This window comes from Saccoglossus kowalevskii, chromosome 1 (genome assembly GCF_978046115.1).
Source record: "Saccoglossus kowalevskii chromosome 1, keSacKowa6.1, whole genome shotgun sequence".
In the NCBI taxonomy this organism is placed as follows: domain Eukaryota; kingdom Metazoa; phylum Hemichordata; class Enteropneusta; family Harrimaniidae; genus Saccoglossus; species Saccoglossus kowalevskii.
In genome coordinates this window covers 5,797,037-6,085,394 of record NC_140641.1, presented here as the reverse complement: position 1 = coordinate 6,085,394, position 288,358 = coordinate 5,797,037, and the positions used below count along the sequence as shown (strand labels likewise).

At 41.4% G+C, this 288,358-nt stretch overlaps 4 protein-coding genes and 2 long non-coding RNA genes across 8 annotated transcripts; 4 read left to right on the top strand and 2 right to left on the bottom strand.

Moving 5' to 3' along the window:
* The first annotated feature begins 7,276 nt into the window (after nucleotides 1–7,276).
* On the top strand, nucleotides 7,277–12,246 carry LOC146750327 (uncharacterized). 2 transcript variants are annotated; one of them, XR_014929120.1, is made up of 4 exons: nucleotides 7,277–7,344; nucleotides 7,802–7,945; nucleotides 8,482–8,683; nucleotides 10,832–12,246. It is a non-coding gene; the product is annotated as an uncharacterized LOC146750327 (long non-coding RNA). The 2 variants fall into 2 exon arrangements; XR_014929119.1 differs by having other exon boundaries at nucleotides 7,802–7,958.
* A 10,841-nt stretch (nucleotides 12,247–23,087) lies between these two features.
* Nucleotides 23,088–44,798, bottom strand: LOC102807036 (pseudouridine-5'-phosphatase-like). Its single transcript, XM_085498495.1, has 4 exons — nucleotides 44,687–44,798; nucleotides 38,244–38,462; nucleotides 26,014–26,252; nucleotides 23,088–24,944 (listed from the first exon to the last, which is right to left on the bottom strand). Exons 1-4 carry the CDS (start codon nucleotides 44,739–44,741, stop codon nucleotides 24,756–24,758), a joined length of 702 nt encoding a protein of 233 aa, XP_085354621.1. The 5' UTR covers nucleotides 44,742–44,798; the 3' UTR covers nucleotides 23,088–24,755.
* Nucleotides 33,797–37,445, bottom strand: LOC146750326 (uncharacterized). The gene is made up of 2 exons (XR_014929162.1): nucleotides 37,395–37,445; nucleotides 33,797–34,192 (listed from the first exon to the last, which is right to left on the bottom strand). It is a non-coding gene; the product is annotated as an uncharacterized LOC146750326 (long non-coding RNA).
* Nucleotides 44,795–75,940, top strand: LOC100377984 (patatin-like phospholipase domain-containing protein 4). The gene is made up of 7 exons (XM_085498492.1): nucleotides 44,795–44,881; nucleotides 51,144–51,299; nucleotides 59,112–59,180; nucleotides 59,748–60,109; nucleotides 66,473–66,703; nucleotides 67,587–67,652; nucleotides 73,048–75,940. Exons 4-7 carry the CDS (start codon nucleotides 59,780–59,782, stop codon nucleotides 73,417–73,419), a joined length of 999 nt encoding a protein of 332 aa, XP_085354618.1. The 5' UTR covers nucleotides 44,795–44,881; nucleotides 51,144–51,299; nucleotides 59,112–59,180; nucleotides 59,748–59,779; the 3' UTR covers nucleotides 73,420–75,940.
* On the top strand, nucleotides 55,445–57,907 carry LOC146750325 (uncharacterized). Of its 2 annotated transcripts, XM_085498301.1 has the most exons (9): nucleotides 55,445–55,634; nucleotides 55,781–55,845; nucleotides 56,399–56,508; nucleotides 56,608–56,709; nucleotides 56,826–56,918; nucleotides 57,041–57,114; nucleotides 57,213–57,367; nucleotides 57,465–57,584; nucleotides 57,689–57,907. In XM_085498301.1, the coding sequence occupies exons 2-7, from the start codon at nucleotides 55,802–55,804 to the stop codon at nucleotides 57,324–57,326; spliced, it is 537 nt and encodes a 178-aa protein (XP_085354427.1). In that variant the 5' UTR covers nucleotides 55,445–55,634; nucleotides 55,781–55,801; the 3' UTR covers nucleotides 57,327–57,367; nucleotides 57,465–57,584; nucleotides 57,689–57,907. The 2 variants fall into 2 exon arrangements, with proteins under 2 accessions (XP_085354427.1, XP_085354394.1); XM_085498268.1 differs by having other exon boundaries at nucleotides 57,213–57,584.
* Nucleotides 75,941–91,128: 15,188 nt separating the features above from the next.
* LOC144355159 (O-acyltransferase like protein-like) lies at nucleotides 91,129–219,810 on the top strand. Its single transcript, XM_085496499.1, has 14 exons — nucleotides 91,129–91,585; nucleotides 92,501–92,673; nucleotides 101,056–101,137; nucleotides 101,884–101,986; nucleotides 201,562–201,839; nucleotides 211,512–211,685; nucleotides 214,380–214,467; nucleotides 214,996–215,085; nucleotides 215,204–215,461; nucleotides 217,122–217,229; nucleotides 217,932–218,076; nucleotides 219,046–219,232; nucleotides 219,416–219,558; nucleotides 219,688–219,810. The coding sequence occupies exons 1-14, from the start codon at nucleotides 91,129–91,131 to the stop codon at nucleotides 219,808–219,810; spliced, it is 2,409 nt and encodes an 802-aa protein (XP_085352625.1).
* Nucleotides 219,811–288,358: the final 68,548 nt, after the last annotated feature.

Sequence of the window (288,358 nt, the reverse complement as noted above, 5' to 3'; positions counted from 1 at the left end):
AGTTCATCACAAACCACTGAATAATAATTGGTCATTTTCTATAAATAGCTATAGTCATGAATGTATGATGTATCACCAAATTTGAACAAAAACTGAAAAGCCATTTTGGATTGATTTCCCAGTGTGATGGTTACCAGTATAGTGATGACATTACAATATTGTTTGGTGCAATATTCGGTAGTAATGTGTTAAGTTAAACCAAACAATTTTGTATTAGGAATTTGAATGAGATGGTTACTGACCTGGCAACATCACTGAATGAGCTTGCAGCACTATGAAAGAAAAGAAGGAAAAAATAATGTTAATGTACCACGTAATTCATAAAACAAACAAGCCATGCATGGCACAGTCCCCGTTAGTTATCAAATTTAAGATATATAGTTTTGTTTATAGTAATATAGCTGGAATATAACCATGTTAGGAATATGATGTTTAAAGAATATTTAAAATTTGAATATAATCAGTCAAAGCATTTAAGAGGTATGGCTCTAGAAGCCCATTCATTAAAACAAAATGGCCGCCAGTCAGTCTTCCAATGTGAAAAATAAAATGACGTGCATCAGGAACCTGTAATGTCTAATGTATGTTATAAGTTTGAACAAAATTCATCCATAAATGCAAGAAATGCTTAATATTTGAGGATTTTTTTAGCACAAAAATAGCCACCATTTGGCCACTTTGAATAGGATCGTCAAACCAATATATCTGTCTATCTATGACATGATGTATAATGAATATTTAAAATTTGAACATAATCAGTCAAAGCAAGTCAGAGATATGGCACGAGAACCACATTCATTAAAACAAAATAATAAATCAAAGAGTAGGGGATTAAGAAACACTGTCAAGTTTTGTGATTTTTTTTTTACCATCAGTCAATGGCTAAATTTTATTGAAATCCAAAGCTAATTGAAAGCAACATTTAACCTATTATGTCATGCTTTTGTATTAAATTTAAGCTATTTAAGGTATATCTGTAAAAATACTTTGATATGCATCAATAACTTACCACAATTTAAAGCATGCCTGAGAAATGATTAGAAGTACACATGTAGATCAAATGTTGATTTATGGTGTTTGGTGTTGGGGGAGGGGGCACAAATAGCTGCCAGTTTGTCAAAGGTCAACTGTATGATAAAAACAAATTCATGTGCATATATGTATGTATCTCATCATGGCTTGTGCTGAGCAAAATTGGTCCACACATGTACGAGAAATGATGCTGACCGAAACCATGGCCGAAACTAAAAACACAATTTCCCATCCCTTGATGAGGACTAAAAACATTTTGTTCATTGAATGCATCAAGTTTGAACAATGGCTGTCCATCTATTATCGAGATCCGGGTCAAGAATACAGAAATGCTTAAAATTACAAACATTCCACCATCTTGAATCTGACTATCAAGCGAATATATATGCAAGTGTGACATGATGTACAAGTTTTAACTAGATTGGTTAATGCATGTGAGAGATATGGCTCTGAAACAGTTTTCATGAAAACAGAATAGCCACCAGTCAGCCATCTTCGATCTGAACAACAGAATGAAGTGCATCTATGTCTCATAATGTGCAATGCATGTACATGTACTACGTTTGAATGAAATACACAACAGAGACCAGATTTTGATCACAAAATAAGATGTGTGTAAGAAGTTAAAAGGTTCAAAATACAGGTGATGATGCAACATTCAAAATGTTGTAAATTCTATTTTGGCTGACATTTGTGAAATAGTCTAATTTACGTTTTCTGTAGTCATTGATGCCATTTCTTCATTGATACATGAAGATCAATCTATAAGTTACTGACATCTGCACAGTAACAAGGACAGACACCATACATATCAGAATCCTTAACAGGATGTTTACCCGAATATTGTGCAAATTTGGACAAATTATATATATATATATCACTCACTCAAAAATACGATACACTTGTCTGGAAGTGGTGAATTTTGAGATACAAATATGGCATTAAATCCATCGAATTTAGGGAAACCATGTTTGATCATGGTGTATATAAATTTTGAATTTTGAGATAATTCACTGTAACGATGCCTGATAATTATGTATTTAAACGATATCGGGCCGATTGTACATGAATCCAAATTAAATATACAAAAATGGACCAAGCAGTCCCTCAAGCTGGAAGACTTGAACTATCCCTGAAACTTAGGGATACAATTTCATTGACGCCAAGTAACATAGTTTCAGGCCTGGCCAGTATTTTATCGTAAATTAGATCAAGACTGTAGAACTTTATTCTGAAGACTACATATATATATATTTGGCATGAATGGAATACAGTTTCTTCACGTGCATCGGCCAGGGATCAATCGCTGCGAACACGACCAAGTACATACTTGTGTATTTGTCTGCTGTCCAAGACAAGTCATTTTACAAGGACAATCACGAGGCGTGTTGCTACGGGAAAGGTGACTCAAAACGCTGACGAGATTGATTAAAATGAATTGTAATGAAAGTATAATATGTTTCCCCACCATGGGTGGCTAGGCCGCGGGTACACGGTGTCATGCGACACCTGCTCACGAATTATGCCGGCTATTTGCTACCCAGTTTAGTTTTCCAGCAACCTTTCCCAAACTGAGGGACAGCTGCTACAAAATAGACAAAATATTAAAAGATAAAATTACATGTCATGTTTGAAATGTGCATTGATATATAACATGTTACACTCAGTGGGTGTGCTACAGATTCCGATCAATATTACAATATATTTTATTTTCTATATTCAGATTCATAGATTCAAATATAGCCAATCACGTTATCTCACTGCGCGAAGCGGTGAATAAACTGAAATTACAGTAACAAAACTCCCAACACAGCCGCCATGGCACGAATAACCTTTAAATCCACCAGGCTATAATGTGACTGATATTTGTTTAAATGGATAACTCTATTGTACATGGTCGCGAATAAAAAGGTCTGTCTGATCACTGTGGTCTGATGCACTGCGTGTTTTATAATAATTTAGACACGTAAAAAGCAACGTGTGCAATTTGAATAGGATTAATTGGTTTTGTCTTAAGTAGTTATTTTGTAATAAATTTGCCGTATTTTAAGAACATCCGCTCAACTGCTGAAGCAGGCGATGTAGTGTCGTGGTCGTTGATAATGTTTAACTGAAGTGTAGCCGAGTTCTTTCCTTTTTTGTTCTTTGTTTTGAATATTAGAATTGGGCACGTAACGACTCTATCTTATTCATCATTTTTTTATCCCGTTGAACATGCCGTTTTAAAACTACAAATATTTCGATTTTGATAGTAGGCATAATCTCTGCTGCCGACTGTCATTACATTTGTTAGAAAGTATTAGAACATATAACCACAGTGTGTACTCAAAAAGCATCGACAATCAAAAATGCTATTGACATGTCAGACAGTCCGCTAATAATAACCTATACTTAAAGTTCAAATTGTTGAGCCCCATGAATTGTATGCTAGTACTCCGAATGGGATATCACTGTACGCAAGGTAGTAGGACATGTGTGAAGCTAAATAACACATTGTAATAAACAGAACAAAATCCCGATATTGAATTTTGTTTTGTTCTAATAACTCATGTGCGCATTCACATTGTGATTTATTTTGGTTTGAACAATACGAAATGCGATGTCTGCCCATACTGGGAGTACACGTTAGATAAAAACAGATCTATTCTAAAAACACTCAATAATAGACAACCCTGCAAAAAATTTAGAATCAAGTGCGACAATATCAAAATATGTCGTATTAATAAACGTCTTAGCAACTTAAACTTACTGTAAAAATACTCGAAAATATAATGTATGACCATTGAACAATTTAACAAAAATAATTTTGCAAATTTTTGACAACTTGAACATGCATTATTTCACACGAAAATAAACAATCACGCTGATATTTTGATAGTGATTTCGGGGTTTTCCTTGCCAAGAATCTTTTTTACAGTGTTGACCTTTATGATGCGCTGTGTTAGTTACTTTATAGAAACGTTTTTGTATGAAAGAATTCTGCCCACACTGTCGGAAATAGGACCAAGGTTAACGGTGCTATATGCCTATCAAGCCTACTTTAGTAAATGCCGTATAAATATCCACTGCAATTGATTTCATGAAGAAACATAAACCTCGTTGAAACAGTTTTTACTTTTTTTATCGTACATGATTTGTCGAACTGTCAAACGCCATATGCTTTTCCAAGACCAATTTAAGGAATAATAAATGTGGCTGTCTCTACCACCACCGCTACCACAAACAACGCCAAAATCATAAAATCGATAAAGACTAAAATTGCATGGAGTATGTTGCATGAGCGAAGTTGTTTTACTTATATATTTTATTAAGTATAGACATTAACTTATTTTCTCTTGCATCGTCTGTAGGATTTGTCATTTGGTGAAGCTTCGTACACATGCGTCAAAGATTCTTTTTCGGCGGATATCAGTATTTTGCTATCAGTTAATACGTGATAGTTAATTCAATTTTGGGGAAGCAGAGTATATGGGATGTAACAGGCACGGTTACAATCGTATTAGTATTTATAAATATCGCTATGTCGGTGTTTCCCGTAAACAAACATGTTTAATCCAAATAACTGGGACATAAATTCAATGTGATCAGGAAAAATGAAAACAGAGGTATAAACAAGAGTACCAATGCACAAGTTTTAATGAGCATACATTTAGAAATATCTAACACGGATAATCTATACTATTTGAGTACGTTTTTTTCAGTTACTTGACAAGTAATTCTCAAGCTAAATCAGGTCATATAGCAAAATATGTATGAATCATACACTTGCAATTAATTTGTAGATGGTTTTTATAATACATAGAAAAGAAACGTCCTCGGAGACAGGTTCTAGAACAGTCCTCAGATAATATAGCAAAATAAGTATGAATCATACACTTGCAATGAATTTGTACACGGTTTTTATAATACATAGAAAAGAAACGTCCTCGGAGACAGGTTCTAGAAACAGTCCTCGGATCATATAGCAAAATAAGTATGAATCATACACTTGCAATGAATTTGTACACGGTTTTTATAATACATAGAAAAGAAACGTCCTCGGAGACAGGTTCTAGAAACAGTCCTCGGATCATATAGCAAAATAAGTATGAATCATACACTTGCAATTAATTTGTATACGGTTTTTATAATACACAGAAAAGAAACGTCCTCGGAGACAGGTTCTCGAAACAGTCCTCAGATCATATAGCAAAATAAGTATGAATCATACACTTGCAATGAATTTGTACACGGTTTTTATAATACATAGAAAAGAAACGTCCTCGGAGACAGGTTCTTGAAACAGTCCTCGGATCATATAGCAAAATAAGTATGAATCATACACTTGCAATTAATTTGTATACGGTTTTTATAATACACAGAAAAGAAACGTCCTCGGAGACAGGTTATAGAAACAGTCCTCAGATCATATAGCAAAATAAGTATGAATCATACACTTGCAATTAATTTGTATACGGTTTTTATAATACATAGAAAAGAAACGTCCTCGGAGACAGGTTCTAGAAACAGTCCTCGGATCATATAGCAAAATAAGTATGAATCATACACTTGCAATTAATTTGTATACGGTTTTTATAATACACAGAAAAGAAACGTCCTCTGAGACAGGTTCTAGAAACAGTCCTCAGATCATATAGCAAAATAAGTATGAATCATACACTTGCAATTAATTTGTAGACGGTTTTTATAACATATAGAAAAGAAACGTCCTCGGAGACAGGTTCTAGAAACAGTCCTCAGATCATATAGCAAAATAAGTATGAATCATACACTTGCAATTAATTTGTATACGGTTTTTATAATACGCAGAAAAGAAACGTCCTCGGAGACAGGTTCTAGAAACAGTCCTCAGATCATATAGCAAAATAAGTATGAACCATACACTTGCAATTAATTTGTATAGGGTTTTGATAATACATAGAAAAAAAACGTCCTCGGAGACAGGTTCTAGAAACAGTCCTCAGATCATATAGCAAAATAAGTAAGAATCATACACTTGCAATATATTTGTATACGGTTTTTATAATACACAAAAAATAAAACGTCCTCGGAGACAGTTTCCAAAACAGTCCTCAGATCATATAGCAAAATGAGTATGAATCATGTATTTTAAATTAGTTTCGATAATACACAGGAAAGAAACGTTCTTGAAAACTGGGTCAGACCCTCCTAGGGACATTTTCTGGCCATAAGTAATTTGGAGCTACTCCATTTAGTCAGTTATTAAAAATGCGATATCTTATTTCGCCTTCCACAAGGACTGGACGTTTGTTCATTTACCTGTCAAAACTAAAATCTTTTTTTGTGAATGAAGTATTTCTAATGAGTACATTGGCATCATGGTATTGTATTACCATACTTCGCTGTCTGAACGCGTTTTTTAGTAAACATGTTACAAAAGTATGTCGTGCGTCCAACTTTCATGAATTCGGCTGTAAGACGTAGCACTCACGTTAAACGCAAAGAATTGCGCAAGCGAGGACTTTAATGTTTTTCGAGGAATTATTTTTTTGCGGGTAAAATGGTGCTCAGACCGCGAAAGCGAGAATATTGGGGAACACATGGTTCCAGTACTTGTCTTTCAATGTAAAATGGAAAACGCATGTGAAAGCGAAGAAATGTTACTACTCGCGTGGACGTGCGCATAATATGGGCATGGAGAAAAGGCCAACAAGTTAAGCATGGCGGGCACTCGAAGCACACGACGGTCACATCGACTGCTCTCTTCTAAAGAAGATCAAATAAAAGTGGCAGAATATTATATAGCCAAACAAACTGACCAGCCAGGATTTTATGAGACGATTGTGCTATGGAAAGGTATGACGTTCCACTGTTCACTTTACTGTTTTTATTTGTTGTCTGTCTTCAGCGACAATGTGCTAAATGCTGGGACCAAGCGCGTAGGTGTTACCATATCGAATACTAGTAATCTAATCAGAACACTTTTATAGTAGAGTGCACTTACTGTAAAATAATTTCAAACTGAGTGACAATATTTTTTTTATCTAATTATTTTTTTATTTTGTACGCGTTCTCGTTGTTTTGTTTTTGTATTTCGGCAGTACGCATTAATATCTGGCGGCAATGAAAGTGCATGCTAAAACAAAAATAACTGTGATTTATTGTTTAGACACAAAAATGAGATTAGCCGTAAGAACACTGATATTACACCAGTTTCCAAATACAAAATTCTATAATAAAACTTAGGGAGTCTTTGGTCTTAAGAGCTTAGGGGGTCCCGATAAAAAATGGCAGTTTTGTTCTGATCGGCTGTGATTTTTTGATATGCTGTGAATGGAGTTATTCAGGAAGGTAATAATGTAAAGAATTAACAATTTTTTTGTGCTCAGTTCGGCGCGATTAATAATATGCAATCAATTTCCTGTCAGTTGACAACACATTATATTCTAAACCAAAGACTGACAGCACGTTTTTCGAAGACCCTGTGCCGTTCGAACCATGGCAGTGGAATCGAAATTTACTTCAGTCTGCGTTAGATTTGTGCATTCAGATCTCAGTATATTGAAAAAGACGTTTGTTTATAGTTTTTAGCGATAATCAGCAAGTATTTCAGCTGTTCGTTGTACGATTCTTTGATGTCCCTCAGATGAGAATATATTTAATCTGACTGTTTGCCGTTTACCACGGTGCTCAATGTCCTAAATAACTGAACGGCTTCATCACTGCTTCATGTTAACTTGTATTTCGAAATATATCCAAGTCACAAGTGTAATGACTAGTTTATCATTTATGGTTTATTTTATTCCAGGTAGAGGTGTTTTTGCTGGAAAGCAATTCAATAAAAGAAATTTCTTATTGCAATACGATGGTGAACTTATTAGTGGGTCGGAGGGAGAGATTCGTGAAGTCTTCTGATGGCAGTGTATTCCGTTACTTTTTTTTAAATTCAAGGGTAAGACATATTGGTTAGTGTCCACATCTTTACAATCTTTTCATATGAAACTCATTTAAACTGCATTTAATATTAGCCTATCCCATAGTACTGTGTACATGTCTGTGTTGTGACTACTATGTGACCCTGTACCACAGCCACAGAAATTATTCAAACTCAAACACAAGACATGTGGTGTTTTTTTAATTCATACCTACTATCACCAATAAATTACATGAACAAATAAGGCCAGTAACCCCATCTACCAATATTTGTAACAAATATCAAATTCTTATTTTATGTAATAGTAAAGCTTTAACAACTTTGCCATGTTAGCCACAAAGAATATTTCTTCATTTATTTCTTTTAATGTAGTGGATGACCATATATGACTGTATGCAATTTACTATTATCAATAACTTGGGATTGCTGGTCATTCTTAAGTCTATATCAAATGAATGATTGTGACAGTAAAAATAATCTTTTAACTCTTAGTCCATAAAAAAAATCTACCTTGCTATATATTTTTCAAAAGCTATATTTTGCCAATGTTGCAGTATCGATTCTACTAATGAACCTGGCAATGGACCTAAATATGGGCGGCTAGTAAACCATGAAAGAAAATCTCCAAATGCAAGAATGAAAACACTTGAATTCAAAGGACAGCCATACCTGGCACTATTTGCTGTAAAAGACATTCACGTCAATGAGGAAATATTATATGATTATGGACCAGTCAAATTACCATGGGAGCATAAGGTAAGATAATGCTTATTTTCATAATAATGTTATAACAGCATATGCCTTATAAATATATTTATATACAATTTCCAGTTGAGAAGTTGGTGAAAGTCTGAAATGGGTAATATTTGTTCACATCATTCCTTTAACTGATTCCATTCGAAATTGCACATACACTTGCACATGTACTACCACAAACACAAGTACAGTAGGATTGTCTGGTTTGCAAAGTCCATTGGTGTGATATTTTTTTCTTCTGATCGTTGACTTGTCATGATGTGTTCAAGATTTGTATAATTATTCCGGTTTTCCCCATGAAAAAGAATATGGACTGAGTGAAATATTTCTAATTTTCTAAAATACATCCTGACCTTGCACTCGCTACATGTATTTGTTAATTTTGCATGTGTATGGTATGGCAGTATGTCAGTAGATATATCCAGAAAAATATTTTTAATGGTTTGAAAATGCCTATTGTTTGGAATGTTGTTCGCTATTAGTTTGCCCATACTGAGTTTTGGACAGTCAAAACCGATATCTATCATTCAGCAAGATCAGCTAAAACAGGACAAACCTGGACTAAAATTCCTGGGAATAATGTACAACCATGTGACGACTGAGAACCATAATTATTGAGGTACTATTTATTATATATATTTTCTGATTTTTCATTGCTAAACCAAAAAAAAATTTAAGTTGTCTCAAGGTGAAACAGTCATTAAAATCAATGTATTGGTTCATTTCAACTATGCATTTATTACCTTGAAGTGTTGAAAAAAAAATCCAATAGCAAACCCGTAAAATTCATGAATTTCCCTACTTCAGTGCTAAAAATGGTTGAGCATGTGGGTGTGGTACACTGGCAAATGGCTGTGGATAATACAACCGAACATGATTCTGTCATTCGAGTCGTGTTTCAATAAGCTGACTTCAATTTCCATGATATAAAATATTACATTTAATTTGCTAAAATCATAACAAAGATCTGAGTATTCAAATCATATAACAAGAGGTCACAGTTCAAGTTGCATTTATGAATGAACAATGTGCCATACGATTTGAAACATTAATTAATTAATTAGCTACATTTGATCCAAATATGAGTTTTCATTGGTCAGAGAAGTCATTTGTTAATGCCCGTTTACCCATGAGAGAGACCCCACCCAATCTTTAACATATTTTTAGCAAACAAGTTTTTTGGGCCACCATTCACTGAGCATGTACCTTTAATCCCTTTACAGTATTCAAAAAGAAACATGGATACAACTGATGCACAAAGGATAATCAGTATATCAGTTGAAAAAATTGCTTCAGATAGAAATCGGCTCTCATTCAGAAAACTGCGTAATGCCCCAAATATTCAAAAGATCCTGCTAGTATCTAATGTCATCAGCAAAGCTAAACTGGTTTTTTCAAGACAAATGATTATTGGGTTACAACAACAGCCCAGTTTGGAATTGGGATATCATGATTGCAAGCTAGAAACTATGTCAATATACAAGACTGAAGTGAATGTTACTGATAAGACACAGGAGTTGTTAAATCGTCTTTCTAAGATCACAAAGTTGAGAAGTTGTATTCCGAAAGGGAGTATTAGGTCATGAATGGCAAAATTCTCCCCAGAGATGGTAATGGGACAAACATTTCAGTTTTTTTTTTAATTTACAACATGCTGTAATTTGGAGTGTATTTTAGTCCCCGTTCGAACGAAGTCCGTGCGTTCGTCCAGAGTCGTATCTCAGAATCCCTTGGACCGATTCCGTTCATTCTTTGCATGTGCCTAGTACTTTATGTGGCACATATGCACATGCAGTGGTTTAGTGATTCGATTCGACTTTGCATTAAATTGTCACCTATGTATCTTGAATAGAAAAAGGCAATCCACTGATCTACAGTGTACTTGGGTATATGTCACTGACATCCTTTTTAATAGGGGAAAACTGACAGTTTATTATTGTCTGTATTTGGTTTCAAAATATGTTCAAATGTTAAAGTGAATGCAGAAACAAAAAGGTTGTGAGGACATGACCATTCAAATCTGTTCTCCAATATCCATACTTTGAATTTCCCTAGTTACAGCAAATGGTATAACATATCACAATGCGATAATTTATATAGCTTGCTATAAGGACTAACTGCTTCTGCTTTGTGTTTTAATATATACAGCTGGACAGGGAATTGCTATTAGACTGTCAAAACAAATAAAGAATGTTAATAAGAAGTTAAACGAACTGGTGAAAAAGTATAATGATGTCCGAGAGAATGAAGAACATGAGCTGTCCTTTGATGATGTTAAGAATTCAGATTCTAGTTTGTATTTTGGTAATCAGTCAATGACAACAACATATTGCCATGTGCCAGTTTGCACAAAACATAATTTAATCACCAGCTATTTCAAACTGCTGCGCGCACAAGAAGAAGTGGTTTTATGTCAAAACGAAATGAGATCTGTGTTGAATTTTTATATTGCACAACGTCAAATCTTGTTTGACTAATTTACTGAAATCAGCGATCTCCCAAATCAGTCGACATACACTTTTGGTTGCTGTGGTCTAATCACCCACAAATATAAATGTATAGGCCAGACCATTGCAAACCTTACTGCATTGTTTTGTAAATTCATTGAGTGTAATGATGTTGTACTTGATGACCTTACTCTAGGGTACCCTGTATATCATATTCAAGAAGTTGAGGAAACTGATCCGTTGTTAATAGAACTCTCTGAATATTTTGAACAAAATATTAGTGATTGTTCATCTGATAGTGATGATAGCAGTAGTGATGCACAAGATGATTGGATGGATGCCTCATCTGTATCTTAATTATAAATTGTATTATTAAACAGAAATTTGTGTTTTGGTTGTATTTTATGTAAGTGCGTGTTCTAATAAAAGATCAAATACAGTATGGCTTATTCTATAAACATGGTGCTACTAATAGATCAAATACAGTATCACTTGTAAATAACAGAGTGTAGGTTCTTTTACTATTGACCTAACAAACCATGTACTCTAATAAATATTTAAATTATTAATGACGGTTCAAACAACCAATCAATCAGTGCAGTACACATTGACATCATTTGAAAATGTTCCAGTGTTATTCCATCACAAATAAAAATTGTAAATATTTTTGAAAATGAATGAGTTTGTTGTGTAAGTAGTATACAGGTCATGTAATATTTATTGTTTCTGGATTTTAAATGTTTGCTATGAACACATTACTTATTTTGCTGATGAGTGAAATTCACTGAATTAAATCCACATGAACATGTGAAATTGCAATTGTTTAACTGGTACATTCAGGAATTGAAGCTGGTTAGTAGCAAGGCTTAGTTATTTTTCCATGGTAATATTGTATGCAAGGAATTATGAGGTAAAATTATGAGTGTTTTTTGTGGCCTTACATTATCTACTTTGCTTTAAAATTGGCTAGTGTGCACAATCAATGTAATTATAATAATCCTTATTGTGTTCATATTCTTAGTGATTTTGATTGGAAATTACAAGCAAAGATGTAAAATAAAATGTGTTCTGATATTTCTCTTATAAATGAAATAAATTAAACAGAATTTAATCACAGGATTTTTGTAATATTTCTTGAATTTAAATGTCACCCTAGGATTATGTAGTAGCATGAAAAAAAAAAGTATGCAATTGACCACTTCCGTCCAGCTCCTTCGATTTCAAATGGGTGACCCTTTGGTACCAAAATTGGCCAATTATTTATTTGTAATCTCATCTAAGACGACCAATCTTTGCGGCATACAAATGTTCTTTGACATTGAGAGCAGTCTATTAATGTATGACACCTCCATTATTTTCTTAAAATGTGTGTGTAAATATAGTCCATGGGAACATGAAAGACGTGTAAAATAACATTCATCTTAAAACTTGTTCCCCTTCACTGGAACATTAATACTATCAAGTATAAGTTGAGATGCTTGTACTTGTGTTTGTGTCAAAGCAGTGAATACTTTACCACTAAATCAGGCGAAATTCAAGGCCACTGCTGAACAAAACAATTGTCTGATTATGATCTGGTGGAGTTTAGGGCTGTAAACATTCACACATGGTAAATCTCCAAGTAACAGTACACTGAATAAGACGGGTGATGTTGGGTATAACCATTAAAAAATATGCACCAGTGTACATGCCATAAAATGAGGCGAGTTTTGTGAAACCTAGTACTATTAATCTTGATGTCATGAAATTATCTTTGACAGTCAACAAAACGTGTTCATTAAAGGGACACCTTCCAGTTAAGCCTAATCTCACAACAAATGTACTTTCTGGATTAAAATAACAATGGATAACAAAAGATAGATTAACATTGTAAACAACATAAACAATAGTGTCCCATGATTCTTTGGTGCAATCCATTGGATTGAGCGGTTCCCCTTTAAGCACACCAAAAGCTATTTCTGGTTGGAAGTTTGGCCGCTTCGGGAAAAGAATTCTTAGATCCAATTATATTTCCATGACGTCTCTTCCATACCAGATATAATCCCACTGCCACAAAGTTTATTTATTTATTTACTTATTGACTCTTACACAATTCCCGGAGCGAAAGGAAATGGTCACAAGGTCCAAAAAAAAAATATAAAAAAAGGCTAAATAACGAAATAATTACTAAATAATACAAAATTACTAAAATACTAAATAATATGAGATTACTAAAATGGCAGCAGCAGTAGGCAATATCTTGTGAACTAATAGTCCAAATCAGACCAAACTTGGTAGACTTGATTTGTCAGTATATGGTATATGCTATGCAATATTGAGTTTCAATTTAATTAACGAGATCATTTGCATATTTAATGAATTTTTAATTATTGTTAATATCGTGTAAATTATTAGTCCAAATAAGACCATACTTGATATGTCGATATAGGGTATGTGCCTTGTAATGTTGAGTTCCAACTTAATCTTCCTACCCGACTCAAACTTTATAATTTATAGCCAACTATAATCACATCTGACAAGTGTCATCCTCAGATGACTTGTTTTAATAAATTGGTATCTTCTTGATATTTTGTTGCGACAATGTTGCATAGCTTATCAATATTTGCGTCTTCGTGCAGTAGTAAGGTCAAGACAGGAATGGAAAATGTCAGATATTTTATTTTCATGTAATTTTTTTATTTTTATTTACTACTCTACATTATTGTGAGTTATTAATAATAATTGTTTATTATGGTATGCTATACAGAATATGATAAATTAAATTTCAATCATGTGACTGAAGATAAGTGTGGTAATAAAAACAAACTGAGCTATTGGTCATCTCTTTGCTTGAAAACCAGATCAAAGTATTTTTGAGCAGAATATACTGGCAATACGTTGTAATATGAGACATAATCCAAAACCAGTATTTATGTAGTTTATGAGGTATGCAACAAATGGTAAACAATTTGTAAGAAATTACATAAAATTCAGATACTGGAATGCTTCACATCATATTTAGATTTATTAGATAGGCTGTATTTGAATTGTCAGTTGACAATCCTATATGTGATTTTGTGGGCATACCCCTGTTGTCAATTATGTAAGATTATGCACTACTAGTAATTCTATAAATAAAGTTGTTTCCTTATCAATACCAATATGATATTATGCAGTGTAAATCGAATGGGATGAATAAAAGACCTAATTTTAATACTCAAAGATGTCTTGACAATTTTCAATTTTGGTAAAGATTATGGTAATCCTAATATGTTGCTATATTCTAAAAGTGAATATTTCAGCCGAAATGTGATTTTGTCAGAGTGAACTGCTTAGAAAGTATGTGTATCCAAATCGCTATGATTGAGTTACAGTAAAATGAAAAAGAAAACTGTTTACTTAAATATCGCTGATGGCACTATTGAGCATAAAGTTAAAGTGAGGATCGATTTTACCTGGTGTTTTATCCCCTGGTTTTATTGAAATTGATCTTATTTTCCAGTTCACTATATAGCTAACAAATCGCAATTGCGATTGATAGAATTGAAGGAGGGTTAACAAAATCGGCTTTCCACTCTCAAGAATAACCCGTAAACCTCAAAGACCATCTACTGTAAATTCATTAATTATTCAATGGGCTTTAACTTTGCTATTTTCGCTGATAGGTAAAATCCAATAAATTAAATCTATGTGAACATGTAAAATAACAAAACTCAAAAGGCCGGTAACCAATCTCCAAGGCAGAGTTCTATTTCTAAGAATATATAGTTTCGGTGAGATCAAGGAAGGAGAATGGCCAGTAACGGTTCCGGCAATCTGATTGGCCTGTCACTTTCACGCTGCTTGTTCTATTTCCCTTGGTTACATGACGTCAGCGCTTACCGCTCGTGGCCCTAGAGCAGGGCAATCTCTTCGCTGGTTCCCGGCGTCCTTTGTGAATGGCCAGTAGGACGCAGGTAACTACTAATCGCCATATTGTTCCATTTGGGCCTGTTTTCCGGCCGGAAGGAACGCGACTGAGTGACGTAATTTGAAAACATTCCAAGTTCCGTTCCTAGGGGTTCCGTTCTGCGTAAACGTGTCTGTAATACTACAATAAAGCCATGCTCATACATACTGCCTGCTTAGATTCATATGTTTGAAATGTTGCTGACATTCCTGTTTCTGTGAAAATTTATAACAAAAGAAACAGTTTTTTATTCGCCCAACTTTCGAAAGTAAAAGGAAACCTCTGCTCTAGAGCCACGAGCGTAAGCGCTGACGTCAGGTAACCAAGGGAAAGTGATGGACCAATCGGAATGCCGGATTCGTTACTAGTTACCGGCCTCTTGTGGTTTGGTACGCCATGACACTTGAGGCGGAAACCAGCCAAGGCAATCTCCTTCCCAGAGGCCTTTGCGCTTTACGCAATAGTGCCTCTGCCACAGGCAGCCTTCAATTTTGTGGTCAATCACCTCACTACGCACGACCATTTTCTTGTACCTGTTAGATCTGAAAACGTACTACAAAAAGTGGGGAAAAAACGTATGTGACATCCGAACTATTTATTAATGTCAGACCTCAGTAAAAACGCAAATACGAACCATTTTACCGCGGACTATGTTTTGCAAGGTAATGTTACCGTAGTGAAATGGCGCACGTGATACACTAAAACTTGGAAGAAAAAACGTTCTGTTATCGTATATAGTTGGGAAAGAAACATTAAAGACTAATTTAACTGAAAAAAGTTTCCTAACATTTCCGTTCATCTTGTATTCTGGTGAATATATCAATACTATTTCTGGCTTGAACGGGTTCGATTTTGCGCGTCTAACACCAATAGAACACACAGGTTCTAGTAAGTTTATAAAGTTAGTCATTTATAGTAGAAACTAGTGCTTTGCCATGTAGGAAAGGATTGTAATTTTCTAACGCAAGTCATGTATATTTTGTATAAATAACTGAACATTTTATTTAGAGTCAGGGCGTGAAACCTCTTAATAAAGTGATTAAAGTAACCGAGTGACTTACGCATAACTTTGTTAACCGACAGGGTTTTGTAGTTCGAACATATTCGAATATGCAAATGAGTTCTATGCAAAGCTGCTTTGTGCAGTGATGATAAGTAACGCGCATCGAACTGTGCGGAGTTCGAGAGCAGGGTTTACTTGTTTACAGAAAACGAATATTGAAATGTTTTCAAATTACGTCACTTAGTCACGTGACTTTGGGCCGAAATCCCGGCCCAGTGGAACAATATGGCGATTACTAGTTACCTGCGTCCTGCGCGTTCTAATTGCCATTCGCAAGGGACGCCGGGAACTAGCGAAACTTGAGTGGTGCTGTCTATGTTCATGCATGGAACTATAAACCAGTTATAGTTCCATGGTTCATGTCATCAGATCCACGGCTGATCACGTAAGAACGTGATTGGTTTGGTGTCAATCTGATCACCGACGTCTACCGTCCTGGTCAGTTTTTGATACGGCTTTATGACAACATTTACTAGTGATCTATATTTGCGTGTCCCTTATATGTCATCAACGTTTGCGTGCGTGCAACCACGGTGTCGTCCGCCATTGTGCTATTATAAAATTTGGTTCCCAAACACAACGCCCTCCTTGGAAATAATGCTGGGGATGTTAATTCGAGAACTAGTATGGTGAATCGGATCTGAATCGTATGTTTAAATTGTTTTAGATATCACTGTATGTTCAATGTCAATTAAACATGTATGGCAATAAATTGATTCAATCTGATAACAAACAGCATCAATTACATGCAGATGATTTGTAATCGTCGGGTTGTGATACGTTCTATCCTCGGGGGCGGACATCCGGGCATTTTCACCGCCTGGCAACCCCCGCGGTAAAAAGAAAGGCCAACAAATCGCTTGTTCAGGATTACTTAAAAGTTGAGTTTGTGTTGTTTTCTCGAATTTTCACCGGCTCCACCGGCGTTCCACAGGAGCGCCCACAGAACCCATGGCCTTTTGTTTTCACCGCGATGGTTACCAGTCGGTGAAAATGCCCGGATGTCCGCCCCTGAGGATATGCCATTACTACCCACACTCCAAACACTGGCGGCCCTCACTTCCGTTCCTCTCATTCGGGTTTTCACCACTGCCACATCCACGTCAATCTCCTCCCCAGATGCCTTTGCTCTTTACGTAAGTAACGCGTATCGAACTGTGCGGAGTTCGGCATCACGTCGAACTCCGCACAGTTCGATACGCGTTGCACCGTATTGCGTAAAGCGCAAAGGCCTCTGGGAAGGAGATTGGCATCACGTATGACACACCTGTCGCGTACGACTTGTTTACCACTTCCGTGTGACTGAGAATGTTCTAGAACCGTACTGTGTCTGGGTGGAATTTTTAGAAACTGGTTTAATAGGTAATAGAACACTGTAGGAGGCAATAGAAGGTAATGGAACATTCTAGAAATTTGTAGTAAGTTCCAAACTCATTATGTATGCTGATGTAATGGTCTATTTATAGACAGTGTGGGTATATATATGGGAGTTGTTCAGCACTGAGATCAGATCGGAGATCTCGTTGAATTGTATTGGAGTTTAAGTATCTAGTTATTGGAGTAGTGGAGTTTTACCGCGTTATTGTACTTGATGTTTGCAGAGTATAATAATACCAGTACCAGTTGAAACCTCATCTGTTGGCTCCGTGTTCGTATTTTATCATCGCCGCCAGGGAAGTCTTTCTGTTACTGTTGCCATTTTGGTATTTGAACCATCACACCTGTACTATACCAATTACGGTAATATTACGTTGCGTGTGACAACACCTTAATTTGCATATGTTCTATAGAACGTAATCAAAGACGTTCGAATTCTCTTCGTGTCGCGCAGTAATTTTGAAATATTTTTATTCCGCTCTTGTATATGAACTTCGAATATTCGCTATCACACGCATTTTTCCCTTCCTTTAAATCTCGCGATTTCGCAAGACTAGTGTAAGTAGTTTTGATAAAACAAAACCGAATTTGACTTTCGAAAGCAGTAGTTTCTTTTAGCCAAACATCACACATGTAAACATGGATGTACTTCCACTTTGAAAAATAGATCTCGTACAAAAGTGACACGTATACACCTAAAGACACTTTCTGTTGCATGATGTCATATTTATGAACATCACTGTATTTATTCCGTAAAAAGTCATAAAGGTTATACGCATATAATCTTTGTTTGAACAAAATGTGGTGAATCACCACATTTGTTATGCAAATTACAGAACATATGTAAATTACCTGGGTCTGGCAGTGGTAAAAATCCGAACATGAGGAACGGAAGTGAGGGCGCCGCCACTGTTTGGAGTATGGTTACTACCCCGTATGCGATCCAAATTTAGCGAGAAAAGGCGGTGTTTTCTACCTTCTAAAGCGGCCCGCGCGGGAGGTAAATAGACCCCTTTAAAATGCTAATGTTTGCAATAGGCGCCCACGAATAAACTCACAGGGTTGCTGCACCCGCTGTAGCCCCGTATTGCAACTACCGGTACCACTCCCATATACCACCCTAGGCCCCGGCGAACCCATAAAACAAAGAATGACACCAACAGGAGTTGCATACACAGCAACCACAAGTAGCTTGTTTGAGTTGATTACACTTCACTTGAATGCAAAAAACGGCAGAGAATGCTCGCAGTAGGGGGTAAGATGTTCTCAATATATGTCTACAGTACCTTGCAGTAGTGGGTGTCTGCTCTAGGGGGTACTAAATTTACATTGCGTCCGCAATAGGGGGTATGGTTTGCCACTGTTCTGCCAGCCCTAGAGGCCTATTACTTTTTTTAGCAAGAATGCATATGGTGTGAGGTTTTAATATAGAGTAATCCCCCCAGGTTTGTAATCGTCGGATTGTGATACGTTCTATGTCATCTGCTTCAACTACAAGCAGATGATACGCAATCTTCGGGTTGTGATACGTTCTATATCATCTGCTTCAACTACAAGCAGATGATACGCAATCTTCCGGTTGTGATACGTTCTATGTCATCTGCTTCAACTACAAGCAGATGATACGCAATCTTCGGGTTGTGATACGTTCTATATCATCTGCTTCAGCTACAAGCAGATGATACGCAATCTTCGGGTTGTGATACGTTCTATGTCAACTGCTTCAACTACAAGCAGATGATACGCAATCTTCGGGTTGTGATACGTTCTATATCATCTGCTTCAACTACAAGCAGATGGATACGCAATCTTCGGGTTGTGATACGTTCTATATCATCTGCTTCGGCTACAAGCAGATGATACGCAATCTTCGGGTTGTGATACGTTCTATGTCAACTGCTTCAACTACAAGCAGATGATACGCAATCTTCGGGTTGTGATACGTTCTATGTCAACTGCTTCAACTACAAGCAGATGATACGCAATCTTCGGGTTGTTCGTATCACAACATTGCGTTCTATGTCAACTGCTTCAACTACAAGCGGATGACATGCAATCTTCGGGTTGTGATACGTTCTATGTCATCTGCTTCAATTACAAGCAGATGATTTGTAATCGTCAGGCTGTGATACGTTTTATGTCATCGTGAATGAATCATGCGTTTGAACCAGCGGATACGAGGTATATTGAACTGCGTTTCATGTGATTCATACCCATGATTCGGATGATTTGTGTCTGCTTAAAGCACATGATTCGAACAGGATGGGGTGGTACAGCAGCCCCTGGGGGCATTTATATTTTAACAGACAGATTACATTCAAGATAAACGCGACAACCACGCATGATAATTAATTTAAAACATTCTCACCTTTGCAACGAAAGATTCACTGCTCTCTATGAGTGCACTGTCAACCCATGTAATCTCTGTGTTACCTTGAAGGTTTGGTAATTAATTCAATCCAGTATCAAGGTTGTTTTCTTCAGGCGAACGCCGGTTACTCTCACCTCTGTGGTTAACATAATTAAGTCCAAAGTGGTTAACAGTGGGGATACAATGGAAGACCGCAATCGAATTAACATTGTCCAATTTCTGTCTTTGTCGTGATAAATGAACTTAAAATAAATGAAACGATGGGTCTAAGTTGCAGGTATGTGCTAAGATGGACCATGCCTAACGGCCGAGGTTGAACACACGGATGCGAGGTATTGCATATTTCTTCCAGTTCATTATCGGATAATATCTTATAATTATCGAACTATAGATCAAACCGAATGAAGTTTCAAGCTATCTGATATCGATAGTTCCCGGCCTCAGAAATGTTGACTTGACCCATTTATGGAATCGAAAAAAGAAAAAAAAGTCCCACTCACTTGAGTATTATATGGATCAGATAAAATCTAAACACGTGCGAGTAATGTCTGGAATAATGGTATTGACAATGGGAATAGTGGCCCATGGTTCTTTGCTAAATCAGTGGTCACAGATAACGGAGAATGTTCACTACAAAAATGATTTGGTTAAATTGAAAGAGAATGCTATAATAAAATTCGGGGTTGTAGCTGTCATATTATAGGTGGAGGTTTGTGACCAGAGGTCATCACATTAATGATGGGATATTATGAACAGAAGAGTATATTTAAAATGAATTGATCAGAAAGTCGCGTGAAAATAGAAGCTGGTTTGTTAGATGAGAGCTTAAAGAAACTACATTTCAGTCGAATAGAAGTAGGGATGGAAACTGTATTCTTTTCTTCACTACTGTAGCAACTAATTTTAATTTGATTGTAGAAACTAATAGAATGGAAAACACCTAATGAGTTTAAACTCAATGTCAATGTAATTGCCAATAGTTTACGTAAAATGTTTGTCGAAAAATGGAAACTGCAACATATTCTGTATATTTACAACATGAAAGTTATGCTAAAATTGACAAGTACAGCGAAGATCGACGGTGAAATACGCGACCTTGTATCGAACATGTTAAACAATGTGCATGTTAACTGGAAACATATTTTGTTTTGATCACACATCCAATTTTATCAGATACATCGATTGCTGGAATTAACAATAAACTTAGCACTGAACCAATGTGCTGTCGTTATGGTGCTGTTATGCAACTTTCTGAGATTGGCACTAACATTGTGTCACCTTTATTCACAACAACGGATAACAGGTTACACGAGTTATCGTGAATGCATTGCCCGAAAACCCAACTTTCCAGCTAAAATTCATTCCTAACTTTCCAACTAAATAACTTACTATACCGTATGCAGGGCCTTATCAAACTTGGCAATGAAACTTTCCAAACAAATACTTCTCAACTCATACAGAGCCCTACCAAAATTGGCAACCAAACTTTTCAACTACATTTCTAACTTGTACATGTCCCTGTATTTAACGTTCGTAACAAGCTGTACATTTGGCCATTGAGAAAGTCGAAGACAGAAGCTAACTTCTCGGATTTGGGCTTCGACTTATTCACTTGCATGTATTTGTTAAATCATTACCAGTTACATGGACTGTGTCTCATATTCACTCTGTATTGAACAATGCAATGTGTTCACAATACACAAAACAAAACAGCATAAGACAAACACTAACCTTTGGGGATTGTGCTTAAAGAAACAACCTTTCATCATATCGAGAATATATCTGTATATACACTATTTGTCATTACATCGAGAATATATCTGTATATACACTATTTGCCATCACATCTAGAATATATCTGTATATACACTATTTGCCATCATATTTAGAATATATCTGTATATATACACTATTTGCCATCACATCTAGAATATATCTGTATATATACACTATTTGCCATCACATCTAGAATATATCTGTATACATACACTATTTGCCATCACATCTAGAATATATCTGTATATATACACTATTTGCCATCACATCTAGAATATATCTGTATATATACACTATTTGCCATCACATCTAGAATATATCTGTATATATACACTATTTGTCATCACATCTAGAATATAACTATATGTATACACTATTTGTCATTACATCTAGAATATATCTGTATATATACACTATTTGTCATTATATCTAGAATATATCTGCATATATACACTATTTGTCATTACATCTAGAATATATCTGTATATATACACTATTTGTCATTACATCTAGAATATATCTGTATGTATACACTATTTGTCATTACATCTAGAATATATCTGTATATATACACTATTTGTCATCACATCTAGAATATATCTGTATATATACACTATTTGTCATCACATCTAGAATATATCTGTATATATACATTATTTGTCATCACATCTAGAATATATCTGTATATATACACTATTTGCCACCACATCTAGAATATATCTGTATATATACTATTTGTCATCATATTTAGAATATATCGGTATATATACACTATTTGCCATCACATCTAGAATATATCTGTATATATACATTATTTGCCATCACATCTAGAATATATCTGTATATATACACTATTTGCCATCATATTTAGAATATATCAGATATATTCTAGATATGATGGCAAATAGTGTATATATACACTATTTGCCATCATATCTAGAATATATCTGTATATATACACTATTTGCCATCATATCTAGAATATATCTGTATATATACACTATTTGCCATCATATTTATAATATATCTGTATATATACACTATTTGCCATCATATCTAGAATATATCTGTATATATACACTATTTGCCATCATATTTATAATATATCTGTATATATACACTATTTGCCATCATATCTAGAATATATCTGTATATATACTATTTTTGCCACATAGAGTTTTGAGGTTTAGCCAATGGATACATCCCAAACTTAGGCATTCTCACTCATGTACGAGCAGCACTTTTATACCGCCCAAGACTTCCAGTGTTTACCCATGTCACAAGCAGTATCATTAGCTTTATCACCCCCTAGAGCTGGTGAAAGTCTCTACTTGTTCTCTAATTCCATCGTTATTTCCAAGTCAACGAAACCAAATGACTGTTTGCTGGGTCAACAAGTAACAGGACATTTGAAGTCAATATTTCAATCAATTTAAACCTGATAAGATGATATATATATATATTATTTATGACAGCCATTTGATTGAGCACTGACTGATTGCATTTGTGCTTGGTGGTCTAATTTTGGAATAAAAATCTTAACAATCGATTGTTTATATTCACAGAATACTTCATTAACACTAAATTATTCAAATTTATACATACATACCACTGTAAAAATGTTAATAAAAGTTTTGAATGTTAACATCGTGTCTAAGTGTCATTTCTTTTGTGCAGCATAGGAAATACAATGTGACTTGAAAACATATCACTGACTTTAAATCGCGTCTCTTGTGGCCTTAGATACAATAGTGGTGTAATAATAACATTTAATATCTGGAATGTGCTAGTTTCGAAAACACTTGATTGCCACATATAAATTTGAAATGTTTTTAAATTCTATGTGTTAACAATTTCAACGATATACTGTAAAAAACTTTATTTTAGCTGGGATTATTTTTTGCTGAAAAGACTTTTTGAGTGTTTTGTATAGAATTTATTTTCACTGATTTTTGACGAGTTTAATGTAAAATATAGGAAAGATTTTATTTTCACTGAATCATTTCTTCATTGAAATAAAGTATTTTACAGTATCAATTCATGGGTCAAAACATTCATTCAAGAGTGATTTGAGATCAACCATCTGAATTCAAGCCTTATTTTAGTTTCAATGCTTCATATGAACTGTTCCAAACATGATGAAGAGGTTATTCACCGCCAACAAAAATAATACAGTGTTATATTACTATTACTATATTCTCACTTGTCTGCGGCAAAAAAACTTGTTGTCGGTGAATAACTAACGATTGTATGCTTAGAAATACAATGTTTCTATCTGGAAATATCAATGAAGTGTGTACATATTAGAGAATTTCAGTATTTCACTGAACAATGTCTTAAGTTCTATGATCAATAATAATGAAATTTATTCATCAACATACATTGTACAGTATCAAATATAGTATTAATCAAATAAAGCACAGAATGTTTACAATCAATGATGGGATTCTGTCAGTACAATGTTAACAAAATAAAGTGTTTGCATGTGACGTCAATAATCTTGACAGTGTTATTGTTGATGATGTATTTTTTCTTCATATAAGAGAAAATTTGAATGTCTTAACGAGTGCAAATACAGAAGTGAATTCTATTGTTTTTTAAATGAATAATATTATGAGGTAATTACCAATATACCACAAAATATGCACAAATACAGTATGGTGAGGTGATTGTATCGACCAATGTGTAGTGGTGATTGATGTGTTCCTGTACAGCCTGAATCCATACTTTGCAGTATTCTCATGGTAACCTTATTATTATACATCTTTCCTCTGCTTGTATTAATAATTTAATGAGAGATAACAGCCTGAAATGGCAATGAAGAGCATTTTGTGTTGTTTGAGTTTAGTGACAGTATTGTATTTCCATCACAGGATTTTTTAATAGCAATTCTGTGTCTGAAGTAAACAAAGGAGAGTGTTTGAATTTGATGTAAATGTGATGCACAATTTCCAAATAAGGAAGACATCTGAGTGTCGTTAACACTTTTGAACACGTCTGTATGCCATATTACAGATGGATAAATCTTCTTGCTTTCAGTGTTGTATATATATATTGCACTTTACTACAACTATCCTACTAGTCTATAAATGCCTTAATTCTACCGTATGTTATATATCATATGGAGGCAGACCCCATTCTTCAGGTACAAAGTCTTCCATTGTTTCTATCAATAGTTGATACCCTTCTGCCCAGAATGGAGAATTTTTTTCTAGATTTTTATCTGGCATAAATACAGTGTTCATTCCAGCTGCAAGAGCAGATTGGATTCCATTGGCTGCATCTTCAAATACAATTATCTATGGGAGTATACAATGGAAATTAGTTAGTTCAGGAATCTATGGGATTTCCACAGTTTAGACATCTGTGGAAGAATACTATAGAAATCAGTCACTTCATGTATGTATTATACAATATGGCATATAGTCATTTCAGAAATTTGTGGGAGAATACAATGGCAGTCTGTTAGTTCAAGATATCCCACTGCTTTGCATTAAAATTAGCTGCTAGTAAGTAAAAGAGGTATTTGATTTTACAAATGCATTTCTGGATGTGATTCACTAGAAGTGAAATTCTATACATGTCACGCACCAGAATTGAACCTCCCATAAAAGCACCTGTGAATTGCAAGAAATAAATTACAAAAATCAAGGTCGAAAAGATCAGCCAATAGGTGATTTTCCATTCAACTGCGAGATCTCGCGAGATGCATGAAAGAACATCTGCCGCAAAAATCGAACGATTTGATTTTGAACTCAAATTCCTTATTTCGTAGCTCACATCGACCGCCCGCGATCTTCGACAGAGGAATATTGCTTTTGAATACCCTCTATTGTATTTTTCTATCATCAAATGTGTACAGCACATTATTAAGCATGGAAATGTCCCCCAAAATATGTTTGCGCTTGTTGAATCCCACATGATGTTTGATGCCGCTACGATGCTATGACCTTTGTTTGTCCTGTTTTTAAGTTCGATTTCACGCACAACGCGTGATTCTCGCAGTGAACGGAAAATGGTCTATTATGAACACATTAGAAATGAGGGCACATTTCATTAAACTGAACACACAAAACAAATGATGCAATCAACGTAGTAATTCACAAAATAAACTATCTATTTGAAATAAAAAGAATTTGTATGCCAAACTGTTGTTAAAATAAATAAATTTTCATAAACATGTGCTCCCTGTGGAAATGAAACTAGTCCACTATCACAAGGCGGGTTTTTCATCAAAAAAGATCAAAATAAATTTTAAAAGAAAGACATAACAAGCATAAGTTGCTGTCAGGTGCAGGTTTACCATGTTTGATATCTGAGTCTGAACTATGTGATGAAATAGATTACTTCCATATCATTACTACTTACATTTTGTGGATTAGGTGAACCACCATCAAATCTATTTGCAGCCACAGTGTAAGCGTCAGGTGCAGGTTTACCATGTTTGATTTCAGGATCACTACCACAGCATACAATGTGATGAAAAAGTTTAAAAAACTCTTTGTGATTAGTTTGGGTTTTCAAATTAAACATATCCTGTGTGGAGCCTGTAGACACTGCAATTGGAATGTTACATCGGTGTAGATGTCTCACCAGCTTGTCAACTCCTGCAATATCAACAGATCAACATCAAAGTCCGGCAGTTGCTATGGATATAGTCATCACAACCAACAGAAGATGTTATATATTAAAAGTACAAGTAAGCCATGCCACATTCTACATATGTTTTCAATATATTTTGTCGTCAGTCACTTATAATTACACTGTTTATGGTTTTGAATACAAATTATATTTCAAAGGCGATTCATTTTCAACGATTATATTATAGGTTTCAAACCACAATTGCAATTTTTACCAATGTGTGGCACCCATGAAAGAAGTTATCCTTATTGTGACAACTCTTTATAAGTTTTACCAGAATAAGCTTCGCTAAATGAAAGGAAGACAAACTGGTTTTCAAATATGTACGGTAGATTGATACAGAGGAAGCAGCTGGGTCAATTTCTTTCAAATATTGCTAATACCAGTTTAGTTGAATCAGCTTAATTTTTGTGATTTTTAACATCTGTGATGATGCTGTTTATTTAATCAAATAATAAACAGCATCATCACAGATGTTAAAATCTCTTTTTATGGGGTACATGTTGACTCATTGTTTTTATGTGTAAAATAATCCTGCTTCTAAGTTTAGTGCAAGACCTACATGCCATTGCTGGCCCCTCACCAAGATAGTACCCAGATCTTCCCTAAATAATATGAATGTTTTGCAATCATAACAAGGGTTATTTTGAACTGTAGGAATTAATCAGCGATTCTGTCGGTGACGGAGAGATAGAATCTAGGTCAGGGGAAGCCCCATGACCCCAAGATTCTTTTACACCTTACGTCACAAACCCATGTGACCGAGGCCACATGGCAGCGCCATAGGCAGCCATACAATCACTCTGGTTCCTTTCTCTCCGCCTCAAGGACTTAGACCAACGCTACGGAAAGAGTGGGGTGGTTGGGGGGACCTGGAGTCTATGGTGGGTATGAACTATGTGAATAGGCGGGTTCGGAGAACCCTCATCTAAATTCACTACGTTCAATTACCCACCATAGACTCGGGTCAGTCAAAATGACTATTTTGAACTGTAGGCAGAGTCAGACGCCGATAGATGGTGGGATTTTCCGAGCAAACAGAAAAAATGATGAAAATCTTTTCCCAGTCCGGGATGAAAATAAACTCAACACCCTAGTTAAGACCCAAAAAAGGGTGGTGTCTTACCTTGCCTGTGCTGTCCCCAGAGCAAGAAGCCAAAATGCTGCTACGGTGACAGGGTTCGGTGTGCCTGAGAAAGCTAGACCCCAACCCAATTCTGGGGGGTAGTAAGCTTTCGAAGTACAAACCGAAACAGTTCTGCATGAGGGCATAGGCCGCAAAGCGGGACCTGGGAGTTTCAAGGGGAGTGCTGATGGTAGAGAAATCTGTCCGCATAAAATGCTGGACTGACTTATTGCCTATGCGCAGGGACCCTATCGGTCGTTCAGGCTGGGTCAGCAAACCAAGACTGACCCGCTACGACGGGACCCAACCTAGAGAGACCCTTTTCAATGGATTCAGTGTCTCTTAGGTGGTAGTTGATAAAGACGTTCTGCGTTCTCCAGAAGCCCGCCCTCCATGTGTGCTCGATGGGGGGGCGCCTGACGCTAGCACTAGCGAGCTAGCAATCGCACAGACCTCATGCGCTCGTACTTGGTGTTTCTGCAAGCTCTGTGTTGAGGAAGTTAAAGTATTATAGACCTCTAATACAGTCGCAGTAAACAACCTGGTTATGAAAGTTGGGGAGGCCAGCCTATCCTGCCTGCCTGGGCCATAACACAAAGATATGTGCCTGGCACCCTGTTCCAAATCCTTACGTTTTGAGTGGTGGGGGACAAGGCCGACCTGTAGCCAACAATCGCTGCGTAGGACAAACCCACTTCATCAAAAAGGTGGACGAAGGAGCCTGCTACCTGGCCAATAGAGGGATGGATTTGCTCCGCTAGTACTGACAACGATGGGGAATGCATCCCCCCCCTCCTTCTTGAAGGAGACCACGGCTGCGTTGCCTGTGCGGAGCAGGACTCTGTGGTCTTGAACTACGGGTAGAAAGCGTGGTATTGCTAAGTACACTGCTCTCAGTTCGAGCCGGTTGATATGGTAATCCCGAAACTAATGTGGGGGCCATATCCTTGGGCTTGTTGGTCCAATAGATGCGCTCCCCAACCCTGGGGACCCAAATTCGAATAATTCGAAGGAGATGGAAACTCACTGGGTGCATCGGTATGTGCAGGTAGGCCCTGCATAAGTATAGTAGGGCTAGCTAGTAGAAACGGTGGATGGAGAGGAGAGCCCTCAATGGTGTCTCCATGTGGAATCGATCAAGGAGCACGTACTGATTCAGTCTGCTTAGGTCCAGAACTGGATGCCCGCCACTTGTAGATTTGGTACTACGAACACATTTGGGTAGAAGCCTGGACTTAGTTCCGGCTGATGTACCCTGTGTATGGCGCCTTTTCCCAGCAAACTGCTACTTCCTGTCTGATTGAATCCCCTGGCAGTGCCCAACAGGGGAGACACTGACGGGGGAAATGGAGATTTCAGCGGTATCCCGTAACAGGATGTCACCACCTGGAAAGGTCCAGGGATCGGTCACCCGCTGTCTTCAAACCGGACTACCCCTGCGCAATCTGTGTACGACAGGGATATGTGGCCATGGGTTCGGCAGTTACGAGGGGGTGGTGGTGTGCTCCCTTCCCCATGAGGTGAGTTCCCCAAGGCCTGAACTAGTCACTAAGTTGTGACCTGGCCACTCGCCGAACACATGCCTGTCCCCCCCCTCCCCAGTTGCAGAGGTGAGCGTCAAACACGATTCCCCCACTGCCGGGTAGACGTTCGCCCAGGGAGGGTGAAGAGCCACCACCTGGCTCTTTCCTCCCTGGGGGCACGCCACTACTCTTCCCTCCCATGGAAGGGTATGAGCGCTTGCCTCCTGGCTGACTGGCTAGCGGACGACGCCCTAGGGTGTTATGTTTTCTGTGCTTGGGGTGCCCTCCGCTTGCCCTTGGCAGAGTCAACTGGTTAGCAGATTTGATCTGAACCCTCTGGTTCATTGCATTCTGAAGCTCCGAGACTGTACCCACCATTCCCTGAACAAAGAGGGTGGAGGATGTCCAGTCTGCGTCACTGAGGTGGAGACGTACCCCCACTCAGCTTGTCGGCGAAAACATGTGCGTCTAAGGCTGCGTCTCGTAGCACAGTAGTGGCCCCGGCCAAGAGAGCCAGGTGACACTAGGGGGTGTCGCACGTACATTGTAGATGTGCGGTGGCCCACCAGTAAAAATTACGCCTGGTCTAGGAGGCTGGTGCGTTCTGCCTCCAAAGTCTCCAGAATCTTGGGCACGCACAATAATGCGTTCAAGCAACTCTGCCCTCAGGGCTGGATGGGTCGTCTTCGATTGGCAAGAACGCCCATGGAACGCCCTTTGCCCGGTTTGCCAAATTCGTGGTACCGGGGTCTGGGGAAGGAGCCTTGGAATCTGGTTGGGGGCGTTTTGGTCTCATCCCACGCTATGGGGTCTGATCCTGAAACCACACCGACCGGGTAGCATTTGGTCCAGCGGGAAGTGTTGCCTAATGTTTTCCCCACCCGGGGGCCTTAAGCGCTACATCCTCCGCAGCTGACCAACGCCTCCAATCAGAACCATTTGCGTGCTCTACGCCCCACTCCGCACTCGGACGGACAGGAAGAGACGTGCCGACAGGGTTGCTTTGGATCCTGAAGCTTGTGATCCCATAAGCGTTGAAGCAACCTTAGGTGGTCGCCTTAGGATCAATTTTGAGGGTATCTACATCGTGTTTCTTCCTGCTTGCCCACCGAGGGGACACGGTCTGCCAGGGACGCAATTGCCCCGACAGTCCTTCGACCAAAGCCCTCAACTCGGAGGCAAACCCGGCGTCGTGCGAGGAAGGGTCTACAAAGGGACCTGCAATGGGCCCCATAGGAGGAAAGCCTCCAGGGGCACAGCCTCACTGCAGCCGGTAAAATCGGATAAACCACCGTGAGGATGCCCTCCGATCAGCGGGGGAGACTGAGAAAAATATCGGTACCTCCACCATCGGGCCTCCTACTCGACGTCCCGGTACATGAAGCACCAGTAGCCGAGTGTGAGGACTTTCCACTCATGCAAAATACGCAACTCACTTTAACCGATTTGTTTACTGGATGCGTGACCTTGCTATGACACAGTCAGTCTCAGCGATTTTGATGGTTCTGAAAGAAAATCTCAGACCTCAGAACTCCAGTGAAAAAACACACACCTTCATGCAAAAACCCCGAACCCCACACGCAGCTACGACAAAGTATCTCGGATGCGGGTTCTATGCTGGTAAATTCTGAATATAACCACAGCACAGTCGACTCGAAACACGAGGAGACCGAAAAGAAAACGGCAGCGAGCCCTGGTGCTGTCATTACATTTATATTTTACTAAATACATTGTAAATAAAAGACGACATGCATGAGGGAAAAACGAAATACAGTTGTAACCGGTGCCGCCGCAAAACCAGCAAGTGGTTACGTAGTGGCGCTGGGTTTTAATTTCTTTGTTCTGAAAAATACTACACACAAAGGGGAAAACGACACAAGGGTAAAAATAGTCATTTTGACTGACCGGAGTCTATGGTGGGTAATTGAATGTAGTGAATTGGTTGAATTATTGAGCTGATTTTGAATCATCATAATATATAATTTCAAATAGAATAAAAACCTTATAGCTGTTTGAATGGGGAATTGATTCAGCAAGTTTTTACCATAATAATCTCTAATCAGAAATCAATCCATACATGAATGTTCTGAAAAAGTTGCACACATATCAAATGACATCACAGACATGAAGCTGCACAAAATCTTTCCTATGTGAGCAGATCCTTATGGAGACATGGAGCATAAATCATGTACAGATGGCAGTCTACTTTAGAGTTGAGAGCTTTCCTGCAGCGCTAACAGTTGTGAGTATAGAAGTTAGTACATCTAAAAATAATGTACACATGAAAATCAATAGGTCTTGCTTTTCTACAGAATTTACATGAAATCTACAAAAGTGTATCTGAGGAATGAGTAGAAAACTTAAAAAAAAAAAGAAATTGCAACCAGTCAGCCATTTCACTACAGTGACATGAACAATAACCAACAAGACATGATATGTCATGTCATAGCCCCCGCTCAGAAAAAAATTTAAAAACTTGTAATGAACTGGGTTTGTGTCAGAGTGAATTAATTCATTATGAGCTGTATTAAAATTCCGTTATTAATTGTTCAGAATTGATGTGTTACAATTTTAGGGGGGTGGGGTAAAAATTTATTCATTTGGCTTTTCTGAGACAATTTATAACTTGTTAAACATTTATTACCTGTCCCTGTACCAACTTTGAACAAAACTGGATGACACATATCTGAACAAAAGCTGGTAACAGCTAGAATCAAAGAAAGCTTAGAAAGAACTCCCGTGCGCTGAGAGTTTTGGAGACACATTAAAAATTAATTCAAAATTACTTATACTTGAGATATTGATGGAATAGCTGAAAACTAATTATGCAAATAAGGTAACTAATATGAACAGATTTAAGTGTAAAACTAATAAGGTCTGCACAATGTACCAAGTTTCATTGAAATGTGATTAGAACCAAAAAAATATTAGTTATTATGCTAATTAGAGAATTAATATGAACAGATTTTAACCCAAAATTAATCAGGCTGTCTATTGTCCTAGAGCATTTATGGACCAAGTTTTATTCAAATGTGATGATCAATACTTGAGATATCAGTATTAATTAATTATGTTAATTAGGAGATTAAGAAGCATAAATATTTACCAAAAACTAATATGGTGCATAGTCTTAGGTTCATTGAAATGTGATGGGTACTCTTTAAAAGTTTCATTGAAATCCAATGAGTGGTTTTTAGACATCAGTGCAACAGCCATAGAACAGCAAAAAATTAACTAATTATGCAAATTAGGTAATTAATAGGCACAATTATTTATCCCAAAATTAATCAGGTCTCTGCACAGTCCTAGAATATCTATGTCGCAAGTCTCATTGAAATGTGATGATTAGTACTTGAGATATCAGGTGAAAAGCTGAAAATTAACTAATTATGCTAATAATAAGATGATTAATATGCACAAATATTTACCCAAAAACTAAATAGGTCTCTGCACAGTCCTCAAGTAACTATGTGCCAAGTTTCATTGAAACATGATCATTACTACTCGAAATATCAAAAGCTGAAAATTAATTAATTATGCAAATTAGGTAATTAATATGTACTGATATTACCCTAAAAACTATCAGGTCTGTGCAGTGTCATATGACACCTATGTACCAAGTTTTATTGAAATGTTATGATTAGCACTTGAGATATCAGTGGAAAAGCCGAAAATTGATTAATCATTATGTAAATTAGGTAATTAATAATATTAACAGATTTTTACCCAAAACTAATCAAATCTGCGCATTAGTTCAGAGCATCCATGTGCCAAGTTTCATTGAAATCCAATGAGTGGTTCTTCAAAAATCAGTGAACAGTCATAGAACAGCTTAAAATCAGTTAATTATCATGCAAATTAGGTAATTAATATTCATAGATTTTTACCCAAAACTAATCAAATCTGCACACTAGTTCAGAGCATCCATGTGCCACATTTCATCAAAATCCAATGAGTGGTTCTTTAGATATCAGTGGAGCAGTCTTGGAACAGCTAAAAATCAGCTAAGTATCATGCAAATTAGGTAATTAATATTCATAGATTTTTACCCAAAACTAATCAAATCTGCACACTAGTTCAGAGCATCCATGTGCCACATTTCATCAAAATCCAATGAGTGGTTCTTTAGATATCAGTGGAGCAGTCTTGGAACAGCTAAAAATCAGCTAAGTATCATGCAAATTAGGTAATTAATATTTATAGATTTTTACCAAAACCTAATCAACTCTGCGCATTATCCCAGAGCATCTATGTACCAAGTTTCACGAAAATTTGATTAGTGGTTCTTGAGATAACGATGGAACAAAAAAAGTGACATACATACATACATACATACATACATACAGACATACATACAGACAGGGTAACTGCTTCGCACACAGGAGTCAAAAAGCTTGTTTTTTTTAGATTTTTGAGGGGAAAAATGGCCTCCAAGTCGTAAAAAATTATCCAATCAAACAGGTCATGAATGACACTGCCTTCACTTGTTGTCATTTGAAAGTTGCAACATATAATTTGTCCAGTTTTTGGCATGGATATAAATTGGAAAACATGATTTCTATGGCATTTTCAAGTTTATAGCACTCTCCATCCTGGTCTCAGCAAGAACACCAGAGAGCAACAAACAAGTACAACAGGTAAAATGACATGCAAGTATGCAAATCAGATCTGCAAATATGTTGAAGAGTCAGTGTTGTGTCTGTTTGGATAAACTTCCTTGTACAACTGTATTCCTAATACAAGAACACTGTCAATCACAGAACTGTTCCAGCGAAAAACTGATATTTTAGACAGTAACAGGGCAAAGAGACTGTCATACAAGTACTAGCACCAGATGAGGAACTGAGAAACTGCAATGATCCTTGGTGTACATTACATGTGTCAACAACTTTACTTCCCATGTACTTCATGTACAGATCTACAGATGTAGTTTATGGCCCTGAATTAGTTTCAATATCTCTAAATAAGGACAAGAGTACTTCTCATATGACAATGATACAAATAAAGTGCAAGAATCCTGAAAAATATTATCAAGTTATTATTATCATACATTAATATTAACAAATCGTGTGAAATTGAACTTTTATGTACAGAGAAACACATATTTATGCTTTGATTGACAGCACTTCTCAAAGAAAAAAAAAAGACGACCTGCAAAACTTTATACAATTGTCAGACATGCAGCGAATAGTATGCTTTTGTAATATATGCAGTTTCAGTGGCTTTGCTTTCCGAGAAAAAAATTCTGGCTCTGCACCTGAAAAAAAACAAAAAAACATTTAATCAAAAGTAAGCAGAGGTTGTAGCATATATGCTCCCATTAGCTGTTAAATTTCATTAAAAAAGATATTTGTGTACTGTCTTTTCAGTATGAAAACATATTACTTAATATATTTATACCAGCCAGAAAGAAATTGCAGTTTACACTGAGCAATTAGGAATATACATGGACAACAATTGATGCATGTCTAGCAATATACTGTTTGAAAGGCTGCAAGATGTAATGAAATAGCAAACCAATCACTACTCGAGACGGACTGGCTGGGAAACTGCACAATACATACAAAAATGTATGCAGATGATATATGAGCAGCTCCACCAAATATAAAAATATTCTTTCCATAGTTATGACTCTAATGTGAATGTGATTTTCCACTCCTTAGCAATAGTAGTTAGAGTATTGTATTGTACTGTATCGTACAAGTTTATTGTGATTCTATATCTGTTTGTAATATTATTTAGCTTTATTAAGCATTCTGTTTAGTTGGTTAACTTTACTGTATCTTAATGTAGTTTATTTTATTTTTATACGACCATAGAACAACTCACTGTAGTTTGTTTTAATGTTGAATAAAAATTAAAACCAGTCACTGTATAGTGGTGACGTATTGCGCGAAATTGTTGCAAGGACAATACTTTTCTCGATTTGCGTGCCGTTGTGCGTCGATAAAAAATGCACGGAATGGTCGGCAGTGTCAATCAAGTTCGTCTAGTGTGACATTCGTGGCTGGCGACAAGATGCCGTATAATCGTTTAAATAGGCGTCAAGGAGGAGTGAAAAGCCCTAATTTGGTTCTACAATAGACGTCATGGAATGTTGGAAAATTACAGTCAATCAAAAAAACTGTTCACATGACAACAAAAAATAGTCACTATATTTATTAGGGTTTCGAGCCCATTTGGTCGAAACCCTATTGTAATTGTTCCGTTTATTATTATTATGATTCCGCCTAAATTTTTGGTCATGTTTTATGTCAACGCTGTTGGACCGATCAGCTCCATACTTGCCACAATGGTAAAGCTGGTTGAGATCTGGTGCATATCCTAAGTTCAGACACATAGGTCACATGACCAGGCCACCATCTTGGATTAAAGGCGAAATTTTCAATGCCGATTTGCGCACCTTTCTGAGGCTCTGAGTGCTCCAATTTTTTTTAATGATAGCAGCAGTAGGACAAGAGCTACAAATTTCATCAAAAAAAAAACTTTAGCGGTCACGTGACTTTTTTTTGAGAATTTTTTTTAATTTTGTTTTGCATCTCATTTGTATAATTTTCGACTAATCAACTAACCCTGCATAACTATGAAAGACCATAAGACATAGTATTTAATTCCAAAATATGAAGTCCAGGCGATAAGCCGTTTTTTAGAAGAAGATTTTAGAATGTTTTTTCATATTTATCTGTTCTTTTATATGGTCACGTGACCTCATTTTATAGACATAATTGCAATATCTCAAGCACTGTTACAGATAGGGACATGCAACCAGTGCAATATTGAAGTGATGGTACAAGAAATTTTACTAACAAACAAGATGACCATATATGGTCATGTGACCTCATTAAATATGCATAAATGTAATATATCAAGCACTGTTACAGATAGGGACATGCAACCTGTGCAATATCGAAGCTATGAGACAAGAGATGTGACTGACTAATGTAATGACCATATATGGTCATGTGACCTCATTAAATATACATTAATGTAATAACTCAAGCACTGTTACAGATAGGAGCATGCAACCAGTGCAATATTGAAGATATTGCACAAGAGAGGTGACTAACACATCCGATGACCATATATGATCATGTGACATCATTAAATATACATTAATGTAATAACTCAAGCACTGTTACAGATAGGAGCATGCAACCAGTGCAATATTGAAGATATTGCACAAGAGAGGTGACTAACATATCCGATGACCATATATGGTCATGTGACATCATTAAATATGCATAATTGTAATACCTTAAGCACTGTTACAGACAGGAACATGTGACATGTTTAGTATGAAGGCCATGCAATTCCTTTAGTATATTCTTGTCGATGATGCTGATTTTGGGATGCTGCTGATAAGTCGTGCGGGCTCGAAACCCGACATTGCTGCAACGCAGCTATATTTATGCATTATTTTTTTGTTGGTAGCAAATCATCATGGTACGGTAGCTTACTTGTTTTCCAAGTGTTGTAATTGTTGATTAGTACTCAGTAGTGATTATATTAACATACAAAAAATAAATTCGTTGAATTGTTATGAAATGCAAGTAAAATTCAACTTAGTTTTATCGTAAGCAAATGTTTTCGGTTACATGTTAATGCTCGATGAGACGATATCCGCCATGTTATCCATGCCCACGAAGCGTGTTTATTGATCAGATAGGTCAAGAAGCTAATCAACCAATCAAAATGCTGGATTGTGCCCATGTGCTCAAATTACCATAATTTAAATATGACAGTTCAGCGACCCCATGGTGAAAGCAACACGGAAGACCAGATTTACCGATGTTTTAGTGCGATCTTTTGGCTTTGTTTCTCATGGGGAAAAAGACATGATTTTTTTTTTAATCGGCCCGATTAAGAAAAATAAATAAACGTACCGTCCCAAATAAAAATGTACCAGGTGGAATTTTTCTGTGGAAAAAATAAACATACCGGTACGTTTATATTGGGACATTTAGCGTTGTGGGCAAGCTCTTCTGAGTAGCAACATATTTTTAACTTCGCCTATTGCGTGATCAGTGGATTACGTAAATAAACCAACACTTTCAATGAGTACATGCCGACCCAACTAAACTTGTTTATGGCTGTTTATGAACAGCGAGGACGCATCTCATAGAACAATAGCTGTGGAAATCATAAACAAATGTAAATGTTGTGGAAATCAAGCATGGGGATAATGATTTTGAGCGAGGCAGAGTCTGGCAAGCGTCTCAGAGCAGCATTGCGCCGACACCACCACGACGTTTGAAACCCGGTGAGAGCACTGCAAACCTCTCAAATCTTGAGGTAAACTTTCAATTTACACAATACATAATCAGTTCCTACAATAATAAAAAGGCAGTTTTTCTGGCGAAACTCTCGCCAGGTTAGCAATAGTTTCTCACGATCACCAAACCCGAGACACAAACGATAATACAAAGTGTATAAATACCATAACAAGCACAGTTTCTTACCTTTGAAATTGACGAGACACAATTTTGTCCATACAAGGGTTGCGCAAATAAAGATACAATTCCGGGATACAATATCCTCACAAAACTGACTCTGATTTCCACCGAGACGAGAACTGTGTAAGCGTCATCAAAACTCGGATTAAACTCGGGTAATTTCGGGAAAAGTCGGATTTTCCAGCAGTTTTGAAGGAAAAATGTTAAAAATCAAGGAAAAACACAGTGAAACTTTGAAGAATCGAAAAAATAACTTGATGTGCATAATAGCACCATCAATTTCTGTCTCTGTACCAACTCTGAACTGAATTTGATCACACATGTGTGAGAAAAAGCTGGTAACATGAAAATGTGCACACACTTGCACAGACAAGACCCAAATTAATACCCTAATTATTATATGAGAAAAATAAACTAGCATAGACTATTTTTTATTGAAAATGCTGGGAAAAAGGTGGTTGTGACTGGACAAATAGTGGTCAAAACATGTACATTTTAAGAAAGCATATTTGACCTTTGACCCAATTTGCATTTGTTTTATTTTTGTTATTTATTTATTTATCATGTGACCCTAAAAAAAAATCTCAGGCCAAATAATGTACTGTAAAATCTGTATTAGTAGCTGCGACTTATATTAAAATGGTACAATGCAACAGATGGGATCCGGTTTCTACATGTATTAGAGCCTATAAACATATGAGAAATCATGAATTTTGGGTTCCCAATTGTTCAAAAAGAATGAGTGCGACTTCTATTAGAGATGTGGCTTCTAATACAAATTTTACGATAATAAGGTTTTGGCCATTATTGGTGAAGTGAAGAAGAGGAATGATTTAATTCTTTTAAAATACAAACCTGGCAATAGACTAGAATTTGGAAAGATAACTTTCTGTTTTATTTCAGCCTCGTCCAATAGTTGTTGTGGTGTTATAGGAAGGTTAAGTTCATCCACCATTATTTGTGCACTTTCTATAGCTTTTCTACCCATCAATTTAGGTTTTATTGTCCAATCAAACACTTTGCCATATCTTCCTATCACTTCTTTGAATACTATTGTATATAGGCTTTCTGTATCTGTAAATACAATTATATTTGATATTAAATCCAGCGCATAGAAAATCCAGTACATCAAATTCTAACCTACATGTATATAGCAAGTTTCATTGAAATCATGGTTCATGGAAGATAAAAACACACTACTTAGTTGGAATATTAGCTAATTACTATGCTTATTTCCAATAAAAACTAATCAGATCTGCCTAATATCACAGGGCATTTATGCAAATTTCAAAATGTGATGATTTTTTTTGTATAATCTGTTGAAAAGTCATGCACATACACACAGACAGGGTAACCATAAGGACTACCATTGTGTGCTCCATACAGAGGAGTGAAAAATTTAATTTGTTCTTGTCATTATGAACACTACTCTCAAGTTTCAAATAAACGTACCGGTACATTTATTTTTTTCCCTGAAAGATTTTACCAGGTACGTTTTTATTTGGGACAGTTTGTTTATTTATTTTTCTAAATCGGCCGAGTTAAGGGTAAATCAAGTGCGCAGACTCATTTTAAGCCAATCAGGCATGTCATGACAGCGAGTATTTTCTTGATTTATCCAGAACTCTGTGCAAATCCCCCTTGATTCTGGCTGTTTTTATTGTATAGTATTAATTGATTTTCCCCAAGTGACTGTGTGTATAACCAAATTAAGGCTTTTCACTCCTTGATGCCTATTTAAAAGACTATACGGCCGGGGTATCTTGCTTTTCGCCAGCCATGAAGGTCACACTAGAGAAACTTGATTGATGCAGCCAACCAGCCTGTGCATTTTTATTGACGCACGATGACACACAAATCGAAAAAAGTATTGTCCTTGCAACTGATTAAATTTCACGGAATACATCACCATTGTAATGATTGGCTGAACAGTTTCTCAGCCAGGCTGACTCGGGTAGTGCTTGGCTTGCTATTTGATTAGATCTTGCAGCCTGGCTAACAGATATTTGAAGTATATTGCTAGAAATGCATCATTTGTTATATTCACCATTTATATTCCTATTCCTAATTCTTAAGACAGTGACAAGTTTGCATACACCAAGAGCACATTTTAGAAGCAAGGAACAATTTACCAGTCATTTTGGAAATTTTCCAGGTGGTATGTTGATTCCAGTAGATATGCTTATTTGGAACTTGAGAGTACTTGGACGTATTTAAAATTAATAAATCGTAATTGTACGCCTATGATGATTAATTGACTCCCTCTGATTGTGATTGTTCTGATTAGTCAAATTAATAATTGTTTATAAACTGTAAATTTTTGAAAACGGCTTTTCTGAAACCAATGAGCATACAATGAAAGGCATGGATGTTATATTTATAAATCAAAATAACTGGTAGAATTCAAATCGACTAATCCAGAAACAATATGGTGACATCGTCATGAGTTCTAATCAATAATAATAAGTTAGTTCAACATCATCCAATTAGCAATAAGTGTGCGGTCACAGGTGTTAAGGCATTTGAAAGCATGTGTGCATATTATGGGTGTAGACCATGTTCAGCTCTTAAGCTATTATTACAGTAAATATTTGAATTTCATTTTGACAAACTGTTATAAATAACTTTAATGTAAAATTTTTGCTGAAAAGACATTTTGACTATTTTGTATGATTTAAGTTTATTTTCAATGATTTGAATGTAAAATATAGAAAAAGTTTTTTTTTTAATAGATTTTTTTTTCACTGATATAACCCTCAGTGAAAATAAATTCTAAATAAAAATAAAGTACTTTATAGTATAAACTACTGTGGAATACTTTATTTTCGCTGGAATTAATTTTCGCTGAAGAGGCTTTTTGGGCATTTTGTATGGAATTTATTTTAACTGATTTTTGATAAGTTTAATGTGAAATATAGGAAAAAAAGTATATTCACTGGATTTTATTTTCACGGAATCATCCTTTCAGCGAAAATAGCGAAATTAAATTCCAAGCGAAAATAAAGTATTCTACAGTAAGTAAAACTTTCTGACTTTGACTATAACCAAGTGGTTTCAACAGATAATGAAAGCATGCGTATTCTTTGTATTTGAATGAAGCCTTCATGTAACCCGATGTAAGACTGTTTGATTAATTAAAAAGTATTGTAGTGTGTGGTCTTTGTTTGCACAATATTGTCCGTCACTTGGACTAACTATTTATTATCTTGTGAAGGGAAATTGCCTTCGCAACAACACCTGATTTGATAATGATATAATGTAATGAATTTATTGCCTCCTTATAGTTTCCATTGATCGACAGCAATAAAATGTTAGTACATATAAAACTAAAGTAAAATGTCAGTTATTATTATTTCTGATTTCAAACATTTTGTACAAGTATTCACCAACTTGTCTTATCATTATGTCTTCTATTGAACTCATAATATATTTAAATATCTGGACCTCACTTTTGGACTGCTTATTATGAAATGAGTCATTATGGTTTTATGTTTTAGATTACATAAGTGGAAATATATGTAGTTCAAAAGTGTACATTTTTCTGTTATTATTTGTTACACTCAACTTCCAGAACACTACATACCTTTGTGTCAGATATTAGTATATGTATATGTATGTTTTTTATTTTACTGAGTGGTAATTTTTAAGGTGTAACAGACAAGAACAAATTTGCAGTATTTTCAGAGACCATGTTTTTTACTGATGTGAACCAATGTAAATTTTGTTGTTTTTGTTCTTCAAAGGCTTGTTTTGTAATATTACTGTTTGGTAAGTCACTAATACAATACCAGTATTTATCTATTACTTTTAATATATTATGATACATCTGTCAACATAACATCATAAGTTAAAGTGTGCTGTAATTTTGCAGTATTGCACTGGGCATCCTACAATATTAGGAAATGGGAATTCCAAATACGATTACACGCGTAAGTGTTCTCTAATAATAAAAACAAACATGGCAGCCCCCAGGGTTTGACCGGACCCTATACAAAGAAGTTCGCTCAATCAGTTCTAAACTTTTTGTATTTCGGCATTCCCACGAAGTATCCTTGGAATGAAATAATGTATAATAATAAGTATGTACTCAGTACGCGTTGCATTGACCTCTACGTGTCAGTCGATACTCCTGCTATACTGTCTTCGTGCACACTTTTCGATATCCTCGTAATAACCTCATATTATTTCATGTTCTAAAGTTGTTGATCCATATAACAAAATTGTTTAATACATATCTGAAAAAGATGCATAAATGTTGGCAATCTGTCCATCCGCTCCGCTAGGATTGGTCTATAAAATCACTGTCACGAGATCACTGGGTCAAATATTAACCCAATATACCAAATAGTATGCAATACGTTTACTACCTCGTGTGCGGGTTCTTAACCAATATAAAATTACACAATTTGTGTAACACAAGTATAATTTAGACTGATGGGCTCCAGTAGAGTTCAATATAACTATATGCACATATAAGCAGCAATAATGCACACCGGCCAGTCTTACACATACGACACTACACATGAATTACGTGAAACCCTAGTTTATTAGGTACACAAAACATGTACTTGCTACAGTTCTCTCCGTCGGTATCGCCCGCCATTGCAGAGGTACAGCACAACACGCGGCCCTCACCACGCACCAACGCAACTATGTTGTTGGCAAGAGGTGGGAGTTACGATATTTCGCACTGTAGACACCACGGCAAAGTCGGTAACTACCCTACGACAAGGGGAGGAACGGCGTACCCTACTAGTCACGTGTATCAGTGCCATGCACTCTTAAATTGTTACATAAATAAACTGGCCGGGAAAATAACAATTCTAGTAATTAACAAGGTAATATAATAACTTAAAGCCCAAGACTAACTAGTGTGTGTGTAGGAATGTTCGGTACCTGACGTTTCCCGACGTGCGTCGAACAGTGTCAGTCGGCAGCGTCGCCCGGTGAATTATAAGAAGCCAGCGACGGTAATTAGCGACTTGAACTTTCCCTTCTCGTCCACAGCGCCAAGGCTTCCTTCCCAGTTAGACTTCAGACTGATGTTCAACGCCGGGTTCGACTATGGTAGTATGTGGTGGTGGTACTGCTCGCCGCTTCCAGGGTCATACAAAGCGTAGATGTTGGTCAAGATCTCCAGCAGCAACAACCGAGCACCACGCTGTCTCAGTCTTTAAATACCCTGCCATCACATGGCTAATTGTGTCAATCGCTAATTGGTCTGCGACACCTGTTCATTCATCACACGGATACTTGTCCAGCAGTGTCCAAGTGCGACCTCAAGGTCACGTAATAGGTACTTTCTGTACGTGTAGTGACAATGCGGCTACCTACTGGGCTACAAAACCTACCTCTGGGCTGTTATCAATTTATACTATAACAATAAATTAATACAAAATTACATAATAACAAGCGTGTCCTTTTAATAATACAGTTTCTGATATGATCCAAACACCTTGTGACAATCACTTTTGTATGTGATTTCCAGTGTTTTCACATATTATTTCTTCTGTGATTTTTTTGGCTTGGTCGATTTCGCTCAAACTTGGCAGGCAGGTCACACCATCCCCCTAGTTATTAGGTAAAATCTGAAAAAAAACTGAATTTGGATAGCTTCGCGCCAAATGTATCTCCTTCTACAAATTAGGATAAAACACCTCTGACAAAGAGCTTGAGTGTGAGCACAAAGTTACTATTTGAATTTTTGATATCTTTTTTTTATTACCAAGATATTTGACCCCACCAGGAATGGCTTTTTAATTCTTCTGTGATTTTTTGGCTAAGCCGATTTGGTTCAAACCTTGGCAGGCAAGTCAAACCTTCACTAGTTAGGTTGTAAAATCTGAAAAACAAATTCTGGCCCACAGTTTCCAGGGCAGCAGCAAAAAAACTGATTTTTTGAATACCTTCGCACCAAATGCATCTTACCCTACATTTCTACAATTAAAAAGCATGGACGTGGCTCATTCTACTCAGCAAATTTACTGTTTATTTTTATGTCTATTTTCATTACCGAGAAATTTTATCTCAAAGTTGGGGTAACTTTTCACCAGCAACGGCTTTTAACTCCTATGTGATTTGTTTTGGCTTGGCTAATTTTGTTCATACTTGACAGGCGGGTCGTACCGCCACTAATTGGAAAAAAAATCGTGGCCTACTGCTGCCATGGCAATAGCCAAAAACTGATTTTTGAATACTTTTGCCTGAAATTTATTACCTCCTACCAGTCTTGTAATAGCAGTGTTCAAATGAGCATGCTTTTTATTTTGGCCATGATGCGCACTGGTAAGAGATCACCGACGCCGACATTGTTACACTGTATCAACGTAATCCCAACGCAACTTTGAATGAACTGTAAATGCTGACTTAAATCTAGAAAATACTATCGCAAAATAGTTGGAAATGATAAATTTAACAGCAGAATATGTCCTAGCAATAAAATAAAGTGACTTCTAAAGACCAAATGTTTTTTTTTTGAACTTCGTATACAGGACCCGGTTTTAATTATAAACCAACATTAGTTTCATGTTTATGTCCTACTATGGTAACAACATAACACATGTTGCTTGTTTTTTGAGTGGAGCGGATCACCAACCAGCCTACCGGCTTTTTCTACAGTCAGTTTCTCTTGGCATTGCTTTTAATGTGCATACATTGCTCTAGTAGCTTTGTTTGGTAGAGGGACTGTGGCTAAACATTGTCTTGTTTCTTGGAACTTTATTATACCTAAACAAGTTATACCTGAACAAATATATGAATTGACACAACTTCTGTTTTGTTCTTGGAATTAAAAAAAATCCATTTTTGAAAATCATAACTTTGGTTTTATTGAGATTTACCTGGAGTTTCCATTTATTTATTCAGATAATTTATTTAATGCATTTTGCAAACCTAATTGTGTTGTTGAAATCAATACTAGGTCATCTGCATCTAATAGAGTTATTTAATGTTACCTGGTTTATTGAATCTTTTAATGTGTCATATTCAAGTCATTAACATAAAGATTAAAAATGATTGGACTTATAGTACATCCCTGTCTCACACCCTTATTTGTATTATATTGGAGATATTTTTTTGCCAAAGCGAATACATGTTTCAGTATTGTTATACATGTTTTTAACTAAATGATAAAGTTTCCCATTACCGGTAATCCCGTTATTTAATAATTTCATAAAATAAGCCATCCCTCCAAATAGTATGAAACATGGAGTCTTTTGAATGTTTTTTCTTTCAGTAAACCCTGGAGAGCAACCCCCTCCCCAACACACATTACTAAACATTACCGTATCGTGACTTACCAATAAGGACACCGTCCATATCAAATATAACGTGCGTGATTTCCCCGCGTTTCATTTTGATAAACGTGTCACCGAGGTCGACCCCAAGTGACCCGGAAGTACTAAAGTCGTCCGGTCGGATGTCATTGCAATGACAACAAGAAGCCCTGGTTCGACGCTGCAGATTCAAAACAGCTAATGATTACTTCTCTGAAGGTAAGAATCAAAAGAATTATTGGAGATGCAAAATACGTATGCGTGTTCTTATTTAACTCTCGTAGTAACGCTAGGATTACAGCAAATAACGGTTGCCAAACCAAAATATACACACGACACCATTGCTGCGGGTCATTCCAGTTTTTATCCACACCCCCCCTACGGATGGATATTAAGGTTATGACACCCTATGGATTCAAATCCACCATTCAGGTGTCGGATTTTTGTTAACTAACACACCCCCTGGAAACTACTGATTTGACGTGTACGGATGGGTATGTGAAAAAATTATACCCCTCGGATACACACAAAAACAGAACCCCTTGGGAAAAAAGCAGTGTGACTTGCAAGTGGCCTACTTGGGTCTTCTAATTATAAAAAAGAAATTGGTGAATTGGGATGGTATGTTGCGAAGAGCAGTGCAGTTGGAAGGAGTCAATGATTTTTTTGGAGAGGAGGGGTCTGCACAACTAGAGTGATGTCATAATATTATAAGGTCACCTTGAGGGATGTGTGTGTCCCACATTGTTTTGTGCACCTGATTTGCAAATCGGTCCGAAAATTAGTTGAATGACTTTTGTCATTGGTGTTGATTTTTTTTTATTGTGATATGTCTCTAGTAATTGCAATGTAGAAGTACGTTCAACTGAATGGTCAGGTAATTTGCAGACTGATTCACAAATCATATGTATGAGGCAATATGGCGCTCAGTGTAAATGCAAAAATATACATCTAGAGTGCATATATACATGTAGTGTTATATAATAACATTTTTTTAATGCTCACAATTTGCTTTATACATAAAAGCAAGCAAGGTCTAATGACTATTGGTAAAACTTTATTACACAGGTTTACTGCTTTGGATTTAATGTCACAAAAACATTAATTTAAAGTTGTATATATTATGTTTTATATTTAGTTGAAAGCCCTTTGTAAATAGGTTAATTTGACCCCCTTAACTAAATCCAAAAACAAAATCCAGGACAACATCTATGGGTTTTGCCTGAAAAATGGCCAAGTTATTTAAGTTAGGAAAACAACTTAAATCCCATGATGCAACAGTGAGTAACTTACCAACATTGGCCTGTGGAGTCTGGCTGCACATTAAAAGCGTAAACTAATGAAAAGAAATGTTATAACACAGCGAAATTCAGCGAAAAAGTATTGTGATAACAGTAGAACCTGCCAGCAGTACAAAAGTTCATAGTTTATTTACAATGTTGAATTGAGACTCCCTAAGTTGTTGAAAACTCAAACCAACTGGTTTTAGGCCTTATAATGTATGCTGTAAACATATTTCTGAAAAGAGGAAATGATCAATTTTCAACAAAAATTAAAACATAATACAACTTTAAAACCTAAATGTTCATATGATATGTCAAAAGTTTGATAATTATAATTGTGAACAGTCCTCAATACTTTTGCCCTGAAATATTGAACCATTTTGGTGTGACAAAAGACACAAGTTAACCAATTAATACATAATGTATGTATTTATGTATTGTCAACTTCAGCTAAGGGTAGGCATGGGTAGACACGGGTAGACACACTATGGACGCATGCGTAGATGACAACTCTCCCGCTTTAAATGTCAGTGCATGAACTCTGGAGGTCATTGCCCATCGTCGCATGTAATTCAAACATGTGGATATCAGTTGAAATGTACATGAATAATGTAATCGAAGTGCGCTGCCCAGAGTTTATTATATTATAGTAAAATTTAAACATTGCGCATGATATGGTATGTTATTGTATGGTTTAAATTGCATATTAATTTCATTTCGAATAAAATAATTCACAATAGGAACATCGATGAAGTATTTAAAATATTTTCCCGACATTCGGTAGACACCTGACTACTATCATTTTCAATGATTTAAATGCGCACATGTGTTAGTTTGCGTAATTATTACAAATGCAACATTATCAAGTCGGTAATATTGAGATACTCACAGACCCAATACCCCGGGTCAGTACCCTAACAATAGTAAAAATAACTTGAGTTTGCGTAATTATTATGAAAGCAATTACAATGTTGAAATATTAATCAGAGCTGGTACAATATTGTAAACAAAATTGCGTAATTAGAAAAGCCAGTACAGAGTTGTGTACAAGTTGCATAATTACAGTACCGTCGGATATCATAACAATTTTACTAGAACGACACACGAGGCAAGGGGTTGCTAAGGTAACGTGCCAAACTTCGGTCAACATACACTTGATGTCAGCATCGCAGCGCAGCAAGTTTCGCAAAGAAGTACTTGAATTCAATTGCGCCCAAAATGATGTCGCTGATCACTCAGTTGTCGCGGCGTATGTTGTACCAAATTTTGACTTCGGCTTTTTTTTCTAAGTGCATGTTCTTGTTCACGTAAAATACGACCTCTCACCAATGTATTAAAACACTTTGAATTTATACTTTGCGTGATTATATTTGGTCTACGCGGAACATTAAACTTTCTAAACATTAATATCTGAGACCATGCATGATGTATATTCACAAAATCATATTTTATATTACAATGTATGTACGTCTTTCATTCCAAGGCTCAGGCAAATATAAAAACAAATGTTCTTCTGCCAACTATTATAGACTAGTTTCCAAGCTTTTGACTAAGCAAAATTTATTTAATTTTCCATTTGAAATTTTTGTGATCCTTGTAATTTCCCAGTCCTTTGTGTTCATTCATGGTCTTGACAATAAATGTGAATTGCCGTGTATGTACTAGTAAGGGTGCCTCTACAGGGTAGTTGCACGTGGAAAAGGCGAGACGCAGTTTTGTATATATGCCACTTGCGCGTATGCCCAAATCAGACTTGTGCATGGCATTCTAATGATAACCTGCGCGCAAACCAGACTTACGCGTGTGAATAAAATAGAGTTAGAATAAAGGGAATGAACGCGAAGCTTTCTAATTATGCCAGCCAGTAAAATACAGAGATTTAAAATATTATAAATAAAATATATACAAGTGTTGTAATGTCCGATGTAATAGCCACATGTCGAGTTGAGTTTATTTTAATTTATAATGTGAACTATTCATGGATGCCAATGAAATTTGAGAACAACTGAAATGTACAAGTAAGTCAGACTCTTTTAAATGAATGTATCAAGTATACACATGAATTAGTATTTGCCCCAACACATTGGTTTATTCTTTATTCTATGTTGCGACTGATATGTTTGTGTGGGCTTGATCGACACAGTCGTAGAATAATAAATAAATTTTGTTGGATTAAAACAGTTTGCAAGTAGGGGTACAGCCACGTGTGACTGCATGCATTTTAAAAGGGCGTACACCCTCCCCCAGGTCTCTTGGCTGACAGTTTTTTTTTACAAACCTACCCCTTGGAAGCTTAAAAATTACGACCGCATGGATTCACATCATCTGTGGGGAGTGTGGATAATATGAAAACAAAATTAATCAAAAATATGACCCCCCTCGGAATTAAATCATCTGTAGGGGTGTGGATATAGAAAAAAAAATAGTCAAAAAATGACACCTCTCGGAATTGAACCATCCATACTTTTTGTAGAAATATGACCCCTCGGATTTAAACCATCCGTAGGGGGGGTGTGGACAAAAACTGGAATGACCCAGCGCGTGCCGTGTACAGTGCCCTGTACTGTTTTAGGGATGATATGTGCATCAATTGGGACTTCCCGACACCCCAACACCCATTGTTTGTGGTGCTGACAAGGTCCCAATGAAAACGAATATCTTCACATTCCCATAGCTAAAGTAGCTTCCTGTGGACCCCATCTTTCTGCGAGTCATCAATATACTAGCATGTATAGGTCAAATGGGCTGACATTACTTCAGTTTAAGTGGCATCATGGCTAATTTGCATAAACAAGCATCTATTTTAAATGACTATATTCACATACGTTGAGTGGAAACCCCGGAAAACACTAAACCTGTCGAAAAACACTAAACCTGACAATAAAAACACTAAACCCGAGGTAAAGGGTGTATTATGGGTGTACCATAATCGTCCAGTGAATATTTGATTAAAAGAAAGCGAAAACATGAAACAGAACCCTAACCCTAACCCTAACCCTAACCCTATCCATAATTCGCCCTTTACGAAGGGTTTAGTGTTTTTTCAACAGGTTTAGTCTTTTTCAACAGGTTTAGTCTTTTTCAATAGGTTTAGTGTTTTTCAACTGGTTTAGTGTTTTCCGGGGTTTCCACTCAATGATTCACATACAGTGATTTCAGAAAAGTCGTTTCCTATATTTATGTTTTAAAACATAAAATATTTATAAATTTGAAAACAATTATTGACATCACCACAGATTAATACATACTGAAAAATGACAGTGTATACTGTAAAATCTGTATTAGAAACCGCGGCTTCTATTAAAATGGTACAATGCAACAGAGGGCATGCGGCTTCTAATAGAGCATCTACACATATGAGAAATGATGAATTTTTGGTTCTCAATTATTCAAGAAAAATGGGTGCGACTTCTATTAGAGATGCGGCTTCTAATACAGATTTTACGGTAGTACTTGTAGTCGATTAACTTGCTTCATTTTTTTACACAACTCTTTACACTGTTTGTACAAACATGCCGTCCCCTATCCTCTTCAGAAACAAGTACAAATCCTTGCAGATCTTCAAGTCACTGGTAGTACTGTATTAACGATCAAGGACTGCTGTTATCAACAATGTATCTCCAGTTTGTAAATATTAGCAGAGGTTTCAATAGAATGGCAACATACCATATTTATCCGGGCAAACGCCCACCCCCCACTTTTGACACAATAAAGAAGTTGAGGTCATATTCAGGCATACATAAGATTCACATAGGATAAGTACAGCAAAAAAGAGTTTTAAAATAATAATAATAATACTAGTTTATTACACAACTGTAATCTGCTGTGGATACAGTAAGGTAAAACTAGTGTAAAATAAAGCAACTAAAAATAACTACAAATTTAAAATTCTAATAACTACAAAAAATCAGAAAGTAATAAAAATACAGTATGTAAATCAAAGTAAAGGTTTCCCTACTCAGGGATTTACACAGGTGCTGTTTTATATATCATATGGTATTTTTAAGATATAGAGACAGAGCAATGTTATTTTTCATAATTTTTAAGAACATTACGTCTTTGTTCTTTTCACTTGAGGTAGTTTTGCAGTTTTGTGTAAATATAATTGGAAAGTTCTATAATTATGCCAGGATCTTTGCTTGAGAGTATATATCAGTCAGTGCAAGATCAGGTGTACCTTTTCGTATGACACAGTGTTATGCTCCCACATTTTAAAAACAGAGCTCTAAAAAAAGGGTCTGGATGATTGTTTTATGTACGTGAGACACTGTTTTTCAATGCCAATACTTTTTTAGTTATTTGGATATGCTAATTTTTCACAAAATGACGATAAAATAGGCATTTTTGGGCCATTTTTCATCGTTATGCCGTTTCATTCAAAATAATGAATAAATTATGCTGCCCTTTTCACTTGAGGTAGTTTTGCAGTTTTTCAGGAGGATTTTTTTTTTCATTTTCAAAATGTGAGCAGCTCAAAAGAAAATGTTTTTCATCTTCAATATCACTTTGATCACATTTTTTACAGACTCCTTCTGCTGCTGGTAGTTTTGGTTTTCTCCTTCTCCTCAGTTCAATTTCCAAAATGTGATCACTAAGCCTGAATTTTTATAACATTTTACATAAGCTAAAAGTTATTTATTTCATTTAGAGAATTTTCAAATTCATAGTTTATTTTAAATTGTTTATATGTCCTAAGTTTATTGCCTTCATTTTTGTCTCTACTACTAGTGGATGGGTTAAGCTGCTCTTTCCAAGACTGTTTGTATTGGTCTATATAACAAGATATAGTAAACATATTATAAAAAGTACATAACTAGTATTTAAATGTTAAATAAATCTTTGTGTTGTGTAAATATAATTGGAAAGTTCTATAATTATGCCAGGATCTTTGCTTGAGAGTATATGTGAACTCTATATTTTTATTTTTGAATGAAAGTAGTGTCATAATTTTTTCTGTGTGTATTATATTTTGGGCAATTCAATAGAAAATGTTCTTCATCTTTAATTGAAATTGTGTCCTAGTTATTGCATATTATTTTGTTTATAGGTGTCTTAGGAATTGAATATCTGCCTTCCTCTATTGCTAAGTTATGGTTACTAATTCAAAATTTTGTTAACATTTTCCTCTTATAAGTGTCAAGTTTATTCAAATATGACTCAAAGATGTATTCTGTTTTAAATCTAGCATATGTTCTCAGTTTGCTATTATAGAATTACTGCAATTAAATCCATACTTGTAATTGTGAGAACTATGTGAAAAGCTGAGGTTTTATATGCAATTTGAGGACTATGAAGTACTGGTGATTCCTTCTTTACTCATTTTGCTGAAAACAAAAATTTTTCAAGAGAAAATTGTGAGTATTAGAAAATTGTAGCCACTTATTGTATTTATTTGTTTGTTTCATTGTATTTATTTGTTTTCAGTAAATAAGTGTGATCAATTTGAGACCAATATTTTCAGCTAGTGCAAAAAACTGAAATAAGGTATGATAACAGCATTGCTCACTATGCATTGCTATGCCCTAAATACTGTAGAGGGTAGATGGCTGTTTGACCTGCACATTTTTGCCCCATTTGTTTTCTTTTTCAATTACGACGTTTCGGCCGCGGATGCTTTGAGTTGATGATTTAAAATATTGTATTCTTGAGTGTTCTTATAAAAACTGTTTGTGAGAAAGGTAGAGCCAGATTCAACATGAGTCACTAAGATTAAATGTTTTATAATTTTCAAAAACAAATTATAAACAAAACATGAACTTCAATCTTTTTTGCTAATAACTTATGCGTTACAAGCACGGTTTATTTATATTTATTCACAAATAACTTGTTACACAGCGTATTTTTATTTATTTGCTCATCAACTAAGCTTCAGTATGCAATACAAAGCACATTGATCATAACTTGACACATTGGCCATAGTTAATAATGTAAGAAACTTCAATCTGCATGTTATTTGCATGCATTACTTTTCTCATGTTTAGCAAAGTTTTATAAATCTGACATCATGGGTCACAACTTTTAATATTCTATTTATCACATGTATGCATTTGTAGCTGTTTCACAGACAGAAACTACTGTGATATCAGAATCGTTATTTGTTTGCACGCATTCTAAGCTTCTCGGAGCTTTCTAGTCATTTGCATACAGGAACATTCATTGAACATATTTGGGGCCAGTTTGTCTTTGCCATTTGACAAATACTTTATTTTTAAAAGTGTTTACGTTTATAGAGGGAAATAGTCAACACTTTGGGCTAGTTTATCACATATGTTGATAGTAAATTATCAAGCAGTAGTAGTGGCAGTTTAGTGGAAACACTCTTGTAAATTATCAAGGCATGGTTGGGAGAATTAGAAATGACAAAATCCTCAAATGAAAGCAGACTTTTATGAATAATTTAAACTATCGTATATAGTGAAAACATTAAGACTGATCATATAATTCAAACAATGTACATGTAATATCACAAAATTAAATTGTCTAGTCATTAAACAAGCTTTGTTTTGACATTTTATCTAGTGACCAGTCTGTTAAACCGCGGGTCTGGGTGTATAAAAGGAAAGATGGCCGCCACTTTTCAGTATGCAAATGACACTCAAGCGTGAAACATCTCTTCGGGGTGCTCCGTAAAATCACTCTTTTCGGCAATCTTAACGCCTGTGGTGCTTTATTTTCATGTCGTACACAAACATGAATATGTCCGCGATACAACTGCGATGTTAATTTACGAGTTCGGTGCGATGTCAGTGTGATTTCCGTGTAAAAGCGACGGAAAAGCATGATTCAAACAGTCATTTTGACTGCTCAAACTGGCTGTCAGTCATGGGTTTATGTAAATGTAAGGTGTTAATCCCGAGTTATTTGTTCAATCTCTAGGTATGTTTATGTAATTACGGAGTTGATCATGTAAGTGATATCGTGGAGCTAATAAGAAATGATATGCTGTGAGCTGTTTGTCCGTCCGTTCATCTCAGGGGACATCGTCAGCGATCCATGAAGCGGTCCGACCCGAGCGAGTGCGAATCGCACGAGCTGGAGTGTGCGCAAGAGGGGAGGGACTTTGTGTAAACATACCAGTAATTTCTGTAGTGTGTGCGCAAAGAAAGACATTCGCGGTTACAGGGCTGGGAAAATAAAAAAAATGGTTTTCACTCTGATATCGATGAAAAGAGTCGAAGGAGTCCCAAATACGTCCCTGACAATATGTCGAGTATGCTTCTCAAATTTCTCTTCGTTCTCGAAATAAATAAATTGAAAGGTCTCACAAAAAATTATAATGTTCCCTGAAACATGTCCCCGCAGTGAAATATTTAGCCCTTTTTGTCACGTACATTGTACTAGTATGAGCCGCGCATATATTCATGTATATTTGGCGTCGGACCCGTGCCGCACAGCCGTATACGTATAATAAAGTTTTGTTTTTTGTTTTTGTTTTTTTGACGTTGCATAACAAGACAAGACACATTATGGCAAACGTTGTACGACAACTACATTGTGTAGGTCATTCAAATAAACTGCAGTTATTTCATGATGCAAGTAATTGAAAATACGGTAGTTCTCTTTTTGGAATATTTGTTGGCTCTGAAAAGGGCCGTTTGGTTCGTTTGTATCAATGAAAGACACATATTTTTTAGTACCAGAGATGACCCATATAAGGCACGCCTGGGAGATTGGGATACAGTCCGCGTATCTGTCTTACAACACACCCCGGCATCACTTCTCTTTGTGTGACCACAACGTCATCAGCCCTCATAAGTTGTGACTTGCGCTGGATGTATCTTTCGTCAGTCCACACATTTCGTCGTCCGAGCATCGTCCAATACTTTTTGTATAAACGACGCCTAATATCAGCGTTGTTGTCACACGGACCCTGGCCATTTCCCAACCAATCTTGCCTGTTTGTTGTCACACAAGGTTGACTAAGACAAAACCCACACTCGTTTTGCCCGACGACTCTCTCAACAACCAGATCAGGCTCCAATCCACTATCATCTAAATCTAGTTCTTCCTCCGCCTGGTTCTCGTAAATTAAATCCCAATCAGAGTGGGAGAATAGAGCGCGTATCGCGGCCTCTTGTGCTTCCGAGACATGTATCGTTATTTTGTGCATGTTGGCTGTTACACGGTAAAGGTGCAATCAAATGTCCCGCCAAACACGTACACTTGACTTCAAGTACGTCAAGTTCTGCTATGCTTCCGGAAACAAGTGTAAATGGGTATAAACAATAGTTTCCCTTTTTGGACAATACGATTTCATGACAGTGGACGTTAGAAGTCCACCTTGTCAAAGCCAGCTCCAGTATTTCCATGGTAATATTACTTCATATGTAAATTATAAAACTGACGATACAGATTTATGTTGGTACATTCAACGCTGACAGCCACTTGCTCACTCGTCATATACGTAAACCTCTTTCAATTATTCAGTTTTTTTACTTACATCATTTTTTAATCCTTTTTACTTCGTTTTTTTTATAATATAATTAGTTTTTAATGTTTTGTCACTTCAACAAATTTTGTATTTATATTTACTGTTATTTCGATTTTTTAAAAAAACATTTTATATTACACTTTTGGTTTATTTTAAAAACGTGCATATTCATAAAAAAAAATGGATGTTAGGCCGTCTATGACTAAAGAAGCAATCAAGGCACGCAACCAACGAAGGCAACATGACTCAACTATTCGCAGTCAGATAGAATTTTCCGCTCCTTCCGCAGAGGAAAAGAGGTTACCGGTACTGCTAAACAAATTGTCAACTCTACGGTCTCGAGTTGATATCATCAGAAATGCAAATTACTCGATCCTGAGCGAAGTTATCGACTTCTTTCTAATGAACCACAAGGTCAGCTCGGAGGATTGCCGCCCTGGTGACGGTAGCAAAAATGGTGCAACTTTTGACGGACCGGTATATCAGCTATGCCACAAAAACAAAACGAATGAAATGATGTTTCTGAGTACGGTGACATCCATGCGTAATCTGACGAGTACCATCGAGCATCATAGTCGTACCTGTTCAGATAACCTAATGATAACGGACAGGACTTGTATGCTTGGTCACGCAGCGAGACTCCATTTTCGGTGCAGTTGCAAGCATGCATTTACTTGGAACTCATCACCATACTTGCCAAATGGTAGACTCTTGGTAAATTATAGGTGAGTGTATTCTCAATTACTAGTATTTCCTCTAACATGTTTTTCGCAGTCGTTTATTTATTCTTTTGTATTTCAGTTCTTTGTGTTTTTATTGTATTTTTTTCGAGTCATAATTATTATTTTATCACGTTGCAGAAACAGCGTATTTATATTTACTCATAACTTGTGATTTGCTCACACTGCGTAATATTATATTTGTTTCTTGACTTGACACTTATAAATGAGCATTGCTTGCTATGTACAGTTATTAGTAAATAAACACGAGGACAACTAGAATCTCATTTGTAAAAAAGTGTAGAATTCGTACGCGTTTGTAACTCACATCAAGCAGCAATGACTGACAAACACACCACGGTTGATATATTTAGTTTCCATGTTTACACGCAACAACAATAACGAAAGAACAATTCTTTCATATTTACTAATCAGACTGCTGCATGGATTCTATGCATCCGGCATGAGAGAGCAAGAGTACAAAGTGATAGTGGATGCCGCTAATATGGGAATTATAAAGAAATCGTACAGGAAATCATGTAAATATCCACTTTCTAAAATAATGACCATAAACATTTGTGTTTATAATATTGCATACACCTGTACAACGATATATTTTATAACACGTCCACACAACATTATATTATCTGATACTGACCTGTATACTTTTTGTTTATGTCTACAGTTTTTCAGAATTACCAAGTACATGTTTCTGATGCCGCAAATGAATCAATGCAGGATATACATGAGGTATGAAATTAGGGAAAACGTGACCACTATTATTCATGTGTACATCCCGTTGTGTGCAATATTATTACATCAGCTATTGATAACAAACCGCCATCTCATAATGCAACAGTTATATTATTCAGTTATCGATAATATAAGGTAATTCAGATGTGACCCACATTTCTCATCTATGCAAATATCAATTTATGTTATTACGGGAATATGCTTCGGAAGACCGTGTCGGATGCCAGACATGGCACAAGAAAAAATTCAAAACACAGTGATGTAGTGTTCTTGGGAGACATGTACATATTAATCCATGGATTGTGTATTGTTTATAACAAGAGAGATAGATTAGTAATAACTGTGAACAGCTAGCTAGCTGTGAACATGAAACTGTTGCACTTACCTTTGTTGGCATATCAACTCGAAATACGTATTCGCGTGATATTCTTTATATGTTATGAAATATAGACTTCTTTCAGAATAGTATTTATTAAAACATAAGTACATCCTCAAACTTTAGTGTGATTTACACTATATTGCTTGTATATTTTGTTATTAAAATATCTAGAACACACAAATGCATCCACAAAGAGTTGGTGACTAAACATGACGATACATGCAGCCAGAGACACGAAATGGTTGGAGTTAGACGGTTTTACCAGTGGGCAGATGACGAAGGTACAGTAATATTTACATGCTGATTTAAAACATGATTCATATCTATTGTACCAGACTGCAACGAAACCCACGTCATTCATATTGCTGTCTCTTTTACAGGAGTACCAATATTGGTTAATGGCCACGACAAAAACATGTCCGTAAATAAATTCCTGAGAGAGGAACGCCCGGACACAGTCAGTAGCAACGACACATGGCATGGTGAATATATATTACTTACATTACAATTAGTTGCGTATACATGATTTAATTTCGAACACTTAGCTATATATTAAGATATTGTATTACTAAATCAAATAAATATGTTCATTGCCTAGCTACCAAAGAAATTGGAAAGAAAATAAAAAACATAACCAAGGGCGCTGCAAGGAACCATAACAAAACATGGCGCAGAGAACTGTCGGATAAAGGTATGTCTTACTCGTGATTTGTGGTTTTGTATTGTCAATATTGAATAATGTTATCGATGTTAGAACATTGTGACTTATGTGCAATGTATATATACATGTACGGTAATTCTTTTTCTTTGCAGGCAACAATAGGGACAGGGATGCCACCGCTGCCGCACTGATAGCCAGTCTCGAAAATATTGTCAACCACTACCAGGTACAACAATTTATCTACAGATTTTCAACGTTGCTTTAAAAGTCGAAGCTAAAATAAATGTTGACTTTTTACATATATTGTTTTCATTTACTTCACAGAATAATCATGCTGATTGTGACTCTGCATCGAGGTGTCGCACACAAGCGAACTACGAGCCGTCATTTACAATAATGAGAAGTCCTGTTGCTATTAATTTATTGCAGAAATTATAAAACAAACTTCTATATACAGAAACCCGTTGAGTTAAGTCGATGTAAGTTGTGCTTACTTCACGATTATAATTAATACAATATTTATTTACAAAATCCACAATTAATTTTCTAAGCGATTCATATTGTTATTATTTCTAGTGTATAGACACTCACTATGTTGAGACATTCAACAGTGTTGCATTACTTTACCATGACAAGAGAATCAACTTTCAGCTCAGGGATTCCTACAAATTCCAAAGTGATCTCTGCCTTGACTGGGTATGTAATTGCATCCGCATCGTTGCCAACTCTAAATTATTGCATTTTCTGTTGACACTGGCTAACAAATCTTATAGTTACAATTTAATTATTTTCTCTGACAGAATGAAAATGTTGACCGCCCTGCTACGTCTGTGACTGTGGGACAGAATGCAAGAGCGCCGAGGAGGAGGTCGGGTAAACGAAACCTGACTTCGAAGACGTATATTTGGCGTGCGAATATTTGGAACAGATTGATGCAGCAAATGTTTTAGACAAAACAAGTAAAACATAAACGATGTAAAGATAATTTTAAATAAAAAATACATGTACAGTTAATATAACAGAGTAGTCCATTGTTTTATTGTACCAGCCATTTTGCGGAAGCAATGGCAACAATTACCATGTTGTTTTGATCTGTTCAAGTTAGAAGTGGTGAATGAAAGTTTCGGTCATCATTTACCACCCCGACTTTTCGGCAACGGATTTTTGCCAAAAGTTTACGTATAACTATTTATTCATGATTCGCACGTTGCATGTTCGATGTATCTATATTGATTTACTCATAACTTTGCCTATTTAGATTTTTAATAATAACTGGCTTGTTGCAACTACGTACTCACTATATTTATAAATTAAACCACGGCAACATAGCACAGTACGTAGTATAAGTACATCGCGCTCATAACGTACGGGTTGTGAATGAATAAATACATTGTATAAAAGGTCGCACTTGTAACATATTAGTACAATAGCAAGAAAGCAAAGGCATGAGCTCAATTCAGAGATACCATTGAGAACCTAACAATGCCGTAACGCCATTTACAGAAATTGTGCTTTACAGTCGACCACGAGTGAAACAAACACAGAAAACGGCTTTCAAAAGAGTGCGTACGCCCAGTGAACGTCGAACAACGGGATTCAGCAAGTCCTTTCAAATCAGATAATAGCGTAATGCATGATGTTAGCTTACGGAATTAACGCCTTCAGTTGAAATGATAACAGCTGTGTACCAAGTAAACAACTGGGCGGACCATACAAATTACATTTCCCATGATGCACTGGTGCAATTCCTGGGATTGCGGAGCCGCGCTTTAAGTCACAATCTCAAGTTGCCTTCAATAAACATTTGTTGATCAGGGGGATGTAATATGTTGTTTTTAAAACTATTTCATTCAGCCAGGACACTGGGGAAAAACATGCAGAGCAGAGTTATCCTGTCTTTTTTTAAACCCTCAGTGATTTGAAGACAAAATCCCCCCCCCCCCCCCCGCAATGACATTATGTGCACATTACATATCAATACCAGGTTTGTTTTAGTCAGATTTAGGAATTGATCTTAAGTTACTTGTTTCTTAGCCCCCACAATTATAATTGTCTCTTCCGATGACATCAACCACTCACTCACTATGGATTTCAATGAAAATTAGTACCATGCAATACACTGGGATAATCAGTAGTAATATATTTTTATCTCAAGTAAAATTATTTGCCATGCACTATTACAATTGCACTATTGTCAATGACTTTTTTTTTGTTTTGATTCAGAATTGTTGACTTGTGGCCTATGTGATCATAAAAAATCTGCCATACCAAATACTGTTCACATTTGCCAGGGTAAGCTAAATAGTGACATGTTTTTTAAAATTAACATTATTAAGTATTGCATGCATTGTTTTTGAAAAACGAATAAATGAAAATTTGATAGGATTCAATGGATTTTGACAATACATTTAGGTATCAAAGCTTTTATGCAAAAATGTAAAATTATTCTGAATTGATTGTGTTTCATTCATCTAGTGATGTGTTGTTACTATGTGGGCACTGTGAAATATATCTATTTATAGCTCAAAGAAAGCTTTTGAGTATTATAATTAGCTATACACTGATACAGTGCAGGTATGTTGATTTTATGCATAAACAATTTTGGTAGCATTTTTATTAGTTTTTTAATCACATAAATTAACACATACATGTAGTGGTAACAGGTCACAGCATACCAAGCTGCTGCCTTTTAAAATATGCACACATACTATCAATTGATAAGAGACAAATTGCAGTACACATATTGGTAGCCAGAGTTTAATCCTGCCAGTGTATTATCTTTGTTCACGTCAGTAGAATATCATGAGTCATTATACACGTGACTGTGTTTAATTTATTATTCTTTTTTCCATCACACAGAATGACATTGTAACTGCATTTTATTAGAGAAAATGTCAGAAGTCAATAATGGAGATGAAGTGTCTGACTGTCCAGCTGACAACAAGCATTGCAATATAAATGGTATGGAAGATGCCATTAAAGCAGATACTGAAATATCCCCGTCTGACTCTGATGAGTCATTTTCTCTAGATGAGAAGAAAACAAAAGAAATGAACATCTCCTTCTGTGGCTGTGGATTTCTTGGGATCTATCATGTTGGTGTTGCCAAATGCATTGTAACTCATGGTAGACGATTGCTACCACTGATTAAATGTTATGCAGGTGCATCAGCCGGCTCTTTAGCAGCATGTGCCCTGGCAATCCGGCCTGATAAAATGGATGTAAGTAAAGTTTGTTGACCTTTCATTAATTCTGTGACTCATTGATGCTGCTGACTGTAGAGTGCAGCCACTGATTGTATAGCATAGCCACTGATTGTAGAGTATAGTCACTGATTGTATAGCATAGCCACTGATTGTATAGCATAGCCACTGATTGTATAGCATAGCCACTGATTGTATAGCATAGCCACTGATTGTATAGCATAGCCACTGATTGTATAGCATAGCCACTGATTGTAGAGTATAGTCACTGATTGTAGAGTATAGTCACTGATTGTATAGCATAGTCACTGATTGTATAGCATAGCCACTGATTGTAGAGTATAGTCACTGATTGTATAGCATAGTCACTGATTGTATAGCATAGCCACTGATTGTAGAGTATAGTCACTGATTGTATAGCATAGTCACTGATTGTATAGCATAGTCACTGATTGTATAGCATAGCCACTGATTGTAGAGTATAGCCACTGATTGTATAGCATAGTCACTGATTGTATAGCATAGCCACTGATTGTATAGCATATCCACTGATTGTATAGCATAGCCACTGATTGTATAGCATAGCCACTGATTGTAGAGTATAGCCACTGATTGTAGAGTATAGTCACTGATTGTATAGCATAGTCACTGATTGTATAGCATAGCCACTGATTGTAGAGTATAGCCACTGATTGTATAGCATAGTCACTGATTGTATAGCATAGCCACTGATTGTAGAGTATAGTCACTGATTGTAGAGTATAGTCACTGATTGTATAGCATAGTCACTGATTGTATAGCATAGCCACTGATTGTAGAGTATAGTCACTGATTGTATAGCATAGTCACTGATTGTATAGCATAGCCACTGATTGTAGAGTATAGTCACTGATTGTATAGCATAGTCACTGATTGTATAGCATAGTCACTGATTGTATAGCATAGCCACTGATTGTAGAGTATAGCCACTGATTGTATAGCATAGTCACTGATTGTATAGCATAGCCACTGATTGTATAGCATAGCCACTGATTGTATAGCATAGCCACTGATTGTATAGCATAGCCACTGATTGTAGAGTATAGCCACTGATTGTAGAGTATAGTCACTGATTGTATAGCATAGTCACTGATTGTATAGCATAGCCACTGATTGTAGAGTATAGCCACTGATTGTATAGCATAGTCACTGATTGTATAGCATAGCCACTGATTGTATAGCATATCCACTGATTGTATAGCATAGCCACTGATTGTATAGCATAGCCACTGATTGTAGAGTATAGCCACTGATTGTAGAGTATAGTCACTGATTGTAGAGTATAGTCACTGATTGTAGAGTATAGTCACTGATTGTAGAGTATAGCCACTGATTGTAGAGTATAGCCACTGATTGTAGAGTATAGTCACTGATTGTAGAGTATAGTCACTGATTGTAGAGTATAGTCACTGATTGTAGAGTATAGTCACTGATTGTAGAGTATAGTCACTGATTGTATAGCATATCCACTGATTGTATAGCATAGCCACTGATTGTAGAGTATAGTCACTGATTGTAGAGTATAGTCACTGATTGTAGAGTATAGTCACTGATTGTAGAGTATAGTCACTGATTGTAGAGTATAGTCACTGATTATAGAGTATAGTCACTGATTATAGAGTATAGCCACTGATTGTAGAGTATAGTCACTGATTGTAGAGTATAGTCACTGATTGTAGAGTATAGCCACTGATTGTAGAGTATAGCCACTGATTGTAGAGTATAGCCACTGATTGTAGAGTATAGTCACTGATTGTAAAGTATAGTCACTGATTGTAGAGTATAGTCACTGATTGTAGAGTATAGTCACTGATTCTATAGCATAGCCACTGATTGAAGAGTATAGTCACTGATTGTAGAGTATAGCCACTGATTGTAGAGTATAGTCACTGATTGTAGAGTATAGTCACTGATTGTAGAGTATAGTCACTGATTGTAGAGTATATCCACTGATTGTATAGCATAGCCACTGATTGAAGAGTATAGTCACTGATTGTAGAGTATAGCCACTGATTGTAGAGTATAGCCACTGATTATAGAGTATAGCCACTGATTGTAGAGTATAGTCACTGATTGTAGAGTATAGCCACTGATTATAGAGTATAGCCACTGATTGTAGAGTATAGTCACTGATTGTAGAGTATAGTCACTGATTGTAGAGTATAGTCACTGATTGTAGAGTATAGTCACTGATTGTAGAGTATAGCCACTGATTGAAGAGTATAGTCACTGATTGTAGAGTATAGCCACTGATTGTAGAGTATAGTCACTGATTGTAGAGTATAGTCACTGATTGTAGAGTATAGCCACTGATTGTATAGCATAGCCACTGATTGAAGAGTATAGTCACTGATTGTAGAGTATAGCCACTGATTGTAGAGTATAGCCACTGATTGTAGAGTATAGTCACTGATTGTAGAGTATAGCCACTGATTGTATAGCATAGCCACTGATTTAGGAGTATAGCCACTGATTGAAGAGTATAGCCACTGATTGTATAGCATAGCCACTGATTGTAGAGTATAGTCACTGATTGTAGAGTATAGTCACTGATTGTAGAGTATAGTCACTGATTGTAGAGTATAGTCACTGATTATAGAGTATAGCCACTGATTGTAGACTATAGTCACTGATTGTAGAGTATAGTCACTGATTGTAGAGTATAGTCACTGATTGTAGAGTATAACCACTGATTGTAGAGTATAGTCACTGATTGTAGAGTATAGTCACTGATTGTAGAGTATAGTCACTGATTGTAGAGTATAGCCACTGATTGTATAGCATAGCCACTGATTGAAGAGTATAGCCACTGATTGAAGAGTATAGCCACTGATTGTATAGCATAGCCACTGATTGTAGAGTATAGTCACTGATTGTAGAGTATAGTCACTGATTGTAGAGTATAGTCACTGATTGTAGAGTATAGTCACTGATTGTAGAGTATAGTCACTGATTATAGAGTATAGTCACTGATTATAGAGTATAGCCACTGATTGTAGACTATAGTCACTGATTGTAGAGTATAGTCACTGATTGTAGAGTATAGTCACTGATTGTAGAGTATAGTCACTGATTGTAGAGTATAGTCACTGATTGTAGAGTATAGTCACTGATTGTAGAGTATAGTCACTGATTGTAGAGTATAGTCACTGATTGTAGAGTATAGCCACTGATTGTATAGCATAGCCACTGATTGAAGAGTATAGCCACTGATTGAAGAGTATAACCACTGATTGAAGAGTATAGCCACTGATTGTATAGCATAGCCACTAATTGTAGAGTATAGTCACTGATTGTAGAGTATAGTCACTGATTGTAGAGTATAGTCACTGATTGTAGAGTATAGTCACTGATTGTAGAGTATAGTCACTGATTGTAGAGTATAGCCACTGATTGTAGACTATAGTCACTGATTGTAGAGTATAGTCACTGATTGTAGAGTATAGTCACTGATTGTAGAGTATAGTCACTGATTGTAGAGTATAGTCACTGATTGTATAGCATAGTCACTGATTGTAGAGTATAGCCACTGATTGTAGAGTATAGTCACTGATTGTAGAGTATAGCCACTGATTGTATAGCATAGCCACTGATTGAAGAGTATAGCCACTGATTGAAGAGTATAGCCACTGATTGTATAGCATAGTCACTGATTGTAGAGTATAGTCACTGATTGTAGAGTATAGTCACTGATTGTAGAGTATAGTCACTGATTGTATAGCATATCCACTGATTGTAGAGTATAGTCACTGATTGTAGAGTATAGTCACTGATTGTAGAGTATAGCCACTGATTGTAGAGTATAGCCACTGATTGTAGAGTATAGTCACTGATTGTAGAGTATAGTCACTGATTGTAGAGTATAGTCACTGATTGTAGAGTATAGTCACTGATTGTAGAGTATAGTCACTGATTGTATAGCATATCCACTGATTGTATAGCATAGCCACTGATTGTAGAGTATAGTCACTGATTGTAGAGTATAGTCACTGATTGTAGAGTATAGTCACTGATTGTAGAGTATAGTCACTGATTGTAGAGTATAGTCACTGATTATAGAGTATAGTCACTGATTATAGAGTATAGCCACTGATTGTAGACTATAGTCACTGATTGTAGAGTATAGTCACTGATTGTAGAGTATAGTCACTGATTGTAGAGTATAGTCACTGATTGTAGAGTATAGTCACTGATTGTAGAGTATAGTCACTGATTGTAGAGTATAGTCACTGATTGTAGAGTATAGTCACTGATTGTAGAGTATAGCCACTGATTGTATAGCATAGCCACTGATTGAAGAGTATAGCCACTGATTGAAGAGTATAACCACTGATTGAAGAGTATAGCCACTGATTGTATAGCATAGCCACTAATTGTAGAGTATAGTCACTGATTGTAGAGTATAGTCACTGATTGTAGAGTATAGTCACTGATTGTAGAGTATAGTCACTGATTGTAGAGTATAGTCACTGATTGTAGAGTATAGCCACTGATTGTAGACTATAGTCACTGATTGTAGAGTATAGTCACTGATTGTAGAGTATAGTCACTGATTGTAGAGTATAGTCACTGATTGTAGAGTATAGTCACTGATTGTATAGCATAGTCACTGATTGTAGAGTATAGCCACTGATTGTAGAGTATAGTCACTGATTGTAGAGTATAGCCACTGATTGTATAGCATAGCCACTGATTGAAGAGTATAGCCACTGATTGAAGAGTATAGCCACTGATTGTATAGCATAGTCACTGATTGTAGAGTATAGTCACTGATTGTAGAGTATAGTCACTGATTGTAGAGTATAGTCACTGATTGTATAGCATATCCACTGATTGTAGAGTATAGTCACTGATTGTAGAGTATAGTCACTGATTGTAGAGTATAGCCACTGATTGTAGAGTATAGCCACTGATTGTAGAGTATAGTCACTGATTGTAGAGTATAGTCACTGATTGTAGAGTATAGTCACTGATTGTAGAGTATAGTCACTGATTGTAGAGTATAGTCACTGATTGTATAGCATATCCACTGATTGTATGGCATAGCCACTGATTGTAGAGTATAGTCACTGATTGTAGAGTATAGCCACTGATTGTAGAGCATAGTCTCTGATTGTATAGCATATCCACTGATTGTATAGCATATCCACTGATTGTTTAGCATAGCCACTGATTGTAGAGTATAGCCACTGATTGTATAGCATAGCCACTGATTGTATAGCATAGCCACTGAATGTAGAGTATAGTCACTGATTGTAGAGTATAGGCACCAATTGTTGAGCATTAAATATAGCTGTATATATTTAGAAAACGAGGACTTGTATTTTGACCTTTGTGTGTCTGTGCGTCTGTGCGTGCGTGCTCCCGTGCGTGCGTGTATCTTAGAAATGCCTGAACCAATCATAATCAAACTTCACACATACATCATACATGATATTATACATATGCACATGAATTTGTTTCACGATCTGATTCCAGCTGGCCGAATGGTGGCTATTTTTGTGATAAAAATTCATCAAAATCAAGCATTTATAGATGGATTTTGTTTAACATTATGAGACCTTGATGCAAGTCATTTTATTTTTCAGATCCAATTAAAAATGGCCAACTGGCGGCCATTTTGTTTTAATGAATGCAGTTCTAATGCCATATCTCTGCCATGCTTTGACTGATTATGTTTAAATTTTATATATTCATTGTACATCATTACATAGATATATTGGTTTGACTATCTGATTTAAAATGTTCAAATGGCAGCCATTTTTGTGCTAAAAATCTTCAAAAATCAAACATTTCTGGCATTCCAGAACTGGATCTTTGTGTTTATGGATAAACTTTGTTCAAACTTGGTACATACATTAGAGATTTTGGGTTCCTGGTGCATGTCATTTTATTTTTCAGATCAGATTCAAAATGGCTGGCTGACTGTCATTTTGTTTAAATGAATGCGCTTCTAGAGCCATATCTCTGATATGCTTTGACTGATTATGTTCAAATTTTATATATTTGTTTTACATCATGTTATAGATATACAGATGTATTCAAAATGGCCAATTGGTGGCCATTTTGTGTTAATTAATGCTGTTCCAGAGCAATATTTCTCAATATGGACAAGTACTCGTTTGATGATCAGATACAAGATGTCAATAATTTTAATGTTAAAAAATCATCATAATCAAGCATCATCTGCTGGATCCATACTTCTGACATGTTTATGTTCCAACTATATTACTATAAACAAAACTATATATCTTAAATTTGATAAGTAATGGGGACTGTGCCATGCATGGCTTGTTTAAAGTGCAATCCTTTTATTTATGTTCTCTAACTTACTTATTGTAGGAATGTTTGGAGTTCACATATGAAATGGCCAAAGATACAAGATCAAAACCTTTGGGAGCACTCACACCAGGTTTTAATTTGTCAATCAAATTAAGGAATTGGATTGAGGAATTTCTGCCTGCAGATGCTCATGAACTAGCCACAGACAAGGTGTTCATTTCAGTAACTTGTCTTCATGGGAAAAAAAATGAATTGGTATCAAAATATGAAACCAGGGAAGATTTAATTCAGGTTAGTGAAATCTGTATATCTTTTGCCATCATATCCATGATAATGATATATTATTACTCCTGACTTTAATTTGGAAAGTGTTTTAACTTGATATTCCATATTTTGCTTTTAAAGTTGCTGTTGTTTTCATCTGTTTATATTCATTTCATGTTTGATTTATTTTCTATTGAACTTTGTGACATACACATATATGCACATGAGTTTGATTTTGGATAAAATATAGTTGGCTGATTGTTATTTTAACCCCAAATTTGCATGAAACCCGATATGAGATGACTGGGTAATCTTAGTATAATGAAAATTAGTTCTCCCTCTAAGAGTCAATACATTATGCTATTGATAAAGAGTCAATGCTCAAAAGATATTTTTAATAGTTATTTAGGACAAGGATTAGCAGATATTATCTACAGGACTGATATTGTACAAATCAAGTCAGCTTGTTGACTGCTGGGGAGAGAGGTCTTCAAGAAAAACAAACAAACTGTGACTATGTAGATGTGAGGCACAAATTTGTTTATCGCTTTTTTTTATGAAATTTAGTTTTCCAAATTACAAATCCCATAACTTAGAGTTCTTATAGATCTTATTGGAACTTGTGATTTTGACAAATTTGTTCTTTATTTCTTTCTTTTACAAGGTTGTATTGATGTTCATATATTCCCTTTAATTAGAGAATGGTTTCAACCAAGTCTGTGGCATCAGTGTTTCCAATTTTGTTTAGCTTTGTGTTTACATGGAAGGTATTTTCATAACTGGTGTGGTATAACCTGCGGCTGTGTTTTTACAAGTGAATTCTGCATTCTGTTATTACCGGAGGATATTACAAAAATGCATAACTTGAGGGTTCTGGGTATAACTAACTGTATTTCTATTTATTTGACAGGCATTATTATGTTCTTGTCATATCCCATACTATGTTGACAGGAAGTATCCAGAGTTTAGAGGTCAGGTGAGTTTGTTGATACTTCGATAGTCCATGTAAAAAAATTGAAAATAAATAAAAATTTGCTTTTTGTTGATTGGTTCTCATCTGTGTGCATGTCCCTGTACATGTACAAATGCTTGTACTGCTGTGTGTATGTGATGCACTGCTCCATATTGTGTTGCTCTGTCACATATTGTGATCACTGCTACATTTTGTGATGCATTGCTACATATTGTGATGCACTGCCACATATTGTGATGCACTGCCACATATATTGCACTGCTGCATATTGCAATTCACTGCCACATATTGTTTTTGCACTGCTACATATTGTTTTTGCACTGCCACATTTTGTGATGCACTGCCTAATATCATGTTGCACTGCCACATATCGTGTTGCACTGCTACATATTGTGTTGCACTGCTACATATTGTGTTGCACTGCTACATATTGTGTTGCACTGCCACTGCCACATTTTATGATGCACTGCCTAATATCATGTTACACTGCCACATATCGTGTTGCACTGCTACATATTGTTTTGTACTGCCACATTTTGTGATGCACTGCCTAATATCATGTTGCACTGCTACATATTGTGATGCACTGCTACATATTGTGATGCACTGCTACATATTGTGATGCACTGCCACATATCGTGTTGCACTGCTACATAGTGTGTTGCACTGCCACTGCCACATTTTGTGATGCACTGCCTAATATCTTGTTGCACTGCCACATATTGTGATGTACTGCTACATATCGTGTTGCACTGCTTAATATCATGTTGCACTGCCACATATTGTGATGCACTGCTACATATCGTGTTGCCCTGCCACTGCCACATTTTGTGATGCACTGCCACTGCCACATTTTGTGATGCACTGCCTAATATCTTGTTGCACTGCCACATATTGTGATGCACTGCTACATATCGTGTTGCACTGCCACATATTGTGATGCACTGCTACATATTGTGTTGCACTTCTACATATTGTGATGCACTGCCACATATCGTGTTGCACTGCTACATATTGCGATTCACTGCCACATATCATGTTGCACTGCTACATATTGTGCTGCACTGCCACTGCCACATTTTGTGATGCACTGCCTAACATTATGTTGCACTGCCACATATTGTGATGCACTGCTACATATTGTGTTGCACTGCTACATTTTGTGATGCACTGCTTAATATCATGTTGCACTGCTACATAGTGCGATTCACTGCCACATATCGTGTTGCACTGCTACATATTGTGTTGCACTGCAACTGCCACATTTTGTGATGCACTGCCTAATATCATGTTGCACTGCCACATATTGTGATGCACTGCTACATATTGCGATTTACTGCCACATATGGTGTTGCACTGCTACATATTGTGCTGCACTGTCACATATGTTGCACTGCTACATATTGTGTTGCACTGCCACTGCCACATATTGTGATGCACTGCCTAATATCATGTTGCACTGCCACATATTGTGATGCACTGCTACATATCGTGTTGCACTGCTACATTTTGTGATGCACTGCTACATTTTGTGATGCACTGCTTAATATCATGTTGCACTGCTTAATATCATGTTGCACTGCTACATTTTGTGATGCACTGCCACTGCCACATTTTGTGATGCACTGCCTCGTATCATGTTGCACTGCCACATATTGTGATGCACTGCTACATATCGTGTTGCACTGCTACATTTTGTGATGCACTGCTACATATCGTTTTGCACTGCTACATTTTGTGATGCACTGCCTAATATCATGTTGCACTGACACATATTGTGTTGCACTGCCACTGCCACATATTGTGATGCACTGCCTAATATCATGTTGCACTGCCACATTTTGTGATGCACTGCTACATTTTGTGATGCACTGCTTAATATCATGTTGCACTGCCACATATTGTGATGCACTGCTACATATCGTGTTGCACTGCCACATTTTGTGATGTACTGCCTAATATGTTGCACTGCCACATATTGTGATGCACTGCTACATATTGTGTTGCACTGCCACATTTTGTGATGCACTGCCTAGTATCATGTTGCACTGCTACATATTGTTTTGCACTGCCACATTTTGTGATGCACTGCCTTATATCATGTTGCTCTGCCACATACCATGTTGCACTACTACATATTGTGATGTACTGCTACATATTGTGTTGCACTGTCAAATATCATGTTGCACTGCTACATATTGTGATGCACTGCTACATATTGTGTTGCACTGCCTAACATTATGTTGCACTGCTACATATTGTGATGCACTGCTACATATTGTGTTGCACTGCTACATTTTGTGATGCACTGCTTAATATCATGTTGCACTGCTACATAGTGCGATTCACTGCCACATATCGTGTTGCACTGCCACTGCCACATTTTGTGATGCACTGCCTAATATGTTGCACTGCCACATATTGTGATGCACTGCTACATATTGTGCTGCACTGTCACATATGTTGCACTGCTACATATTGTGTTGCACTGCCACTGCCACATATTGTGATGCACTGCCTAATATGTTGCACTGCCACATATTGTGATGCACTGCTACATATCGTGTTGCACTGCTACATTTTGTGATGCACTGCTACATTTTGTGATGCACTGCTTAAGATCATGTTGCACTGCTACATTTTGTGATGCACTGCCACTGCCACATTTTGTGATGCACTGCCACTGCCACATTTTGTGATGCACTGCCACTGCCACATTTTGTGATGCACTGCCTCGTATCATGTTGCACTTCCACATATTGTGATGCACTGCTACATATCGTGTTGCACTGCTACATTTTGTGATGCACTGCTACATATCGTTTTGCACTGCTACATTTTGTGATGCACTGCTACATATCGTTTTGCACTGCTACATTTTGTGATGCACTGCCTAATATTATGTTGGACTACCACATATTGTGTTGCACTGCCTCTGCCACATATTGTGATGCACTGCCTAATATCATGTTGCACTGCCACATTTTGTGATGCACTGCTTAATATCATGTTGCACTGCCACATATTGTGATGCACTGCTACATATCGTGTTGCACTGCTACATTTTGTGATGCACTGCTTAATATCATGTTGCACTGCTACGGTACATTTTGTGATGCACTGCTTAATATCATGTTGCACTGCCACATATTGTGATGCACTGCTACATATTGTGTTGCATTGCTACATTTTGTGATGTACTGCCTAATATCATGTTGCACTGCCACATATTGTGATGTACTGCTACATATTGTGTTGCACTGCCACATTTTGTGATGCACTGCCTAGTATCATGTTGCACTGCTACATATTGTTTTGCACTGCCACATTTTGTGATGCACTGCCTTATATCATGTTGCTCTGCCACATACCATGTTGCACTACTACATATTGTGATGCACTGCTACATATTGTGTTGCACTGTCAAATATCATGTTGCACTGCTACATATTGTGATGCACTGCTACATATTGTGTTGCACTGTCAAATATTGTGATGCACTGCCACATTTCATATTGTACTGCTACATATTGTGATGCACTACTACATATTGTGATGCACTGCTACATATTGTTATTGTGATGCACTGCTACATATTGTGATGCACTGTTACATATTGTGATGCTACATTTTACTTAAAATGTGTTTATACTGTACTCATCTTGCAGAAGCAAACAGAACAAAATTGATTTGGAGTGTACTGTATTGCATTGCTGCATGTACATAGTGCAGCTATATAGCATACATAAATCAATGCAGTATGTACATTGAAAAAGACTCAGTGCTCGACCTCTGTCATTTAGTATGTACCGGTAATGTCCCTATTAGTGAACATCATGGTCTATCATGTTATCTGTATGACACATACTTGTGAACATATATGTCATTTCAACCACTGGAATGATAAGCTTAACAACAGAATTTGTGATTTGAAAAGCTAGATGCCGAAAAATAAGCTTCAGGTTAATCCTGATAAAAACAGATATTTTGATAATTGCTAGGCAACGATTGACATATTGAACCAACTCAGTATCTGTAAATACCAACAGTTTGATGACCATCACTGATAATGTACCTAAAGTCATTTTTGACAACCATCTGTCTATGGAATCTATGGTTTTTTTATGTAAATCAACATTCATTGAATTTTGCAGAATATGACAAATCAAGAAGTGTATATTAGTTAAAAACTACAGAAAATCTTATTCATGCACAAATTGGTTCTAGACTTGATTACCGTACTGCAATAGTTTATTGTATTGTATTCTGGGGCTCATATGTCTAGGTTACAGGGTGTCAAAAGTACTGTGGGAAGACTGATTTTGGGGAGAAGATAGACTCACATTACGCCTAACCTAATTGACCTCCACTGGATGTCTTGTCAAATACAGGAGTCATTTCAAAGATGAAAGTCAAAGGCTGCAAGGTCAGAGTAAGGAGGATGGGGAAAGATTTCATAGCCCCGCCTCTTGATTTTGATAGCTTCTCTTAATTTCATCAAAAGTGAAGCGTAATAGACTCCTGTAATTGTGGTATCACAAGGAAATCTGTCATCACTACTCCGTCCTGGTCCCAGAAGACTGTGAGCATGACCTTGCCAGAGGACGGCTGCACCTTTGCCTTCTTTGGAGTCCAAATGCTTCCACTGCATTGACTGGGCTTTGGTCTCTGGATCATAGTGATGGACCCAAGTTTCATCCTGTGTAATCAGTCTTTTGAAAAACTTTTACTCATCTTCTTGGCACATCTCCAAATTCATCCTCGAGCCCTCAACGCGTTCTTGCTTCTGGAAAGGTGTGAGCAACCTGGGAAGCCATCTGGCAGACACCTTTTGCATATGCAAATGATCATGAATGATAGTTTCCACAGACCCTGTACTAGTCTTGACCTCTTGGGCTATTTGGCGAACAGTAATATGTCATTCTTCCAAAATGTCTGCCTTAACTTGACGGACAGATGCCTCATCAATGGCAGAAGAAGGACGACCAGGTCTGGGAGCTGTTTCCACAGATTCCGGCCATGTTGAATTCACAATGCCAACGTTTTACAAGGTCATATGATGGGGCATCATCACCATAAGTTTCTTTCATTTCATCAAAAGTCTCCTTTGGTGTGCATCCTTTAAAATAAAAAAACGATCACTGTGCGACACTCAACTGGCTTCATTTCACACCTGACTCCAATCAAACACCTGTATATCAGAAAACACAATCAGTTCAGAGCTGTTTTTTGCAACATAACCCATAGAGATGTAAATCATTACACATGCAAAATTTGGAAGTGGGTCAGGGGCATTACTTATTATTGAACGCTCCTCTTAAGTTGATAAGTTATTAATTATTATTAGTATAAAAAATCACCATGGACCATTTATAAATTATCTCTTTATTTTTTTCAGAAATATTTGGATGGCGGTTACTCAAACAACTTGCCTTTGTTTCGTGAAGGTCACACAATTCAAGTATCACCATTCTCAGGTGGCCAGGATATATGCCCTAAAGATAAAAAAGGTCTGGATTTGTACATCAGAGTCATTCACCAGTTTTTTAAAATTAATCCTAGCAACATTTTGAGAACCAAGCATGCATTATTTCCTCCTAAAACCAAGCTGTTGGAGTTATACTATCGATGTGGTTTCCAGGATGCATCTAAGTTTCTAAAGTTGTGGAATTTTTATGATGAAGTACCTGTAGAGAATAATGAAAATGGGAAAGCTGATGAGGCTGTTGGAGGAAATAATTCACCCACAAACTATGAAACATCTCTATGATTGGAAAGATTACTTGATGACTGCTTTAGTTGCCTACCATTGAAACAAATGATTGGATTTCTTTGATTGTTGCATGCTGTTGTTCCTAAAACCCAGAGTAAAATATACGGTCACCAAACCACTTTTGGCACAGAACGCAGGTATTTTTAGCTATTTACTGTTGGTTTCTATGATGAAAACTTTGTTTTGTTACTGATAGTGAACATTTAATGTGTGGCTATAAGATGGATATTTACGGTTATCATAGAATTATTTCAAAGTCTCAAATACTATATAATTTCAATAAAATCAAGCTTTAGCATGGATTCCTAATGGATATTTTTTTAAAATTATTTTAGGCAGTTTTCTCCAAAAAATTAATTTACACTTGAATATTTTACATTATTTACTAAGTAAATGGTAGTTTGACTGTTGTCTGGTTATCAATAGTAAAGTTGGTACTTCCCACCACTTATAGGTTGACTGGTTATCACAACTTGCTGGTGTTTAGCTCCATTTGTTGACAAACTACTGTATTTGCTCTATTAGAAGCACATCTCTAATAAAAGCACATAACAATCCAAATCACATTTGTTATATACTTAGTCTTTAAATATTACTTATTTTGACAACTGACACATTTCTGTATTTTATATAAGCACATGTGCAATGAGTAAAGCTGTATTGTGAACAAAATTTTGTTTGAAACCTTGTCATGTAATACAGTGAATTGCAGGAACCTGGGGACGTTTTTTTAAATATAAATTATCATGAATCAAAATGGCTGTTACATCTTGAATTGACCAATCAAAAATGGTATATTTATTAACATAATATTTATGAGTTAATTCAATATCATCCAATCAGTAAGTGCTTCATTTTGAATAAGTTGACAGTCACGGCTGCTATTTCATGTGAAGGCAAGCGGCTGCATTATGGATGTTGTCAATGTTGAATATTTGAAAGCTGATGTTTAGTATTTACAAACTGTTATGAATATGGTTATAAACTAAAGTACAGTTTTCTGTCTTTCACTGTATGTGTACAGCTTGCCAATAGTCAAACAAGCCAAACTGTTCCTTGGATTTGGTTGTGTTTTGAGTTTTCAGTATCTTCAGGTGTCTTCATTAAGTCACTGAATGGCATTCTCTGTTCAATGATGGAAGATGGATATGAAGCATTTTCCATGATAAGATTTATTGTAGTAAAGACAATAATAATCAATAAGGTTTGGATCAGTATAACTTGCGAATACAGATTTGATTTTTGGTGATCTTAGTCAAAATTTAAAGAGCTTTCAACTAAGTTTTGCCAACATTGCAACTTTAAAGATGCATTGCAGCAATAATGCCATACATCTTCTATACTTGTTGCTAGTCAATAGTCAATAAATTAGTGCTTTCATTATGAGTATAGGGCTTTGTTATCCATAAAAACTTATTGATACTGTAGTATATATTAGTATACACTGAAGTCAGGTAGGGTGGGTACTTTATAAACATAAATCTTTTTAACCTTTTCACCACCAGACTTTCTCACCCAAATTGTTCTGCACACTTTTTTATATTCTTCAATATTTCTGGAAATAAATTCTAATTTTGGAGCCAACAGACAAAATTTGAGTTAATTTTTATTCAAAAAACTTAACTATTTTTGTCCCAATCTTCTGAAGGAAAGTGCAAACTGTACAGGACTATTTTGTGAATTTGTCATGAAAAGAGAAACTAGTGATGAAAAGGGTAAACTCAAACGACAGTTTATGGTTGAGTATATGCATGTCATTCTATGACCACTTCATAGAATGGAGAGAGGTGGAGATTTCAAGTGAAAGTAGTTTATAATTTTTAGTATAAACATGCCTCACCTAACTCTGGTGTAAATGAATATCAACAAATTTCCAAACAATAATGTCACTGAAAAATATTCCTTCAAGTATGTTTATATTAGACATTTCTTTATTATTAATATCTTTTTCTAAAACATAAATTTCATACTGCTGCAATAACATTTTAAGATGGACACTTCTACTTCTATTTTAAGATTGTGTAATTTGGGTGAAAATAAAAAAAATAATATTTGTATAATTATGATTATAGGGGGTTGAATTAAGTCAGTGCACATGGCAATATTTTTTAGTTTGTGCATATCCAAAATCAGTCTTGGATGGCTTAATTTTTTAGAGTAATGGTAACTCCTTTGATTATATATCGACTATCGAAGTGTTGACTTCCAATTTGATTTCACATTAGTGTTATACCATTTCTGAATGTGCAGTAGTCATACAAAACATTTATAAAAATTGTCAGTCGGGTGATAATGTCCTTTTAAGGCAAAAAATAACAATTATTTATTTTGTACTTCTTATTTATAATTTCAACTACAAGGATCTGACAATGCAATATATGGTATATCACTTATCATTTATTTGTCTGTTGAGTAAAACTTACATAATTTATGTTTATTTGTTGAAGTCTTCTACTCATAATATAGTTGGAATAATAATAAAATATATTGTTGTGTCCTTTCTGGAAAATTTTACAAATTGTTTGAGAATATGAGGTTATCACGAGGATACTGCAAAGTGTGCACAAAGACAGTACAGCGGGAGTATCATCTAACGCGCAGCGAAGGTCAATGTGACCAAATATTATTATAGATCTTTTCCTCCCAGGAATACGTCATGGGAATGCCGAAATCCAAAATGTTTAGAACGGATTTAGCAAACTTCTTTGTGTGGGGTCAGGTCAAACCCTGGGGGCAGCCATGTTTTTTTTTTACTCCCAGGTGCGAAGCACACAATAGGAGTCTTTGCAGTTAGCCTGTCTGTATGTATGTGCGTGTGCGTGTGTGGTAACAAGGATGTGACAACTTTCATTTTACTGTACACCGACATGACCTACATTGTGACGACCCTCACTATTTTCATAATTTATATTAATATTTAAACGAATTTAAGTCATGTTTGCCGTGCTTAGGTTTAGTAAGGTATGGTTAGGTTAGGTAGGTATTGTTCAATTAATATTAATATAATTGTACCATATCTTCCCCCTTTACTAAACCTAAGGTTTGCAAACATTTCTATGTTCTGTCACAGGATATTCAACTTTTATTTAATTAAACTTAATTGAAACTCAATTCTGCGTTGAATTGCATTGTAATTGAGTTTAATTAAACTCCAATTAAAATGCAACCCTATATAGGAATGCGTTTTAATCGAGTTTATATCGCAACTATATTAAAAGTTATATATCCAATGTGTGTCATCACAATGATAGTAAGACATGCATGTGTGCATGCATGCGTGCGTGCGTGAGTGAGTTCGGACCTGTATTTTAGAAATGCCCGGACCAATCATGATCAAACCTCACACATACATCATACATGATATTATACATATGCACATCAATTTGTTTCACGATCTGATTCAAGATGGCCGAATGGCGGCCCTTATTGCGCTAAAAAATCATCAAAATCAAGCATTTCAAGGCTGTTTACAGATCGATTTTGTTCAAACTTGGTACCGTATATACATTAGACATTATGATGCAAATAATTTTGTTTTTCAGATAAGATTCAAAATGATCGACTGGCGTCGTGTTATAGATATATACATGTATTAAAAATGACTGATTTTGAATGCTGTTCCAGAGCAATATCTCTCAATATGGACAAGTACTTGTTTATGATCAGATACAAATGTCAATCATTTTAATGTTGAACAATCATCATAATCATATTCCTGACATGGTTGTATTCCAGCTATATTACTATATAATAAACAAAACTAAATTCAATAACTAACAGGGACTGTGCCATGCATGGCTTGTCACTCTCTATTTTCTTCACACAAGCGAAGCATTCTTGGAACAAGCGCTATCCAATCGGTGTGGTGTCTGGTACCAAAACCAGCAGAGCCTGGAGCTGAACTTCGTGCCCAACTTGATCTCTCGTTTTTTCCCCCAAACCCAGGTACCACTAACTTTTATTTGGCTGGACGGGTAGAGGGGGATGTACGTGCTCCGTGGAGTTCCTTATGTCTTCGTCAGAAACAGTCCACCATGCCCTGAGAGCAGATTTGCGACCATTAACCTTTTGGAGTTTGTGACCAGCAGTGGAATGCATTAGAGTGCATCTCCAGGACTCTGAAATCTCAGAGATGGAATGCAGCAGCCTTCTAGACCAGCAGACACAGTTGATGGCAAGGCATCACACTACTATGTATGATATCCTGCAGTGTCATCCGGCTCCCTTTGCAGGGGCTACCTCTGTGCAGCAGGATGCTGTTTTGGCGCATTGATTTTCGCTAGTGATAGATGTCCCCCAATGTAGAACCGCCAACCCATGGCCACATATTCCTGTTGCACACCGATTGCGCCAGTGTATTCTGGCTTGGAAGCAGCGGGTAACCGACCTGTGGACCCCGATAGGAGGTAGGCAGTTTTATTATGAAGGGAGCAATATACAGGGTTATACTGTTATATGTTGCATGGAGACACGAACACTATTTTATTCTCTGTGTACCATTTTGATTGGTTAGCCACGCTCGACTTGAGCGATGCTTACCTGCACAAACCGATGCACCCAGCGAGTCATTGACTCCTTTGAATCGCCCATTTGGGCCAATTATTTAAATTCACGATGCCCCCTTTGGATTATGCATGGCTCCATATGTGTTCACCAACACATCAGTTTCTGTCATGGAGTTCGACACAGAGGCAGGCTTGGTGCATCCATCTCAGACTCGTTGCCTAGCAATAAGCAGTCTAGCGAACATTTAGTCAGCATTCCCTCTGTGTCTCTCCAACAACTGATGCGGATTAGGATGATGACGTCAGTTGCAGGGACGGTCCCAAGATAGAACTATTTGCCACGCTCCAGAAGCGTGGGTTACGAACGTATTATCGATATGGACGTGTATGCGTTTCTCCCTTTCCACTGATTCATCAAGTACTGAAGGCACACCTGCATCTTGACACTGGTTTATCAGAGCGGGCTGCCAACATCCCGGCCAGGGCGAATAGGGGTTCCACTAATGCAGCCTTTGATTCCGGGCATACATTGATTGCTGTAGTGGCAGGGAGATTGGCCCATGTGACCCCACTGTTGGCCAGGTAGCTGATTTTTTCGTCAATTTTTTTGATGAGTTAGGATTGTCCCATGCAGCAATTGTTGGCTATAGGTCAACCTTGTCACCTGCCATTGAGAACTCTTTGGGTACAAGACTAGCCGATTATATCTTTTCATCAGAGGCCTAGACCCCTATCTAGGGAACCACCCAATTTGGATTTGTCGGTTGTGTCAAAATGGACTGAAATATGATGTAGAAAACAGTCCCCTAAGGTAGGCGTCGTTCTGAGTTAGGGGCCTTGTGTTTTTCGGACAGTTGTGTCACCTATATGGACAATCAAGTTATGCTAAAGACATGAATCGTGTTTCTCACCAAGAACCAAATCCCAGGACATGAACCACAGCCGATCATCATCACCCTTGTGGCCTATTTTGTAGGCCCGGTTTGACGTTTGAGTTGCTATGAGAGACTAGCGAGTTGAGGCAAGACAGCAAACACATGTTTATGTATTATGGCCAGGGTAAGCAGATAGACCAGCCTCCCCGACTTCCATTTATATGTGGATCACTTTGACAGTGTTTTGAGGTTTTTGGCACAGAGTCTACAGAAACACAAAGTATGAGCGCATCAGGGTTGTGTGGTCGCTAACTCACTAGCCCTTGTGTCAGGTGCCCCCTCGAACACATGCTTAGAGCAGGCTTCTGAAGAATGCAAAACGTCTTCATCCATTATTACCTAAGAGACATGCAATCAATTGGGGAAGGTCTTTTTAGGGTGGGTCGTGTCGTTACGGGTCAGCCTTTGCTTGTTGACCCAGCTCAGACATCCATAGGGATCCATGCACATAGGCAATAGAGCAGTCTCGGCTACAGATTTGTGCAGAGAAGTTTCTCCCATCAGTGCTCCTTGGACATTTCCAGTCTCCCTTTCGGCCTATGCCCTCATGCAGAACTGTTTCAGCTTTTAATTTTTTTGGAATTCTAGTTATCCCCTTTATTTCAAGTACTCTTTTATTTTGTGTTTTTCTCGGAAACCCACCCCCGCTTGGCGTCTGACTCAGTAAAATAGTCATTTTGACTGACCGGAGTCTATGGTATGTAAATGAACGTAGTGAATTTAGGCAGAGGGTTTTCAACCCACCTATTTACCTAGTTCATACCCACCATAGACTCTAGGAACCTCCAAACCACCACACTTTCCCTAGTGATTGGCTTTAAGTTCTTGTATACAGAGAAAATGGGGGATTGACTATAAGGCAAGATGGCTGATGGCCTCCTTACCTTGTCATGTGATATGTGATGTGGAAGAAAATTCTTAGGTCATGGCCCCTGACCTTGATTTCTTTCTCAGATTAATGCCTACAGTTCAAAATAGTAATTTTGACTGACCGGAGTCTAAGATGGGCATGAACTAGGTGAATAGGCGGGTTGAAAACCCTCTGCCTAAATTTGTAATCTGTATTTGCTCTGATAGAAGCATGTGTGCTAACTTCAAGCCTTCAATACCTTCAGCACACACAAGTTCTTTCTAAGCTTTCTTTGATTTATTATTAGAGGACACTTACGCGGGTAATCATTCCATAAAATACCCTGTGCAATACTGCAAAATTACTGCATGCTCTAACTTATGGCGTACTATGACAGATGTATAATAATTACTACTCATGTATCAGTATGTCAAAAATGGGATGAGTTAATTAGCTAATTTGCATAATTATGACACATGGTTGATCAATATTGAGCACCAAAGTCAACTTTTGTCACTATTTCCAAAACCTGAATAATTGTGATCTAGACTCACGGGCAACAGTGATGTTCACCCAAACTGAAGTTGACATACAGTTTTAGCTTATTGACAATGACCGTTAAAACTGTATGTCCACCGCTGTTATTATATTGAATATTTCTTGAAACAGAAATTGTGGCACTCAAACAGGGCAATCTTGCAGAGCAATCTAGTAGAGATGAATGCACATTTATGCATGTATCAACACAAATATATCAGCTCAGAGAGTTCAGTAGATAGTTTTATCATAGACACCTTTTTTATCTTCATGGTTTTATAAACCTAAATTCAGCAGCTTCAGCCTGAAAAAGAATTACTTTTTACAAGCATAACTAGCACCACATGTGTGCTTCCTCTTGCATAGCTGTACACCACACGCTGCCTCACACAAACTGCACATATGTCGGCATGGTTATGTCATTCCAATTCTCTAATCACTTTTTGTAGCTTTGCATTAATGACAGGATCCTTCACGATCAATCACATGTGCGTCTAAACGTCTAGTGCAGTCTCTGGGGTCTATAGTCGACGTTCAAAATTCAAAAGCAGATACCCAAATGTCTGTTTTTTCCTAGAAAAGAAAATATACATACTAGCCATGGTCTACTGCCCATGAACTAAGACAGAGCCAAATTAATGAGCATAGTGGGAATGTTTTCGTCTGCGAAGGATGTGACCCCTGAGCCTGTCAGATGTAGAAATGTCCTCCAGGCAACAACTACTACTTGGCGACAGACTGCACTTACTCATCAATGTAATCAATGATTACCAGGAAGCCCTCTGTGTAAATCTAACAGATGCACCAAACATGTGGCGAGGGCACGGATGGTGGATTTACAAACACTATGACTCGGGACAACAGATCTCTAGACACATTAGTGGTGAGGAACTGAAAGTAGTTCAGCTTTCTGCCATCAATTCAGGCAGAAAGGTCTTACTGTGGTGCATGATGACACACTGTCATGGATTTTAAAGAGGTTTGATGGCTCTAAATGGCTGACCCCGACTTTGGTCAATTGAACGCTGCTTAATCGCAATTGTTCTAAGCACCAAGAGACCAGTGGACATGATCTGAAATATGCAGCATCACTAGGCAATTGGTCAAGAAAATGGCAAGCATTATCATTATCAAGTGTTCCAAGCAAATGCAAACGAACAAACCAGTCACCCTATTTACATCCCAAGAATGGTACCAGTCTCATCAGTGGTAGAGTGTCCCAGGCAATACTGCCAGAATCTTGAGATCAAGGGCTGCCAGTCTCAAATATTTAAATGTCACTACTAAAATGTATATATGGTTGGTGCTACCGATAATACGTGATATTTTCACTGACAAATTTCTGTACTACTGTACATGTTGACTTATGTATGTGTGTGAATGTACTTTGACCCACAAATACATGTAGTGATTGCACATTTCATTCTCATGAAAAAGGGGTTGGAAATGAAATTCCAGTTCATACTCACAGTGTGAACTAGTATTGTAGAAATGCCACAGTTTCGATTCTTGGTTCATAAGGCAACTGAAGAATACAGAAGACCTCTACTAACATTTCAATACCTCTGTTCCCAGTCTAAACAAGGGGTTATGTAATATGGGAGAAGGACAGCATAATTTAGGCTCTCAGAAGGTTCCATACTGCCTTCATGGTCACTCACTTTAGTACAAGTTGCTGCTCTGAAGGTCCTACAGAAGGCATTGACAGTAACATTTCAACTATGAAGTTCTGGGACAAAGAGGGAACGGTTCGCAGTTGCAAGAAACAGACGACCTTAGCTAGATCACATTTAGACTTCACACATGGTAGGTTCCAACACTTTGTGGTTATATAACAGACACTATCAAACAAAACGCAATAAATGGTTTAAACCCGAGATGTACTTCTCGCCTGAGTTTGGTAATAATTAATTAGATACAAAACATGGATTAATATGCTTGTGTTGAACCACTTTTTACTTTAATATTTTCAATATATTCTTAAATCCCTTTATGTCGTTGACATGGTTATGTAAATATTAAACATTGGATTGAATAATTGCATTTTTCATTTATATAAATGTATTTTACCAAGAATGAGACAACTCAGGTAAACCAAGTATTATCGTGAATACTAGGAAGACCATTGGTTGAGCTGCATTCTGAGAACTATATCGAGAATGTTATCCAGACATGAGATTGTTTCATTTTCAAATTTACAAAAAGTGCACAATCATTGTCAACCAATGAAAATCTGAATTAAAGTACGGTATATTATGTATAATCTTAAATTGAAACTCGCAATATTTAGTGTGATTTAGAATAAATACATCCGTGAAAGACATGATAAATTATAAACTTCTCGAAATACAGCTGATGTTTTTGGTGTGCTCTTGATAAGTAGGTCGTTGCTTTATCTGATATCACTGCAATTTTAGGGTAATATACTGACTTATTTCCTAGGACCAAATATTTCTTAAATGTTTAGATTTGAAATAAATCCACCCAAACCCTCTCCTGGTCCCATACTTCTCACAACCCCATTCCACTTTTTCTTCTTGCTTTCACCCTCCAGACTTGCTTATTCCAATCACCATCTCTTCAATTTGTTCATCACACCACCAGTTCTTCCACTCTTGATTACACCCCTCCAGGCAACTATCACACATACAATACTCTTCCTCTCGATTATGTCACTTCCGACCTTCCCCTATTACCTAAGGCCTCTCTTGAACTTCTGCTCCAGCTTCCAGCTCCATCTGGCCTCTCTCTCTTGATTGTAGTTCTGACATCCCACTCTTGCTTGCTAGTTCTCTCAACCTCCCCTCCTCGTTACATTCTTTCTAAATTTTCAGTCTCTGCAGACCTCTCATCTTTTGCCTACAGCTCCTTCTGGTCTCCTCCCACTTATGGCCCCATGCTGACTTTTTTCTTTTTACTTACTGCCACTCCCAAATGTCTGTTGTAGCTTATGACTCATCTTGGCCTCTCCCGCTCAATTATGACTTCTCCCAGCCTCTTCGTCTAATGCCTTTCCCCCTTCTTACTGCCTCTCGATCTCCCTCTCTCATTTACCGCACCCCGACCTACTCTCTTTCTTATATAGCTTTTCCAGACTTTCTTCTCTCACTCATGGCATCCTCCAGCATCCCGCTCTCACTCCTCATGACCTCCCCTACTCCTTATATTACAACCCTTCTTGGTTTTCCCCTTTACAACCTCTCAATATATCATATATCAATGGCCGCTATACTGGAAGCTATCTGCTTACATTGCATCAAAAAACCTTGTGATATGCTGAAAATGCGGAAGAAAGATCTATTGTAATGTTATACATGGAGTGAAACATTAAGCAGATCATTTCCATTTTGACAGCAATGATCTTAATATCAACAAAGAAGACTTTTGTAGCTGAGATAATCAAGTTATCCCCAAAATGGAAACCATACAAGATTGGACCCGAGAAAGTCATTATCTAAGGAATTGTACAAATTTGAATAGAAATAAATTATAGAATTAAAGATGTGAAGTTGAAAAGTGAAGAGGGTATAGTGTGTATGAACCACACAACGCTATATAGATCAAGGAAATATTACAGAAGTGATACAAATTCTCCTGATTGTGATTGAATTATGGCATCTGACTTCACCAAAAAAATAAGCAATAAACAAAACTGCGAGAGAAATAACAACAGCAACAACTATGACAGTAATTCCCGGCCTTTTCATCTTGCTTATGGTCTATCTCGGTCTCTCTCATTCACAACCTCTCTCGAACCCCCCGTTCGTGCATACAGCTTCTTCTACAGCTCTTACCCTCTCTCTTATGCTTATATTCCACCAATCATTTTATTATACAAATTGTGACATTATATGTGAGGATATATTAGCCATTATTGCAGAGGAAATATTACATTACATGAATCATAGGAATGTGAGCATACTTGGAGATTTGAACTCTAGAACTTCAGGTTTTGGTGACACATTAGATGAGGAACAGAATGCATAAGGAATTTCAGTACCATTCCCTGAGTGACGATACAAGACAATCGATAAATATGGCAAATACCTCTGTATTTTGTGATTGCCAATGGTGTCATTCAAGTTGATTCATAAAATGCATTGTTATCTCAGATTAACTACTTGAAAGTCAATGAGGCAAATCACATGTCAGATCACTGTTAATGCAAATTACACTACCAACAAAAGCACAATAATTCCCATAAAAAATTATATTTGGGACATCAAAATTAAACTATATTTCACAAATTACTTCGTTAGAATCAATTAAATTTTTTAGAAACACTACCGACTTAACTATACAAATAACACAGCCTTGGTTTTTAATGACAAATTCATTTGGCTGCAGGCAAAGCAATTAGAAATAAAAAATATACGAAACTGTTTTGCCAATGACTTGGAGGTTATCTCTAGACAAGTTATTTTTCATCACTCAACAATGTAAATTCATTTAACAACAATTTGGTTATTGATTCAAAGGTAACTAACATGGTGAAAAACAGCGATGCTAATCAGTGGTAAACTATGATTTTGATAAAGAAATCAAAAGTGGTAAATCACCTGGCTCTTATTCAATAATTAATAAGATGATGAAGTGTTTTACACCAACATTATCATTATGCATACGAAAACTATTTCATCGAATTTTGTTGTGTGGATTCTTCACATCAGAAGGAAAAACTAGTTATAAATCAGGTGTTATGTAAACCGAGGAATTGTACTTTCTAATTGTAATTCTAAATTTACAATTTTAAGTATCAGATTACAAAACTTTCTTGACAGTAAACAATACCTCCAAAAAACACAATTTGGATTTAGAAGAAATCGACCAATAGTCCAGTGGATTTAGGGTTTGACCCGGAATAAAATAGTACATTAGCGAATTTTGTTTCAAACGTTGGCTAAGGTCATTAAGAATGACCAAAAAACCCCAAGACCTAAACCGTTGGACAATTTTTTTAGAGCATGTTGAAGATTTATTGTTTTTAGCACTGATTTTACCTACTGCAGATGCAATAATCTCTAATAACCTCTAATTACCATTGAAATGTATTACTGTATAGCAACAATATTTTAAAAACAATGAATATAATATATAAATCTGCATCTGTAACAGATAACTTCAACATGCATGATGACGTCATTGCTGACGTCAGAAGTCCGTCGAGCTTGTGAAGCCGATGTCTTTTAAAAGCTAGTAGTTCAGTCAATCTAATTTGATTTTTAGGTCAACCCGGACAAAATTGCAACAGAAAGTTTCTTTGCAGATTTAGCAACAATAGACATCTATAATCAACATATCAAAATTCTACCAAAACCGGACAAAGGGAAAGTTAGTTTATTCAGGTATTGATAATGGAAATATTAAGCCATTTTATTGATGCAGTAAGACGTACATATACAAATGCATATGGGATAATAATGGTCAATATATCCACATAATTATCACACTTACCACACTTACCATATTTAGTCAGCCAAACATTTTTTTGCGCATGGTGAAGCAAATAGCGCCCTCTATTTGCATGTACAGCGTCACCAAGTAGTGATATTTTCAGAAATATACAGGGTTTGGTATTAGTCTTGTTTCATTGGCATTTTATTAATATAAATTCAACACAATATAGAAAATTCTGCGATTATTGTTCATATATCATTTTCATTATTACAAAACAAAATTTCAGGAATATTTGGGGGCATATTTAGATCCATCATTCGCCAAATCAACATGATACTTTGCTGCAGTCAGTCTCCATAACTCGCACCTCCCACAAATTATACATCTACATAAAAACATACAAATGAATCGTGTTTATCAAAGTATATGCGATTGTATGATACAATGGTGATACAATGGTAATATATATGAAGGACATTTCACAGTTACAGGATTGTGGAATGTGACAATGATCTCATAATGAAGGGGGCTCAAATCAAGGTTTGATGTGGTAATATTAAAAGAGTGTTTGGCAAGACTTGTGAGGTATCGATTATATCAAGTTTGTGGTAGAATGAGACAGTTACAAACTAACATGATCAGACTTGTGTTTTGTCATACCTTCATTCTGTTTGGGATTGGTATGAAAATAGGTTGGTTGGTTGGCCAATCATCAAATCAAGTCAGTATAATTCTAAGTTTATTATAATATAGTTGATCATCATCATCATCAAGATCCAGATTGGGTGAATTTCTACAGCTTACACCTCTACATTCATCACACATGGGGGAGCATTTTAGTCCATGTTTTCTACATGTGTAACGTGTCGTTCGACAGTTTGCTTTACATTTACATTTACATCTGGAATTTGTCAGGTGCAGGAGGCTTGTCAGTTTGGATAGCAAGCAATTTTCCCTTCTTCACTTTCCAGCCCCATTCTTCTTGATTAACATGAGTTTGCCCTTTCCACATCAGAACCTGGTGGTATACCCGTCGACTATGGTAACCTACAGCTGCAGATGTTGGTGGAATATTCTCAGGCCCTACACATGTAACGCTTGTAGCAACTTTCCCATTCTGAGTGAATCCAATGTTTCATCGGACTTGCCATCATATAAAAGAGCCAAAGCTTTTTCTCCTGACTCCACAATGTCGTCTTTTGAAGCATCATCTTGGTCAAACATTGAAGCATGACATTGAAACTGCTGGTTGATTTGAACACTCTTGCATTGCACGGTTGACTTCTGCACATACAGGTATTGATAGTAGCCAAATGGTACGTTGTATTTTGTATTTCATAATCTGAAGATATATGTACACTGACTTTGCATGAACATTATGGCCAGATGCAGCAAAGTATGGAAGCATGTCTGAAGCATGTATTAAAGTCAGTACTTCCTCCGAACAAACCGATTCTATCTCTGTCTCGTGTGCAAACAGCCTCTCTAGGATGGTCCCTGCTTCTTTCAACTAATTCATTTTATCTTCTGTTTGTGACTGATTTGCATTACTGGAATCGCCATGTTCGGGTATATCTGTTAATTCACTAGCACTGGTATCTTCTTGGTAATGGAAGGTCATTCATCATTGACAAAAGCAATGCATATAATGCTGCTTCCACTAGAATGTGACCCCTAATAGCCTTGGAAATGACCTTGCCACTCAACACATGTCCAACAGCATTCTCGACATAAATTGTCTCCAATAGTTGTCTCCAAGTCCAGGTCCACTCATCGAATGTCCAATGCAACCCAGAAAACTCATTTGCACATGCAGACCACCCAGTATGAGAACAATTTCCTCACACTGCTATTTGTGGGCTCATTATGTTGGATTTCCAGTTTTTCCTGGTGTTGTTCCACTTATCCCTGGTGTTATGGTCGTTATTATGCCCATACCACAAAACGTGTTCAGCTCGTCAATGGTCTGAACATTATGGTCAACATTATCAGCTACATGTTGTATAAAATGTTGTATAAGACCAGGAATGTTAGTTCCTTGGTGCAAGGTGGCACTACGTTCAAACTTCTGTACCTCTGCATATGATGAACCCCTGACTATGGAGAAAATCAATGAGAAATCGTGTGCCAAACTGGCGATGCATTTGAACAGCAAGTTCTATTTGTAGTGGAGTCACTATAACTCGTGGGCAAACTGACCGCGTGATGGCCTGCCCTATGAGTGCCACCTTAACATCAGTGTCTTTTCCAACAAACATATCTTGAAGTAAAACTTTCAGGGTGGATGGAAGGTACTCAATGGCTTTCTCAGTGCGTTGCATTACTTCAGTGTTTGGGTATAAATGACTAGTTGTGCTGGACGATTTTATATCCTTTTTAATAAGAAGTGCAGCCGTTTTAATAAGTCGATTTTTTTCGGATTCAGGGTCTTCATTCTTTGCACGATAGTGGAAATCATGTAAAATTGCTGATGCTGGGAAGTCTGGCCTGTACCTGTTGCACCCACCCATCTTCGTGGATCTTGAGTTTTGCTGTTGCAATGTTGTACGAATCTAAATTTATCACAAGCATAAACAAGACGCGTTTAGTACGCACAAAATCCTTCAATCTTGGTAAAAGTTGTCAGTATTTGCATTCAGAAAGTCTGAAAGTGTTCTAGCAATGACATTGCGACATAATCTTGTGCTACTTAAGGTTCGTCTGGTTGCCATATAAGGAAATCACGTGATGATAATCAAAAGTCACATTGATTTTACAAACTGAGCAATTTATTATGATTGACAGTCATGCAAGGACTATATTAAAATAAGATTACTCTAAATAGAGCAATTAATACAGAAAGGAAAAAGAGAAGTTATCATAGCAAAGTGTTTATAAGTTTTACCATAACAATCAATCTTCCATGTGTAACATGATTCAGCTATATTTTAGGAATATCAGGGTGTTTAAAAACCCTGGAAATTACAAACGAGTCATTAAAAGTTCAAACAGTGCTTAGTTTCCTAGATGCTAATGCTTATAAATAAAGGAAAGATATTTTGTTATACAGATAAGTATTTGGTAAAACAAAAGATTGGTTGACTACTTGACAAGGTTAAAATAATTGTAAAAAATAATGCTGACATCATCAAATTTCTGTTCTATAACTGGCGGATAGTATCTTCAGTTTATCTAAATGAAAAGTGTATAGAAAACACTAGCAATATCTATATGAAATAATGTGTAGGTTGTAAGTAATATTAATTACAAAATATAAATGTAAGAAAAAGTTAAAATGTACGAAAAACACTACCCCTTACTTCTACCCGTGTAAACAAATGCCCATGTTATCAGTTCTTGGGTTTTTTGGTAAATCTACAAAAAACTCCCTATCTTTTGATACCAAACTTGTTAATGTACTATTTATTTCCCGGTTCGGCCTGTTTCAAGGCTAAATCCACTGGACTACAATGGCCTCTCCCGAACTTCCGCTCCAGTTTACAACCCCCGGCCTCTCCCTATCGACACTTCCTGGGCTGTCCCAATCGTTTATCTCCCCGCCAGCCTCTACCTCCCATTAACGCCACCAAGACCTCTCCCTTTCGACCTCAGTTTCGATTACTTCATGGTTTCTTCGGATTTGTGTCAAAACGTCAAATTTCACATGCTGGTGCCTCTCTTGTTCATTTGGTCTGCAAAATCTCGAAATTGTTATTTAAATGATTATTTTTGCATTTACATTAAAACTGACATATTATACCCTAATATTGTTTAACTGACCCTTGTTTTCTAATCTAGGCCGACCTCACGATGTTAAGTATGGTCATTGACTGTTCCTTGCACAATTTCCAAATAGCAAAGTTATAGTAGTTTTCCTATGTTTTTCATTCATAGTAACATGATTAAAGTTAATAACCGATTTGAATTTAAATAGCCTTTTGACCAGTGCCTGACCCTGGTCACATATACGTCATATCGCATACATATAAGTCAAATATGATGTCACTGATAACGCTAGGAAACCGGGTGCAATACACTTTTCACAGCTACGCCAAGATTACAAATAGTGAGTAAGATCCATTTGCGGACAATTTAGCAATAACTTTCGAAGTATTTTTTATAATGTTAATGCACAAGACGTAACATGTCCAAGGTTTGTCGCCGTGGCTCGACAATTGGGATTCCAGGGGTGCCATCCTTTATAATCCGGTGTCTATAACCCAAGTAACTTTACTCACTGTCTCATGTTTTTAATTCCTTAAATATCACCAATCCTGGTGCAAAGTATGTTTTAATGTGAATGTATTCCTACTAAATCTAATTGCAAAAAATCCTAGTTTGTGCTTTATTCATTATTTTTTCATTTAATTAATCGTATTGATTTTAATTTATTATTTATTTGCTGGTATTTTTATTAATTGCGCAATTTTCGTATTTAGTATTGGCTCAATATAGCAATTCCGTTAAAATTTCGTTTAAGCAACAGTCAATCGTTACCCCACTTATTTATTTTTTTAATATATTAGTAGTTTCAAACACATTATCTCGAGTTTCCTCAAGAAATGAAAAATGCAGTTCTCCATCCATATGTTAGAAAGCATGTCATAACTTTACATGATTTGTACGTACCCAATTAAATATGAGAGTTCAAATAATATCAAACTTATCTTATCTGCATGTAGTACTGTCAAGTTATCACCTCATATCACGTGTTTGTTGCCGGTGACTCGCGGTTGTGCATTTACGACCTTCGATGGTTTTCGAAATCGGCAGAAAAATTATTTTTCAAAATTAACTTTCAGTTATCATTATCATTACACACTCTCAGTACGTATTCAGTCACAAACGAGCATATCGCAAGAACAAAAGAACGTACCGCCAGGTGATTTAGTTTTTTCCGTGTACTATTGTGAAATATCAGTTCGTGATATTTCCCACGAAACGTCACTACCGTTAACGATATGCACAACGGTCACGTGATAAAACTGTTTTCCACATTATTTGGAAATAGTTTATGTAACATGTATATACACGCTAGTTTACAATAAAGATTGACATATTAACTGTTAAATGACAAGGGTCAGTTGGCTACAGTATACGGTATAGTTAGTATAATTATCTTTTTACGATGTCGGAGAACATACCAGTGTTACTGTATCAACATTATGAAGAGAGATAACCTGACCTATATTCAACAGCAAGGATGAGACGAGTTTGTAAATTAATGTCCTATTTTTCATTATTCTTGTACATGTAGGAAGCTTTCAACATTGTGTGGAAACGTAGATTTTCTGATTAACTTCGTGAAAATCTATGTTGCGTTTCTTGGGGTATCTATTTATCTGAAGACCACGTGACCCGACTAGACCATCCGATTATAATCATATGATCTGCTAACAACTTGATGAGCATTGCGTGATTGTTGACGTTTGGAAGGTTACACACAACAACTGTGTCAACATCGCAGCGTACACACACACGCTTATGTGCAGTACCTGCAAGGATGGTTTGCCGGACCGCTCTTCTCGTCTTTTTAGGTTTCACCTATTGGGCGAGGATCGCCAATGGGGAAAGTCAAAACCATAGAAGTTCTCTCGTTCACTCTTTTGTAAACCCTTCATCCGGCGTTTCAAAAACTACGGACGCGCTATACAAGCACTATGACTCCATTCTGGCGAATCATAGGCGGGATCTGGGCACACTCGGATTGGGTATTATACAAGCATTACTACAGATTGAACCCAATATGTTAATAACCAATATAACAAAAGATTGTCCGTTTATTCCAACGTCCGTTAGTGATACTGGAACTGCACAGTCGACCGAATACTTGGATATTGAAGTACTAGATGGAAATATCGTGAACAAGTTATCAAATCTATCTGAAGAGTGCTTGTTGTCAACTTTGCAATTGATAATAGACCTGTCATGTTCACCGGCGGAGCGCTATGCTTTAGAAAGTAAGTCTTGATACAATTACTAATACATGATAGAAGGATAAGGTGGATGGGCTGGCGTCACTGACACAACTGTTAAGTAAATCATAAATTCAATAATTATTAAACTTTTACCACATGACTGAGGACTTGATACCTCTGATGCGTAAACTCATTTACTAAAACAGCAGTCACATTTATAACGGATACATGTGTAATCTAATCGGCATTCCATCGCTGCTCTCATCAGACTACCAAAACGAGGCTGGAGAGAAAACTCACTTACTGTGTGTGGTTTGATAAATGTTGTTGCGCTACCTTTGGCCATTGTACTTATTTGTTTATTGGCCTTGAGATTAACAAACCCAGATATCACGTGACTGCTCATTATATATATATATATATATATATATATATATATATATATATATATATATATAAATATAAACAGGAGGCAATAGGGAAAGGGGACAAGGACATTACAATAATGTTATGTGCTATTGTTTTATTGTACGTTTCCAAAACTTCTTAGTGCGACCTGTCTCCAGTCTGTTATTTTATTGACACTGTAAACAGTGTAACAACAATTATTATTATTATTATTATTATTATTATTGTTATTATTATTATTATTATTATTACAAATATTATGCGGAAACGTATTCCTAGACACATGTGCCATAATAAACTGAGAATCAATACTATCGTGTATATACACTTAAGGCATTGGTAAGAAATATTGCTGTAAGATATGTAGTTTATACATATATCTATATTTGCTTTGGACGGATTATTTTACTTTGTTAATTTCGCTCGGAAACAGAAAAGTACACTTGTAGGGAGTTTGTATGAATTCACTTCTAATTTCTCCTGTTTAAATCGGATTTATGTTTTCAAACCTAGATACATTGACACCATTCACATCTTTGTTTATCACAGTGTTCGATGCATCCGGTAAAACCGAACCCAGTGTGCTAAGACTAAATATACAATGGTATGGTTCGTATTACGATTGCCGTGACGTCACTAAAAACATAGCTGTACAAATAGGATCATCGAACATCACGTTTGACTCCCAATACTGTGTAGTTACGAACAAAGTGGAAGTTTCGGTAGGTGATGTTGGTATAATTATCATATGTGCATCTATTCAATTATAATAACACACTTGTCTTGTCATATGTACGTCTATTCTATCATAACATGCTTGTCTTGTCACGTGTACGTCTATTCTTTTATAACAAGCTTGTCTTGTCATGTGTACGTCTATTCTATCATAACAAGCTTGTTTTGTCACATGTACGTCTATTCTATCATAACAAGCTTGTCTTGTCACGTGTACGTCTATTCTATCATAACAAGCTCGTCTTGTCATGTGTACGTCTATTCTATCATAACAAGCTTGTCTTGTCATGTGTACGTCTATTCTATCATAACAAGCTTGTTTTGTCACATGTACGTCTATTCTATCATAACAAGCTTGTCTTGTCACGTGTACGTCTATTCTATCATAACAAGCTTGTCTTGTCATGTGTACGTCTGTTCTATCATAACAAGCTTGTCTTGTCACGTGTACGTCTATTCTATCATAACAAGCTTGTCTTGTCACGTGTACGTCTATTCTATCATAAGAAGCTTGTGTTGTCATGTGTACGTCTATTCTATCATAACAAGCTAGTCTTGTCACGTGTACGTCTATTCTATCATAACAAGCTTGTCTTGTCACGTGTACGTCTATTCTATCATAACAAGCTTGTCTTGTCATGTGTACGTCTATTCTATCATAACAAGCTTGTCTTGTCATGTGTACGTCTATTCTATCATAACAAGCTTGTCTTGTTATGTGTACGTCTATTCTATCATAACAAGCTTGTCTTGTCATATGTACGTCTATTCTATCATAACAAGCTTGTCTTGTCATGTGTACGTCTATTCTATCATAACAAGCTTGTCTTGTCATGTGTACGTCTATTCTATCATAACAAGCTTGTCTTGTCACGTGTACGTCTATTCTATCATAACAAGCTTGTCTTGTCACGTGTACGTCTATTCTACCATAACAAGCTTGTCTTGTCACGTGTACGTCTATTCTATTATAACAAGCTTGTCTTGTCACGTGTACGTCTATTCTATCATAACAAGCCTGTCTTATCACGTGTACGTCTATTCTATTATAACAATCTTGTCTTGTCACGTGTACGTCTATTCTATCATAACAAGCTTGTCTTATCACGTGCACGTCAATTCTATCATTACAAGCTTGTCTTGTCATGTGTACGTCTATTTTATCATAACAAGCTTGTCTTGTCATGTGTACGTCTATTCTATCATAACAAGCTTGTCTTGTCACGTGTACGTCTATTCTATCATAACAAGCTTGTCTTGTCATGTGTACGTCTATTCTATCATAACAAGCTTGTCTTGTCACGTGTATGTCTATTCTATCATAACAAGCTTGTCTTGTCATGTGTACGTCTATTCTATCATAACAAGCTTGTCTTGTCATGTGTACGTCTATTCTATCATAACAAGCTTGTCTTGTCATGTGTACGTCTATTCTATCATAACAAGCTTGTCTTGTCATGTGTACGTCTATTCTATCATAAGAAGCTTGTCTTGCCATGTGTACGTCTATTCTATCATAACAAGCTTGTTTTGTCACGTGTACGTCTATTCTATCATAACAAGCTTGTCTTGTCATGTGTACGTCTATTTTATCATAACAAGCTTGTTTTGTCACATGAACGTCTATTCTATCATAACAAGCTTGTCTTGTCACGTGTACGTCTATTCTATCATAACAAGGTTGTCTTGTCACGTGTAAGTCTATTCTATCATAACAAGCTTGTCTTGTCATGTGTACGTCTATTATATCATAACATGCCTGTCTTGTCTTGTCATATGTACGTCTATTCAATCATAACAAGCTTGTCTTGTCATGTGTACGTCTATTCTATCATAACAAGCTTGTCTTGTCACGTGTACGTCTATTCTATCATAACAAGCTTGTCTTGTCACGTGTACGTCTATTCTATCATAACAAGCTTGTCTTGTCACGTGTACGTCTATTCTATCATAACAAGCTTGTCTTGTCACGTGTACGTCTATTCTATCATAACAAGCTTGTCTTGTCACGTGTACGTCTATTCTATCATAACAAGCTTGTCTTGTCACGTGTGCGTCTATTCTATCATAACAAGCTTGTCTTGTCACGTGTACGTCTATTCTATCATAACAAGCTTGTCTTGTCACATGTACGTCTGTTCTATCATAACAAGCTTGTCTTGTCACATGTACGTCTATTCTATCATAACAAGTTTGTCTTGTCACATGCACGTCTATTCTATCATAACAAGCTTGTCTTGTCATGTGTACGTCTATTCTATCATAACAAGCTTGTCTTGTCACGTGTACGTCTATTCTGTCATAACAAGTTTGTCTTGTCACATGCACGTCTATTCTATCATAACAAGCTTGTCTTGTCATGTGTACGTCTATTCTATCATAACAAGCTTGTCTTGTCATGTGTACGTCTATTCTATCATAACATGCTTGTATTGTCTTGTCATATGTACGTCTATTCTATCATAACAAGCTTGTCTTGTCACTTGTACGTCTATTCTATCATAACAAGCTTGTCTTGTCACGTGTACGTCTATTCTATCATAACAAGCTCGTCTTGTCATGTGTACGTCTATTCTATCATAACAAGCTTGTCTTGTCATGTGTACGTCTATTCTATCATAACAAGCTTGTTTTGTCACATGTACGTCTATTCTGTCATAACAAGCTTGTCTTGTCACGTGTACGTCTATTCTATCATAACAAGCTTGTCTTGTCACGTGTACGTCTGTTCTATCATAACAAGCTTGTCTTGTCACGTGTACGTCTATTCTATCATAACAAGTTTGTCTTGTCACGTGTACGTCTATCCTATCATAACAAGCTTGTCTTGTCACGTGTACGTCTATTCTATCATAAGAAGCTTGTCTTGTCATGTGTACGTCTATTCTATCATAACAAGCTTGTCTTGTCACGTGTACGTCTATTCTATCATAACAAACTTGTCTTGTAACGTGTACGTCTATTCTATCATAACAAGCTTGTCTTGTCATGTGTACGTCTATTCTATCATAACAAGCTTGTCTTGTCATGTGTACGTCTATTCTATCATAACAAGCTTGTCTTGTCACGTGTACGTCTATTCTATCATAACAAGCTTGTCTTGTCATGTGTACGTCTATTCTATCATAAGAAGCTTGTCTTGTCATATGTACGTCTATTCTATCATAACAAGCTTGTCTTGTCATGTGTACGTCTATTCTATCATAAGAAGCTTGTCTTGCCATGTGTACGTCTATTCTATCATAACAAGCTTGTTTTGTCACGTGTACGTCTATTCTATCATAACAAGCTTGTCTTGTCATGTGTACGTCTATTTTATCATAACAAGCTTGTTTTGTCACATGAACGTCTATTCTATCATAACAAGCTTGTCTTGTCACGTGTACGTCTATTCTATCATAACAAGCTTGTCTTGTCACGTGTACGTCTATTCTATCATAACAAGCTTGTCTTGTCATGTGTACGTCTATTATATCATAACATGCCTGTCTTGTCTTGTCATATGTACGTCTATTCAATCATAACAAGCTTGTCTTGTCATGTGTACGTCTATTCTATCATAACAAGCTTGTCTTGTCACGTGCACGTCTATTCTATCATAACAAGCTTGTCTTGTCACGTGTACGTCTATTCTATCATAACAAGCTTATCTTGTCACGTGTACGTCTATTCTATTATAACAAGCTTGTCTTGTCACGTGTACGTCTATTCTATCATAACAAGCTTGTCTTGTCACGTGTTCGTCTATTCTATCATAACAAGCTTGTCTTGTCACGTGTACGTCTATTCTATCATAACAAGTTTGTCTTGTCACATGCACGTCTATTCTATCATAACAAGCTTGTCTTGTCATGTGTACGTCTATTCTATCATAATAAGCTTGTCTTGTCACGTGTACGTCTATTCTGTCATAACAAGTTTGTCTTGTCACATGCACGTCTATTCTATCATAACAAGCTTGTCTTGTCATGTGTACGTCTATTCTATCATAACAAGCTTGTCTTGTCATGTGTACGTCTATTCTATCATAACATGCTTGTATTGTCTTGTCATATGTACGTCTATTCTATCATAACAAGCTTGTCTTGTCACTTGTACGTCTATTCTATCATAACAAGCTTGTCTTGTCACGTGTACGTCTATTCTATCATAACAAGCTCGTCTTGTCATGTGTACGTCTATTCTATCATAACAAGCTTGTCTTGTCATGTGTACGTCTATTCTATCATAACAAGCTTGTTTTGTCACATGTACGTCTATTCTGTCATAACAAGCTTGTCTTGTCACGTGTACGTCTATTCTATCATAACAAGCTTGTCTTGTCACGTGTACGTCTGTTCTATCATAACAAGCTTGTCTTGTCACGTGTACGTCTATTCTATCATAACAAGTTTGTCTTGTCACGTGTACGTCTATCCTATCATAACAAGCTTGTCTTGTCACGTGTACGTCTATTCTATCATAAGAAGCTTGTCTTGTCATGTGTACGTCTATTCTATCATAACAAGCTTGTCTTGTCACGTGTACGTCTATTCTATCATAACAAACTTGTCTTGTAACGTGTACGTCTATTCTATCATAACAAGCTTGTCTTGTCATGTGTACGTCTATTCTATCATAACAAGCTTGTCTTGTCATGTGTACGTCTATTCTATCATAACAAGCTTGTCTTGTCACGTGTACGTCTATTCTATCATAACAAGCTTGTCTTGTCATGTGTACGTCTATTCTATCATAAGAAGCTTGTCTTGTCATATGTACGTCTATTCTATCATAACAAGCTTGTCTTGTCATGTGTACGTCTATTCTATCATAAGAAGCTTGTCTTGCCATGTGTACGTCTATTCTATCATAACAAGCTTGTTTTGTCACGTGTACGTCTATTCTATCATAACAAGCTTGTCTTGTCATGTGTACGTCTATTTTATCATAACAAGCTTGTTTTGTCACATGAACGTCTATTCTATCATAACAAGCTTGTCTTGTCACGTGTACGTCTATTCTATCATAACAAGCTTGTCTTGTCACGTGTACGTCTATTCTATCATAACAAGCTTGTCTTGTCATGTGTACGTCTATTATATCATAACATGCCTGTCTTGTCTTGTCATATGTACGTCTATTCAATCATAACAAGCTTGTCTTGTCATGTGTACGTCTATTCTATCATAACAAGCTTGTCTTGTCACGTGCACGTCTATTCTATCATAACAAGCTTGTCTTGTCACGTGTACGTCTATTCTATCATAACAAGCTTGTCTTGTCACGTGTACGTCTATTCTATTATAACAAGCTTGTCTTGTCACGTGTACGTCTATTCTATCATAACAAGCTTGTCTTGTCACGTGTTCGTCTATTCTATCATAACAAGCTTGTCTTGTCACGTGTGCGTCTATTCTATCATAACAAGCTTGTCTTGTCATGTGTACGTCTATTTTATCATAACAAGCTTGTCTTGTCATGTGTACGTCTATTCTATCATAACAAGCTTGTCTTGTCACGTGTACGTCTATTCTATCATAACAAGCTTGTCTTGTCATGTGTACGTCTATTCTATCATAACAAGCTTGTCTTGTCACGTGTATGTCTATTCTATCATAACAAGCTTGTCTTGTCATGTGTACGTCTATTCTATCATAACAAGCTTGTCTTGTCATGTGTACGTCTATTCTATCATAACAAGCTTGTCTTGTCATGTGTACGTCTATTCTATCATAACAAGCTTGTCTTGTCATGTGTACGTCTATTCTATCATAAGAAGCTTGTCTTGCCATGTGTACGTCTATTCTATCATAACAAGCTTGTTTTGTCACGTGTACGTCTATTCTATCATAACAAGCTTGTCTTGTCATGTGTACGTCTATTTTATCATAACAAGCTTGTTTTGTCACATGAACGTCTATTCTATCATAACAAGCTTGTCTTGTCACGTGTACGTCTATTCTATCATAACAAGCTTGTCTTGTCACGTGTACGTCTATTCTATCATAACAAGCTTGTCTTGTCATGTGTACGTCTATTATATCATAACATGCCTGTCTTGTCTTGTCATATGTACGTCTATTCAATCATAACAAGCTTGTCTTGTCATGTGTACGTCTATTCTATCATAACAAGCTTGTCTTGTCACGTGTACGTCTATTCTATCATAACAAGCTTGTCTTGTCACGTGTACGTCTATTCTATCATAACAAGCTTGTCTTGTCACGTGTACGTCTATTCTATCATAACAAGCTTGTCTTGTCACGTGTACGTCTATTCTATCATAACAAGCTTGTCTTGTCACGTGTACGTCTATTCTATCATAACAAGCTTGTCTTGTCACGTGTGCGTCTATTCTATCATAACAAGCTTGTCTTGTCACGTGTACGTCTATTCTGTCATAACAAGTTTGTCTTGTCACATGCACGTCTATTCTATCATTACAAGCTTGTCTTCTCATGTGTACGTCTATTCTATCATAACAAGCTTGTCTTGTCATGTGTACGTCTATTCTATCATAACATGCTTGTATTGTCTTGTCATATGTACGTCTATTCTATCATAACAAGCTTGTCTTGTCACTTGTACGTCTATTCTATCATAACAAGCTTGTCTTGTCACGTGTACGTCTATTCTATCATAACAAGCTTGTATTGTCACGTGTACGTCTATTCTATCATAACAAGCTTGTCTTGTCACGTGTACGTCTATTCTATCACAACAAGCTTGTCTTGTCACGTGTACGTCTATTCTATCATAACAAGCTTGTCTTGTCACGTGTACGTCTATTCTATCATAACCAGCTTGTCTTGTCACGTGTACGTCTATTCTATCATAACAAGCTTGTCTTGTCATATGTACGTCTATTCTATCATAATAAGCTTGTCTTGTCACGTGTACGTCTATTCTATCATAACAAGCTTGTCTTGTCACGTGTACGTCTATTCTATCATAACAAGCTTGTCTTGTCACGTGTACGTCTATTCTATCATAACAAGCTTGTCTTGTCCTGTGTACGTCTATTCTATCATAACAAGCTTGTCTTGTCATGTGTACGTCTATTTTATCATAACAAGCTTGTCTTGTCACGTGTACGTCTATTCTATCATAGCAAGCTTGTCTTGTCACGTGTACGTCTATTCTATCATAACAGGCCTGTCTTGTCATGTGTACGTCTATTCTATCATAACAGGCCTGTCTTGTCATGTGTACGTCTATTATATCATAACAGGCATGTCTTGTCATGTGTACGTCTATTCTATCATAACAATCTTGTCTTGTCATGTGTACCACTATTCTATCATAACAAGCTTGTCTTGTCATGTGTACGTCTATTCTATTATAAAGAGCTTGTCTTGTCATGTGTACGTCTATTCTATTATAACAAGCTTGTCTTGTCATGTGTACGTCTATTCTATCATAACAAGCTTGTCTTGTCACGTGTACGTCTATTCTATCATAACAAGCTTGTCTTGTCACGTGTACGTCTATCCTATCATAACAAGCTTGTCTTGTCATGTGTATGTCTATTCTATCATAACAAGCTTGTCTTGTCATGTGTACGTCTATTCTATCATAACAAGCTTGTCTTGTCATGTGTACGTCTATTCTATCATAACAAGCTTGTCTTGTCATGTGTTCGTCTATTCTATTATAACAAGCTTGTCTTGTCATGTGTACGTCTATTCTATCATAACAAGCTTGTCTTGTCATGTGTACGTCTATTCTATCATAACAAGCTTGTCTTGTCATGTGTACGTCTATTCTATCATAACAAGCTTGTCTTGTCATGTGTACGTCTATTCTATCATAACAAGCTTGTCTTGTCACGTGTACGTCTATTCTATCATAACAAGCTTGTCTTGTCACGTGTACGTCTATTCTATCATAACAAGCTTGTCTTGTCACGTGTACGTCTATTCTATCATAACAAGCTTGTCTTGTCACGTGTACGTCTATCATAACAAGCTTGTCTTGTCCTGTGTACGTCTATTCTATCATAACATGCTTGTCTTGTCACGTGTACGTCTATTCTATCATGCGAAGCTTGTCTTGTTACATGTACGTCTATTCTATCATAGCAACTTTTCTTGTTTTGTGTACGTCTTTTCCATAATATTAAACCTGTGATTGTGTGAGGTGAAGAAGAATATATCGTAGCGTCTAGACCTTTCTTCGAATCCAATATGACCCTGAGGGAAATTCATTATTGTTGTTATAAATTATTACCATCAAAATTAATCAAGTTTAGTTAATTTTTTTTGTTTGAAATGGATTAACTTACGCATAAAGGTTTACTTAACGAATATGTTACGTCAGCTTAACGTACATGCAGTTAACATTAGTTCTGGGTGTTAATTGTATCATGTTAATATTTGTACATGCAGTCAGTAGTGGTTCCAGCTCTACATGCTGTATGTTTACCAAGCACGTGTAACGAACAAGAAATTGTCATGCTGGCTGAAGTCGGTAAGTTGACAATTGTCACATTGTTGTGCAAATATAACCAATTATTTGAATAGCTTTGAGGCGTATCACTATGCCTATCATTGATTATTTAGAGATCGCAATTGTTGGTAATATAAACATTCTTACATATGTATTACGTTACACATTACAATGTTGGTATGGTTATGTACTACTATGTAAAAAGATGAATGTCTACGATTTAATATAATTGCAAAAGTTATAATTGTATAAGTAATTCCACTTCTCCCAATATCCCATAATAAAAACAATGACAAAAATGCAAAGAACGCTTCAAATTAATTACTGATCTATTAATAGTTTAAAATCATTGAATAAATAGACATCACACAATAGTTTAACATACCACTGATGGAAAAGTAGAACACACCATTGGATGCCTTGTCCAAGAGTTCTGATTGGCGGATTTCTAATACACTTATTGTATTTAAGTCAATGTGCATGCTTCTCCACCGGCATTGGAATACTTAAACACAAGCACCATATTGGCTGAACAATCTCCTTGAAACATTTTTTGCACGGAGATTCTTAGGGTTATACTGGTTACACATTTTGAAGATATTAAATAAAATTTAACAATATTGGCATTATGCAAAATGTATAGTATAGACATGTTGAATTTGATTGAATGAATGGGTAATGGTGTGCACACATGCACGGAATATGAATGTTATGGGAATTCATGTGTTTTATCTGAATCAATGTAATATTATTTTACTATCATGTAGGTTATGAAGTAATGCGTTCATTTCCTTTATATGATGTGATGACACCAATAAGTGCCTACTGTGAATATGATGATCCCGTGTCTACTGGCACCATTGTAATGTTGTAAGTATTCCCAGGATCCATTAAGACGCTTTCAAAGATAATTAGAAAAACATGTTATATATATATATATATATATATATATATATATATATATATATACATATATATATATATATATATATATATATATATATATATATATATATATATATATATATATATATATATATATATATATATATATATATATATATATATATATATATGTATATACGGTGAGAGAGAAATTAATACACAACTACATGAATATTGAAACTCGACAGCACTGTTTCGTAAGGTACAAGTACCTCACTCATCAGGAGCTTTATGTTTAATAGTTCACTGCACCAAAGAGCATATATTATAAGCTACGCAAATTAACATATTAATTAAAATTAAATAGAAAGTTTAATTGTTACATAATAGAGCTTTTGATCTGTGTCGGCATGATGACACGAGTTCATTTCTTTTGTTTAGTGTGGAGTGGTGGGGTCTAAAAATTATGATGAATTTTTCTTTCAAACATAAAATACATCGTTTGCTGGAGCTATTATACGGGCTACCACGAGCAAGAATTTTCTATTGTATTTTATATTTAATATCTTTTTCTTTGATAAGTGAATTTGCGAAGCTTATCATGTATGCTCTTTGGTGCAGTGAACTATTAAACATAAAGCTCCTGATGAGTGAGGTACTTGTACCTTACGAAACAGTGCTGTCGAGTTTCAATATTCATGGAGTTGTGTATTAATTCCTCTATCACCGTATTCGCCCGCTCTACATATACTTTGTATTGAGCACTTTTGTTTTGGAATAATCGACTTTCGTGTCTACACTATATATGTATATATTCATATCCCAGTTTAACCCTGAAGCAGTTTTGTATATTGAATACACGAGTTATGCAAATTACATTCCCTCAGATACCTCAATCTGTTGCCCGGGATACGTCTTTATTGGCTCAGAGTCAATATCATCCATTAGCCGATATACCTATCTATTAGCTCAAACACACATCTAGTAGCTCAGACACACATCTAGTGGCTCAGACACACATCTAGTGGCTCAGACACACATCTCGTGGCTCAGACATACATTTAGTGGCTCAGACATACATCTAGTGGCTCAGACACGCATCTATTGACTCAGACACACATCTAGTGGCTTAGACACACATCTAGTGGCTCAGACACACACCTAGTAGCCGAGACACATATCTATTGGCTCAGACACACATCTATTGGCTGAGACACACATCTATTGGCTGAGACACACATCCAGTGGCTCAGACACACATATAGTGGCTCAGACACACATCTACTAGCTTAGACACACATCTATTGGCGCAGACACACATCTATTGGCGCAAACACACATCTAGTGGCTCAGACACACATCTAGTGGCTCAGACACACATCTCGTGGCTCAGACATACATCTAGTGGCTCAGACATACATCTAGTGGCTCAGACACGCATCTATTGACTCAGACACACATCTATTGGCTGAGACACACATCCAGTGGCTCAGACACACATCTAGTGGCTCAGACACACATCTACTAGCTTAGACACACATCTATTGGCGCAGACACACATCTATTGGCGCAAACACACATCTAGTGGCTCAGACACACATCTACTGGCTCAGACACACATCTCGTGGCTCAGACATACATCTAGTGGCTCAGACATACATCTAGTGGCTCAGACACGCATCTATTGACTCAGACACACATCTAGTGGCTTAGACACACATCTAGTGGCTCAGACACACACCTAGCAGCCGAGACACATATATATTGGCTCAGACACACATCTATTGGCTCAGTCACACATCTATTGGCTGAGACACACATCCAGTTGCTCAGACACACATCTAGTGGCTCAGACACACATTTACTAGCTTAGACACACATCTATTGACTCAGACACACATCTTTTGACTCAGACACACATCTATTGACTCAGACACAACTCTATTGGCGCAGACACACATCTAGTGGCTCAGACACACATCTTGTGGCTCAGACACACATCTTGTGGCTCAGACACACATTTTGTGGCTCAGACACACATTTAGTGGCTCAGACACACATCTAGTGGCTCAGACACACATTTAGTGGCTCAGACACACATCTAGTGGCTCAGACACACATCTAGTAGCTCAGACACACATCTAGTAGCTCAGACACACATCTAGTAGTGCAGACACATATCTAGTGGCTCAGACACACATCTAGTAGCTCAGACACACATCTAGTGGCTCAGACACACATCTAGTAGGTCAGACACACATCTAGTGGTTCAGACACACATCTAGTAGCTCAGACACACATCTGGTAGCTCAGACACACATCTAGTGGCTCAGACACACATCTAATGACTCAGACACACATCTAGTAGCTCAGACACACATCTTGTGGCTCAGACACACATCTTGTGGCTCAGACACACATTTAGTGGCTCAAACACACATCTAGTGGCTCAGACATACATCTAGTGGCTCAGACATACATCTAGTGGCTCAGACACGCATCTAGTGGCTCAGACACACATCTAATGGCTCAGACACACATCTAGTAGCTCAGACACACACCTAGTGGCACAGACACACATCTAGTGGCTCAGATACACATCTAGTGGCTCAGACACACATCTAGTGGCTCAGACACACATCTAGTGGCTTAGACACACATCTAGTGGCTCAGGCACAAATTTAGTGGCTTAGGCACACATCTAATGCCATAGACACACATCTAGTGGCTCAGACACAAATTTCGTGGCTTAGGCACACATCTAATGCTTTAGACACACATCTAGTAGCTTAGACATACATCTAGTGGCTTTGACACACATCTAGTAGCTCAGACACACAGCTAGTTGCTCAGACACACATCTAGTAGCTCAGACACACATCTAGTAGCTCAGACACACATCTAGTAGCCCAGACACACATCTATTGGCTCAGACACACATCTAGTGGCTCAGACACACATCTAGTTGCGCAGACACACATCTATTAACTCAGTCACACATCTATTGACTCAAACACACATCTATTGGCGCAGACACACATCTAGTGGCTCAGACGCACATCTTGTGCCTCAGAGACACATCTTGTGGCTCAGACACACATCTTGTGGCTCAGACACACATCTTGTGGCTCAGACACACATTTAGTGGCTCAGACACACATCTAGTGGCTCAGACACACATCTAGTGGCTCAGACACACATCTCGTGGCTCAGACATACATCTAGTGGCTCAGACATACATCTATTGACTCAGACACACATCTAGTGGCTTAGACACACATCTAGTGGCTCAGACACACACCTAGTAGCCGAGACACATATCTATTGGCTCAGACACACATATATTGGCTCAGACACACATCTATTGGCTGAGACACACATCCAGTGGCTCAGACACACATCTTGTGGCTCAGACACACATCTACTAGCTTAGACACACATCTATTGACTCAGACACACATCTATTGACTCAGACACACATCTATTGACTCAGACACACATCTATTGGCGCAGACACACATCTAGTGGCTCAGACACACATCTAGTGGCTCAGACACACATCTAGTAGCTTAGACACTCATCTATTGACTCAGACACACATCTATTGACTCAGACACAACTCTATTGGCGCAGACACACATCTAGTGGCTCAGACACACATCTTGTGGCTCAGACACACATCTTGTGGCTCAGACACACATCTTGTGGCTCAGACACACATTTAGTGGCTCAAACACACATCTAGTGGCTCAGACATACATCTAGTGGCTCAGACATACATCTAGTGGCTTATACACGCATCTAGTGGCTCAGACACACATCTAATGGCTCAGACACACATCTAGTAGCTCAGACACACACCTAGTGGCACAGACACACATCTAGTGGCTCAGATACACATCTAGTGGCTCAGACACACATCTAGTGGCTCAGACACACATCTAGTGGCTTAGACACACATCTAGTGGCTCAGGCACAAATTTAGTGGCTTAGGCACACATCTAATGCCTTAGACACACATCTAATGGCTCAGACACACATCTAATGGCTCAGACACACATCTAGTAGCTCAGACACACACCTAGTGGCACAGACACATATTTTGTGGCTCAGACACACATCTAGTGGTGCAGACACACATCTAGTGGATCAGACACACATCTAGTTACCCCGATACCCTCTACTGGTTCATACACTTTGATATTGGCTTTGACAGGTGCCCTTCTGCTACTCAAAGGTTTTGATGTTACACATCTAGTGGCTCAGACACACATCTAGTGGCTCAGACACACATCTAGAGGCTTAGACACACATTTATTGGCTCAGACACACATCTACTGGCTCAGACACACATCTAGTGGCTCAGATACACATCTAGTGGCTCAGACACACATCTGGTGGCTCAGACACACATCTAGTGGCTCAGACACACATCTAGTGACTCTGACACAAATCTAGTGGCTCAGACACACATCTAGTGGCTCGGACACACATCTAGTGGCTCAGACAGACATCTAGTGGCTCAGACACACATCTAGTGGCTCAGACACACATCTAGTGGCTTAGGCACACATCTAGTGCCTTAGACACACATCTAGTAGCTTAGACATACATCTAGTGGCTTCGACACACATCTAGTAGCTCAGACACACATCTAGTTGCTCAGACACACATCTAGTGGCTCAGACACACATCTAGTAGCTCAGACACACATCTATTGGCTCAGACACACATCTAGTGGCTCAGACACACATCTAGTAGCTCAGACACACATCTCGTTGCGCAGACACACATCTATTAACTCAGACACACATCTATTGACTCAGACACACATCTATTGGCGCAGACACACATCTAGTGGCTCAGACACACATCTTGTGCCTCAGAGACACATCTTGTGGCTCAGACACACATCTTGTGGCTCAGACACACATCTTGTGGCTCAGACACACATTTAGTGGCTCAGACACACATCTAGTGGCTCAGACACACATCTAGTGGCTCAGACACACATGTCGTGGCTCAGCCATACATCTAGTGACTCAGACATACATCTAGTGGCTCAGACACGCATCTATTGATTCAGACACACATCTAGTGGCTTAGACACACATCTAGTGGCTTAGACACACATATAGTGGCTCAGACACACACCTAGTAGCTGAGACACATATCTATTGGCTCAGACACACATCTTTTGGCTAAGACACACATCTATTGGCTGAGACACACATCCAGTGGCTCAGACACACATCTAGTGGCTCAGACACACATCTACTAGCTTAGACACACATCTATTGACTCAGACACACATCTATTGACTCAGACACACATCTATTGGCGCAGACACACATCTAGTGGCTCAGAGACACATCTTTTGGCTCAGACACACATCGTGTGGCTCAGACACACATCTTGTGGCTCAGACACACCTTTAGTGGCTCAGACACACATCTAGTGGCTCAGACACACATCTATTGGCGCAGACACACATCTATTGGCGCAGACACACATCTAGTGGCTCAGACACACATCTACTAGCTTAGACACACATCTATTGTCTCAGACACACATCTATCGACTCAGACACACATCTATTGGTGCAGACACACATCTAGTGGCTCAGACACACATCTAGTGGCTCAGACATACATCTAGTGGCTCAGACACACATCTAGTAGCTTAGACACACATCTATTGACTCATACACACATCTATTGACTCAGACACAACTCTATTGGCGCAGACACACATCTAGTGGCTCAGACATACATCTTGTGGCTCAGACACACATCTTGTGGCTCAGACACACATCTTGTGGCTCAGACACACATTTAGTGGCTCAAACACACATCTAGTGGCTCAGACATACATCTAGTGGCTCAGACATACATCTAGTGGCTCAGACACGCATCTAGTGGCTCAGACACACATCTAATGGCTCAGACACACATCTAGTAGCTCAGACACACACCTAGTGGCACAGACACACATTTTGTGGCTCAGACACACATCTAGTGGTGCAGACACACATCTAGTGGATCAGACACACGTCTAGTTACCCCGATACCCTCTATTGGTTCATACACTTTGATATTGGCTTTGACAGGTGCCCTTCTGCTACTCAAAGGTTTTGATGTTACACATCTAGTGACTCAGACACACATCTAGTGGCTCAGACACACATCTAGAGGCTTAGACACACATTTATTGGCTCAGACACACATCTAGTGGCTCAGGCACAAATTTAGTGGCTTAGGCACACATCTAGTGCCTTAGACACACATCTAGTAATTAGACATACATCTAGTGGCTTCGACACACATCTAGTAGCTCAGACACACATCTAGTTGCTCAGACACACATCTAGTGGCTTAGACACACATCTAGTAGCTCAGACACACATCTATTGGCTCAGACACACATCTAGTGGCTCAGACACACATCTAGTAGCTCAGACACACATCTAGTTGCGCAGACACACATCTATTAACTCAGACACACATCTATCGACTCAGACACACATCTATTGGCGCAGACACACATCTAGTGGCTCAGACACACATCTTGTGCCTCAGAGACACATCTTGTGGCTCAGACACACATCTTGTGGCTCAGACACACATCTTGTGGCTCAGACACACATTTAGTGGCTCAGACACACATCTAGTGGCTCAGACACACATCTAGTGGCTTAGACACACATGTCGTGGCTCAGCCATACATCTAGTGGCTCAGACATACATCTAGTGGCTCAGACACGCATCTATTGATTCAGACACACATCTAGTGGCTTAGACACACATCTAGTGGCTTAGACACACATATAGTGGCTCAGACACACACCTAATAGCTGAGACACATATCTATTGGCTCAGACACACATCTATTGGCTAAGACACACATCTATTGGCTGAGACACACATCCAGTGGCTCAGACACACATCTAGTGGCTCAGACACACATCTACTAGCTTAGACACACATCTATTGGCGCAGACACACATCTAGTGGCTCAGAGACACATCTTTTGGCTCAGACACACATCGTGTGGCTCAGACACACATCTTGTGGCTCAGACACACATTTAGTGGCTCAGACACACATCTAGTGGCTCAGACACACATCTATTGGCGCAGACACACATCTATTGGCGCAGACACACATCTAGTGGCTCAGACACACATCTACTAGCTTAGACACATATCTATTGTGTCAGACACACATCTATTGACTCAGACACACATCTATTGGTGCAGACACACATCTAGTGGCTCAGACACACATCTAGTGGCTCAGACATACATCTAGTGGCTCAGACACACATCTAGTAGCTTAGACACACATCTATTGACTCAGACACACATCTATTGACTCAGACACAACTCTATTGGCGCAGACACACATCTAGTGGCTCAGACACACATCTTGTGGTTCAGACACACATCTTGTGGCTCAGACACACATCTTGTGGTTCAGACACACATTTAGTGGCTCAAACACACATCTAGTGGCTCAGACATACATCTAGTGGCTCAGACATACATCTAGTGGCTCAGACACGCATCTAGTGGCTCAGACACACATCTAATGGCTCAGACACACATCTAGTAGCTCAGACACACATCTTGTGCCTCAGAGACACATCTTGTGGCTCAGACACACATCTTGTGGCTCAGACACACATCTTGTGGCTCAGACACACATTTAGTGGCTCAGACACACATCTAGTGGCTCAGACACACATCTAGTGGCTTAGACACACATGTCGTGGCTCAGCCATACATCTAGTGGCTCAGACATACATCTAGTGGCTCAGACACGCATCTATTGATTCAGACACACATCTAGTGGCTTAGACACACATCTAGTGGCTTAGACACACATATAGTGGCTCAGACACACACCTAATAGCTGAGACACATATCTATTGGCTCAGACACACATCTATTGGCTAAGACACACATCTATTGGCTGAGACACACATCCAGTGGCTCAGACACACATCTAGTGGCTCAGACACACATCTACTAGCTTAGACACACATCTATTGGCGCAGACACACATCTAGTGGCTCAGAGACACATCTTTTGGCTCAGACACACATCGTGTGGCTCAGACACTCATCTTGTGGCTCAGACACACATTTAGTGGCTCAGACACACATCTAGTGGCTCAGACACACATCTATTGGCGCAGACACACATCTATTGGCGCAGACACACATCTAGTGGCTCAGACACACATCTACTAGCTTAGACACATATCTATTGTGTCAGACACACATCTATTGACTCAGACACACATCTATTGGTGCAGACACACATCTAGTGGCTCAGACACACATCTAGTGGCTCAGACATACATCTAGTGGCTCAGACACACATCTAGTAGCTTAGACACACATCTATTGACTCAGACACACATCTATTGACTCAGACACAACTCTATTGGCGCAGACACACATCTAGTGGCTCAGACACACATCTTGTGGTTCAGACACACATCTTGTGGCTCAGACACACATCTTGTGGTTCAGACACACATTTAGTGGCTCAAACACACATCTAGTGGCTCAGACATACATCTAGTGGCTCAGACATACATCTAGTGGCTCAGACACGCATCTAGTGGATCAGACACACATCTAATGGCTCAGACACACATCTAGTAGCTCAGACACACACCTAGTGGCGCAGACACACATTTTGTGGTTCAGACACACATCTAGTGGTTCAGACACACATCTAGTGGATCAGACACACATCTAGTGACCCCGATACCCTCTATTGGTCATACACTTTGATATTGGCTTTGACAGGTGCACTTCTGCTACTCAAAGGTTTTGATGTTACACATCTAGTGGCTCAGACACACATCTAGTGGCTCAGACACACATCCAGAGGCGTAGACACACATTTATTGGCTCAGACACACATCTTGTGGCTCAGACACACATCTTGTGGCTCAGACACACATTTAGTGGCTCAGACACACATCTAGTGGCTCAGACACACATCTAGTGGCTCAGACACACATGTCGTGGCTCAGCCATACATCTAGTGGCTCAGACATATCTCTAGTGGCTCAGACACGCATCTATTGATTCAGACACACATCTAGTGGCTTAGACACACATCTAGTGGCTTAGACACACATATAGTGGCTCAGACACACACCTAATAGCTGAGACACATATCTATTGGCTCAGACACACATCTATTGGCTAAGACACACATCTATTGGCTGAGACACACATCCAGTGCCTCAGACACACATCTAGTGGCTCAGACACACATCTACTAGCTTAGACACACATCTATTGACTCAGACACACATCTATTGACTCAGACACACATCTATTGGCGCAGACACACATCTAGTGGCTCAGAGACACATCTTTTGGCTCAGACACACATCGTGTGGCTCAGACACACATCTTGTGGCTCAGACACACATTTAGTGGCTCAGACACACATCTAGTGGCTCAGACACACATCTATTGGCGCAGACACACATCTATTGGCGCAGACACACATCTAGTGGCTCAGACACACATCTACTAGCTTAGACACACATCTATTGTCTCAGACACACATCTATTGACTCAGACACACATCTATTGGTGCAGACACACATCTAGTGGCTCAGACACACATCTAGTGGCTCAGACATACATCTAGTGGCTCAGACACACATCTAGTAGCTTAGACACACATCTATTGACTCAGACACACATCTATTGACTCAGACACAACTCTATTGGCGCAGACACACATCTAGTGGCTCAGACACACATCTTGTGGTTCAGACACACATCTTGTGGCTCAGACACACATCTTGTGGCTCAGACACACATTTAGTGGCTCAAACACACATCTAGTGGCTCAGACATACATCTAGTGGCTCAGACATACATCTAGTGGCTCAGACACGCATCTAGTGGCTCAGACACACATCTAATGGCTCAGACACACATCTAGTAGCTCAGACACACACCTAGTGGCGCAGACACACATTTTGTGGTTCAGACACACATCTAGTGGTTCAGACACACATCTAGTGGATCAGACACACATCTAGTGACCCCGATACCCTCTATTGGTCATACACTTTGATATTGGCTTTGACAGGTGCCCTTCTGCTACTCAAAGGTTTTGATGTTACACATCTAGTGGCTCAGACACACATCTAGTGGCTCAGACACACATCCAGAGGCTTAGACACACATTTATTGGCTCAGACACACATCTAGTGACTCTGACACACATCTAGTGGCTCAGACACACATCTAGTGGCTCAGACACACATCTAGTGGCTCAGACAGACATCTAGTGACTCTGACACACATCTAGTGGCTCAGACACACATCTAGTGGCTCAGACACACATCTAGTGGCTCGGACACACATCTAGTGGCTCAGACAGACATCTAGTGGCTCAGACACACATCTATTGACTCAGACACACATCTAGTGGATCAGACACACATCTAGAGGCTTAGACACACATTTATTGGCTCAGACACACATCTAGTGGCTCAGACACGCATCTTTTGACTCAGACACACATCTAGTAGCTCAGACACACATCTAGTTGCGCAGACACACATCTATTAACTCAGTCACACATCTATTGACTCAAACACACATCTAATGGCGCAGACACACATCTAGTGGCTCAGACGCACATCTTGTGCCTCAGAGACACATCTTGTGGCTCAGACACACATCTTGTGGCTCAGACACACATCTTGTGGCTCAGACACACATTTAGTGGCTCAGACACACATCTAGTGGCTCAGACACACATCTAGTGGCTCAGACACACATCTCGTGGCTCAGACATACATCTAGTGGCTCAGACATACATCTAGTGGCTCAGACACGCATCTATTGACTCAGACACACATCTAGTGGCTTAGACACACATCTAGTGGCTCAGACACACACCTAGTAGCCGAGACACATATCTATTGGCTCAGACACACATCTATTGGCTCAGACACACATCTATTGGCGCAGACACACATCTAGTGGCTCAGACACACATCTAGTGGCTCAGACACACATCTAGTAGCTTAGACACTCATCTATTGACTCAGACAGACATCTATTGACTCAGACACAACTCTATTGGCGCAGACACACATCTAGTGGCTCAGACACACATCTTGTGGCTCAGACACACATTTAGTGGCTCAAACACACATCTAGTGGCTCAGACATACATCTAGTGGCTCAGACATACATCTAGTGGCTCAGACACACATCTAGTGGCTCAGACACACATCTAATGGCTCAGACACACATCTAGTAGCTCAGACACACACCTAGTGGCACAGACACACATTTTGTGGCTCAGACACACATCTAGTGGTGCAGACACATATCTAGTGGATCAGACACACATCTAGTTACTCCGATACCCTCTATTGGTTCATACACTTTGATATTGGCTTTGACAGGTGCCCTTCTGCTACTCAAAGGTTTTGATGTTACACATCTAGTGGCTCAGACACACATCTAGTGGCTCAGACACACATCTAGAGGCTTAGACACACATTTATTGGCTCAGACACACATCTAGTGGCTCAGACACACATCTAGTGGCTCAGATACACATCTAGTGGCTCAGACACACATCTGGTGGCTCAGACACACATCTAGTAGCTCAGACACACATCTAGTGACTCTGACACACATCTAGTGGCTCAGACACACATCTAGTGGCTCAGACACACATCTAGTGGCTCGGACACACATCTAGTGGCTCAGACAGACATCTAGTGGCTCAGACACACATCTAGTGGCTCAGACACACATCTAGTGGCTTAGACACACATCTAGTGGCTCAGGCACAAATTTAGTGGCTTAGGCACACATCTAGTGCCTTAGACACACATCTAGTAGCTTAGACATACATCTAGTGGCTTCGACACACATCTAGTAGGTCAGACACACATCTAGTTGCTCAGACACACATCTAGTGGCTCAGACACACATCTAGTAGCTCAGACACACATCTATTGGCTCAGACACACATCTAGTGGCTCAGACACACATCTAGTAGCTCAGACACACATCTAGTTGCGCAGACACACATCTATTAACTCAGACACACATCTATTGACTCAGACACACATCTATTGGCGCAGACACACATCTAGTGGCTCAGACACACATCTTGTGCCTCAGAGACACATCTTGTGGCTCAGACACACATCTTGTGGCTCAGACACACATCTTGTGGCTCAGACACACATTTAGTGGCTCAGACACACATCTAGTGGCTCAGACACACATCTAGTGGCTCAGACACACATGTCGTGGCTCAGACATACATCTAGTGGCTCAGACATACATCTAGTGGCTCAGACACGCATCTATTGATTCAGACACACATCTAGTGGCTTAGACACACATCTAGTGGCTTAGACACACATCTAGTGGCTCAGACACACACCTAGTAGCCGAGACACATATCTATTGGCTCAGACACACATCTATTGGCTAAGACACACATCTATTGGCTGAGACACACATCCAGTGGCTCAGACACACATCTAGTGGCTCAGACACACATCTACTAGCTTAGACACACATCTATTGACTCAGACACTCATCTATTGACTCAGACACACATCTATTGGCGCAGACACACATCTAGTGGCTCAGAGACACATCTTTTGGCTCAGACACACATCGTGTGGCTCAGACACACATCTTGTGGCTCAGACACACATTTAGTGGCTCAGACACACATCTAGTGGCTCAGACACACATCTATTGGCGCAGACACACATCTATTGGCGCAGACTCACATCTAGTGGCTCAGACACACATCTACTAGCTTAGACACACATCTATTGTCTCAGACACACATCTATTGACTCAGACACACATCTATTGGTGCAGACACACATCTAGTGACTCAGACACACATCTAGTGGCTCAGACATTTATCTAGTGGCTCAGACACACATCTAGTAGCTTAGACACACATCTATTGACTCAGACACACATCTATTGACTCAGACACAACTCTATTGGCGCAGACACACATCTAGTGGCTCAGACACACAACTTGTGGCTCAGACACACATCTTGTGGCTCAGACACACATCTTGTGGCCCAGACACACATTTAGTGGCTCAAACACACATCTAGTGGCTCAGACATGCATCTATTGGCTCAGACACACATCTAATGGCTCAGACACACATCTAGTAGCTCAGACACACACCTAGTGGCGCAGACACACATTTTGTGGTTCAGACACACATCTAGTGGTTCAGACACACATCTAGTGGATCAGACACACATCTAGTGATCCCGATACCCTCTATTGGTCATACACTTTGATATTGGCTTTGACAGGTGCCCTTCTGCTACTCAAAGGTTTTGATGTTACACATCTAGTGGCTCAGACACACATCTAGTGGCTCAGACACACATCCAGAAGCTTAGACACACATTTATTGGCTCAGACACACATCTAGTGACTCTGACACACATCTAGTGGCTCAGACACACATCTAGTGGCTCAGACACACATCTAGTGGCTCAGACAGACATCTAGTGACTCTGACACACATCTAGTGGCTCAGACACACATCTAGTGGCTCAGACACACATCTAGTGGCTCGGACACACATCTAGTGGCTCAGACAGACATCTAGTGGCTCAGACACACATCTATTGACTCAGACACACATCTAGTGGATCAGACACACATCTAGAGGCTTAGACACACATTTATTGGCTCAGACACACATCTAGTGGCTCAGACACGCATCTATTGACTCAGACACACATCTAGTGGCTTAGACACACATCTAGTGGCTCAGACACACATCTAGTGACTCTGACACACATCTAGTGGCTCAGACACACATCTATTGACTGAGACACACATCTAGTAGCTCAGACACCCATCTAGTGGCTCAGACACACATCTAGTGGCTCAGATACACATCTAGTGCTCAGACACACATCTTGTGGCTCAGACACACATTTAGTGGCTCAGACACACATCTAGTGGCTCAGACACACATCTAGTGGCTCAGACACACATCTCGTGGCTCAGACATACATCTAGTGGCTCAGACATACATCTAGTGGCTCAGACACGCATCTATTGACTCAGACACACATCTAGTGGCTTAGACACACATCTAGTGGCTCAGACACACACCTAGTAGCCGAGACACATATCTATTGGCTCAGACACACATCTATTGGCTCAGACACACATCTATTGGCTGAGACACACATCCAGTGGCTCAGACACACATCTAGTGGCTCAGACACACATCTACTAGCTTAGACACACATCTATTGACTCAGACACACATCTATTGACTCAGACACACATCTATTGACTCAGACACACATCTATTGGCGCAGACACACATCTAGTGGCTCAGACACACATCCAGTGGCTCAGACACACATCTAGTGGCTCAGACACACATCTACTAGCTTAGACACACATCTATTGACTCAGACACACATCTAGTGACTCAGACACACATCTATTGACTCAGACACACATCTCTTGGCACAGACACCCATCTAGTGGCTCAGACACACATCTAGTGGCTCAGACACACATCTAGTAGCTTAGACACTCATCTATTGACTCAGACACACATCTATTGACTCAGACACAACTCTATTGGCGCAGACACACATCTAGTGGCTCAGACACACAACTTGTGGCTCAGACACACATCTTGTGGCTCAGACACACATCTTGTGGCCCAGACACACATTTAGTGGCTCAAACACACATCTAGTGGCTCAGACACGCATCTATTGGCTCAGACACACATCTAATGGCTCAGACACACATCTAGTAGCTCAGACACACACCTAGTGGCGCAGACACACATTTTGTGGTTCAGACACACATCTAGTGGTTCAGACACACATCTAGTGGATCAGACACACATCTAGTGATCCCGATACCCTCTATTGGTCATACACTTTGATATTGGCTTTGACAGGTGCCCTTCTGCTACTCAAAGGTTTTGATGTTACACATCTAGTGGCTCAGACACACATCTAGTGGCTCAGACACACATCCAGAGGCTTAGACACACATTTATTGGCTCAGACACACATCTAGTGACTCTGACACACATCTAGTGGCTCAGACACACATCTAGTGGCTCAGACACACATCTAGTGGCTCAGACAGACATCTAGTGACTCTGACACACATCTAGTGGCTCAGACACACATCTAGTGGCTCAGACACACATCTAGTGGCTCGGACACACATCTAGTGGCTCAGACAGACATCTAGTGGCTCAGACACACATCTATTGACTCAGACACACATCTAGTGGATCAGACACACATCTAGAGGCTTAGACACACATTTATTGGCTCAGACACACATCTAGTGGCTCAGACACGCATCTATTGACTCAGACACACATCTAGTGATCCCGATACCCTCTATTGGTCATACACTTTGATATTGGCTTTGACAGGTGCCCTTCTGCTACTCAAAGGTTTTGATGTTACACATCTAGTGGCTCAGACACACATCTAGTGGCTCAGACACACATCCAGAGGCTTAGACACACATTTATTGGCTCAGACACACATCTAGTGACTCTGACACACATCTAGTGGCTCAGACACACATCTAGTGGCTCAGACACACATCTAGTGGCTCAGACAGACATCTAGTGACTCTGACACACATCTAGTGGCTCAGACACACATCTAGTGGCTCAGACACACATCTAGTGGCTCGGACACACATCTAGTGGCTCAGACAGACATCTAGTGGCTCAGACACACATCTATTGACTCAGACACACATCTAGTGGATCAGACACACATCTAGAGGCTTAGACACACATTTATTGGCTCAGACACACATCTAGTGGCTCAGACACGCATCTATTGACTCAGACACACATCTAGTGGCTTAGACACACATCTAGTGGCTCAGACACACATCTAGTGACTCTGACACACATCTAGTGGCTCAGACACACATCTATTGACTGAGACACACATCTAGTAGCTCAGACACCCATCTAGTGGCTCAGACACACATCTAGTGGCTCAGATACACATCTAGTGCTCAGACACACATCTTGTGGCTCAGACACACATTTAGTGGCTCAGACACACATCTAGATGCTCAGACACACATCTAGTGGCTCAGACACACATCTCGTGGCTCAGACATACATCTAGTGGCTCAGACATACATCTAGTGGCTCAGACACGCATCTATTGACTCAGACACACATCTAGTGGCTTAGACACACATCTAGTGGCTCAGACACACACCTAGTAGCCGAGACACATATCTATTGGCTCAGACACACATCTATTGGCTCAGACACACATCTATTGGCTGAGACACACATCCAGTGGCTCAGACACACATCTAGTGGCTCAGACACACATCTACTAGCTTAGACACACATCTATTGACTCAGACACACATCTATTGACTCAGACACACATCTATTGACTCAGACACACATCTATTGGCGCAGACACACATCTAGTGGCTCAGACACACATCCAGTGGCTCAGACACACATCTAGTGGCTCAGACACACATCTACTAGCTTAGACACACATCTATTGACTCAGACACACATCTAGTGACTCAGACACACATCTATTGACTCAGACACACATCTCTTGGCACAGACACCCATCTAGTGGCTCAGACACACATCTAGTGGCTCAGACACACATCTAGTAGCTTAGACACTCATCTATTGACTCAGACACACATCTATTGACTCAGACACAACTCTATTGGCGCAGACACACATCTAGTGGCTCAGACACACATCTTGTGCCTCAGAGACACATCTTGTGGCTCAGACACACATCTTGTGGCTCAGACACACATCTTGTGGCTCAGACACACATTTAGTGGCTCAGACACACATCTAGTGGCTCAGACACACATCTAGTGGCTCAGACACACATGTCGTGGCTCAGACATACATCTAGTGGCTCAGACATACATCTAGTGGCTCAGACACGCATCTATTGATTCAGACACACATCTAGTGGCTTAGACACACATCTAGTGGCTTAGACACACATCTATTGGCGCAGACACACATCTAGTGGCTCAGACACACATCTACTAGCTTAGACACACATCTATTGTCTCAGACACACATCTATTGACTCAGACACAACTCTATTGGTGGAGACACACATCTAGTGGCTCAGACACACATCTTGTGGCTCAGACACACATCTTGTGGCTCAGACACACATTCTGTGGCTCAGACACACATTTAGTGGCTCAAACACACATCTAGTGGCTCAGACATACATCTAGTGGCTCAGACATACATCTAGTGGCTTAGACACGCATCAAGTGGCTCAGACACACATCTAATGGCTCAGACACACATCTAGTAGCTCAGACACACACCTAGTGGCACAGACACACATCTTGTGGCTCAGATACACATCTAGTGGCTCAGACACACATCTAGTGGCTCAGACACACATCTAGTGGCTTAGACACACATCTAGTGGCTCAGGCACAAATTTAGTGGCTTAGGCACACATCTAATGCCTTAGACACACATCTAGTGGCTCAGACACAAATTTCGTGGCTTAGGCACACATCTAATGCCTTAGACACACACCTAGTAGCTTAGACATACATCTAGTGGCTTTGACACACATCTAGTAGCTCAGATACACATCTAGTTGCTCAGACACACATCTAGTAGCTCAGATACACATCTAGTAGCTCAGACACACATCTAGTAGCTCAGACACACATCTATTGGCTCAGACACACATCTAGTGGCTCAGACACACATCTAGTAGCTCAGACACACATCTAGTTGCGCAGACACACATCTATTAACTCAGTCACACATCTATTGACTCAAACACACATCTAATGGCGCAGATACACATCTAGTGGCTCAGACGCACATCTTGTGCCTCAGAGACACATCTTGTGGCTCAGACACACATCTTGTGGCTCAGACACACATCTTGTGGCTCAGACACACATTTAGTGGCTCAGACACACATCTAGTGGCTCAGACATACATCTAGTGGCTCAGACACACATCTCGTGGCTCAGACATACATCTAGTGGCTCAGACACACATCTAGTGGCTCAGAGACACATCTTTTGGCTCAGACACACATCGTGTGGCTCAGACACACATCTTGTGGCTCAGACACACATTTAGTGGCTCAGACACACATCTAGTGGCTCAGACACACATCTATTGGCGCAGACACACATCTATTGGCGCAGACTCACATCTAGTGGCTCAGACACACATCTACTAGCTTAGACACACATATATTGTCTCAGACACACATCTATTGACTCAGACACACATCTATTGGTGCAGACACACATCTAGTGACTCAGACACACATCTAGTGGCTCAGACATTTATCTAGTGGCTCAGACACACATCTAGTAGCTTAGACACACATCTATTGACTCAGACACACATCTATTGACTCAGACACAACTCTATTGGCGCAGACACACATCTAGTGGCTCAGACACACAACTTGTGGCTCAGACACACATCTTGTGGCTCAGACACACATCTTGTGGCCCAGACACACTTTTAGTGGCTCAAACACACATCTAGTGGCTCAGACACGCATCTAGTGGCTCAGACACACATCTAATGGCTCAGACACACATCTAGTAGCTCAGACACACACCTAGTGGCGCAGACACACATTTTGTGGTTCAGACACACATCTAGTGGTTCAGACACACATCTAGTGGATCAGACACACATCTAGTGATCCCGATACCCTCTATTGGTCATACACTTTGATATTGGCTTTGACAGGTGCCCTTCTGCTACTCAAAGGTTTTGATGTTACACATCTAGTGGCTCAGACACACATCTAGTGGCTCAGACACACATCCAGAGGCTTAGACACACATTTATTGGCTCAGACACACATCTAGTGACTCTGACACACATCTAGTGGCTCAGACACACATCTAGTGGCTCAGACACACATCTAGTGGCTCAGACAGACATCTAGTGACTCTGACACACATCTAGTGGCTCAGACACACATCTAGTGGCTCAGACACACATCTAGTGGCTCGGACACACATCTAGTGGCTCAGACAGACATCTAGTGGCTCAGACACACATCTATTGACTCAGACACACATCTAGTGGATCAGACACACATCTAGAGGCTTAGACACACATTTATTGGCTCAGACACACATCTAGTGGCTCAGACACGCATTTATTGACTCAGACACACATCTAGTGGCTTAGACACACATCTAGTGGCTCAGACACACATCTAGTGACTCTGACACACATCTAGTGGCTCAGACACACATCTATTGACTGAGACACACATCTAGTAGCTCAGACACCCATCTAGTGGCTCAGACACACATCTAGTGGCTCAGATACACATCTAGTGCTCAGACACACATCTTGTGGCTCAGACACACATTTAGTGGCTCAGACACACATCTAGTGGCTCAGACACACATCTAGTGGCTCAGACACACATCTCGTGGCTCAGACATACATCTAGTGGCTCAGACATACATCTAGTGGCTCAGACACGCATCTATTGACTCAGACACACATCTAGTGGCTTAGACACACATCTAGTGGCTCAGACACACACCTAGTAGCCGAGACACATATCTATTGGCTCAGACACACATCTATTGGCTCAGACACACATCTATTGGCTGAGACACACATCCAGTGCCTCAGACACACATCTAGTGGCTCAGACACACATCTACTAGCTTAGACACACATCTATTGACTCAGACACACATCTATTGACTCAGACACACATCTATTGACTCAGACACACATCTATTGGCGCAGACACACATCTAGTGGCTCAGACACACATCCAGTGGCTCAGACACACATCTAGTGGCTCAGACACACATCTACTAGCTTAGACACACATCTATTGACTCAGACACACATCTAGTGACTCAGACACACATCTATTGACTCAGACACACATCTCTTGGCACAGACACCCATCTAGTGGCTCAGACACACATCTAGTGGCTCAGACACACATCTAGTAGCTTAGACACTCATCTATTGACTCAGACACACATCTATTGACTCAGACACAACTCTATTGGCGCAGACACACATCTAGTGGCTCAGACACACATCTTGTGCCTCAGAGACACATCTTGTGGCTCAGACACACATCTTGTGGCTCAGACACACATCTTGTGGCTCAGACACACATTTAGTGGCTCAGACACACATCTAGTGGCTCAGACACACATGTCGTGGCTCAGACATACATCTAGTGGCTCAGACATACATCTAGTGGCTCAGACACGCATCTATTGATTCAGACACACATCTAGTGGCTTAGACACACATCTAGTGGCTTAGACACACATCTATTGGCGCAGACACACATCTAGTGGCTCAGACACACATCTACTAGCTTAGACACACATCTATTGTCTCAGACACACATCTATTGACTCAGACACAACTCTATTGGTGCAGACACACATCTAGTGGCTCAGACACACATCTTGTGGCTCAGACACACATCTTGTGGCTCAGACACACATCCTGTGGCTCAGACACACATTTAGTGGCTCAAACACACATCTAGTGGCTCAGACATACATCTAGTGGCTCAGACATACATCTAGTGGCTTAGACACGCATCTAGTGGCTCAGACACACATCTAATGGCTCAGACACACATCTAGTAGCTCAGACACACACCTAGTGGCACAGAAACACATCTTGTGGCTCAGATACACATCTAGTGGCTCAGACACACATCTAGTGGCTCAGACACACATCTAGTGGCTTAGACACACATCTAGTGGCTCAGGCACAAATTTAGTGGCTTAGGCACACATCTAATGCCTTAGACACACATCTAGTGGCTCAGACACAAATTTCGTGGCTTAGGCACACATCTAATGCCTTAGACACACACCTAGTAGCTTAGACATACATCTAGTGGCTTTGACACACATCTAGTAGCTCAGACACACATCTAGTTGCTCAGACACACATCTAGTTGCTCAGATACACATCTAGTAGCTCAGACACACATCTAGTAGCTCAGACACACATCTATTGGCTCAGACACACATCTAGTGGCTCAGACACACATCTAGTAGCTCAGACACACATCTAGTTGCGCAGACACACATCTATTAACTCAGTCACACATCTATTGACTCAAACACACATCTAATGGCGCAGATACACATCTAGTGGCTCAGACGCACATCTTGTGCCTCAGAGACACATCTTGTGGCTCAGACACACATCTTGTGGCTCAGACACACATCTTGTGGCTCAGACACACATTTAGTGGCTCAGACACACATCTAGTGGCTCAGACATACATCTAGTGGCTCAGACACACATCTCGTGGCGCAGACACACATTTTGTGGTTCAGACACACATCTAGTGGTTCAGACACACATCTAGTGGATCAGACACACATCTAGTGATCCCGATACCCTCTATTGGTCATACACTTTGATATTGGCTTTGACAGGTGCCCTTCTGCTACTCAAAGGTTTTGATGTTACACATCTAGTGGCTCAGACACACATCTAGTGGCTCAGACACACATCCAGAGGCTTAGACACACATTTATTGGCTCAGACACACATCTAGTGACTCTGACACACATCTAGTGGCTCAGACACACATCTAGTGGCTCAGACACACATCTAGTGGCTCAGACAGACATCTAGTGACTCTGACACACATCTAGTGGCTCAGACACACATCTAGTGGCTCAGACACACATCTAGTGGCTCGGACACACATCTAGTGGCTCAGACAGACATCTAGTGGCTCAGACACACATCTATTGACTCAGACACACATCTAGTGGATCAGACACACATCTAGAGGCTTAGACACACATTTATTGGCTCAGACACACATCTAGTGGCTCAGACACGCATTTATTGACTCAGACACACATCTAGTGGCTTAGACACACATCTAGTGGCTCAGACACACATCTAGTGACTCTGACACACATCTAGTGGCTCAGACACACATCTATTGACTGAGACACACATCTAGTAGCTCAGACACCCATCTAGTGGCTCAGACACACATCTAGTGGCTCAGATACACATCTAGTGCTCAGACACACATCTTGTGGCTCAGACACACATTTAGTGGCTCAGACACACATCTAGTGGCTCAGACACACATCTAGTGGCTCAGACACACATCTCGTGGCTCAGACATACATCTAGTGGCTCAGACATACATCTAGTGGCTCAGACACGCATCTATTGACTCAGACACACATCTAGTGGCTCAGACACACATCCAGTGGCTCAGACACACATCTAGTGGCTCAGACACACATCTACTAGCTTAGACACACATCTATTGACTCAGACACACATCTAGTGACTCAGACACACATCTATTGACTCAGACACACATCTCTTGGCACAGACACCCATCTAGTGGCTCAGACACACATCTAGTGGCTCAGACACACATCTAGTAGCTTAGACACTCATCTATTGACTCAGACACACATCTATTGACTCAGACACAACTCTATTGGCGCAGACACACATCTAGTGGCTCAGACACACATCTTGTGCCTCAGAGACACATCTTGTGGCTCAGACACACATCTTGTGGCTCAGACACACATCTTGTGGCTCAGACACACATTTAGTGGCTCAGACACACATCTAGTGGCTCAGACACACATCTAGTGGCTCAGACACACATGTCGTGGCTCAGACATACATCTAGTGGCTCAGACATACATCTAGTGGCTCAGACACGCATCTATTGATTCAGACACACATCTAGTGGCTTAGACACACATCTAGTGGCTTAGACACACATCTATTGGCGCAGACACACATCTAGTGGCTCAGACACACATCTACTAGCTTAGACACACATCTATTGTCTCAGACACACATCTATTGACTCAGACACAACTCTATTGGTGCAGACACACATCTAGTGGCTCAGACACACATCTTGTGGCTCAGACACACATCTTGTGGCTCAGACACACATCCTGTGGCTCAGACACACATTTAGTGGCTCAAACACACATCTAGTGGCTCAGACATACATCTAGTGGCTCAGACATACATCTAGTGGCTTAGACACGCATCTAGTGGCTCAGACACACATCTAATGGCTCAGACACACATCTAGTAGCTCAGACACACACCTAGTGGCACAGACACACATCTTGTGGCTCAGATACACATCTAGTGGCTCAGACACACATCTAGTGGCTCAGACACACATCTAGTGGCTTAGACACACATCTAGTGGCTCAGGCACAAATTTAGTGGCTTAGGCACACATCTAATGCCTTAGACACACATCTAGTTGCTCAGACACAAATTTCGTGGCTTAGGCACACATCTAATGCCTTAGACACACACCTAGTAGCTTAGACATACATCTAGTGGCTTTAACACACATCTAGTAGCTCAGACACACATCTAGTTGCTCAGACACACATCTAGTAGCTCAGACACACATCTAGTAGCTCAGACACACATCTAGTAGCTCAGACACACATCTATTGGCTCAGACACACATCTAGTGGCTCAGACACACATCTAGTAGCTCAGACACACATCTAGTTGCGCAGACACACATCTATTAACTCAGTCACACATCTATTGACTCAAACACACATCTAATGGCGCAGATACACATCTAGTGGCTCAGACGCACATCTTGTGCCTCAGAGACACATCTTGTGGCTCAGACACACATCTTGTGGCTCAGACACACATCTTGTGGCTCAGACACACATTTAGTGGCTCAGACACACATCTAGTGGCTCAGACATACATCTAGTGGCTCAGACACACATCTCGTGGCTCAGACATACATCTAGTGGCTCAGACATACATCTAGTGGCTCAGACACGCATCTATTGACTCAGACACACATCTAGTGGCTTAGACACACATCTAGTGGCTCAGACACACACCTAGTAGCCGAGACACATATCTATTGGCTCAGACACACATCTATTGGCTCAGACACACATCTATTGGCTGAGACACACATCCAGTGGCTCAGACACACATCTAGTGGCTCAGACACACATCTACTAGCTTAGACACACATCTATTGACTCAGACACAAATCTATTGACTCAGACACACATCTATTGACTCAGACACGCATCTATTGGCGCACACACACATCTAGTGGCTCAGACACACATCTAGTGGCTCAAACACACATCTATTGACTCAGACACACATCTATTGACTCAGACACAACTCTATTGGCGCAGACACACATCTAGTGGCTCAGACACACATCTTGTGGCTCAGACACACATCTTGTGGCTCAGACACACATCTTGTGGCTCAGACACACATTTAGTGGCTCAAACACACATCTAGTGGCTCAGACATACATCTAGTGGCTCAGACATACATCTAGTGGCTCAGACACGCATCTAGTGGCTCAGACACACATCTAATGGCTCAGACACACATCTAGTAGCTCAGACACACACCTAGTGGCGCAGACACACATTTTGTGGTTCAGACACACATCTAGTGGTTCAGACACACATCTAGTGGATCAGACACACATCTAGTGACCCCGATACCCTCTATTGGTCATACACTTTGATATTGGCTTTGACAGGTGCCCTTCTGCTACTCAAAGGTTTTGATGTTACACATCTAGTGGCTCAGACACACATCTAGTGGCTCAGACACACATCCAGAGGCTTAGACACACATTTATTGGCTCAGACACACATCTAGTGACTCTGACACACATCTAGTGGCTCAGACACACATCTAGTGGCTCAGACACACATCTAGTGGCTCAGACAGACATCTAGTGACTCTGACACACATCTAGTGGCTCAGACACACATCTAGTGGCTCAGACACACATCTAGTGGCTCGGACACACATCTAGTGGCTCAGACAGACATCTAGTGGCTCAGACACACATCTATTGACTCAGACACACATCTAGTGGATCAGACACACATCTAGAGGCTTAGACACACATTTATTGGCTCAGACACACATCTAGTGGCTCAGACACGCATCTATTGACTCAGACACACATCTAGTAGCTCAGACACACATCTAGTTGCGCAGACACACATCTATTAACTCAGTCACACATCTATTGACTCAAACACACATCTAATGGCGCAGACACACATCTAGTGGCTCAGACGCACATCTTGTGCCTCAGAGACACATCTTGTGGCTCAGACACACATCTTGTGGCTCAGACACACATCTTGTGGCTCAGACACACATTTAGTGGCTCAGACACACATCTAGTGGCTCAGACACACATCTAGTGGCTCAGACACACATCTCGTGGCTCAGACATACATCTAGTGGCTCAGACATACATCTAGTGGCTCAGACACGCATCTATTGACTCAGACACACATCTAGTGGCTTAGACACACATCTAGTGGCTCAGACACACACCTAGTAGCCGAGACACATATCTATTGGCTCAGACACACATCTATTGGCTCAGACACACATCTATTGGCTGAGACACACATCCAGTGGCTCAGACACACATCTAGTGGCTCAGACACACATCTACTAGCTTAGACACACATCTATTGACTCAGACACACATCTATTGACTCAGACACACATCTATTGACTCAGACACACATCTATTGGCGCAGACACACATCTAGTGGCTCAGACACACATCTAGTGGCTCAGACACACATCTAGTAGCTTAGACACTCATCTATTGACTCAGACAGACATCTATTGACTCAGACACAACTCTATTGGCGCAGACACACATCTAGTGGCTCAGACACACATCTTGTGGCTCAGACACACATTTAGTGGCTCAAACACACATCTAGTGGCTCAGACATACATCTAGTGGCTCAGACATACATCTAGTGGCTCAGACACACATCTAGTGGCTCAGACACACATCTAATGGCTCAGACACACATCTAGTAGCTCAGACACACACCTAGTGGCACAGACACACATTTTGTGGCTCAGACACACATCTAGTGGTGCAGACACTTATCTAGTGGATCAGACACACATCTAGTTACCCCGATACCCTCTATTGGTTCATACACTTTGATATTGGCTTTGACAGGTGCCCTTCTGCTACTCAAAGGTTTTGATGTTACACATCTAGTGGCTCAGACACACATCTAGTGGCTCAGACACACATCTAGAGGCATAGACACACATTCATTGGCTCAGACACACATCTAGTGGCTCAGACACACATCTAGTGGCTCAGATACACATCTAGTGGCTCAGACACACATCTGGTGGCTCAGACACACATCTAGTAGCTCAGACACACATCTAGTGACTCTGACACACATCTAGTGGCTCAGACACACATCTAGTGGCTCAGACACACATCTAGTGGCTCGGACACACATCTAGTGGCTCAGACAGACATCTAGTGGCTCAGACACACATCTAGTGGCTCAGACACACATCTAGTGGCTTAGACACACATCTAGTGGCTCAGGCACAAATTTAGTGGCTTAGGCACACATCTAGTGCCTTAGACACACATCTAGTAGCTTAGACATACATCTAGTGGCTTCGACACACATCTAGTAGGTCAGACACACATCTAGTTGCTCAGACACACATCTAGTGGCTCAGACACACATCTAGTAGCTCAGACACACATCTATTGGCTCAGACACACATCTAGTGGCTCAGACACACATCTAGTAGCTCAGACACACATCTAGTTGCGCAGACACACATCTATTAACTCAGACACACATCTATTGTCTCAGACACACATCTATTGGCGCAGACACACATCTAGTGGCTCAGACACACATCTTGTGCCTCAGAGACACATCTTGTGGCTCAGACACACATCTTGTGGCTCAGACACACATCTTGTGGCTCAGACACACATTTAGTGGCTCAGACACACATCTAGTGGCTCAGACACACATCTAGTGGCTCAGACACACATGTCGTGGCTCAGATACACATCTAGTGGCTCAGACATACATCTAGTGGCTCAGACATACATCTAGTGGCTCAGACACGCATCTATTGATTCAGACACACATCTAGTGGCTTAGACACACATCTAGTGGCTTAGACACACATCTAGTGGCTCAGACACACACCTAGTAGCTGAGACACATATCTATTGGCTCAGACACACATCTATTGGCTAAGACACACATCTATTGGCTGAGACACACATCCAGTGGCTCAGACACACATCTAGTGGCTCAGACACACATCTACTAGCTTAGACACACATCTATTGACTCAGACACACATCTATTGACTCAGACACACATCTATTGGCGCAGACACACATCTAGTGGCTCAGAGACACATCTTTTGGCTCAGACACACATCGTGTGGCTCAGACACACATCTTGTGGCTCAGACACACATTTAGTGGCTCAGACACACATCTAGTGGCTCAGACACACATCTATTGGCGCAGACACACATCTATTGGCGCAGACTCACATCTAGTGGCTCAGACACACATTTACTAGCTTAGACACACATCTATTGTCTCAGACACACATCTATTGACTCAGACACACATCTATTGGTGCAGACCCACATCTAGTGACTCAGACACACATCTAGTGGCTCAGACATTCATCTAGTGGCTCAGACACACATCTAGTAGCTTAGACACACATCTATTGACTCAGACACACATCTATTGACTCAGACACAACTCTATTGGCGCAGACACACATCTAGTGGCTCAGACACACAACTTGTGGCTCAGACACACATCTTGTGGCTCAGACACACATCTTGTGGCCCAGACACACATTTAGTGGCTCAAACACACATCTAGTGGCTCAGACACGCATCTAGTGGCTCAGACAGACATCTAATGGCTCAGACACACATCTAGTAGCTCAGATACACACCTAGTGGCGCAGACACACATTTTGTGGTTCAGACACACATCTAGTGGTTCAGACACACATCTAGTGGATCAGACACACATCTAGTGATCCCGATACCCTCTATTGGTCATACACTTTGATATTGGCTTTGACAGGTGCCCTTCTGCTACTCAAAGGTTTTGATGTTACACATCTAGTGGCTCAGACACACATCTAGTGGCTCAGACACACATCCAGAGGCTTAGACACACATTTATTGGCTCAGACACACATCTAGTGACTCTGACACACATCTAGTGGCTCAGACACACATCTAGTGGCTCAGACACACATCTAGTGGCTCAGACAGACATCTAGTGACTCTGACACACATCTAGTGGCTCAGACACACATCTAGTGGCTCAGACACACATCTAGTGGCTCGGACACACATCTAGTGGCTCAGACAGACATCTAGTGGCTCAGACACACATCTATTGACTCAGACACACATCTAGTGGATCAGACACACATCTAGAGGCTTAGACACACATTTATTGGCTCAGACACACATCTAGTGGCTCAGACACGCATCTATTGACTCAGACACACATCTAGTGGCTTAGACACACATCTAGTGGCTCAGACACACATCTAGTGACTCTGACACACATCTAGTGGCTCAGACACACATCTATTGACTGAGACACACATCTAGTAGCTCAGACACCCATCTAGTGGCTCAGACACACATCTAGTGGCTCAGATACACATCTATTGGCTCAGACACACATCTATTGGCTGAGACACACATCCAGTGGCTCAGACACACATCTAGTGGCTCAGACACACATCTACTAGCTTAGACACACATCTATTGACACAGACACACATCTATTGACTCAGACACACATCTATTGACTCAGACACACATCTATTGGCGCAGACACACATCTAGTGGCTCAGACACACATCCAGTGGCTCAGACACACATCTAGTGGCTCAGACACACATCTACTAGCTTAGACACACATCTATTGACTCAGACACACATCTAGTGATTCAGACACACATCTATTGACTCAGACACACATCTCTTGGCGCAGACACCCATCTAGTGGCTCAGACACACATCTAGTGGCTCAGACACACATCTAGTAGCTTAGACACTCATCTATTGACTCAGACACACATCTATTGACTCAGACACAACTCTATTGGCGCAGACACACATCTAGTGGCTCAGACACACATCTTGTGCCTCAGAGACACATCTTGTGGCTCAGACACACATCTTGTGGCTCAGACACACATCTTGTGGCTCAGACACACATTTAGTGGCTCAGACACACATCTAGTGGCTCAGACACACATCTAGTGGCTCAGACACACATGTCGTGGCTCAGACATACATCTAGTGGCTCAGACATACATCTAGTGGCTCAGACACGCATCTATTGATTCAGACACACATCTAGTGGCTTAGACACACATCTAGTGGCTTAGACACACATCTATTGGCGCAGACACACATCTAGTGGCTCAGACACACATCTACTAGCTTAGACACACATCTATTGTCTCAGACACACATCTATTGACTCAGACACAACTCTATTGGTGCAGACACACATCTAGTGGCTCAGACACACATCTTGTGGCTCAGACACACATCTTGTGGCTCAGACACACATCCTGTGGCTCAGACACACATTTAGTGGCTCAAACACACATCTAGTGGCTCAGACATACATCTAGTGGCTCAGACATACATCTAGTGGCTTAGACACGCATCTAGTGGCTCAGACACACATCTAATGGCTCAGACACACATCTAGTAGCTCAGACACACACCTAGTGGCACAGACACACATCTTGTGGCTCAGATACACATCTAGTGGCTCAGACACACATCTAGTGGCTCAGACACACATCTAGTGGCTTAGACACACATCTAGTGGCTCAGGCACAAATTTAGTGGCTTAGGCACACATCTAATGCCTTAGACACACATCTAGTGGCTCAGACACAAATTTCGTGGCTTAGGCACACATCTAATGCCTTAGACACACACCTAGTAGCTTAGACATACATCTAGTGGCTTTGACACACATCTAGTAGCTCAGACACACATCTAGTTGCTCAGACACACATCTAGTAGCTCAGACACACATCTAGTAGCTCAGACACACATCTAGTAGCTCAGACACACATCTATTGGCTCAGACACACATCTAGTGGCTCAGACACACATCTAGTAGCTCAGACACACATCTAGTTGCGCAGACACACATCTATTAACTCAGTCACACATCTATTGACTCAAACACACATCTAATGGCGCAGATACACATCTAGTGGCTCAGACGCACATCTTGTGCCTCAGAGACACATCTTGTGGCTCAGACACACATCTTGTGGCTCAGACACACATCTTGTGGCTCAGACACACATTTAGTGGCTCAGACACACATCTAGTGGCTCAGACATACATCTAGTGGCTCAGACACACATCTCGAGGCTCAGACATACATCTAGTGGCTCAGACATACATCTAGTGGCTCAGACACGCATCTATTGACTCAGACACACATCTAGTGGCTTAGACACACATCTAGTGGCTCAGACACACACCTAGTAGCCGAGACACATATCTATTGGCTCAGACACACATCTATTGGCTCAGACACACATCTATTGGCTGAGACACACATCCAGTGGCTCAGACACACATCTAGTGGCTCAGACACACATCTACTAGCTTAGACACACATCTATTGACTCAGACACACATCTATTGACTCAGACACACATCTATTGACTCAGACACGCATCTATTGGCGCAGACACACATCTAGTGGCTCAGACACACATCTAGTGGCTCAGACACACATCTAGTAGCTTAGACACTCATCTATTGACTCAGACAGACATCTATTGACTCAGACACAACTCTATTGGCGCAGACACACATCTAGTGGCTCAGACACACATCTTGTGGCTCAGACACACATCTTGTGGCTCAGACACACATCTTGTGGATCAGACACACATTTAGTGGCTCAAACACACATCTAGTGGCTCAGACATACATCTAGTGGCTCAGACATACATCTAGTGGCTCAGACACGCATCTAGTGGCTCAGACACACATCTAATGGCTCAGACACACATCTAGTAGCTCAGACACACACCTAGTGGCACAGACACACATTTTGTGGCTCAGACACACATCTAGTGGTGCAGACACACATCTAGTGGATCAGACACACATCTAGTTACCCCAATACCCTCTATTGGTTCATACACTTTGATATTGGCTTTGACAGGTGCCCTTCTCCTACTCAAAGGTTTTGATGTTACACATCTAGTGGCTCAGACACACATCTAGTGGCTCAGACACACATCTAGAGGCTTAGACACACATTTATTGGCTCAGACACACATCTAGTGGCTCAGACACACATCTAGTGGCTCAGATACACATCTAGTGGCTCAGACACACATCTGGTGGCTCAGACACACATCTAGTGGCTCAGACACACATCTAGTGACTCTGACACACATCTAGTGGCTCAGACACACATCTAGTGGCTCAGACACACATCTAGTGGCTCGGACACACATCTAGTGGCTCAGACAGACATCTAGTGGCTCAGACACACATCTAGTGGCTCAGACACACATCTAGTGGCTTAGACACACATCTAGTGGCTCAGGCACAAATTTAGTGGCTTAGGCACACATCTAGTGCCTTAGACACACATCTAGTAGCTTAGACATACATCTAGTGGCTTCGACACACATCTAGTAGCTCAGACACACATCTAGTTGCTCAGACACACATCTAGTGGCTCAGACACACATCTAGTAGCTCAGACACACATCTATTGGCTCAGACACACATCTAGTGGCTCAGACACACATCTAGTAGCTCAGACACACATCTAGTTGCGCAGACACACATCTATTAACTCAGACACACATCTATTGACTCAGACACACATCTATTGGCGCAGACACACATCTAGTGGCTCAGACACACATCTTGTGCCTCAGAGACACATCTTGTGCCTCAGAGACACATCTTGTGGCTCAGACACACATCTTGTGGCTCAGACACACATCTTGTGGCTCAGACACACATTTAGTGGCTCAGACACACATCTAGTGGCTCAGACATACATCTAGTGGCTCAGACACACATCTCGTGGCTCAGACATACATCTAGTGGCTCAGACATACATCTAGTGGCTCAGACACGCATCTATTGACTCAGACACACATCTAGTGGCTTAGACACACATCTAGTGGCTCAGACACACACCTAGTAGCCGAGACACATATCTATTGGCTCAGACACACATCTATTGGCTCAGACACACATCTATTGGCTGAGACACACATCCAGTGGCTCAGACACACATCTAGTGGCTCAGACACACATCTACTAGCTTAGACACACATCTATTGACTCAGACACACATCTATTGACTCAGACACACATCTATTGACTCAGACACGCATCTATTGGCGCAGACACACATCTAGTGGCTCAGACACACATCTAGTGGCTCAGACACACATCTAGTAGCTTAGACACTCATCTATTGACTCAGACAGACATCTATTGACTCAGACACAACTCTATTGGCGCAGACACACATCTAGTGGCTCAGACACACATCTTGTGGCTCAGACACACATCTTGTGGCTCAGACACACATCTTGTGGATCAGACACACATTTAGTGGCTCAAACACACATCTAGTGGCTCAGACATACATCTAGTGGCTCAGACATACATCTAGTGGCTCAGACACGCATCTAGTGGCTCAGACACACATCTAATGGCTCAGACACACATCTAGTAGCTCAGACACACACCTAGTGGAACAGACACACATTTTGTGGCTCAGACACACATCTAGTGGTGCAGACACACATCTAGTGGATCAGACACACATCTAGTTACCCCAATACCCTCTATTGGTTCATACACTTTGATATTGGCTTTGACAGGTGCCCTTCTCCTACTCAATGGTTTTGATGTTACACATCTAGTGGCTCAGACACACATCTAGTGGCTCAGACACACATCTAGAGGCTTAGACACACATTTATTGGCTCAGACACACATCTAGTGGCTCAGACACACATCTAGTGGCTCAGATACACATCTAGTGGCTCAGAAACACATCTGGTGGCTCAGACACACATCTAGTGGCTCAGACACACATCTAGTGACTCTGACACACATCTAGTGGCTCAGACACACATCTAGTGGCTCAGACACACATCTAGTGGCTCGGACACACATCTAGTGGCTCAGACAGACATCTAGTGGCTCAGACACACATCTAGTGGCTCAGACACACATCTAGTGGCTTAGACACACATCTAGTGGCTCAGGCACAAATTTAGTTGCTTAGGCACACATCTAGTGCCTTAGACACACATCTAGTAGCTTAGACATACATCTAGTGGCTTCGACACACATCTAGTAGCTCAGACACACATCTAGTTGCTCAGACACACATCTAGTGGCTCAGACACACATCTAGTAGCTCAGACACACATCTATTGGCTCAGACACACATCTAGTGGCTCAGACACACATCTAGTAGCTCAGACACACATCTAGTTGCGCAGACACACATCTATTAACTCAGACACACATCTATTGACTCAGACACACATCTATTGGCGCAGACACACATCTAGTGGCTCAGACACACATCTTGTGCCTCAGAGACACATATTGTGGCTCAGACACACATCTTGTGGCTCAGACACACATCTTGTGGCTCAGACACACATTTAGTGGCTCAGACACACATCTAGTGGCTCAGACACACATCTAGTGGCTCAGACACACATGTCGTGGCTCAGACATACATCTAGTGGCTCAGACATACATCTAGTGGCTCAGACACGCATCTATTGATTCAGACACACATCTAGTGGCTTAGACACACATCTAGTGGTTTAGACACACATCTAGTGGCTCAGACACACACCTAGTAGCCGAGACACATATCTATTGGCTCAGACACACACCTATTGGCTAAGACACACATCTATTGGCTGAGACACACATCCAGTGGCTCAGACACACATCTAGTGGCTCAGACACACATCTACTAGCTTAGACACACATCTATTGACTCAGACACACATCTATTGACTCAGACACACATCTATTGGCGCAGACACACATCTAGTGGCTCAGAGACACATCTTTTGGCTCAGACACACATCTTTTGGCTCAGACACACATCTTGTGGCTCAGACACATATTTAGTGGCTCAGACACACATCTAGTGGCTCAGACACACATCTATTGGCGCAGACACACATCTATTGGCGCAGACACACATCTAGTGGCTCAGACACACATCTACTAGCTTAGACACACATCTATTGTCTCAGACACACATATATTGACTCAGACACACATCTATTGGTGCAGACACACATCTAGTGGCTCAGACACACATCTAGTGGCTCAGACATACATCTAGTGGCTCAGACACACATCTAGTAGCTTAGACACACATCTATTGACTCAGACACACATCTATTGACTCAGACACAACTCTATTGGCGCAGACACACATCTAGTGGCTCAGACACACATCTTGTGGCTCAGACACACATCTTGTGTCTCAGACACACATCTTGTGGCTCAGACACACATTTAGTGGCTCAAACACACATCTAGTGGCTCAGACATACATCTAGTGGCTCAGACATACATCTAGTGGCTCAGACACGCATCTAGTGGCTCAGACACACATCTAATGGCTCAGACACACATCTAGTAGCTCAGACACACACCTAGTGGCTCAGACACACATCTAGTGGCTCAGACACACATCTAGTAGCTCAGACACACATCTAGTTGCGCAGACACACATCTATTAACTCAGTCACACATCTATTGACTCAAACACACATCTAATGGCGCAGATACACATCTAGTGGCTCAGACGCACATCTTGTGCCTCAGAGACACATCTTGTGGCTCAGACACACATCTTGTGGCTCAGACACACATCTTGTGGCTCAGACACACATTTAGTGGCTCAGACACACATCTAGTGGCTCAGACATACATCTAGTGGCTCAGACACACATCTCGTGGCTCAGACATACATCTAGTGGCTCAGACATACATCTAGTGGCTCAGACACGCATCTATTGACTCAGACACACATCTAGTGGCTTAGACACACATCTAGTGGCTCAGACACACACCTAGTAGCCGAGACACATATCTATTGGCTCAGACACACATCTATTGGCTCAGACACACATCTATTGGCTGAGACACACATCCAGTGGCTCAGACACACATCTAGTGGCTCAGACACACATCTACTAGCTTAGACACACATCTATTGACTCAGACACACATCTATTGACTCAGACACACATCTATTGACTCAGACACGCATCTATTGGCGCAGACACACATCTAGTGGCTCAGACACACATCTAGTGGCTCAGACACACATCTAGTAGCTTAGACACTCATCTATTGACTCAGACAGACATCTATTGACTCAGACACAACTCTATTGGCGCAGACACACATCTAGTGGCTCAGACACACATCTTGTGGCTCAGACACACATCTTGTGGCTCAGACACACATCTTGTGGATCAGACACACATTTAGTGGCTCAAACACACATCTAGTGGCTCAGACATACATCTAGTGGCTCAGACATACATCTAGTGGCTCAGACACGCATCTAGTGGCTCAGACACACATCTAATGGCTCAGACACACATCTAGTAGCTCAGACACACACCTAGTGGCACAGACACACATTTTGTGGCTCAGACACACATCTAGTGGTGCAGACACACATCTAGTGGATCAGACACACATCTAGTTACCCCAATACCCTCTATTGGTTCATACACTTTGATATTGGCTTTGACAGGTGCCCTTCTCCTACTCAAAGGTTTTGATGTTACACATCTAGTGGCTCAGACACACATCTAGTGGCTCAGACACACATCTAGAGGCTTAGACACACATTTATTGGCTCAGACACACATCTAGTGGCTTAGACACACATCTAGTGGCTCAGATACACATCTAGTGGCTCAGAAACACATCTGGTGGCTCAGACACACATCTAGTGGCTCAGACACACATCTAGTGACTCTGACACACATCTAGTGGCTCAGACACACATCTAGTGGCTCAGACACACATCTAGTGGCTCGGACACACATCTAGTGGCTCAGACAGACATCTAGTGGCTCAGACACACATCTAGTGGCTCAGACACACATCTAGTGGCTTAGACACACATCTAGTGGCTCAGGCACAAATTTAGTGGCTTAGGCACACATCTAGTGCCTTAGACACACATCTAGTAGCTTAGACATACATCTAGTGGCTTCGACACACATCTAGTAGCTCAGACACACATCTAGTTGCTCAGACACACATCTAGTGGCTCAGACACACATCTAGTAGCTCAGACACACATCTATTGGCTCAGACACACATCTAGTGGCTCAGACACACATCTAGTAGCTCAGACACACATCTAGTTGCGCAGACACACATCTATTAACTCAGACACACATCTATTGACTCAGACACACATCTATTGGCGCAGACACACATCTAGTGGCTCAGACACACATCTTGTGCCTCAGAGACACATCTTGTGGCTCAGACACACATCTTGTGGCTCAGACACACATCTTGTGGCTCAGACACACATTTAGTGGCTCAGACACACATCTAGTGGCTCAGACACACATCTAGTGGCTCAGACACACATGTCGTGGCTCAGACATACATCTAGTGGCTCAGACATACATCTAGTGGCTCAGACACGCATCTATTGATTCAGACACACATCTAGTGGCTTAGACACACATCTAGTGGTTTAGACACACATCTAGTGGCTCAGACACACACCTAGTAGCCGAGACACATATCTATTGGCTCAGACACACACCTATTGGCTAAGACACACATCTATTGGCTGAGACACACATCCAGTGGCTCAGACACACATCTAGTGGCTCAGACACACATCTACTAGCTTAGACACACATCTATTGACTCAGACACACATCTATTGACTCAGACACACATCTATTGGCGCAGACACACATCTAGTGGCTCAGAGACACATCTTTTGGCTCAGACACACATCGTGTGGCTCAGACACACATCTTGTGGCTCAGACACACATTTAGTGGCTCAGACACACATCTAGTGGCTCAGACACACATCTATTGGCGCAGACACACATCTATTGGCGCAGACACACATCTAGTGGCTCAGACACACATCTACTAGCTTAGACACACATCTATTGTCTCAGACACACATCTATTGACTCAGACATACATCTATTGGTGCAGACACACATCTAGAGGCTCAGACACACATCTAGTGGCTCAGACATACATCTAGTGGCTCAGACACACATCTAGTAGCTTAGACACACATCTATTGACTCAGACACACATCTATTGACTCAGACACAACTCTATTGGCGCAGACACACATCTAGTGGCTCAGACACACATCTTGTGGCTCAGACACACATCTTGTGTCTCAGACACACATCTTGTGGCTCAGACACACATTTAGTGGCTCAAACACACATCTAGTGGCTCAGACATACATCTAGTGGCTCAGACATACATCTAGTGGCTCAGACACGCATCTAGTGGCTCAGACACACATCTAATGGCTCAGACACACATCTAGTAGCTCAGACACACACCTAGTGGCTCAGACACACATGTCGTGGCTCAGACATACATCTAGTGGCTCAGACATACATCTAGTGGCTCAGACACGCATCTATTGATTCAGACACACATCTAGTGGCTTAGACACACATCTAGTGGCTTAGACACACATCTATTGGCGCAGACACACATCTAGTGGCTCAGACACACATCTACTAGCTTAGACACACATCTATTGTCTCAGACACACATCTATTGACTCAGACACAACTCTATTGGTGCAGACACACATCTTGTGGCTCAGACACACATCCTGTGGCTCAGACACACATTTAGTGGCTCAAACACACATCTAGTGGCTCAGACATACATCTAGTGGCTCAGACATACATCTAGTGGCTTAGACACGCATCTAGTGGCTCAGACACACATCTAATGGCTCAGACACACATCTAGTAGCTCAGACACACACCTAGTGGCACAGACACACATCTTGTGGCTCAGATACACATCTAGTGGCTCAGACACACATCTAGTGGCTCAGACACACATCTAGTGGCTTAGACACACATCTAGTGGCTCAGGCACAAATTTAGTGGCTTAGGCACACATCTAATGCCTTAGACACACATCTAGTGGCTCAGACACAAATTTCGTGGCTTAGGCACACATCTAATGCCTTAGACACACACCTAGTAGCTTAGACATACATCTAGTGGCTTTGACACACATCTAGTAGCTCAGACACACATCTAGTTGCTCAGACACACATCTAGTAGCTCAGACACACATCTAGTAGCTCAGACACACATCTAGTAGCTCAGACACACATCTATTGGCTCAGACACACATCTAGTGGCTCAGATACACATCTAGTGGCTCAGAAACACATCTGGTGGCTCAGACACACATCTAGTGGCTCAGACACACATCTAGTGACTCTGACACACATCTAGTGGCTCAGACACACATCTAGTGGCTCAGACACACATCTAGTGGCTCGGACACACATCTAGTGGCTCAGACAGACATCTAGTGGCTCAGACACACATCTAGTGGCTCAGACACACATCTAGTGGCTTAGACACACATCTAGTGGCTCAGGCACAAATTCAGTGGCTTAGGCACACATCTAGTGCCTTAGACACACATCTAGTAGCTTAGACATACATCTAGTGGCTTCGACACACATCTAGTAGCTCAGACACACATCTAGTTGCTCAGACACACATCTAGTGGCTCAGACACACATCTAGTAGCTCAGACACACATCTATTGGCTCAGACACACATCTAGTGGCTCAGACACACATCTAGTAGCTCAGACACACATCTAGTTGCGCAGACACACATCTATTAACTCAGACACACATCTATTGACTCAGACACACATCTATTGGCGCAGACACACATCTAGTGGCTCAGACACACATCTTGTGCCTCAGAGACACATCTTGTGGCTCAGACACACATCTTGTGGCTCAGACACACATCTTGTGGCTCAGACACACATTTAGTGGCTCAGACACACATCTAGTGGCTCAGACACACATCTAGTGGCTCAGACACACATGTCGTGGCTCAGACATACATCTAGTGGCTCAGACATACATCTAGTGGCTCAGACACGCATCTATTGATTCAGACACACATCTAGTGGCTTAGACACACATCTAGTGGTTTAGACACACATCTAGTGGCTCAGACACACACCTAGTAGCCGAGACACATATCTATTGGCTCAGACACACACCTATTGGCTAAGACACACATCTATTGGCTGAGACACACATCCAGTGGCTCAGACACACATCTAGTGGCTCAGACACACATCTACTAGCTTAGACACACATCTATTGACTCAGACACACATCTATTGACTCAGACACACATCTATTGGCGCAGACACACATCTAGTGGCTCAGAGACACATCTTTTGGCTCAGACACACATCGTGTGGCTCAGACACACATCTTGTGGCTCAGACACACATTTAGTGGCTCAGACACACATCTAGTGGCTCAGACACACATCTACTAGCTTAGACACACATCTATTGTCTCAGACACACATCTATTGACTCAGACACACATCTATTGGTGCAGACACACATCTAGTGGCTCAGACACACATCTAGTGGCTCAGACATACATCTAGTGGCTCAGACACACATCTAGTAGCTTAGACACACATCTATTGACTCAGACACACATCTATTGACTCAGACACAACTCTATTGGCGCAGACACACATCTAGTGGCTCAGACACACATCTTGTGGCTCAGACACACATCTTGTGTCTCAGACACACATCTTGTGGCTCAGACACACATTTAGTGGCTCAAACACACATCTAGTGGCTCAGACATACATCTAGTGGCTCAGACATACATCTAGTGGCTCAGACACGCATCTAGTGGCTCAGACACACATCTAATGGCTCAGACACACATCTAGTAGCTCAGACACACACCTAGTGGCTCAGACACACATGTCGTGGCTCAGACATACATCTAGTGGCTCAGACATACATCTAGTGGCTCAGACACGCATCTATTGATTCAGACACACATCTAGTGGCTTAGACACACATCTAGTGGCTTAGACACACATCTATTGGCGCAGACACACATCTAGTGGCTCAGACACACATCTACTAGCTTAGACACACATCTATTGTCTCAGACACACATCTATTGACTCAGACACAACTCTATTGGTGCAGACACACATCTTGTGGCTCAGACACACATCCTGTGGCTCAGACACACATTTAGTGGCTCAAACACACATCTAGTGGCTCAGACATACATCTAGTGGCTCAGACATACATCTAGTGGCTTAGACACGCATCTAGTGGCTCAGACATACATCTAATGGCTCAGACACACATCTAGTAGCTCAGACACACACCTAGTGGCACAGACACACATCTTGTGGCTCAGATACACATCTAGTGGCTCAGACACACATCTAGTGGCTCAGACACACATCTAGTGGCTTAGACACACATCTAGTGGCTCAGGCACAAATTTAGTGGCTTAGGCACACATCTAATGCCTTAGACACACATCTAGTGGCTCAGACACAAATTTCGTGGCTTAGGCACACATCTAATGCCTTAGACACACACCTAGTAGCTTAGACATACATCTAGTGGCTTTGACACACATCTAGTAGCTCAGACACACATCTAGTTGCTCAGACACACATCTAGTAGCTCAGACACACATCTAGTAGCTCAGACACACATCTAGTAGCTCAGACACACATCTATTGGCTCAGACACACATATAGTGGCTCAGACACATATCTAGTAGCTCAGACACACATCTAGTTGCGCAGACACACATCTATTAACTCAGTCACACATCTATTGACTCAAACACACATCTAATGGCGCAGATACACATCTAGTGGCTCAGACGCACATCTTGTGCCTCAGAGACACATCTTGTGGCTCAGACACACATCTTGTGGCTCAGACACACATCTTGTGGCTCAGACACACATTTAGTGGCTCAGACACACATCTAGTGGCTCAGACATACATCTAGTGGCTCAGACACACATCTCGTGGCTCAGACATACATCTAGTGGCTCAGACATACATCTAGTGGCTCAGACACGCATCTATTGACTCAGAAACACATCTAGTGGCTTAGACACACATCTAGTGGCTCAGACACACACCTAGTAGCCGAGACACATATCTATTGGCTCAGACACACATCTATTGGCTCAGACACACATCTATTGGCTGAGACACACATCCAGTGGCTCAGACACACATCTAGTGGCTCAGACACACATCTACTAGCTTAGACACACATCTATTGACTCAGACACACATCTATTGACTCAGACACACATCTATTGACTCAGACACGCATCTATTGGCGCAGACACACATCTAGTGGCTCAGACACACATCTAGTGGCTCAGACACACATCTAGTAGCTTAGACACTCATCTATTGACTCAGACAGACATCTATTGACTCAGACGCAACTCTATTGGCGCAGACACACATCTAGTGGCTCAGACACACATCTTGTGGCTCAGACACACATCTTGTGGCTCAGACACACATCTTGTGGATCAGACACACATTTAGTGGCTCAAACACACATCTAGTGGCTCAGACATACATCTAGTGGCTCAGACATACATCTAGTGGCTCAGACACGCATCTAGTGGCTCAGACACACATCTAATGGCTCAGACACACATCTAGTAGCTCAGACACACACCTAGTGGCACAGACACACATTTTGTGGCTCAGACACACATCTAGTGGTGCAGACACACATCTAGTGGATCAGACACACATCTAGTTACCCCAATACCCTATATTGGTTCATACACTTTGATATTGGCTTTGACAGGTGCCCTTCTCCTACTCAAAGGTTTTGATGTTACACATCTAGTGGCTCAGACACACATCTAGTGGCTCAGACACACATCTAGAGGCTTAGACACACATTTATTGGCTCAGACACACATCTAGTGGCTCAGACACACATCTAGTGGCTCAGATACACATCTAGTGGCTCAGACACACATCTGGTGGCTCAGACACACATCTAGTGGCTCAGACACACATCTAGTGACTCTGACACACATCTAGTGGCTCAGACACACATCTAGTGGCTCAGACACACATCTAGTGGCTCGGACACACATCTAGTGGCTCAGACAGACATCTAGTGGCTCAGACACACATCTAGTGGCTCAGACACACATCTAGTGGCTTAGACACACATCTAGTGGCTCAGGCACAAATTTAGTGGCTTAGGCACACATCTAGTGCCTTAGACACACATCTAGTAGCTTAGACATACATCTAGTGGCTTCGACACACATCTAGTAGCTCAGACACACATCTAGTTGCTCAGACACACATCTAGTGGCTCAGACACACATCTAGTAGCTCAGACACACATCTATTGGCTCAGACACACATCTAGTGGCTCAGACACACAACTAGTAGCTCAGACACACATCTAGTTGCGCAGACACACATCTATTAACTCAGACACACATCTATTGACTCAGACACACATCTATTGGCGCAGACACACATCTAGTGGCTCAGACACACATCTTGTGCCTCAGAGACACATCTTGTGCCTCAGAGACACATCTTGTGGCTCAGACACACATCTTGTGGCTCAGACACACATCTTGTGGCTCAGACACACATTTAGTGGCTCAGACACACATCTAGTGGCTCAGACATACATCTAGTGGCTCAGACACACATCTCGTGGCTCAGACATACATCTAGTGGCTCAGACATACATCTAGTGGCTCAGACACGCATCTATTGACTCAGACACACATCTAGTGGCTTAGACACACATCTAGTGGCTCAGACACACACCTAGTAGCCGAGACACATATCTATTGGCTCAGACACACATCTATTGGCTCAGACACACATCTATTGGCTGAGACACACATCCAGTGGCTCAGACACACATCTAGTGGCTCAGACACACATCTACTAGCTTAGACACACATCTATTGACTCAGACACACATCTATTGACTCAGACACACATCTATTGACTCAGACACGCATCTATTGGCGCAGACACACATCTAGTGGCTCAGACACACATCTAGTGGCTCAGACACACATCTAGTAGCTTAGACACTCATCTATTGACTCAGACAGACATCTATTGACTCAGACACAACTCTATTGGCGCAGACACACATCTAGTGGCTCAGACACACATCTTGTGGCTCAGACACACATCTTGTGGCTCAGACACACATCTTGTGGATCAGACACACATTTAGTGGCTCAAACACACATCTAGTGGCTCAGACATACATCTAGTGGCTCAGACATACATCTAGTGGCTCAGACACGCATCTAGTGGCTCAGACACACATCTAATGGCTCAGACACACATCTAGTAGCTCAGACACACACCTAGTGGCACAGACACACATTTTGTGGCTCAGACACACATCTAGTGGTGCAGACACACATCTAGTGGATCAGACACACATCTAGTTACCCCAATACCCTATATTGGTTCATACACTTTGATATTGGCTTTGACAGGTGCCCTTCTCCTACTCAAAGGTTTTGATGTTACACATCTAGTGGCTCAGACACACATCTAGTGGCTCAGACACACATCTAGAGGCTTAGACACACATTTATTGGCTCAGACACACATCTAGTGGCTCAGACACACATCTAGTGGCTCAGATACACATCTAGTGGCTCAGACACACATCTGGTGGCTCAGACACACATCTAGTGGCTCAGACACACATCTAGTGACTCTGACACACATCTAGTGGCTCAGACACACATCTAGTGGCTCAGACACACATCTAGTGGCTCGGACACACATCTAGTGGCTCAGACAGACATCTAGTGGCTCAGACACACAGCTAGTGGCTCAGACACACATCTAGTGGCTTAGACACACATCTAGTGGCTCAGGCACAAATTTAGTGGCTTAGGCACACATCTAGTGCCTTAGACACACATCTAGTAGCTTAGACATACATCTAGTGGCTTCGACACACATCTAGTAGCTCAGACACACATCTAGTTGCTCAGACACACATCTAGTGGCTCAGACACACATCTAGTAGCTCAGACACACATCTATTGGCTCAGACACACATCTAGTGGCTCAGACACACAACTAGTAGCTCAGACACACATCTAGTTGCGCAGACACACATCTATTAACTCAGACACACATCTATTGACTCAGACACACATCTATTGGCGCAGACACACATCTAGTGGCTCAGACACACATCTTGTGCCTCAGAGACACATCTTGTGCCTCAGAGACACATCTTGTGGCTCAGACACACATCTTGTGGCTCAGACACACATCTTGTGGCTCAGACACACATTTAGTGGCTCAGACACACATCTAGTGGCTCAGACATACATCTAGTGGCTCAGACACACATCTCGTGGCTCAGACATACATCTAGTGGCTCAGACATACATCTAGTGGCTCAGACACGCATCTATTGACTCAGACACACATCTAGTGGCTTAGACACACATCTAGTGGCTCAGACACACACCTAGTAGCCGAGACACATATCTATTGGCTCAGACACACATCTATTGGCTCAGACACACATCTATTGGCTGAGACACACATCCAGTGGCTCAGACACACATCTAGTGGCTCAGACACACATCTACTAGCTTAGACACACATCTATTGACTCAGACACACATCTATTGACTCAGACACACATCTATTGACTCAGACACGCATCTATTGGCGCAGACACACATCTAGTGGCTCAGACACATATCTAGTGGCTCAGACACACATCTAGTAGCTTAGACACTCATCTATTGACTCAGACAGACATCTATTGACTCAGACACAACTCTATTGGCGCAGACACACATCTAGTGGCTCAGACACACATCTTGTGGCTCAGACACACATCTTGTGGCTCAGACACACATCTTGTGGATCAGACACACATTTAGTGGCTCAAACACACATCTAGTGGCTCAGACATACATCTAGTGGCTCAGACATACATCTAGTGGCTCAGACACGCATCTAGTGGCTCAGAGACACATCTAATGGCTCAGACACACATCTAGTAGCTCAGACACACACCTAGTGGCACAGACACACATTTTGTGGCTCAGACACACATCTTGTGCCTCAGAGACACATCTTGTGGCTCAGACACACATCTTGTGGCTCAGACACACATCTTGTGGCTTAGACACACATCTAGTGGCTCAGACACACACCTAGTAGCCGAGACACATATCTATTGGCTCAGACACACACCTATTGGCTAAGACACACATCTATTGGCTGAGACACACATCCAGTGGCTCAGACACACATCTAGTGGCTCAGACACACATCTACTAGCTTAGACACACATCTATTGACTCAGACACACATCTATTGACTCAGACACACATCTATTGGCGCAGACACACATCTAGTGGCTCAGAGACACATCTTTTGGCTCAGACACACATCGTGTGGCTCAGACACACATCTTGTGGCTCAGACACACATTTAGTGGCTCAGACACACATCTAGTGGCTCAGACACACATCTATTGGCGCAGACACACATCTATTGGCGCAGACACACATCTAGTGGCTCAGACACACATCTACTAGCTTAGACACACATCTATTGTCTCAGACACACATCTATTGACTCAGACACACATCTATTGGTGCAGACACACATCTAGTGGCTCAGACACACATCTAGTGGCTCAGACATACATCTAGTGGCTCAGACACACATCTAGTAGCTTAGACACACATCTATTGACTCAGACACACATCTATTGACTCAGACACAACTCTATTGGCGCAGACACACATCTAGTGGCTCAGACACACATCTTGTGGCTCAGACACACATCTAGTTACCCCAATACCCTCTATTGGTTCATACACTTTGATATTGGCTTTGACAGGTGCCCTTCTCCTACTCAAAGGTTTTGATGTTACACATCTAGTGGCTCAGACACACATCTAGTGGCTCAGACACACATCTAGAGGCTTAGACACACATTTATTGGCTCAGACACACATCTAGTGGCTCAGACACACATCTAGTGGCTCAGATACACATCTAGTGGCTCAGACACACATCTGGTGGCTCAGACACACATCTAGTGGCTCAGACACACATCTAGTGACTCTGACACACATCTAGTGGCTCAGACACACATCTAGTGGCTCAGACACACATCTAGTGGCTCGGACACACATCTAGTGGCTCAGACAGACATCTAGTGGCTGAGACACACATCTAGTGGCTCAGACACACATCTAGTGGCTTAGACACACATCTAGTGGCTCAGGCACAAATTTAGTGGCTTAGGCACACATCTAGTGCCTTAGACACACATCTAGTAGCTTAGACATACATCTAGTGGCTTCGACACACATCTAGTAGCTCAGACACACATCTAGTTGCTCAGACACACATCTAGTGGCTCAGACACACATCTAGTAGCTCAGACACACATCTATTGGCTCAGACACACATCTAGTGGCTCAGACACACATCTAGTAGCTCAGACACACATCTAGTTGCGCAGACACACATCTATTAACTCAGACACACATCTATTGACTCAGACACACATCTATTGGCGCAGACACACATCTAGTGGCTCAGACACACATCTTGTGCCTCAGAGACACATCTTGTGGCTCAGACACACATCTTGTGGCTCAGACACACATCTTGTGGCTCAGACACACATTTAGTGGCTCAGACACACATCTAGTGGCTCAGACACACATCTAGTGGCTCAGACACACATGTCGTGGCTCAGACATACATCTAGTGGCTCAGACATACATCTAGTGGCTCAGACACGCATCTATTGATTCAGACACACATCTAGTGGCTTAGACACACATCTAGTGGCTTAGACACACATCTAGTGGCTCAGACACACACCTAGTAGCCGAGACACATATCTATTGGCTCAGACACACACCTATTGGCTAAGACACACATCTATTGGCTGAGACACACATCAAGTGGCTCAGACACACATCTAGTGGCTCAGACACACATCTACTAGCTTAGACACACATCTATTGACTCAGACACACATCTATTGACTCAGACACACATCTATTGGCTCAGACACACATCGTGTGGCTCAGACACACATCTTGTGGCTCAGACACACATTTAGTGGCTCAGACACACATCTAGTGGCTCAGACACACATCTATTGGCGCAGACACACATCTATTGGCGCAGACACACATCTAGTGGCTCAGACACACATCTACTAGCTTAGACACACATCTATTGTCTCAGACACACATCTATTGACTCAGACACACATCTATTGGTGCAGACACACATCTAGTGGCTCAGACACACATCTAGTGGCTCAGACATACATCTAGTGGCTCAGACACACATCTAGTAGCTTAGACACACATCTATTGACTCAGACACACATCTATTGACTCAGACACAACACTATTGGCGCAGACACACATCTAGTGGCTCAGACACACATCTTGTGGCTCAGACACACATCTTGTGTCTCAGACACACATCTAGTAGCTCAGACACACACCTAGTGGCGCAGACACACATTTTGTGGTTCAGACACACATCTAGTGGTTCAGACACACATCTAGTGGATCAGACACACATCTAGTGACCCCGATACCCTCTATTGGTCATACACTTTGATATTGGCTTTGACAGGTGCCCTTCTGCTACTCAAAGGTTTTGATGTTACACATCTAGTGGCTCAGACACACATCTAGTGGCTCAGACACACATCCAGAGGCTTAGACACACATTTATTGGCTCAGACACACATCTAGTGACTCTGACACACATCTAGTGGCTCAGACACACATCTAGTGGCTCAGACACACATCTAGTGGCTCAGACAGACATCTAGAGACTCTGACACACATCTAGTGGCTCAGACACACATCTAGTGGCTCAGACACACATCTAGTGGCTCGGACACACATCTAGTGGCTCAGACAGACATCTAGTGGCTCAGACACACATATATTGACTCAGACACACATCTAGTGGATCAGACACACATCTAGAGGCTTAGACACACATTTATTGGCTCAGACACACATCTAGTGGCTCAGACACGCATCTATTGACTCAGACACACATCTAGTGGCTTAGACACACATCTAGTGGCTCAGACACACATCTAGTGACTCTGACACACATCTAGTGGCTCAGACACACATCTAGTGGCTCAGACACACATCTAGTGGCTCAGACAGACATCTAGTGACTCTGACACACATCTAGTGGCTCAGACACACATCTAGTGGCTCAGACACACATCTAGTGGCTCGGACACACATCTAGTGGCTCAGACTCACATCTAGTAGCTCAGACACACATCTGGTAGCTCAGACACCCATCTAGTGGCTCAGACACACATCTAATGCCTTAGACACACATCTAGTGGCTCTGACACAAATTTCGTGTCTTAGGCACACATCTAATGCCTTAGACACACATCTAGTAGCTTAGACATACATCTAGTGGCTTTGACACACATCTAGTAGCTCAGACACACATCTAGTTGCTCAGACACACATCTAGTAGCTCAGACACACATCTAGTAGCTCAGACACACATCTATTGGCTCAGACACACATCTAGTGGCTCAGACACACATCTAGTAGCTCAGACACACATCTAGTTGCGCAGACACACATCTATTAACTCAGTCACACATCTATTGACTCAAACACACATCTATTGGCGCAGACACACATCTAGTGGCTCAGACGCACATCTTGTGCCTCAGAGACACATCTTGTGCCTCAGAGACACATCTTGTGGCTCAGACACACATCTTGTGGCTCAGACACACATCTTGTGGCTCAGACACACATTTAGTGGCTCAGACACATATCTAGTGGCTCAGACACACATCTAGTGGCTCAGACACACATCTCGTGGCTCAGACATACATCTAGTGGCTCAGACATACATCTAGTGGCTCAGACACGCATCTATTGACTCAGACACACATCTAGTGGCTTAGACACACATCTAGTGGCTCAGACACACACCTAGTAGCCGAGACACATATCTATTGGCTCAGACACACATCTATTGGCTCAGACACACATCTATTGGCTGAGACACACATCCAGTGGCTCAGACACACATCTAGTGGCTCAGACACACATCTACTAGCTTAGACACACATCTATTGACTCAGACACACATCTATTGACTCAGACACACATCTATTGACTCAGACACACATCTATTGGTGCAGACACACATCTAGTGGCTCAGACACACATCTAGTGGCTCAGACATACATCTAGTGGCTCAGACACACATCTAGTAGCTTAGACACACATCTATTGACTCAGACACACATCTATTGACTCAGACACAACACTATTGGCGCAGACACACATCTAGTGGCTCAGACACACATCTTGTGGCTCAGACACACATCTTGTGTCTCAGACACACATCTTGTGGCTCAGACACACATTTAGTGGCTCAAACACACATCTAGTGGCTCAGACATACATCTAGTGGCTCAGACATACATCTAGTGGCTCAGACACGCATCTAGTGGCTCAGACACACATCTAATGGCTCAGACACACATCTAGTAGCTCAGACACACACCTAGTGGCGCAGACACACATTTTGTGGTTCAGACACACATCTAGTGGTTCAGACACACATCTAGTGGATCAGACACACATCTAGTGACCCCGATACCCTCTATTGGTCATACACTTTGATATTGGCTTTGACAGGTGCCCTTCTGCTACTCAAAGGTTTTGATGTTACACATCTAGTGGCTCAGACACACATCTAGTGGCTCAGACACACATCCAGAGGCTTAGACACACATTTATTGGCTCAGACACACATCTAGTGACTCTGACACACATCTAGTGGCTCAGACACACATCTAGTGGCTCAGACACACATCTAGTGGCTCAGACAGACATCTAGAGACTCTGACACACATCTAGTGGCTCAGACACACATCTAGTGGCTCAGACACACATCTAGTGGCTCGGACACACATCTAGTGGCTCAGACAGACATCTAGTGGCTCAGACACACATATATTGACTCAGACACACATCTAGTGGATCAGACACACATCTAGAGGCTTAGACACACATTTATTGGCTCAGACACACATCTAGTGGCTCAGACACGCATCTATTGACTCAGACACACATCTAGTGGCTTAGACACACATCTAGTGGCTCAGACACACATCTAGTGACTCTGACACACATCTAGTGGCTCAGACACACATCTAGTGGCTCAGACACACATCTAGTGGCTCAGACAGACATCTAGTGACTCTGACACACATCTAGTGGCTCAGACACACATCTAGTGGCTCAGACACACATCTATTGGCTCGGACACTCATCTAGTGGCTCAGACTCACATCTAGTAGCTCAGACACACATCTGGTAGCTCAGACACCCATCTAGTGGCTCAGACACACATCTAATGCCTTAGACACACATCTAGTGGCTCTGACACAAATTTCGTGTCTTAGGCACACATCTAATGCCTTAGACACACATCTAGTAGCTTAGACATACATCTAGTGGCTTTGACACACATCTAGTAGCTCAGACACACATCTAGTTGCTCAGACACACATCTAGTGGCTCAGACACACATCTAGTAGCTCAGACACACATCTATTGGCTCAGACACACATCTAGTGGCTCAGACACACATCTAGTAGCTCAGACACACATCTAGTTGCGCAGACACACATCTATTAACTCAGTCACACATCTATTGACTCAAACACACATCTATTGGCGCAGACACACATCTAGTGGCTCAGACGCACATCTTGTGCCTCAGAGACACATCTTGTGCCTCAGAGACACATCTTGTGGCGCAGACACACATCTAGTGGCTCAGACACACATCTAGTGGCTCAGACACACATCTCGTGGCTCAGACATACATCTAGTGGCTCAGACATACATCTAGTGGCTCAGACACGCATCTATTGACTCAGACACACATCTAGTGGCTTAGACACACATCTAGTGGCTCAGACACACACCTAGTAGCCGAGACACATATCTATTGGCTCAGACACACATCTATTGGCTCAGACACACATCTATTGGCTGAGACACACATCCAGTGGCTCAGACACACATCTAGTGGCTCAGACACACATCTACTAGCTTAGACACACATCTATTGACTCAGACACACATCTATTGACTCAGACACACATCTATTGACTCAGACACACATCTGTTGGAGCAGACACACATCTAGTGGCTCAGACACACATCTAGTGGCTCATACACACATCTAGTAGCTTAGACACACATCTTGTGGCTCAGACACACATTTAGTGGCTCAAACACACATCTAGTGGCTCAGACATACATCTAGTGGCTGAGACATACATCTAGTGGCTCAGACACGCATCTAGTGGCTCAGACACACATCTAATGGCTCAGACACACATCTAGTAGCTCAGACACACACCTAGTGGCACAGACACACATTTTGTGGCTCAGACACACATCTAGTGGTGCAGACACACATCTAGTGGATCAGACACACATCTAGTTACCCCGAAACCCTCTATTGGTTCATACACTTTGATATTGGCTTTGACAGGTGCCCTTCTGCTTCTCAAAGGTTTTGATGTTACACATCTAGTGGCTCAGACACACATCTAGTGGCTCAGACACACATCTAGAGGCTTAGACACACATTTATTGGCTCAGACACACATCTAGTGGCTCAGACACACATCTAGTGGCTCAGATACACATCTAGTGGCTCAGACACACATCTAGTGGCTCAGACACACATCTAGTGGCTCAGACACACATCTAGTGGCTCGGACACACATCTAGTGGCTCAGACACACATCTAGTGGCTCAGACACACATCTAGTGGCTCAGACACACATCTAGTGGCTCAGACACACATCTAGTGGCTCTGACACACATCTAGTAGCTCAGACACACAACTAGTGGCTCAGACACACATCTAGTAGCTCGGACACACATTTATTGGCTCAGACACACATCTAGTGGCTCAGACACACATCTAGTGGCTCAGATACACATTTAGTGGCTCAGACACACATCTAGTGGCTCTGACACACATCTAGTGGCTCAGACACACATCTAGTGGCTCAGACACACATCTAGTGGCTCGGACACACATCTAGTGGCTTAGACACACATCTAGTGGCTCAGACACACATCTAGTGGCTCAGACACACATCTAGTGGCTTAGACACACATCTAGTGGCTCAGGCACAATTTTTGTGGCTTAGGCACACATCTAATGCCTTAGACACACATCTAGTAGCTTAGACATACATCTAGTGGCTTCGACACACATCAAGTAGCTCAGACACACATCTAGTTGCTCGGACACACATCTAGTGGCTCAGACACACATCTAGTAGCTCAGACACACATCTATTGGCTCAGGCACACATCTAGTGGCTCAGACACACATCTAGTAGCTCAGACACACATCTAGTTGCGCAGACACACATCTATTAACTCAGACACACATCTATTGACTCAGACACACATCTATTGGCGCAGACACACATCTAGTGGCTCAGACACACATCTTGTGCCTCAGAGACACATCTTGTGGCTCAGACACACATCTAGTTGCTCGGACACACATCTAGTGGCTCAGACACACATCTAGTAGCTCAGACACACATCTATTGGCTCAGACACACATCTAGAGGCTCAGACACACATCTAGTAGCTCAGACACACATCTAGTTGCGCAGACACACATCTATTAACTCAGACACACATCTATTGACTCAGACACACATCTATTGGCGCAGACACACATCTAGTGGCTCAGACACACATCTTGTGCCTCAGAGACACATCTTGTGGCTCAGACACACATCTTGTGGCTTAGACACACATCTTGTGGCTCAGACACACATTTAGTGGCTCAGACACACATCTATTGGCTCAGACACACATCTAGTGGCTCAGACACACATCTCGTGGCTCAGACATACATCTTGTGGCTCAGACATACATCTAGTGGCTCAGACACGCATCTATTGATTCAGACACACATCTAGTGGCGTAGACACACATCTAGTGGCTCAGACACACACCTAGTAGCCGAGACACATATCTATTGGCTCAGACACACATCTATTGGCTAAGACACACATCTATTGGCTGAGACACACATCCAGTGGCTCAGACACACATCTAGTGGCTCAGACACACATCTACTAGCTTAGACACACATCTATTGACTCAGACACGCATCTATTGACTCAGACACACATCTATTGGCGCAGACACACATCTAGTGGCTCAGAGACACATCTTTTGGCTCAGACACACATCGTGTGGCTCAGACACACATCTTGTGGCTCAGACACACATTTAGTGGCTCAGACACACATCAAGTGGCTCAGACACACATCTATTGGCGCAGACACACATCTATTGGCGCAGACACACATCTAGTGGCTCAGACACACATCTACTAGCTTAGACACACATCTATTGTCTCAGACACACATCTATTGACTCAGACACACATCTATTGGTGCAGACACACATCTAGTGGCTCAGACACACATCTTGTGGCTCAGACACACATCTTGTGGCTCAGACACACATCTTGTTGCTCAGACACACATTTAGTGGCTCAAACACACATCTAGTGGCTCAGACATACATCTAGTGGCTCAGACATACATCTAGTGGCTCAGACACGCATCTAGTGGCTCAGACACACATCTAATGGCTCAGACACACATCTAGTAGCTCAGACACACACCTAGTGGCGCAGACACACATTTTGTGGTTCAGACACACATCTAGTGGTTCAGACACACATCTAGTGGATCAGACACACATCTAGTGACCCCGATACCCTCTATTGGTCATACACTTTGATATTGGCTTTGACAGGTGCCCTTCTGCTACTCAAAGGTTTTGATGTTACACATCTAGTGGCTCAGACACACATCTAGTGGCTCAGACACACATCCAGAGGCTTAGACACACATTTATTGGCTCAGACACACATCTAGTGGCTCAGACACACAAATAGTGGCTCAGATACACATCTAGTGGCTCAGACACACATCTAGTGGCTCAGACACACATCTAGTGGCTCAGACACACATCTAGTGACTCTGACACACATCTAGTGGCTCAGACACACATCTACTGGCTCAGACACACATCTAGTGGCTCGGACACACATCTAGTGGCTCAGACAGACATCTAGTGGCTCAGACACACATCTATTGACTCAGACACACATCTAGTGGATCAGACACATCTAGAGGCTTAGACACACATTTATTGGCTCAGACACACATCTAGTGGCTCAGACACGCATCTATTGACTCAGACACACATCTAGTGGCTTAGACACACATCTAGTGGCTCTGACACACATCTAGTGACTCTGACACACATCTAGTGGCTCAGACACACATATATTGACTGAGACACACATCTAGTAGCTCAGACACCCATCTAGTGGCTCAGACACACATCTAGTGGCTCAGACACACATCTAGTAGCTCAGACACACATCTAGTGGCTCAGACACACATCTAGTGGCTCAGACACACATCTAGTAGCTCAGACACACATCTGGTAGCTCAGACACCCATCTAGTGGCTCAGACACACATCTAATTACTCAGACACACATCTAGTGGCTCAGACACACATCTAGTAGCTCAGACACACATCTAGTAGCTCAGACACCCATCTAGTGGCTGAGACACACATCTAGTGGCTCAGACACACATCTAGTAGCTCAGACACACATCTAGTGGCTCAGACACACATCTAGTAGCTCAGACACACATCTATTGACTCAGACACACATCTAGTGGATCAGACACACATCTAGAGGCTTAGACACACATCTATTGGCTCAGACACACATCTAGTGGCTCAGATACACATCTAGTGGCTCAGACACACATCTAGTGGCTCAGACACACATCTAGTGGCTTAGACACACATCTAGTGGCTTAGGCACAAATTTAGTCGCTTAGGCACACATCTAATGCCTTAGACACACATCTAGTGGCTCAGGCACAAATTTAGTGGCTTAGGCACACATCTAATGCCTTAGACACACATCTAGTAGCTTAGACATACATCTAGTGGCTTCGACACACATCTAGTAGCTCAGACACACATCTAGTTGCTCAGACACACATCTAGTAGCTCAGACACACATCTAGTAGCTCAGACACACATCTATTGGCTCAGACACACATCTAGTGGCTCAGACACACATCTAGTAGCTCAGACACACATCTAGTTGCGCAGACACACATCTATTAACTCAGTCACACATCTATTGACTCAAACACACATCTATTGGCGCAGACACACATCTAGTGGCTCAGACGCACATCTTGTGCCTCAGAGACACATCTTGTGGCTCAGACACACATCTTGTGGGTCAGACACACATCTTGTGGCTCAGACACACATTTAGTGGCTCAGACACACATCTAGTGGCTCAGACACACATCTATTGGCTCAGACACACATCTCGTGGCTCAGACATACATCTAGTGGCTCAGACATACATCTAGTGGCTCAGACACCCATCTATTGACTCAGACACACATCTAGTGGCTTAGACACACATCTAGTGGCTCAGACACACACCTAGTAGCCGAGACACATATCTATTGGCTCAGACACACATCTATTGGCTCAGACACACATCTATTGGCTGAGACACACATCCAGTGGCACATACACACATCTAGTGGCTCAGACACACATCTACTAGCTTAGACACACATCTATTGACTCAGACACACATCTATTGACTCAGACACACATCTATTGGCGCAGACACACATCTATTGGCACAGACACACATCTAGTGGCTCAGACACACATCTAGTGGCTCAGACACACATCTAGTAGCTTAGACACTCATCTATTGACTCAGACACACATCTATTGACTCAGACACAACTCTATTGGCACAGACACACATCTAGTGGCTCAGACACACATCTTGTGGCTCAGACACACATCTTGTGGCTCAGACACACATCTTGTTGCTCAGACACACATTTAGTGGCTCAAACACACATCTAGTGGCTCAGACATATATCTAGTGGCTCAGACATACATCTAGTGGCTCAGACACGCATCTAGTGGCTCAGACACACATCTAATGGCTCAGACACACATCTAGTAGCTCAGACACACACCTAGTGGCACAGACACACATTTTGAGGCTCAGACACACATCTAGTGGTTCAGACACACATCTAGTGGATCAGACACACATCTAGTGACCCCGATACCCTCTATTGGTTCATACACTTTGATATTGGCTTTGACAGGTGCCCTTCTGCTACTCAAAGATTTTGATGTTACGCATCTAGTGGCTCAGACACACATCTAGTGGCTCAGACACACATCTAGTGACTCTGACACACATCTAGTGGCTCAAACACACATCTAGTGGCTCAGACACACATCTAGTTGCACAGACACACATCTAGTGACTCTGACACACATCTAGTGGCTCAGACACACATCTAGTGGCTCAGACACACATCTAGTGGCTCGGACACACATCTAGTGGCTCAGACAGACATCTAGTGGCTCAGACACACATCTATTGACTCAGACACACATCTAGTGGATCAGACACACATCTAGAGGCTTAGACACACATTTATTGGCTCAGACACACATCTAGTGGCTCAGACACGCATCTATTGACTCAGACACACATCTAGTGGCTTAGACACACATCTAGTGGCTCAGACACACATCTAGTGACTCTGACACACATCTAGTGGCTCAGACACACATCTATTGACTGAGACACACATCTGGTAGCTCAGACACCCATCTAGTGGCTCAGACACACATCTAGTGGCTCAGACACACATCTAGTAGCTCAGGCTCACATCTAGTGGCTCAGACACACATCTAGTAGCTCAAACACACATCTAGTGGCTCAGACACACATCTAGTAGCTCAGACACACATCTGGTAGCTCAGGCACCCATCTAGTGGCTCAGACACACATCTAATGACTCAGACATACATCTAATGGCTCAGACACACATCTATTGGCACAGACACACATCTAGTGGCTCAGACACACATCTAGTGGCTCAGACACACATCTAGTAGCTTAGACACTCATCTATTGACTCAGGCACACATCTATTGACTCAGACACAACTCTATTGGCGCAGACACACATCTAGTGGCTCAGACACACATCTTGTGGCTCAGACACACATCTTGTGGCTCAGACACACATCTTGTGGCTCAGACACACATTTAGTGGCTCAAACACACATCTAGTGGCTCAGACATATATCTAGTGGCTCAGACATACATCTAGTGGCTCAGACACGCATCTAGTGGCTCAGACACACATCTAATGGCTCAGACACACATCTAGTAGCTCAGACACACACCTAGTGGCACAGACACACATTTTGAGGCTCAGACACACATCTAGTGGTTCAGACACACATCTAGTGGATCAGACACACATCTAGTGACCCCGATACCCTCTATTGGTTCATACTCTTTGATATTGGCTTTGACAGGTGCCCTTCTGCTACTCAAAGATTTTGATGTTACGCATCTAGTGGCTCGGACACACATCTAGTGGCTCAGACACACATCTAGTGACTCTGACACACATCTAGTGGCTCAGACACACATCTAGTGGCTCAGACACACATCTAGTTGCTCAGACACACATCTAGTGACTCTGACACACATCTAGTGGCTCAGACACACATCTAGTGGCTCAGACACACATCTAGTGGCTCGGACACACATCTAGTGGCTCAGACAGACATCTAGTGGCTCAGACACACATCTATTGACTCTGACACACATCTAGTGGCTCAGACACACATCTAGTGGCTCAGACACACATCTAGTTGCTCAGACACACATCTAGTGACTCTGACACACATCTAGTGGCTCAGACACACATCTAGTGGCTCAGACACACATCTAGTGGCTCGGACACACATCTAGTGGCTCAGACAGACATCTAGTGGCTCAGACACACATCTATTGACTCAGACACACATCTAGTGGATCAGACACACATCTAGAGGCTTAGACACACATTTATTGGCTCAGACACACATCTAGTGGCTCAGACACGCATCTATTGACTCAGACACACATCTAGTGGCTTAGACACACATCTAGTGGCTCAGACACACATCTAGTGACTCTGACACACATCTAGTGGCTCAGACACACATCTATTGACTGAGACACACATCTGGTAGCTCAGACACCCATCTAGTGGCTCAGACACACATCTAGTGGCTCAGACACACATCTAGTAGCTCAGACTCACATCTAGTGGCTCAGACACACATCTAGTAGCTCAAACACACATCTAGTGGCTCAGACACACATCTAGTAGCTCAGACACACATCTGGTAGCTCAGGCACCCATCTAGTGGCTCAGACACACATCTAATGACTCAGACACACATCTAATGGCTCAGACACACATCTAGTAGCTCAGACACACATCTAGTAGCTCAGACACCCATCTAGTGGCTCAGACACACATCTAGTGGCTCAGACACACATCTAGTAGCTCAGACACACATCTAGTGGCTCAGACACACATCTAGTAGCTCAGACACACATCTATTGACTCAGACACACATCTAGTGGATCAGACACACATCTAGAGGCTTAGACACACATCTAGAGGCTCAGACACACATCTAGTGGCTCAGATACACATCTAGTGGCTCAGACACACATCTAGTGGCTCAGACACACATCTAGTGGCTTAGACAAACATCTAGTGGCTCAGGCACAAATTTAGTCGCTTAGGCACACATCTAATGCCTTAGACACACATCTAGTGGCTCAGACACCCATCTATTGACTTAGACACACATCTAGTGGCTTAGACACACATCTAGTGGCTCAGACACACACCTAGTAGCCGAGACACATATCTATTGGCTCAGACACACATCTATTGGCTCAGACACACATCTATTGGCTGAGACACACATCCAGTGGCACAGACACACATCTAGTGGCTCAGACACATATCTACTAGCTTAGACACACATCTATTGGCTCAGACATACATCTATTGGCTGAGACACACATCCAGTGGCTCAGACACACATCTAGTGGCTCAGACACACATCTAGTGGCTCAGACACACATCTACTAGCTTAGACACACATCTATTGAATCAGACACACATCTATTGGCGCAGACACACATCTATTGGCGCAGACACACATCTAGTGGCTCAGACACACATCTAGTGGCTCAGACACACATCTAGTAGCTTAGACACTCATCTATTGACTCAGACACACATCTATTGACTCAGACACAACTCTATTGGCGCAGACACACATCTAGTGGCTCAGACACACATCTTGTGGCTCAGACACACATTTTGTGGCTCAGACACACATCTTGTGGCTCAGACACACATTTAGTGGCTCAAACACACATCTAGTGGCTCAGACATATATCTAGTGGCTCAGACATACATCTAGTGGCTCAGACACGCATCTAGTGGCTCAGACACACATCTAATGGCTCAGACACACATCTAGTAGCTCAGACACACACCTAGTGGCACAGACACACATTTTGTGGCTCAGACACACATCTAGTGGTTCAGACACACATCTAGTGGATCAGACACACATCTAGTGACCCCGATACCCTCTATTGGTTCATACACTTTGATATTGGCTTTGACAGGTGCCCTTCTGCTACTCAAAGATTTTGATGTTACGCATCTAGTGGCTCAGACACACATCTAGTGGCTCAGACACACATCTAGAGGCTTAGACACACATTTATTGGCTCAGACACACATCTAGTGGCTCAGACACACATCTAGTGGCTCAGATACACATCTAGTGGCTCAGACACACATCTAGTGGCTCAGACACACATCTAGTGGGTCAGACACACATCTAGTGACTCTGACACACATCTAGTGGCTCAGACACACATCTAGTGGCTCAGACACACATCTAGTGGCTCGGACACACATCTAGTGGCTCAGACAGACATCTAGTGGCTCAGACACACATCTATTGACTCAGACACACATCTAGTGGATCAGACACACATCTAGAGGCTTAGACAAACATTTATTGGCTCAGACACACATCTAGTGGCTCAGACACGCATCTATTGACTCAGACACACATCTAGTGGCTTAGACATACATCTAGTGGCTCAGACACACATCTAGTGACTCTGACACACATCTAGTGGCTCAGACACACATCTATTGACTGAGACACACATCTAGTAGCTCAGACACCCATCTAGTGGCTCAGACACACATCTAGTGGCTCAGACACACATCTAGTAGCTCAGACTCACATCTAGTGGCTCTATCAGACACACATCTAGTAGCTCAGACACACATCTAGTGGCTCAGACACACATCTAGTAGCTCAGACACACATCTGGTAGCTCAGGCACCCATCTAGTGGCTCAGACACACATCTAATGACTCAGACACACATCTAATGGCTCAGACACACATCTAGTAGCTCAGACACACATCTAGTAGCTCAGACACCCATCTAGTGGCTCAGACACACATCTAGTGGCTCAGACACACATCTAGTAGCTCAGACACACATCTAGTGGCTCAGACACACATCTAGTAGCTCAGACACACATCTATTGACTCAGACACACATCTAGTGGATCAGACACACATCTAGAGGCTTAGACACACATCTATTGGCTCAGACACACATCTAGTGGCTCAGATACACATCTAGTGGCTCAGACACACATCTAGTGGCTCAGACACACATCTAGTAGCTCAGACACACATCTAGTTGCGCAGACACACATCTATTAACTCAGTCACACATCTATTGACTCAAACACACATCTATTGGCGCAGACACACATCTAGTGGCTCAGACGCACATCTTGTGCCTCAGAGACACATCTTGTGGCTCAGACACACATCTTGTGGGTCAGACACACATCTTGTGGCTCAGACACACATTTAGTGGCTCAGACACACATCTAGTGGCTCAGACACACATCTAGTGGCTCAGACACACATCTCCTGGCTCAGACATACATCTAGTGGCTCAGACATACATCTAGTGGCTCAGACACGCATCTATTGACTCAGACACACATCTAGTGGCTTAGACACACATCTAGTGGCTCAGACACACACCTAGTAGCCGAGACACATATCTATTGGCTCAGACACACATCTATTGGCTCAGACACACATCTATTTGCTGAGACACACATCCAGTGGCACAGACACACATCTAGTGGCTCAGACACACATCTACTAGCTTAGACACACATCTATTGACTCAGACACACATCTATTGACTCAGACACACATCTATTGGCGCAGACACACATCTATTGACTCAGACACAACTCTATTGGCGCAGACACACATCTAGTGGCTCAGACACACATCTTGTGGCTCAGACACACATCTTGTGGCTCAGACACACATTTAGTGGCTCAAACACACATCTAGTGGCTCAGACATACATCTAGTGGCTCAGACATACATCTAGTGGCTCAGACACGCATCTAGTGGCTCAGACACACATCTAATGGCTCAGACACACATCTAGTAGCTCAGACACACACCTAGTGGCACAGACACACATTTTGTGGCTCAGACACACATCTAGTGGTTCAGACACACATCTAGTGGATCAGACACACATCTAGTGACCCCGATACCCTCTATTGGTTCATACACTTTGATATTGGCTTTGACAGGTGCCCTTCTGCTACTCAAAGGTTTTGATGTTACACATCTAGTGGCTCAGACACACATCTAGTGGCTCGGACACACATCTAGTGGCTCAGACAGACATCTAGTGGCTCAGACACACATCTATTGACTCAGACACACATCTAGTGGATCAGACAAACATCTAGAGGCTTAGACACACATTTATTGGCTCAGACACACATCTAGTGGCTCAGACACACATCTAGTGGCTAAGACACACATCTAGTGGCTCAGACACACATCTAGTGGCTCAGACACACATCTCGTGGCTCAGACATACATCTAGTGGCTCAGACATACATCTAGTGGCTCAGACACGCATCTATTGATTCAGACACACATCTTGTGGCTTAGACACACATCTAGTGGCTCAGACACACACCTAGTAGCCGAGACACATATCTATTGGCTCAGACACACATCTATTGGCTCAGACACACATCTATTGGCTGAGACACACATCCAGTGGCTCAGACACACATCTAGTGGCTCAGACACACATCTACTAGCTTAGACACACATCTATTGACTCAGACACACATATATTGACTCAGACACACATCTATTGGCACAGACACACATCTATTGGGTGAGACACACATCCAGTGGCACAGACACACATCTAGTGGCTCAGACACACATCTACTAGCTTAGACACACATCTATTGAATCAGACACACATCTATTGACTCAGACACACATCTATTGGCGCAGACACACATCTATTGGCGCAGACACACATCTAGTGGCTCAGACACACATCTACTAGCTTAGACACACATCTATTGACTCAGACACACATCTATTGACTCAGACACACATCTATTGGCGCAGACATACATCTAGTGGCTCAGACACACATCTAGTGGCTCAGACACACATCTAGTGGCTCAGACACACATCTAGTAGCTTAGACACACATCTATTGACTCAGACACACATCTATTGACTCAGACACAACTCTATTGGTGCAGACACACATCTAGTGGCTCAGACACACATCTTGTGGCTCAGACACACATCTTGTGGCTCAGACACACATCTTGTGGCTCAGACACACATTTAGTGGCTCAAACACACATCTAGTGGCTCAGACATACATCTAGTGGCTCAGACATACATCTAGTGGCTCAGACACGCATCTAGTGGCTCAGACACACATCTAATGGCTCAGACACACATCTAGTAGCTCAGACACACACCTAGTGGCACAGACACACATTTTGTGGTTCAGACACACATCTAGTGGTTCAGACACACATCTAGTGGATCAGACACACATCTAGTGACCCCGATACCCTCTATTGGTTCATACACTTTGATATTGGCTTTGACAGGTGCCCTTCTGCTACTCAAAGGTTTTGATGTTACACATCTAGTGGCTCAGACACACATCTAGTGGCTCAGACACACATCTAGAGGCTTGGACACACATTTATTGGCTCAGACACTCATCTAGTGGCTCAGACACACAACTAGTGGCTCAGATACACATCTAGTGGCTCAGACACACATCTAGTGGCTCAGACACACATCTAGTGGCTCAGACACACATCTAGTGACTCTGACACACATCTAGTGACTCTGACACACATCTAGTGGCTCAGACACACATCTATTGACTCAGACACACATCTATTGACTCAGACACACATCTATTGGCGCAGACACACATCTATTGGCGCAGACACACATCTAGTGGCTCAGACACACATCTATGGCTCAGACACACATCTAGTAGCTTAGACACACATCTATTGACTCAGACACACATCTATTGACTCAGACACAACTCTATTGGCGCAGACACACATCTAGTGGCTCAGACACACATCTTGTGGCTCAGACACACATCTTGTGGCTCAGACACACATCTTGTGGCTCAGACACACATTTAGTGGCTCAAACACACATCTAGTGGCTCAGACATACATCTAGTGGCTCAGACATACATCTAGTGGCTCAGACACGCATCTAGTGGCTCAGACACACATCTAATGGCTCAAACACACATCTAGTAGCTCAGACACACACCTAGTGGCACAGACACACATTTTGTGGCTCAGACACACATCTAGTGGTTCAGACACACATCTAGTGACCCAGATACCCTGTATTGGTTCATACACTTTGATATTGGCTTTGACAGGTGCCCTTCTGCTACTCAAAGGTTTTGATGTTACACATCTAGTGGCTCAGACACACATCTAATGACTCAGATACACATCTAGTGGCTTAGACACACATCTAGTAGCTCAGACACGCATCTAGTGGCTCAGACACACATCTAATGGCTCAGACACACATCTAGTAGCTCAGACACACACCTAGTGGCACAGACACACATTTTGTGGTACAGACACACATCTAGTGGTTCAGACACACATCTAGTGGATCAGACACACATCTAGTGACCCCGATACCCTCTATTGGTTCATACACTTTGATATTGGCTTTGACAGGTGCCCTTCTGCTACTCAAAGGTTTTGATGTTACACATCTAGTGGCTCAGACACACATCTAGTGGCTCAGACACACATCTAGAGGCTTAGACACACATTTATTGGCTCAGACACACATCTAGTGGCTCAGACACACACCTAGTAGCCGAGACACATATCTATTGGCTCAGACACACATCTATTGGCTCAGACACACATCTATTGGCTGAGACACACATCCAGTGGCTCAGACACACATCTAGTGGCTCAGACACACATCTACTAGCTTAGACACACATCTATTGACTCAGACACACATCTATTGACTCAGACACACATCTATTGGCACAGACACACATCTATTGGCTGAGACACACATCCAGTGGCACAGACACACATCTAGTGGCTCAGACACACATCTACTAGCTTAGACACACATCTATTGAATCAGACACACATCTATTGACTCAGACACACATCTATTGGCGCAGACACACATCTATTGGCGCAGACACACATCTAGTGGCTCAGACACACATCTACTAGCTTAGACACACATCTATTGACTCAGACACACATCTATTGACTCAGACACACATCTATTGGCGCAGACACACATCTAGTGGCTCAGACACACATCTAGTGGCTCAGACACACATCTAGTGGCTCAGACACACATCTAGTAGCTTAGACACACATCTATTGACTCAGACTCACATCTATTGACTCAGACACAACTCTATTGGTGCAGACACACATCTAGTGGCTCAGACACACATCTTGTGGCTCAGACACACATCTTGTGGCTCAGACACACATCATGTGGCTCAGACACACATTTAGTGGCTCAAACACACATCTAGTGGCTCAGACATACATCTAGTGGCTCAGACATACATCTAGTGGCTCAGACACGCATCTAGTGGCTCAGACACACATCTAATGGCTCAGACACACATCTAGTAGCTCAGACACACACCTAGTGGCACAGACACACATTTTGTGGTTCAGACACACATCTAGTGGTTCAGACACACATCTAGTGGATCAGACACACATCTAGTGACCCCGATACCCTCTATTGGTTCATACACTTTGATATTGGCTTTGACAGGTGCCCTTCTGCTACTCAAAGGTTTTGATGTTACACATCTAGTGGCTCAGGCACACATCTAGTGGCTCAGACAGACATCTAGAGACTCTGACACACATCTAGTGGCTCAGACACACATCTAGTGGCTCAGACACACATCTAGTGGCTCGGACACACATCTAGTGGCTCAGACAGACATCTAGTGGCTCAGACACACATATATTGACTCAGACACACATCTAGTGGATCAGACACACATCTAGAGGCTTAGACACACATTTATTGGCTCAGACACACATCTAGTGGCTCAGACACGCATCTATTGACTCAGACACACATCTAGTGGCTTAGACACACATCTAGTGGCTCAGACACACATCTAGTGACTCTGACACACATCTAGTGGCTCAGACACACATCTAGTGGCTCAGACACACATCTAGTGGCTCAGACAGACATCTAGTGACTCTGACACACATCTAGTGGCTCAGACACACATCTAGTGGCTCAGACACACATCTAGTGGCTCGGACACACATCTAGTGGCTCAGACTCACATCTAGTAGCTCAGACACACATCTGGTAGCTCAGACACCCATCTAGTGGCTCAGACACACATCTAATGCCTTAGACACACATCTAGTGGCTCTGACACAAATTTCGTGTCTTAGGCACACATCTAATGCCTTAGACACACATCTAGTAGCTTAGACATACATCTAGTGGCTTTGACACACATCTAGTAGCTCAGACACACATCTAGTTGCTCAGACACACATCTAGTAGCTCAGACACACATCTAGTAGCTCAGACACACATCTATTGGCTCAGACACACATCTAGTGGCTCAGACACACATCTAGTAGCTCAGACACACATCTAGTTGCGCAGACACACATCTATTAACTCAGTCACACATCTATTGACTCAAACACACATCTATTGGCGCAGACACACATCTAGTGGCTCAGACGCACATCTTGTGCCTCAGAGACACATCTTGTGCCTCAGAGACACATCTTGTGGCTCAGACACACATCTTGTGGCTCAGACACACATCTTGTGGCTCAGACACACATTTAGTGGCTCAGACACATATCTAGTGGCTCAGACACACATCTAGTGGCTCAGACACACATCTCGTGGCTCAGACATACATCTAGTGGCTCAGACATACATCTAGTGGCTCAGACACGCATCTATTGACTCAGACACACATCTAGTGGCTTAGACACACATCTAGTGGCTCAGACACACACCTAGTAGCCGAGACACATATCTATTGGCTCAGACACACATCTATTGGCTCAGACACACATCTATTGGCTGAGACACACATCCAGTGGCTCAGACACACATCTAGTGGCTCAGACACACATCTACTAGCTTAGACACACATCTATTGACTCAGACACACATCTATTGACTCAGACACACATCTATTGACTCAGACACACATCTATTGGTGCAGACACACATCTAGTGGCTCAGACACACATCTAGTGGCTCAGACATACATCTAGTGGCTCAGACACACATCTAGTAGCTTAGACACACATCTATTGACTCAGACACACATCTATTGACTCAGACACAACACTATTGGCGCAGACACACATCTAGTGGCTCAGACACACATCTTGTGGCTCAGACACACATCTTGTGTCTCAGACACACATCTTGTGGCTCAGACACACATTTAGTGGCTCAAACACACATCTAGTGGCTCAGACATACATCTAGTGGCTCAGACATACATCTAGTGGCTCAGACACGCATCTAGTGGCTCAGACACACATCTAATGGCTCAGACACACATCTAGTAGCTCAGACACACACCTAGTGGCGCAGACACACATTTTGTGGTTCAGACACACATCTAGTGGTTCAGACACACATCTAGTGGATCAGACACACATCTAGTGACCCCGATACCCTCTATTGGTCATACACTTTGATATTGGCTTTGACAGGTGCCCTTCTGCTACTCAAAGGTTTTGATGTTACACATCTAGTGGCTCAGACACACATCTAGTGGCTCAGACACACATCCAGAGGCTTAGACACACATTTATTGGCTCAGACACACATCTAGTGACTCTGACACACATCTAGTGGCTCAGACACACATCTAGTGGCTCAGACACACATCTAGTGGCTCAGACAGACATCTAGAGACTCTGACACACATCTAGTGGCTCAGACACACATCTAGTGGCTCAGACACACATCTAGTGGCTCGGACACACATCTAGTGGCTCAGACAGACATCTAGTGGCTCAGACACACATATATTGACTCAGACACACATCTAGTGGATCAGACACACATCTAGAGGCTTAGACACACATTTATTGGCTCAGACACACATCTAGTGGCTCAGACACGCATCTATTGACTCAGACACACATCTAGTGGCTTAGACACACATCTAGTGGCTCAGACACACATCTAGTGACTCTGACACACATCTAGTGGCTCAGACACACATCTAGTGGCTCAGACACACATCTAGTGGCTCAGACAGACATCTAGTGACTCTGACACACATCTAGTGGCTCAGACACACATCTAGTGGCTCAGACACACATCTATTGGCTCGGACACTCATCTAGTGGCTCAGACTCACATCTAGTAGCTCAGACACACATCTGGTAGCTCAGACACCCATCTAGTGGCTCAGACACACATCTAATGCCTTAGACACACATCTAGTGGCTCTGACACAAATTTCGTGTCTTAGGCACACATCTAATGCCTTAGACACACATCTAGTAGCTTAGACATACATCTAGTGGCTTTGACACACATCTAGTAGCTCAGACACACATCTAGTTGCTCAGACACACATCTAGTGGCTCAGACACACATCTAGTAGCTCAGACACACATCTATTGGCTCAGACACACATCTAGTGGCTCAGACACACATCTAGTAGCTCAGACACACATCTAGTTGCGCAGACACACATCTATTAACTCAGTCACACATCTATTGACTCAAACACACATCTATTGGCGCAGACACACATCTAGTGGCTCAGACGCACATCTTGTGCCTCAGAGACACATCTTGTGCCTCAGAGACACATCTTGTGGCGCAGACACACATCTAGTGGCTCAGACACACATCTAGTGGCTCAGACACACATCTCGTGGCTCAGACATACATCTAGTGGCTCAGACATACATCTAGTGGCTCAGACACGCATCTATTGACTCAGACACACATCTAGTGGCTTAGACACACATCTAGTGGCTCAGACACACACCTAGTAGCCGAGACACATATCTATTGGCTCAGACACACATCTATTGGCTCAGACACACATCTATTGGCTGAGACACACATCCAGTGGCTCAGACACACATCTAGTGGCTCAGACACACATCTACTAGCTTAGACACACATCTATTGACTCAGACACACATCTATTGACTCAGACACACATCTATTGACTCAGACACACATCTGTTGGAGCAGACACACATCTAGTGGCTCAGACACACATCTAGTGGCTCATACACACATCTAGTAGCTTAGACACACATCTTGTGGCTCAGACACACATTTAGTGGCTCAAACACACATCTAGTGGCTCAGACATACATCTAGTGGCTGAGACATACATCTAGTGGCTCAGACACGCATCTAGTGGCTCAGACACACATCTAATGGCTCAGACACACATCTAGTAGCTCAGACACACACCTAGTGGCACAGACACACATTTTGTGGCTCAGACACACATCTAGTGGTGCAGACACACATCTAGTGGATCAGACACACATCTAGTTACCCCGATACCCTCTATTGGTTCATACACTTTGATATTGGCTTTGACAGGTGCCCTTCTGCTTCTCAAAGGTTTTGATGTTACACATCTAGTGGCTCAGACACACATCTAGTGGCTCAGACACACATCTAGAGGCTTAGACACACATTTATTGGCTCAGACACACATCTAGTGGCTCAGACACACATCTAGTGGCTCAGATACACATCTAGTGGCTCAGACACACATCTAGTGGCTCAGACACACATCTAGTGGCTCAGACACACATCTAGTGGCTCGGACACACATCTAGTGGCTCAGACACACATCTAGTGGCTCAGACACACATCTAGTGGCTCAGACACACATCTAGTGGCTCAGACACACATCTAGTGGCTCTGACACACATCTAGTAGCTCAGACACACAACTAGTGGCTCAGACACACATCTAGTAGCTCGGACACACATTTATTGGCTCAGACACACATCTAGTGGCTCAGACACACATCTAGTGGCTCAGATACACATTTAGTGGCTCAGACACACATCTAGTGGCTCTGACACACATCTAGTGGCTCAGACACACATCTAGTGGCTCAGACACACATCTAGTGGCTCGGACACACATCTAGTGGCTTAGACACACATCTAGTGGCTCAGACACACATCTAGTGGCTCAGACACACATCTAGTGGCTTAGACACACATCTAGTGGCTCAGGCACAATTTTTGTGGCTTAGGCACACATCTAATGCCTTAGACACACATCTAGTAGCTTAGACATACATCTAGTGGCTTCGACACACATCAAGTAGCTCAGACACACATCTAGTTGCTCGGACACACATCTAGTGGCTCAGACACACATCTAGTAGCTCAGACACACATCTATTGGCTCAGGCACACATCTAGTGGCTCAGACACACATCTAGTAGCTCAGACACACATCTAGTTGCGCAGACACACATCTATTAACTCAGACACACATCTATTGACTCAGACACACATCTATTGGCGCAGACACACATCTAGTGGCTCAGACACACATCTTGTGCCTCAGAGACACATCTTGTGGCTCAGACACACATCTAGTTGCTCGGACACACATCTAGTGGCTCAGACACACATCTAGTAGCTCAGACACACATCTATTGGCTCAGACACACATCTAGAGGCTCAGACACACATCTAGTAGCTCAGACACACATCTAGTTGCGCAGACACACATCTATTAACTCAGACACACATCTATTGACTCAGACACACATCTATTGGCGCAGACACACATCTAGTGGCTCAGACACACATCTTGTGCCTCAGAGACACATCTTGTGGCTCAGACACACATCTTGTGGCTTAGACACACATCTTGTGGCTCAGACACACATTTAGTGGCTCAGACACACATCTATTGGCTCAGACACACATCTAGTGGCTCAGACACACATCTCGTGGCTCAGACATACATCTTGTGGCTCAGACATACATCTAGTGGCTCAGACACGCATCTATTGATTCAGACACACATCTAGTGGCGTAGACACACATCTAGTGGCTCAGACACACACCTAGTAGCCGAGACACATATCTATTGGCTCAGACACACATCTATTGGCTAAGACACACATCTATTGGCTGAGACACACATCCAGTGGCTCAGACACACATCTAGTGGCTCAGACACACATCTACTAGCTTAGACACACATCTATTGACTCAGACACGCATCTATTGACTCAGACACACATCTATTGGCGCAGACACACATCTAGTGGCTCAGAGACACATCTTTTGGCTCAGACACACATCGTGTGGCTCAGACACACATCTTGTGGCTCAGACACACATTTAGTGGCTCAGACACACATCAAGTGGCTCAGACACACATCTATTGGCGCAGACACACATCTATTGGCGCAGACACACATCTAGTGGCTCAGACACACATCTACTAGCTTAGACACACATCTATTGTCTCAGACACACATCTATTGACTCAGACACACATCTATTGGTGCAGACACACATCTAGTGGCTCAGACACACATCTTGTGGCTCAGACACACATCTTGTGGCTCAGACACACATCTTGTTGCTCAGACACACATTTAGTGGCTCAAACACACATCTAGTGGCTCAGACATACATCTAGTGGCTCAGACATACATCTAGTGGCTCAGACACGCATCTAGTGGCTCAGACACACATCTAATGGCTCAGACACACATCTAGTAGCTCAGACACACACCTAGTGGCGCAGACACACATTTTGTGGTTCAGACACACATCTAGTGGTTCAGACACACATCTAGTGGATCAGACACACATCTAGTGACCCCGATACCCTCTATTGGTCATACACTTTGATATTGGCTTTGACAGGTGCCCTTCTGCTACTCAAAGGTTTTGATGTTACACATCTAGTGGCTCAGACACACATCTAGTGGCTCAGACACACATCCAGAGGCTTAGACACACATTTATTGGCTCAGACACACATCTAGTGGCTCAGACACACAAATAGTGGCTCAGATACACATCTAGTGGCTCAGACACACATCTAGTGGCTCAGACACACATCTAGTGGCTCAGACACACATCTAGTGACTCTGACACACATCTAGTGGCTCAGACACACATCTACTGGCTCAGACACACATCTAGTGGCTCGGACACACATCTAGTGGCTCAGACAGACATCTAGTGGCTCAGACACACATCTATTGACTCAGACACACATCTAGTGGATCAGACACATCTAGAGGCTTAGACACACATTTATTGGCTCAGACACACATCTAGTGGCTCAGACACGCATCTATTGACTCAGACACACATCTAGTGGCTTAGACACACATCTAGTGGCTCTGACACACATCTAGTGACTCTGACACACATCTAGTGGCTCAGACACACATATATTGACTGAGACACACATCTAGTAGCTCAGACACCCATCTAGTGGCTCAGACACACATCTAGTGGCTCAGACACACATCTAGTAGCTCAGACACACATCTAGTGGCTCAGACACACATCTAGTGGCTCAGACACACATCTAGTAGCTCAGACACACATCTGGTAGCTCAGACACCCATCTAGTGGCTCAGACACACATCTAATTACTCAGACACACATCTAGTGGCTCAGACACACATCTAGTAGCTCAGACACACATCTAGTAGCTCAGACACCCATCTAGTGGCTGAGACACACATCTAGTGGCTCAGACACACATCTAGTAGCTCAGACACACATCTAGTGGCTCAGACACACATCTAGTAGCTCAGACACACATCTATTGACTCAGACACACATCTAGTGGATCAGACACACATCTAGAGGCTTAGACACACATCTATTGGCTCAGACACACATCTAGTGGCTCAGATACACATCTAGTGGCTCAGACACACATCTAGTGGCTCAGACACACATCTAGTGGCTTAGACACACATCTAGTGGCTTAGGCACAAATTTAGTCGCTTAGGCACACATCTAATGCCTTAGACACACATCTAGTGGCTCAGGCACAAATTTAGTGGCTTAGGCACACATCTAATGCCTTAGACACACATCTAGTAGCTTAGACATACATCTAGTGGCTTCGACACACATCTAGTAGCTCAGACACACATCTAGTTGCTCAGACACACATCTAGTAGCTCAGACACACATCTAGTAGCTCAGACACACATCTATTGGCTCAGACACACATCTAGTGGCTCAGACACACATCTAGTAGCTCAGACACACATCTAGTTGCGCAGACACACATCTATTAACTCAGTCACACATCTATTGACTCAAACACACATCTATTGGCGCAGACACACATCTAGTGGCTCAGACGCACATCTTGTGCCTCAGAGACACATCTTGTGGCTCAGACACACATCTTGTGGGTCAGACACACATCTTGTGGCTCAGACACACATTTAGTGGCTCAGACACACATCTAGTGGCTCAGACACACATCTATTGGCTCAGACACACATCTCGTGGCTCAGACATACATCTAGTGGCTCAGACATACATCTAGTGGCTCAGACACCCATCTATTGACTCAGACACACATCTAGTGGCTTAGACACACATCTAGTGGCTCAGACACACACCTAGTAGCCGAGACACATATCTATTGGCTCAGACACACATCTATTGGCTCAGACACACATCTATTGGCTGAGACACACATCCAGTGGCACATACACACATCTAGTGGCTCAGACACACATCTACTAGCTTAGACACACATCTATTGACTCAGACACACATCTATTGACTCAGACACACATCTATTGGCGCAGACACACATCTATTGGCACAGACACACATCTAGTGGCTCAGACACACATCTAGTGGCTCAGACACACATCTAGTAGCTTAGACACTCATCTATTGACTCAGACACACATCTATTGACTCAGACACAACTCTATTGGCACAGACACACATCTAGTGGCTCAGACACACATCTTGTGGCTCAGACACACATCTTGTGGCTCAGACACACATCTTGTTGCTCAGACACACATTTAGTGGCTCAAACACACATCTAGTGGCTCAGACATATATCTAGTGGCTCAGACATACATCTAGTGGCTCAGACACGCATCTAGTGGCTCAGACACACATCTAATGGCTCAGACACACATCTAGTAGCTCAGACACACACCTAGTGGCACAGACACACATTTTGAGGCTCAGACACACATCTAGTGGTTCAGACACACATCTAGTGGATCAGACACACATCTAGTGACCCCGATACCCTCTATTGGTTCATACACTTTGATATTGGCTTTGACAGGTGCCCTTCTGCTACTCAAAGATTTTGATGTTACGCATCTAGTGGCTCAGACACACATCTAGTGGCTCAGACACACATCTAGTGACTCTGACACACATCTAGTGGCTCAAACACACATCTAGTGGCTCAGACACACATCTAGTTGCACAGACACACATCTAGTGACTCTGACACACATCTAGTGGCTCAGACACACATCTAGTGGCTCAGACACACATCTAGTGGCTCGGACACACATCTAGTGGCTCAGACAGACATCTAGTGGCTCAGACACACATCTATTGACTCAGACACACATCTAGTGGATCAGACACACATCTAGAGGCTTAGACACACATTTATTGGCTCAGACACACATCTAGTGGCTCAGACACGCATCTATTGACTCAGACACACATCTAGTGGCTTAGACACACATCTAGTGGCTCAGACACACATCTAGTGACTCTGACACACATCTAGTGGCTCAGACACACATCTATTGACTGAGACACACATCTGGTAGCTCAGACACCCATCTAGTGGCTCAGACACACATCTAGTGGCTCAGACACACATCTAGTAGCTCAGGCTCACATCTAGTGGCTCAGACACACATCTAGTAGCTCAAACACACATCTAGTGGCTCAGACACACATCTAGTAGCTCAGACACACATCTGGTAGCTCAGGCACCCATCTAGTGGCTCAGACACACATCTAATGACTCAGACATACATCTAATGGCTCAGACACACATCTATTGGCACAGACACACATCTAGTGGCTCAGACACACATCTAGTGGCTCAGACACACATCTAGTAGCTTAGACACTCATCTATTGACTCAGGCACACATCTATTGACTCAGACACAACTCTATTGGCGCAGACACACATCTAGTGGCTCAGACACACATCTTGTGGCTCAGACACACATCTTGTGGCTCAGACACACATCTTGTGGCTCAGACACACATTTAGTGGCTCAAACACACATCTAGTGGCTCAGACATATATCTAGTGGCTCAGACATACATCTAGTGGCTCAGACACGCATCTAGTGGCTCAGACACACATCTAATGGCTCAGACACACATCTAGTAGCTCAGACACACACCTAGTGGCACAGACACACATTTTGAGGCTCAGACACACATCTAGTGGTTCAGACACACATCTAGTGGATCAGACACACATCTAGTGACCCCGATACCCTCTATTGGTTCATACTCTTTGATATTGGCTTTGACAGGTGCCCTTCTGCTACTCAAAGATTTTGATGTTACGCATCTAGTGGCTCGGACACACATCTAGTGGCTCAGACACACATCTAGTGACTCTGACACACATCTAGTGGCTCAGACACACATCTAGTGGCTCAGACACACATCTAGTTGCTCAGACACACATCTAGTGACTCTGACACACATCTAGTGGCTCAGACACACATCTAGTGGCTCAGACACACATCTAGTGGCTCGGACACACATCTAGTGGCTCAGACAGACATCTAGTGGCTCAGACACACATCTATTGACTCTGACACACATCTAGTGGCTCAGACACACATCTAGTGGCTCAGACACACATCTAGTTGCTCAGACACACATCTAGTGACTCTGACACACATCTAGTGGCTCAGACACACATCTAGTGGCTCAGACACACATCTAGTGGCTCGGACACACATCTAGTGGCTCAGACAGACATCTAGTGGCTCAGACACACATCTATTGACTCAGACACACATCTAGTGGATCAGACACACATCTAGAGGCTTAGACACACATTTATTGGCTCAGACACACATCTAGTGGCTCAGACACGCATCTATTGACTCAGACACACATCTAGTGGCTTAGACACACATCTAGTGGCTCAGACACACATCTAGTGACTCTGACACACATCTAGTGGCTCAGACACACATCTATTGACTGAGACACACATCTGGTAGCTCAGACACCCATCTAGTGGCTCAGACACACATCTAGTGGCTCAGACACACATCTAGTAGCTCAGACTCACATCTAGTGGCTCAGACACACATCTAGTAGCTCAAACACACATCTAGTGGCTCAGACACACATCTAGTAGCTCAGACACACATCTGGTAGCTCAGGCACCCATCTAGTGGCTCAGACACACATCTAATGACTCAGACACACATCTAATGGCTCAGACACACATCTAGTAGCTCAGACACACATCTAGTAGCTCAGACACCCATCTAGTGGCTCAGACACACATCTAGTGGCTCAGACACACATCTAGTAGCTCAGACACACATCTAGTGGCTCAGACACACATCTAGTAGCTCAGACACACATCTATTGACTCAGACACACATCTAGTGGATCAGACACACATCTAGAGGCTTAGACACACATCTAGAGGCTCAGACACACATCTAGTGGCTCAGATACACATCTAGTGGCTCAGACACACATCTAGTGGCTCAGACACACATCTAGTGGCTTAGACAAACATCTAGTGGCTCAGGCACAAATTTAGTCGCTTAGGCACACATCTAATGCCTTAGACACACATCTAGTGGCTCAGACACCCATCTATTGACTTAGACACACATCTAGTGGCTTAGACACACATCTAGTGGCTCAGACACACACCTAGTAGCCGAGACACATATCTATTGGCTCAGACACACATCTATTGGCTCAGACACACATCTATTGGCTGAGACACACATCCAGTGGCACAGACACACATCTAGTGGCTCAGACACATATCTACTAGCTTAGACACACATCTATTGGCTCAGACATACATCTATTGGCTGAGACACACATCCAGTGGCTCAGACACACATCTAGTGGCTCAGACACACATCTAGTGGCTCAGACACACATCTACTAGCTTAGACACACATCTATTGAATCAGACACACATCTATTGGCGCAGACACACATCTATTGGCGCAGACACACATCTAGTGGCTCAGACACACATCTAGTGGCTCAGACACACATCTAGTAGCTTAGACACTCATCTATTGACTCAGACACACATCTATTGACTCAGACACAACTCTATTGGCGCAGACACACATCTAGTGGCTCAGACACACATCTTGTGGCTCAGACACACATTTTGTGGCTCAGACACACATCTTGTGGCTCAGACACACATTTAGTGGCTCAAACACACATCTAGTGGCTCAGACATATATCTAGTGGCTCAGACATACATCTAGTGGCTCAGACACGCATCTAGTGGCTCAGACACACATCTAATGGCTCAGACACACATCTAGTAGCTCAGACACACACCTAGTGGCACAGACACACATTTTGTGGCTCAGACACACATCTAGTGGTTCAGACACACATCTAGTGGATCAGACACACATCTAGTGACCCCGATACCCTCTATTGGTTCATACACTTTGATATTGGCTTTGACAGGTGCCCTTCTGCTACTCAAAGATTTTGATGTTACGCATCTAGTGGCTCAGACACACATCTAGTGGCTCAGACACACATCTAGAGGCTTAGACACACATTTATTGGCTCAGACACACATCTAGTGGCTCAGACACACATCTAGTGGCTCAGATACACATCTAGTGGCTCAGACACACATCTAGTGGCTCAGACACACATCTAGTGGGTCAGACACACATCTAGTGACTCTGACACACATCTAGTGGCTCAGACACACATCTAGTGGCTCAGACACACATCTAGTGGCTCGGACACACATCTAGTGGCTCAGACAGACATCTAGTGGCTCAGACACACATCTATTGACTCAGACACACATCTAGTGGATCAGACACACATCTAGAGGCTTAGACAAACATTTATTGGCTCAGACACACATCTAGTGGCTCAGACACGCATCTATTGACTCAGACACACATCTAGTGGCTTAGACATACATCTAGTGGCTCAGACACACATCTAGTGACTCTGACACACATCTAGTGGCTCAGACACACATCTATTGACTGAGACACACATCTAGTAGCTCAGACACCCATCTAGTGGCTCAGACACACATCTAGTGGCTCAGACACACATCTAGTAGCTCAGACTCACATCTAGTGGCTCTATCAGACACACATCTAGTAGCTCAGACACACATCTAGTGGCTCAGACACACATCTAGTAGCTCAGACACACATCTGGTAGCTCAGGCACCCATCTAGTGGCTCAGACACACATCTAATGACTCAGACACACATCTAATGGCTCAGACACACATCTAGTAGCTCAGACACACATCTAGTAGCTCAGACACCCATCTAGTGGCTCAGACACACATCTAGTGGCTCAGACACACATCTAGTAGCTCAGACACACATCTAGTGGCTCAGACACACATCTAGTAGCTCAGACACACATCTATTGACTCAGACACACATCTAGTGGATCAGACACACATCTAGAGGCTTAGACACACATCTATTGGCTCAGACACACATCTAGTGGCTCAGATACACATCTAGTGGCTCAGACACACATCTAGTGGCTCAGACACACATCTAGTAGCTCAGACACACATCTAGTTGCGCAGACACACATCTATTAACTCAGTCACACATCTATTGACTCAAACACACATCTATTGGCGCAGACACACATCTAGTGGCTCAGACGCACATCTTGTGCCTCAGAGACACATCTTGTGGCTCAGACACACATCTTGTGGGTCAGACACACATCTTGTGGCTCAGACACACATTTAGTGGCTCAGACACACATCTAGTGGCTCAGACACACATCTAGTGGCTCAGACACACATCTCCTGGCTCAGACATACATCTAGTGGCTCAGACATACATCTAGTGGCTCAGACACGCATCTATTGACTCAGACACACATCTAGTGGCTTAGACACACATCTAGTGGCTCAGACACACACCTAGTAGCCGAGACACATATCTATTGGCTCAGACACACATCTATTGGCTCAGACACACATCTATTTGCTGAGACACACATCCAGTGGCACAGACACACATCTAGTGGCTCAGACACACATCTACTAGCTTAGACACACATCTATTGACTCAGACACACATCTATTGACTCAGACACACATCTATTGGCGCAGACACACATCTATTGACTCAGACACAACTCTATTGGCGCAGACACACATCTAGTGGCTCAGACACACATCTTGTGGCTCAGACACACATCTTGTGGCTCAGACACACATTTAGTGGCTCAAACACACATCTAGTGGCTCAGACATACATCTAGTGGCTCAGACATACATCTAGTGGCTCAGACACGCATCTAGTGGCTCAGACACACATCTAATGGCTCAGACACACATCTAGTAGCTCAGACACACACCTAGTGGCACAGACACACATTTTGTGGCTCAGACACACATCTAGTGGTTCAGACACACATCTAGTGGATCAGACACACATCTAGTGACCCCGATACCCTCTATTGGTTCATACACTTTGATATTGGCTTTGACAGGTGCCCTTCTGCTACTCAAAGGTTTTGATGTTACACATCTAGTGGCTCAGACACACATCTAGTGGCTCGGACACACATCTAGTGGCTCAGACAGACATCTAGTGGCTCAGACACACATCTATTGACTCAGACACACATCTAGTGGATCAGACAAACATCTAGAGGCTTAGACACACATTTATTGGCTCAGACACACATCTAGTGGCTCAGACACACATCTAGTGGCTAAGACACACATCTAGTGGCTCAGACACACATCTAGTGGCTCAGACACACATCTCGTGGCTCAGACATACATCTAGTGGCTCAGACATACATCTAGTGGCTCAGACACGCATCTATTGATTCAGACACACATCTTGTGGCTTAGACACACATCTAGTGGCTCAGACACACACCTAGTAGCCGAGACACATATCTATTGGCTCAGACACACATCTATTGGCTCAGACACACATCTATTGGCTGAGACACACATCCAGTGGCTCAGACACACATCTAGTGGCTCAGACACACATCTACTAGCTTAGACACACATCTATTGACTCAGACACACATATATTGACTCAGACACACATCTATTGGCACAGACACACATCTATTGGGTGAGACACACATCCAGTGGCACAGACACACATCTAGTGGCTCAGACACACATCTACTAGCTTAGACACACATCTATTGAATCAGACACACATCTATTGACTCAGACACACATCTATTGGCGCAGACACACATCTATTGGCGCAGACACACATCTAGTGGCTCAGACACACATCTACTAGCTTAGACACACATCTATTGACTCAGACACACATCTATTGACTCAGACACACATCTATTGGCGCAGACATACATCTAGTGGCTCAGACACACATCTAGTGGCTCAGACACACATCTAGTGGCTCAGACACACATCTAGTAGCTTAGACACACATCTATTGACTCAGACACACATCTATTGACTCAGACACAACTCTATTGGTGCAGACACACATCTAGTGGCTCAGACACACATCTTGTGGCTCAGACACACATCTTGTGGCTCAGACACACATCTTGTGGCTCAGACACACATTTAGTGGCTCAAACACACATCTAGTGGCTCAGACATACATCTAGTGGCTCAGACATACATCTAGTGGCTCAGACACGCATCTAGTGGCTCAGACACACATCTAATGGCTCAGACACACATCTAGTAGCTCAGACACACACCTAGTGGCACAGACACACATTTTGTGGTTCAGACACACATCTAGTGGTTCAGACACACATCTAGTGGATCAGACACACATCTAGTGACCCCGATACCCTCTATTGGTTCATACACTTTGATATTGGCTTTGACAGGTGCCCTTCTGCTACTCAAAGGTTTTGATGTTACACATCTAGTGGCTCAGACACACATCTAGTGGCTCAGACACACATCTAGAGGCTTGGACACACATTTATTGGCTCAGACACTCATCTAGTGGCTCAGACACACAACTAGTGGCTCAGATACACATCTAGTGGCTCAGACACACATCTAGTGGCTCAGACACACATCTAGTGGCTCAGACACACATCTAGTGACTCTGACACACATCTAGTGACTCTGACACACATCTAGTGGCTCAGACACACATCTATTGACTCAGACACACATCTATTGACTCAGACACACATCTATTGGCGCAGACACACATCTATTGGCGCAGACACACATCTAGTGGCTCAGACACACATCTATGGCTCAGACACACATCTAGTAGCTTAGACACACATCTATTGACTCAGACACACATCTATTGACTCAGACACAACTCTATTGGCGCAGACACACATCTAGTGGCTCAGACACACATCTTGTGGCTCAGACACACATCTTGTGGCTCAGACACACATCTTGTGGCTCAGACACACATTTAGTGGCTCAAACACACATCTAGTGGCTCAGACATACATCTAGTGGCTCAGACATACATCTAGTGGCTCAGACACGCATCTAGTGGCTCAGACACACATCTAATGGCTCAAACACACATCTAGTAGCTCAGACACACACCTAGTGGCACAGACACACATTTTGTGGCTCAGACACACATCTAGTGGTTCAGACACACATCTAGTGACCCAGATACCCTGTATTGGTTCATACACTTTGATATTGGCTTTGACAGGTGCCCTTCTGCTACTCAAAGGTTTTGATGTTACACATCTAGTGGCTCAGACACACATCTAATGACTCAGATACACATCTAGTGGCTTAGACACACATCTAGTAGCTCAGACACGCATCTAGTGGCTCAGACACACATCTAATGGCTCAGACACACATCTAGTAGCTCAGACACACACCTAGTGGCACAGACACACATTTTGTGGTACAGACACACATCTAGTGGTTCAGACACACATCTAGTGGATCAGACACACATCTAGTGACCCCGATACCCTCTATTGGTTCATACACTTTGATATTGGCTTTGACAGGTGCCCTTCTGCTACTCAAAGGTTTTGATGTTACACATCTAGTGGCTCAGACACACATCTAGTGGCTCAGACACACATCTAGAGGCTTAGACACACATTTATTGGCTCAGACACACATCTAGTGGCTCAGACACACACCTAGTAGCCGAGACACATATCTATTGGCTCAGACACACATCTATTGGCTCAGACACACATCTATTGGCTGAGACACACATCCAGTGGCTCAGACACACATCTAGTGGCTCAGACACACATCTACTAGCTTAGACACACATCTATTGACTCAGACACACATCTATTGACTCAGACACACATCTATTGGCACAGACACACATCTATTGGCTGAGACACACATCCAGTGGCACAGACACACATCTAGTGGCTCAGACACACATCTACTAGCTTAGACACACATCTATTGAATCAGACACACATCTATTGACTCAGACACACATCTATTGGCGCAGACACACATCTATTGGCGCAGACACACATCTAGTGGCTCAGACACACATCTACTAGCTTAGACACACATCTATTGACTCAGACACACATCTATTGACTCAGACACACATCTATTGGCGCAGACACACATCTAGTGGCTCAGACACACATCTAGTGGCTCAGACACACATCTAGTGGCTCAGACACACATCTAGTAGCTTAGACACACATCTATTGACTCAGACTCACATCTATTGACTCAGACACAACTCTATTGGTGCAGACACACATCTAGTGGCTCAGACACACATCTTGTGGCTCAGACACACATCTTGTGGCTCAGACACACATCATGTGGCTCAGACACACATTTAGTGGCTCAAACACACATCTAGTGGCTCAGACATACATCTAGTGGCTCAGACATACATCTAGTGGCTCAGACACGCATCTAGTGGCTCAGACACACATCTAATGGCTCAGACACACATCTAGTAGCTCAGACACACACCTAGTGGCACAGACACACATTTTGTGGTTCAGACACACATCTAGTGGTTCAGACACACATCTAGTGGATCAGACACACATCTAGTGACCCCGATACCCTCTATTGGTTCATACACTTTGATATTGGCTTTGACAGGTGCCCTTCTGCTACTCAAAGGTTTTGATGTTACACATCTAGTGGCTCAGGCACACATCTAGTGGCTCAGACACACATCTAGAGGCTTAGACACACATTTATTGGCTCAGACACACATCTAGTGGCTCAGACACACAACTAGTGGCTCAGATACACATCTAGTGGCTCAGACACACATCTAGTGGCTCAGACACACATCTAGTGGCTCAGACACACATCTAGTGACTCTGACACACATCTAGTGACTCTGACACACATCTTGTGGCTCAGACACACATCTATTGACTCAGACACACATCTATTGACTCAGACACACATCTATTGGCGCAGACACACATCTATTGGCGCAGACACACATCTAGTGGCTCAGACACACATCTATGGCTCAGACACACATCTAGTAGCTTAGACACACATCTATTGACTCAGACACACATCTATTGACTCAGACACAACTCTATTGGCGCAGACACACATCTAGTGGCTCAGACACACATCTTGTGGCTCAGATACACATCTTGTGGCTCAGACACACATCTTGTGGCTCAGACACACATTTAGTGGCTCAAACACACATCTAGTGGCTCAGACATACATCTAGTGGCTCAGACATACATCTAGTGGCTCAGACACGCATCTAGTGGCTCAGACACACATCTAATGGCTCAAACACACATCTAGTAGCTCAGACACACACCTAGTGGCACAGACACACATTTTGTGGCTCAGACACACATCTAGTGGTTCAGACACACATCTAGTGACCCAGATACCCTGTATTGGTTCATACACTTTGATATTGGCTTTGACAGGTGCCCTTCTGCTACTCAAAGGTTTTGATGTTACACATCTAGTGGCTCAGACACACATCTAATGACTCAGATACACATCTAGTGGCTTAGACACACATCTAGTAGCTCAGACACACATCTAGTAGCTCAGACACGCATCTAGTGGCTCAGACACACATCTGATGGCTCAGACACACATCTAGTAGCTCAGACACACACCTAGTGGCACAGACACACATTTTGTGGTTCAGACACACATCTAGTGGTTCAGACACACATCTAGTGGATCAGACACACATCTAGTGACCCCGATACCCTCTATTGGTTCATACACTTTGATATTGGCTTTGACAGGTGCCCTTCTGCTACTCAAAGGTTTTGATGTTACACATCTAGTGGCTCAGACACACATCTAGTGGCTCAGACACACATCTAGAGGCTTAGACACACATTTATTGGCTCAGACACACATCTAGTGGCTCAGACACACACCTAGTAGCCGAGACACATATCTATTGGCTCAGACACACATCTATTGGCTCAGACACACATCTATTGGCTGAGACACACATCCAGTGGCTCAGACACACATCTAGTGGCTCAGACACACATCTACTAGCTTAGACACACATCTATTGACTCAGACACACATCTAGTGGCTCAGACACACAACTAGTGGCTCAGATACACATCTAGTGGCTCAGACACACATCTAGTGGCTCAGACACACATCTAGTGGCTCAGACACACATCTAGTGACTCTGACACACATCTAGTGACTCTGACACACATCTTGTGGCTCAGACACACATCTAGTGACTCAGACACACATCTATTGACTCAGACACACATCTATTGGCGCAGACACACATCTATTGGCGCAGACACACATCTAGTGGCTCAGACACACATCTATGGCTCAGACACACATCTAGTAGCTTAGACACACATCTATTGACTCAGACACACATCTATTGACTCAGACACAACTCTATTGGCGCAGACACACATCTAGTGGCTCAGACACACATCTTGTGGCTCAGATACACATCTTGTGGCTCAGACACACATCTTGTGGCTCAGACACACATTTAGTGGCTCAAACACACATCTAGTGGCTCAGACATACATCTAGTGGCTCAGACATACATCTAGTGGCTCAGACACGCATCTAGTGGCTCAGACACACATCTAATGGCTCAAACACACATCTAGTAGCTCAGACACACACCTAGTGGCACAGACACACATTTTGTGGCTCAGACACACATCTAGTGGTTCAGACACACATCTAGTGACCCAGATACCCTGTATTGGTTCATACACTTTGATATTGGCTTTGACAGGTGCCCTTCTGCTACTCAAAGGTTTTGATGTTACACATCTAGTGGCTCAGACACACATCTAATGACTCAGATACACATCTAGTGGCTTAGACACACATCTAGTAGCTCAGACGCACATCTAGTAGCTCAGACACGCATCTAGTGGCTCAGACACACATCTAATGGCTCAGACACACATCTAGTAGCTCAGACACACACCTAGTGGCACAGACACACATTTTGTGGTTCAGACACACATCTAGTGGTTCAGACACACATCTAGTGGATCAGACACACATCTAGTGACCCCGATACCCTCTATTGGTTCATACACTTTGATATTGGCTTTGACAGGTGCCCTTCTGCTACTCAAAGGTTTTGATATTACACATCTAGTGGCTCAGACACACATCTAGTGGCTCAGACACACATCTAGAGGCTTAGACACACATTTATTGGCTCAGACACACATCTAGTGGCTCAGACACACACCTAGTAGCCGAGACACATATCTATTGGCTCAGACACACATCTATTGGCTCAGACACACATCTATTGGCTGAGACACACATCCAGTGGCTCAGACACACATCTAGTGGCTCAGACACACATCTACTAGCTTAGACACACATCTATTGACTCAGACACACATCTATTGACTCAGACACACATCTATTGGCGCAGACACACATCTATTGGCTGAGACACACATCCAGTGGCACAGACACACATCTAGTGGCTCAGACACACATCTACTAGCTTAGACACACATCTATTGAATCAGACACACATCTATTGACTCAGACACACATCTATTGGCGCAGACACACATCTATTGGCGCAGACACACATCTAGTGGCTCAGACACACATCTACTAGCTTAGACACACATCTATTGACTCAGACACACATCTATTGACTCAGACACACATCTATTGGCGCAGACACACATCTAGTGGCTCAGACACACATCTAGTGGCTCAGATACACATCTAGTGGCTCAGACACACATCTAGTAGCTTAGACACACATCTATTGACTCAGACACACATCTATTGACTCAGACACAACTCTATTGGTGCAGACACACATCTAGTGGCTCAGACACACATCTTGTGGCTCAGACACACATCTTGTGGCTCAGACACACATCTTGTGGCTCAGACACACATTTAGTGGCTCAAACACACATCTAGTGGCTCAGACATACATCTAGTGGCTCAGACATACATCTAGTGGCTCAGACACGCATCTAGTGGCTCAGACACACATCTAATGGCGCAGACACACATCTAGTAGCTCAGACACACACCTAGTGGCACAGACACACATTTTGTGGTTCAGACACACATCTAGTGGTTCAGACACACATCTAGTGGATCATACACACATCTAGTGACCCCGATACCCTCTATTGGTTCATACACTTTGATATTGGCTTTGACAGGTGCCCTTCTGCTACTCAAAGGTTTTGATGTTACACATCTAGTGGCTCAGACACACATCTAGTGGCTCAGACACACATCTAGAGGCTTAGACACACATTTATTGGCTCAGACACACATCTAGTGGCTCAGACACACAACTAGTGGCTCAGATACACATCTAGTGGCTCAGACACACATCTAGTGGCTCAGACACACATCTAGTGGCTCAGACACACATCTAGTGACTCTGACACACATCTAGTGACTCTGACACACATCTTGTGGCTCAGACACACATCTATTGACTCAGACACACATCTATTGACTCAGACACACATCTATTGGCGCAGACACACATCTATTGGCGCAGACACACATCTAGTGGCTCAGACACACATCTATGGCTCAGACACACATCTAGTAGCTTAGACACACATCTATTGACTCAGACACACATCTATTGACACAGACACAACTCTATTGGCGCAGACACACATCTAGTGGCTCAAACACACATCTAGTGGCTCAGACATACATCTAGTGGCTCAGACACACATCTTGTGGCTCAGACACACATTTAGTGGCTCAAACACACATCTAGTGGCTCAGACATACATCTAGTGGCTCAGACATACATCTAGTGGCTCAGACACGCATCTAGTGGCTCAGACACACATCTAATGGCTCAAACACACATCTAGTAGCTCAGACACACACCTAGTGGCACAGACACACATTTTGTGGCTCAGACACACATCTAGTGGTTCAGACACACATCTAGTGACCCAGATACCCTGTATTGGTTCATACACTTTGATATTGGCTTTGACAGGTGCCCATCTGCTACTCAAAGGTTTTGATGTTACACATCTAGTGGCTCAGACACACATCTAATGACTCAGATACACATCTAGTGGCTTAGACACACATCTAGTAGCTCAGACACACATCTAGTAGCTCAGACACGCATCTAGTGGCTCAGACACACATCTAGAGGCTTAGACACACATTTATTGGCTCAGACACACATCTAGTGGCTCAGACACACAACTAGTGGCTCAGATACACATCTAGTGGCTCAGACACACATCTAGTGGCTCAGACACACATCTAGTGGCTCAGACACACATCTAGTGACTCTGACACACATCTAGTGACTCTGACACACATCTTGTGGCTCAGACACACATCTATTGACTCAGACACACATCTATTGACTCAGACACACATCTATTGGCGCAGACACACATCTATTGGCGCAGACACACATCTAGTGGCTCAGACACACATCTATGGCTCAGACACACATCTAGTAGCTTAGACACACATCTATTGACTCAGACACACATCTATTGACACAGACACAACTCTATTGGCGCAGACACACATCTAGTGGCTCAAACACACATCTAGTGGCTCAGACATACATCTAGTGGCTCAGACACACATCTTGTGGCTCAGACACACATTTAGTGGCTCAAACACACATCTAGTGGCTCAGACATACATCTAGTGGCTCAGACATACATCTAGTGGCTCAGACACGCATCTAGTGGCTCAGACACACATCTAATGGCTCAAACACACATCTAGTAGCTCAGACACACACCTAGTGGCACAGACACACATTTTGTGGCTCAGACACACATCTAGTGGTTCAGACACACATCTAGTGACCCAGATACCCTGTATTGGTTCATACACTTTGATATTGGCTTTGACAGGTGCCCATCTGCTACTCAAAGGTTTTGATGTTACACATCTAGTGGCTCAGACACACATCTAATGACTCAGATACACATCTAGTGGCTTAGACACACATCTAGTAGCTCAGACACACATCTAGTAGCTCAGACACGCATCTAGTGGCTCAGACACACATCTAATGGCTCATACACACATCTAGTAGCTCAGACACACACCTAGTGGCACAGACACACATTTTGTGGTTCAGACACACATCTAGTGGTTCAGACACACATCTAGTGGATCAGACACACATCTAGTGACCCCGATACCCTCTATTGGTTCATACACTTTGATATTGGCTTTGACAGGTGCCCTTCTGCTACTCAAAGGTTTTGATGTTACACATCTAGTGGCTCAGACACACATCTAGTGGCTCAGACACACATCTAGAGGCTTAGACACACATTTATTGGCTCAGACACACATCTAGTGGCTCAGACACACAACTAGTGGCTCAGATACATATCTAGTGGCTCAGACACACATCTAGTGGCTCAGACACACATCTAGTGGCTCAGACACACATCTAGTGACGCTGACACACATCTATTGACTCAGACACACATCTATTGGCGCAGACACACATCTATTGGCGCAGACACACATCTAGTGGCTCAGACACACATCTATGGCTCAGACACACATCTAGTAGCTTAGACACACATCTATTGACTCAGACACACATCTATTGACTCAGACACAACTCTATTGGCGCAGACACACATCTAGTGGCTCAGACACACATCTTGTGGCTCAGACACACATCTTGTTGCTCAGACACACATCTTGTGGCTCAGACACACATTTAGTGGCTCAAACACACATCTAGTGGCTCAGACATACATCTAGTGGCTCAGACATACATCTAGTGGCTCAGACACGCATCTAGTGGCTCAGACACGCATCTAGTGGCTCAGACACACATCTAATGGCTCAAACACACATCTAGTAGCTCAGACACACTCCTAGTGGCACAGACACACATTTTGTGGCTCAGACACACATCTAGTGGTTCTGACACACATCTAGTGACCCAGATTCCCTGTATTGGTTCATACACTTTGATATTGGCTTTGACAGGTGCCCTTCTGCTACTCAAAGGTTTTGATGTTACACATCTAGTGGCTCAGACACACATCTAGTGGCTCAGACACACATCTAGAGGCTTAGACACACATTTATTGGCTCAGACACACATCTTGTGGCTCAGACACACATCTAGTGGCTCAGATACACATCTAGTGGCTCAGACACACATCTAGTGGCTTAGACACACATCTAGTGGCTCAGACACACATCTAGTGACTCTGACACACATCTAGTGGCTCAGACACACATCTAGTGGCTCAGACACACATCTAGTGTCTCGGACACACATCTAGTGGCTCAGACACACATCTAATGACTCAGACACACATCTAGTGGCTCAGACACACATCTAGTAGCTCAGACAAACATCTAGTAGCTCAGACACCCATCTAGTGGCTCAGACACACATCTAGTGGCTCAGACACACATCTAGTAGCTCAGACACACATCTAGTGGCTCAGACACACATCTAGTAGCTCAGACACACATCTATTGACTCAGACACACATCTAGTGGATCAGACACACATCTAGAGGCTTAGACACACATCTATTGGCTCAGACACACATCTAGTGGCTCAGATACACATCTAGTGGCTCAGACACACATCTAGTGGCTTAGACACACATCTAGTGGCTCAGGCACAAATTTAGTGGCTTATGCACACATCTAATGCCTTAGACACACATCTAGTGGCTCAGGCACAAATTTAGTGACTTAGGCACACATCTAATGCCTTAGACACACATCTAGTAGCTTAGACATACATCTAGTGGCTTCGACACACATCTAGTAGCTCAGACACACATCTAGTGGCTCAGACACACATATAGTAGCTCAGACACACATCTAGTTGCGCAGACACACATCTATTAACTCAGTCACACATCTATTGACTCAAACACACATCTATTGGCGCAGACACACATCTAGTGGCTCAGACGCACATCTTGTGCCTCAGAGAGACATCTTGTGGCTCAGACACACATCTTGTGGGTCAGACACACATCTTGTGGCTCAGACACACATCTAGTGGCTCAGACACACATCTAGTGACGCTGACACACATCTAGTGACTCTGACACACATCTAATGGCTCAAACACACATCTAGTAGCTCAGACACACACCTAGTGGCACAGACACACATTTTGTGGCTCAGACACACATCTAGTGGTTCAGACACACATCTAGTGACCCAGATACCCTGTATTGGTTCATATACTTTGATATTGGCTTTGACAGGTGCCCTTCTGCTACTCAAAGGTTTTGATGTTACACATCTAGTGGCTCAGACACACATCTAGTGGCTCAGACACACATCTAGATGCTTAGACACACATTTATTGGCTCAGACACACATCTAGTGGCTCAGACACACATCTAGTGGCTCAGATACACATCTAGTGGCTCAGACACACATCTAGTGGCTCAGACACACATCTAGTGGCTCAGACACACATCTAGTGACTCTGACACACATCTAGTGGCTCAGACACACATCTAGTGGCTCAGACACACATCTAGTGTCTCGGACACACATCTAGTGGCTCAGACACACATCTAATGACTCAGACACACATCTAGTGGCTCAGACACACATCTAGTAGCTCAGACAAACATCTAGTAGCTCAGACACCCATCTAGTGGCTCAGACACACATCTAGTGGCTCAGACACACATCTAGTAGCTCAGACACACATCTAGTGGCTCAGACACACATCTAGTAGCTCAGACACACATCTATTGACTCAGACACACATCTAGTGGATCAGACACACATCTAGAGGCTTAGACACACATCTATTAGCTCAGACACACATCTAGTGGCTCAGATACACATCTAGTGGCTCAGACACACATCTAGTGGCTCAGACACACATCTAGTGGCTTAGACACAAATCTAATGCATTAGACGCACATCTAGTAGCTTAGACATACATCTTGTGGCTTCGACACACGTTTAGTAGCTCAGACACACATCTAGTTGCTCAGACACACATCTTGTAGCTCAGACACACACCTAGTGGCTCAGACACACATCTAGTAGCTCAGACACACATCTAGTAGCTCAGACACCCATCTAGTGGCTCAGACACACATCTAGTGGCTCAGACACACATCTAGTAGCTCAGACACACATCTAGTGGCTCAGACACACATCTAGTAGCTCAGACACACATCTATTGACTCAGACACACATCTAGTTGATCAGACACACATCGAGAGGCTTAGACACACATCTAGTTGCTCAGACACACATCTTGTAGCTCAGACACACACCTAGTGGCTCAGACACACATCTAGTAGCTCAGACACACATCTAGTAGCTCAGTCACCCATCTAGTGGCTCAGACACACATCTAGTGGCTCAGACACACATCTAGTAGCTCAGACACACATCTAGTGGCTCAGACACACATCTAGTAGCTCAGACACACATCTATTGACTCAGACACACATCTAGTTGATCAGACACACATCGAGAGGCTTAGACACACATCTATTGGCTCAGACACACATCTAGTGGCTCAGATACACATCTAGTGGCTCAGACACACATCTAGTGGCTCAGACACACATCTAGTGGCTTAGACACACATCTAGTGGCTCAGGCACAAATTTAGTGGCTTAGGCACACATCTAATGCCTTAGACACACATCTAGTAGCTTAGACATACATCTAGTGGCTTCGACACACGTTTAGTAGCTCAGACACACATCTAGTTGCTCAGTCACACATCTAGTGGCTCAGACACACATCTAGTAGCTCAGACACACATCTATGGACTCAGACACACATCTATTGGCGGAGACAAACATCTAGTGGCTCAGACGCACATCTTGTGCCTCAGAGACACATCTTGTAGCTCAGACACACATCTTGTGGCTCAGACACACATCGTGTGGCTCAGACACACATTTAGTGGCTCAGGCACACATCTAGTGGCTCAGACACACATCTAGTGGCTCAGACACACATCTCGTGGCTCAGACATACATCTAGTGGCTCAGACATACATCTAGTGGCTCAGACACGACTCTATTGATTCAGACACACATCTAGTGGCTTAGACACACATCTAGTAGCTCAGACACACACCTAGTAGCCGAGACACATATCTATTGGCTCAGACACACATCTATTGGCTCAGACACACATCTATTGGCTGAGACACACATCCAGTGGCTCAGACACACATCTAGTGGCTCAGACACACATCTACTAGCTTAGACACACATCTATTGACTCAGACACTCATCTATTGACTCAGACACACATCTATTGGCACAGACACACATCTATTGGCTGAGACACACATCCAGTGGCACAGACACACATCTAGTGGCTCAGACACACATCTACTAGCTTAGACACACATCTATTGAATCAGACACACATCTATTGACTCAGACACACATCTATTGGCGCAGACACACATCTATTGGCGCAGACACACATCTAGTGGCTCAGACACACATCTACTAGCTTAGACACACATCTATTGACTCAGACACACATCTATTGACTCAGACACACATCTATTGGCGCAGACACACATCTAGTGGCTCAGACACACATCTAGTGGCTCAGACACACATCTAGTGGCTCAGACACACATCTAGTAGCTTAGACACACATCTATTGACTCAGACACACATCTATTGACTCAGACACAACTCTATTGGTGCAGACACACATCTAGTGGCTCAGACACACATCTTGTGGCTCAGACACACATTTAGTGGCTCAAACACACATCTAGTGGCTCAGACATACATCTAGTGGCTCAGACATACATCTAGTGGCTCAGACACGCATCTAGTGGCTCAGACACACATCTAATGGCTCAGACACACATGTAGTAGCTCAGACACACACCTAGTGGCACAGACACACATTTTGTGGTTCAGACACACATCTAGTGGTTCAGACACACATCTAGTGGATCAGACACACATCTAGTGACCCCGATACCCTCTATTGGTTCATACACTTTGATATTGGCTTTGACAGGTGCCCTTCTGCTACTCAAAGGTTTTGATGTTACACATCTAGTGGCTCAGACACACATCTAGTGGCTCAGACACACATCTAGAGGCTTAGACACACATTTATTGGCTCAGACACACATCTAGTGGCTCAGACACACAACTAGTGGCTCAGATACACATCTAGTGGCTCAGACACACATCTAGTGGCTCAGACACACATCTAGTGGCTCAGACACACATCTAGTGACTCTGACACACATCTAGTGACTCTGACACACATCTAGTGGCTCAGACACACATCTATTGACTCAGACACACATCTATTGGCGCAGACACACATCTATTGGCGCAGACACACATCTAGTGGCTCAGACACACATCTATGGCTCAGACACACATCTAGTAGCTTAGACACACATCTATTGACTCAGACACACATCTATTGACTCAGACACAACTCTATTGGCGCAGACACACATCTAGTGGCTCAGACACACATCTTGTGGCTCAGACACACATCTTGTGGCTCAGACACACATCTTGTGGCTCAGACACACATTTAGTGGCTCAAACACACATCTAGTAGCTCAGACAAACATCTAGTAGCTCAGACACCCATCTAGTGGCTCAGACACACATCTAGTGGCTCAGACACACATCTAGTAGCTCAGACACACATCTAGTGGCTCAGACACACATCTAGTAGCTCAGACACACATCTATTGACTCAGACATACATCTAGTGGCTCAGACACGCATCTAGTGGCTCAGACACACATCTAATGGCTCAAACACACATCTTGTAGCTCAGACACACACCTAGTGGCACAGACTCACATTTTGTGGCTCAGACACACATCTAGTGGTTCAGACACACATCTAGTGGATCAGACACACATCTAGTGACCCCGATACCCTCTATTGGTTCATACACTTTGATATTGGCTTTGACAGGTGCCCTTCTGCTACTCAAAGGTTTTGATGTTACACATCTAGTGGCTCAGACACACATCTAGTGGCTCAGACACACATCTAGAGGCTTAGACACACATTTATTGGCTCAGACACACATCTAGTGGCTCAGACACACAACTAGTGGCTCAGACACACATCTAGTGGCTCAGACACACATCTAGAGGCTTAGACACACATTTATTGGCTCAGACACACATCTAGTGGCTCAGACACACAACTAGTGGCTCAGATACACATCTAGTGGCTCAGACACACATCTAGTGGCTCAGACACACATCTAGTGGCTCAGACACACATCTAGTGATGCTGACACACATCTATTGACTCAGACACACATCTATTGGCGCAGACACACATCTATTGGCGCAGACACACATCTAGTGGCTCAGACACACATCTATGGCTCAGACACACATCTAGTAGCTTAGACACACATCTATTGACTCAGACACACATCTATTGACTCAGACACAACTCTATTGGCGCAGACACACATCTAGTGGCTCAGACACACATCTTGTGGCTCAGACACACATCTTGTGGCTCAGACACACATCTTGTGGCCCAGACACACATTTAGTGGCTCAAACACACATCTAGTGGCTCAGACATACATCTAGTGGCTCAGACATACATCTAGTGGCTCAGACACGCATCTAGTGGCTCAGACACACATCTAATGGCTCAAACACACATCTAGTAGCTCAGACACACTCCTAGTGGCACAGACACACATTTTGTGGCTCAGACACACATCTAGTGGTTCAGACACACATCTAGTGACCCAGATACCCTGTATTGGTTCATACACATTGATATTGGCTTTGACAGGTGCCCTTCTGCTACTCAAAGGTTTTGATGTTACACATCTAGTGGCTCAGACACACATCTAGTGGCTCAGACACACATCTAGAGGCTTAGACACACATTTATTGGCTCAGACACACATCTAGTGGCTCAGACACACATCTAGTGGCTCAGATACACATCTAGTGGCTCAGACACACATCTAGTGGCTTAGACACACATCTAGTGGCTCAGACACACATCTAGTGACTCTGACACACATCTAGTGGCTCAGACACACATCTAGTGGCTCAGACACACATCTAGTGTCTCGGACACACATCTAGTGGCTCAGACACATATCTAATGACTCAGACACACATCTAGTGGCTCAGACACACATCTAGTAGCTCAGACAAACATCTAGTAGCTCAGACACCCATCTAGTGGCTCAGACACACATCTAGTGGCTCAGACACACATCTAGTAGCTCAGACACACATCTAGTGGCTCAGACACACATCTAGTAGCTCAGACACACATCTATTGACTCAGACACACATCTAGTGGATCAGACACACATCTAGAGGCTTAGACACACATCTATTGGCTCAGACACACATCTAGTGGCTCAGATACACATCTAGTGGCTCAGACAAACATCTAGTGGCTTAGACACACATCTAGTGGCTCAGGCACAAATTTAGTGGCTTAGGCACACATCTAATGCCTTAGACACACATCTAGTGGCTCAGGCACAAATTTAGTGACTTAGGCACACATCTAATGCCTTAGACACACATCTAGTAGCTTAGACATACATCTAGTGGCTTCGACACACATCTAGTAGCTCAGACACACATCTAGTGGCTCAGACACACATATAGTAGCTCAGACACACATCTAGTTGCGCAGACACACATCTATTAACTCAGTCACACATCTATTGACTCAAACACACATCTATTGGCGCAGACACACATCTAGTGGCTCAGACGCACATCTTGTGGCTCAGAGACACATCTTGTGGCTCAGACACACATCTTGTGGGTCAGACACACATCTTGTGGCTCAGACACACATTTAGTGGTTCAGACACACATCTAGTGGCTCAGACACACATCTAGTGGCTCAGGCACACATCTCATGGCTCAGACATACATCTAGTGGCTCAGACATACATCTAGTGGCTCAGACACGCATCTATTGACTCAGACACACATCTAGAGGCTTAGACACACATTTATTGGCTCAGACACACATCTAGTGGCTCAGACACACATCTAGTGGCTCAGATACACATCTAGTGGCTCAGACACACATCTAGTGGCTCAGACACACATATAGTGGTTCAGACACACATCTAGTGGATCAGACACACATCTAGTGACCCCGATACCCTCTATTGGTTCATACACTTTGATATTGGCTTTGACAGGTGCCCTTCTGCTACTCAAAGGTATTGATGTTACACATCTAGTGGCTCAGACACACATCTAGTGGCTCAGACACACATCTAGAGGCTTAGACACACATTTATTGGCTCAGACACACATCTAGTGGCTCAGACACACAACTAGTGGCTCAGATACACATCTAGTGGCTCAGACACACATCTAGTCGCTCAGACACACATCTAGTGGCTCAGACACACATATAGTGACGCTGACACACATCTAGTGACTCTGACACACATCTAGTGGCTCAGACACACATCTATTGACTCAGACACACATCTATTGACTCAGACACACATCTATTGGCGCAGACACACATCTATTGGCGCAGACACACATCTAGTGGCTCAGACAGACGTCTATGGTTCAGACACACATCTAGTAGCTTAGACACACATCTATTGACTCAGACACACATCTATTGACTCAGACACAACTCTATTGGCGCAGACACACATCTTGTGGCTCAGACACACATCTTGTGGCTCAGACACACATCTTGTGGCTCAGACACACATTTAGTGGCTCAAACACACATCTAGTGGCTCAGACATACATCTAGTGGCTCAGACATACATCTAGTGGCTCAGACACGCATCTAGTGGCTCAGACACACATCTAATGGCTCAAACACACATCTAGTAGCTCAGACACACACCTAGTGGCACAGACACACATTTTGTGGCTCAGACACACATCTAGTGGTTCAGACACACATCTAGTGGCCCAGATACCCTGTATTGGTTCATACACTTTGATATTGGCTTTGACAGGTGCCCTTCTGCTACTCAAAGGTTTTGATGTTACACATCTAGTGGCTCAGACACACATCTAGTGGCTCAGACACACATCTAGATGCTTAGACACACATTTATTGGCTCAGACACACATCTAGTGGCTCAGACACACATCTAGTGGCTCAGATACACATCTAGTGGCTCAGACACACATCTAGTGGCTCAGACACACATCTAGTGGCTCAGACACACATCTAGTGACTCTGACACACATCTAGTGGCTCAGACACACATCTAGTGGCTCAGACACACATCTAGTGTCTCGGACACACATCTAGTGGCTCAGACACACATCTAATGACTCAGACACACATCTAGTTTCTCAGACACACATCTAGTAGCTCAGACAAACATCTAGTAGCTCAGACACCCATCTAGTGGCTCAGACACACATCTAGTGGCTCAGACACACATCTAGTAGCTCAGACACACATCTAGTGGCTCAGACACACATCTAGTAGCTCAGACACACATCTATTGACTCAGACACACATCTAGTGGATCAGACACACATCTAGAGGCTTAGACACACATCTATTGGCTCAGACACACATCTAGTGGCTCAGATACACATCTAGTGGCTCAGACACACATCTAGTGGCTCAGACAAACATCTAGTGGCTTAGACACACATCTAGTGGCTCAGGCACAAATTTAGTGGCTTAGGCACACATCTAATGCCTTAGACACACATCTAGTGGCTCAGGCACAAATTTAGTGGCTTAGGCACACATCTAATGCCTTAGACACACATCTAGTAGCTTAGACACACATCTAGTAGCTCAGACACATATCTAGTGGCTCAGACACACATCTAGTGGCTCAGATTCACATCTAGTGGCTCAGACACACATCTAGTGGCTCAGACACACATCTAGTAGCTCAGACACACATCTATTGACTCAGACACACATCTAGTTGATCAGACACACATCTAGAGGCTTAGACACACATCTATTGGCTCAGACACACATCTAGTGGCTCAGATACACATCTAGTGGCTCAGACACACATCTAGTGGCTCAGACACACATCTAGTGGCTTAGACACACATCTAGTGGCTCAGGCACAAATTTAGTGGCTTAGGCACACATCTAATGCCTTAGACACACATCTAGTAGCTTAGACATACATCTAGTGGCTTCGACACACGTTTAGTAGCTCAGACACACATCTAGTTGCTCAGACACACATCTTGTAGCTCAGACACACACCTAGTGGCTCAGACACACATCTAGTAGCTCAGACACACATCTAGTAGCTCAGACACCCATCTAGTGGCTCAGACACACATCTAGTGGCTCAGACACACATCTAGTAGCTCAGACACACATCTAGTGGCTCAGACACACATCTAGTAGCTCAGACACACATCTATTGACTCAGACACACATCTAGTTGATCAGACACATCTAGAGGCTTAGACACACATCTATTGGCTCAGACACACATCTAGTGGCTCAGATACACATCTAGTGGCTCAGACACACATCTAGTGGCTCAGACACACATCTAGTGGCTTAGACACACATCTAGTGGCTCAGGCACAAGTGGCTTAGGCACACATCTAATGCCTTAGACACACATCTAGTAGCTTAGACATACATCTAGTGGCTTCGACACACGTTTAGTAGCTCAGACACACATCTAGTTGCTCAGACACACATCTAGTGGCTCAGACACACATCTAGTAGCTCAGACACACACCTAGTGGCTCAGACACACATTTTTGTAGTTCAAAAATATTGGGTCACAAACAACACCCATTGGCAGAGACCTATTCTATTGAATGAAATCGCTCCAATGGCTCAAACACCTTCTTTATATGTGGTTTCGAAAGTGACCTGAATGGTTGCTGATTTGTAGTGAATACTGTTATTTCGGTTGAAAATCGACCTTCTAATGATGAATAGTCAGTGTTTATTGTGATCCAGTTTAATAACTTGACAAGCAATATTTTATTTTATTTTCATTCAGATGCATCATTGTAATTTTAGTATTATTAGTCATTGTCGGGTCTTGCAGCGATAATTATGTTAAACGAAAGTACTACAAAAAACTAGAGAATACATTTGAAATATCCAATATATATGAAGAAATAGATGCCGACAGTGCTGGAACTGTTCGACACGCCTCCGTAATATCTGATGAAGGGCAAGCACCTAAAAATAGCAGCAACAGTGAAACTGGGATAGATGCGAAACAACATGAACATGAAATGCAACCCCGCTCATCACCATATTCTTCCAAAGATGGTATGGATACATTAACTAAACATGTTAAAACAAAATCGATGTAGTTTCAATAATAATGATATTGTTCTTATTTATAACTATAACTCAGCTTGTTTATATAGCATAATCGTTACTATTATACACCGTATGTTTGCACCTTACTCATAACCATTATACACCTTGTGTTTGCACCTCACTCATAACCATTATACACCTTGTGTTTGCACCTCACTCATAACCATTATACACCTTGTATTTGAACCTCACTCATAACCATAATACACATTGTCTTTTGACCTCACTCATAACCATTATACACCTTGTATTTGAACCTCATTCATAACCATTATACACATTGTGATTGAACCTCACTCATAACCATTATACACATTGTGTTTGAACCTCACTCATAACCATTATACACATTGTGTTTGTACCTCACTCATAACCATTATACACATTGTGTTTGTACCTCACTCATAACCATTATACACCTTGAATTTGAACCTCACTCATAACCATTATACACCTTGTGTTTGAACCTCACTCATAACCATTATACACCTTGCGTTTGAACCTCACTCATAACCATTATACACCTTGCATTTGAACCTCTCTCATAACCATTATACACCTTGTGTTTGAATCTCACTCATAACCATTATACACCTTGCGTTTGAACCTCACTCATAACCATTATACACCTTGTGTTTGAACCTCACTCATATCCAATAGACACATTGTGTTTGAACCTCACTATTGACCATTATACACATTGTATATCTACCTTACCCATAAGCATTATATAGCTCGCGTTTGGACCTCACTCATAACCATTATACACCTTGTGTTTGGACCTCACGCATAACCATTATATACTTTGTGTTTGAACCTCACTCATAACCTTTATACAACTTGTATATCTACCTTACTCATAACCATTATACACCTTGTATATTTACTTTACTCATAATCATTATACAGCTTGTAAAACTAGCCTATTCATAATCATTATACACCTTGTATAACTGCTTTATTTATACCATTATACATCTTGTATAACTACCTCCCTCATAACCATTATATAGCTTGTATATCTACCGTACTCATAACCATTATACACCTTGTGTTTGGATCTCACTCAAAACCTTTATACAATTTGCATATCTACCTCACTCATAACCACTATACAGCCTGTGTATCTACCTCACTCATAACCTTTATACAGCTTGTATATCTACCTTACATATAACCACTATACAGCTTGTACAACTAGCCTATTCATAATCATTATATACCTTGTATATCTACGTTACAGATAACTATTATACACCTTGTATATCTACCTTATTCATAACCATTATACACCTTGTGTATCTACCTAACTTATACCATTATACACCTTGTATATCTACATTATTGATAACCATTATACAGCTTGTATATCTACCTCACCCATAACCATTATATAGCTTGTATATCTACCTCACTCATAACCATTATACAGCATGTATATCTACCTTACTTATACCATTATACACCTTGTATAACTACCTCACTCATAACCATTATATATCTTGTATAACTACCTCACTCATAATCATTATATAGCTTGTATATCAACCTCACTTATAACCATTATAGAGCTTGTATATCTACCTCACTCATAACCATTGTATAGCTTGTATATCTACCTCACTCATAACCATTATACAGCATGTATATATACCTTACTTATACCATTATACACCTTGTATAACCACCTCACTCATAACCATTATATATCTTGTATAACTACCTCACTCATAACCGTTATATAGCTTGTATATCTACCTCACTCATAACCATTATACAGCTTGTATATCTACCTTACTTATACAATTATACACCTTGTATAACTATCTCATTTATAACCATTATATATCTTGTATAACTACCTCACTCATAATCATTATACAGCTTTATATCTACCTCACTCATAACCATTATACAGCGTGTATATCTACCTTACTTATACAATTATACACATTGTATAACTACTTTACACATAACTATTATACACACTGTATATCTACCGTACTCATAACCATTATATATCTTGTATAACTACCTCACTCATAACCATTATATAGCTTGTATATCTACGTCACTCATAACCATTATACAGCTTGTATATCTACCTTACTTATACAATTATACACCTTGTATAACTACCTTCCTCACTTAAAACCATTATATATCTTGTATAACTACCTCACTCATAATCATTATATTGCTTTATATCTACCTCACTCATAACCATTATACATCATGTATATCTACCTTACTTATACCATTATACACCTTGTATAACTACCTCACTCATAACCATTATTAGGCTTGTATAACTACCTCAGTCATAACCTTTATACAGCTTGTACATCTATCTCACTCATAACCACTATATAGCTTGTATATCTACCTCAGTCATAACCATTATACAGCTTGTATAACTACCTCACTCATGACCATTAAAGCCCTTGTATATCTACGTCACTCATAACCATTATACAGATTGTATATCTACCGTACTTATACCATTATACAGCTTGTATAACTACCTCACTCATAACCATTATATAGCTTGTATATCTACCTCACTCATAACCATTATACAGCTTGTATATCTACCTCACTCATAACCATTATACAGCTTGTATAACTACCTCACTCTTAACCATTAAACACCTTGTATATCTACATATCTTATACCATTATACACTTTGTATAACTACCTCTCCCATAACCATTATATAGCTTGTATATGTACCTCACTCATAATCATTATACAGATTGTATATCTACCGCACTTATGCCATTATACAGCTTGTATAACTACCTCACTCATAACCATTATATAGCTTGTATATCTATCTCACTCATAACCACTATACAGCTTGTATATCTACCTCACTCATAACCATTATACACTTTGTATAACTACGTCACTCATAACCATTATATAGCTTGTATATCTCCCTCACTCATAACCATTATACAGATTGTATATCTACCGTACTTATACCGTTATACAGCTTGTATAACTACCTCACTCATAACCATTATAGAGCTTGTATAACTACCTCACTCATAACCATTATATAGCTTGTATAGCTACCTCACTCATAACCATTATACAGCATGTATATCTACCTTACATATACCATTCTACACCTTGTATTACCACCTCACTCATAACCATTATATATCTTGTATATCTACCGTACTCATAACCATTATATATCTTGTAAAACTACCTCACTCATAACCATTATATAGCTTGTATATCTACGTCACTCATAACCATTATACAGCTTGTATATCTACCTTACTTATACAATTATACACCTTGTATAACTACCTCACTTATAACCATTATATATCTTGTATAACTACCTCACTCATAACCTTTATATAGCTTGTATATCTACCTCACTCATAACCATTATACAGCTTGTATATCTACCTTACTTATACAATTATACACCTTGTATATCTATCTCATTTATAACCATTATATATCTTGTATAACTACCTCACTCATAATCATTATACAGCTTTATATCTACCTCACTCATAACCATTATACAGCGTGTATATCTACCTTACTTATACAATTATACACATTGTATAACTACTTTACACATAACTATTATACACACTGTATATCTACCGTACTCATAACCATTATATATATTGTATAACTACCTCACTCATAACCATTATATAGCTTGTATATCTACGTCACTCATAACCATTATACAGCTTGTATATCTACCTTACTTATACAATTATACACCTTGTATAACTACCTTCCTCACTTATAACCATTATATATCTTGTATAACTACCTCACTCATAATCATTATATTGCTTTATATCTACCTCACTCATAATGTATATCTACCTTACTTATACCATTATACACCTTGTATAACTACCTCACTCATAACCATTATTAGGCTTGTATAACTACCTCAGTCATAACCTTTATACAGCTTGTACATCTATCTCACTCATAACCACTATATAGCTTGTATATCTACCTCAGTCATAACCATTATACAGCTTGTATAACTACCTCACTCATGACCATTAAAGCCCTTGTATATCTACGTCACTCATAACCATTATACAGATTGTATATCTACCGTACTTATACCATTATACAGCTTGTATAACTACCTCACTCATAACCATTATATAGCTTGTATATCTACCTCACTCATAACCATTATACTGCTTGTATATCTACCTCACTCATAACCATTATACAGCTTGTATAACTACCTCACTCTTAACCATTAAACACCTTGTATATCTACATATCTTATACCATTATACACTTTGTATAACTACCTCTCCCATAACCATTATATAGCTTGTATATATACCTCACTCATAATCATTATACAGATTGTATATCTACCGCACTTATGCCATTATACAGCTTGTATAACTACCTCACTCATAACCATTATATAGCTTGTATATCTATCTCACTCATAACCACTATACAGCTTGTATATCTACCTCACTCATAACCATTATACACTTTGTATAACTACGTCACTCATAACCATTATACAGCTTGTATATCTACCTCACTCATAACCATTATACAGCATGTATATCTACGTTACATATACCATTATACACCTTGTATAACCACCTCACTCATAACCATTATATAGCTTGTATAACTACCTTACTTATACAATTATACACCTTGTATAACTACCTCACTCATAACCATTATAGAGCTTGTATAACTACCCCACTCATAATCATTATATAGCTTGTATAGCTACCTCACTCATAACCATTATACAGCATGTATATCTACGTTACATATACCATTATACACCTTGTATAACCACCTCACTCATAACCATTATATAGCTTGTATAACTACCTTACTTATACAATTATACACCTTGTATAACTACCTCACTCATAACCATTATATAGCTTGTATATCTACGTCACTCATAACCATTATACAGCTTGTATATCTACCTTACTTATACAATTATACACCTTGTATAACTACCTTCCTCACTTATAACCATTATATATCTTGTATAACTACCTCACTCATAATCATTATATTGCTTTATATCTACCTCACTCATAACCATTATACATCATGTATATCTACCTTACTTATACCATTATACACCTTGTATAACTACCTCACTCATAACCATTATTAGGCTTGTATAACTACCTCAGTCATAACCTTTATACAGCTTGTACATCTATCTCACTCATAACCACTATATAGCTTGTATGTCTACCTCAGTCATAACCATTATTAGGCTTGTATAACTACCTCACTCATAACCATTAAAGCCCTTGTATATCTACCTCACTCATAACCATTATACAGATTGTATATCTACCGTACTTATACCATTATACAGCTTGTATAACTACCTCACTCATAACCATTATATAGCTTGTATATCTACCTCACTCATAACCATTATACAGCTTGTATATCTACCTAACTCATAACCATTATACAGCTTGTATAACTACCTCACTCTTAACCATTAAACACCTTGTATATCTACATATCTTATACCATTATACACTTTGTATAACTACCTCTCCCATAACCATTATATAGCTTGTATATATACCTAACTCATAATCATTATACAGATTGTATATCTACCGCACTTATACCATTATATAGCTTGTATAACTACCTCACTCATAACCATTATATATCTTGTATAACTACCTCACTCATAACCATTATATAGCTTGTATATCTACCTCACTCATAACCATTATACAGATTGTATATCTACCGTACTTATACCGTTATACAGCTTGTATAACTACCTCACTCATAACCATTATAGAGCTTGTATAACTACCTCACTCATAACCATTATATAGCTTGTATAGCTACCTCACTCATAACCATTATACAGCATGTATATCTACCTTACATATACCATTATACACCTTGTATAACCACCTCACTCATAACCATTATATATCTTGAATATCTACCGTACTCATAACCATTATATATCTTGTATAACTACCTCACTCATAACCATTATATAGCTTGTATATCTACGTCACTCATAACCATTATACAGCTTGTATATCTACCTTACTTATACAATTATACACCTTGTATAACTATCTCATTTATAACCATTATATGTCTTGTATAACTACCTCACTCATAATCATTATACAGCTTTATATCTACCTCACTCATAACCATTATACAGCGTGTATATCTACCTTACTTATACAATTATACACATTGTATAACTACTTTACACATAACTATTATACACACTGTATATCTACCGTACTCATAACCATTATATATCTTGTATAACTACCTCACTCATAACCATTATATAGTTTGTATATCTACGTCACTCATAACCATTATACAGCTTGTATATCTACCTTACTTATACAATTATACACCTTGTATAACTACCTTCCTCACTTATAACCATTATATATCTTGTATAACTACCTCACTCATAATCATTATATTGCTTTATATCTACCTCACTCATAACCATTATACATCATGTATATCTACCTTACTTATACCATTATACACCTTGTATAACTACCTCACTCATAACCATTATTAGGCTTGTATAACTACCTCAGTCATAACCTTTATACAGCTTGTACATCTATCTCACTCATAACCACTATATAGCTTGTATATCTACCTCAGTCATAACCATTATACAGCTTGTATAACTACCTCACTCATGACCATTAAAGCCCTTGTATATCTACGTCACTCATAACCATTATACAGATTGTATATCTACCGTACTTATACCATTATACAGCTTGTATAACTACCTCACTCATAACCATTATATAGCTTGTATATCTACCTCACTCATAACCATTATACAGCTTGTATATCTACCTCACTCATAACCATTATACAGCTTGTATAACTACCTCACTCTTAACCATTAAACACCTTGTATATCTACATATCTTATACCATTATACACTTTGTATAACTACCTCTCCCATAACCATTATATAGCTTGTATATATACCTCACTCATAATCATTATACAGATTGTATATCTACCGCACTTATGCCATTATACAGCTTGTATAACTACCTCACTCATAACCATTATATAGCTTGTATATCTATCTCACTCATAACCACTATACAGCTTGTATATCTACCTCACTCATAACCATTATATATCTTGTATAACTACCTCACTCATAATCATTATATTGCTTTATATCTACCTCACTCATAACCATTATACATCATGTACATCTACCTTACTTATACCATTATACACCTTGTATAACTACCTCACTCATAACCATTATTAGGCTTGTATAACTACCTCAGTCATAGCCTTTATACAGCTTGTACATCTATCTCACTCATAACCACTATATAGCTTGTATATCTACCTCACTCATAACCATTATACAGCTTGTATATCTACCTCACTCATAACCATTATACAGCTTGTATAACTACCTCACTCTTAACCATTAAACACCTTGTATATCTACATATCTTATACCATTATACACTTTGTATAACTACCTCTCCCATAACCATTATATAGCTTGTATATATACCTCACTCATAATCATTATACAGATTGTATATCTTCCGCACTTATACCATTATACAGCTTGTATAACTACCTCACTCATAACCATTATATATCTTGTATAACTACCTCACTCATAACCATTATATAGCTTGTATATCTACCTCACTCATAACCATTATACAGATTGTATATCTACCGTACTTATACCGTTATACAGCTTGTATAACTACCTCACTCATAACCATTATAGAGCTTGTATAACTACCTCACTCATAACCATTATATAGCTTGTATAGCTACCTCACTCATAACCATTATACAGCATGTATATCTACCTTGCATATACCAGTATACACCTTGTATAACCACCTCACTCATAACCATTATATATCTTGTATATCTACCGTACTCATAACCATTATATATCTTGTATAACTACGTCACTCATAACCATTATATAGCTTGTATATCTACCTCACTCATAACCATTATATAGCTTGTATAGCTACCTCACTCATAACCATTATACAGCATGTATATCTACCTTACTTATACCATTACACACATTGTATATCCACCTTACTCATAACTAATATACACACTGTATATCTACCGTACTCATAATCATTATATACCTTGTATTACTACCTTACTTATACCATTATACACCTTGTATAACTACCTCACTCATAACCATTATATAGCTTGTATAACTACCTCACTCATAACCTTTATACAGCTTCACATCTATCTCACTCATAACCACTATACAGCTTGTATATCTACATCACTCATAACCATTATACAGCTTGTATATCTACCTCACTCATAACCATTACATACCTTGTATATCTACATTTCTTATACCATTATACACTTTGTATAACTACCTCACTCATAACCATTATAGAGCTTGTATAACTACCTCACTCATAACCATTATTAAGCGTGTATATCTACCTTACTCATAACCACTATACACCTTGTACATCTCTCTCACTCATAACCATTATACAGCTTGTATATCTATCTCACTCATAACCATTATACAGCTTGTATATCTATCTCACTCATAACCTCTATACACCTTGTATATCTACATCACTCATAACCATTATACAGCTTGTACATCTATCTCACTCATAACCATTATACAGCTTGTATATCTATCTCACTCATAACCATTATACAGCTTGTATATCTACCTTACTTATACAATTATACACCTTGTATAACTACCTCACTTATAACCATTATATATCTTGTATAACTCCCTCACTCATAATCATTATATAGCTTTATATCTACCTCACTCATAACCATTATACAGTATGTATATCTACCTTACTTATACCATTATACACATTGTATATCCACCGTACTCATAACTAATATACACACTGTATATCTACCGTACTCATAATCATTATATACTTTGTATATCTACCTTACTTATACCATTATACACCTTGTATAACTACCTCACTCATAACCATTATATAGCTTGTATAACTACCTCACTCATAACCTTTATACAGCTTGTACATCTATTTCACTCATAACCACTATACAGCTTGTATATCTACCTCACTCATAACCATTATACAGCTTGTATAACTACCTCACTCATGACCATTAAACACCTTGTATATCTACCTCACTCATAACCATTATACACTGTATAACTACCTCACTCATAACCATTACATAGCTTGTATATCTACCTCACTCATAAGCATTATACAGAGTGTATATCTACCGTACTTATACCATTATACAGCTTGTATAACTACCTCACTCATAACCATTATATAGCTTGTATATCTACCTCAGTCATAACCATCATACACCTTGTATATCTACCGTACTTATAGCATTATACACCTTGTATAACTACCTCACTCATAACCATTATACACCTTGTATATCTACATATCTTATACAATTACTTATGCAGAACCCATAGAATATCTGACTAGTGTAATGCATGCATGGGTAGATGTTATTTCACAAACCGAAATCAATTCAATTCATTATATTTCAGCACAAAAGTTGAAGCCTCTCCTTGCCTTTTCCATTTACATCAACGGAGACGAAGTATTCAGCAAAGAATGTGAGCATGGTGCTCATTCGATGACTAGTGTATATGGCATGAAATTCCTAACACTGATGTGGTATATGTATGCACTGAATTATGAGATATCTGGCACTCTTTCTGGTAAGTAGCCTGTCACATGAGACGTTTCCGTATGTGTACGTCTCAGTCGATTACGTTGAATAGTCCCTGTATATATTGGGGTAGAACTTGCGTGAATATAATATTATGTAACAAACCCTCAGTGGGTATGGTGACAAATCACAAACACGGTCTCAACATGATGATATATTGGTACCATATACATACAATACACCTTCATTGGCAGCAATCCTAATGTTCTGATTATTTGTTTAGCGCCCTCAGTGGTTCACTGTCAACTAGATCATTTGTTGTTATTGTGGCTGCCGTGCTCGTGGCCGATCTGTTGTTTGATTGGTTGGCATCGTCAAAAATTTCACTGTTTTGTTAAAGCTGACCATTCATAAATGAACCTTGGTTGGGGAAGTTGGTCTGTTTGTTTTGGGGGTTGGCCGTGGAGGGCCTTGTTGTGTGTTTTTATACAAAAACCTCTATCATTGGACAAAAACACTGTGCTAATAGTAGATTAATACAGTTTATTTTGAAAACTGGCTGCATGAGGGCGTAATCTTCAGTGATCAGCTGGACCTTGTGCTGAGCCAATCATCGCTCGTAGCCTTAGGGGAATCAGCATTTTGAATGTATAAATATTCTTTTTATTGTTGTACTCCAAATACAATTGAAACCGTTTATTGTAGGGTAGAGTATTCTGTTACAAAATTGTGAAGGCGAATTATATATGCTGTCATCGTGTATTCATACCATATATATATATATATATATATATATATATATATATATATATATATATATATATATATATATATATATATATATATATATAACGCATTTGAAGTATATAAAACAGATACACTACAAGATTTGTAACGTGGAAAATGTAATCAATCTACCAATTAAAATGAATTGGTTATAAAACAGGCTCTATTCAGTGCGTTGTCGTGAATTCTTCGTATTCTCGACACGTCTACTTTTGTATAGCTATTCCAACAAGTATGCGAATTACTAATCTACATGTACACGAACCGAAACTGTGGTTATTACAAATATGCATATGACAAAAACTGACGACTCATTCTTCTGGTCGTTGGTTTATTTTTGTAAACCTGTTGTACTTATGCATATTCATATACCGAGGGTAATTTCTACAGTTGTCATATGCTGTAAGTGTAATTGCTATGGATGGATGCTATGGATGCTATGTACACATATACCTTGCACATTGGGTAAAATTGTGCTACACTAGTCAATGTGCAATTGCTGGAGTTGAATAGAGTTGTTTATCAACTATTAAACAAGTTGGCCAAGAAAAAGGATTTGAACACACAATACCAGCCACAGTAACATCGAACGTTTGAGCTTATGGCGAGGAACTGTGAAAACATCGGCAATAACAAGTTTTTTTTTCGATGTCAAGTAGTATGCATCAGTTTATTCATGAGCAAATGACAAAGCACAACGAAGAGACTCTTTTGTATTCATGGGAATTAATGCACGTTCACTATTGGGCACAGATAATGAAACTGATTACTGAATATTTTAAAAGGCGGTAGTCGTCACGCTGTGATGAAATTGTTTGCAGTATCTGTTAATCGACTTAATTAGCTGATTACTAGCGAATGACTGTGTTATGTCTGTCATCGTTTCGGCCCATTTGAGGTTCTGGACGGAACTTGGTTCAGTGATTTGGAACTAATTACGAGATAACCGTCGCTATTCGGACTACTATTTCTGACAGTTTGGTATTCGCAGTTATTGATGTAGTGAACGATTAATCAAAAGATATGACGTATTCAGTACTTAGTGTGATTGGCTGTATGATTGAAGGTTACGCTCTAGAGTCTTAACTTCTTTGTTATTGGTCAAGGTTTTGAAAATGAATAAAGTTGTTTTAGTTGGTCTTGGCAAGTACACGAGGAGAGACGCAGTCTTGGAAAGTCTTGGAGAGGCTAGGAGAGTCTTGAGACGCAGTCTTGGGGAGAGTCTAAGACGCAATCTTAGGCGAGTCTTGGGTCAGCCTTGCGATAGTCTTGGGGACTTTTCCCCAGGGCGCTGTGTCTTATAGAGTGCTCGACTGACCGACTAGGACGAGAGTTGAAACGTATTTCGTTGTGTGTGTCTATTGGACTGTAAGGTTTAAGTGACTTTCCTGATCCCGTACCTCAAGGAACGCGATAGAGAGACGAGACGAGATTCCCCCTGGCACGTGTGGAGAACCTTAGAGAAGAAGAATTTCCCCCTGATAGCGCCACACATGCTCGAGATATATGGGTCTCATATAAACAAGGATGGCGACTTCGACTGTTGCGCAGTTCAATGAGTACAAACTGAGACGTTACCAAGCTTTAATTGGGTATTTTTTAGGTGATTGGAAGGCCAAACCTCAAACTTGTGATTTCTATTAGAAGAGCGCATTGGATTGTGGAAAAACCAATGTTTATCAACACAAATGTCGCACATGCGCGTGCCGACGACTGCCGCCCTATAATTAGTGTAGCTTATCTGATATAACCCCGATTTTTAGTCATATTTATTTAAAGCGGTACAGTCGTTAGGCAGTGTATACGTTGTATACGTCGCTATGGGTCTCATATAAAAGATACGACGACTACACCGCTTTACAGACTGAAACTATAGCGTTGTGTGAATTGAGCCACACGATAAGTGTATGATATCACCTCAAGCTGTCATTAACCCTGTTCGTTAATATCACTGTAGAAAATCCAGGAGACTATGGCACTGGTTCGTTTAGTGGTCAATCTATATCAAACGCATCATCTTCTGCCGATACTTTTTTTGTTATCAGGTAAGCCTGATTCTCTCATGTCTGATACATAGGGTGGATGATACATGTTTAGAAATCATAGCAATGTATGTTTAGTCAATTGGTCTTTATTTGTTTAGTGATTTTACTGGGGGAAGCAACGGTAGTATTTATATACGGGTGTGCGTGCTACCAACCTTTGGTGAAATTATGGGAGATCCCCATAAAAACAACCCTTTGAAACAAATCTTCAAGAAAAACACACTTCTTATTAATATACACTAGTTCAAAATCACAGTAAAACGAACCAATCATTGCCCATAGAGTGACATATAATATCAACACAGCAAAATTACGATCACTTTGATTCGTGAAAATGAAAAGAATGGGCCCTTGAAAATGTTAAAAAGTTACCCTAGTCAATTTTGAAAAATAATTTATAGTCGTGGTCCATCTATCAATGTATGTTTAGACATTATAGCAAAACATGCCTCATTTTACCAATACAGTCATTAGTCAGTCTAGCAATGTATGCATAGTAATCATATTTAGATTTGCATGTTATTTCAGTGGACTACTGATAACATATGGGGCACTATTGGAGCACAAAACGAATGGTAAAGTCAATTGGTTGAGATATTACTCTCGCAGATTCTGGAGGTAAATTTATTGATGAATATTTTGTTAAAACGATAGTCATAACTACGACGCTGCACAGAATGCAGTAGACTCTTCAGATGTATGGCCATTAACACATTTTTTCACCTTTACATTTCAGAATTACTCCTCTTTATTACTTTGCCTTATTCTTCTATATGTACGTTCTCAAAGTCATGTGTAAAGGGCCAATGGAATGGCAGCTTGAACGAAATCTGGAGTACTGTTATAAGTATTGGTGGACCAATATACTATATATTCAAAACTTGCATCCTTACTCAGAGAATTTGAGATTTCGATGTATGCCTTGGTCGTGGTTTGTGTGCGCCCTCATGCAATTCTACATCATTTCACCCATTGTATTGGCACTTCTCAACTGGTGAGTGTTGTTTTAAAGTAGGTGCAGATTATTAGTTCCCGTTGAACGCAGTTCGAAAACGGGAATATGTGTTTTGACCTCGTTGCCTGCATGCGTCTACATCAGTTTTTCTCGTCCGTTCAAATTCAAACTTCACATATCTTTGGCGACATATACACGTCCACTTGTTTCATGATCCAGTTCAAGATGGCTGAATAGGAGCCATTTTTGTGCCACAAACTCATCAAAATCAAGCATTTCTACAATTCCAGATCTGGATCGCGATCATGCATAGACATATTTTGTTCAAACTTGGTATGTACATTGAATTTTATGGCTCCTTAATAATGTGCGTCACTTTGTTTGTCAGATCAGACTCAATAGGACCGACTGTTGACCATTTTGTTTTAGTGAATGCAGTTTTGGAGCCACAACCCTGACACCTGATGTTCAAACTTTATATATATTTCATAAACTTGAGAACTTATAGGGACTATGTAATGCAATTACTTGTTAACTGTTTATATTAGTTAAATATCGCTTGAACTTTTGTCACTTTACCACTGGTTAATGAATTTTACCGCGTAGTCTAATAATTCTTTGCATATTTTGTTTATATGGTAAACATGTTGCATGCAATGAAAATCTCATATATAATTGTCTCGTCTTTAATGCATTTTCATATTATGATTAGTGTGCTTAGTATATACCAATCCTCAATTGAATGCAGACATTTTCAAAGTATACACATTCTTGACATTTTAATGCGTGAAGGGTAATATAAAGTAAATGACAACAGTCAAATGAATAAAAACGCATTAATCTATTGCGTTAAGCACTACTCTGGTGGCAACTGAAAATTCATCAAAATATTTAAAACAATTGTTTTTACAAATCCTTGACACAACTGAAGTCTATAATTCTAAAAATAGTTTGATTAACCAAATTTGTTTTATTCAGAGTTTGTAAATAGCTGGTAAACTTGTAGTGGGTTTGCCATACATCGCATTGCCATGTGGGAGCAGGATATGGAATCCGACAATCAAGCAAACTGTTTGATAGCTTTCATGTTACCTTGCGTGTATGAACGGGAACAGTTTCCATTTCTGAACTATGGAATTAGGTTTAGAATGCGTCATCAATTTCTCGGCTGTTTACAGAAGGATTTTGTTCAAACTTGGTGCATACATTGGATGTCCGACAGACGTGCTATTTTGTTTTAATGAATTTCTCGGCCGTTTACAGATGGATCTTGCCAAACTTGATACACACATCAGATATTATGGGTTTCTGATGTACGACATATTGTCGGATTAAAAATGGTTGACTGGTGGCTATTTTAATGAATGCGATTCTAGAGCAATATCTCTTATATGTTATGACTGAATATGTTCAAATTTTATATAATCAATATACATGTACACCATGTCATAGATATACAGATATATTGGTTTAACGTTGCTATTTTGTTTTAATCAATTATGTTTTAGCGCAATATCTCTTAATATGGACAAGTACTGTACTATATTACTGTAAACAAAACTATATAACTTAGATTAGATAACTAGCGGGGACTGTGCATGGCTTGTTCCTAATTTATACTCAAGGTGTTACGTTGTTTGTGACATTCAACATAATAACGATGATAATGACTTGATGGTTTTGTTTTTATTATTAATAGGAAGAAGATATGGGGATTCGTTGCAATAGGTTTTCTATTCTGTGTCGATTTCTTGTATACCGGAATAGTATCGTATTATTTTGGATTGCCACCAAGGAGAGGAATGGAGTAAGACATATAGTCATAGTTGCTAACAATGAAACATTGACGGTGTTGGCTAAAACCATATTAGAATCAAATTGTACCTTTCAGAGCATTTAGCGTATTGGAGTTATTGCACTTCACCATGCTATCTTTCTTAAAGTAATCATTATAGACCGCTGCTCCCATGCAAAACCATTATAGTATTATATATTTCTGAACTTAGGAGTCTGTGACAAGAATATATTTCATCTCATTGGAATATGTGATAAAATACAATAATTGCGCATATACGATACAGTGATGATTGGTATGGTTTATTCCATATAAATCTTTGATAATTGATATCATTCGTCCCATACGTATATCCAATAGTATGGTATGACTCTTCACAAGATAGTGTGCGATAACATGCAATGAACGCACATGTAACAATTGATATCACTCATGCCATATGAATATGTGATAAATTCTATAGTACCGCACACAATATTCTGCGATATCATTCACCTCATCCAATTCATCCATAAATGCTTAAATTGGAATGTTTGATAAAATAACAATAGTTCATTTCATAATAATAAACTGTTATGAAATGTTGTAATCGCTTACATAAACGATATATGCGATACACAGATTTATCGATTCAATAATATGATGATATAATCCATTCTATTGCAGAAAACAAACAAGCAAATCATCTGATTATATTTTGTATTTTTTAATTAGTTATTTAAACGACAACCCGGATGACAGTCTACTCGGATTGGATTACATTACGACTAAACCACATTCTCGTATTGCTAGCTATCTTGTAGGGATGTGTGTTGGTTATTTGATATTTAATTACAATAAATCCAAGAAGATTAAAACGGTAACTATAATTTAATTATTTTGAAAACGGGTGAGACTGAAGTCATATCACCCATGATTATGTCTGGCTGTATGTCTTTGATTAGAAAGACGTCATATTATTGAATATTGGTACCATATCCATGAGACGGGTGGCTGGATTGTTTATGATAAAACAAAAGTTATATATTTTATACACTATTGGCGTCATGTACTTTTGAATGGGATGTATTCGATCACAAATGATTCGTGTCATATTCCATTGATGCATGAAATGTCTCTTGGTTCACTTCACTTTGTGATGAAGGGTGGGTGGGGGGCTGGAAGGGTGCGGCCAGTGTAGTTTTGTCATTGTGCCTTATCTGTTCAATTCTTTCCGCAACACATTACAAGCAATTATTTTCTCGCATTTTTATCAACGAATCGTCAGCCCAAAGAGGGTGTTCGTTTCTAACGCTATGTGTCATGTGTCACTTGGTTGTTTTCGATAAGAGACAAGGCGTCGTTTCACACTATTTGCCGTGTAGGTGACACGTGTGTAGGTGGGTTATATTCGATTAGAAAGAAGTCGTATAATACTCTATTACTGCCATTCTCTGTACATCTGTCCAGCTGAAATTCAGAATATTGACACTATAGAATAAGCGTCATCTGCATGCCACTTAGATCTGTTTCTTAAATTTGCTTCTAAAGTCAAGCTTCCCGCCAAGACTGTCTGTATGGCAGAATAAACAATTGTTATTCCATCTTCATCAATTTTCCACAGCTTTACGGCAATATTCAACTCTTTTCTGTTTATAGGGTATATATTGCATATTTTTTGACAGGTTTCCGCAGGTAACTGTGTAATGTGGTGATCACATTATTTGTTGCACTGTATTAACGCATGGAACTATAATTCCATGATTAACGGTAGTCATTCTTGATTGTTATGAGAACTCGTTGGATTGTTCAACTAACTATATTAACCCATCCCTCATCATCATTCTAGTGGATATTGGTATTGGGATGGTTGATATCTATATTTCTTGGCATAGCGGTGGTATACTGTAAATATGGCACATATTATGAACCATATTGGTCATTGGAGCTGTCAACTCTCTACCACACTTTCAGTCGATTTCTTTTCGCTGTTGCTGTCGCTTGGTGTTTGTTTGTGTGCTGTATCGGACAAGGAGGTAATATATAGACACAGCTAAGTGAGTTTTTTGTGTGTATTTAAGTATTTTCCACAATACGAAACACGCTGCAGAAAATTCCCCTCAAACCCTAATGTTAAATTCATTTTCGGCATTGGCGTACCAGTACTCACAGTACATGCAAGTTGTACATGCATACATACATTTATCCTTTTTTTACAGGAGTTGTGAATCGATTTCTATCATGGGCGTTTTTTATTCCCACTAGTCGCCTTGTATACGGTGCTTTTCTGTTCGTTCCAATTCTCATGATATTTGTCTTGGTAGCGAGGGAAACCCAACTGTATGTCTCAAATTTGAACTTTGTAAGTATCCTTAACTACCTAGTAAATAGTAGTAAATAACACAAATATTAGTGACTGTTAGTAAGTAATCTAATACATATACTTTATGTTATTTTATCACAATTAACAAATATCTTTTTTTTTCAATAGCTCTATTTGTTCGTTGCTCATTTGTTCGTGGTTCTTACTGTGTCACTTGGCCTGGCTGTTACAGTGGAAAGACCATTCGTAAAGCTAGAGAAAGTATTCTTCGGCGGCAATGTCAAGAATTAACGCGTAAACCAGGAGACAATTATCAATCATAATTGGTATCCAATTTAAATGTACAATATTGTCCATCAGTTTAAGTACCCATATAACCCGATGTTTCTATATTATCTACATTACGTGTACAGCTAATAGTTTATATAAATATGTCCATTAACGTGTTGTGTGTCTACCTGCTTAGACTTTATACTATTAGATGGGTCTATTCGTGTGCAAAATGATGACGAAAACTTTAAACAGATAACGGCATCGTTTGTGAAAATCATAAATTCAAAACGTACTCAAAACGAAGCTGATAATCAGTTTATTGTAAATATTACAATTCCAAATTCTCTGATATGTTGGTTTTGGATAATAAGCGGTGTTATGTGAGATGTGTAACATTCAATATTTTATTTCTTCTTTATTTCCCCTGTATTATTTCAAATTGCTTTACTATGCTGCTACACTTTCTATTTTCTAAATGCCGTTACGGTGTTACGGCGTCATAAATAAATGGTTCACGCTATATTATTGTTGTTTTATCTACAGTAGTGTCAAGGTGTGAACAATTAGAGAACTCCGTAAACAAATATTAGGACATTAAATAAATGAATATATCGTGGCTGCAACAGGCCGATTAATGTAATACGTGAATATGACACTGTAAGAAATGATTAACGTTTTGCAAAAATACAAATAAATACCTTAAGCATAATTAAGACATCTAACCAAGACAATTGTTTGATGCAGAGATAACATGTCAACATGATATTTAACAATTACAAGCTATTGTATTTTACGCACTGAATCTAGTTTGTTTATGACATTGGCAAACCTCCGATAAATTTGCAGCTCAGCAGCATAAAATAGCTCTAATATCACCGTAAATTAAGACATTTTGACACACTCCCCACCGGGAAATTGTGCATTTTTTTTCAACACCTGTCTAAAAGTACTGTATTTTACATGGGATTTATTGCATGCACATTCATTCATTCATGAGGGCACATGTCGGGGTGGCACGGGAAGCGATCAACGTGCCCGAATAAGCGCAGCTGGCGGTTACGAATCAAGCAGGTTACCCTCACCATGCCGGCCTCCCTGCTGTTGGGCACATAGTCCTGCCAGCGCTACCCAAGGATTCGCCGCATGGAGGTTGTCACAAATGTATTTAGTCTTTGCCCAATCCCCTTATTAAGTGTACAGGCCTCACAAGAATATAGTAAGACCGGGAGCACAATGAACTTGAAGACTCAGACACCCCTACTCAAATATTGCAAACCTTTGACCAGCGATCTCATAGCACCCCGTGCAAGACCAAGACGTCTTGCGACCTCAGCCTCACAGCTGGCAGAGCTGCTGATCACGCTGCCGAGGTAGACAAACAAATCAGTGACATTCACATTCCCGACCTTCGCTGAGACGAACCTGACAGAGTTATCCAAGCTGTCCCCGAAAGCCTGAATATTGGTCTTAACCCACGACACATGGAGTCCAAGCGTTTCGGCCTCCGCACTCAGTGCACCAAATGCTTCCACTAGAGAATCAACCAACTCGGCCAACAATGCGGCATCATCTGCAGTTATTTTGACACTTCCAAACGAGACCCCACAACCTGTGTTTTCCGTCACACCTCCCATAATCCAGTCCGTACAAGTGTTGACAAGCATAGGAGCCAGTGTGCATTCTTTGTCTAACTCATGCCTCGACAGGAAAATAGGCTGACACGCCACCAGCACACTTAACAGCACTCTCTGTTCCAGAATACAGAGAGGAGATCGGGTCCGCCACAAGTGTGGGGATACCACGAACCTTGAGGATTCTCTATAGGGCCTTGTCTACACACGGAGTCGAAGGCCTTGCGGAAATCAATATAGGCTACTAAGAACCCTCTATCCAGACTTCTCAGGAAGCTGATGGAGAAGCAGCTATTGGCGGATATGGTTCAGAAGAATTCGCGCAAAGATCTTGCCGGGAACCGACAGGAGCGTCACCCCTCTGTAATTGTTATAGTCCTGGGCATCACCCTTTCCCTTCCAGATAGGGACAATTAGTCTTTTTCTCTAGTCAGTTGGGGTGACACATCAGTCTTTGCAACCACATAAAGGTAACCTCACATCCAGCCCGGAGCATCTGAGGACGGTACCCACACACCCCGGGGGCGCTCCCATCCCGCAGTTGGCCCAATGCCTTCCAAGTTTACTTTAAAGAAGGCGGGCCACAGCTAACGAGAGAGGCTACCTCAATGGCAGGAGGCCCATCAACCCTGAGCTCACCGTTTTGAGGCTTGGAATTGCTCCTAAAATATTTGGCCCAGCGAGACCTCACCACAGCCTCATCCGTCAGCACCCGTCCTCAGCTGCCTTCACTGCAGAGCAGCGCATCACAGGTGCCGAGTTGCGTAGCATTCTGTTTGATATATAAGCTAGGCTTGAGGCACTTCTTGACAAGTGCCTCTCCACCGACTCACAGAGCTCCAGGACCTCCGCTTCGCGATCTTGCATGCACAGCACGGATAATTGTTGGTCGGTAGCCATACCAATTCTATATTCTAACCACACTGTATTTTATTATTTCAAAACTGTAACTTTAAATATTGTTATGAGAAACTTTGTATTTTATCCCCAACTTATCCGGTAAATTATGATATGTTTTAGTTTTCTATGATGATTGTTATTATTCTGAAGTGTCATGCATTAAACCGTTTGATTTGTGTACATTGTAATTTGTATGCCGATTTAATTTATTATCTTATTCAACCAGTCCCCCACATAACATATCACCCCTCGCCACAACTTATTGTACACTCGGTACACCTGAATCTTATCTTATGAATGAGACTTGTATGTACGTCGTAATGGTGTCCATTAAGGTTACCTCTTAAGACTGTTACATATCGTTATTACAAGCAGTCGATGATTAGTTACGAGATGTGGAATACTAGTACACACCGTTAACAGTATGTGAATTTTTTGACGAAGTACTCTACAGATAATTATTGAGTACGACAGAGCATGTTGACAAAGGTCTTATATACGAATAATCAGCTAAAACAATTAAAGTTAGAGCCAAAGAAACTCCGTTCATGAATATTTTTTTTGCGGGAAGCGGTAGAAGTGAAAAAACGTCTTAATAACAAGTCCAAAAACACACAAAGGTGTATAATTAGGAAAAGTATCGTCGCCAGAGAAATAACATAACTAATATCCGGAAGCAATCCATTATGGAATTTTTTAACAGAAAGTGTAAAAGAGGGCCTACAAACTGATTTATTGGAGACAATCAAGCCTTTCTTTACGTCCTCAAAAGTCTTCAAAAAATGAAAAGAAATAGTTTTTGCGGTCCTATTTTAACAGCGCGCTAAACTTACTGGCTTTGCTAGTAAATTGTTAGACTTATTGAAGGGGTTTCCTAAATAATCCGTTCTTGGACCGGCTTTGTTGAATGTGTTTTTGAACGACCTTTATTTTACAATTAGTAAGGCGTCTTTACATAATTATGCCGATGATAATATTTTGTCGGCTGTATGCAATACGAAACAAGAGTTGGTTGATAGTCTAACACAGGAGACAATCACAGGTAGTAGGTGGTTTCATGAAAGCGGCATGCAAGCAAACCCTATTAAATTTCAAGCTATCGTATTGAAAGATTCAGATAATGGCACACAAGTTTTGGCATCGGTGGTGATACTATTGTTTCCGAACATTGTGTCAGGTTACTAGGGGTTAATATAGATAGTAAACCAGATTGCATTTCCATATCAGCGTACTATGCAAAATAGCTGTCGCTCTAAACGTATTAAAGAAAATTGGTAGATATCTCGATCAATCATCTAGAATAAGTGTCTTTCATTGTTTGATTTTATCACAATTTCACATTGCCTTCTTCTTCGGAATTGTTTAAGAAGTGACATAACAAAGATGGAGCGTATCCAATATAGAAGTTTGAACATTGTATACAACGACCTGATTCCAGTTATAGTTTATTATTGAACAAAGTAGGATTAACTACACTTGAATTGTCTAAAAAATGTTTTATTGTAATTGAGGTTTTCAAATATATACGTAAACTATCACTATCTTTAATGTGATCGAATGCAACTTCGCAAATCACAAAGCGCCTGAACTGAACTAACAATTCCACTATGTACTATATTTTTCAATTGCAAAAAGACAGAAAAAGTTTGCCAAGTAAATCGAAGTAAGAATCCACAACATCAAACACAGCACGTAAACTCTTTGACGACTGAAGTATCGGATGTTTCAAAAAACGGGTAATAGAAGGTCATGCCTATGTCAAATGTTATGTATTGAATTATTCATGAGCAAATGACAAAGTATAAAATAAATCTTTTGTATTTATGTAATTTTATCGTTTCCTTCGTGGTATAACTATAGTTAATCGCATCTCGTTGGAATGTGTTTACAGGGGTAAATGCCATAGTTTTTGTCAGAATCACGTAAGCACACAAGACCAATGCAGACAAGAACTGTCGACAAATTTAATAAAACCAAGTTGAAGGCAGCCTATATATGTTCACATGTGCTGACTGTAAAATGTTAGATAACAGCGTGCAAACTGGTAAAAGACGAAAGAAATGTTGGCGGAGTTGCTTTTATACTTAACCTCATGACAACACCGCAGTTAAATTGCGAAAATATTAAGTAAATGTTCCGAGAATGCCACATATATAAGCAGATTATCACAACAGATGACCGAAAAATCGACAACAAACTGCTTACAAAGTTGTGAAAAGCGATTACAAAGTTGGTAGTTTCATTCGTAAATGTTTCCTGTGATATCATATTAATAATTCCCATAGTTAAAAGTTCGAAAACGTGAATGAATATTTAGTAAATGGCTGTTAAATTAACCGAAGTGTTACTCAAAATATGTCATTTCTAGAAGGAACTTGTGCAAGCGATATCGATTTTAAAACTTTCAAAAACATGAAATAGGCGCCAATTCTGCTTAATTTCAAATAATCCATGCAACTGCGTGGTCAAGCGACCAACCATTGTTTAAGGTAAAGCACAGTCACAGCTGTTTATTTGTTTTTGTTTCATCAAATACATGGAAAACAGATATAAGGAAACGTTCCTGCATTCTTTCTTACTGTCATGTCAATCATTTATAGTGTATTTTTTGTAACTTTTTAATTAATGAAACGTTTTCAAATTCCTACTAATTTTCAAGATTAAGTTGTTGATGCTGTCGGTACGTAGAGGGTTTAAAGCTATTAATGCACCGTGCAAAGTTGTTCAAAGTGAGCGCAATGTTGTGCAAAGTTATTGCAAAGCTGTTAGATGTATTTGCATATGTGACCAATGTTGTCGGCAAATAGAAACGCGTAGTTGTAATGTCGACAAATTTAATAAAAAACAGTTGAAAGCACCCTATAGCAAAGTAGTAGCAAAGTACGTCAAAGTAGTGGCAAAGTAAGGCAAAGTAGTGGCAAAGTACGGCAAGATAGTGGCAAAGTAGTGGAAAAGTAGTGGCAAAGTAGCGGTAAAGTAGTGGCAAAGTACGGCAAAGTACGGCGAAGTAGTGGCAAAGTACGGCAAAGTAGTGGCAAAGTAGTGGCAAAGTAGTGGCAAAGTAACGGCAAAGTACGGCAAAGTACGGCAAAATAGTGGCAAAATATGGCAAAGTAATGGCAAGGTAAAGCAAAGTATTGGCAAAGTACGACAAAGTAGTGGCAATGTACGGCAAAGTAGTCGCAAAGTACAGCAAAGTGGTGGAAAAGTACGACAAGATAGTGGACAAATACTGCAAAGTAGTGGCAAAGTACTGCAAAGTAGTGGCAAAAAACGGCAAAGTACTGAAAAGTATGGCAAAGTGGTGGCAAAGTACGGCAAAGTAGTGGCAAAGTACGGCAAAGTAGTGGCAAAGTAGTGATAAAGTACGGCAAAGTAGTTGCAAAGTACGGCAAAGTAGTGGCAAATTACAGAAAGTAGTGGAAAAGTACGGCAAAGTAGTGGCAAAGTAGTGGCAAAGTACGGCAAAGTAGTGGCAAAGTAGTGGCAAAGTACGGCAAAGTACGACAAAGTAGTGCCAAAGCAGTGGCAAAATAGTGGCAAAGTACGGCAAAGTAGTGGCAAAGTACGGCAAAGTAGTGGCAAAGTAAGGCAAGATGGTGGCAAAGTACGACAAAGGAGTGGCAAAGTACGGCAAAGTAGTGGCAAAGTAGTTCCAAAGTAGTAGCAAAGTATGGCAAAGTAGTGTCAAAGTAGTGGCAAAGTATGGCAAAGTAGTGGCAAAGTACGGCAAAGTATGGCAAAGTAGTGGCAAAGTACGACGAAGTAGCGGCAAAGTACGACAAAGTAGTTCCAAAGTAGTGCCAAACCAGTGGGAAAATAGTGGCAAGTACGGCAAAGTAGTGGCAAATTAGTGGCAAAGTAGTGGCAAAGTATGGCAAAGTAGTGGCAAAGTACGGCAAAGTAGTGGCAAAGTAGTGGTAAAGTAGTGGCAAAGTAGTGGAAAAGTATGGCAAAGTAGAGGCAAAGTACGGCAAAGTAGTGGCAAAGTACGGCAAAGTATTGGCAAAGTACGGCAAAGTTGTAGCAAAGTAGTGGCAAAGTACGGCAAAGTAGTGGCAAAGTAGTGGCAAAGTAGTGCCAAAGCAGTGGCAAAGTAGGGGCAAAGTAGCGGCATAGTGGTGGCAAAGTCGTGGCAAAGTCGTGGCAATGTCGTGGCAAAGTACGGCAAAGTACGGCAAAGTAGTGGCAAAGTAGTGGCAAAGTAGTGGCAAAGTACGGCAAAGTAGTGGCAAAGTACGACAAAGTAGTGGCAAAGTACGGCAAAGTAGTGGCAAAGTACAGCAAAGTAGTGGCAAAGTACACAAAGTAGTGGCAAAGCACTGCAAAGTAGTGAAAAGCACGGCAAAGTAGTGGGAAAGTACGGCAAAGTGCTGGCAAAGTACGGCAAAGTAGTAGCAAAGTAGTGATAAAGTGCGGCAAAGTAGTTGCAAAGTACGGCAAAGTAGTGGCAAAGTACGGCAAAGTAGTGGCAAAGTAGTGCCAAAGCAGGGGCAAAGTATGGCAAAGTAGTGGCAAAGTATGGCAAAGTAGTGGCAAAGCAGTGGTAAAGTACGGCAAAGTAGTGGCAAAGTACGGCAAAGTAGTGGCAAAGTGCGGCAAAGTAGTGGCAAAGTACTGCAAAGTAGTGGCAAAGTAGTGGTAAAGTACGGCAAAGTAGTGGCAAAGTACGGCAAAGTAGTGGCAAAGTAAGGCAAAGTAGTGGCAAAGTACGGCAAGATAGTGGCAAAGTAGTGGAAAAGTAGTGGCAAAGTAGCGGTAAAGTAGTGGCAAAGTACGGCAAAGTACGGCGAAGTAGTGGCAAAGTACGGCAAAGTAGTGGCAAAGTAGTGGCAAAGTAGTGGCAAAGTAACGGCAAAGTACGGCAAAGTACGGCAAAATAGTGGCAAAATATGGCAAAGTAATGGCAAGGTAAAGCAAAGTATTGGCAAAGTACGACAAAGTAGTGGCAATGTACGGCAAAGTAGTCGCAAAGTACAGCAAAGTGGTGGAAAAGTACGACAAGATAGTGGACAAATACTGCAAAGTAGTGGCAAAGTACTGCAAAGTAGTGGCAAAAAACGGCAAAGTACTGAAAAGTATGGCAAAGTGGTGGCAAAGTACGGCAAAGTAGTGGCAAAGTACGGCAAAGTAGTGGCAAAGTAGTGATAAAGTACGGCAAAGTAGTTGCAAAGTACGGCAAAGTAGTGGCAAATTACAGAAAGTAGTGGAAAAGTACGGCAAAGTAGTGGCAAAGTAGTGGCAAAGTACGGCAAAGTAGTGGCAAAGTAGTGGCAAAGTACGGCAAAGTACGACAAAGTAGTGCCAAAGCAGTGGCAAAATAGTGGCAAAGTACGGCAAAGTAGTGGCAAAGTACGGCAAAGTAGTGGCAAAGTAAGGCAAGATAGTGGCAAAGTACGACAAAGGAGTGGCAAAGTACGGCAAAGTAGTGGCAAAGTAGTTCCAAAGTAGTAGCAAAGTATGGCAAAGTAGTGTCAAAGTAGTGGCAAAGTATGGCAAAGTAGTGGCAAAGTACGGCAAAGTATGGCAAAGTAGTGGCAAAGTACGACGAAGTAGCGGCAAAGTACGACAAAGTAGTTCCAAAGTAGTGCCAAACCAGTGGGAAAATAGTGGCAAGTACGGCAAAGTAGTGGCAAATTAGTGGCAAAGTAGTGGCAAAGTATGGCAAAGTAGTGGCAAAGTACGGCAAAGTAGTGGCAAAGTAGTGGTAAAGTAGTGGCAAAGTAGTGGAAAAGTATGGCAAAGTAGAGGCAAAGTACGGCAAAGTAGTGGCAAAGTACGGCAAAGTATTGGCAAAGTACGGCAAAGTTGTAGCAAAGTAGTGGCAAAGTACGGCAAAGTAGTGGCAAAGTAGTGGCAAAGTAGTGCCAAAGCAGTGGCAAAGTAGGGGCAAAGTAGCGGCATAGTGGTGGCAAAGTCGTGGCAAAGTCGTGGCAATGTCGTGGCAAAGTACGGCAAAGTACGGCAAAGTAGTGGCAAAGTAGTGGCAAAGTAGTGGCAAAGTACGGCAAAGTAGTGGCAAAGTACGACAAAGTAGTGGCAAAGTACGGCAAAGTAGTGGCAAAGTACAGCAAAGTAGTGGCAAAGTACACAAAGTAGTGGCAAAGCACTGCAAAGTAGTGAAAAGCACGGCAAAGTAGTGGGAAAGTACGGCAAAGTGCTGGCAAAGTACGGCAAAGTAGTAGCAAAGTAGTGATAAAGTGCGGCAAAGTAGTTGCAAAGTACGGCAAAGTAGTGGCAAAGTACGGCAAAGTAGTGGCAAAGTAGTGCCAAAGCAGGGGCAAAGTATGGCAAAGTAGTGGCAAAGTATGGCAAAGTAGTGGCAAAGCAGTGGTAAAGTACGGCAAAGTAGTGGCAAAGTACGGCAAAGTAGTGGCAAAGTGCGGCAAAGTAGTGGCAAAGTACTGCAAAGTAGTGGCAAAGTAGTGGTAAAGTACGGCAAAGTAGTGGCAAAGTACGGCAAAGTAGTGGAAAAGTATGGCAAAGTAGTTCCAAAGTAGTAGCAAAGTACGGCAAAGTAGTGACAATGTACGGCAAAGTAGTGGCAAAGTACGGCAAAGTTGTGGCAAAGTACGGCAAAGTAGTGGCAAAGTACAGCAAAGTAGTGGCAAAGTAGTGCCAAAGCAGTTGCAAAGTAGTCGCAAAGTAGCGTCAATGTAGCGACAAAGTCGTGGCAAAATAAAGCAAAGTATGGCAAAGTAGTGGCAAAGTAGTGGCAACGTGTGGCAAATTGGTGGCAAAGTGGTGGCAAAGTAGTGGCAAAGTACGGCAAAGTAGTGGCAAAGTAGTGGCAAAGTAGTGGCAAAGTAACGGCAAAGTACGGCAAAGTACGGCAAAATAGTGGCAAAATATGGCAAAGTAATGGCAAAGTAAAGCAAAGTATTGGCAAAGTACGACAAAGTAGTGGCAATGTACGGCAAAGTAGTCGCAAAGTACAGCAAAGTGGTGGAAAAGTACGACAAGATAGTGGACAAATACTGCAAAGTAGTGGCAAAGTACTGCAAAGTAGTGGCAAAAATCGGCAAAGTACTGAAAAGTATGGCAAAGTGGTGGCAAAGTACGGCAAAGTAGTGGCAAAGTACGGCAAAGTAGTGGCAAAGTAGTGATAAAGTACGGGAAAGTAGTTGCAAAGTACGGCAAAGTAGTGGCAAATTACAGAAAGTAGTGGAAAAGTACGGCAAAGTAGTGGCAAAGTAGTGGCAAAGTACGGCAAAGTAGTGGCAAAGTAGTGGCAAAGTACGGCAAAGTACAACAAAGTAGTGCCAAAGCAGTGGCAAAATAGTGGCAAAGTACGGCAAAGTAGTGGCAAAGTACGGCAAAGTAGTGGCAAAGTAAGGCAAGATAGTGGGAAAGTACGACAAAGGAGTGGCAAAGTACGGCAAAGTAGTGGCAAAGTAGTTCCAAAGTAGTAGCAAAGTACGGCAAAGTAGTGTCAAAGTAGTGGCAAAGTACGGCAAGGTAGTGGCAAAATAAGGAAAAGTAGTGGCAAAGTACGGCCAAGTAGTGGCAAAGTAGTGGCAAGTACGGTAAAGTACTGTAGAGTTGTGGCAAAGTTTTGGCAAAGTACGGCAAAGTAGTGGCAAATTAGTGACAAAGTAGTGGCAAAGTATGGCAAAGTAGTGGCAAAGTACGGCAAAGTAGTGGCAAATTAGTGGTAAAGTATGGCAAAGTAGTGGCAAAGTACGGCGAAGTAGCGGCAAAGTACGACAAAGTAGTTCCAAAGTAGTGCCAAACCAGTGGGAAAATAGTGGCAAGTACGGCAAAGTAGTGGCAAATTAGTGGCAAAGTAGTGGCAAAGTATGGCAAAGTAGTGGCAAAGTACGGCAAAGTAGTGGCAAAGTAAGGCAAGATAGTGGCAAAGTACGACAAAGGAGTGGCAAAGTACGGCAAAGTAGTGGCAAAGTAGTTCCAAAGTAGTAGCAAAGTATGGCAAAGTAGTGTCAAAGTAGTGGCAAAGTATGGCAAAGTAGTGGCAAAGTACGGCAAAGTATGGCAAAGTAGTGGCAAAGTACGACGAAGTAGCGGCAAAGTACGACAAAGTAGTTCCAAAGTAGTGCCAAACCAGTGGGAAAATAGTGGCAAGTACGGCAAAGTAGTGGCAAATTAGTGGCAAAGTAGTGGCAAAGTATGGCAAAGTAGTGGCAAAGTACGGCAAAGTAGTGGCAAAGTAGTGGTAAAGTAGTGGCAAAGTAGTGGAAAAGTATGGCAAAGTAGAGGCAAAGTACGGCAAAGTAGTGGCAAAGTACGGCAAAGTATTGGCAAAGTACGGCAAAGTTGTAGCAAAGTAGTGGCAAAGTACGGCAAAGTAGTGGCAAAGTAGTGGCAAAGTAGTGCCAAAGCAGTGGCAAAGTAGGGGCAAAGTAGCGGCATAGTGGTGGCAAAGTCGTGGCAAAGTCGTGGCAATGTCGTGGCAAAGTACGGCAAAGTACGGCAAAGTAGTGGCAAAGTAGTGGCAAAGTAGTGGCAAAGTACGGCAAAGTAGTGGCAAAGTACGACAAAGTAGTGGCAAAGTACGGCAAAGTAGTGGCAAGGTACAGCAAAGTAGTGGCAAAGTACACAAAGTAGTGGCAAAGCACTGCAAAGTAGTGAAAAGCACGGCAAAGTAGTGGGAAAGTACGGCAAAGTGCTGGCAAAGTACGGCAAAGTAGTAGCAAAGTAGTGATAAAGTGCGGCAAAGTAGTTGCAAAGTACGGCAAAGTAGTGGCAAAGTACGGCAAAGTAGTGGCAAAGTAGTGCCAAAGCAGGGGCAAAGTATGGCAAAGCAGTGGTAAAGTACGGCAAAGTAGTGGCAAAGTACGGCAAAGTAGTGGCAAAGTGCGGCAAAGTAGTGGCAAAGTACTGCAAAGTAGTGGCAAAGTAGTGGTAAAGTACGGCAAAGTAGTGGCAAAGTACGGCAAAGTAGTGGAAAAGTATGGCAAAGTAGTTCCAAAGTAGTAGCAAAGTACGGCAAAGTAGTGACAATGTACGGCAAAGTAGTGGCAAAGTACGGCAAAGTTGTGGCAAAGTACGGCAAAGTAGTGGCAAAGTACAGCAAAGTAGTGGCAAAGTAGTGCCAAAGCAGTTGCAAAGTAGTCGCAAAGTAGCGTCAATGTAGCGACAAAGTCGTGGCAAAATAAAGCAAAGTATGGCAAAGTAGTGGCAAAGTAGTGGCAACGTGTGGCAAATTGGTGGCAAAGTGGTGGCAAAGTAGTGGCAAAGTACGGCAAAGTAGTGGCAAAGTAGTGGCAAAGTAGTGGCAAAGTAACGGCAAAGTACGGCAAAGTACGGCAAAATAGTGGCAAAATATGGCAAAGTAATGGCAAAGTAAAGCAAAGTATTGGCAAAGTACGACAAAGTAGTGGCAATGTACGGCAAAGTAGTCGCAAAGTACAGCAAAGTGGTGGAAAAGTACGACAAGATAGTGGACAAATACTGCAAAGTAGTGGCAAAGTACTGCAAAGTAGTGGCAAAAATCTGCAAAGTACTGAAAAGTATGGCAAAGTGGTGGCAAAGTACGGCAAAGTAGTGGCAAAGTACGGCAAAGTAGTGGCAAAGTAGTGATAAAGTACGGGAAAGTAGTTGCAAAGTACGGCAAAGTAGTGGCAAATTACAGAAAGTAGTGGAAAAGTACGGCAAAGTAGTGGCAAAGTAGTGGCAAAGTACGGCAAAGTAGTGGCAAAGTAGTGGCAAAGTACGGCAAAGTACAACAAAGTAGTGCCAAAGCAGTGGCAAAATAGTGGCAAAGTACGGCAAAGTAGTGGCAAAGTACGGCAAAGTAGTGGCAAAGTAAGGCAAGATAGTGGGAAAGTACGACAAAGGAGTGGCAAAGTACGGCAAAGTAGTGGCAAAGTAGTTCCAAAGTAGTAGAAAAGTACGGCAAAGTAGTGTCAAAGTAGTGGCAAAGTACGGCAAGGTAGTGGCAAAATAAGGAAAAGTAGTGGCAAAGTACGGCCAAGTAGTGGCAAAGTAGTGGCAAGTACGGTAAAGTACTGTAGAGTTGTGGCAAAGTTTTGGCAAAGTACGGCAAAGTAGTGGCAAATTAGTGACAAAGTAGTGGCAAAGTATGGCAAAGTAGTGGCAAAGTACGGCAAAGTAGTGGCAAATTAGTGGTAAAGTATGGCAAAGTAGTGGCAAAGTACGGCGAAGTAGCGGCAAAGTACGACAAAGTAGTTCCAAAGTAGTGCTAAACCAGTGGGAAAATAGTGGCAAGTACGGCAAAGTAGTGGCAAATTAGTGGCAAAGTAGTGGCAAAGTATGGCAAAGTAATGGCAAAGTACGGCAAAGTAGTGGCAAAGTAGTGGTAAAGTAGTGGCAAAGTAGTGGAAAAGTATGGCAAAGTAGAGGCAAAATATGGCAAAGTAGTGGCAAAGTATGGCAAAGTTTTGGCAAAGTACGGCAAAGTTGTAGCAAAGTAGTGGCAAAGTACGGCAAAGTAGTGGCAAAGTAGTGGCAAATTAGTGCCAAAGCAGTGGCAAAGTAGGGGCAAAGTAGCGGCATAGTAGTGGCAAAGTCGTGGCAAAGTCGTGGCAATGTCGTGGCAAAGTACGGCAAAGTACGGCAAAGTAGTGGCAAAGTAGTGGCAAAATAGTGGCAAAGTACAGCAAAGTAGTGGCAAAGTACGACAAAGTAGTGGCAAAGTACGGCAAAGTAGTGGCAAAGTACAGCAAAGTAGTGGCAAAGTAGTGGCAAAGCACTGCAAAGTAGTGAAAAGCATGGCAAAGTAGTGGGAAAGTACGGCAAAGTGCTGGCAAAGTACGGCAAAGTAGTAGCAAATTAGTGGCAAAGTAGTGGCAAAGTATGGCAAAGTACGGCAAAGTAGTGGCAAAGTACGGCAAAGTAGTGGCAAAGTAGTGCCAAAGCAGTGGCAAAGTATGGCAAAGTAGTGGCAAAGTATGGCAAAGTAGTGGCAAAGCAGTGGTAAAGTACGGCAAAGTAGTGGCAAAGTACGGCAAAGTAGTGGCAAAGTACGGCAAGATAGTGGGAAAGTACGACAAAGGAGTGGCAAAGTACGGCAAAGTAGTGGCAAAGTAGTGGCAAAGTACGGCAAGGTAGTGGCAAAATAAGGAAAAGTAGTGGCAAAGTACGGCCAAGTAGTGGCAAAGTAGTGGCAAGTACGGTAAAGTACTGTAAAGTTGTGGCAAAGTTTTGGCAAAGTACGGCAAAGTAGTGGCAAATTAGTGGCAAAGTAGTGGCAAAGTATGGCAAAGTAGTGGCAAAGTACGACAAAGTAGTGGCAAATTAGTGGTAAAGTACGGCAAAGTAGTGGCAAAGTACGGCGAAGTAGCGGCAAAGTACGACAAAGTAGTTCCAAAGTAGTGCTAAACCAGTGGGAAAATAGTGGCAAGTACGGCAAAGTAGTGGCAAATTAGTGGCAAAGTAGTGGCAAAGTATGGCAAAGTAGTGGCAAAGTACGGCAAAGTAGTGGCAAAGTAGTGGTAAAGTAGTGGCAAAGTAGTGGAAAAGTATGGCAAAGTAGAGGCAAAGTATGGCAAAGTAGTGGCAAAGTACGGCAAAGTTTTGGCAAAGTACGGCAAAGTTATAGCAAAGTAGTGGCAAAGTACGGCAAAGTAGTGGCAAAGTAGTGGCAAAGTAGTGCCAAAGCAGTGGCAAAGTAGGGGCAAAGTAGCGGCATAGTAGTGGCAAAGTCGTGGCAATGTCGTGGCAATGTCGTGGCAAAGTACGGCAAAGTACGGCAAAGTAGTGGCAAAGTAGTGGCAAAGTAGTGGCAAAGTACGGCAAAGTAGTGGCAAAGTACGACAAAGTAGTGGCAAAGTACGGCAAAGTAGAGGCAAAGTACAGCAAAGTAGTGGCAAAGTTCACAAAGTAGTGGCAAAGCACTGCAAAGTAGTGAAAAGCACGGCAAAGTAGTGGGAAAGTACGGCAAAGTGCTGGCAAAGTACCGCAAAGTAGTAGCAAAGTAGTGATAAAGTGCGGCAAAGTAGTTGCAAAGTACGGCAAAGTAGTGGCAAAGTACGGCAAAGTAGTGGCAAAGTAGTGCCAAAGCAGTGGCAAAGTATGGCAAAGTAGTGGCAAAGTATGGCAAAGTAGTGGCAAAGCAGTGGTAAAGTACGGCAAAGTAGTGGCAAAGTACGGCAAAGTAGTGGCAAAGTGCGGCAAAGTAGTGGCAAAGTACTGCAAAGTAGTGGCAAAGTAGTGGTAAAGTACGGCAAAGTAGTGGCAAAGTACGGCAAAGTAGTGGAAAAGTATGGCAAAGTAGTTGCAAAGTAGTAGCAAAGTACGACAAAGTAGTGACAAAGTACGGCAAAGTAGTGGCAAAGTACGGCAAAGTTGTGGCAAAGTACGGCAAAGTAGTGGCAAAGTACAACAAAGTAGTGGCAAAGTAGTGCCAAAGCAGTTGCAAAGTAGTCGCAAAGTAGCGGCAATGTAGCGGCAAAGTCGTGGCAAAATAAAGCAAAGTATGGCAAAGTAGTGGCAAAGTAGTGGCAACGTGTGGCAAATTGGTGGCAAAGTGGTGGCAAAGTAGTGGCAAATTACAGCAAAGTAGTGGCAAATTACACCAAAGTAGTGGCAAAGTAGTGGAAAAGTACGGCAAAGTAGTGGCAAAGTAGTGGCAAAGTATGCCAAAGTAGAGGCAAAGTACGACAAAGTAGTGGCAAAACACGGCAAAGTAGTGGCAAAGTACGGCAAAGTAGTGGCAAAGTACGGCAAAGTAGTGGCAAAATACGGCAAAGTACGGCAAAGTAGTGGCATAGTACGGCAAAGTAGTGGCAAAGTGCGGCAATATACTGAAAAGTACGGCAAAGTAGTGGCCAAGTACGCAAAGTAATGGCAAAATACGGCAAAGTACGGCAAAGTAGTGGCATAGTACGGCAAAGTAGTGGCAAAGTGCGGCAATATACTGAAAAGTACGGCAAAGTAGTGGCCAAGTACGGCAAAGTAGTGGCAAATTGCGGCAAAGTAGTGGCAAAGTACGGCAAAGTACTGAAAAGTACGGCAACGTAGTGGAAAAGTATGGCAAAGTATTGGCAAATTACGGCAAAATAATGGCAAAGTAGGGCAAAGTAGTTGCAAAGTACTGAAAACTAGTGGCAAAGTAGTGGCAACGTAGTTGCAAAGTACTGCAAAGTAAAGGCAAAGTACAGCAAAGTAGTGGCAAAGTATGGAAACGTACTATTAAGTATGGCAAAGTAGTGGCAAAGTACGGCAAAGTAGTGGCAAAGTACGGGAAAGTAGTGGCTAAGGACGGCAAAGTAGTTGCACAGTACACAAAGTAGTGGCAAAGCACTGCAAAGTAGTAAAAAGCACGGCAAAGTAGTGGGAAAGTACGGCAAAGTGCTGGCAAAGTACGGCAAAGTAGTAGCAAAGTAGTGATAAAGTGCGGCAAAGTAGTTGCAAAGAACGGCAAAGTAGTGGCAAAGTACGGCAAAGTAGTGGCAAAGTAGTGCCAAAGCAGTGGCAAAGTATGGCAAAGTAGTGGCAAAGTATGGCAAAGTAGTGGCAAAGCAGTGGTAAAGTACGGCAAAGTAGTGGCAAAGTACGGCAAAGTAGTGGCAAAGTGCGGCAAAGTAGTGGCAAAGTACTGCAAAGTAGTGGCAAAGTAGTGGTAAAGTACGGCAAAGTAGTGGCAAAGTACGGCAAAGTAGTGGAAAAGTATGGCAAAGTAGTTCCAAAGTAGTAGCAAAGTACGGCAAAGTAGTGACAAAGTACGGCAAAGTAGTTGCAAAGTACGGCAAAGTTTTGGCAAAGTACGGCAAAGTAGTGGCAAAGTAGAGCAAAGTAGTGGCAAAGTAGTGCCAAAGCAGTGGCAAAGTATGGCAAAGTAGTGGCAAAGTATGGCAAAGTAGTGGCAAAGCAGTGGTAAAGTACGGCAAAGTAGTGGCAAAGTACGGCAAAGTAGTGGCAAAGTGCGGCAAAGTAGTGGCAAAGTACTGCAAAGTAGTGGCAAAGTAGTGGTAAAGTACGGCAAAGTAGTGGCAAAGTACGGCAAAGTAGTGGAAAAGTATGGCAAAGTAGTTCCAAAGTAGTAGCAAAGTACGGCAAAGTAGTGACAAAGTACGGCAAAGTAGTGGCAAAGTACGGCAAAGTTTTGGCAAAGTATGGCAAAGTAGTGGCAAAGTACAGCAAAGTAGTGGCAAAGTAGTGCCAAAGCAGTTGCAAAGTAGTTGCAAAGTAGCGGCAATGGAGCGGCAAAGTCGTGGCAAAATAAAGCAAAGTATGGCAAAGTAGTGGCAACGTGTGGCAAATTGGTGGCAAAGTGGTGGCAAAGTAGTGGCAAAGTACAGCAAAGTAGTGGCAAATTACACCAAAGTAGTGGCAAAGTAGTGGAAAAGTACGGCAAAGTAGTGGCAAAGTAGTGGCAAAGTACACCAAAGTAGTGGCAAAGTACGACAAAATTAGTGGCAAAACACGGCAAAGTAGTGGCAAAGTACGGCAAAGTAGTGGCAAAGTACACAAAGTAGAGGCAAAGCACTGCAAATTAGTGAAATGGACGGCAAAGTAGTGGGAAAGTACGGCAAAGTAATGGCAAAGTACGCAAAGTAATGGCAAAATAAGGCAAAGTACGGCAAAGTAGTGGCATAGCACGGCAAAGTAGTGGCAAAGTGCGGCAATATACTGAAAAGTACGGCAAAGTAGTGGCCAAGTACGGCAAAGTAGTGGCAAAGTACGGGAAAGTAGTGGCTAAGGACGGCAAAGTAGTTGCACAGTACACAAAGTAGTGGCAAAGCACTGCAAAGTAGTAAAAAGCACGGCAAAGTAGTGGGAAAGTACGGCAAAGTGCTGGCAAAGTACGGCAAAGTAGTAGCAAAGTAGTGATAAAGTGCGGCAAAGTAGTTGCAAAGAACGGCAAAGTAGTGGCAAAGTACGGCAAAGTAGTGGCAAAGTAGTGCCAAAGCAGTGGCAAAGTATGGCAAAGTAGTGGCAAAGTATGGCAAAGTAGTGGCAAAGCAGTGGTAAAGTACGGCAAAGTAGTGGCAAAGTACGGCAAAGTAGTGGCAAAGTGCGGCAAAGTAGTGGCAAAGTACTGCAAAGTAGTGGCAAAGTAGTGGTAAAGTACGGCAAAGTAGTGGCAAAGTACGGCAAAGTAGTGGAAAAGTATGGCAAAGTAGTTCCAAAGTAGTAGCAAAGTACGGCAAAGTAGTGACAAAGTACGGCAAAGTAGTGGCAAAGTACGGCAAAGTTTTGGCAAAGTACGGCAAAGTAGTGGCAAAGTACAGCAAAGTAGTGGCAAAGTAGTGCCAAAGCAGTGGCAAAGTATGGCAAAGTAGTGGCAAAGTATGGCAAAGTAGTGGCAAAGCAGTGGTAAAGTACGGCAAAGTAGTGGCAAAGTACGGCAAAGTAGTGGCAAAGTGCGGCAAAGTAGTGGCAAAGTACTGCAAAGTAGTGGCAAAGTAGTGGTAAAGTACGGCAAAGTAGTGGCAAAGTACGGCAAAGTAGTGGAAAAGTATGGCAAAGTAGTTCCAAAGTAGTAGCAAAGTACGGCAAAGTAGTGACAAAGTACGGCAAAGTAGTGGCAAAGTACGGCAAAGTTTTGGCAAAGTACGGCAAAGTAGTGGCAAAGTACAGCAAAGTAGTGGCAAAGTAGTGCCAAAGCAGTTGCAAAGTAGTCGCAAAGTAGCGGCAATGGAGCGGCAAAGTCGTGGCAAAATAAAGCAAAGTATGGCAAAGTAGTGGCAACGTGTGGCAAATTGGTGGCAAAGTGGTGGCAAAGTAGTGGCAAAGTACAGCAAAGTAGTGGCAAATTACACCAAAGTAGTGGCAAAGTACGACAAAATTAGTGGCAAAACACGGCAAAGTAGTGGCAAAGTACGGCAAAGTAGTGGCAAAGTACACAAAGTAGAGGCAAAGCACTGCAAATTAGTGAAATGGACGGCAAAGTAGTGGGAAAGTACGGCAAAGTAATGGCAAAGTACGCAAAGTAATGGTAAAATAAGGCAAAGTACGGCAAAGTAGTGGCATAGCACGGCAAAGTAGTGGCAAAGTGCGGCAATATACTGAAAAGTACGGCAAAGTAGTGGCCAAGTACGGCAAAGTAGTGGCAAATTGCGGCAAAGTAGTGGCAAAGTACGGCAAAGTACTGAAAAGTACGGCAACGTAGTGGAAAAGTATGGCAAAGTGTTGGCAAATTACGGCAAAGTAATGGCAAAGTAGGGCAAAGTAGTTGCAAAGTACTGAAAACCAGTGGCAAAGTAGTGGCAACGTAGTTGCAACGTACTGCAAAGTAATGGCAAAGTACAGCAAAGTAGTGGCAAAGTATGGAAACGTACTATTAAGTACGGCAAAATAGTGGCAAAGTACGGCAAAGTAGTGGCAAAGTACGGGAAAGTAGTGGCAAAGTACCGCAAAGTAGTGGCAAAGTACGGCAAAGTAGTGGCAAAGTAGTGCCAAAGCAGTGGCAAAGTATGGCAAAGTAGTGGTAAAGTATGGCAAAGTAGTGGCAAAGCAGTGGTAAAGTACGGCAAAGTAGTGGCAAAGTACGGCAAAGTAGTGGCAAAGTGCGGCAAAGTAGTGGCAAAGTACTGCAAAGTAGTGGCAAAGTAGTGGTAAAGTACGGCAAAGTAGTGGCAAAGTACGGCAAAGTAGTGGAAAAGTATGGCAAAGTAGTTCCAAAGTAGTAGCAAAGTAAGGCAAAGTAGTGACAAAGTACGGCAAAGTAGTGGCAAAGTACGGCAAAGTTGTGGCAAAGTACGGCAAAGTAGTGGCAAAGTACAGCAAAGTAGTGGCAAAGTAGTGCCAAAGCAGTTGCAAAGTAGTCGCAAAGTAGCGGCAATAGAGCGGCAAAGTCGTGGCAAAATAAAGCAAAGTATGGCAAAGTAGTGGCAAAGTAGTGGCAACGTGTGGCAAATTGGTGGCAAAGTGGTGGCAAAGTAGTGGCAAAGTACAGCAAAGTAGTGGCAAATTACACCAAAGAAGTGGCAAAGTAGTGGAAAAGTACGGCAAAGTAGTGGCAAAGTAGTGGCAAAGTACGCCAAAGTAGTGGCAAAGTACGACAAAATTAGTGGCAAAACACGGCAAAGTAGTGGCAAAGTACGGCAAGGTAGTGGCAAAGTACACAAAGTAGAGGCAAAGCACTGCAAATTAGTGAAATGGACGGCAAAGTAGTGGGAAAGTACGGCAAAGTAGTGGCAAAGTACGGGAAAGTAGTGGCAAAGTACGGCAAAGTAGTGGCAAAGTACGGCAAAGTAGTGGCAAAGTAGTGCCAAAGCAGTGGCAAAGTATGGCAAAGTAGTGGCAAAGTATGGCAAAGTAGTGGCAAAGCAGTGGTAAAGTACGGCAAAGTAGTGGCAAAGTAGTGCCAAAGCAGTGGCAAAGTATGGCAAAGTAGTGGCAAAGTATGGCAAAGTAGTGGCAAAGCAGTGGTAAAGTACGGCAAAGTAGTGGCAAAGTACGGCAAAGTAGTGGCAAAGTGCGGCAAAGTAGTGGCAAAGTACTGCAAAGTAGTGGCAAAGTAGTGGAAAAGTATGGCAAAGTAGTTCCAAAGTAGTAGATAAGTACGGCAAAGGAGTGACAAAGTACGGCAAAGTAGTGGCAAAGTACGGCAAAGTTGTGGCAAAGTACGGCAAAGTAGTGGCAAAGTACAGCAAAGTAGTGGCAAAGTAGTGCCAAAGCAGTTGCAAAGTAGTCGCAAAGTAGCGGCAATGGAGCGGCAAAGTCGTGGCAAAATAAAGCAAAGTATGGCAAAGTAGTGGCAAAGTAGTGGCAACGTTTGGCAAATTGGTGGCAAAGTGGTGGCAAAGTAGTGGCAAAGTACAGCAAAGTAGTGGCAAATTACACCAAAGAAGTGGCAAAGTAGTGGCAAAGTAGTGGCAAAGTACGCCAAAGTAGTGGCAAAGTACGACAAAATTAGTGGCAAAACACGGCAAAGTAGTGGCAAAGTACGGCAAGGTAGTGGCAAAGTACACAAAGTAGAGGCAAAGCACTGCAAATTAGTGAAATGGACGGCAAAGTAGTGGGAAAGTACGGCAAAGTAATGGCAAAGTACGCAAAGTAATGGCAAAATACGGCAAAATACGGCAAAGTAGTGGCATAGCACGGCAAAGTAGTGGCAAAGTGCGGCAATATACTGAAAAGTACGGCAAAGTAGTGGCCAAGTACGGCAAAGTAGTGGCAAATTGCGGCAAAGTAGTGGCAAAGTACGGCAAAGTACTGAAAAGTACGGCAACGTAGTGGAAAAGTATGGCAAAGTGTTGGCAAATTACGGCAAAGTAATGGCAAAGTAGGGCAAAGTAGTTGCAAAGTACTGAAAACCAGTGGCAAAGTAGTGGCAACGTAGTTGCAACGTACTGCAAAGTAATGGCAAAGTACAGCAAAGTAGTGGCAAAGTATGGAAACGTACTATTAAGTACGGCAAAATAGTGGCAAAGTACGGCAAAGTAGTGGCAAAGTACGGGAAAGTAGTGGCAAAGTACGGCAAAGTAGTGGCAAAGTACGGCAAAGTAGTGGCAAAGTAGTGCCAAAGCAGTGGCAAAGTATGGCAAAGTAGTGGCAAAGTATGGCAAAGTAGTGGCAAAGCAGTGGTAAAGTACGGCAAAGTAGTGGCAAAGTACGGCAAAGTAGTGGCAAAGTGCGGCAAAGTAGTGGCAAAGTACTGCAAAGTAGTGGCAAAGTAGTGGTAAAGTACGGCAAAGTAGTGGCAAAGTACGGCAAAGTAGTGGCAAAGTACACAAAGTAGAGGCAAAGCACTGCAAATTAGTGAAATGGACGGCAAAGTAGTGGGAAAGTACGGCAAAGTAATGGCAAAGTACGCAAAGTAATGGCAAAATACGGCAAAGTACGGCAAAGTAGTGGCATAGCACGGCAAAGTAGTGGCAAAGTGCGGCAATATACTGAAAAGTACGGCAAAGTAGTGGCCAAGTACGGCAAAGTAGTGGCAAATTGCGGCAAAGTAGTGGCAAAGTACGGCAAAGTAATGAAAAGTACGGCAACGTAGTGGAAAAGTATGGCAAAGTGTTGGCAAATTACGGCAAAGTAATGGCAAAGTAGGGCAAAGTAGTTGCAAAGTACTGAAAACCAGTGGCAAAGTAGTGGCAACGTAGTTGCAACGTACTGCAAAGTAATGGCAAAGTACAGCAAAGTAGTGGCAAAGTATGGAAACGTACTATTAAGTACGGCAAAATAGTGGCAAAGTACGGCAAAGTAGTGGCAAAGTACGGGAAAGTAGTGGCAAAGTACGGCAAAGTAGTGGCAAAGTACGGCAAAGTAGTGGCAAAGTAGTGCCAAAGCAGTGGCAAAGTATGGCAAAGTAGTGGCAAAGTATGGCAAAGTAGTGGCAAAGCACTGGTAAAGTACGGCAAAGTAGTGGCAAAGTACGGCAAAGTAGTGGCAAAGTGCGGCAAAGTAGTGGCAAAGTACTGCAAAGTAGTGGCAAAGTAGTGGTAAAGTACGGCAAAGTAGTGGCAAAGTACGGCAAAGTAGTGGAAAAGTATGGCAAAGTAGTTCCAAAGTAGTAGATAAGTACGGCAAAGTAGTGACAAAGTACGGCAAAGTAGTGGCAAAGTACGGCAAAGTTGTGGCAAAGTACGGCAAAGTAGTGGCAAAGTACAGCAAAGTAGTGGCAAAGTAGTGCCAAAGCAGTTGCAAAGTAGTCGCAAAGTAGCGGCAATGGAGCGGCAAAGTCGTGGCAAAATAAAGCAAAGTATGGCAAAGTAGTGGCAAAGTAGTGGCAACGTTTGGCAAATTGGTGGCAAAGTGGTGGCAAAGTAGTGGCAAAGTAGTGGCAAAGTACAGCAAAGTAGTGGCAAATTACACCAAAGAAGTGGCAAAGTAGTGGAAAAGTACGGCAAAGTAGTGGCAAAGTAGTGGCAAAGTACGCCAAAGTAGTGGCAAAGTACAACAAAATTAGTGGCAAAACACGGCAAAGTAGTGGCAAAGTACGGCAAAGTAGTGGCAAAGTACACAAAGTAGAGGCAAAGCACTGCAAATTAGTGAAATGGGCGGCAAAGTAGTGGGAAAGTACGGCAAAGTAATGGCAAAGTACGCAAAATAATGGCAAAATACGGCAAAGTACGGCAAAGTAGTGGCATAGCACGGCAAAGTAGTGGCAAAGTGCGGCAATATACTGAAAAGTACGGCAAAGTAGTGGCCAAGTACGGCAAAGTAGTGGCAAATTGCGGCAAAGTAGTGGCAAAGTACGGCAAAGTACTGAAAAGTACGGCAACGTAGTGGAAAAGTATGGCAAAGTGTTGGCAAATTACGGCAAAGTAATGGCAAAGTAGGGCAAAGTAGTTGCAAAGTACTGAAAACTAGTGGCAAAGTAGTGGCAACGTAGTTGCAACGTACTGCAAAGTAATGGCAATGTACAGCAAAGTAGTGGCAAAGTATGGAAACGTACTATTAAGTACGGCAAAGTAGTGGCAAAGTACGGCAAAGTAGTGGCAAAGTACGGGAAAGTAGTGGCAAAGTACGGCAAAGTAGTGGCAAAGTACGGCAAAGTAGTGGCAAAGTAGTGCCAAAGCAGTGGCAAAGTATGGCAAAGTAGTGGCAAAGTATGGCAAAGTAGTGGCAAAGCAGTGGTAAAGTACGGCAAAGTAGTGGCAAAGTACGGCAAAGTAGTGGCAAAGTGCGGCAAAGTAGTGGCAAAGTAGTGGCAAAGTAGTGGTAAAGTATGGGAAAGTAGTGGCAAAGTACGGCAAAGTAGTGGAAAAGTATGGCAAAGTAGTTCCAAAGTAGTAGCAAAGTACGGCAAAGTAGCGACAAAGTACGGCAAAGTAGTAGCAAAGTACGGCAAAGTTGTGGCAAAGTATGGCAAAGTAGTGGCAAAGTACAGCAAAGTAGTGGCAAAGTAGTGCCAAAGCAGTTGCAAAGTAGTCGCAAAGTAGCGGCAATGTAGCGGCAAAGTCGTGGCAAAATAAAGCAAAGTATGGCAAAGTAGTGGCAAAGTAGTGGCAACGTGTGGCAAATTGGTGGCAAAGTGGTGGCAAAGTAGTGGCAAAGTACAGCAAAGTAGTGGCAAATTACACCAAAGTAGTGGCAAAGTAGTGGAAAAGTACGGCAAAGTAGTGGCAAAGTAGTGGCAAAGTACGCCAAAGTAGTGGCAAAGTACGACAAAGTAGTGGCAAAACACGGCAAAGTAGTGGCAAAGTACGGCAAAGTAGTGGCAAAGTACACAAAGTAGAGGCAAAGCACTGCAAATTAGTGAAAAGGACGGCAAAGTAGTGGGAAAGTACGGCAAAGTAATGGCAAAGTACGCAAAGTAATGGCAAAATACGGCAAAGTACGGCAAAGTAGTGGCATAGTACGGCAATGTAGTGGCAAAGTGCGGCAATATACTGAAAAGTACGGCAAAGTAGTGGCCAAGTACGGCAAAGTAGTGGCAAATTGCGGCAAAGTAGTGGCAAAGTACGGCAAAGTACTGAAAAGTACGGCAACGTAGTGGAAAAGTATGGCAAAGTATTGGCAAATTACGGCAAAGTAATGGCAAAGTAGGGCAAAGTAGTTGCAAAGTACTGAAAACTAGTGGCAAAGTAGTGGCAACGTAGTTGCAAAGTACTGCAAAGTAATGGCAAAGTACAGCAAAGTAGTGGCAAAGTATGGAAACGTACTATTAAGTACGGCAAAGTAGTGGCAAAGTACGGGAATGTAGTGGCAAAGGACGGCAAAGTAGTTGCAAAGTACGCAAAGGAATGACAAAGTACGGCAAAGTAGGGCAAAGTAGTGGCATGGTACGGCAAAGTAGTGGCAAAGTAGTGGTAAGTATGGCAAAGCAGTGTCAACGTACGGCAAAGTAGGGCAAAGTAGTGGCAAAGTACGGCAAAGTACTGAAAAGTACGGCAACGTAGTGGCAAAGTACGGCAAAGTAGTGTCAAAGTACGGCAAAGTAGTGGTAAAGAACGGCGAAGTACTGAAAAGTACGGCAATGTAATGGCAAAGTACAGCAAGGTTATGGGAAAGTACGGCAAAGTAGTGGCAAAGTACGGCAAAGTAGTGGCAAAGTACGGCAAACTAGTCGCAAAGTACTGCAAAGTAGTGGCAAATGACGGCAAAGTAGTTGCAAAGTATGGCAAAGTAGTGGCAAAGTACGGCAAAGTAGTGGCGAAATACGGGAAAGTAGTGGCAAAGGATGGCAAAGTAGTTGCAAAGTACCCAAAGTATTGGCAACGTACTGCAAAGTAGTGGCAAAGTACAGCAACGTACTGGCAAAGTACGGCAAAGTTGTGTCAATGTACGGCAAAGTAGTGGCAAAGTACTGCATAGCAGTGGCAAAGGACGGCAAAGTAGTGACAAAGTACGGAAAAGTAATGTCAAAGTATGGCAAAGTAGTGGCAAAGTAGTGTCAAAGTACGGCAAAATAGTGGCAAAGTACTAAAAAGTACGGCAAAGTAGTGGTAAAGTACAGCAAATTTGTGGCAAAGTACGGGAAAGTAGTGGCAAAAGACGGCAAAGTACGGCAAAGTAGTGGCATAGTACGGCAAAGTAGTGGCAAAGTGCGGCAATATACTGAAAAGTACGGCAAAGTAGTGGCCAAGTACGGCAAAGTAGTGGCAAATTGCGGGAAAGTAGTGGCAAAGCACGGCAAAGTACTGAAAAGTACGGCAACGTAGTGGAAAAGTATGGCAAACTATTGGCAAATTACGGCAAAGTAATGGCAAAGTAGGGCAAAGTAGTTGCAAATTACTGCAAAGTAGTGGCAAAGTACTGAAAACTAGTGGCAAAGTAGTGGCAACGTAGTTGCAAAGTACTGCAAAGTAGTGTCAAAGTACGGCAAAGTAGTGGTAAAGAACGGCGAAGTACTGAAAAGTACGGCAATGTAATGGCAAAGTACAGCAAGGTTATGGGAAAGTACGGCAAAGTAGTGGCAAAGTACGGCAAATTAGTGGCAAAGTACGGCAAACTAGTCGCAAAGTACTGCAAAGTAGTGGCAAATGACGGCAAAGTAGTGGCAACGTACGGAAATGTAATGGCAAAATACGAAAAAGTAGTGGCAAATTACGGCAAAGTAGTTGCAAAGTACGGCAAAGTAGTGGCAAAGTACGGCAAAGTAGTGGCGAAGTACGGCAAAGTAGTGGCAAAGGATGGCAAAGTAGTTGCAAAGTACCCAAAGTAGTGGCAACGTACTGCAAAGTAATGGCAAAGTAGTGCAAAGTAGTGTCAAAGTACGGCAAAGTAATGGCAAATTACGGCAAAATACTGAAAAGTACGGCAAAGTACTGGCAATGTAAGGCAAAGTAGTGGCAAAGTACAGCAAAGTAGTGGCAAAGTAGTGCTTAGAACGGCAAAGTTGTGACAAAGTACGGAAAAGTAGTGGCAATGTACTGCAAAGTAGTGGCAAGTACAGCAAAGTAGCGGCAAAGTAGGGAAAAGTAGTGACAAAGTGCGGAAAAGTAGTTGCAAAGTACGGCAAAGTAGTGGCAAAGTACAGCAAAGTAGAGGCAAAGTACGGAAAAGTAGTGGCAAAGTACGGCAAAGTAGTTGCAAAGTACGGCAAAGTAGTGGCAAAGTACGGCAAAGTAGTGGCGAAGTACGGGAAAGTAGTGGCAAAGGATGGCAAAGTAGTTGCAAAGTACCCAAAGTAGTGGCAACGTACTGCAAAGTAATGACAAAGTAGTGCAAAGTAGTGTCAAAGTACGGCAAAGTAATGGCAAATTACGGCAAAATACTGAAAAGTACGGCAAAGTACTGGCAATGTAAGGCAAAGTAGTGGCAAAGTACAGCAAAGTAGTGGCAAAGTAGTGCTAAGAACGGCAAAGTTGTGACAAAGTACGGAAAAGTAGTGGCAATGTACTGCAAAGTAGTGGCAAGTACAGCAAAGTAGCGGCAAAGTAGGGAAAAGTAGTGACAAAGTGCGGAAAAGTAGTTGCAAAGTACGGCAAAGTAGTGGCAAAGTACAGCAAAGTAGAGGCAAAGTACGGAAAAGTAGTGGCAAAGTACAGCAAGGTAGCGCCAAAGTACGGCAAGGTAGTGGCAAAGTAGTGGCAAAGTAGTGGTAACAACGGCAAAGTAGTGGCAAAGTACGGCAAAGTAGTGTAAAAGTACAGCAACGTAGTGGTAAAGTGCGGCAAAGTAGTGGCAAAGTAGTTGCAAAGTACGCAACGTAATAGCAAAGTACAGCAAAGTAGTGGCAAAGTACGGAAAAGTACTGAAAAGTACGGCAAAGTAGTGTCAAAGTACGGCAAAGTGGTGGCAAAGTACGCAAAGTAATGGCACAGTACGGCAAAGTACGGAAAAGTAGTGGCAAAGTACGGCAAAGTAGTGGCAAAGTAGTGGTAAGTACGTCAAATTAGTGGCAAAGTTCGGCAAAGTAGTGGCAAAGTACGGCAAGTAGTGGCAAAGTACTATTAAGTACTGAAAAGTACGGCAAATTAGTGGCAAAGTACGACAAAGTAGTGGCAAATTACGGCAAAATAAAGGCAAAGTACGGCAAAGTAGTTGCAAATTGCTGCAAAGTAGTGGCAAAGTACAGCAAACTAGTGGCAAAGTACTGCGATGTAGTGGCAAAGAACGGCAAAGTTGTGGCAAGGTACAGCAAGGTAGTTGCAAAGTACGGCAAAGTATTGTCAACGTTTAGCAAAGTAGTGGCAACATACTGCAAAGTAGTCGCAAAGCACGGCAAAGTAGTGGCAACGTAGTGGCAAAGTACGGCAAAGTAGCGGCAAAATACGGCAAAGTAGTGGCAAAGTACAGCAAAGTAGAGGCAAAGTACGGAAAAGTAGTGGCAAAGTATAGCAAGGTAGCGCCAAAGTACGGCAACGTAGTGGCAAAGTAGTGGTAACAACGGAAAAGTAGTGGCAAAGTACAGCAAAGTAGTGTAAAAGTACAGCAACGTTGTGGTAAAGTGCGGAAAAGTAGTGGCAAAGTAGTTGCAAAGTACGGCAAAGTAATGGCAGAGTACAGCAAAGTAGTGGCAAAGTACGGAAAAGTACTGAAAAGTACGTCAAAGTAGTGGCAAATTACGGGAAAGTAGTGGCAAAGGACGGCAAAGTAGTTGCAAAGTGCGCAAAGTAATGGCAAAGTAGTGCCAAAGCAGTGGCAAAGTATGGCAAAGTAGTGGCAAATTACGGGAAAGTAGTGGCAAAGTACGGCAAAGTAGTGGCAAAGTAGTGGTAAGTACGGCAAAGTAGTGGCAAAGTTCGGCAAAGTAGTGGCAAAGTACGGCAAGTAGTGGCAAAGTACTATTAAGTACTGAAAAGTACGGCAAAGTAGTAGCAAAGTACGGCAAAGTAGTGGCAAAGTACGGAAAAGTGGTGGCAAAGTACGGCAAAGTAGTGGCAAAGTTGTGGTAAGAACGGCAAAGTAGTGGCAAAGTTCGGCAAAGTAGTGGCAAAGTGCGGCAAAGTAATGGCAAAGTAGTGCAAAGTAGTGTCAAAGTACGGCAAAGTAATGGCAAATTACGGCAAAATACTGAAAAGTACGGCAAAGTACTGGCAATGTAAAGCAAAGTAGTGGCAAAGTACAGCAAAGTAGTGGCAAAGTAGTGCTAAGAACGGCAAAGTAGTGACAAAGTACGGAAAAGTAGTGGCAATGTACTGCAAAGTAGTGGCAAGTACAGCAAAGTAGCGGCAAAGTACGGAAAAGTAGTGACAAAGTACGGCAAAGTAGTTGCAAAGTACGGCAAAGTAGTGGCAAAGTACAGCAAAGTAGAGGCAAAGTACGGAAAAGTAGTGGCAAAGTACAGCAAGGTAGCGCCAAAGTACGGCAACGTAGTGGCAAAGTAGTGGCAAAGTAGTTGTAACAACGTCAAAGTAGTGGCAAAGTACGGCAAAGTAGTGTAAAAGTACAGCAACATAGTGGTAAAGTGCGGCAAAGTAGTGGCAAAGTAGTTGCAAAGTACGGCAAAGTAATGGCAAAGTACAGCAAAGTAGAGGCAAAGTACGGCAAAGTAGTGGCAAAGTAGTGGTAAGTACGGCAAATTAGTGGCAAAGTTCGGCAAAGTAGTGGCAAAGTACGGCAAGTAGTGGCAAAGTACTATTAAGTACTGAAAAGTACGGCAAATTAGTGGCAAAGTACGACAAAGTAGTGGCAAATTACGGCAAAATAAAGGCAAAGTACGGCAAAGTAGTTGCAAATTGCTGCAAAGTAGTGGCAAAGTACAGCAAACTAGTGGCAAAGTACTGCGATGTAGTGGCAAAGAACGGCAAAGTTGTGGCAAGGTACAGCAAGGTAGTTGCAAAGTACGGCAAAGTATTGTCAACGTTTGGCAAAGTAGTGGCAAAGTAGTGGTAAGTACGGCAAATTAGTGGCAAAGTTCGGCAAAGTAGTGGCAACATACTGCAAAGTAGTCGCAAAGCACGGCAAAGTAGTGGCAACGTAGTGGCAAAGTACGGCAAAGTAGCGGCAAAATACGGCAAAGTAGTGGCAAAGTACAGCAAAGTAGAGGCAAAGTACGGAAAAGTAGTGGCAAAGTATAGCAAGGTAGCGCCAAAGTACGGCAACGTAGTGGCAAAGTAGTGGTAACAACGGAAAAGTAGTGGCAAAGTACAGCAAGGTAGTGTAAAAGTACAGCAACGTTGTGGTAAAGTGCGGAAAAGTAGTGGCAAAGTAGTTGCAAAGTACGCAACGTAATAGCAAAGTACAGCAAAGTAGTGGCAAAGTACGGAAAAGTACTGAAAAGTACGGCAAAGTAGTGTCAAAGTACGGCAAAGTGGTGGCAAAGTACGCAAAGTAATGGCACAGTACGGCAAAGTACGGAAAAGTAGTGGCAAAGTACGGCAAAGTAGTGGCAAAGTAGTGGTAAGTACGGCAAATTAGTGGCAAAGTTCGGCAAAGTAGTGGCAAAGTACGGCAAGTAGTGGCAAAGTACTATTAAGTACTGAAAAGTACGGCAAATTAGTGGCAAAGTACGACAAAGTAGTGGCAAATTACGGCAAAATAAAGGCAAAGTACGGCAAAGTAGTTGCAAATTGCTGCAAAGTAGTGGCAAAGTACAGCAAACTAGTGGCAAAGTACTGCGATGTAGTGGCAAAGAACGGCAAAGTTGTGGCAAGGTACAGCAAGGTAGTTGCAAAGTACGGCAAAGTATTGTCAACGTTTAGCAAAGTAGTGGCAACATACTGCAAAGTAGTCGCAAAGCACGGCAAAGTAGTGGCAACGTAGTGGCAAAGTACGGCAAAGTAGCGGCAAAATACGGCAAAGTAGTGGCAAAGTACAGCAAAGTAGAGGCAAAGTACGGAAAAGTAGTGGCAAAGTATAGCAAGGTAGCGCCAAAGTACGGCAACGTAGTGGCAAAGTAGTGGTAACAACGGAAAAGTAGTGGCAAAGTACAGCAAAGTAGTGTAAAAGTACAGCAACGTTGTGGTAAAGTGCGGAAAAGTAGTGGCAAAGTAGTTGCAAAGTACGGCAAAGTAATGGCAGAGTACAGCAAAGTAGTGGCAAAGTACGGAAAAGTACTGAAAAGTACGTCAAAGTAGTGGCAAATTACGGGAAAGTAGTGGCAAAGGACGGCAAAGTAGTTGCAAAGTGCGCAAAGTAATGGCAAAGTAGTGCCAAAGCAGTGGCAAAGTATGGCAAAGTAGTGGCAAATTACGGGAAAGTAGTGGCAAAGTACGGCAAAGTAGTGGCAAAGTAGTGGTAAGTACGGCAAAGTAGTGGCAAAGTTCGGCAAAGTAGTGGCAAAGTACGGCAAGTAGTGGCAAAGTACTATTAAGTACTGAAAAGCACGGCAAAGTAGTAGCAAAGTACGGCAAAGTAGTGGCAAAGTACGGAAAAGTGGTGGCAAAGTACGGCAAAGTAGTGGCAAAGTTCGGCAAAGTAGTGGCAAAGTACGGCAAGTAGTGGCAAAGTAATATTAAGTACTGAAAAGTACGGCAAAGTAGTAGCAAAGTACGGCAAAGTAGTGGCAAAGTTCGGCAAAGTAGTGGCAAAGTACGGCAAAGTAATGGCAAAGTAGTGCAAAGTAGTGTCAAAGTACGGCAAAGTAATGGCAAATTACGGCAAAATACTGAAAAGTACGGCAAAGTACTGGCAATGTAAAGCAAAGTAGTGGCAAAGTACAGCAAAGTAGTGGCAAAGTAGTGCTAAGAACGGCAAAGTAGTGACAAAGTACGGAAAAGTAGTGGCAATGTACTGCAAAGTAGTGGCAAGTACAGCAAAGTAGCGGCAAAGTACGGAAAAGTAGTGACAAAGTACGGCAAAGTAGTTGCAAAGTACGGCAAAGTAGTGGCAAAGTACAGCAAAGTAGAGGCAAAGTACGGAAAAGTAGTGGCAAAGTACAGCAAGGTAGCGCCAAAGTACGGCAACGTAGTGGCAAAGTAGTGGCAAAGTAGTTGTAACAACGTCAAAGTAGTGGCAAAGTACGGCAAAGTAGTGTAAAAGTACAGCAACATAGTGGTAAAGTGCGGCAAAGTAGTGGCAAAGTAGTTGCAAAGTACGGCAAAGTAATGGCAAAGTACAGCAAAGTAGAGGCAAAGTATGGCAAAGTAGTGGCAAAGTAGTGGTAAGTACGGCAAATTAGTGGCAAAGTTCGGCAAAGTAGTGGCAAAGTACGGCAAGTAGTGGCAAAGTACTATTAAGTACTGAAAAGTACGGCAAATTAGTGGCAAAGTACGACAAAGTAGTGGCAAATTACGGCAAAATAAAGGCAAAGTACGGCAAAGTAGTTGCAAATTGCTGCAAAGTAGTGGCAAAGTACAGCAAACTAGTGGCAAAGTACTGCGATGTAGTGGCAAAGAACGGCAAAGTTGTGGCAAGGTACAGCAAGGTAGTTGCAAAGTACGGCAAAGTATTGTCAACGTTTGGCAAAGTAGTGGCAAAGTATGGCAAAGTAGTGGCAACATACTGCAAAGTAGTCGCAAAGCACGGCAAAGTAGTGGCAACGTAGTGGCAAAGTACGGCAAAGTAGCGGCAAAATACGGCAAAGTAGTGGCAAAGTACAGCAAAGTAGAGGCAAAGTACGGAAAAGTAGTGGCAAAGTATAGCAAGGTAGCGCCAAAGTACGGCAACGTAGTGGCAAAGTAGTGGTAACAACGGAAAAGTAGTGGCAAAGTACAGCAAAGTAGTGTAAAAGTACAGCAACGTTGTGGTAAAGTGCGGAAAAGTAGTGGCAAAGTAGTTGCAAAGTACGGCAAAGTAATGGCAGAGTACAGCAAAGTAGTGGCAAAGTACGGAAAAGTACTGAAAAGTACGTCAAAGTAGTGGCAAATTACGGGAAAGTAGTGGCAAAGGACGGCAAAGTAGTTGCAAAGTGCGCAAAGTAATGGCAAAGTAGTGCCAAAGCAGTGGCAAAGTATGGCAAAGTAGTGGCAAATTACGGGAAAGTAGTGGCAAAGTACGGCAAAGTAGTGGCAAAGTACGGCAAAGTAGTGGCAAAGTTCGGCAAAGTAGTGGCAAAGTACGGCAAAGTAATGGCAAAGTAGTGCAAAGTAGTGTCAAAGTACGGCAAAGTAATGGCAAATTACGGCAAAATACTGAAAAGTACGGCAAAGTACTGGCAATGTAAAGCAAAGTAGTGGCAAAGTACAGCAAAGTAGTGGCAAAGTAGTGCTAAGAACGGCAAAGTAGTGACAAAGTACGGAAAAGTAGTGGCAATGTACTGCAAAGTAGTGGCAAGTACAGCAAAGTAGCGGCAAAGTACGGAAAAGTAGTGACAAAGTACGGCAAAGTAGTTGCAAAGTACGGCAAAGTAGTGGCAAAGTACAGCAAAGTAGAGGCAAAGTACGGAAAAGTAGTGGCAAAGTACAGCAAGGTAGCGCCAAAGTACGGCAACGTAGTGGCAAAGTAGTGGCAAAGTAGTTGTAACAACGTCAAAGTAGTGGCAAAGTACGGCAAAGTAGTGTAAAAGTACAGCAACATAGTGGTAAAGTGCGGCAAAGTAGTGGCAAAGTAGTTGCAAAGTACGGCAAAGTAATGGCAAAGTACAGCAAAGTAGAGGCAAAGTATGGCAAAGTAGTGGCAAAGTAGTGGTAAGTACGGCAAATTAGTGGCAAAGTTCGGCAAAGTAGTGGCAAAGTACGGCAAGTAGTGGCAAAGTACTATTAAGTACTGAAAAGTACGGCAAATTAGTGGCAAAGTACGACAAAGTAGTGGCAAATTACGGCAAAATAAAGTCAAAGTACGGCAAAGTAGTTGCAAATTGCTGCAAAGTAGTGGCAAAGTACAGCAAACTAGTGGCAAAGTACTGCGATGTAGTGGCAAAGAACGGCAAAGTTGTGGCAAGGTACAGCAAGGTAGTTGCAAAGTACGGCAAAGTATTGTCAACGTTTGGCAAAGTAGTGGCAAAGTATGGCAAAGTAGTGGCAACATACTGCAAAGTAGTCGCAAAGCACGGCAAAGTAGTGGCAACGTAGTGGCAAAGTACGGCAAAGTAGCGGCAAAATACGGCAAAGTAGTGGCAAAGTACAGCAAAGTAGAGGCAAAGTACGGAAAAGTAGTGGCAAAGTATAGCAAGGTAGCGCCAAAGTACGGCAACGTAGTGGCAAAGTAGTGGTAACAACGGAAAAGTAGTGGCAAAGTACAGCAAAGTAGTGTAAAAGTACAGCAACGTTGTGGTAAAGTGCGGAAAAGTAGTGGCAAAGTAGTTGCAAAGTACGGCAAAGTAATGGCAGAGTACAGCAAAGTAGTGGCAAAGTACGGAAAAGTACTGAAAAGTACGTCAAAGTAGTGGCAAATTACGGGAAAGTAGTGGCAAAGGACGGCAAAGTAGTTGCAAAGTGCGCAAAGTAATGGCAAAGTAGTGCCAAAGCAGTGGCAAAGTATGGCAAAGTAGTGGCAAATTACGGGAAAGTAGTGGCAAAGTACGGCAAAGTAGTGGCAAAGTAGTGGTAAGTACGGCAAAGTAGTGGCAAAGTTCGGCAAAGTAGTGGCAAAGTACGGCAAGCAGTGGCAAAGTACTATTAAGTACTGAAAAGTACGGCAAAGTAGTAGCAAAGTACGGCAAAGTAGTGGCAATGTACGGAAAAGTGGTGGCAAAGTACGGCAAAGTAGTGGCAAAGTTCGGCAAAGTAGTGGCAAAGTACGGCAAGTAGTGGCAAAGTACTATTAAGTACTGAAAAGTACGGCAAAGTAGTAGCAAAGTACGGCAAAGTAGTGGCTAAGTTCGGCAAAGTAGTGGCAAAGTACGGCAAAGTAATGGCAAAGTAGTGCAAAGTAGTGTCAAAGTACGGCAAAGTAATGGCAAATTACGGCAAAATACTGAAAAGTACGGCAAAGTACTGGCAATGTAAAGCAAAGTAGTGGCAAAGTACAGCAAAGTAGTGGCAAAGTAGTGCTAAGAACGGCAAAGTAGTGACAAAGTACGGAAAAGTAGTGGCAATGTACTGCAAAGTAGTGGCAAGTACAGCAAAGTAGCGGCAAAGTACGGAAAAGTAGTGACAAAGTACGGCAAAGTAGTTGCAAAGTACGGCAAAGTAGTGGCAAAGTACAGCAAAGTAGAGGCAAAGTACGGAAAAGTAGTGGCAAAGTACAGCAAGGTAGCGCCAAAGTACGGCAACGTAGTGGCAAAGTAGTGGCAAAGTAGTTGTAACAACGTCAAAGTAGTGGCAAAGTACGGCAAAGTAGTGTAAAAGTACAGCAACATAGTGGTAAAGTGCGGCAAAGTAGTGGCAAAGTAGTTGCAAAGTACGGCAAAGTAATGGCAAAGTACAGCAAAGTAGAGGCAAAGTACGGCAAAGTAGTGGCAAAGTAGTGGTAAGTACGGCAAATTAGTGGCAAAGTTCGGCAAAGTAGTGGCAAAGTACGGCAAGTAGTGGCAAAGTACTATTAAGTACTGAAAAGTACGGCAAATTAGTGGCAAAGTACGACAAAGTAGTGGCAAATTACGGCAAAATAAAGGCAAAGTACGGCAAAGTAGTTGCAAATTGCTGCAAAGTAGTGGCAAAGTACAGCAAACTAGTGGCAAAGTACTGCGATGTAGTGGCAAAGAACGGCAAAGTTGTGGCAAGGTACAGCAAGGTAGTTGCAAAGTACGGCAAAGTATTGTCAACGTTTGGCAAAGTAGTGGCAAAGTATGGCAAAGTAGTGGCAACATACTGCAAAGTAGTCTCAAAGCACGGCAAAGTAGTGGCAACGTAGTGGCAAAGTACGGCAAAGTAGCGGCAAAATACGGCAAAGTAGTGGCAAAGTACAGCAAAGTAGAGGCAAAGTACGGAAAAGTAGTGGCAAAGTATAGCAAGGTAGCGCCAAAGTACGGCAACGTAGTGGCAAAGTAGTGGTAACAACGGAAAAGTAGTGGCAAAGTACAGCAAAGTAGTGTAAAAGTACAGCAACGTTGTGGTAAAGTGCGGAAAAGTAGTGGCAAAGTAGTTGCAAAGTACGGCAAAGTAATGGCAGAGTACAGCAAAGTAGTGGCAAAGTACGGAAAAGTACTGAAAAGTACGTCAAAGTAGTGGCAAATTACGGGAAAGTAGTGGCAAAGGACGGCAAAGTAGTTGCAAAGTGCGCAAAGTAATGGCAAAGTAGTGCCAAAGCAGTGGCAAAGTATGGCAAAGTAGTGGCAAATTACGGGAAAGTAGTGGCAAAGTACGGCAAAGTAGTGGCAAAGTAGTGGTAAGTACGGCAAAGTAGTGGCAAAGTTCGGCAAAGTAGTGGCAAAGTACGGCAAGTAGTGGCAAAGTACTATTAAGTACTGAAAAGTACGGCAAAGTAGTAGCAAAGTACGGCAAAGTAGTGGCAAAGTACGGAAAAGTGGTGGCAAAGTACGGCAAAGTAGTGGCAAAGTTGTGGTAAGAACGGCAAAGTAGTGGCAAAGTTCGGCAAAGTAGTGGCAAAGTACGGCAAAGTAATGGCAAAGTAGTGCAAAGTAGTGTCAAAGTACGGCAAAGTAATGGCAAATTACGGCAAAATACTGAAAAGTACGGAAAAGTAGTGGCAATGTACTGCAAAGTAGTGGCAAGTACAGCAAAGTAGCGGCAAAGTACGGAAAAGTAGTGACAAAGTACGGCAAAGTAGTTGCAAAGTACGGCAAAGTAGTGGCAAAGTACAGCAAAGTAGAGGCAAAGTACGGAAAAGTAGTGGCAAAGTACAGCAAGGTAGCGCCAAAGTACGGCAACGTAGTGGCAAAGAAGTGGCAAAGTAGTTGTAACAACGTCAAAGTAGTGGCAAAGTACGGCAAAGTAGTGTAAAAGTACAGCAACGTAGTGGTAAAGTGCGGCAAAGTAGTGGCAAAGTAGTTGCAAAGTACGGCAAAGTAATGGCAAAGTACAGCAAAGTAGAGGCAAAGTACGGAAAAGTAGTGGCAAAGTACAGCAAGGTAGCGCCAAAGTACGGCAACATAGTGGCAAAGTAGTGGTAACAACGGCAAAGTAGTGGCAAAGTACGGCAAAGTAGTGTAAAAGTACAGCAACGTAGTGGTAAAGTGCGGCAAAGTAGTGGCAAAGTAGTTGCAAAGTACGCAACGTAATAGCAAAGTACAGCAAAGTAGTGGCAAAGTACGGAAAAGTACTGAAAAGTACGGCAAAGTAGTGTCAAAGTACGGCAAAGTGGTGGCGAAGTACGGGAAAGTAGTGGCAAAGGACGGCAAAGTAGTTGCAAAGTACGCAAAGTAATGGCACAGTACGGCAAAGTACGGAAAAGTAGTGGCAAAGTACGGCAAAGTAGTGGCAAAGTAGTGGTAAGTACGGCAAAGTAGTGGCAAAGTTCGGCAAAGTAGTGGCAAAGTACGGTAAGTAGTGGCAAAGTACTATTAAGTACTGAAAAGTACGGCAAATTAGTGGCAAAGTACGACAAAGTAGTGGCAAATTACGGCAAAATAAAGGCAAAGTACGGCAAAGTAGTTGCAAATTGCTGCAAAGTAGTGGCAAAGTACAGCAAACTAGTGGCAAAGTACTGCGATGTAGTGGCAAAGAACGGCAAAGTTGAGGCAAGGTACAGCAAGGTAGTTGCAAAGTACGGCAAAGTATTGTCAACGTTTGGCAAAGTAGTGGCAAAGTATGGCAAAGTAGTGGCAACATACTGCAAAGTAGTCGCAAAGCACGGCAAAGTAGTGGCAACGTAGTGGCAAAGTACGGCAAAGTAGCGGCAAAATACGGCAAAGTAGTGGCAAAGTACAGCAAAGTAGAGGCAAAGTACGGAAAAGTAGTGGCAAAGTATAGCAAGGTAGCGCCAAAGTACGGCAACGTAGTGGCAAAGTAGTGGTAACAACGGAAAAGTAGTGGCAAAGTACAGCAAAGTAGTGTTAAAGTACAGCAACGTTGTGGTAAAGTGCGGAAAAGTAGTGGCAAAGTAGTTGCAAAGTACGGCAAAGTAATGGCAGAGTACAGCAAAGTAGTGGCAAAGTACGGAAAAGTACTGAAAAGTACGTCAAAGTAGTGGCAAATTACGGAAAAGTAGTGGCAAAGGACGGCAAAGTAGTTGCAAAGTGCGCAAAGTAATGGCAAAGTAGTGCCAAAGCAGTGGCAAAGTATGGCAAAGTAGTGGCAAATTACGGGAAAGTAGTGGCAAAGTACGGCAAAGTAGTGGCAAAGTAGTGGTAAGTACGGCAAAGTAGTGGCAAAGTATGGCAAAGTAGTGGCAAATTACGGGAAAGTAGTGGCAAAGTACGGCAAAGTAGTGGCAAAGTAGTGGTAAGTACGGCAAAGTAGTGTAAAAGTACAGCAACGTAGTGGTAAAGTGCGGCAAAGTAGTGGCAAATTACGGCAAAATACTGAAAAGTACGGCAAAGTACTGGCAATGTAAGGCAAAGTAGTGGCAAAGTACAGCAAAGTAGTGGCAAAGTAGTGCTAAGAACGGCAAAGTTGTGACAAAGTACGGAAAAGTAGTGGCAATGTACTGCAAAGTAGTGGCAAGTACAGCAAAGTAGCGGCAAAGTAGGGAAAAGTAGTGACATAGTGCGGAAAAGTAGTTGCAAAGTACGGCAAAGTAGTGGCAAAGTACAGCAAAGTAGAGGCAAAGTACGGAAAAGTAGTGGCAAAGTACAGCAAGGTAGCGCCAAAGTACGGCAAGGTAGTGGCAAAGTAGTGGCAAAGTAGTGGTAACAACGGCAAAGTAGTGGCAAAGTACGGCAAAGTAGTGTAAAAGTACAGCAACGTAGTGGTAAAGTGCGGCAAAGTAGTGGCAAAGTAGTTGCAAAGTACGCAACGTAATAGCAAAGTACAGCAAAGTAGTGGCAAAGTACGGAAAAGTACTGAAAAGTACGGCAAAGTAGTGTCAAAGTACGGCAAAGTGGTGGCAAAGTACGCAAAGTAATGGCACAGTACGGCAAAGTACGGAAAAGTAGTGGCAAAGTACGGCAAAGTAGTGGCAAAGTAGTGGTAAGTACGTCAAATTAGTGGCAAAGTTCGGCAAAGTAGTGGCAAAGTACGGCAAGTAGTGGCAAAGTACTATTAAGTACTGAAAAGTACGGCAAATTAGTGGCAAAGTACGACAAAGTAGTGGCAAATTACGGCAAAATAAAGGCAAAGTACGGCAAAGTAGTTGCAAATTGCTGCAAAGTAGTGGCAAAGTACAGCAAACTAGTGGCAAAGTACTGCGATGTAGTGGCAAAGAACGGCAAAGTTGTGGCAAGGTACAGCAAGGTAGTTGCAAAGTACGGCAAAGTATTGTCAACGTTTAGCAAAGTAGTGGCAACATACTGCAAAGTAGTCGCAAAGCACGGCAAAGTAGTGGCAACGTAGTGGCAAAGTACGGCAAAGTAGCGGCAAAATACGGCAAAGTAGTGGCAAAGTACAGCAAAGTAGAGGCAAAGTACGGAAAAGTAGTGGCAAAGTATAGCAAGGTAGCGCCAAAGTACGGCAACGTAGTGGCAAAGTAGTGGTAACAACGGAAAAGTAGTGGCAAAGTACAGCAAAGTAGTGTAAAAGTACAGCAACGTTGTGGTAAAGTGCGGAAAAGTAGTGGCAAAGTAGTTGCAAAGTACGGCAAAGTAATGGCAGAGTACAGCAAAGTAGTGGCAAAGTACGGAAAAGTACTGAAAAGTACGTCAAAGTAGTGGCAAATTACGGGAAAGTAGTGGCAAAGGACGGCAAAGTAGTTGCAAAGTGCGCAAAGTAATGGCAAAGTAGTGCCAAAGCAGTGGCAAAGTATGGCAAAGTAGTGGCAAATAACGGGAAAGTAGTGGCAAAGTACGGCAAAGTAGTGGCAAAGTAGTGGTAAGTACGGCAAAGTAGTGGCAAAGTTCGGCAAAGTAGTGGCAAAGTACGGCAAGTAGTGGCAAAGTACTATTAAGTACTGAAAAGTACGGCAAAGTAGTAGCAAAGTACGGCAAAGTAGTGGCAAAGTACGGAAAAGTGGTGGCAAAGTACGGCAAAGTAGTGGCAAAGTTGTGGTAAGAACGGCAAAGTAGTGGCAAAGTTCGGCAAAGTAGTGGCAAAGTACGGCAAAGTAATGGCAAAGTAGTGCAAAGTAGTGTCAAAGTACGGCAAAGTAATGGCAAATTACGGCAAAATACTGAAAAGTACGGCAAAGTACTGGCAATGTAAAGCAAAGTAGTGGCAAAGTACAGCAAAGTAGTGGCAAAGTAGTGCTAAGAACGGCAAAGTAGTGACAAAGTACGGAAAAGTAGTGGCAATGTACTGCAAAGTAGTGGCAAGTACAGCAAAGTAGCGGCAAAGTACGGAAAAGTAGTGACAAAGTACGGCAAAGTAGTTGCAAAGTACGGCAAAGTAGTGGCAAAGTACAGCAAAGTAGAGGCAAAGTACGGAAAAGTAGTGGCAAAGTACAGCAAGGTAGCGCCAAAGTACGGCAACGTAGTGGCAAAGTAGTGGCAAAGTAGTTGTAACAACGTCAAAGTAGTGGCAAAGTACGGCAAAGTAGTGTAAAAGTACAGCAACATAGTGGTAAAGTGCGGCAAAGTAGTGGCAAAGTAGTTGCAAAGTACGGCAAAGTAATGGCAAAGTACAGCAAAGTAGAGGCAAAGTACGGCAAAGTAGTGGCAAAGTAGTGGTAAGTACGGCAAATTAGTGGCAAAGTTCGGCAAAGTAGTGGCAAAGTACGGCAAGTAGTGGCAAAGTACTATTAAGTACTGAAAAGTACGGCAAATTAGTGGCAAAGTACGACAAAGTAGTGGCAAATTACGGCAAAATAAAGGCAAAGTACGGCAAAGTAGTTGCAAATTGCTGCAAAGTAGTGGCAAAGTACAGCAAACTAGTGGCAAAGTACTGCGATGTAGTGGCAAAGAACGGCAAAGTTGTGGCAAGGTACAGCAAGGTAGTTGCAAAGTACGGCAAAGTATTGTCAACGTTTGGCAAAGTAGTGGCAAAGTAGTGGTAAGTACGGCAAATTAGTGGCAAAGTTCGGCAAAGTAGTGGCAACATACTGCAAAGTAGTCGCAAAGCACGGCAAAGTAGTGGCAACGTAGTGGCAAAGTACGGCAAAGTAGCGGCAAAATACGGCAAAGTAGTGGCAAAGTACAGCAAAGTAGAGGCAAAGTACGGAAAAGTAGTGGCAAAGTATAGCAAGGTAGCGCCAAAGTACGGCAACGTAGTGGCAAAGTAGTGGTAACAACGGAAAAGTAGTGGCAAAGTACAGCAAAGTAGTGTAAAAGTACAGCAACGTTGTGGTAAAGTGCGGAAAAGTAGTGGCAAAGTAGTTGCAAAGTACGCAACGTAATAGCAAAGTACAGCAAAGTAGTGGCAAAGTACGGAAAAGTACTGAAAAGTACGGCAAAGTAGTGTCAAAGTACGGCAAAGTGGTGGCAAAGTACGCAAAGTAATGGCACAGTACGGCAAAGTACGGAAAAGTAGTGGCAAAGTACGGCAAAGTAGTGGCAAAGTAGTGGTAAGTACGGCAAATTAGTGGCAAAGTTCGGCAAAGTAGTGGCAAAGTACGGCAAGTAGTGGCAAAGTACTATTAAGTACTGAAAAGTACGGCAAATTAGTGGCAAAGTACGACAAAGTAGTGGCAAATTACGGCAAAATAAAGGAAAAGTACGGCAAAGTAGTTGCAAATTGCTGCAAAGTAGTGGCAAAGTACAGCAAACTAGTGGCAAAGTACTGCGATGTAGTGGCAAAGAACGGCAAAGTTGTGGCAAGGTACAGCAAGGTAGTTGCAAAGTACGGCAAAGTATTGTCAACGTTTAGCAAAGTAGTGGCAACATACTGCAAAGTAGTCGCAAAGCACGGCAAAGTAGTGGCAACGTAGTGGCAAAGTACGGCAAAGTAGCGGCAAAATACGGCAAAGTAGTGGCAAAGTACAGCAAAGTAGAGGCAAAGTAAGGAAAAGTAGTGGCAAAGTATAGCAAGGTAGCGCCAAAGTACGGCAACGTAGTGGCAAAGTAGTGGTAACAACGGAAAAGTAGTGGCAAAGTACAGCAAAGTAGTGTAAAAGTACAGCAACGTTGTGGTAAAGTGCGGAAAAGTAGTGGCAAAGTAGTTGCAAAGTACGGCAAAGTAATGGCAGAGTACAGCAAAGTAGTGGCAAAGTACGGAAAAGTACTGAAAAGTACGTCAAAGTAGTGGCAAATTACGGGAAAGTAGTGGCAAAGGACGGCAAAGTAGTTGCAAAGTGCGCAAAGTAATGGCAAAGTAGTGCCAAAGCAGTGGCAAAGTATGGCAAAGTAGTGGCAAATTACGGGAAAGTAGTGGCAAAGTACGGCAAAGTAGTGGCAAAGTAGTGGTAAGTACGGCAAAGTAGTGGCAAAGTTCGGCAAAGTAGTGGCAAAGTACGGCAAGTAGTGGCAAAGTACTATTAAGTACTGAAAAGCACGGCAAAGTAGTAGCAAAGTACGGCAAAGTAGTGGCAAAGTACGGAAAAGTGGTGGCAAAGTACGGCAAAGTAGTGGCAAAGTTCGGCAAAGTAGTGGCAAAGTACGGCAAGTAGTGGCAAAGTACTATTAAGTACTGAAAAGTACGGCAAAGTAGTAGCAAAGTACGGCAAAGTAGTGGCAAAGTTCGGCAAAGTAGTGGCAAAGTACGGCAAAGTAATGGCAAAGTAGTGCAAAGTAGTGTCAAAGTACGGCAAAGTAATGGCAAATTACGGCAAAATACTGAAAAGTACGGCAAAGTACTGGCAATGTAAAGCAAAGTAGTGGCAAAGTACAGCAAAGTAGTGGCAAAGTAGTGCTAAGAACGGCAAAGTAGTGACAAAGTACGGAAAAGTAGTGGCAATGTACTGCAAAGTAGTGGCAAGTACAGCAAAGTAGCGGCAAAGTACGGAAAAGTAGTGACAAAGTACGGCAAAGTAGTTGCAAAGTACGGCAAAGTAGTGGCAAAGTACAGCAAAGTAGAGGCAAAGTACGGAAAAGTAGTGGCAAAGTACAGCAAGGTAGCGCCAAAGTACGGCAACGTAGTGGCAAAGTAGTGGCAAAGTAGTTGTAACAACGTCAAAGTAGTGGCAAAGTACGGCAAAGTAGTGTAAAAGTACAGCAACATAGTGGTAAAGTGCGGCAAAGTAGTGGCAAAGTAGATGCAAAGTACGGCAAAGTAATGGCAAAGTACAGCAAAGTAGAGGCAAAGTACGGCAAAGTAGTGGCAAAGTAGTGGTAAGTACGGCAAATTAGTGGCAAAGTTCGGCAAAGTAGTGGCAAAGTACGGCAAGTAGTGGCAAAGTACTATTAAGTACTGAAAAGTACGGCAAATTAGTGGCAAAGTACGACAAAGTAGTGGCAAATTACGGCAAAATAAAGGCAAAGTACGGCAAAGTAGTTGCAAATTGCTGCAAAGTAGTGGCAAAGTACAGCAAACTAGTGGCAAAGTACTGCGATGTAGTGGCAAAGAACGGCAAAGTTGTGGCAAGGTACAGCAAGGTAGTTGCAAAGTACGGCAAAGTATTGTCAACGTTTGGCAAAGTAGTGGCAAAGTATGGCAAAGTAGTGGCAACATACTGCAAAGTAGTCGCAAAGCACGGCAAAGTAGTGGCAACGTAGTGGCAAAGTACGGCAAAGTAGCGGCAAAATACGGCAAAGTAGTGGCAAAGTACAGCAAAGTAGAGGCAAAGTATGGAAAAGTAGTGGCAAAGTATAGCAAGGTAGCGCCAAAGTACGGCAACGTAGTGGCAAAGTAGTGGTAACAACGGAAAAGTAGTGGCAAAGTACAGCAAAGTAGTGTAAAAGTACAGCAACGTTGTGGTAAAGTGCGGAAAAGTAGTGGCAAAGTAGTTGCAAAGTACGGCAAAGTAATGGCAGAGTACAGCAAAGTAGTGGCAAAGTACGGAAAAGTACTGAAAAGTACGTCAAAGTAGTGGCAAATTACGGGAAAGTAGTGGCAAAGGACGGCAAAGTAGTTGCAAAGTGCGCAAAGTAATGGCAAAGTAGTGCCAAAGCAGTGGCAAAGTATGGCAAAGTAGTGGCAAATTACGGGAAAGTAGTGGCAAAGTACGGCAAAGTAGTGGCAAAGTAGTGGTAAGTACGGCAAAGTAGTGGCAAAGTTCGGCAAAGTAGTGGCAAAGTACGGCAAGTAGTGGCAAAGTACTATTAAGTACTGAAAAGTACGGCAAAGTAGTAGCAAAGTACGGCAAAGTAGTGGCAATGTACGGAAAAGTGGTGGCAAAGTACGGCAAAGTAGTGGCAAAGTTCGGCAAAGTAGTGGCAAAGTACGGCAAGTAGTGGCAAAGTACTATTAAGTACTGAAAAGTACGGCAAAGTAGTAGCAAAGTACGGCAAAGTAGTGGCAAAGTTCGGCAAAGTAGTGGCAAAGTACGGCAAAGTAATGGCAAAGTAGTGCAAAGTAGTGTCAAAGTACGGCAAAGTAATGGCAAATTACGGCAAAATACTGAAAAGTACGGCAAAGTACTGGCAATGTAAAGCAAAGTAGTGGCAAAGTACAGCAAAGTAGTGGCAAAGTAGTGCTAAGAACGGCAAAGTAGTGACAAAGTACGGAAAAGTAGTGGCAATGTACTGCAAAGTAGTGGCAAGTACAGCAAAGTAGCGGCAAAGTACGGAAAATTAGTGACAAAGTACGGCAAAGTAGTTGCAAAGTACGGCAAAGTAGTGGCAAAGTACAGCAAAGTAGAGGCAAAGTACGGAAAAGTAGTGGCAAAGTACAGCAAGGTAGCGCCAAAGTACGGCAACGTAGTGGCAAAGTAGTGGCAAAGTAGTTGTAACAACGTCAAAGTAGTGGCAAAGTACGGCAAAGTAGTGTAAAAGTACAGCAACATAGTGGTAAAGTGCGGCAAAGTAGTGGCAAAGTAGTTGCAAAGTACGGCAAAGTAATGGCAAAGTACAGCAAAGTAGAGGCAAAGTACGGCAAAGTAGTGGCAAAGTAGTGGTAAGTACGGCAAATTAGTGGCAAAGTTCGGCAAAGTAGTGGCAAAGTACGGCAAGTAGTGGCAAAGTACTATTAAGTACTGAAAAGTACGGCAAATTAGTGGCAAAGTACGACAAAGTAGTGGCAAATTACGGCAAAATAAAGGCAAAGTACGGCAAAGTAGTTGCAAATTGCTGCAAAGTAGTGGCAAAGTACAGCAAACTAGTGGCAAAGTACTGCGATGTAGTGGCAAAGAACGGCAAAGTTGTGGCAAGGTACAGCAAGGTAGTTGCAAAGTACGGCAAAGTATTGTCAACGTTTGGCAAAGTAGTGGCAAAGTATGGCAAAGTAGTGGCAACATACTGCAAAGTAGTCGCAAAGCACGGCAAAGTATTGGCAACGTAGTGGCAAAGTACGGCAAAGTAGCGGCAAAATACGGCAAAGTAGTGGCAAAGTACAGCAAAGTAGAGGCAAAGTACGGAAAAGTAGTGGCAAAGTATAGCAAGGTAGCGCCAAAGTACGGCAACGTAGTGGCAAAGTAGTGGTAACAACGGAAAAGTAGTGGCAAAGTACAGCAAAGTAGTGTAAAAGTACAGCAACGTTGTGGTAAAGTGCGGAAAAGTAGTGGCAAAGTAGTTGCAAAGTACGGCAAAGTAATGGCAGAGTACAGCAAAGTAGTGGCAAAGTACGGAAAAGTACTGAAAAGTACGTCAAAGTAGTGGCAAATTACGGGAAAGTAGTGGCAAAGGACGGCAAAGTAGTTGCAAAGTGCGCAAAGTAATGGCAAAGTAGTGCCAAAGCAGTGGCAAAGTATGGCAAAGTAGTGGCAAATTACGGGAAAGTAGTGGCAAAGTACGGCAAAGTAGTGGCAAAGTAGTGGTAAGTACGGCAAAGTAGTGGCAAAGTTCGGCAAAGTAGTGGCAAAGTACGGCAAGTAGTGGCAAAGTACTATTAAGTACTGAAAAGTACGGCAAAGTAGTAGCAAAGTACGGCAAAGTAGTGGCAAAGTACGGAAAAGTGGTGGCAAAGTACGGCAAAGTAGTGGCAAAGTTGTGGTAAGAACGGCAAAGTAGTGGCAAAGTTCGGCAAAGTAGTGGCAAAGTACGGCAAAGTAATGGCAAAGTAGTGCAAAGTAGTGTCAAAGTACGGCAAAGTAATGGCAAATTACGGCAAAATACTGAAAAGTACGGAAAAGTAGTGGCAATGTACTGCAAAGTAGTGGCAAGTACAGCAAAGTAGCGGCAAAGTACGGAAAAGTAGTGACAAAGTACGGCAAAGTAGTTGCAAAGTACGGCAAAGTAGTGGCAAAGTACAGCAAAGTAGAGGCAAAGTACGGAAAAGTAGTGGCAAAGTACAGCAAGGTAGCGCCAAAGTACGGCAACGTAGTGGCAAAGAAGTGGCAAAGTAGTTGTAACAACGTCAAAGTAGTGGCAAAGTACGGCAAAGTAGTGTAAAAGTACAGCAACGTAGTGGTAAAGTGCGGCAAAGTAGTGGCAAAGTACTTGCAAAGTACGGCAAAGTAATGGCAAAGTACAGCAAAGTAGAGGCAAAGTACGGAAAAGTAGTGGCAAAGTACAGCAAGGTAGCGCCAAAGTACGGCAACATAGTGGCAAAGTAGTGGTAACAACGGCAAAGTAGTGGCAAAGTACGGCAAAGTAGTGTAAAAGTACAGCAACATAGTGGTAAAGTGCGGCAAAGTAGTGGCAAAGTAGTTGCAAAGTACGCAACGTAATAGCAAAGTACAGCAAAGTAGTGGCAAAGTACGGAAAAGTACTGAAAAGTACGGCAAAGTAGTGTCAAAGTACGGCAAAGTGGTGGCAAAGTACGGGAAAGTAGTGGCAAAGGACGGCAAAGTAGTTGCAAAGTACGCAAAGTAATGGCACAGTACGGCAAAGTACGGAAAAGTAGTGGCAAAGTACGGCAAAGTAGTGGCAAAGTAGTGGTAAGTACGGCAAAGTAGTGGCAAAGTACGGTAAGTAGTGGCAAAGTACTATTAAGTACTGAAAAGTACGGCAAATTAGTGGCAAAGTACGACAAAGTAGTGGCAAATGACGGCAAAATAAAGGCAAAGTACGGCAAAGTAGTTGCAAATTTCTGCAAAGTAGTGGCAAAGTACAGCAAACTAGTGGCAAAGTACTGCGATGTAGTGGCAAAGAACGGCAAAGTTGTGGCAAGGTACAGCAAGGTAGTTGCAAAGTACGGCAAAGTATTGTCAACGTTTGGCAAAGTGGTGGCAAAGTATGGCAAAGTAGTGGCAACATACTGCAAAGTAGTCGCAAAGCACGGCAAGGTAGTGGCAACGTAGTGGCAAAGTATGGCAAAGTAGCGGCAAAATACGGCAAAGTAGTGGCAAATTACGGGAAAGTAGTGGCAAAGGACGGCAAAGTAGTTGCAAAGTGCGCAAAGTAATGGCAAAGTAGTGCCAAAGCAGTGGCAAAGTATGGCAAAGTAGTGGCAAATTACGGGAAAGTAGTGGCAAAGTACGGCAAAGTAGTGGCAAAGTAGTGGTAAGTACGGCAAAGTAGTGGCAAAGTTCGGCAAAGTAGTGGCAAAGTACGGCAAGTAGTGGCAAAGTACTATTAAGTACTGAAAAGTACGGCAAAGTAGTAGCAAAGTACGGCAAAGTAGTGGCAAAGTACGGAAAAGTGGTGGCAAAGTACGGCAAAGTAGTGGCAAAGTTGTGGTAAGAACGGCAAAGTAGTGGCAAAGTTCGGCAAAGTAGTGGCAAAGTACGGCAAAGTAATGGCAAAGTAGTGCAAAGTAGTGTCAAAGTACGGCAAAGTAATGGCAAATTACGGCAAAATACTGAAAAGTACGGCAAAGTACTGGCAATGTAAGGCAAAGTAGTGGCAAAGTAGTGGCAAAGTAGTGGCAAAGTAGTGCTAAGAACGGCAAAGTAGTGACAAAGTACGGAAAAGTAGTGGCAATGTACTGCAAAGTAGTGGCAAGTACAGCAAAGTAGCGGCAAAGTACGGAAAAGTAGTGACAAAGTACGGCAAAGTAGTTGCAAAGTACGGCAAAGTAGTGGCAAAGTACAGCAAAGTAGAGGCAAAGTACGGAAAAGTAGTGGCAAAGAACAGCAATGTAGCGCCAAAGTACGGCAACGTAGTGGCAAAGTAGAGGCAAAGTAGTGGTAACAACGTCAAAGTAGTGGCAAAGTACGGCAAAGTAGTGTAAAAGTACAGCAACGTAGTGGTAAAGTGCGGCAAAGTAGTGGCAAAGTAGTTGCAAAGTACGGCAAAGTAATGGCAAAGTACGGGAAAGTAGTCGCAAAGTACTGCAAAGTAGTGGCAAAGGACGCCAAAGTAGTGGCAACGTACGGAAATGTAATGGCAAAGTACGGAAAAGTAGTGGCAAATTACGGCAAAGTAGTTGCAAAGTACGGCAAAGTAGTGGCAAAGTATGGCAAAGTAGTGGCGAAGTACGAGAAAGTAGTGGCAAAGGATGGCAAAGTAGTTGAAAAGTACGCAAAGTAGTGGCAACGTACGGCAAAGTAGTGGCAAAGTACAACAACGTAGTGGCAAAGTACGGCAAAGTTGTGTCAATGTACGGCAATGTAGTGGCAAAGTACTGCAAAGTAGTGGCAATGGACGGCAAAGTAGTGACAAAGTACGGAAAAGTAATGTCAAAGTATGGCAAAGTAGTGGCAAAGTAGTGTCAAAGTACGGAAAAATAGTGGCAAAGTACGGCAAAGTACTGAAAAGTACGGCAAAGTAGTGGCAAAGTACAGCAAAGTGGTGGCAAAGTACGGGACAGTAGTGGCAAAAGACGGCAAATTAGTTGCAAAGTACGCAAAGTAATGGCAAAATACGGCAAAGTACGGCAAAGTAGTGGCATAGTACGGCAAATTAGTGGCGAAGTTGTGGTAAGTACGGCAAAGAAAAGTACGGCAAAGTAGTGGCTAAGTCCGGCAAAGTAATGGCAAAGTAGTGCAAAGTAGTGTCAAAGTACGCCAAAATACTGAAAAGTACGGCAAAGTACTGGCAATGTAAGGCGAAGTAGTGGCAAAGTACAGCAAAGTAGTGGCAAAGTAGTGGTAAGAACGGCAAAGCAGTGACAAAGTACGGAAAAGTAGTGGCAATGTACTGCAAATTAGTGGCAAGTACAGCAAAGTAGCGGCAAAGTACGGAAAAGTAGTGACAAAGTACGGCAAAGTAGTTGCAAAGTACGGCAAAGTAGTGGCAAAGTACAGCAAAGTAGAGGCGAAGAACGGAAAAGTAGTGGCAAAGTACAGCAAGGTAGCGCCAAAGTATGGCATCGTAGTGGCAAAGTAGTGGTAACGACGGCAAAGTAGTGGCAAAGTACGGCAAAGTAGTGTAAAAGTACAGCAACGTAGTGGTAAAGTGCGGCAAAGTAGTGGCAAAGTAGTTGCAAAGTACGCAACGTAATAGCAAAGTACAGCAAAGTAGTGGCAAAGTACGGCAAGTAGTGGCAAAGTACTATTAAGTACTGAAAAGTACGGCAAATTAGTGGCAAAGTACGACAAAGTAGTGGCAAATGACGGCAAAATAAAGGCAAAGTACGGCAAAGTAGTTGCAAATTTCTGCAAAGTAGTGGCAAAGTACAGCAAACTAGTGGCAAAGTACTGCGATGTAGTGGCAAAGAACGGCAAAGTTGTGGCAAGGTACAGCAAGGTAGTTGCAAAGTACGGCAAAGTATTGTCAACGTTTGGCAAAGTGGTGGCAAAGTATGGCAAAGTAGTGGCAACATACTGCAAAGTAGTCGCAAAGCACGGCAAGGTAGTGGCAACGTAGTGGCAAAGTATGGCAAAGTAGCGGCAAAATACGGCAAAGTAGTGGCAAATTACGGGAAAGTAGTGGCAAAGGACGGCAAAGTAGTTGCAAAGTGCGCAAAGTAATGGCAAAGTAGTGCCAAAGCAGTGGCAAAGTATGGCAAAGTAGTGGCAAATTACGGGAAAGTAGTGGCAAAGTACGGCAAAGTAGTGGCAAAGTAGTGGTAAGTACGGCAAAGTAGTGGCAAAGTTCGGCAAAGTAGTGGCAAAGTACGGCAAGTAGTGGCAAAGTACTATTAAGTACTGAAAAGTACGGCAAAGTAGTAGCAAAGTACGGCAAAGTAGTGGCAAAGTACGGAAAAGTGGTGGCAAAGTACGGCAAAGTAGTGGCAAAGTTGTGGTAAGAACGGCAAAGTAGTGGCAAAGTTCGGCAAAGTAGTGGCAAAGTACGGCAAAGTAATGGCAAAGTAGTGCAAAGTAGTGTCAAAGTACGGCAAAGTAATGGCAAATTACGGCAAAATACTGAAAAGTACGGCAAAGTACTGGCAATGTAAGGCAAAGTAGTGGCAAAGTAGTGGCAAAGTAGTGGCAAAGTAGTGCTAAGAACGGCAAAGTAGTGACAAAGTACGGAAAAGTAGTGGCAATGTACTGCAAAGTAGTGGCAAGTACAGCAAAGTAGCGGCAAAGTACGGAAAAGTAGTGACAAAGTACGGCAAAGTAGTTGCAAAGTACGGCAAAGTAGTGGCAAAGTACAGCAAAGTAGAGGCAAAGTACGGAAAAGTAGTGGCAAAGTACAGCAATGTAGCGCCAAAGTACGGCAACGTAGTGGCAAAGTAGAGGCAAAGTAGTGGTAACAACGTCAAAGTAGTGGCAAAGTACGGCAAAGTAGTGTAAAAGTACAGCAACGTAGTGGTAAAGTGCGGCAAAGTAGTGGCAAAGTAGTTGCAAAGTACGGCAAAGTAATGGCAAAGTACGGGAAAGTAGTCGCAAAGTACTGCAAAGTAGTGGCAAAGGACGCCAAAGTAGTGGCAACGTACGGAAATGTAATGGCAAAGTACGGAAAAGTAGTGGCAAATTACGGCAAAGTAGTTGCAAAGTACGGCAAAGTAGTGGCAAAGTATGGCAAAGTAGTGGCGAAGTACGAGAAAGTAGTGGCAAAGGATGGCAAAGTAGTTGAAAAGTACGCAAAGTAGTGGCAACGTACGGCAAAGTAGTGGCAAAGTACAACAACGTAGTGGCAAAGTACGGCAAAGTTGTGTCAATGTACGGCAATGTAGTGGCAAAGTACTGCAAAGTAGTGGCAATGGACGGCAAAGTAGTGACAAAGTACGGAAAAGTAATGTCAAAGTATGGCAAAGTAGTGGCAAAGTAGTGTCAAAGTACGGAAAAATAGTGGCAAAGTACGGCAAAGTACTGAAAAGTACGGCAAAGTAGTGGCAAAGTACAGCAAAGTGGTGGCAAAGTACGGGACAGTAGTGGCAAAAGACGGCAAATTAGTTGCAAAGTACGCAAAGTAATGGCAAAATACGGCAAAGTACGGCAAAGTAGTGGCATAGTACGGCAAATTAGTGGCGAAGTTGTGGTAAGTACGGCAAAGAAAAGTACGGCAAAGTAGTGGCTAAGTCCGGCAAAGTAATGGCAAAGTAGTGCAAAGTAGTGTCAAAGTACGCCAAAATACTGAAAAGTACGGCAAAGTACTGGCAATGTAAGGCGAAGTAGTGGCAAAGTACAGCAAAGTAGTGGCAAAGTAGTGGTAAGAACGGCAAAGCAGTGACAAAGTACGGAAAAGTAGTGGCAATGTACTGCAAATTAGTGGCAAGTACAGCAAAGTAGCGGCAAAGTACGGAAAAGTAGTGACAAAGTACGGCAAAGTAGTTGCAAAGTACGGCAAAGTAGTGGCAAAGTACAGCAAAGTAGAGGCGAAGAACGGAAAAGTAGTGGCAAAGTACAGCAAGGTAGCGCCAAAGTATGGCATCGTAGTGGCAAAGTAGTGGTAACGACGGCAAAGTAGTGGCAAAGTACGGCAAAGTAGTGTAAAAGTACAGCAACGTAGTGGTAAAGTGCGGCAAAGTAGTGGCAAAGTAGTTGCAAAGTACGGCAACGTAATGGCAAAGTACAGCAAAGTAGTGGCAAAGTACGGAAAAGTACTGAAAAGTACGGCAAAGTAGTGTCAAAGTACGGCAAAGTGGTGGCAAAGTACGGGAAAGTAGTGGCAAAGGACGGCAAAGTAGTTGCAAAGTACGCAAAGTGAAGGCACAGTACGGCAAAGTACGGAAAAGTAGTGGCAAAGTACGGTAAAGTAGTGGCAAAGTAGTGGTAAGTACGGCAAAGTAGTGGCAAAGTTCGGCAAAGTAGTGGCAAAGTACGGCAAGTAGTGGCAAAGTACTATTAAGTACTGAAAAGTACGGCAAATTAGTGGCAAAGTACGACAAAGTAGTGGCAAATTACGGCAAAACAAAGGCAAAGTAGGGCAAAGTAGTTGCAAATTGCTGCAAAGTAGTGGCAAAGTACAGCAAACTAGTGGCAAAGTACTGCGATGTAGTGGCAAAGAACGGCAAAGTTGTGGCAAGGTACAGCAAGGTAGTTGCAAAGTACGGCAAAGTATTGTCAACGTTTGGCAAAGTAGTGGCAAAGTACGGCAAAGTAGTGTAAAAGTAAAGCAACGTTGTGGTAAAGTGCGGAAAAGTAGTGGCAAAGTAGTTGCAAAGTACGGCAAAGTAATGGCAAAGTACAGCAAAGTAGTGGCGAAGTACGGAAAAGTACTGAAAAGTACGGCAAAGTAGTGGCAAAGTACGGGAAAGTAGTGGCAAAGTATGGGAAAGTAGTGGCAAAGGACGGCAAAGTAGTTGCAAAGTGCGCAAAGTAATGGCACAGTACGGCAAAGTACGGAAAAGTAGTGGCAAAGTACGGCAAAGTAGTGGCAAAGTAGTGGTAAGTACGGCAAAGTAGTGGCAAAGTTCGGCAAAGTAGTGGCAAAGTTCGGCAAAGTAGTGGCAAAGTAGGCAAGTAGTGGCAAAGTACTATTAAGTACTGAAAAGTACGGCAAATTAGTGGCAAAATTCCAACAAAGTAGTGGCAAAGTACGGCAAAATAAAGGCAAAGTAGGGCAAAGTAGTTGCAAAGTAGTGGCAAAGTAGTGGCAAAGTACAGAAAACTAGTGGCAAAGTACTGCGATGTAGTGGCAAAGAACGGCAAAGTAGTGGCAAGGTACAGCAAGGTAGTTGCGAAGTACAGCAAAGTAGTGTCAACGTTTGGCAAAGTAGTGGCAAAGTACGGCAAAGTAGTGGCAACATACTGCAAAGTAGTCGCAAAGCACGGCAAAGTAGTGGCAACGTAGTGGCAAAGTACGGCAAAGTAGCGGTAAAGTACGGCAAAGTAGTGGCAAAGTACTGCAAAGGAGTGACAAAAGACGGCAAAGTAGTGGCAAAGTACAGCAAAGTAGAGGCAAAGTACGGAAAAGTAGTGGCAAAGTACAGCAAGGTAGCGCCAAAGTATGGCAACGTAGTGGCAAAGTAGTGGCAAATTAGTGGCAAAGTAGTGGTAACAACGGCAAAGTAGTGGCAAAGGACGGCAAAGTATTTGCAAAGTACGCAAAGTAATGGCACAGTACGGCAAAGTACGGAAAAGTAGTGGCAAAGTACGGCAAAGTAGTGGCAAAGTAGTGGTAAGTACGGCAAAGTAGTGGCAAAGTTCGGCAAAGTAGTGTGCAAAGTACGGCAAGTAGTGGCAAAGTACTATTAAGTACTGAAAAGTACGGCAAATTAGTGGCAAAGTACGACAAAGTAGTGGCAAATTACGGCAAAATAAATGCAAAGTACGGCAAAGTAGTTGCAAATTGCTGCAAAGTAGTGGCAAAGTACAGCAAACTAGTGGCAAAATACTGCGATGTAGTGGCAAAGAACGGCAAAGTTGTGGCAAGGTACAGAAGGTAGTTGCAAAGTACGGCAAAGTATTGTCAACGTTTGGCAAAGTAGTGGCAAAGTATGGCAAAGTAGTGGCAACATAATGCAAAGTAGTCGCAAAGCACGGCAAAGCAGTGGCAACGTAGTGGCAAAGTACGGCAAAGTAGCGGCAAAATACGGCAAAGTAGTGGCAAAGTACTGCAAAGTAGTGACAAAAGACGGAAAAGTAGTGGCAAAGTACAGCAAAGTAGAGGCAAAGTAAGGAAAAATAGTGGCAAAGTACAGCAAGGTAGCGCCAAAGTACGGCAACGTAGTGGCAAAGTAGTGGCAAAGTAGTGGTAACAACGGAAAAGTAGTGGCAAAGTACAGCAAAGTAGTGTAAAAGTACAGCAACGTTGTGGTAAAGTGCGGAAAAGTAGTGGCAAAGTACGGCAAAGTAATGGCAGAGTACAGCAAAGTAGTGGCAAAGTACGGAAAAGTACTGAAAAGTACGGCAAAGTAGTGGCAAATTACGGCAAAATAAAGGCAAAGTACGGCAAAGTAGTTGCAAATTGCTGCAAAGTAGTGGCAAAGTACAGCAAACTAGTGGCAAAGTACTGCGATGTAGTGGCAAAGAACGGCAAAGTTGTGGCAAAGTACTGCAAAGTAGTGACAAAAGACGGAAAAGTAGTGGCAAAGTACAGCAAAGTAGAGGCAAAGTACCGAAAAGTAGTGGCAAAGTATAGCAAGGTAGCGCCAAAGTACGGCAACGTAGTGGCAAAGTAGTGGTAACAACGGAAAAGTAGTGGCAAAGTACAGCAAAGTAGTGTAAAAGTACAGCAACGTTGTGGTAAAGTGCGGAAAAGTAGTGTCAAAGTAGTTGCAAAGTACGGCAAAGTAATGGCAGAGTACAGCAAAGTAGTGGCAAAGTACGGAAAAGTACTGAAAAGTACGGCAAAGTAGTGGCAAATTACGGGAAAGTAGTGGCAAAGGACGGCAAAGTAGTTGCAAAGTGCGCAAAGTAATGGCAAAGTAGTGCCAAAGCAGTGGCAAAGTATGGCAAAGTAGTGGCAATTACGGAAAAGTACTGAAAAGTACGGCAAAGTAGTGGCAAATTCCGGGAAAGTAGTGGCAAAGTACGGCAAAGTAGAGGCAAAGTACGGAAAAGTAGTGGCAAAGTACAGCAAGGTAGCGCCAAAGTACGGCAACGTAGTGGCAAAGTAGTGGCAAAGTACTGGTAACAACGTCAAAGTAGTGGCAAAGTACGGCAAAGTAGTGTAAAAGTACAGCAACGTAGTGGTAAAGTGCGGCAAAGTAGTAGCAAAGTAGTTGCAAAGTACGGCAAAGTAATGGCAAAGTACGGGAAAGTAGTCGCAAAGTACTGCAAAGTAGTGGCAAAGGACGCCAAAGTAGTGGCAACGTACGGAAATGTAATGGCAAAGTACGGAAAAGTAGTGGCAAATTACGGCAAAGTAGTTGCAAAGTACGGCAAAGTAGTGGCAAAGTACGGCAAAGTAGTGGCGAAGTACGGGAAAGTAGTGGCAAAGGATGGCAAGTAGTTGAAAGTACGCAAAGTAGTGGCAACGTACTGCAAAGTAGTGGCAAAGTACAGCAACGTAGTGGCAAAGTACGGCAAAGTTGTGTCAATGTACGGCAATGTAGTGGCAAAGTACTGCAAAGTAGTGGCAATGGACGGCAAAGTAGTGACAAAGTACGGAAAAAGTAATGTCAAAGTATGGCAAAGTAGTGGCAAAGTAGTGTCAAAGTACGGAAAAATAGTGGCAAAGTACGGCAAAGTACTGAAAAGTACGGCAAAAGTAGTGGGCAAAGCACAGCAAAGTAGTGGCAAAGTACGGGGACAGTAGTGGCAAAAGATGGCAAAGTAGTTGCAAAGTACGCAAGTAATGGCAAAATACGGCAAAGTACGGCAAAGTAGTGGCATAGTACGGCAAAGTAGTGGCAAAGTTGTGGTAAGTACGGCAAAGAAAAGTACGGCAAAGTAGTGGCTAAGTCCGGCAAAGTAATGGCAAAGTAGTGCAAAGTAGTGTCAAAGTACAGCAAAGTAGTGGCAAAGTAGTGGTAAGAACGGCAAAGCAGTGACAAAGTACGGAAAAGTAGTGGCAATGTACTGCAAATTAGTGGCAAGTACAGCAAAGTAGCGGCAAAGTAAGGAAAAGTAGTGACAAAGTACGGCAAAGTAGTTGCAAAGTACGGCAAAGTAGTGGCAATGTACAGCAAAGTAGAGGCAAATTACGGAAAAGTAGTGGCAAAGTACAGCAAGGTAGCGCCAAAGTATGGCAACGTAGTGGCAAAGTCGTGGTAACAACGGCAAAGTAGTGGCAAAGTACGGCAAAGTAGTGTAAAAGTATAGCAACGTAGTGGTAAAGTGCGGTAAAGTAGTGGCAAAGTAGTTGCAAAGTACGGCAACGTAATGGCAAAGTACAGCAAAGTAGTGGCAAAGTACGGAAAAGTACTGAAAAGTACGGCAAAGTAGTGTCAAAGTACGGCAAAGTGGTGGCAAAGTACGGGAAAGTAGTGGCAAAGGACGGCAAAGTAGCTGCAAAGTACGCAAAGTAATGGCACAGTACGGCAAAGTACGGTAAAGTAGTGGCAAAGTACGGTAAAGTAGTGGCAAAGTAGTGGTAAGTACGGCAAAGTAGTGGCAAAGTTCGGCAAAGTAGTGGCAAAGTACGGCAAGTAGTGGCAAAGTACTATTAAGTAGTGAAAAGTACGGCAAATTAGTGGCAAAGCACGACAAAGTAGTGGCAAATTACGGCAAAACAAAGGCAAAGTAGGGCAAAGTAGTTGCAAATTGCTGCAAATTAGTGGCAAAGTACAGCAAACTAGTGGCAAAGTACTGCGATGTAGTGGCAAAGAACGGCAAAGTTGTGGCAAGGTACAGCAAGGTAGTTGCAATGTATGGCAAAGTATTGTCAACGTTTGGCAAAGTAGTGGCAAAGTACGGCAAAGTGGTGTAAAAGTACAGCAACGTTGTGGTAAAGTGCGGAAAAGTAGTGGCAAAGTAGTTGCAAAGTACGGCAAAGTAATGGCAAAGTACAGCAAAGTAGTGGCAAAGTACGGAAAAGTACTGAAAAGTACGGCAAAGTAGTGGCAAAGTACGGAAAAGTAGTGGCAAAGTACGGGAAAGTAGTGGCAAAGGACGGCAAAGTAGTTGCAAAAGTGCGCAAAGTAATGGCACAGTACGGCAAAGTACGGAAAATTAGTGGCAAAGTACGGCAAAGTAGTGGCAAAGTAGTGGTAAGTACGGCAAAGTAGTGGCAAAGTTCGGCAAAGTAGTGGCAAAGTTCGGAAAAGTAGTGGCAAAGTACGGCAAGTAGTGGCAAAGTACTATTAAGTACTGAAAAGTACGGCAAAGTAGTGGCAAAGTACGGAAAAGTAGTGGCAAAGTACGGGAAAGTAGCGGCAAAGGACGGCAAAGTAGTTGCAAAGTACGCAAAGTAATGGCACAGTACGGCAAAGTACGGAAAAGTAGTGGCAAAATATGGCAAAGTAGGGGCAAAGTAGTGGCAAAGTAGTGGTAAGTACGGCAAAGTTGTGGCAAACTTCGGCAAAGTAGTGGCAAAGTACGGCAAGTAGTGGCAAAGTACTATTAAGTACTGAAAAGAACGGCAAATTAGTGGCAAAATTCCGACAAAGTAGTGGCAAAGTACGGCAAAATAAAGGCAAAGTAGGGCAAAGTAGTTGCAAAGTAGTGGCAAAGTAGTGGCGAAGTACAGCAAACTAGTGGCAAAGTACTGCGATGTAGTGGCAAAGAACGGCAAAGTACTGGCAAGGTACAGCAAGGTAGTTGCAAAGTACAGCAAAGTAGTGTCAACGTTTGGCAAAGTAATGGCAAAGTACGGCAAAGTAGTGGCAACATGCTGCAAAGCAGTCGCAAAGCACGGCAAAGTAGTGGCAACGTAGTGGCAAAGTACGGCAAAGTAGCGGCAAAGTACGGCAAAGTAGTGGCAAAGTACTGCAAACGAGTGACAAAAGATGGCAAAGTAGTGGCAAAGTACAGCAAAGTAGAGGCAAAGTACGGAAAAGTAGTGGCAAAGTACAGCAAGGTAGCGCCAAAGTACGGCAACGTAGTGGCAAAGTAGTGGCAAAGTAGTGGTAACAACGGAAAAGTAGTGGCAAAGTACAGCAAAGTAGTGTAAAAGTACAGCAACGTTGTGGTAAAGTACGGAAAAGTAGTGGCAAAGTACGGCAAAGTAGTGGCAAAGTAGTGGTAAGTACGGCAAAGTAGTGGCAAAGTTCGGCAAAGTAGTGTGCAAAGTACGGCAAGTATTGGCAAAGTACTATTAAGTACTGAAAAGTACGGCAAATTAGTGGCAAAGTACGACAAAGTAGTGGCAAATTACGGCAAAATAAAGGCAAAGTACGGCAAAGTAGTTGCAAATTGCTGCAAAGTAGTGGCAAAGTACAGCAAACTAGTGGCAAAGTACTGCGATGTAGTGGCAAAGAACGGCAAAGTTGTGGCAAGGTACAGCAAGGTAGTTGCAAAGTACGGCAAAGTATTGTCAACGTTTGGCAAAGTAGTGGCAAAGTACGGCAAAGTAGTGGCAACATATTGCAAAGTAGTCGCAAAGCACGGCAAAGTAGTGGCAACGTAGTGGCAAAGTACGGCAAAGTAGCGGCAAAATACGGCAAAGTAGTGGCAAATTACTGCAAAGTAGTGACAAAAGACGGAAAAGTAGTGGCAAAGTACAGCAAAGTAGAGGCAAAGTACGGAAAAGTAGTTGCAAAGTACAGCAAGGTAGCGCCAAAGTATGGCAACGTAGTGGCAAAGTAGTGGCAAAGTAGTGGTAACAATGAAAAAGTAGTGGCAAAGTACAGCCAAGTAGTGTAAAAGTACAGCAACGTTGTGGTAAAGTGCGGAAAAGTAGTGGCAAAGTATTTGCAAAGCACGGCAAAGTAATGGCAGTGTACAGCAAAGTAGTGGCAAAGTACGGAAAAGTACGGCAAAGTAGTGGCAAATTACGGCAAAATAAAGGCAAAGTACGGCAAAGTAGTTGCAAATTGCTGCAAAGTAGTGGCAAAGTACAGCAAACTAGTGGCAAAGTACTGCGATGTAGTGGTAAAGAACGGCAAAGTTGGGGCAAGGTACAGCAAGGTAGTTGCAAAGTACGGCAAAGTATTGTCAACGTTTGGCAAAGTAGTGGCAAAGTATGGCAAAGTAGTGGCAACATACTGCAAAGTAGTCGCAAAGCACGGCAAAGTAGTGGCAACGTAGTGGCAAAGTACGGCAAAGTAGCGGCAAAATACGGCAAAGTAGTGGCAAAGTACTGCAAAGTAGTGACAAAAGACGAAAAAGTAGTGGCAAAGTACAGCAAAGTAGAGGCAAAGTACGGAAAAGTAGTGGCAAAGTATAGCAAGGTAGCGCCAAAGTACGGCAACGTAGTGGCAAAGTAGTGGTAACAACGGAAAAGTAGTGGCAAAGTTCAGCAAAATAGTGTAAAAGTACAGCAACGTTGTGGTAAAGTGCGGAAAAGTAGTGGCAAAGTAGTTGCAAAGTACGGCAAAGTAATGGCAGAGTACAGCAAAGTAGTGGCAAAGTACGGAAAAGTACTGAAAAGTACGGCAAAGTAGTGGCAAATTACGGGAAAGTAGTGGCAAAGGACGGCAAAATAGTTGCAAAGTGCGCAAAGTAATGGCAAAGTAGTGCCAAAGCAGTGGCAAAGTATGGCAAAGTAGTGGCAAAGTATGGAAAAGTACTGAAAAGTACGGCAAAGTAGTGGCAAATTACGGGAAAGTAGTGGCAAAGTACGGCAAAGTAGTGGCAAAGTAGTGGTAAGAACGGCAAATTAGTGGCAAAGTTCGGCAAAGTAGTGGCAAAGTACGGCAAGTAGTGGCAAAGTACTATTAAGTACTGACAAGTACGGCAAAGTAGTAGCAAAGTACGGCAAAGTAGTGGCAAAGTACGGAAAAGTAGTGGCAAAGTACGGCAAAGTAGTGTAAAAGTACAGCAACGTCGTGGTAAAGTGCGGCAAAGTAGTGGCAAAGTAGTTGCAAAGTACGGCAAAGTAATGGCAAAGTACGGGAAAGTAGTCGCAAAGTACTGCGAAGTAGTGGCAAAGGACGCCAAAGTAGTGGCAACGTACGGAAATGTAATGGCAAAGTACGGAAAAGTAGTGGCAAATTACAGCAAAGTAGTTGCAAAGTACGGCAAAGTAGTGGCAAAGTACGGCAAAGTAGTGGCGAAGTACGGGAAAGTAGTGGCAAAGGATGGCAAAGTAGTTGAAAAGTACGCAAAGTAGTGGCAACGTACTGCAAAGTAGTGGCAAAGTACAGCAACGTAGTGGCAAAGTACGGCAAAGTTGTTTCAATGTACGGCAATGTAGTGGCAAAGTACTGCAAAGTAGTGGCAATGGACGGCAAAGTAGTGACAAAGTACGGAAAAGTAATGTCAAAGTATGGCAAAGTAGTGGCAAAGTAGTGTCAAAGTACGGAAAAATAGTGGCAAAGTACGGCAAAGTACTGAAAAGTACGGCAAAGTAGTGGCAAAGTACAGCAAAGTAGTGGCAAAGTACGGGACAGTAGTGGCAAAAGATGGCAAAGTAGTTGCAAAGTACGCAAAGTAATGGCAAAATACGGCAAAGTACGGCAAAGTAGTGGCATAGTACGGCAAAGTAGTGGCAAAGTTGTGGTAAGTACGGCAAAGAAAAGTACGGCAAAGTAGTGGCTAAGTCCGGCAAAGTAATGGCAAAGTAGTGCAAAGTAGTGTCAAAGTACGGCAATATACTGAAAAGTACGGCAAAGTACTGGCAATGTAAGGTAAAGTAGTGGCAAAGTACAGCAAAGTAGTGGCAAAGTAGTGGTAAGAACGGCAAGCACTGACAAAGTACGGAAAAGTAGTGGCAATGTACTGCAAATTAGTGGCAAGTACAGCAAAGTAGCGGCAAAGTACGGAAAAGTAGTGACAAAGTACGGCAAAGTAGTTGCAAAGTACGGCAAAGTAGTGGCAATGTACAGCAAAGTAGAGGCAAAGTACGGAAAAGTAGTGGCAAAGTACAGCAAGGTAGCGCCAAAGTATGGCAACGTAGTGGCAAAGTAGTGGTAACAACGGCAAAGTAGTGGCAAAGTACGGCAAAGTAGTGTAAAAGTACAGCAACGTAGCGCCAAAGTACGGCAACGTAGTGGCAAAGTAGTGGTAACAACGGAAAAGTAGTGGCAAAGTACAGCAAAGTAGTGTAAAAGTACAGCAACGTTGTGGTAAAGTGCGGAAAAGTAGTGGCAAAGTAGTTGCAAAGTACGGCAAAGTAATGGCAGAGTACAGCAAAGTAGTGGCAAAGTACGGAAAAGTACTGAAAAGTACGGCAAAGTAGTGGCAAATTACGGGAAAGTAGTGGCAAAGGACGGCAAAGTAGTTGCAAAGTGCGCAAAGTAATGGCAAAGTAGTGCCAAAGCAGTGGCAAAGTATGGCAAAGTAGTGGCAAATTACGGAAAAGTACTGAAAAGTTCGGCAAAGTAGTGGCAAATTCCGGGAAAGTAGTGGCAAAGTACGGCAAAGTAGAGGCAAAGTACGGAAAAGTAGTGGCAAAGTACAGCAAGGTAGCGCCAAAGTATGGCAACGTAGTGGCAAAGTAGTGGCAAAGTAGTGGTAACAACGTCAAAGTAGTGGCAAAGTACGGCAAAGTAGTGTAAAAGTACAGCAACGTAGTGGTAAAGTGCGGCAAAGTAGTAGCAAAGTAGTTGCAAAGTACGGCAAAGTAATGGCAAAGTACGGGAAAGTAGTCGCAAAGTACTGCAAAGTAGTGGCAAAGGACGCCAAAGTAGTGGCAACGTACGGAAATGTAATGGCAAAGTACGGAAAAGTAGTGGCAAATTACGGCAAAGTAGTTGCAAAGTACGGCAAAGTAGTGGCAAAGTACGGCAAAGTAGTGGCGAAGTACGGGAAAGTAGTGGCAAAGGATGGCAAAGTAGTTGAAAAGTACGCAAAGTAGTGGCAACGTACTGCAAAGTAGTGGCAAAGTACAGCAACGTAGTGGCAAAGTACGGCAAAGTTGTGTCAATGTACGGCAATGTAGTGGCAAAGTACTGCAAAGTAGTGGCAATGGACGGCAAAGTAGTGACAAAGTACGGAAAAGTAATGTCAAAGTATGGCAAAGTAGTGGCAAAGTAGTGTCAAAGTACGGAAAAATAGTGGCAAAGTACGGCAAAGTACTGAAAAGTACGGCAAAGTAGTGGCAAAGCACAGCAAAGTAGTGGCAAAGTACGGGACAGTAGTGGCAAAAGATGGCAAAGTAGTTGCAAAGTACGCAAAGTAATGGCAAAATACGGCAAAGTACGGCAAAGTAGTGGCATAGTACGGCAAAGTAGTGGCAAAGTTGTGGTAAGTACGGCAAAGAAAAGTACGGCAAAGTAGTGGCTAAGTCCGGCAAAGTAATGGCAAAGTAGTGCAAAGTAGTGTCAAAGTACGGCAATATACTGAAAAGTACGGCAAAGTACTGGCAATGTAAGGTAAAGTAGTGGCAAAGTACAGCAAAGTAGTGGCAAAGTAGTGGTAAGAACGGCAAGCACTGACAAAGTACGGAAAAGTAGTGGCAATGTACTGCAAATTAGTGGCAAGTACAGCAAAGTAGCGGCAAAGTACGGAAAAGTAGTGACAAAGTACGGCAAAGTAGTTGCAAAGTACGGCAAAGTAGTGGCAATGTACAGCAAAGTAGAGGCAAAGTACGGAAAAGTAGTGGCAAAGTACAGCAAGGTAGCGCCAAAGTATGGCAACGTAGTGGCAAAGTAGTGGTAACAACGGCAAAGTAGTGGCAAAGTACGGCAAAGTAGTGTAAAAGTACAGCAACGTAGTGGTAAAGTGCGGTAAAGTAGTGGCAAAGTAGTTGCAAAGTACGGCAACGTAATGGCAAAGTACAGCAAAGTAGTGGCAAAGTACGGAAAAGTACTGAAAAGTACGGCAAAGTAGTGTCAAAGTACGGCAAAGTGGTGGCAAAGTACGGGAAAGTAGTGGCAAAGGACGGCAAAGTAGCTGCAAAGTACGCAAAGTAATGGCACAGTACGGCAAAGTACGGAAAAGTAGTGGCAAAGTACGGTAAAGTAGTGGCAAAGTAGTGCTAAGTACGGCAAAGTAGTGGCAAAGTTCGGCAAAGTAGTGGCAAAGTACGGCAAGTAGTGGCAAAGTACTATTAAGTACTGAAAAGTACGGCAAATTAGTGGCAAAGCACGACAAAGTAGTGGCAAATTACGGCAAAACAAAGGCAAAGTAGGGCAAAGTAGTTGCAAATTGCTGCAAACGTTGTGGTAAAGTGCGGAAAAGTAGTGGCAAAGTAGTTGCAAAGTACGGCAAAGTAATGGCAAAGTACAGCAAAGTAGTGGCAAAGTACGGAAAAGTACTGAAATGTACGGCAAAGTAGGGCAAAGTAGTTGCAAATTGCTGCAAACGTTGTGGTAAAGTGCGGAAAAGTAGTGGCAAAGTAGTTGCAAAGTACGGCAAAGTAATGGCAAAGTACAGCAAAGTAGTGGCAAAGTACGGAAAAGTACTGAAATGTACGGCAAAGTAGTGGCAAAGTACGGAAAAGTAGAGGCAAAGTACGGGAAAGTAGTGGCAAAGGACGGCAAAGTAGTTGCAAAAGTGCGCAAAGTAATGGCACTGTACGGCAAAATACGGAAAAGTAGTGGCAAAGTACGGCAAAGTAGTGGCAAAGTAGTGGTAAGTACGGCAAAGTAGTGGCAAAGTTCGGCAAAGTAGTGGCAAAGTTCGGAAAAGTAGTGGCAAAGTACGGGAAAGTAGCGGCAAAGGACGGCAAAGTAGTTGCAAAGTACGCAAAGTAATGGCACAGTACGGCAAAGTACGGAAAAGTAGTGGCAAAATATGGCAAAGTAGGGGCAAAGTAGTGGCAAAGTAGTGGTAAGTACGGCAAAGTTGTGGCAAACTTCGGCAAAGTAGGGGCAAAGTACGGCAAATAATGGCAAAGTACTATTAAGTACTGAAAAGAACGGCAAATTAGTGGCAAAATTCCGACAAAGTAGTGGCAAAGTACGGCAAAATAAAGGCAAAGTAGGGCAAAGTAGTTGCAAAGTAGTGGCAAAGTAGTGGCAAAGTACAGCAAACTAGTGGCAAAGTACTGCGATGTAGTGGCAAAGAACGGCAAAGTAGTGGCAAGGTACAGCAAGGTAGTTGCAAAGTACAGCAAAGTAGTGTCAACGTTTGGCAAAGTAATGGCAAAGTACGGCAAAGTAGTGGCAACATACTGCAAAGCAGTCGCAAAGCACGGCAAAGTAGTGGCAACGTAGTGGCAAAGTACGGCAAAGTAGCGGCAAAGTACGGCAAAGTAGTGGCAAAGTACTGCAAACGAGTGACAAAAGACGGCAAAGTAGTGGCAAAGTACAGCAAAGTAGAGGCAAAGAACGGAAAAGTAGTGGCAAAGTACAGCAAGGTAGCGCCAAAGTACGGCAACGTAGTGGCAAAGTAGTGGTAACAACGGAAAAGTAGTGGCAAAGTACAGCAAAGTAGTGTAAAAGTACAGCAACGTTGTGGTAAAGTACGGAAAAGTAGTGGCAAAGTACGGCAAAGTAGTGGCAAAGTAGTGGTAAGTACGGCAAAGTAGTGGCAAAGTTCGGCAAAGTAGTGTGCAAAGTACGGCAAGTAGTGGCAAAGTACTATTAAGTACTGAAAAGTACGGCAAATTAGTGGCAAAGTACGACAAAGTAGTGGCAAATTACGGCAAAATAAAGGCAAAGTACGGCAAAGTAGTTGCAAATTGCTGCAAAGTAGTGGCAAAGTACAGCAAACTAGTGGCAAAGTACTGCGATGTAGTGGCAAAGAACGGCAAAGTTGTGTCAAGGTACAGCAAGGTAGTTGCAAAGTACGGCAAAGTATTGTCAACGTTTGGCAAAGTAGTGGCAAAGTACGGCAAAGTAGTGGCAACATATTGCAAAGTAGTCGCAAAGCACGGCAAAGTAGTGGCAACGTAGTGGCAAAGTACGGCAAAGTAGCGGCAAAATACGGCAAAGTAGTGGCAAATTACTGCAAAGTAGTGACAAAAGACGGAAAAGTAGTGGCAAAGTACAGCAAAGTAGAGGCAAAGTACGGAAAAGTAGTTGCAATGTACAGCAAGGTAGCGCCAAAGTATGGCAACGTAGTGGCAAAGTAGTGGCAAAGTAGTGGTAACAACGGAAAAGTAGTGGCAAAGTACAGCAAAGTAGTGTAAAAGTACAGCAACGTTGTGGTAAAGTGCGGAAAAGTAGTGGCAAAGTATTTGCAAAGCACGGCAAAGTAATGGCAGAGTACAGCAAAGTAGTGGCAAAGTACGGAAAAGTACTGAAAAGTACGGCAAAGTAGTGGCAAATTACGGCAAAATAAAGGCAAAGTACGGCAAAGTAGTTGCAAATTGCTGCAAAGTAGTGGCAAAGTACAGCAAACTAGTGGCAAAGTACTGCGATGTAGTGGCAAAGAACGGCAAAGTTGGGGCAAGGTACAGCAAGGTAGTTGCAAAGTACGGCAAAGTATTGTCAACGTTTGGCAAAGTAGTGGCAAAGTATGGCAAAGTAGTGGCAACATACTGCAAAGTAGTCGCAAAGCACGGCAAAGTAGTGGCAACGTAGTGGCAAAGTACGGCAAAGTAGCGGCAAAATACGGCAAAGTAGTGGCAAAGTACTGCAAAGTAGTGACAAAAGACGGAAAAGTAGTGGCAAAGTACAGCAAAGTAGAGGCAAAGTACGAAAAAGTAGTTGCAAAGTATAGCAAGGTAGCGCCAAAGTACGGCAACGTAGTGGCAAAGTAGTGGTAACAACGGAAAAGTAGTGGCAAAGTTCAGCAAAATAGTGTAAAAGTACAGCAACGTTGTGGTAAAGTGCGGAAAAGTAGTGGCAAAGTAGTTGCAAAGTACGGCAAAGTAATGGCAGAGTACAGCAAAGTAGTGGCAAAGTACGGAAAAGTACTGAAAAGTACGGCAAAGTAGTGGCAAATTACGGGAAAGTAGTGGCAAAGGACGGCAAAGTAGTTGCAAAGTGCGCAAAGTAATGGCAAAGTAGTGCCAAAGCAGTGGCAAAGTATGGCAAAGTAGTGGCAAAGTATGGAAAAGTACTGAAAAGTACGGCAAAGTAGTGGCAAATTACGGGAAAGTAGTGGCAAAGTACGGCAAAGTAGTGGCAAAGTAGTGGTAAGTACGGCAAAGTAGTGGCAAAGTTCGGCAAAGTAGTGGCAAAGTACGGCAAGTAGTGGCAAAGTACTATTAAGTACTGAAAAGTACGGCAAAGTAGTAGCAAAGTACGGCAAAGTAGTGGCAAAGTACGGAAAAGTAGTGGCAAAGTACGGCAAAGTAGTGGCAAAGTTGTGGTAAGAAAGGCAAAGTAGTTGCAAAGTTCGGCAAAGTACTGAAAAGTACGGCAAAGTAGTGTCAAAGTACGGCAAAGTAATGGCAAATTACGGCAAAATACTGAAAAGTACGGCAAAGTACTGGCAATGTAAGGCAAAGTAGTGGCAAAGTACAGCAAAGTAGCAGCAAAGTACGGCAAAGTAGTGGCAAAGTACTGCAAAGTAGTGGCAAAAGACGGCAAAGTAGTGGCAAAGTACGGCAAAGTACTGAAAAGTACTGCAAAGTAGCGGCAAAGTACGGCAAAGTAGTGGTAAAATAGTGGCAAAGTACTGCAAAGTAGTGGCAAAAGACGGCAAAGTAGTGGCAAAGTACGGCAAAGTACGGCAAAGTAGTGTCAAAGTACGGCAAACTAGTGGCAAAGAACGGCAAAGTAGTGGCAAAGTACAGCAAGGTAGTGTCAAAGTATGGCAAAGTAGTGGCAAAGTATGGCAAAGTAGTTGCAACATACTGTAAAGTAGTGGCAAAGTACGGCAAAGTAGTGGCAAAGTACGGCAAAGTAGTGCCAAAGTAGTGGCAAAGTACTTCAAATTACTGAAAAGCACGGCAAAGTTGTGACAAAGTACAGCAAAGTAGTAACAAAGTAGTGGCAAAGTACTGAAAACTAGAGGGAAATTGTGGTAAAGTAGGGAAAAGTTGTGGCAAACTATGGCAACGTAGTGGCAAAGTACTGCAAAGTAATGGCAAAGTACGGCAAGTAGTGGCCAAGTAATATAAAGTACTGAAAAGTAAGGCAAAGTTGTGGCAAAGTACGACAAAGTAGTGGCAAAGTACGGCAAAGTAGTGGCAAAGTACGGAAAAGTAGTGGCAAAGTACGGCAAAGTAGTGGCAAAGTAGTGGTAAGTACGGCAAAGTAGTGGCAAAGTTCCGCAAAGTAGTGGCAAAGTACTGCAAAGTACTGAGAAGTACTGCAAAGTAGCGGCAAAGTACAGCAAAGTAGTGGTAAATTACGGAAAAGTACGGAAAAGTACGGCAAAGTAGTGGCAAAGTACGGCAAAGTAGTGGCAAAGTAGTGGTAAGTACGGCAAAGTAGTGGCAAAGTTCCGCAAAGTAGTGGCAAAGTACTGCAAAGTCGTGGCAAAAGACGGCAAAGTAGTGGCAAAGTACGGCAAAGTACTGAGAAGTACTGCAAAGTAGCGGCAAAGTACAGCAAAGTAGTGGTAAATTACGGAAAAGTACGGAAAAGTACGGCAAAGTAGTGGCAAAGTACGGCAAAGTAGTGGCGAAGTACGGGAAGGTAGAGGCATAGGACGGCAAAGTAGTAGCAAAGTACGGAAAAGTCGTGGCAAAGTACGGCAAAGTAGTGGCAAAGTAGTGGCAAAGTAGTGGTAAGTAAGGCAAAGTAGTGGCAAAGTTCGGCAAAGTAGTGGCAAAGTACTGCAAAGTAGTGGCAAAAGACGGCAAAGTAGTGGCAAAGTACGGCAAAGTACTGAAAAGTACTGCAAAGTAGCGGCAAAGTACAGCAAAGTAGTGGCAAAGTACGGAAAATTACTGAAAAGTACGGCAAAGGAGTGGCAAAGTACGGAAAAGTAGTGGCAAAGTACGGTAAAGTAGTGGCAAAGTAGTGGCAAATACGGCAAAGTAGTGTGAACGTACGGCAAAGTAGAGGCAAAGTTCGGCAAAGTAATGAAAAGTACGGCAAAGTAGTGGCAAAGTACGGCAAAGAAGTGGCAAATTACGGTAAAGTAGTGGTAAAGTACGGCAAAGTAGTGACAAAGTACGGCAGAGTACAGAATCATACGACCAAGTAGTGGCAAAGAACGGCAACGTAGTGGCAAAGTACGGCGAAGTAGTGGCAAAGTACGGCAAAGTAGTGGCAAAGTGCAGCAAAGTACGGCAAAGTAGCGGCAAAGAACGACAAAGTAGTGGCAAAGTAGTGGCAAAGTACTTCAAAGTACTGAAAAGCACGGCAAAGTAGTGACAAAGTATGGCAAAGTAGTGGCAAAGTAGTGGCAAAGTACGGCAAAGTAGTGGCAAAGTAGTGGCAAAATAGTGGCAAAGTAGTGGCAAAGTACTTCAAAGTACTGAAAAGCACGACAAAGTAGTGGCAAAGTAGTAGCAAAGTACAGCAAAGTAGTGACAAAGTAGTGGCAAAGTACTGCAAATTAGTGGGAAAGTGTGTGAAAGTATGGCAAAGTTGTGGCAAAGTATGGCAAAGTAGTGGCAAAGTAATATAAAGTATTGAAATGTACGGCAAAGTTGTGGCAAAGTACGACAAAGTACGGCAAAATAGTGGCAAAGTACGGCAAAGTAGTGCCAAAGTAGTGGCAAAGTGCTTCAAAGTACTGAAAAGCACGGCAAAGTGGTGGCAAAGTACAGCAAAGTAGTGACAAAGTAGTGGCAAAGTACTGAAAACTAGAGGGAAATTGTGGGAAAGTATGGAAAAGTTGTGGCAAAGTATGGCAACGTAGTGGCAAAGTACGGAAAAGTACTGAAATGTACGGCAAAGTAGTGGCAAAGTACGGAAAAGTAGAGGCAAAGTACGGGAAAGTAGTGGCAAAGGACGGCAAAGTAGTTGCAAAAGTGCGCAAAGTAATGGCACAGTACGGCAAAGTACGGAAAAGTAGTGGCAAAGTACGGCAAAGTAGTGGCAAAGTAGTGGTAAGTACGGCAAAGTAGTGGCAAAGTTCGGCAAAGTAGTGGCAAAGTTCGGAAAAGTAGTGGCAAAGTACGGGAAAGTAGCGGCAAAGGACGGCAAAGTAGTTGCAAAGTACGCAAAGTAATGGCACAGTACGGCAAAGTACGGAAAAGTAGTGGCAAAATATGGCAAAGTAGGGGCAAAGTAGTGGCAAAGTAGTGGTAAGTACGGCAAAGTTGTGGCAAACTTCGGCAAAGTAGTGGCAAAGTACGGCAAGTAGTGGCAAAGTACTATTAAGTACTGAAAAGAACGGCAAATTAGTGGCAAAATTCCGACAAAGTAGTGGCAAAGTACGGCAAAATAAAGGCAAAGTAGGGCAAAGTAGTTGCAAAGTAGTGGCAAAGTAGTGGCAAAGTACAGCAAACTAGTGGCAAAGTACTGCGATGTAGTGGCAAAGAACGGCAAAGTAGTGGCAAGGTACAGCAAGGTAGTTGCAAAGTACAGCAAAGTAGTGTCAACGTTTGGCAAAGTAATGGCAAAGTACGGCAAAGTAGTGGCAACATACTGCAAAGCAGTCGCAAAGCACGGCAAAGTAGTGGCAACGTAGTGGCAAAGTACGGCAAAGTAGCGGCAAAGTACGGCAAAGTAGTGGCAAAGTACTGCAAACGAGTGACAAAAGACGGCAAAGTAGTGGCAAAGTACAGCAAAGTAGAGGCAAAGTACGGAAAAGTAGTGGCAAAGTACAGCAAGGTAGCGCCAAAGTACGGCAACGTAGTGGCAAAGTAGTGGTAACAACGGAAAAGTAGTGGCAAAGTACAACAAAGTAGTGTAAAAGTACAGCAACGTTGTGGTAAAGTACGGAAAAGTAGTGGCAAAGTACGGCAAAGTAGTGGCAAAGTAGTGGTAAGTACGGCAAAGTAGTGGCAAAGTTCGGCAAAGTAGTGTGCAAAGTACGGCAAGTAGTGGCAAAGTACTATTAAGTACTGAAAAGTACGGCAAATTAGTGGCAAAGTAAGACAAAGTAGTGGCAAATTACGGCAAAATAAAGGCAAAGTACGGCAAAGTAGTTGCAAATTGCTGCAAAGTAGTGGCAAAGTACAGCAAACTAGTGGCAAAGTACTGCGATGTAGTGGCAAAGAACGGCAAAGTTGTGGCAAGGTACAGCAAGGTAGTTGCAAAGTACGGCAAAGTATTGTCAACGTTTGGCAAAGTAGTGGCAAAGTACGGCAAAGTAGTGGCAACATATTGCAAAGTAGTCGCAAAGCACGGCAAAGTAGTGGCAACGTAGTGGCAAAGTACGGCAAAGTAGCGGCAAAATACGGCAAAGTAGTGGCAAATTACTGCAAAGTAGTGACAAAAGACGGAAAAGTAGTGGCAAAGTACAGCAAAGTAGAGGCAAAGTACGGAAAAGTAGTTGCAATGTACAGCAAGGTAGCGCCAAAGTATGGCAACGTAGTGGCAAAGTAGTGGCAAAGTAGTGGTAACAACGGAAAAGTAGTGGCAAAGTACAGCAAAGTAGTGTAAAAGTACAGCAACGTTGTGGTAAAGTGCGGAAAAGTAGTGGCAAAGTATTTGCAAAGCACGGCAAAGTAA

What these genes read in the sequence shown, in the direction of transcription:
- LOC144355159 (XM_085496499.1), top strand. Translation starts at nt 91,129, where the DNA reads ATGGTTTGCCGGACCGCTCTTCTCGTCTTTTTAGGTTTCACCTATTGG. An exon ending in CCACCAAGGAGAGGAATGGA is followed by an intron (nt 217,230 to 217,931) that starts GTAAGACATATA and finishes TTTTTTAATTAG; the next exon opens with TTATTTAAACGACAACCCGG. An exon ending in AATCCAAGAAGATTAAAACG is followed by an intron (nt 218,077 to 219,045) that starts GTAACTATAATT and finishes TCATCATTCTAG; the next exon opens with TGGATATTGGTATTGGGATG.
- LOC102807036 (XM_085498495.1), bottom strand. Translation starts at nt 44,741, where the DNA reads ATGAAACGCGGGGAAATCACGCACGTTATATTTGATATGGACGGTGTC. An exon ending in AAATTCTAGTCTATTGCCAG is followed by an intron (nt 26,253 to 38,243) that starts GTTTGTATTTTA and finishes TTGATATTGCAG; the next exon opens with GAGTTGACAAGCTGGTGAGA. An exon ending in GTTCACCTAATCCACAAAAT is followed by an intron (nt 24,945 to 26,013) that starts GTAAGTAGTAAT and finishes ATACTCCCATAG; the next exon opens with ATAATTGTATTTGAAGATGC.
- LOC146750325 (XM_085498301.1), top strand. Translation starts at nt 55,802, where the DNA reads ATGTTTCTGATGCCGCAAATGAATCAATGCAGGATATACATGAG. An exon ending in CAATGCAGGATATACATGAG is followed by an intron (nt 55,846 to 56,398) that starts GTATGAAATTAG and finishes TAAAATATCTAG; the next exon opens with AACACACAAATGCATCCACA. An exon ending in CAGAGAACTGTCGGATAAAG is followed by an intron (nt 56,919 to 57,040) that starts GTATGTCTTACT and finishes TTTTCTTTGCAG; the next exon opens with GCAACAATAGGGACAGGGAT.
- LOC100377984 (XM_085498492.1), top strand. Translation starts at nt 59,780, where the DNA reads ATGTCAGAAGTCAATAATGGAGATGAAGTGTCTGACTGTCCAGCTGAC. An exon ending in TCCGGCCTGATAAAATGGAT is followed by an intron (nt 60,110 to 66,472) that starts GTAAGTAAAGTT and finishes TACTTATTGTAG; the next exon opens with GAATGTTTGGAGTTCACATA. An exon ending in CCAGGGAAGATTTAATTCAG is followed by an intron (nt 66,704 to 67,586) that starts GTTAGTGAAATC and finishes TTTATTTGACAG; the next exon opens with GCATTATTATGTTCTTGTCA.